General features: G+C 47.7%; 1 protein-coding gene across 7 annotated transcripts; it reads left to right on the top strand.

The window, feature by feature from the left end:
- The first annotated feature begins 28,321 nt into the window (after positions 1 to 28,321).
- On the top strand, positions 28,322 to 180,251 carry PAX7 (paired box 7). 7 transcript variants are annotated; one of them, XR_010594220.1, is made up of 11 exons: positions 28,322 to 28,949; positions 31,047 to 31,282; positions 32,224 to 32,350; positions 33,757 to 33,891; positions 96,148 to 96,347; positions 115,893 to 116,058; positions 118,096 to 118,295; positions 169,373 to 169,619; positions 172,136 to 172,332; positions 175,045 to 175,694; positions 179,453 to 180,251. XR_010594220.1 is itself a non-coding variant. In XM_065574952.1 (10 exons), exons 1-9 carry the CDS (start codon positions 28,865 to 28,867, stop codon positions 172,288 to 172,290), a joined length of 1,554 nt encoding a protein of 517 aa, XP_065431024.1. In that variant the 5' UTR covers positions 28,588 to 28,864; the 3' UTR covers positions 172,291 to 172,332; positions 175,045 to 175,167. The 7 variants fall into 7 exon arrangements, 4 of the variants coding, with proteins under 4 accessions (XP_065431024.1, XP_065431021.1, XP_065431020.1 ...); XM_065574952.1 differs by lacking the exon at positions 179,453 to 180,251 and having other exon boundaries at positions 28,588 to 28,949; positions 32,221 to 32,350; positions 175,045 to 175,167; XR_010594222.1 differs by lacking the exon at positions 172,136 to 172,332 and having other exon boundaries at positions 28,732 to 28,949.
- The last annotated feature ends 48,337 nt before the right edge of the window (positions 180,252 to 228,588 follow it).

Raw genomic sequence — 228,588 nt, 5'->3', positions numbered from 1 at the left:
CAGAGGGTTCTGTGGTACCTTCTGTTAGTCTTAAAGGTGCCACAGGACCCTCTGTTGCTTTTTAAGGCCAGGGTGATATTGACTAAAATGATAGCCAACTAATTGACTATACTTGCAGTTCAGTATTAAGAATATTCAAGAGATCAAATAACTAAGGTCAGCCAAATCTGTTGTCTAAAGACAAAGCGATACGGTACAAGAAAGAAAGAGTTAGTCCTTCCCAGGAAGTGAATGCTCACAGTATGTTTAGTTCACCTTACACAGAAGATGTGCGTCCCAAATGCCCCCTTAAACTAGCCATCACAGCATGGCGGTTTACAAGTTACACAACGCTCTTCAAGTCACTTAAAGTTGAAGTTTAACTAGCCAGCTTTTTCTTTGGTACCTTCCTGTGCCTTCCCCATCTTTTGTTTTGAATGATGGAAATTCCAGATGTTACGGGGCGTGAACATAGTCCCTAATACATAGCATCTTACATTCTTGCCTTGTACCTTTGTTTCATGACACTCATCCATCTAGCTTTTGACCGTTTCCGTATTTGCCTACGTCTAATGCTGAGCTATATTTCTCCCAGGGCATCGTGGGATATGTGTTGTAGCATAAGAGAGCAAGAATAAGTGTAGTACAATTTAGCACCATTAGCCAACACACACATGTATATGTTATACCAATACCATGTGCATAATACCTATTAGTGTGGTGGGGGTGGTATATATAACCTATATGCACTGATTAACAGTGACCATTGAACTAATATCAGAACTATGGCACCAGGCCTGCACGTATCAGTGCAGGTTAGCGAACACTTATACCTTTGTGTGGGCCCAGAAAAGCCAAAGGGAGAACTCCATGTGGGTTTAGGAGGTCATGTGGGACCCTGTCACAGGGAGACAGGCCCTTTAAGAACATAAGAACGGCCATACTGGGCCAGACCAAGGTCCATCAAGCCCAGTATCCTGTCCTCTGACAGTGGCCAATGGCAGGTGCCCCAAAGGGAATGAACAGACAGGTTATCATCGAGTGATACATGCCCTGTCACCCAATGCCAGCTTCTGGCAAACAGAGGCTAGGGACACCATCCCTGCCCATCCTGGCTAATAGCCATTGATGGACCTATCTTCCATGAAGCTATCTAGCTCCCTTTTGAACCCCATTATAGTATTGGCCTTCACAACACCCTCTGGCAAGGAGTTCCAGAAGTTGACAGTGCATTGCATGAAAAAATACTTTCTTGTGTTTGTTTTAAACCTGCTGCCTATTAATTTCATTTGGTGGCCCCTTGTTCTTGTATTATGAGAAGGAGTAAATAACACTTCCTTATTTACTTTCTCTATACCACTCATGATTTTATAGACCTCTATCATATCCCCCCCTTTAGTCGTCTCTTTTCCAAGCTGAAAAGTCCCAGTCTTATTAATCTCTCCTCATATGGAAGCCGTTCTATACCCCAATCATTTTTGTTGCCCTTTTCTGAACCTTTTCCAAGTCCAGCCCCACCTGTGACACAGTGAGTTCACCTCCGCGGGTGGGGAAAATGAAGCAGGTCAAGAGGATCGTGTGACCCAATCAGGCCTCTGGGGTAGATAAGGGAAAGGCCTGGAATGAGGGAGTGAGCTGGCCTAGAGGAGCTGAGAGCAGGAAGGCCCCTGCAGGAGACAGCCCAGCGGAGAAGGGACTGAGATGGTGCAATCTGGTTTCCAAGGTTGTGGAGGAAGGCTGGAAGACTTCTCCCAACGTTGTAATGAAGGTTTAGGCTTGAGTTTTCTTTCCTGAAGGACTTTGTTGCTAACCCTGGGTGGAACTGGTGGAGGGCAATTCAGAGGCACCAGGAAGAAGCATCACCCCATATGAGCCTTGGAAGTTGGCTATGTAAACCCTTAGCCGAGAGGGAAGGATTTGGGCCTGGAAGGGCCCTGGAAACTGTGCAAAGACCCAATGAATTATTCCACAGACAGGGAATCTTGGACTATGGAAAGTTACTGAGAGACCCAGGAGGGAACAGAGGGTGGGGTACCTGCATGGCCACCCCTTGCCACATTAGGGTGCTCTAGAGGCCCCTAATGATCACGGTCCTCTAGATCCTCTAGATCAGGGTCTACACGCTTCCTTCCATTTTGACCAAGCTGCAAGTACTGAGAAGTTCCAGGAAATCGCTTTTGAGCAAAGTTTGAAAAGGAAGGTCACAGAGTCTGGTGGTGGGGTTGAAAGGGGGGGAAGGGTCACCAAATTTTAGGTTGATCCAGGCCCTCTGAGACACTAGTCCACTCCCGTCTATCTCAGCGATTCTCTGGACTGGATTCTCTGGTCTGCTATGCTCACTTTGCGTCCCGTAAATAGCTTTAACGAGGCCTTAAAGTGTCTGGCAGAGAATTTCCCCTGAGCAGAACTCTGCCAGCAGAAAGCTGGTGGCAACAGGTCTGTTGCCTCTGAGTAAGGAGAGAGGGGGGATGCCAGAGTCATCCTGGGGGTCTGGCATGGGCTGGGGGATGCCTCACTTGCCACTGGCATAAGTTAAAGCAGCTGCTACACATCTTTAATATATGCTAAGGCTGAGCGGCTGAGGAGCTAACAGCCACAGCGGGCTCCCTGCTGCCCCTTCTCCAGTAGGTCTGAGTGGGGCCCATATCAAGAACTCTATCTCTAAAATAAGGGTAATACCTACCTCCCAAGCAGCTTGGATGAGATTTAAACAGTCCGTTGGCCAAGTCCTCTGCTGGTATAAATCCATTTAGCTTCAGTGGAGCAATGCCTGATCCTCAATACCAGCTGAGGATCAGGCCCAGTGTCTTTAAGGCCCTTCAAGAGGCATTTTTTATTTGAGCTTGTCAATATGTTTTGGTCACAAACAAGCTACTGGAGCCATAGCTACTTCCAAGTCCCCTTGCTATAGTTCCTTGCAGTGTGCTCTGCCAGCATGTCCACTCTGTAAAGCACCTGATGAGGTCTTTCCCAGTTAACAAGTACGTCTTGCAGATTCCTTATCCCTTTTCGGCAGCCCGGGTGGTGTTCCACACCAGGCCAGCTGACCTACAGCTTCCAACGTAGGTGGTCTCTTTCTGTCTCCATTGGATTCTCCCGCCCACCGAACCCAAATTCTGGAGCTTGTGAAGCGTGCCGGTCACCCGCGCGTAGGGAGGAAGAGTCATGCAAACTCTGAGCTCTGTGGAAACACATGACAGACAGGCCTGAACTTTAGTTCCAGCAGCTGGGCTGGAGTCTTTATTCCACAAGAATCGAATGCAGCCTGGCACCACCTCCTAAGCCACAGGTGCTTAGGAGGGATATGTTTTTAAAGCTGTTTAGAGAGAGCCCCTTTCTCTTCCTTTCCTGGGGGTATTCACAGTTTGAAAATCATTATCAACAGGGGTAAAAAAATTCCTCCTTTCCTTCTCTAAAATTAACATGAGTTTCTCTAAACGCTCATTGTACTGTTTCAATTTTTCACACCCCCTAGAGTCTAACCATGACAAGGGGAGACACAGCAGTGGTTATGACCCAACTTTCTGGCTAATTAAGAGTCTTGTCAAAGAGAAGTCTCGCTCCTCACTGAGCCCAGGGCAGGAAATGAGTGACTTCCCATGACACGTGAGCCAAGCGTGAGGTTCATCTGTTTCCTTCAGAACTCGCTGTGCAATCAGCGCCTGATTTACAAGAGAACCCGGGGGAAAGCATGACTGCCCTGGATTTAGAGTCCAGCTCAGCAAAGTAGTTAAGCACATGACAACAATGGGCCTTAAGTACGTGCTTTGATGAATCGGGGACTTAGAAGAGAAACGGTCCTGAGCCAAAACCCCAGATCAACCACCCTTGAACATCAAGGAGTTCCCAGGACACAGCCATATTCCAGTCGGGATTTTGCAGCTTGTGACTGTCTTACAATAAAGGCCATTCCCCCACCGCTATCTCCCCTTCTGCTGCTCCCTGAAAAGAGAAAGCAGTTTGACAGTAACGTCCATGGGGTTGATTGTGCTGGGCTGACTCCACTGAAATCAATGGAGTTACCTCTGGAAATCAAACCAATAGGAGATCAGTCAGGCCCCTCGTTATTATATTACTTTTAGCATTTGTCCTACCATAGCATCCAAAGGCCCCAGTCAGGGTCAGGGTCCCACTGTGGTAAAAGTGCTATACAAACAGATAATAAGAATCAGAGGGTGAGAGGGTACTTATGTGACTTAAGAACCTAAATGAGGGTCTACATGGGAACACTCAGGAAAGTTAATCTGCATTAACTTTCAAAGTGGATCAGTTAAGAGGTAAATTACAGTTTAACAAATCCACTTTCAATTCACACACAGATTAACTTTCCTGAATGTTCCTGTGTAGACAAGCATAAAGACATAAGAACGGCTGTACTGGGTCAGACCAAAGGTCCATCTAGCCCAGTATTCTGTCTACCAACAGTGGCCAATGCCAGGTGCCCCAGAGGGAGTGAACCTAACAGGTAATGATCAAGTGATCTCTTTCCTGCCATCCATCTCCACCCTCTGACAAACAGAGGCTAGGGACACCATTCCTTACCCATCCTGGCTAATAGCCATTAATGGACTTAACCTCCATGAATTTATCCAGTTCTCTTTAAAACACTGTTATAGTCCTAACCTTCACAACCTCCTCAGGCAAGGAGTTCCATGAGTTGACTGTGCGCTGTATGAAGAAGAACTTCCTTTTATTTGTTTTAAACCTGCTGCCCATTAATTTCATTTGGTGGCCCCTAGTTCTTGTATTATGGGAACAAGCCCTGGCTCCCAATGAAAGTCAAGAGGACTCAGGCTCCTAAGTCACTTAGGCACTTCTGAAAATTGACCCAGTCGCTCCCATGAAAAGCTACAACATAAAGTCCAGATCCAACACTCTGAAGAGAAGACTGAGAGGGGACATGATAGCAGTTTTCAGGTATCTAAAAGGGTGTCATAAGGAGGAGGGAGAAAACTTGTTCACCTTAGCCTCTAAGGATAGAACCAGAAGCAATGGGTTTAAACTGCAGCAAGGGAGGTCTAGGTTGGACATTAGGAAAAAGTTCCTAACTGTCAGGGTGGTTAAACACTGGAATAAATTGCCTAGGGAGGTTGTGGAATCTCCATCTCTGGAGATATTTAAGAGTAGGTTAGATAAATGTCTATCAGGGATGGTCTAGACAGTATTTGGTCCTGCCATGCGGGCAGGGGACTGGACTCGATGACCTCTCGAGGTCCCTTCCAGTCCTAGAATCTATGAATCTATGAAATCTGAAGTAAACGCTGAACGATTTCCAGGGGCAAAACTAAACCCAGACTCTAGTCCGTAGTGTTATCTGATGGAAGTGACAATTCAGCCTGACAGACCCCAGTGGCAACCAAGCCTAGACAACATCCGCTCTGCCAAGGAGTGTGAAATCTGGATCAGAGCTGGGAGGAACAACTGCAGTTGGTCTGGGATGGAGGTATCTAGCACAGAGATGGCACAAGCCAAGCAACAAGTAACAGTTTAAAATATTTCTAGTCCCTGTTTCACCTCTTCTATTGCAGTGGGTCTCAGATTGTGTTCTTTAGAACAGCAAAATGAATTACCTTGATGGCCAAGCAGCTGGAACTAGGATCTGCCAAGAAGATATTTCTCTCTCTCTTTGCACTGATCTGCACACAAAGTTGTATTGATCTGAGGCCTGGTCTACATGGGGCCACTCAGGAAAGTTAAGGCAAAATCAACTCAGGAGGGTTTATTTGCAGGTATAGTAACACCACCTCCCCAAATGACACCAGATATGCTGCCAGAAGCACTCTTCTATTGGCACAGCGGTGCCTACACTGGAGGTTTTGCTGGCGTAACTATCGGCTAGGAGGTGTGGGTTTTAGTTGAGTCGCCTCAACTTTCCTGAGTGTCCCCATGTAGCCATGCCCTGTAGCCACGCCCTAAAAACGGTGTGATGTTAAACCGATGCAACTTCTGAGCGTTCATCAGCCCTTTCAAAGCGGTCCCCAGAGCGATACTAGCTAGTCCTTTCTCTGAAGAACATTTGCTAAGCTTGGCCTTTAGGTGGCAGCAACCTTCTGCTGTTGCAACACGACCGGTTTGATTTCAGAGAACAGACAGCTGTGCAACTAAGTTTTGTGCAGATAAAGAGAAGGGACGGGTCAACATTTCTGGGAGAGCCAGGGAAGAGCCTAGCCTCTCTGAAATGAAGGTTTCCCTACCACCACCACTCTGGCCTCCACAACTTTAAAACATCCGAAGAAGTGAGGTTTTTACTCACAAAAGCTTATGCCCAAATAAATCTGTTAGTCTTTAAGGTGCCACCAGACTCCTTGTTGTAACTTTAAAACAGTGGGCCTGGGGAACACGACTGCAGGTTGTAAATAACCCATGCATTGTTCTGCAACAGGGTAGAGGTGGAGGTGAAGGCTCAGAGGATAGCAGGAGGTTCTGAGTGGATGATGACTGCATTGAACATGTCTCTAATGCTGCACTGGGGAAGGCAGGACAGCTTTGGATAAGAAAATAAGATCTGCAGATCAGCGTCTTGTCGTCAGCTGCCAGCAGAGCGGGAGGAAGGGAGATCATTTTCCTGGCATCCAGAATACAGTGATTCCTTTAGGCCTCAGTTCAGCGGCCCATTCTTATTTAGCAAAGCACTTAAGCACATGCTTAACTTTAAGCATGTGCTTAAGTTCCATGGTCTTCTCGTATGTGTTTAAGCATATGCGTAAACTAGAGCTTATTAGAAAACTTTAATCAAAGCAGTTTTCCTTTGGAAAATGCTGTCTTGTCAAAATCAGTCCTTTTATTTATTTATTTATTTATTTATTTGCAAAAAAAATAAGTATCAATTTTAACAATGTAATTTTGAAGAATAAAATGTTTTCAAAATGTCCTGTGTTGACATTTTCAGAATGAAAAGTTTTGATTGTTTTGGTTTTGAAATGCCTTTATTTTATATTTTAAAATGAAAATGGGTCAAAGTTGAAATAATGTTTTGATAGACCAGAAATAAAAAAAAATTCATGAATAATTTCAGCATTTTGGCTTTTTGTCCCAACTCAGAACATTTTTTTTATAAGTCAATCTTTTGCAGGACAGAATCAGTTTTCTGACCAGCTTATCTTTAATGCCTACTTAAGAACCTTGCTGAATAGGGATGAACTTAAGCACATTTTGAAATGCTTTGCTGATCTGGGACCATAGACATATTTAATTGAAGATTCATTTCTTCAACAAGGTGATCAGAAGCCACCTGACGGTCTTCAAGCAGCCAGAGATTTCAGCGAGATTTCTGTAGGCAGGACGGTCAAACGCTGGCCCTCAGGGAGGGGCAGAATAAATGAATTTTATTTTACACTATCCTCCCACTAAAAAATGTATCTCTGTGAAGAAGAAACATTTTCCTTCTTGATAAAAGTTTTATTATTTGTGGAGAGTTACTTTATAACAGCACATGCAAATGTCACTTATTGAATGATGAACATAAGCATCAATGCATTGTGAAAATAATAATACATTGATGTAACAAAGCAATTTGGATAAAAGAATCAATGAGACAAACTCATGTGAGCAAATGTAAACTAAATCTTCTCAAAGCCTACTAATAATAGTATTGGATCAGGGTCCCATAGTGTTGGGAGCTGTAGAAACACCGATACCCTGATCCTCCAATAATTGACATACATGCTTAACTTTACTTCCATTGGAACTGCTTGCTATGCAGAAAGTCGAAAATACGTGTAAGTCTTTGTAGAATAGGGGACTTAATAAGAGACAGTCCCTGTCCCAAAGAAGTTATAATTTGCAATTGTTGTGTTATATAGTCTTGTGTCTTAATTCCTGCTGTTTATCTTTGCTCTTTCCTGGACATCCTTGATTGTGCTGAACAAGCCTTGATCATCCATGTCAACACCTGCCAGTTATTAGTATTTTCAGAACATCTGGGGTGCCCTTTGTTCTTGGACCTGTGGATTATTTGGAGGTTGGGACACTGCTCACAATGCAAAACTGCATCATCATCATCTCAGCCCGAGAGATGACTCCTAACATTGCTCATGGCTCAATAATTTCAAAGCCTTGTACAGACTCTTAAACTGACATGAGAAGTGAGTGCTGTTATCCTCATTTTACAGATAATTCACCTACGGTCACAGAGAGTCAGGAGTAGAGCTGAATCTCCTAGAGTTTCAAAACTAATCTTCCTTTATAGGGGTAGGGACTTGGCAGGTGGGATCCAGGAGGGGTGCTAGCAGAGCTGGGCAAATTTCATTGTCTGAAACTTTTTTTGGCAAAAAATACAGATTTGGCAATATTGAAACTTTGCCTGAATTCGAGTTACTTTCACCACATTGTTTTGGACCAAAATAAGCCTTAAAAAAATCGAGGTTTTGTTTTGACCTTTTAAAAAGTAAATGTTTTGATCGTTTTCATCAAAACTACTTTATGTTTTCAAATTTTCCTTTTGGTTTTATTTTTTAAAAATGTCAAAAATGTGGAACACGTGTAATTGAAACGTTTGCTTTTGGGTTGAACAAAGCAATTTGCCTGACCCGAAACAAATGTATGTTTTGTTTCACTGAAAAACTGAGGAAATGTTGGGCTTTTTGGATCAACCCCCAACTTTTTTTTTTTCTTTCAATTTTGCTTTCAAAACCAGTTGGCTGCACCATTCTAGAAGCAAGTGGGGACAGGAGAGGTTGTTGCAAGGAAGAATATCTCTAGCTCATGGAGAGCTATCCCCTACATGCTGCTTTTCTGGGTCCCTCTTGCAACATTAAGGCCCTGATTTACCAAAGCACTTAAGTATATGCTTAAACTTAAGCACCATTGGCTTCAAGGGGACTGAAGCACATACTTAAAGTTAAGCAAATGCTTAAGTGGTTTGCTGAATCGGGGACCAACTTCGATGCACTCAAAGAACCATAACCTGTGGAGGTTCAAGTACAGCAAACTACGGTTCTTCCCTGGCACTGCCCCTCACCCCTGGCTCCACCCTTCAAGTTTGAATTGAGGGGGTTCAGCAGGGTCAGGCGGGAGCAGGGAACACTCCTGCCTCCCCTTTCACAGACACCTCAGCAAGAATCCACAGTTTCTGGCTCTTTGCACCTGTGGACCAGCGTAGGGATCTCACTGCCGGCTACAATACTGTATTTGTTTCACAACTGAGACTTTTAAACGTCAAGGAGACATGAAACTTGGAAAGGAAATCACCTAATAAAGACCTCTGAGCTTAATCATTCCACTCCTGTCCGAAATGTACCGTAACTTACGACCACGTGTAAATTCTGGGCCCAATCCTCTGCTCGTGTAAATCACTGTAACTCCATTGAAGTCAATGGGCCAGGTCCCCAGCTGGTGCAAATCAATGTAACTCCATTAAAATCAATGGAACAGAAGCCTCGTTCTTGTAAATCAGCGCTACCCCAATTTAAACCAGCAGATGACCCAGCCCGTATCCTTTAAACACTTCCACTCATTCTTATAGTTGCCCTTATATTTTTTAATGTATTTAATTATTATTTTTTTGCCCTCCACTCAGTGGATTTGTTACGAAATGGTAGCTGTTTACCTAGTTTAGCGGACTTTTATTAATCATGTTGTGGAAAACATGTAACATTGCAGAGTTCCTCTTTTATTATTTATAGAACTCAATCATTTTGATTTTAAAATAACCCAAACCAACAAACGATGCTATTCAAAATATGGGATTATTGATTATCACCGTAGTTGGCAGATCATCTCATGAATGGCTTGTGCCTAAGAATATTCCAAAAATAAGAATTCCCCTTAAAATTAAAATACTTTAAAAATATTTCTAGCTTTTTTTAGTGGCTGGTTTTTACCTCCTGTCCCCATCCCACAATATTTTGCTATTTAGGGCAGCATCCTTAGTCAAAACGGGCGCTAAAACACACAGTGGTACATACAACCACTAATCAAGGCCCGTGGCGGGGCAACGACTCACCCATGGGGCGGCTCCTACTGGCCATCTCAGGAATTAGCTCTTTCCACCCCAGAGCGCCCTCTACAGGCCGGTGGCTTGCCTGCCGCTGGCCCATGTGTCCCTTCTAGACCCCGGTGCCCCTCTATGTCAGTGTTCTGCCCCCTATCAGTAACCCACAAGCTGGGTTTCCCCTCCCAGGGGAACCCCCAACCCTCTAAACCCACCTTGCCTCAGTGGCTACTGCCAGTCATCATCTAGCCCCCACTCCCTGAGGCAGATGGCAGTCTGTAACCCACTCATCATCGGCAAGGGGGTTAGGACCTGCTGCCTTTGCCTATCTCTGGGCTGCCCCCCTGCAGCCCCAGTACCCTTTTGTAGGCCTTTAACTAGGCCTGCAGCCTGGGGTTTTGCTAGGCTGGATCTCCCCAGCACTGCTCTATCCTAGGTACCCTTCTCAGCTCCCAGACAGCCAGGTCCTTCTCTCTCAGAAAGCTAGAGAGAGAGTGTCTTTCAGTCTCTGGCCCTCAGCCCTCTTATAGGGCCAGCCGTGGCCTGATTGGGGCATGGCCCCACCTGTGGCTGCTTTCCCCCAATCAACCTAGCTTTCCCCCCACCCCAGCCCTCTCCCAGGGCTGTTTTAAGCCCTTCAGGGCATGAGCGGGGTGACCACCCCGCTACAGGGCCCTAATTTGTTTGAAGAGGGGGGACATGGTTCATGTCTTCAGCTGGTGTCCGTCAGCTTCTGGACTTCAGTGCAGCTTCGGCTGATCGACACCAGCTGAAGGTGTGGCCCAATACATATAAAGAAGCGAAGGTCCACAAAGTATTTCAATAGAATTATGTTGGGGAGAGATTTGCTGTCTTCACTGAGCCTGGTCAATCACTGCACACACAACACACTTTGTCAGACACACTGCACAGCATCTCTCCCTTTCTGCGTTCTGCCAGGGGTCAAGCCGAAACATCCTTCCGTCTCTACTGGGAGTTCCATGCGTGTAGGCTGCGATTCGTGAAAAGCGTTTAAACACATGCTTAAAGGGAAGCCGGTGCTTAAGTCCCATTGATGCTTTAATCGTTCTTGGCTGAACGGAGATGGCTGTAAATGTTTTGCTGAATCAGCGCCTATAGAACCCAGGGAAGTTTTTACAAAAGTTGGGTGGGGGGGCGTTGCCTGGTCCAACTCCAGTTTGGGTGATTAGACTGCAGGGGCGCTGGAACTATGTTTATAATGGGGGGGCTGAGAGCAATTGAACCAAACTGTAAACCCTGGATATAATGGAAACCCCTTCAAACCAGAGGGTGCTGCCGCACCCTTAGTTCTAGCACCTATGTTAGACTGTGCCCCCTGGACCCACACACAGAGAGGACATATAAGAACATAAGAATGGCCCTCCTGGGTCAGACCAAAGGTCCATCTAGCCCAATATCCTGTCTTCCGACAGTGGCCAGTGGGAATGAACAGAAGAGGGAATCATCAAGTGATCCATCCCCTGTTGTTCATTCCCAGCTTCTGGCAAACAGAGGCTAGGGACACCATCCCTGCCCATCCTGGCTAATAGCCACTGATGGACCTATCCTCCATGAACTTATCTAGTTCTTTTTTGAACCCTGTTATGGTCTTGGCCTTCACAACATCCTCTGGCAAGGAGTTCCACAGGCTGACTGTGCATCGTGTGAAGAAATACTTCCTTTTATTTGCTTTAAACCTGCTGCTTATTAATTTCATTTGGTGACCCCTAGTTCTTGTGTTATGAGAAGTAGTAAACAACACATCCTTATCTACTTTCTCTACACCAGTCATGATTTTATAGACCTCAATCATATCTCCCCTTAGCCGTCTTTTTTCCAAGCTGAAAAGTCCCAGTCTTATTAATCTCTCCTCATACGGAAGCCATTCCATACCCCTAATCATTTTTGTTGCCCTTTTCTGAACCTTTTCCAATTCCAATATATCTTTTTTGAGATGGGGCAACCACATCTGCACACAGTATTCAAGATGTAGGCATACCAGGGATTTATTTAGACGCAACATGATATTTTCTGTCCTATTATCTATCCCTTTCTTAATTATTCCCAGCATTCTGTTCGCCTTTTTGACTGTTGCTGCACATTGAGTGGATGTTTTCAGAGAACTATCCACAATGATTCCAAGATCTCTTTCTTGAGTGATAACAGCTAATTTAGACCCCATCGTTTTATATGTATAGTTGGGATTATGCTTTCCAATGTGCATTACTTTGCATTTATCAACATTAAATTTTATCTGCCATTTTGTTGCCCAGTCACGCAGTTTTGAGAGATCCTTTTGTAACTCTTCGCAGTCTGCCTGAGTCTTAACTATCTTTAGTAATTTTGTATCATCTGCAAATTTTGCCACCTCATCGTTTACCCCTTTTTCCAGACCATTTATGAATATGTTGAATAGGACTGGTCCCAGAACAGACCCCTGGGGGACACCACTATTTACCTCTCTCCATTCTGAAAACTGACCATTTATACCTACCCTTTGTTTCCTATCTTTTAACCAGTTACCAGTCCACGAGAGCACCTTCCCTCCTATCCCATGGCAGCTTACTTTGCTTAAGAGCCTTTGGTGAGGGACCTTGTCAAAGGCTTTCTGAAAATCTAAGTACACTATAACCACTGGATCTCCCTTGTCCACATGCTTGTTGACCCTCTCAAAGAATTCTAGTAGATTGGTGAGGCATGATTTCCTTTACTAAAACCATGTTGACTCTTCCTCAACAAATTATGTTCATCTATGTGTCTGACAATATTGTTCTTTATTATAGTTTCAACCAGTTTGCCCGGTACTGAAGTCAGGCTTACTGGCCTGTAATTGCTGGGATCACCTTTGGAGCCCTTTTTAAAAATTGGTGTCACATTAGCTATCCTCCAATCATCTGGTACAGAAGCTGATTTAAATGATAGGTTACAGACGACAGTTAGTAGTTCTGCAATTTCACCTATGAGTTCCTTCAGAACTCTTGGGTAAATAACATCTGGTCCTGGTGACTTATTGCTGTTTAATTCATCAATTTGTTCCAAAACCTCTCTAATGATACCTCAATCTGGGACAGTTCCTCAGATTTGTCACCTAAAAAGAATGGCTGAGGTTTGGGAATCTCCCTCAGATCCTCAGCCGTGAAGACCGATGCAAAGAATTCATTTAGTTTCTCTGCAATGGCCTTATCGTCCTTGAGTGTTCCTTTAGCACCTCGATTGTCCAATGGCCTCACTGGTTGTTTAGCAGGCTTCCTGCTTCTGATGTACTTTAAAAAAAAAATTGCTATTACTTTTTGAGTCTTTGGCTAACGGTTCCTCAAATTCTTTTTTGCCCTCCTAATTGTATTTTTACACTTCATTTGCCAGCGTTTATGCTCCTTTCTATTTTCCTCACTAGGATTTAACTTCCACTTTTTAAAGGATGCCTTTTTGCCTTCTTCTACTTTGTTGTTTAGCCACGGAGGGAAGTTCAGCTGCCTCTGAGAGCACCATTCCCCACCACTCCTACCCAAGGTCTAAATCCTCACTCACTTGAGGATTATTCATCTGACCGCAGGATCAAGGCCAAGGCCCCGGCTCCTGCAGGTTTCATTCACACAGGGGTCTGCTTGCATGAATTAGCTTTCAGGGGTGGGGCCCCAGTGCTGTGGGACAGTCAGGAGCAAGGACAGATCCTATACGCTGAGGAGCACCTCATGCAAAGTGCTGCATGCTTCCAGCGTTCATTGGAGTTGACACAAGGAAGCACTCAGCAACCAAGAGGGGCTGTGTCACTATCCAATATGATTATTGTATGGCTCTCCATTTCCTTGTATCTTCCATTCCCTTCTTTAATTAAAGATATGCTGCCAAGCCCTGATGCAGCAAAGCATGTGCTTAACTTGGAAGTCCTATTAAGCCCGTGTTTAAGTGCTTTGCTGACTTGGGGGCCTTAACTGACTTCCTATGAACAAAGCCGGGGGCAGCTGGAATGGGAGCGAGCTAACGGTTTGAATTTGATTCCGTATGGCAACCGCTCGGTCAGTACTATTCGTTCACCACCTCTGAGGATTTCCACCCTTTAGAAGTTAATTCCTTGGTAACTTTTAGAGCAATTTTCAGTTCCCATTATGCCCGCTGCGCTCTGTGATAAGTATGTGGCTCATCGACTATCTAGTGAGCTCCAGCCTGGGAGATAGTTCTACCTTTCCCTTGAATAGCGGAGGTGATGTTAGGGAAGTGGCTCTATGGATTACGATAAGGGACTGGGTCACTTTATATGCGGAGCATAGTTGCTAACTTGTCTTTCCGTACTGGGGGTTGTGAGGGCTAATTTCCATGCAGCTCTCTATCTCCTATCAATACCAAACATTCAAATACAGCCTGAATGTTAAAAGCAAAAGACCCTTCCTTTATAGATACGGCATCATATAAAAGAAACGTAACCATGGGCTTTAGAAATAATGTAAGTTGCTGTTTCGAAATCTAATCAGTGAACCATGAAAATATTTTTTAAATGAAGGAGGAAAAAAATCGTGACTTGTTTCTTTTTAATTGTTGGGGGGAGGGAGGGTAAGACCTTCCAAAGGTAGATAGGTATTTTTTCCCTGAGACTATAAATGACCTTGTGAATGTTAAAAAACTGATTTAAAAAACGTGGACCAAACCCTGATCTCAGTCACAATGGCATAAATCCAGCCAGAATAATTCCATTAAAGTCTATGGGAGTTACTTTGGATTTTTGCCAGTACAACGAAGATCAGAATCAGGTTCTGTGTTCGTAACAGATGGGGCTCAGTCCTGTGAAGCACCACACGCCGTCAACTCTCATTAAAGCCCGAATCTAGCAATCTGCAGGGTTAATGCTTCATAGATACAATTGTATACGGGCCCGATCCTGCTCCCAGTGAAGTCGATGGCAAAACTCTCATGGACTTCCAGGGGACCGGAAGCAGGCCCTCAATTTTCATATCCAGTGGTTTGATTGTAAAATTCAGTTCTCCAAATGAAAACAAATAATTCACTTTCAATGATGTGTTTGCATCCATTTATTGCCCGCTACACCAGATATTAAACAAACAATTGATTTATGGAGAAAAAAATAACGAAGTGGAGAGGAATAACCTAACCATTACTTTTCTAATGAAAATTCAGGAAATGAAAATTGGCTCTTGAAAAATACCCTTCTGCATTGTTTTCTGGGTTTGTCAGCAGATATTTATTCAACTTTATGGTGCATTAGTAACTAGATTATCTTCCATCTCAGAGCCCTGAACTGGTCTCAAGTAGGAGAATTTCTTTGTTCAGAAGTCAGCACCAAATTAAAGAGAGCTCGCAGAGAACAGTCACTGCAAAAATACATACCTAAGAGCTCCTCCGACTCCAACTTGTTTGCTTGCTTCCTCTGGTATATTGACTGCAAAAGTTTCTTGGGCTGCAGTTTTTGATACAGAGTTTTGTTATATCAGAGCCTGATCTGGAGTCCATTAAAGTCAGTGGAGTTTGTGCTTAATTTCCCTTTTCTCGATATTTCTCTCACTTACACCACTTAAATGGAGTTACTCCTGACTTACCCCAGCACAACTATGATCAGCATAGGTCACACTGCGCTGGTCTGCACATGGATTTCTCGCACCAGTGTAAACTAATTGGATTTAGTTATACCAGCGCAAACCCCTACCATAAACTCACTCAAATTGGTTCAAATCATGCTTTAACGTAATAGTTTAGCGAATTAACTAAACCAGAATCAGCGTGGTTTAAACCAGTTTGAGTGGGCCTACATTAGGGGCTCTGCACAGGTGTGTGACTTTTTTAAAGCAGTCCATTACACGGGTGCAAATTTTCCAGTAGAGAAAGGAGCCTTAAGGGACAGATTCACATTTGGTGGAAATTGTCATAGCTCTAGGGCATTTTACGCCAGCTAAGAATCTACCCCTCTGTCTCTGATATAAAACCGATTCTGCCCCCCTTACTCACACTGAGTAGTACTTTACTAAACCAGTAGCTCCATTGAAATCAATGAGACTGCTGTCAAAGCAAAGCCCCCGTCGAACAAACAAATCTATGTGGCGGGAGCCTTGCGTTCTCTGGGGTTCTACCCCAGCCAAGGAGGATGCCTGCGTGGGTTAATTTGCAGGATTTGGGCCCTATTCATTCAAATAAGGAGGATAGAATTGGGCCCTTCAGAACCAAAAAAAACCCCAAAACAACTGTCTTGCTTCCCAAATGCCAGATAAGGACGATAGCTCAGTTTGTGCCTGTTCCAAACCAGTGAAGTAAGTAGAAAGACTCCCATTGATTTCAGTGGGCTTTGCTCCGGATTATGGTTCAGATGTTGATGTAACAGGGTCCTTATCAGATCTGGGGGGGGGGGGGAGGAATCTGATTTTAATTGTAATGCCTATTTAATTATTCTTATGTGAAGCCAAGAAAAAATGATAGTTGCAGGAGATTAAAGAGCTATAAGGCTGAGCCACATGTACATTTCCTTCGATGTTTCTGAGGACGTCTCTCTGTCTGACAAAAATGTCATGAATTTTGAAAAGTGAGAGTGTTCCTCTTTACATGATTTGTCTTATTGTGAACTGGTGCCATAATTATTATGACACGATAAATAAAATGGTTTAAATAATATTTTAAAAGAAGAGGGGGGGAAACCAACTGCATCTCCAATACACAAGCCAAATCCCGAGCACACCTAGCTCTTATCAGTAGATCTCAAAGTGCTTTACAAAGGAAAGAAATGTCACAACGTCTGTTTTACAGATGGAGAAACTGAGGCACAGATAAGCAATGTACCAAAGGTCCCTCTCAAGCCCAGTAGCAGAGCTGGAAATAGAATCCAGGTTTGTGAGCTCCTCGTTCAGGGTCTTACCCATGGACCCACACTGCCCCACTATTATACCTATTATACCCAGAGGCCCCCATGGGGATTGGCCCCATTGCACGGGGCACTCTACAGACATAGGAAAAGACCATCCCTTTTAAAGCTGGCAGTCTGAAGATGTAAATCAGGAATAACTCCACTGATGCTAAGGGTATTGTGCCCATGTGAAACCAGCGTTTGAGGAGAATTAGCCTTGATGGTGTGAGGATGGGGTAAAACTCATCCCAGAAACAGCTGAACGAAGCAGGCCTGTAACCCTGATATGCAAAATATTTTGCCAGCCCAACTACTAAAGGCTAGAAAAAAGCATTCAGGTTTTTTTTTTTTACTGCAATGCTTAAAAGACACGAAGAGCTGTTTGTATGGAGTGGTATTGCTTGACTGCAGGGGGGCAGGGGAGCAGGTGGACTCTTCTTTAGTTTACTAGCTAATAAAATGTTTTTCTTTCCTATTGTGGCATCCTCCGCCCACCTTCTGACCTTTTACATTTGGTGTAATTAGAAGCTACCTGGTGTGAATGCAAAGCGGGGAACTGAAGTTTTCTCCGTGGGGCTTCAACCTCCTTCCCACTTACTGCCTCCCTTCCAGCTCTGGAAGTTCTTGAAATTCAGACTTGCTTTCGAAAAGGGATTCTTAGCTTCTCGCAAATTACAGCCTGGAAAGGACCGAATTACAGCTCTCGAGGATTAAAACAGGCCCTGCCAGGATTAGGTGACATGCCAGGGGGGAGACAACACGGACAAAGAAACAAACGCCACATTAGCATGAGCACAGACCCTGCCGAGAGGAGACAGCCACGCTTCAAGGTGCTGACGTTTTAAAAGAGAGCATTTTGTACAGGTTTTACAGGTTTGGGAGAGGACCAGGGTAAATAAACTATAAAACTATTCATTACCAATGTATTGGGGGGGGCCGTTGTCCAAAGCACTAGCCAAATTGTGTGTTTGGTCCAGCTTCACGAAGCATGAGGTAATTTTACACACAAACCATATTTACCATAGAGGCCCCAACTGAGAGCAGGGACCCGTCAGGCAGTGTGGGCTCATGGTTAGAGCACTAGTTGGGGACTCAGGTCTGGGTTTTATTTCCAGCTCCACCATTGGCCTGCTGGGTGACCTTGGTCAAGTCACTTCACTTCTCTGTGCCTCAGTTGCCCCATCTGTAAAATGGGGGTACTGATCCTGGCCTCCTTTGTAACGCACGTTGAGAGTTACTGATGAAAAGGGCTATATAAGGGCTAGGTGGTGGAATTATTCTTGTGCCAGGTGCTGTACAAATGCCCAGGATGGGAAATAGTGCCTGCCCCAAAGAGCTAAATAAATAAGACTGACAACCATAGTATTGCCCCCATTTTAATGAGAGGTGACACAGAAATAAAGTGACTCACTAAAAGCCCCCCACTGACTCTGGGGGGGGGGGCTGAGAATTGAGACCATTTCACCTGAGTTCCAGGCCACAAGACCTTAACCACAAGACCAGCCTTCTGCTGCTGCTGATTCACCATTCAGTGCTGTAGCACAGTGCCATTCAAATAGCAGTTATTATGGCAATTCTTACGAAATATTGGGCCTGATTCTTCTCTTCACATTTACACTGGACTAATGCTACTGGTCCATGGATTCAGATGGGTGTGAAAGTGGCTAAGTGAGATGAGCCACCCCAATTCATCTTTACACTCATGCTAGTGCTTGCACCAACACTATTCCAGAGCTACCCTAACATGTTCCCCTGATAAGTTTCAGTGAGAGCTGAGAGACCCCCTCAGACCAGTTACAGATACCAGAAACCATTTGCTTCCACCTCATTTTGAATCACATGGCCCCATTCCTTTCCCTCATTCCTATCATTGCCTGCCTACCCACAATCCCCGCCCTCCCCAGTAGTGGCCAAAGAAGCCAGCCAGCTGACTCTGAAGATATCAGAGGATAAAGGAGGATAGAGTTAAGGTTAGTGGGGCAGAGTTAAGGTTAATGTGGGAAACTCTGAACTCAACTTCTCTGAGTTTAATGTTGTTTTTTAAACTATCACCTTTGAATGCTTCTTGGTTTTTAAAGGGAAATTAATTCTCAACCTTCATTTTGTTTTAACAAAGTTTGGGGAGGAGGGCTGGGAAGATATGCAAAGAAATCTTTGGAGACATTAGCTGTCCTCAGCCTTCTGAGGATAAAGCAAGAAGAGAAACATACCCAGAGTTTATCTTTGGTATTTCAGACACTGATTCAGAAAAGATGAGCTAGGGTTTGCTAAAATAATGGATGGTGCATGGGATAAGTTGCAGCCGACTTCACTAGATGCCCTACCCATAGCAAAATTGGGGCCTGATTCTGAGGGCTGCTGTGTGCTTTCCATTGCCATTGGGCCAAATCCTGCATTCCTTACTCCATTTTTAATTAGTGCTTGTTCACCACTGCTGTCAAGGTAAGTTTGCCTAAGTAAGGCTTAAGAGAAATGACAGTAGATTCCATTAGAATCTTTCACCCATCTCTGTTAGTTTCTGATGCTCACTGCAGATTCCTACCTGGATTCCATTGGTTTCTCCTGCAAGGCCAGTAGCTCCGGGACCCAGAAGACCAATGGGTCTGTTGTTCCATTCCTAACTCTAGTTGTCATTTGGAACCAAAAGGAATAGCCTGAAAAACTTCAACTGGACTTTTCACTAGGGCTGAATTCTGCTTTCACTCATATTATAGTGTAAATCTCGAGTAAATCCACTACCCTCACTGGAGTTACTCTGGATTAACACCAGTGTAGCTGGGATCACAGCCTGGCTCTGCATAAGGACCTCAGGGCTGGGTTCATTGAAGTCAATGGCAGCTGAGGATGGTCAGTAATTCCTGGGCAATCGTCAGGGAAGGAGGATAGATCTTCTTGTGTGGGAGGATCCTGGGATCTCTTCTCCCAGGCAGTTTTCTTGAAATCACCTTCTATTTGATGCATTTAAAGACAAAAGACCTGATTCCACACTGTATAACACCAGCTCCATTGACTGCCCTGGAGTTACACTTGCATGAAAGTGGTGGAACAGAGTGGAGAACCCAGCCCACACTTCTGCTCAGCAGATACATCTTTATGGCCAGGGATAAAAGTTGTTTCTTCCTCTTCACGCTCCACTCTGATAAATAATCAGAACGGCTCTGTTCCATGGGGGGAAGTGGCTTTGATTTTGTTTTGTGCCTAAGTTTGATGACACTTTTTTTTTCTTCACCTGTCAACCTCCCAAATAAGTAACCTAGATTCTGGTTTTATCCCAGTGGTTTTCAAGTGTCTCTCCCTGGTCCAAATTAAATTGATTGATTGGAGATGAAGAAAAGAATTGAGGGCAACGTACTTGGATATAATGGGCCAACTCCCCAGCTGGCATAAATCAGCGTAGCTCCGTTGAAGTCAACAGAGCTATGCTATTTAAACCAGCCGAAGATCTGGCCCAGGGCCGTCCTAATGGGGACCAAATTGTAAAGTGCTGCAAATAACCATTGAGTAATGAATCATTGGAACAATTTACCAAGGGTGCGGTGGACTCTCCATCACTGACCATTTGTAAATCACGATTGGATGTTTCTTCTAAAAGATCTGTCCTAAGAATTATTTGGGGGGGCAGGTCTCTTGCTTGTATTTCAGAGGAGGTCAGACTCCATGATCACAATGGTCCTTTCTGGCCTTGGAATCCATGAATCTATGAAACCACAAAGATCTTTTTTAATAGCTCCATTCCCCATTCAGGGGATTTGTAAAGTGGGGGTGCTCAGATCTAGGAAACCAAACTGTAAACATGTATATGATGGAAACCACTTCAAGTTCCAAGTAACACCTATGGCCCCATTTCTAAAAGGAGAGGGAGAGAAAACCCACCATGAATAAGGATGAGAAGGTTTCTGATTCTGAGCCTTTTCAAGACACAAGTGAGCTGGGAACTATGAGAGAGAGAGAGCAGGGGTTGGGGGAACCTTTGCAAATGCACTTTTTTTGATCTATCTTAACAACCACGATAGAGAATTAAATGGAATTCATTTCAGTGATGAAGGAATTAATGGCACTCGGGAGAATCAGGTTCAGGTAGAAGACTTGAATCCAAAGAAGGGAATAAAGCCTTGAAATTCAAATGGAAAAAAAATTTATTCTGTAAGCATAAAGGGAACGTATTTTACACCTGTAAGACTAACTGTGTGACTAGAACCAAGTGATCCCTCTGGGAAGCGGGAATTGTGCTGTTAATTCACCTAAACAAATGTGAAGCTGGGCTCCAATTCCATCCACTTCAATGAAGACCAGGCTCTTCTTTCGGACTGTTCCCATAACCTTTCCGCAGCCACATTCCCCCAGGAGTTTTCACCCTCCTTCTCATTGGCGCCAGCGTCTTCCTGGTAGCATTAGACCACAGTAGAATATAACTGGGCTCTGCACTTACTCCAGCCACTTTTCAGCTGAGGATCTCAAAGCGCTTTCCAAAAGGTGGTAGATATCCAGGTGCCCCACTTCACAAGTGGCTTGCCCAGGAGAAGTGGTTTAGCTTCCCCTGCTGCATAGCCCATTTGCAAGGGTGGAACCAGGCCCTGCTTGAAACTGGAGGAAGCCGGGCCAGGGGGCAAATCACAGCCTTCCTTGGCAGAAGCGTGGGGACTTGCCCCATTGCTGGTCACAAATTGCTAATCCAGAGGATAGGCCAGACCAAATGGAGTGGCGGGATCAGGGGTAGACCTGGCCCCTAGAAAGTGCTTAGTGATGTTGAGTGCCCAAGTGGAGACAGCTAGATGTTTCGAGGGCAGGTGCTCGGCACTTTTTAAAATTCAGACTCCTTTCAGCTCACTCAAGCTGTGTGCCCCCAAAACGGAGGCGCCCACTAGTCGCTGTTGAAAACCTTGGTCCCCTGCTCTCACTACTAGACACACTGCCTCAACTCGTAGGCAGCTGGAATCCATCCATGTCCCTCACATCCCCCCACAACACATGCAACCCGCAACAACCCCCAGTAAGGAGCACAAAGGATCATACAATCCCCACACACCCCTTTCTGCATCAGCGCAGGAGTGTCCCACTTTAGCCCTGCAAGGTCGCTGCTGAACAGGAGAGATGCAATAAGAACATAAGAATGGCCCTACTGTGTCAAACCAAGGGGCCATCTAGCCTAGTGTCCTGTCTTCCCACAGTGGCCAAGGCCTGGTGCCCCAGAAGGAATGAACAGAACAGGGAATCATCAAGTGATCCATCCACTGTCGCTCATTCCCAGCTTCTCTCAATCAGCTTCTTTTTTATTACACCTCTACCCCGATATAACGTGACCGGATATAACACGAATTCGGATATAACGCCGTAAAGCAGCGCTCCGAGGGGGCGGGGCTGCGCACTCCGGCGGATCAAAGCAAGTTCAATATAACGCGGTTTCACCTATAACGCGGTAAGATTTTTTGGCTCCCGAGGACAGCGTTCTATCGGGGTAGCGGTGTATTACTATTTACCCTTTTACCATATACTGTGAATAAACCCAACACACAGTGGGAGGAAGGTATCCCCAGCCCCACTCCTGCCTTAATGCCATCTGAACTCGGCTGTTTGCGCCTGGTAGCAAGAGTAGAGGGAAAGCATGTTGTAGGCAGAGAAAACCCAATTAGGATGTTGCACCCTGACAACAAGTAGAACTGAGCCTTTTAGCAAGGAGTGTTTAATCTTCTTTAGAAAAACTAAGCAGGGACTACCAATGGGATAGAAGTTAGTGTGGGACTGTTGAATCTCTCTAAAGCCACTTATAGGTTCAAAGCCTGAACAAGGCCAGGGCCCGCCTTATTATTTTGATTTGTTTAATGAAAATACTTTGCTCATTCCATCGATGTTATGCTTTGATAAGGTAATTGTTCAAGGGCGCAGCTTACATCCTATTAATACCGCACTCTGGGCAAATTAAACCTGGCCCAATGGAAAGGCAGCTTCCAGGAGCCCTGTGGAATCCAGCCCAGAGTGTGTGACACTTCGCCTTTTGTTCGGGGTCCTGTCAGGGAGCGGAGCTTGACGGGGTTTGATTCGGGGGTTTGTGTCTTGCTGTCCCTTGAGAAAGTCCCTGGGAAAATAAATGAATTCCCATTACACACAAATTAACAGCCTTCCTTGTGAGTCTGCAAGGACTGCATCACACACACACACACACACACAGAGTGTGGAGACATGCAAGAAATTGCAAACCGTTTTTTGCTTGTTTGTTTTTTAAAAATACAATCTTGGAGGTCAAACTATTTCTCACTTCCACCTTAGAGCCTAAAAAAAGTCTGAGGTCTGATTGCATGGGACTTTTTTTTTTTTAAGCAATTAAGTTAAGAGCATCTCTCTCGCAAATAAACAGAGCCTTGTTTTCCCAAGAAAGAGGGAGAAAAAAGGACAGAGGAAGCAGGAACACAAACCGAGAATTAAAGACCAGCACTGCTCTCTCCATACCAACTAGAGGGGTCGCATCGTGCTCCAGTTGGAGCCAGGGAGTTCAGGGGCAGCAGATTTTAAATGTTCAGAACCTGTTTTTTGCTTGTTTGTTTGTTTTCCCACTTCTCAGTCCATCCACCTACATAAAAAGCACATGCTAAACTAAAGGTAATTCATCTGAACATAGAACTGCTTGAAGGAAGATCTTTCTGGCCAGAAAGCAGGGATATATATGTAGATACTATGGTGATAAAGTGTGTTATAACTTAAGACCCAATATAGACTAGACTAGAGCTAGACACACACACACACACACACACTCACTAAGGTAATTTACCCTCACACCGGGCTTGCTTTAAAGCCCATCATAACCACTGGCACATTTCAATACGCTTTGGATCGAGCCCTTAGTTTCCGCAAGAAAATATTCGTGTCAATTTCGTTTCCGTTTTTACACAAACAGTAAATCGGGTCTTTGTCATTTGTCGTGTTTTGTGCCCTTGCGATTTTTTTTTTTTTTTTTTTTTTTTTTTTTTGGTATTTATTTATTTGTTTTACTTTTCCCTGGAAACCAGCTCTTTAAAGACAGGTCGCTTTTCAGCCCTGAACTACGCTTTTAAAGAACAAACGACTTGTCCTGCCTCTTGTCTTGATGCTCGCTGCAAACATTCAGTCTCTCTTCTTCCCAGTGGGAAAACATTTTCAGAACGAGCGTGGTACTTTTTTTTTTAATGATTTTTTGCAATGGTCGTTTTCAAACAACGAAATTTCCAAAGCCCTTCCGAAATATTGTGGGTTGTTTTTTTTACATCCCCAGTTTTCAAGGCGTATTGGTCGCCTTTGCAAGGGCGATTCACTGAATAATCGCTTTAAAATAATGCTCATTACACCGAAATTTCAAGTGGAAAACATGAATAATCTTCGTGTACATTTCAGGAGCGGGGAGTAATTTGTCCTTAAATAATTCCTCTCCGGGCCTTTTTATTATTATTATTCCATTTTAACCAAATAACGATCAAATTCTCCAGCTTTTAATATTTTCAAAAGCGCCTATTAAAAAGCACGTCTGATTTGAATGATCTTTTGAAGAGACGCTCTCTCCTTTCGAGCCTCTCTTGGAGCAGTGTCAAAATAGACGTTCAAATGCATGATCCTACTAAATAAAGAATAAGGCATTTTTTTAAAGCCATCATTAATAGCCTGTCTCTAAAAGGCACACTGACTAAGCCGGCGAGTGAGGTGGGCAGCTTTGCTTTTGGCAGCTTGTGCATTGCCTAAGTGATTTTCCTGGGCAAGCTTAACCTATATGCCTTCCTCAAGTCGAGAATTTAATAAACAGAGCTTGACAGGACGCAGCGCCGTGTTTGCCAGCCCCTCCGCAATTTACATACGCCCCCCCCCCCTCCGTTGAGTGGCTCTAAGTTCCACCAGAAGCAAAAGGAAGATGAGCTGGAGGGAGTGGGGGGGGGGGGAAGAAGGTGGAGATGAAAAAAAAATAACACCCCTATTCCCTTATCCTTATGAGTTGTCCTTCAGTGCTGATTTACAAGCCATCTCTCCAAAGGGAGCCGTGATATACAGCATTTATCAACCAGAAACATACCTTAGGAAACCATGGAGATACGCAGAGAAGTGAGGAGTCCCTTTCAAAGACGCGAGGAATTCTGTCTTGTTGCTTTAAGCAGTTACTCGGGTCCTTTTCTTGATTGATGCTTGTTTTAATCTATTGCTTAGCGCTCCCAGGAGAGAAAAGAAGGGGGATCTCCTTTGTGCACATGGGTAATGAAGCAAGGCATTGGGGGAAGGGGGGGAAAAGGGTCCCCCCCCCTTTCTTAGCTCTCCGCTTGGGCGCTCAGGTAACAGGCCCCCCCTCCCCCGCGCAGCCCCCAGATCTGCATGTGAAATTGCCATTTCACCCCTGCACACTCCTTAATTGTTGGAAAAATTATTTGTGAAATTGCTTTCCACCAGGAGAGCGGTGCACGCTTATTACACACACACACACACACACACACACACACACACACACACACACACACACACACCACCTTGCATTTCCAAGGCATGGAATTCCCATGATGCTGACAAACTGCTTCCCCCGATATAAACCTATCCCCCCCCCCAAAACACACACACACACACGATTTAAAAAAATTAAGGCTGCTAAAAATGTCAGCACAAAAGAAGGCAGGTGCCCCCTTTGCCTCGTTGGTTCCATGATAAATGCCCAGTTGACCCTGGACTCCTGCTCTGGGGTTATTGCTTTGGGTTCGATGCAATCGTTGGAGCTGAAAGTTGGAAATCAAGCGTCCAACGCCAACAATCTGGCCCTGAGAGGTCGGGACGGGGCGGCTGGTCCTTCAGCCTGCTTGGCCATAATGCCTTCATCAAGCGAGATTACGCATTGTCTGTGGGGATGATTATTCCAAAAAATACATTGGGCAAAAGGATGAGGGGATAAAGGAAGGGGGGGAGAATCTGAAGTTTCTAGTGTCAAATCTTTTTCAATTCTCCCTGCTCCTTTGGGCAGGGTAAGAAAAACAAACCCTACGTTTGATCTGGGATTTTTATCCGAGAGAGGCAGGACGCTTTTCAAATAATCGTAGGACTATAGATACAGTCTCTCTAAGGAGGTGTTCTAAGCAAGAGGTTTAGTGGAGACAAGGTTTTCCCCATTTTCTTAATCAGCTGGGGCGTTACAAAATCAGGGCCGCGCAATTTTCAACTTTTTGTTTTCACACCAAGCGCAGCCCAGTTGATATGAAAATAATGAATTGGAATGCAGCTAATACGGGTCTTAAAGTCCGTTCAAACTGTTCCGTTTTATCCCCTTCCTCCCTCCCCCATCGCTCTCCAGTATGTTTCTCCTAAAAGTTTAGGCGCTGACACGAGTAGGGGGAAAGAAGGGATGAGAGAGAAAATATTTGAAGCGATTCGACTCTGTGGAAAGAAATTGACATGATCAATTTTGTTTCTCTCCCTTCTGAAAAAGAATGGGCTGGCACAAAAACATTGCCAATCAAATAACCCCCTCCCCCCTCAGCATTTAGTTCAAGGTCTTTACTGTATCTGGGAGCTGATCATCTTTGGAAACACCCCCCCCCCAAAAAAAAAAAAAGCTGCAATGTTTCGACTCAACGCTGCTTTTCACGGGAGGGATTGTCTTGTGTGCCTTGCAAAGTGTCTGAGATCTATCAGGCCGGGGGTGGGAGATGTGTGAATGATAGAAAAATTGAAGCAGAAGTGGTGGTGGAGGGGTCGCTTTTAATTGTTGGATTGCAGCGTTAGACTGTCAACCTCAAACGCCTCAGGCATGGAGAACTTTTCTAGTGGGAGGCCGGACGAATAGTTGGAGGGGACTTTTCATTAGGCGGGGGCAGACGCTGGTGCGCCCTTGCCTTATTGGGAGAGAGATTGGGATCCATCATGTATCTGGCCGCATATTAATTATTATTGGAAAAGACAAAACAGGAGGGGAAAGTGATCAGAAACCTGTATTTGCTTGGGAATTTGTCTCTCTGGCTGGTTTTCCAACGGGGATGTTCTTTTTCGTTGGGGAGGGGGGTCCTATTTAAGGGGAGAGGGTTTGGGAGACCTGATTTTGGTTGCAACCAATTTTTTTTAAGAAAGAAACGCTGCAAGTGTAGTTTTTTTTTTTTTAAAGTTTTCCGTGATTTCCAGGAAAAGTCCTTTTACAGATGCAAACAAAAGACTCCGCAAAGCCCTGGCGTCATTCCCTGCTGAGAAGGAGTTTTGTTCCCTTCAAGTCCCAAAGCAGCCACCTTCAAGGGAAACATTTGCTATTTGTTCAAACTGTCCCGGGTCAGCGGGACAATCCCCCGTGGGGAAGCCCAGGCTCCACCTCACGCTAGCGGATAGCACCTGGGGGGGAGGGCCCGCAAGCAGCTCGGTGGCAAACGCCCCCGGCGCTCAGCAGCGCCTTCGAAAGCAGGGCCCGATCCTGCCAAATGTTTTCCCTGGAGGCATCTCTCCCCTGGCAGGAGTTTTGTTTGCCCAGGGGCGGGAAGAAGAAAGGGCCGAGGGGAAAAGGACCCCGGAGTCAGGTTGTTTCGAACCTGCCTTTCCTCGGTTAAAACACGAATGATGAGCCAGCCACACCGGGCAACCCAAGAAAGTGCCAAGCGAAGGTGCGTGGGGCTGGGTTCATAGACCACGGCGTGATCTTTGCCCGGATCCTTAGGAGAGGTTTTTACACAACTTCCCTTGGCCTCCTCCCACTCCACCTGGCTACTGACTTTGCTCTTCCCCGGATTTGACTCCTGGGTTACCCCTCCCCGACACCAAAATACCCCCAGATCGGTGTGGAGGGTCTCCTAAAACAAGAGAGAAACGTGTCCCCACGTCTGGAGAGGAGCAGTCGGGACTTCCTACTGGCCAGGCGCTTGGGGGGGGGGGGATAAAACAGGAGAAAGCCCCCATACAAACGTGAATAGGGTTTAAATGGCAGCGAAGGAAACTCGTAAAGAGGCAGGGAAAGGGGGTTGTAGCGTTTGGCTGTGAAGGCGTCAAGGGCTGGTTTATATCCACACATACAAAGCGGTTGCGTTCGGGTCTTTATGGCCATTTATTCCCACCAGGCACATTCGCACTGGACTCATCTCTCTGCTCCCCGCCTTTGGGGGAGGTTAATTTTCAACCTGCTTCGGGGAGAAGTTTGGTCGGCTGATTCAAACAAGTGACACAGAGGGAGAGATCCCCTAAAGCGGGCCAGCGGGAGAGGCGCGGGCGCGCTGGAGGCTGGGGAGAAGGGTTTCTTGGGTTATGGGTTTATTGGGTCCTTAGTCATGGCAAAACCTCCCCTGATGGATTGAGAAAGGGGGCAGGCCGGGGGCTCTGGGCTGCCCTTCGGGGGGATAACGCTGGCGCGTAAAGATTCCTTCAGCTGAAGCCCCGTGCGCTGGGGAGGGAAGTTGTCTACCCCCCGGAGATACTTTCCCAAAGTTTTCTCCCCCCCCCCCCGCCTTCCCTGCAAACGAGGCCAAGCCTAGGACTGAACTCCCAACCCCAACCCCTATATATGCCTGTGCGTTTGGAAGCTGCTTTCTGCTATTGGTCCCTCCGCCCCACAGCAGTGCCCCTTCCCCTGTTGGTGAATAAAAGAAAGACGCTGGAACCTATCACAGCTCACTTGGGGCTCTCGCTCTTCCTACCCAATGCGCCAAAGTTAGGCGCTTTAACTTCCAAACCTTCCAGCTGACATAACCCCCCCCCTCCCCATCACCCTCCTCTCCTGAAGACAACCATCCCCTAAGCGATCACCAACTGCCACACACACACACACACAAAACAACAACAACACAATAAAACAGAAGGGGGGGAATCAGTCCCCCAGAAGCCCAGCCCAGCACTAAGACCACTTGGGATGTGGCCGCTTCTCCCTCTAGTCGGTGTGTTACATTCCTGAAGAGCGTAATCTCAGTCCAGCTGAACCACGTCGCTGGGACTTTAAGAAGAATTTCTGGGGGGGTGATTTCCCCCCCCCCCAACTTTCTCTGTCGGAGCAAAAGACTTCCCCGTTGTTTGTGAAGGAGAGTCCTGCGCCTTCCCGGAGGGAGAAGACCGAGCCGGCTGCGGCAGCTCGCGGGACTTCGCTTCGCTCAGCCCAGAAAAGGGGGTGGCCTGGCTTTGATTTGTTTGAAACCCAACCGCCCCAGACTGACTCCGGAATGGCAACTTTACCAGGGACAGTTCCCAGAATGATGCGCCCCGCGCCGGGACAGAACTACCCCCGCACCGGCTTTCCTTTGGAAGGTAGGTTTTTATGGGTATTTTAAATGACTCGTTTCTAAAGAGCCGACCGCTGTGTGGGGACAGTTGCCTCCCAGACAGGGCCATAATGCAGCATTAGCGTCCAGGGGGAGGGAAACATGCAGCGGACGGTGTGATCCCCCCTAATTACCCTGTAACTTTCAACCCTCATTGAGTTGGGGGGCAGATCTCCTCATTTGATTTTCTGAGGCAGCCGGTAGTGATTCTTTGCCCGCTAATTGACTTTAGCTAGCGTGGGGTGGTTTCCCCCCCCCCCCCACCCATGCCGGGTTGGTCTCTCCAAATCTCACACCCTTTAGACGGACACTCTTCCGAGCTTCTCCCCAAACTTTGTGTTTCGTTCCCGACCTGGGTCGCTTCAAACTTCCGAAGCGGCTTTCCAAGAACCGGAGACCGGAGCCAGCCTGGGCTCCAGGGAGGGGAGGTCACTGCTCAGGGTTGAAAGGGGCCCATTTGCAACTGCCGCCCAATGTTTGGGGGCTTTTTAGCTCCCGAGAGGCCCCTGAAGCTGTCAGACGAGGTGTCATTCCCCCCACCTCGCAGCGTTGCTGCATTCAATTCTCGCTGTATCTGCCTTTGCACTGTGTGTGTGTCTGCACATTACTTTTAATACTAGTATGCTTTCTCACCCGCCTGCTGGTGTTTAGCAGAGGCAAATTCAGAGTGGGACCCCTCTCCCCGCATTTATTAAACCAGAGACGCTCAGGCAAGCCGTGATCAAGTGGCCAAACTCAAAGCGATGGAAACCCACGCAGGCTGCAAAACACACAAGCTAGGGGGATTTGCTCAAGTGCTTTTCTGTAGCAAATGAAGTAAAACAGACGGCCAGGGAAAGGATCAAAGGATTACAACAATATTTGCACAACATGCCTGGGAATAATGAAAAGAGAGAGCGGCCGGTGATTTCAGTACCTCTTGAATGTAAAATTGGCCACTCGAGTGTTCTCTGTCGCTAATGATATAGCCAGCGAGTGCCGGCCGAGTGACTTTGAATTAGTGGTGCATGCTTCTTATTAAATCGGGAGGCGATTTCTCTTTCTTTGCAAAGAGAAACTCGGCCCTATTACCCCCTCCCCACCATCACCTCTTCGCAAATTATGCAGCTGAGTTCTTCGGTGTTTTCGAGATTGTATTAATCTGCAAGATATACATTGCCAGATATTAAACAAATGGGGAGGGGAGTATCAGACCGGGATTAGAAAGCCTGCCGCCCCCATGGCCCTGAAAGAAAATGCGGCCGACTTTGTCTTAGGATCTTGTACTCCTGTTCTTCTTAGGATCTTGTGAGGGATGCGGGCTCCCTGCAAGGTATTCCCGGTTAAAACGGGGCCACCGCAAAGAACCAGCATTGTGCTGGCACCGTTCGCTGTTAAAATATGAAGACGGTTCCCATCGCATTGCTTCCTAGAAATTAACAAAAAGATCCTCCTCCTTCTCCCCCAGATAGACATAAAGCAAAGAAAGAAGCAGGGGTTTTTAGGAGGTCATTTTAGCAGTGTGTGTGTGGGGGGGGGGGGGGGGTTTAATGCGCTTTTCTGTGGTATGGATCAGGCACTAAAAAAGCGCAAGGGAACTTTGGATTAAAACCGGTTTAAACACCGTTCTATGGCCAAGCTAGGTTCGCCGGTTTGCAGTAGCATTTAAAATATGGGGACCAACAGCCATATCACGGTGATAACACATTGGTCGTTTTGGGGAGGAGAAGGGTGATCTTTACGGATCGATAGAAAAACGTGCACTTATTTTCTTCAGAAGACACCGAGCTCGATAGGCGAATATTGCATTCGCTGTCGATTCTATGGCTATATAGAGGAAAATACAAAGAGATACAGGTGGCAGATGGACATATAGGGATGCAGATGAAAATACAGACACAGATCTATAGAGACAGAGAGAGAGGGAAAGGTTTAGAGAAAGGGATCGAGAGAGATCTGCAGCCATCCAAAGAAGCCCAAGCGATATAGAGACAAATAGAAGCACGTGTAGCTAGAAGGGAGAGGTGGGGTGGGGGTACATAGGCACAGAGATGGTCTAGCTGTCAGTGTGCCCCTGACCCAACTTTTCTCCTCTGATTTCTAGTGTCGACTCCTCTGGGCCAGGGCCGAGTGAACCAGCTCGGGGGGGTGTTCATTAATGGGCGACCTTTGCCAAACCATATCCGCCACAAGATAGTGGAGATGGCCCACCACGGCATCCGCCCCTGCGTGATCTCCCGGCAGCTGCGAGTCTCTCATGGCTGCGTCTCCAAAATCCTTTGCCGGTATCAGGAGACCGGCTCCATCCGCCCCGGAGCCATCGGAGGGAGCAAACCCAGGGTGAGTGCAAAGCCAAGCAAAGGCAGCCCCGGCCAGGGCAGCTCTGACCCTGCTGCTGTTGAAGCCAATGGGAAAATACCCCCCCCTCCATCCTCCTCCCATTGGCTTCAACGGCAGCAGGATCCGGCCCTGTTCAGCGCTCCCCTGATGGAGCCCAATTCCCCCAAGCAGCATCGCTTAGGAGCAGCCTTCTCGGATGGGCCCATCGGTATCAACACATGGCTGCGTTCGCCACGCAATTCCCACCAACTCCCATTTCCAATGCACTGAACGCACCCACTCTCCCATCGGTGCCTGGGCCCCCAAGCTGAACCCAAGAAGCCAAGAGGCGCCCTCACCCCCTGTTAAAATGCATTGTTTGGATGAAATGTATCTGCAGGGGCGAGGGGTGGGAGATGAGGAGAGAAGCGGTGCGGGGTGGAAGGCAATGAATACATTAGAATGATTGTCCACATGCAACAAGTGGGGCACACTCCAGCATTTGCTTCGGTTCCCGGTGCCTCCCGGGGGGAGCCGGTTTGCATTTCAGGGATGCTTTACATGGGTCAATCGGGGTGTGGTGTGGATGTGAGTCTAGATCTCCCCTAAATATCTCCCCGGCCCCCCTCCGGATACTCGATTTCATACACACACCATGAATCGACCCTTGTCAATTTCAAGCGAAGAGCTTGTGACAAAAGAATCTTTGGCATCAAGTTGTTTCTTGGGGGGGGGGGTGTATAGGCAGATTTAACCACCCCCCTTTATTTGGAATGAAATATCTTCCTTGTTAGACCAGAATAGTGACCTCGATGGGAAATCTGAGTCTAGGAAAGTGTATGGTTCTTTTTTAAATTAAAAGTGATTTTCCCCTCTCTCCCACCCCCCCTCTCCGTTCTCTGCACGTACGCACCCCCTCTTCCCCCACCCCCACCACTGATCTCCATTGATCCCAAAAGCAGGTTGCCACTCCCGACGTGGAAAAGAAAATCGAGGAATACAAGAGAGAGAATCCGGGGATGTTTAGCTGGGAAATCCGAGATAGACTCCTGAAAGATGGGCACTGTGACAGGAGCACTGTTCCCTCAGGTGAGAAGGCAGCTTGGCAAGAAATACACACACACACAGAAAAAAAAACATCCCGATAGAAATAGATCTAGGGACATGATTATCTGCAGCCACCACAAACTGACACCCAGCCTGTATCCAAAGGCTACACAACATCCTCTCAGGCGCTGCGGCCAAAAAAAAGAAGTGATGTGTAAAAAAAAACAACCGAAAGGTTCCCTAGAAAGGAACCTAGAAAGCAGGAAAGTGCACATTTAAATTCTCTCCGCAAACAAACAAATCATGGACCAAGGCAAACATCAAACCCGTGGTTGAAAGGAGACCAAGTTTAGGACACTGTTGAGACTTTGCCTGTTCCGTCCCACAGCAAAAGAGCCCCACAGAGTCTAAAAGGGACAGAGACAGGGAGCACCCACCAGCATCCTGGGGTTTCTCTCAATCGCCCCTGGGTGGGTTTCTGAGTTGCTCGGGGGAAGAACGATTTTCTCCCCTCGATGATGTCCAGAGCTGATGTGGGAGGAATTCAGTTTAAAATAAATTAGCAGAGGCTTGGGGCACCAAGGGCTCTCCCCTCTCCCCAGGACAAACCCCCTCCCGACGCCCAAACTTCCCTCCGGGGAAGTAGCTCAAAAGCACGAGTTTCAAGGAAACCAGCAGTGGGCCCGATTCTGAACCCCCGCTACCTACACCCCCATCAATCTCCCCTTGACTTCAGGGAGGGAAATCAAAGGGGAAGGGGATGCCGTGTATGTAATTGTGTTCTCCAGAGTGGGAGCGTGGGTGGGGTAAGTGGGTATTTCCGTGTGGGTACCTCTGTATGTGGGTGTCTGCGATTTGCACGTGTGTGTGATAAGTGTGCATTTGTGTCTGTGTGATGGGAGAGAGGTAAATGCATATGGGTGTGTGCTACATGCCTATTAGCGTGTGTGTAATTGCCTGCATGCGTGTGATTGCACATCGGAGAGTGCTAAGTGTGCATTCGTGTTAACGCGGGTGTCGGTGTCGAAGCTTGTGACTTGAGGTGTGCACGTCTGTGACCGGTGTTTGTGCAAGGAGAGTGCATGAAACGCGTGGGAATTTGTGTGTGTCGGTGTCCGTTCCTGAGTGGGTGTGCAGATTATGTTAGTGTGTAAATGGGTGACTGGATTTTTATGCTAGTGTCAATTTCGAAGTCTCTGTGTGTGTGTGTGTTTTTTTTCTGGGGATATTTATGTGTTTGCAAGTGTATGGCTCTGTGTGCATCGAAGTGTGTGTGTGCGTGTCTGTGTGTGTGTGTGTGTAGTTTGTGTTCCTGGCATGTGTTTGCCGACTCGCTGCATTCTCTTGCTTTTCTTCTTGCTCCACTTTGGAAGCGTTGGCGGGTTGTGTCGCTTCGCCCTCTTTTCCAAACCAGCTTATATTTGCGCTTTTGTCTTTGACTGTCCGAGGTTTAGTGAGTTCGATTAGCCGGGTGCTACGAATCAAGTTCGGGAAGAAAGAGGAAGAGGAGGAGTGTGACAAGAAGGAGGAAGACGGGGAGAAAAAGGCGAAGCACAGCATAGACGGCATTTTGGGCGACAAAGGTAACTCGACGGGCAGCCAGACCTGAGCTCCCCCGCCTGCATTCAGCGTCACTTGCTTAATATTGGCACTCTGTTGCCTGCTGGGTTTGCCCTGGGCCCGATCTTGCTGGCACTGGAGTTCGGGGCAAAATTCGGTGAAGCAGGCCGGCCCCTGCATCAGCAAATGTCTGCAAACTTTGCCCTTCTCCACCTCTGTCTAGTGATTAAGCGGTTCAGAAATCGACACTCATGTCAAAAGTTAATGGCTATATTAACCAGTGCTTTAGAGGCGCGTTGGGGCAAGGGATACCCCGTTCTTCCCCCACACCCTTTTTTTTTACTCCCATCACCCCAGTGTTTAAAAGAAACAGGACACAAGCTGTGCCCAGGGCCCTTTCTAAAAAGTCGAAGAGGAAAGCAGAGAAAGGCCTTAATGAAATTGTACATAGATGGGTGCTTGCAATGGGGCGCGCGTGGGGTATTAATGGGGTACCTGTATCCCATTCTGCCCTCTCCCCGAGCCATCTGAGATGCCAGAAAAGAGATGTTGGGATTTTCCTTGCAGTCACTGTGGATCAATTATTTATAGAGAAGGGAGGGAGGGGCTGGGGGGGGGGAATCAGAGATTCCTAAATGAATTTGTTAAACAGATTTTTCTCCTGCTATCTAAGTGGTCCCCTGAAACTCTGGCTGACAGTTGAACGATTTGGGCAATCAATATCAATTAGAGAGACTGGGATATGTTCTGCTTTGGGGCACCAGCAAAAGCACCGTTGCTAACCAGAGAGAGACCAATGTGGGGTAACGGTGCTCAGATGAGCAGTAATAAGAAATCTTCCCTTTTAAAAAAAATCTGCTGTGATTGAGGAAAGACTTTTTAGCCCATTTGGTGTGCGGGATGGGAAAAGGGTTTGAAATGTTTGTTGAAATCTCCCGTCTACAATCGCCTCTCGCGGGTTTGGGTAAGAAGACCACGGGAGCAAACTGGAAACTTTTATAAACACCGGTTCTTGTGCCCAGGGAAATGGTAGGGGGGAAGGAAGATAAGTTTGCAGAATCAAAATGTTTGCAGCTAAACCGTTTCTAGATTTTGATTCCAAACGGTTCTGGGACCCCCCAAAAAAAGTCAATGCAAATGCATGAAACAAGCATGAATAAGGCTATCAAATAAACAGCATGAACTGGATGTTGGGTAAATAAAAAGTCTGAGAGAGGAATGTCGTTTTATGCATTTCAATCTGTGTTTCTTTCCCACTTACAATGATCTTGATGGAAGGACGCGGGTCCTTTTTCACTGAAGAGAAAAGGAAAAGATCCGGTTTGGGATTTTCCGATCGGGATAGTTTCGGCTTCTAAATCATAACTAGACCCTATCTCACTGGGGTGGGGGCGAGAACCCCGTGTATTTATTTGAAGGGGAAGCCGTTCTTTTCTCGAGCTAGGGATCTCACCAGCTTTCTCAGAGGAAAGGTGACCATTTAGGAAAACCTTCGAAAGGATTTCGATCATTTTCTATGAAATTGGTAGAAAGCTGAAAACTGGCAACTTCTGAAGCGTTCTGGTTTTGGTTGGTCTTTTTTTAATCCGTTGGTTTGGTTTCTGGTTTGGTTTGAAGAGATTGCGGTTTCTTCGGACGATTTGCAGTAATATTAGTGACAGAATTTAGGGTCAGAGGGGGGAAAATAGCTATTTTCTGTCACAGAAGCCTCCAAAAATTGTGTGCGGGAAGAGATCACTCCTGCAATCTTTTTCACCAGCTGTAACATTTCCCCGAGCGGAGACAATGCGGGTGACTTGGAATATCGAAATCCAGCGATTTTGTTTTGAAAGGGGGAGGGTAAAATTGGGAAGAAAAAGCTTCCAAGGGTCATGATCAAACATTACTCCAAGTTTGAAATAAAGGTGCACAAAAGGGGGTGCTTTAAGGATCCGATCCTCTCCCCCACCCCCCAACCTTGAAGATGAATTTCACTTACAAAGACCTTCAAGTCTATTGACGCTTTATAAGCAAAAGATTCCTGGCCACAAAAGCAAACAGTTTTTTTTTTTTTAAATCTAGGCTGCCTTAAAAAAATGGAGTAAAGGGTGAGGGGGGGGGGGAGAGCGTTGTCCATTCTCATTCAAAATTCTGCAAGGAGGAGAAAAAGTTTGGACAAAGGGCCAAGGAGGGGAAGAAAAGGAGATAAATTATTCAAAACTCCCTGCTGTTAGATAGTTTTGTAATATTATAGGACCGTCTGTTGGAAAAAGGCGAGCCGTTGGACGCTGCAAAATGTTTCGTGTGATTTGGAAGGCACCAATGCTCATTTGCAAATCAGTCCTATTGTGTCTCCGATTTTATTCCCCCCCCTTACGATATTTTTTAACGATTTTAGTTTGAGCTTATTTGCTTGAAAAAAATAAATACATGCGCCCGTGAGAAAGCTGCAAACATATTTTCCCCTAAAAAAGAACAGGGGTACTTTTTGCGGATACAGACTAACACGGCTGCTACTGAAACCTATCATATTATCCCCTTCCCCCCCAAAAAAAATAAGAATAAAGGGCAAACATAGCTGTCAACTTCTTTCCCCGGTTACTAAGACGTAAATTAATTTCAATAAGCAAATAAATATACATTTTTCCCAGGATCAAAGAAAACTGCTCCCCGCTTTATTTATGGGGGGAAACCCCAGTCCATTTTCAAGCAAGGGCGAATTTGGGAACAGCTCGGGATTTTAAATGACAACACCCCCCCCCCCAACAAAGTTTCCAGACAGTTTGTTCCACCGCTAGCTACTCAGAATATCGAAATAGAGCCCCCGCCATTTGTAGGAGGCCTCTGCGTGCGCCTTTTGGAACCCCGGTTTGTTTTCGGCAGCTGATCGGATGCATTTAACCTGCTCTCCCCAGTCTTTAGAGCGACGGGAGGCGAGGGTTTTTGGGGTTTTTTTTTTAAACAGATGCAAAATCTCACCGCAATCTAGACGTCTTTTGTTGAAGTACGAAGAAGTTTTCAATGGCCCCAATTAAAGTAACTAATAGCGCACTTCAGAGAGAGAGAGAGGGAGAGACTTCCAGTCTGTCTCAATTTTAATAATCTTTAGAGATCTCACCTCGACATAACCAAAATTGTAACTTTTTTTTTTTAACGACTGACAACCTCTTGGCACTTGGTAGTTTCCAAGCACAGCCACAAAAGGCTCTGGTCTTTATTAAAAAAAAATGCGGGGGGGAGGAGGAGGAACAAGAAGAGATAGGGGAGGGGGGGCAGAGAACTTTGTTTTGGGGCTTTTTCCTCGTGACAAATGCCTTTGCTCTATTGGGGACGCTCCTCGCAGGGAGCCGGAGGAAGACAGCCCTAAATGCTCTCCCTTTTTCAGTGTTAAAGAAAGATTCCACCCTGCGCCTGTTTCTTTCTATCATCTGCTTGGCATTTAATAATGTTAAGACTTATTAGAGCTGGTAATGAAAACTGTGGCCGCTGAATAGGGAGCTGTGTTGGAGAGGGGTGTAATAGCTCCCAGGCATGCTAAGAAATGTATTTATCCGCAATCAGTGCTCACTCTCTGAGTTCCAAGCACAAACGCTAAGTTGAAGGGTTTTAAGGCAGATTAAATTGAGCCTTTATTTCTCTGCACTTTCATCTTTAAACGGCTCACTCCAGCTAGCCCTGGGCGTATATTCATGAGGCTTCACTACTACTTCTTCTTCTTTTTAGCCTTGTTAAAACCGAATTGTTGTTATTTGTTGTTATTGATTGTTGTTATTGGGGTGCATTAGGGAGTGTCACGTGGTCCTGCAAATTCTCGCCCTGCAGAACGTGGGTGATGCGGATGGTGCGGGCTGTGGCGAGGATGCGGGTGGACAGCTTAGGGCGCGGGGAAGATGCCCCGTGTTTAATGAAGAAGGGCGGGGAGGGGGCAAGGCCTCATGCAAACGACCAAATGGTATTAATTGCAACCAGGCGCGGGCATCGGATTGCTCTGCAATCAATGGAAATAGGAGTGAAGGGGGTAGGGGCTGGCTCGCTGGAGGAATGGATGCGTTTATTGTATGGGGAGATGATCTGGGTGCAGCATTTAGATAGAAAAGGCATATAAAGAACGGACCAGGTGAAGATCAATTCTTCCCCATACTATAATCTCGTCAGTTTCACACGCGCGCGCTTTATCTGCATCGTCTGCAAGGGCAAAATGCACGTGTGATCAATTTTTCAAACCCTCAGCAATATATTTCTATACATATATATTAATCATATAGAGGTGTGTGTATAAAACGAGGCTGCTGTACTGAGGGAAGGAGACCTGTGTGAAAGATTGAATTATATAATTAAGCAGGCATAAGAAATTGACCAGGTTACAGTCAGAGGAGTGTAGGGGAAGATGATTTCTCTGTGCGTGTGTGTTCACACACAGCGAGAGATCCCGGGTGTTTGCCTGTTTCCCCATCCTGTAACCTGGTCGATTTCTTCCCAGTGTCTGTGTGTGGCACAGGGTTTCACAAATGGATCAATACCAACATTTTGCTATGGCAAAAGATCCCGACACAACTATCTGGGTTCCCGTCTCAGTATTGCTTCGGTGAGGGGGGTGGGGGAATGATGGGGGAGGAAGGGTGGTGAAAAGAAGAATGGCAGAAAACGGGAAGGAACCATGTACAGGTGTGAACGGGAGCAAGGGACGGGGGGGGGGTGGAGAAAAGGTGTGGATATTTAGACACTTCCAGCTCAAGGTGGTAACAATTTAATTTGGCGGCAGCAATTGCTGCTAATGTGGTTTTCGGAGGCTTGCGACACTGAAGGAAGCTGTTTTGATTGTGTGTACAAGGACCTGCCAAATTTAATTAGGCTCCGGGGGAGTGAATGAATGAGGAGAAAGAGGGGACTCCTTCCCCCTCGCCCCCACCCTCTTTCTCGGCCACATTTTTTTGCTGGCACACCTGGAAAGCGGGATTGTTTCCCCGGGTCGGAGTTGGGGAGGGGAGGGTCTCAGGCGGTTTATCAGCCAGCAATCTGCATTGATTTAAAACCAACAAGCGCCTTCTCTGTAAATGTGTGTTTAGAAGGGAAAGGGAACAGACACTTCATCAAATCAAGGGATTACCTAAGGTTGGCAATCTAATCAAACAGAGACCAGGCGGGATTTGTGAGTATTCGCAGTGAGATCAGCTCTAATAATGGGGGGCAGGAGAGAGATAGGATGGTGTCAGGCAATTCATTGGCTTTAGGCTCAGTTATTCTGTGCATATTTCAGGAGGAGAGAGAGAGAGGGGAAAAAAAACCCAGGGAGCGAAGGGGGGGGGAACTATGTGTGAGCACACACAGAGCTTACATGTCACAAAAAAAGCTGAGACAAATGAGGTACAACAATAAACACAGATAACAATTACAAAGGCAAACAGTGGCTTTTGGGAACACGTCGCTGCAGAACCTGGTCTACATAAACAAAGTAGGCAAATGTTTGCAAGATAAACTCCTTCCTAAATCGAGTGTGACGGGAAGGAGAGAAGAGAGGCGGCGAGATAAGGTTGGAGGGGGAATACACGAGTATAATCTAATACAAGACACTTTTAAAAAACAAACTTAAGACAAGGATGCCGGAGAGGGAAGGGGGGGAGCTCGCTTCTACAGCAGGAAGAGGAATAATATAAGGAAAATGTTTATAATCCAGCATTTTGGGGGAGAGGGGGAAGCGTGGATTTAATTATAGATCAGGAAAAATATGAAGCAGGTAGTTATGATCCATGATTTGAGGTGGGGATGGGGTTAGGTTCAATGATAAACCAGGGAAAGGAAAGACAATAGAAGGAATCGGTATTTATAACCCACGGATTTTTGTTTGTATGGGTGGGTGGATACATTCAATTATAGGGCAGGAAGAAAGGAAGGCCGATACGTCTGACCTAGAACTGTGTGTGTGCATTGTTAGCAAGCCCCTGGACCCAAAATACGTTTCCAGAAAGAGTTGAGGGCTGTGACGGGGTTTATTAGAGAGCTATAGAGGGATCTATCTAAACGAGAATGGTAAATAAGAGAGTGGAGATGTCTGCAGTGTGGTTAAAGGAATTTAGATATTTACCAGTTTGAAATAAGCCTGGGTATAAAAAAAAAAAGAGAGAGGGAGAGAGACATTGAAAAGATGAGACGGGAGAATACTTCAAACGAATTCATCATCTGGAGTGATGCAGGGGAGATTTAGAGACAGTATTGGGAAGTTATTTAGATATTAATAACATATTTTCCTGAGGCGTCAGGAGTGCCTCCATACGCACTTTTTTCCTCGCAGCTATTTGGCTGGGTGAAATATGGGAGACCCAAATGTTGGGAAGAGATAACACAATCAGCCTAGCCCTGGTCCTGTGACTGCATCATAGCATTAAACCCGGATTAACCTCCCCTTTCCCCTCACCCCCCCCCCCCCCAGCTTTCCAAATTTTTCAGTGGAATTTACATGGCAGGATTTTAAAGCACATATAACGCTACCCTTAAAGCTATACGGTACTTACTTGAGCACTAGGGTAAGGGGGGGTGCTGAAAATTACCTTTGTTCCACATGAAATAAGCAAATAAGGGACCCTCTTGAGACCTGAACTTTTGAGATATTATAGACGGGCTATTCTCCCTTGCTTAAAAAAAAAAGAAAGAAAGAAAAAGAAATTTCAATCAGTCGCTACATATGCCCCCAATGGGTTTTGCTTTGTCATTTTAATCTGAACTGCGCTATGATCTAGGCTCTGGATTGGATTTGGCGGGGGTGGGGTCAGGGCTATCAATGCTTCCTAATATTGTGTGATATTGACTAGGAGTGATATTGACTAGGAGACTTTAATCTTCATTCTAGCTGCCCTCCCCACTCTGGGAGGGAGGGGCGACCATTACAAAGAAGAGAGAGATTGTAACCCTGAATCCCAACCAAAACTGACGTTCCAGGCCTTTCCCTGAAAGTTCAACTGCAAGGCTTGGGGGCATCAGGGAAGAGATCTTCAAGTCTGGGTGTCCTAGGTGCTTGGGATTTTCTGGGCGCGTTTGATAAAATATCCCACCTGGCCAGAGGAAACTAACTAGCAAAGAGTGGGGGGAGGACAGGTGTCTTAGCTAAACTCCCCGGGGCTGATCAGCACAGGGGGGGGGGAGATCCAGTATGTCACGCAGTGGGCTGCAGAAGCAGCGAGGTTTTGTCTTTATTTTTATTACGAATCATAATTGTCACCGTTTGGTGACTGCAAACAATCAACCTGCCTGCCTCGCCTCCCGCTTGTCTTTCGAGTTCGCTGGTTGCAAAGGATGTTTCGATGAATCTGCCTTTGGAGGGGTCACTTTTATGCTGCACTTTCTATGATCCCCCCCCCCCCCAAAAAATCAGGTGCCGGCTAATGACAGTTTATAAAGACATTTGTCTTCCTGAGTGGTGGAGGTGCGAGCATAGGGTGAGGGGAGGGGACCTAGAAGGAAACCCATTGAAGAAGGGATATGAAGGTGCAATTATTATTTTGTGAAGAGCTGGGAAAGACCCTCTGCATCTGAGAAGACCCGAGTTGTGGGGGGAGGAGGCAGTTGCAACTCGTTGGGGAGAGTGTGAAAGAAAAAGTAGGTGAGGAAAAGGAGAAGCAGTTTGAGGAAATTGAGAAGCTTATAGTCTTTGATCCGTGGCTGCTTTTCCTTATCAGAAACATTTGTGGTGACACCGGTACAAAGAAAGTTCATCATATTACAGACTGCCAGGCCTGCTTGCAGGAATCGCTGTCTATTAATTAGCAGGCGATCTGTCTTGTGGGACATACCAGATCTGAGGCTACATATTACTTGCTTGGATGGCTCTGGGTCCTGTGATGAATTGTTGAAAATGGCCATTTCGGTTTCTAGTCTCTGCAGGGTTGGTCAAAGAAGCCAGAGGAGCTTGTGGTTGGTTTGTTTGTTTGTTCTTTTTTGGGAGGGAGGGGGAGATGAGAAGGGAAGCATCTTTTGCTCACTCATTATCTGTGTGTAATTACAATTCTTGGCTTCTGGGACATTTTTTCGTGCTTAAAAAGAGAAAGTGCTTTTTCAAAAAAATAAATACATTCTCCCAATCTATCAAGTCTCTCCTATTACTAGTTGTTGTTTTTTCTTCCCTGGGAGATGGGACAAGAGACCCATTTTAAATAGAGTTCCCCGCTTTTCTTAACCCAGAAATCACAGAAAACTCACTTTTTGGTGGCAGTATCTCCGCGCTCCTCCTTCACCTACACCTGCTGCGGTGATGGTAACTTGCTTTTTACATCAAGCTAAACTACCTTTTTTTTTTAAAGAAAGGGGGTTACTTAAAAGCCAATCTCCCATGAACAAGTCATCTCCCCAGTTCAGATTAAGTTCCCAACTGTTCCAATTCGAAGCCCAATCTTACCCAGGCCTTTGAATCATGCACACTTGGAGTTGCCTTATCAACCACCCCGTGCATAGACGCTGCCAGGAAAATGGAAATGGGAGCCCCCAATAAGCCAGCGAGGTGCTGGGGCGGTTGTGGGAGCCACGCATAGGAAGGGAAGAGCAAACTGCCTTTATACACAGACTCCTCTTTAAACCCGCTGTCCCTCTGCCCCTAGGCTCTCTGAACGCGAGAGGAAGCGCTTCTCGATTTTCACTCACTTCTGTGTTTTGTTGCTGTTTCTAAAATTGGAAGGAAGCACTTTGCCTGACCCTGGAGTATAATAATTGAGGGCATAGCAAGGGTCCTTTCGCGGTTTAGGTACAGAAGCTGCGGGAGGAGGACACTTTAGGAGTCTTTTAGCCTTCACTGGCTTCTTTGTCTAAAGACCCTAAAGATCGCAGATCAAAGTGACCTGGTCGCTTCTTTAAAAAGACAGAGATGGGGGAGGGGAGGAGAAAACTAGTTATGAAACTCCTCGGTGTTTGGAATTGGTTCTTCTGATGATTTCCCCCTAGGGGCTGGACTACTTTGGAGTCGTGGGTGCTGGGGATTTCTGAAACCATAAAGCAGAAAAGGCTGGTTTTATTTCTTTCCAGCATCAGTGAGGGAGGTTCTCTTCCGCAGATCATCACATTTGGAGTGGTGGTGGGTTTCTAACAGATTTGATTCCTCCTCCCTCTCCCCAGCTCCCCTTTTCTAATTGTCATCATGACTAAGTGGTGGAAATGGGAAATGAGGTCCAATGTTTAATCATGCTAATAAATTCCGCTCCCAGACTTCTTCCTAAATTGTGTGTTGCCAGAACGCCTTTTAATCAGGCGTTTGTTTCAATCCCCTGGTACCTTCCCCTGAAAATGCTCCACTCAAAAACTTTAGGGTTTTTTATGATGATTTTACTTTGCTATTCTCCAGTGAACAGCTGGTAAAAGAACTAGAGGGAAAAACCTCCCCCCTGACCTATTGCAATTTACATTTTAGTCCAAATCTGGAGTGGGCGAAAAAAAGTCAGAAGATGATTGCAATAATTTTGTTGGCTTCTATTATGGAGACGAATTGATTTGCATACATATTGGGAATTAAAGGAGGAAAAGAAAAGTTGATTCAACAAGATTATTTAGACTGTTTTTCAGCAACTTTCTAGCAAGTGTGTGTGTGTGTGGGGGGGGGATGTTGGGGGATTTTACACTTTCCTAAAATAGATCAAGAAAGGAAGCTACTAACGTTGATTTTGAAATGTCGATTTTTTTGGTAAATGTAATTTTATTTTAAGCAAACTTTTTGAAAGAAAATCCCCCACTTGTTTTCAGGGAATAAAGAGGAATCCACGTAGCCAAACTCTCAGTGAGTCACTTTTCATGACAGATCAACAAAATTGTGGAGAGCAGGAATTATTTTTATTGACCCAGGTCTTTTTAAAAGCGTGTGAAATATACAAAGGGCGGTTCGATTTCAAAAGATACTCCTGTTTAAACCCCAAGCAATTCTTTCCAACCCATTTGATTGTCAGGAAAGAGCAACATGGACATGGGAGGAATTTAGGGGTGGAAAGAATACCACACGACCTTTCGAGATTGTAAATCATCGAGCCCGGCAGTAGATTCTCCAATGGGTCAGGATTAGACACAATAGTAGAGAGTCGAAGCTGCCAATTAATAGACGTTTGGTGGCTAAAAATAGATGGAGTGAAATGTTGGGAGTTTCGGATTCACTATTTCTGTGCAGAAACTTAAACGCTTTCAAATCCACGCCCCAGCCCGAGACGTGATTATTGTTTGATGCTAAAAAGCAGCCAATTTCGCTATTTGGGGTTCTGCGGGGGTTGGGAGTTGGGGGTGTGTGTGTGAATATTTGGTTTGTACTTTGTTGCTTTTTCCTGGAGTTTCCCCCTTAATCTCATTCCAACCACAAACCCTCTCGTTTGCGTTCTGCTGAATATCGCAGCGGGTAAGCAGCCATTTATTTCCCTCAAACTCCAACAAAGAGAGCAGAAAACTTTTTTAAAAAAATTTCTCTTTATATCTTCTCTTTATTGGAAAGAGGGAAAAAATGATCAGTCACTGCCTCGGAGAAATGGGTGAGAATGTCCAGGATTAAAACGCATCTGAAGAACCAATTAGCCCGAAACTGATGCATTCAAGTGATGTTTTGGGGGGAAACATATATTGTTAGAATCTCCTTTCTACTGAAGGGAAAGCGCTTACAGATGAATCGTAGGTAGATAAACAATCTTCCCCATCCAGGCTTGGCTACAGAACGTCACCGACTCTGTGTCAAGGAAAAGTTTTCACGATCAGGATCAATTGTAAAGAAGAAAATTGCTTCATTGAAGAACACCGATCTGAGTCCAGTTTCCCGGGTAGAGAGAAATCCCCCAGTCAAAACAGATCGACAGACTAATACTTCAGCAGGGCAAATATTTAAAATGTATTTTTTTTAAGGAGGGGTTCCCATTGCCAGGGAAGGAAGGAAAGGGTAAATATCCTTGCTGCTTTAAAAAAAAAACAAACCCCCAAACACCCTTTGGTGGCATGGCCGCATGTCTTTTTCGTGCTGCTGTGTGACTTCATGACTTGTTTTCCTTAGTTTTTAAAACTTTATACAAGGCTGAATTTGATCTTTTAAAAAAAAATCTATTCCCCTCTCCTTCTATTATGGTATTTTTTCTCACTCTCTTTTCTCCCCTTAACCTCCTTTTTTTTTGGTCCTCCTTTCATTTGAAGCGAGCCTTTACAGCTTGCTACACTTTCTGAGTGCATCAATGGCCACTTTAGAAATACAAACAACTTTAAAGATAAAGTAACCAAACCAGAATGGGACTTTCAATGGGGGAATAGTTGTTGTCCTTTACCATGGAGTGTGCAGCCGTCTCTGCCTAATCCCGCTTTCATTTTCACCGACAAATGCCAAGAATCTATATCTGTCTCCCCACCCCTCGGGAGCCTGATTACACAACAAAAGGGCACCATTATCCTCCGAAGAAAACAGGGAGGGGACAAGGGGGCTCTGGGCTCTGAGGATGAGGGCATCTTCAAACTATTGACTTAGTGGATGAAGTCAAGAGCAAACACGCTGAGATCTAAAGGGGGAGGGAAGCGGTTTGAAGCGGGGGGCGACAACCTAGTGCAGAAGCCAAGGGAAGTAGCAGAATGTGCTTGAAACCGATATGGGGGTAAATGGAGAGGTGGAAAGCAAACATAAATTTATGCCCACATTTTCTTTTCCCTCCAGCCTATCCTGGAAAGCCCTGCTCTCGTTTGCTTAGAAAATTGGCTTGTGGCATCTCCCCCTCTCCGTTTTTGGTTCAGAATCCAACTGCTCTCGATTGGGGTTAGTCTGTTTCAAAGGGATCCGCAGCCCTATCGCAAATAGAATTGCGACCCCCCAGTCTGGCTCACCCGTTTCATGAAACCGACAAGGGAGTAACGGGGAGGAGGAAGGACCAGACCTAGTCGCGCTCAGCTCTGAAGAAATATGAGTGTCGGCTGAGGCTCCTGCCAGAAGATCCTCTTTTGGCCGAACTGTTCAAAAGTGGGTGTCTCATTGGACATCCCACACCAGGTGGGCTGCAGGGGTGGAAAAGCATAGATTTCCCATGCCCCGTCAGCACAGACAGAGAGAAGGAAGGGCTGGTTCTGACTTCAGTTACACCAGAGTAAATCAAGAGGCACTCCGCTGGAGTGAATCTGAATTTACCCCTGTTTTGATGAGGTTAGGGTGTAGGTTGGGTGTCTTAGTTGGATGAAAGTTGCCAGGAATCTCTTTTACCTTTTGCTCCGGGGTTGGAAACAAGGGACAGTTAGAAATATGCGATGAACTAACCCTACCCTATCCCAGAATCCTAGAATCTCAGGGTTGGAAGGGACCTCAAGAGGTCATCTAGTCCAACCCCGTGCTCAAAGCAGGACCAATCCCCAACTAAAAATCAACTAATGCCCGTACAGGTCCAGTAGCAAGAAGTGGAAAAGGGCTCTGTCTCTATGCCATTTCTTTTTACCTTGCTGTGTTTTGCAGGAGTGCCTAATTAGTTGCTACTGTGTAGGGATTTGCAGTATGAGCTCATGGGGTTTCTAGCCCAGCCCATACGGGACAAAAGTTATTTCAACCATATCTGTAATGTATCTGGGTCACCTAGGGAAAAATCTGCTGGGTAGGGCTAGTCCAAAGCAGCCACGAAGGAGCCCCACTGCCCCTAATTACTCTTTAATCAACCCAACACAGTGGTCCCTTTAAGACCTCCCTTTGGCACAAGGACCTCAATTAAAGCATCTGCACTCTGACAGATGCTTGTGTGTGAAGGAATTGTTGCAGTTTATTCTTTCACAGCAAGCTTCCCTTCTGCTGTCATGAGAGGCGTTTCAAACCGGGGAGAGACACCTCAAAATAACGCGGGGGAGGTGCTGTAAAACGACAGCAACGTGGACCTGGAAAGAGGGGTCCCCCGGTCACCCTCCCCTCACCCTGTTGTGTCTAGTGGTCCCAGCTGGGGTATACTATAAAAGACCTGCATAGGCTAGGGATTACCTCTCTAGACCCAGAAACCAAGGGTGGGGGTAAGGAGGCGATGGTGGGCACCTTCAATCTAATCTGGATTTCAGGGTATTTTTTCCTGTTTAATTTCTTTGGGGGCGGATGGGTTCCAACCATCCAAAGAGGGAGGGGGTTGAAGTCTTTTAGACGCTCTGGGATGCCTCTCTCTGGGCATTTGTAGAACATCCATCACCCCGGTCTTTAGGCGTCTCTTTCAAGTTCCATGTATCAGGTTCAAGTTTGGCCAAAGGCGTTTCATATTTTTTCCTGTCTGCAAGCACAGAGCCCTCACCATCCTTAGAATAAGGATTTCCTATCCCTCATCTACAGAAATTGACTCGGCACCTGTTATGTTCTTAGTTAACCTGGGGCGGGAACCAAGTCTCACTGATGTGCAGCGCCTAGCACATCTGCATGCTTTCAGGCTACAAATAACACGGGAAAGGGGCCCCAGGGGCCAATCCGGGATTGACCGGCCTACTGACTAGACTAGAGGATGTAACCAGACTTTCTCCATCTTCAACTTCTTTCCACCGCAGCCTTTGAAAGCGGCCTAGAAACTATTCTGGGTCTGGAATGCCAAGGGCCAGCGCAACCCTGCGCGTGGGGAAAGTAGCAGTTGCGCATGCAAGAAAGTAACGTTGTGAATCCATATAGGAAAATATATTTCCCTGAACCCTGGCGGGGAATCGCCCAGCCATTCGGTTTCATTTTGATCCGGGCGGCTAGCAAGGATCCCAGAGAAGCAAACGGCTATTTTTAACCACCGGTTTAAAGCTTAATTAAAAGCCCCTAACCCGATTGTTTTGAAAATTGATTTAGAAGCATTGCCCCGGGGCAGAGCCACTATCCTCGCCAAGCTGCGGTCCCAGAGCTCGCATCGGTGTCTGAATTGTTAACCCCGAAGGAGGCTGGGGGTGTGGGGATGGCGCACGGTCTATATATAGCTGGGCTTTTTGTCACCCCCTGCAAATAAAGGTGCCTTTGTTAGCACTGACGACTGACTTGGTTGCGTGGACCTCGGCTGGTTTCCTGAAGTTCTGAGGCTTAATTGAATTAAGTGACTCTCTCTGGGGCTGGGAGCTGCTCCACTTTGCCCTTTACTCCCGGGACTGATCTGGGGCCAAGTTACACGCAGCCAATGGGGCGTCTCCCGCCCCATCCCCCCCAAATAAGGCGCCTGGTCCTGCAAAAAGGTCGCCGCACTCATGAGTCCGCGCCCAGACTTCGCCTCCCGTTTGGGTTTTGGAAGGGGAGCGGCTCAAACGCTGGAAGGAGGCGGATGTTGGGCTTTGATCCGTACTTAGTGGGGCGCGCAGCCCCCCGCAACTTCCCTTCCAGCTCCTCGCCACCTGGACACAGCGAAGGTGACCTGAGCCGCCGCTGCGTTAATTATCTTCAATTGCTTCCTTCGGAGACCTTGGCAGAGGAGGGAGGGGGAGCGGCCCTACCTGCTCAGATTGGGTGGAATGAAAATGTGTTGGGAGGGAAGTGCAGGGGAAGCAGCATTTCGGAGCCATAATTAGATGTAAACAAGAATAGAGACAGGGCCCTGTGTCAGACAACTTGATTGTTGAGGGATTAACACCTAAGTAAACCAATAAAGGCCCCGCTTTGCTGGTAACAAGGCTGCAGGCCAGATCGAATTTTTAAAGGAAAATCCAGGCCCAATGGGGCTGTGTCTCCCCCCCCCCCCTTCGGAGCTAGGGCCGCGCATTGATAAAGCCCAGAGACGTTAGCTACTGTTTAGGTCATTGTTCGCAAACAGATCCAGGCAAGATTTTCAAAAGTGACTCATGATTTTGGGGAGTCCAATGGAGGACACTTTTTTAAAAATCCTTGAAAAGTGCACTGCGCCCCCTAAAAGGAGGTCCCCTGAAGACAGTGGTTCTGAACCCAGGGTACCCAGACGTCTTCCAAGGGGGGTACCTCAACTCAGGTAGAGATTTGCCTAGTTTTACAACAGGCTACAGTGCAAACCTCAAATTTCATACTGACAATGGCTTGTTTCTACTGCTCGAGATGCTACATGTACATTGAAATGCAAGTACAATGTTATTCCGACTGATTTTAGAAGGATACAGTCCAACTGAGAAAGTCAGCTATTTTTTGTCATTGTGTGGCTGGACACTTTTGTGTTTTGATGTCTGATTTTGTCAGCAAGTAGTTTTTGAAGTGAGGTGAAACTTGGGGGGTACACAAGACACATCAGACTCCTGAAAGGGGTACAGTAGCCGGGAAGCGGGGGAGGGATAGCTCAGTGGTTTGAGCATCGGCCTGCTAAACCCACGGTTGTGAGTTCAATCCTTGAGGGGGCCACTTAGGGAATCTGGGGCAAAAATCAGTACTTGGTCTTGCTAGTGAAGGCAGGGGGCTGGACTTGATGACCTTTCAAGGTCCCTTCCAGTTCTAGGAGATGGGAAAGGTTGACAGCCACTGCTTTAAGACACCTAAGATCACTAGTTGCTTTTGATCATACTCGAAGGGTGTGTGGCTCTGTGTATACACACCCACACCCTTCAAGAAAACCATTAACTGATAAATCAATTCTTCCCTGATTTGAAACAAACAAACAACCTTGGTATGACTGAATGGTGTGACTTTGTGTGCACACCCACGCGTGTGTATGTGGAGGTGCAAATCCGTGTGTATTTATGCGGCTGTTTCAATATATTTGTTTTAAACAGGGAACGCTGCGTTTTTCAATCTCATTGATTCCTTGAATCGCTTTCACCTTTCCAGAAAGTCCCGTAAAAAAAAAAAAAAACCCAACCCCGTCCAAACTCAAGTTTCCATCCGTTGGCCTCTCTCTCTCTCTCTCTCTCTCTCTCTCCAGGTTTCTTTTCAACTTTGTTTTGGTTTGACTATTAAAATCGGCTTTAATTCCAGTTTGCACACAGCTCGCATTCTCTTCCACCCCCAGCCCCCCGCCCCCAGTCTGGCCAGTAGGTCGGGGGAGTTTAACCTTTTTAAAATCAGGTCTGCCCTTAAGTGCTGTGGGTACCTGTGAGTCTAATTTCCCTGGCTTTCTGCCTGCCAGGACTTCGGACTGAGAGGTACCTGAACGGCTCAGAATCAAACTGCGTTTAATAAGTTGGTTTTGTTTGGTTCCCCCCTATCCTCGGCTCCCAGTGGGTTCTTTACTCCGCGGGGAGGGCTAATATTAGAGCACTGGGGGGGGGGGTGCGTATTTCTTCCTCCCTGATTGCAAATCACCGAAAGATTAGCACCAGCAGCTGTTTGGAATTGGAACAATAGCGAGAGCTAGGAAGTGGAGAAATTGAAAAAGGAGACCCCTCTTTCTAATCAGCCCGGCTCAAAGTTCACGAAGTCAGACTGCATGACTTAACATGACCTTCAGCCTCGGCTTCAGAGGGCTGTTTACTTATGGGGGGGGGGGAAGGAAGAAAAAAGAAAAACGCCAGGGCACTGAATGAAATTCCCAACAGACCTGCACACGTATTCCGTGACTCGCTGCACCTCGGGGGACATTGGCCCCCAAACTCCCGGGCCCGGGGAGCAGTTTGCTAACCAGCGAGCAAAGGACGAATCGTTGCTAGTGTTAGGAATGGGGAGGAGGAGGATCGCAGGCAGCGGACCCACATCAAACCCGGCTGGGAGTGGGGGACAACAGGGGAGATCTGGCAATCTGCTTCCCTCCCTCGCCCCGACATTTGCCACTTTACAACAGCCCCCGCCCCTGTTCCTACATGCAAACGTTATACCGCCCCAATCCCCTCCCCATTAGCCGCGCGCTCCAGAGGAGAAGAGATTTTCTTTGCAGCAGGGGCCCGATCCCGGGGAGTTTTTGACACCGGCGCTGGGGCAGGTGGGCGCCCGCTGCTCTCCCGACTAGCAGCAGCGCCAGTGGGGCCTGAGGCGGCGGCGGCGGCTCCTCCTTGCAAGTCAGCGGCCAAACTCCAACCGGGAGCCGGGTCGGGCCCTGCCATTCACTCGGCCTTCCAGGATCGGGCCCTGCAGAGAACTGGGGCTCTGCTCCGGCCGCGGAGAGGAGGAGGGGGAGGTACTTGTCTTTCCTTCCCCCCCCCCTTTCAAAGCACTCGGGGGCCAGTCTGAAGCAGGAACCTTCCCTTGCCCACCAACAATCCCTTCTGACCTCCAAACCCCACACGCCAGCCCCACAGCTCGGGTCCAGCACTTACCACTGATAACCATGTCCCCCCCCCCTCCTCCCCCATGGGGCAATCAATATACACACTAGCGCCCGCCGGACTGTTGTGATTGTTTATGAATCGCTGTTTGCCACCCGGTGCTGCGGTTTGCACCCCAGGTTTGTTCTCCCGGGCAGGGATCAGGTCTGGAAGGCGGGGTGTGTATGGGGGGGGGGGGTCCTTCCAGGCCAGCCCAAACGCGGCCTTGCCTCGCCCAAGTGAACAGTCAGGCAAACCTGGGCTGATCAAACGCTCGATGAAGTGTGAGGGCCGCGGAGCTGTCAGTCAGGGCTGGGATGGGATCCCCTAATGGATTTGACTCGGAAATCTCGACTTGACCAGTTTTTTCCTCTTTAAAACAAACTCATTAAACTTGTCAACACTCATTAGGGCTTTAAACCCCTGAACTGGGGCCACTGGGGAGTGCCTCTGGAAACTGAGCTCGGGAGGGGCTAGAGAAGCAGCCCAGAGTAGCGCGGGTTTCTGCTCTTTTCAGCAGGGGGGAATATTTAGCTGCTTGGTTAAAGTGAGTGATTTGGGGGGGACACACGGTTTGGGAGCGTGCAGAGTTTGGGGTTTGCCCAGTGCCAGAAAACCAGCTCCGATTGCAAGAGATGCAATGAAACGACTCGCCTGGGTCCGCGGCGCTTCGAGTCTGATCTTTAATTGTGTCTCGTTGCGTTGATGTGTCTCGCGTCTGGCGAGCTCCAGGCTGGACAGAGATACAAGGCTAATCAAAGGGGAGAGTCGTATTTGTGTGTCTGAGTAAGGGGGGGAAAAACCCGAGCGAAAGGGAGCTGAGGAAATGCATTTCGTGTGGCGATATTGCTAGACATTTGTGTGTGTGTGTGTGTGTGTTGTTGCAATCGCTTGAAGAAAGGGGGGGACGGGGGCAGACAACCCTAAATCCTCCGCCAATGAGCCTGGCCTCAGAAATTCTTTCCCAATCCCACTACCTAAAATATTTTAAGAGCTTTAAAATTAGTTTGCTGGATAAAAACGACCTTGGAGAGAGACTCAATAAATGTTGACTCCCCCCCCCCCTCCCCTCCCCCAGTGTCTCTCTGAATGGGAGTTTTGTTTTGGGTTGATTTGGTGGGTTTTTTTAAAAAAAATAAGGGGTTTCTGATGCTTTTCAAGTCTTGGTTCCCTTCTTAGAAACCCCCCCTCCCATCCACCCACCCTTTAAAAAAACAACCCGAGCCCTTCTGTTATCCCCCCTCTCTGAGAATGAGACCAGCAGCTATTCAAGCGTATTGATGAACTCCCCAAAAAAGTTTATTAAGAGAAGCGAAAACAAAAGGACTAAAGGCTGCAGGCAAGTGGACAGCCAGTTTATAAACTAGGCTCCCATTGTCCCTTTAAGGCAGATGCATGAATACTTCTCAATGGGGTCCTTTGGAGTGACAAGATCAAGCCAGACAACAGCATGTTAAAAGGAAAGAGTGCTGTTTCTCTTTTTCCAACCCAAAGAGCTGTTCCCCCGACTTCTCCTGCATTAATGTACATCTGCAGGGGGAGGAATAAATCGCTCCTTGGGATTGTGTGTGTCCCCACCCCCCACTCGACCAATGCTTCTTTGCGCCATATGCTGCAGCTCAGAGCCCCAGACCTCTATCTAGTCAGGAGGCTCAGGCCAGCACAAACTTGGGGGTTTGTTAAAATCACCACTTTAGAACACGCTCCTTTCAAGGAGTCCCTCGTGGCCACTTAAGTTTCTGCCGAGAAATGTAACGAGTGGGCTGTGAGGAATTGTTTGCATTTTCTTTGGCGAGATGTTGGCAGTTAGAGGTCCAGCGAGGGGGCAGGACAATGGGCGAGCAGATGACTCTAAAAAGACGGTGGTTTTTGTCCATCCTCTTCCCCTGCTGGGCAAGATTCTGTCCATTGGCTATTTGGGGGAAAGGAGGAGGGGAACTGGGGTGGGGAGTTTTAATGGATCCCCATCAGAGAAGGATGTGAGATGAAATAAACAAAAGGGAAAGAGGCAAAAAGATTAGATCAGAATCAGGAGGATGAGTAGAGGGGCTTTAAACCAGGGAGCTAGGCCATAAGCCGTACTCATAAGCGGGATCCGAGGACATTTTTCTGCCTCCCGCCTTATTGTAACTGTTCAGTAACAACAATATGCTCCATCCAGAATGAAGCAAGATAGGGATAGAGGATGAGATCCTGACCCCAGGGAAGTCAATGCCATGGTGTCTTATTGGGGCTAGGATTTTACCCAGGATCTACTCTTTCTGCCTTCACAGGTTGTCATTAACGTCACCGGTTATTCCTGATTTACACCGAGAACAGGGCTCAGAGTAGCCAGAATGAACTGGCAAGCTCAGAGGAGGGGAGGAACAGGTTTTTAATAAAATATTCCTATTAGTGTTGTCACTGCTTGCACAGGTCATAACTTGGTTTCTTCTTTTTAAATCAGCTTGACCTGTGTGTTTGTGTTTTTGCCTTTTTCCCCACAACCACCCCGCTTCTCCCTCCACCACAGACACACTCGCCCCTCTCCCCTGCTGGTCTCGCTAAGGTTAATTTTTAAAAGTGCGTGCAGGGGGTCTCGCGTGTTAATTTGTATTTACATTTTATGGCGTTTCAGTGTCTATGATCCTGGGGTATCTCAGTTCCTATGAGAAAGCAGATCTCGTATTATCTGAGGCCCAGAGCCTCAAAGGTATTTAAAACAATGGAAGTTAGGCGCTTAGATACCTTTTGAAGATCTGGGCCTTAACTCCCAATAACTTCTTGAAACATAACAAATAGCCCATGAAAAATTTCAAGAGAGAGACAGATATTTCAGTTCTCCAGAATGCCACCATATTTGGCTTGATCTAGATTCCTAGCCTGAATGCACAGCCCTGGTTATTTTTACGTTCTTCCAAGTTTTCTTTGTCAGTTTGAGGTATCTCATTCTCTTGCTCTTCTCCCTCCAAACCCCAAATTGCAGATGTGGATGGTAGGCTAGATTTTGCTCTCAGTCCCACCAGTGTGCATCTGGAGTCACTCCCCCAATTTGCAATGATGTGACTGAGAGGAGAGTCTGGTTCAGTGGGTGCATCTCAGCCGGTAGCTGCCTGAGTGGGAGAGCAGGTTTCAGAGTGATAATTCACATGATGGATGGCTACAGTTACACTGTGGTGATTGCTAGGCCATATGCCTGTTTACACAATCCTAACGAGAGACAGCTCTGAGTGCCAGGTTGGAAGGTCAACCGCTGATAATAATAAAGAAAAAAAAATTCACACATCCCCCTTCTCCTACCAATGGAACAGTTGCTATTTCATGACTGACTAAAGTCAAACTTCCCTCAAGGGGGTTCTGTGACTTATGACCCTAGTAACCTGTACTTAAAACTTTCAAAAGGGACAAGTACCCCTAGAGAGATGACCTGAGCAGAGACTAAATCACAAGGGCAAATCAAGGCTATAAAAAAGCAGTGATGGGGAAGAAAAGAACTCCCGAGTGAAAAACCAGAAGAGTTTCCCAGTTACAGAAGATGCCAGCTCAAATTAACTAAGCCAGTGGTATCCGGAACAGCTCATATGCCCCCAATGACTATCAGAATAGGACCCATAACTTCTTTATATCTTCTCAGTTCATGTTTTATATAGACATGGAACCCGCTTATAAGGTAGAATGAAGATCCTGAATTAGTTCATCTCAAGATTGGGGCCTGATCCTGGAAAGTGCTGAGTGCCTTCCTCTCCTAGTGAAGTTAACACAGAGCTGAGATTGCTCAGTGCCTCACTTCCAGCACCGTGCAGGATCAGACCTCTGTTTTATGTGGTTTCCTTTCTACAAGCTGTATTCCCAAATGCTTTACAGAGGGAATAGTGGAGGAGTTTAACATTACCCATAAGTAGAGGGACTTGTTCCTAGAACCTCCTGTGAATGGTGCTATCTAAAGAGGGCGAGAAGAGAAATGTATAAGGTATATAGACAAAGGAGAAAAGAAATGCTTCCAGCTGAGGTTTGAAATGCACCCGGGAAGCCCAATTTGCAATTGCGGTGATAGTAAATCTCTGCTTAGAGTGAAGTTCTTTGGGAGTTGAGGGAGATAAATTCTGGATAGCTTTGTGGTCTGATCTCCCCCCCACTCCCCAAAAAGAAGAAGCGCGGAGCACCTCTAGCTCCCATTGGTTTCACTGGGATTTGTGGATGCTCAGCAGGTCTGAAGCCAAGCTACCAGTGGCAGCAGTACTTCGTAGCTCAAATATTTGCACCCTAAAGCCATCTTTGAGTTTGCAACAGGTTAAACACACGCAGGTGCACACCCTATCAACGAGAATCTTCCGTTGCTTCAAATTAGCTCAGCGGCTTCCAAACCAAACCTACGCACGTGCCCAGTCCTGATTGCCCGAAGTCAGTAGGAATGGCTTGTGTGAGCAAGGCAAGCAGGTTTTTGATCCAGGCTAGTAGATATTATGGCCCTGATTCTGCAAACACATACATGTGTGGTTAACTTTACATAGGTGAACACAATGACTTGACTCTAACTGCTAACGTGCACAGAGTTGAGCATTGTGCATAAGTATTTGCAGGATCGGCGTCTCAGGTTCTCCTTTGGAGATTTGCAAATATCTTGGCATTTGACTGTAGGTTTTTCATGGGGCTTGCTTGCCTCAAGGAGTCATTTCTAGGGCCAAAATAAGATAAGGAACTAAAAGTGCCATGAGACGAACCAATCTTGCAACATTTCAGTCCCTGAAGTCACTTCCCCGAGGCATTACAAAACAAAATCTGAAAAATATAAACCGAAATACTCAAGTTCCCTTATTCACATGTGAGTAACCGATAACCAGGCCAATCTACAGAATCCCAAACTTCCTATTTAACTACTCACAGGATTATCACTTGTTGACAGCTTGACACCAGCAGGTGTTTCTAGCTCTTTATGATCACTGGTTTTTTTTATACAGCGCTATTGGCAGGCGAATAGAAAGCTGGATCCTTGCCTTGAGAAGGTATCAAATTAAATTAGACCTGACTCAGTGAAGGATGATAATACTCAAAATATAGGAGGGAGAATAGGTTCAAATCCATGAAGATCCTGCAATCTGCATGCTCCAAATCCCGTACTGTGGAACTTGTTGGTTCCTCTTTGGATTTAAAACAAATAGACAAAACCACATTAAAATGTGGGAATAGGACCCAGAATGAGGGATGGATAAGAACAAGGGTCTCATTCTGGCTTACAGATGGCAGTGATAAATATAGTTTATTATTGTGTTATGGTAGGGCCTATCACTTCCAACCAAGATGGGAACCCTGTTGTGCTAGGCACTGCACATATACACAGTAAGAGACAATCCCCAACCCAAAGAGCTTACACGCTAAATAGACAAGACAACCAAAGGATGGGAGGGGAAACTGAGGCACAGAGTGGCGAGGTGACTTGTTAGAGGTCACACAGCAGGCCAGTAGCAAAGCTGCAGCAGGAATAGATCCCACATTTCCTGAGTCACCAGACAGGCTCTTTGCACTAGATCGCACTACCTCTTACTTATTCTCTCGTTTTTTTTGGCTTCAAACCCTGCAGTCTTTACTCGGGCAAAACCCCCAGTGATGTCAATGGAACTATTGTCCAAGGAAGGACTGAATAAGGACCTCAGGATATGGACTTTGTTTTGCATTAGAGCTAAAAGAAATAGAACTGTTGATAGCAGGACATCACGCCGATTTTAGGCCCAATCCTGCAAATGCCTGTATTAATGGTAACTTTATCACACAAGCCGTTCCATCCCTTTCTCTGGAACGTCTCCTCATGGGGGAAAACTGCCCACAAACCATGTTTTCAGGATCGGGACCTCAGGTTACCACCACATGTTCCCTTGTTGCAACCGAGCGTGGTATTAACCCAGCTCTGCAAAGAGACTCCTCAGCAGGTTTCGGGATTTCACTTAGTTCAGCGGACGGTCCATATTTTGAAAATGAAATAGCCGCCTCCTATTTATCCGAGCTTTAAAATCCGAGCCATGTGGGATGTGACTGGCTGTTGCTCAGGCGACGGGGGTATTGGCTTGATGTCTAATGCAAAGGGGGAGCCCCCGGTAGCTGTTTGGGGGCAGCTCGACCTGCTGCAAAGCTGCATAAATTGGGCTGGCTTTTTGTTTTTTTCCTCTCCCCCCTGGAATGTTTTAAATGATTCTGGATTTTAATGCAGGGCCTGGAGCTCATTCCACTGTATTCATGGCATCAAACAAGAGGCTGCTGCCCCCAGCTGGGTTCCTCGAACTTAGAAGCAAAGCTCAACTCAATATTACCTCAATTAATTAACTAAAGAGACAAAGGCTTTTGAGGTTTCACCTCTGTTTCCAGGGAGGGGGTCCTGTGGCAGAGATCTGCCATAAACTCATTCAGAACTCCAGCAAAGAACCATAAGGGGAAGAGTTAAATGACACTATTTACTTGTTTACCAAGACAATTTATGTCTTATTTGCCACTCCCCCTTCTGCTGCATTAAAATCTCTGTTGGGGGTGATGTGTGGGGGAGGGAAGGGAGTATTATTCTCATTAACTGAAATCAGTGCATATGCCCGTCTTTAAAAAATACCACTTCAGAGCTTTTGGTATCTTAATTTTTTTTTAAGTTTAATTTGCACAAACTTTTTGAAGCTTTCCAGGTTCAATATAACAAATCTGAGCTTTGATGCTTTAAAAGTGCCGTAAAGAGCTACAGGCAACATCACAGTCAAACACTGAACTGTTTCAAGGCTCCCGTCAGCACTTGTGTCTGTTCCGAATGTTGTTCTGTTCTTTGCGAGCAAGTCGTGAATAAAAGGTTCACTGACTTCTTCCACGGTGGGGCCACATTTTGTCGCAGAGTGAAACCCACTTAAAAGGGCACTAAGAAACATGACCGGCTAGGTAACATGACCCGCTTATATGGCCCTTGTCACTGTAGCTATGGCAATCTATGTTGATTTACATCATTGGAGGAGCTGGGCCATGATCTAGAGAGATAAAAAGGGAATCTCAGATCATCAGCTCCAGATCCCTTGGTATCCACTCTCCCTAAAGGCTTTGTCTAGCCTATTTTTGAATACCTCTAGGACTGGCACTTTGATGATTGGGGGAATTATTCGACTGGCTGCATAACGTCACTGTTGAATATTGTTCATTCTGATACCTAGAATGTGTAGTGACACCAGCAAGGGATTCTGCAATTGCAGGGAAAGTGGACTATATCTCAAGAGATCCCTCATGTGGATCAGAGAGAAGAATTTAGCCATTTTTAACCCCTTTACAACCGTTGGCCCCATTTTTGTACCCTCCAAACTCAGTTTTGGGCATGCAAATATGATGAGTATACGTCTGAGTTGCAGGGCAGGGTGGGCATAGGAAAATGTTGTCATTTATAACTGTGTCTCCCTAATTTGTAGCGTGCAACTTCAGAGTCTTAGGTGGAGGCCTCCCTGAAAATTTGGTCCTTAACGTCTCATGTCCCAAACCTGCAATTAATTATGCATATGCTTAACTTTTTGCATGCGAGCAGTCCCACCGGGCATGGTATACACAGCAGCTCTACTAAAGCAGGTGTGTCTGCCAGAATCTCCCGGAACGAAGTTGACATAGTGAGGATTCGTTCGGCTATTGGGGTGATATTTCCTAGGTTTTATGGCTGCACTTTTGTGGCCCTTGTCGAGGAGGCTCTTTATATAGTCCAAGGCTTAAGGGCCAGATCATTAGCTGATGTAAATTGGCAGAGTTTCATGGAGTCAGGGCAGCCATGTTAATTTACACCAGCTGTGGATTCTGCCCGTTAAATCTTAACATTAGTATCAGAAAGCAAGTGAGGGTTTTTTTTGCACTAGTTCCGTTAGCCTGCGCTCATACTACCTTAAGCTATGATCCCATCTGCTTTCTAAAGGCAGATGGTTTAGTGGAATGGGAACTGGAGTGGGAATATGGAGAGATGGAGATTTAATCCTGGCTCTGCTAGGTGACCATAGGCAAGTTGCTTTACCTCTGTCTTGTCTAGTTAGTAAGCTCTATGGATCAGGGACGGTCTCTTACGATGTATCTGTTCAGTGCCTCGCACAATGGGGCCCCAATCTTGGTTGGGGTCTCTATTATACAAAGAATAAATACTAAGAATAAAACAGCTCAGTGCTGGTCTTGATCAGCTTGTGGATGGAGGATCTCCAAGGAACATGTAGGTCCTACTAGAGGTGGTGCTGGTGATTCAACTGTTGGCATTCTTCCCTCTGAATCAGCACTGGACTAACATGCCACCAGCGTCCTAGCAGGTCTTTGCTGGAGTTGCTGTATTTTGAACAAGGCACAAAACAGACATCCTGACAGCTCATGGACATCCCATGGTTTTATTTGGAAGAGTCGGGGGGTTGCAATTAGATCCTTTTTGCTTCACTTCCTCCTGAGGAGCACTGTTCGCGGTTGCACGGCAGTTGCATTTCACTCCAGAGGTGGTCGCCTTTCAGTCACGGGTGTAGCAATGTCTCTGGATAATTTGTATATCCATTAACTTTGTAAAGCGCTTTGGCAAGAAGGCTACAAGTATTAATTATAGGGTGAGGCCCTACCTGCACCGTGGTTAAGGTTAAACATTATTATTGCAAGTGTTGTACTTCTAAATAATAAGGATAAATCATTATATAGTGGGTAAACTCTGACTGGTAGTGACTCCTGTGAGGCCTTGTTGGCTTTGTAGAATTCCTTCTAGCTACTCAGGTATTCTTGGAACCCAAGTGTGTGCTCTTTGCCATGGACTTTAAGGGTTGGACAGGATTGTCTACTTTAGATGTGTTGGGACAAAAAATGACGTAGCAAGAACTGGCGCCCTTTTGTCTTCTTTCCAGGGACCCTGGCCCAGATCCTCAAATATATTTAGGTACCTAACTCCCATTGATTTCTTTGAGGATCTGGGCCCTTAAGCCTTGCTTAGAGCGGCGAGACTTTACAATATCCATGCCATGACTTTCCATTCAAAAAAATGATGACAGAACAAATTATTCTTGGTTTCCAATAGCGAACTTGGCTTTTCTAGGACAGAATAACCACACGGGTCAGTTCCCCAGCTGGCAAAAACCAGCCTGGCTCCATGGAAGTCAATGGAGCTACACTGCCTTATGCTTGCTAAGTGTCTGGCCCCATGTGTTTAGTGCTCCTGGAAACAGCAGGGAGGATTACTGCAACCATTCCTGTCCCGTCTCTTTGAGGGCCTATATTCCACTCTGGGGAGGGATGGTTTGCTCAGCCCTGAGTCTCTCACAATACCGAGACTTCTAAATTATAATTACTTAAACTTATGGATATGGGGAAAAGATTGATGCCCTAGGGGCTTAGCTGAGACTGACCAACTCATTGCATGTGAGACACCAGTTTGGACTCACGCCAGGAACCCGGGGGGAAAGGCAGAACATTTTTAAAAGGAGGGCATAAAGGATTATTGGATAAGCCACCTGGCTCCTTTTTTCCATCAGGCACTACTTAAGACGATGTACCTTTAAGTGAGGCGGAGGAGGGGGGTGGACTGGAAATGCTTCAGAAATGTAAATGCCATCCATTTGTTTATAATTTTATACCCCAACACGTAACCTGAACCTGATGGAGTCAATAAAGGATCAAACCTCCGCATGTTTCCTACCTCAAATATACTGGAGCAAATCCAGAGCTCACAGAGGCAAATGATTCCAAAAAGCTGAAAGGGAAAGAAGAAGCCTGACTCTGTGTGTGTGCGTGTGTGTGTGTGTGCGCGTGTGTGGTTTGTTCCCCTCAAAGTTTTGAACGAATGCCCTTACTTGTTCTCCAACATTCAATGGGCAACTGATGCCTTTTCAGGAGCCCAGCCAGCTAGTCATGAAGTGAGCCCCACAATTTACAAATAATTACATTTGTGCAGGGGGGCGTTTGAAGAACAGAAACGAATTCTAAAGGGATGAAATTTCTCAAGCCCGACAAATAAAGTTTCCCGCAGCTTTTTTTTTTTTTTTTAAGGAGAGTAATTTTCTGTTACACGAAACATAAGTAAAAACCTCAAAACAGACTTAGTTATTATTACGCAGGCATGGGTGGCAAAGAAACGGTGAATATGAATTGGCCTTGATCGTTCTTGTACAGTGAACTTTTATGCTGGTGAAATCCACGCTCTGAGAATGAAACTGAGCTCCAAAATTCAGATTTGGACTTTGAACATCACAGATTTGAGGGGGGTACAGCTCCGTGGTCTTTGATTTGGCTCATGATAAAGACACGGATGGTTCAGGAAATTTAGATCCCCGGTCCAGAGTTCTATCCCACCCTGCCCAACGTTCGGAAGGATTCGTTCATATCCATCCTTAGGCCATGGTGAAGTAGATAGGAAGGGGCCGGTTGTTTAAAAGCATTGTAGTTGTGCTTTGTGTTTTGGAGCAAACTTGTCTGGAATCGGGGGGCGGGGGGAATGTCGTCATGGTGAGAGGATGTCTCCGTATTTATTAGTGCTGTGACTGCTTACTTTTGAGACCGCACACAAGGGGGAATGATAGGGGAGCTAGCGAGACAAAAGTATAGGTGTATAATAGCTACAGAGAAATGACGTGCATCTATACCATCAGCACACAAATGATACGCTTACCTATAATCAGTTAAAGGAGTGGAATGAAAGAGCTGGGTATAGGAAATCATAGGAAGGATGCACCTCTTCTCCCTGCAGTGGGTTGCTAGCCTGCCACTTTTTACACAGGCTCGAGCCCAAGAGAGCACCGGGGGGCACCAGGGAAATCCTTGGGTCAAATCCTCCACTAAGCTGCCTGCATTCTCCACCATTAATGTTACCTGAAATTGTAATTTTTTTCTCCTGCTGATAATAGCTCACCTAATAGCTCACCTTAATTAATTACTCTCCTTACAGCTGGTATGGCAACACCCATTTTTTCATGTTCTCTGTGTATATATACCTCCCTCCTGTATTTTCCACTGCATGCGTCCTATAAAGTGGGTTTTAGCCCACAAAAGCTTATGCTCCAATATGTCTGTTAGTCTATAAGGTGCCACAGGACTCCTTGTCGCTTTTTACAGATCCAGACTAACACGGCTACCCCTCTGATACTTATCCAGTCAGTTACCGCAGCGATACAAGTGCTACTAAATCCAAATGGCCAGGTTTGCCAATGCCTGTGTGCAGTGCAGAGCTGCAGAGAAGTGGGGCCATGAGAAACTGAATCCAAATCTTTTGACACAAAGCGAATGGGCTTGGACGAGTGTCTGGTTGGAGGGATTTCTGTTCTAGAAAGGTGTGTGCATATATTGGACCGGATCCTCAGCCGGTGTAAATCAGAGTAGCTCTGTGGAGCTCCGTGGAAATATGCTGATTTAACTCAGTTGATAAGCTGGCCTTTCTCTGATCCTTGGTGCTAACTATAAGGGCCAAATTCTGCTCCCAGTTACTCAGCTGGCAAGAGCTCCATTGACTTAGGACCAAGTAGATGACAGCAGTTTTTGGCTATAAATCTATCAAAATGGTTGTGTGGAGGGGAGCCACCTTCTGCCCTGCCAATCCCTTTTCAAGTGTCCCCGTGTGTATTCAGTCCTCCTTGCTGGTTGCACTCCTTTATCTAGCTCTTTGCTTCACTCACAAACTGCAGTAGCTGCACCAGCCCAGCTCCGAGCACCAAAAAGGAAGGCAAAGTCATAGGGTACGTCTACACTACCCGCCGGATCGGCGGGTAGCGATCGATCTATCGGGGATCGATGTATCGCGTCTCGTCTAGACCCGATACATCGATTCCCGAACGCGCTCCCCGTCGACTCCGGAACTCCACCAGGGCGAGAGGCGGAAGCGGGGTCAACGGGGGAGCGGCGGCCATCGATCCCACGCTGCGAGGACGCGAAGTAAGTCAATCTAAGTCGATCTAAGATACGTCGACTTCAGCTACGCTATTCTCGTAGCTGAAGTTGTGTATCTTAGATCGATCCCCCCCGTCCCCGGTGTAGACCAGGCCATAGTGGTGACACAGTAGCTGTGAATGAGCCAGATTCCCAGAGGGTTATACGCTGTCGTCACTATCCTGTGGCTCTTGAAGGAAGCAGTGCCCTGAGTGTTCTCTCATACTAAACGCAGCTGACCAGAATGCACATTGGAAAAAATAACCCAACTATACATACAATATGATGGGGGCTAATTTAGCTACAAGTAATCAGGAAAGAGATCTTGGAGTCATCATGGATAGTTCTCTGAAGACGTCCATGCAGTGTGCAGCGGCGTTCAAAAAAGCAAACAGGATGTTAGGAATCATTAAAAAGGGGATAGAGAATAAGACGGAGAATATCTTATTGCCCTTATATAAATCCATGGTACGCCCACATCTTGAATACTGTGTACAGATGTGGTCTCATCTCAAAAAAGATATACTGGCACTAGAAAAGGTTCAGAGAAGGGCAACTAAAATGATTAGGGGTTTGGAACGGGGCCCATATGAGGAGAGATTAAAGAGGCTAGGACTTTTGAGCTTGGAAAAGAGGAGACTAAGGGGGGATATGATAGAGATCTATAAAATCATGAGTGGTGTGGAGAAAGTGAATAAGGAAAAGTTATTTACTAGTTCCCATAATATAAGAACTAGGGGCCACCAAATGAAATTAATGGACAGCAGGTTTAAAACAAATAAAAGGAAGTTCTTCTTCGCACAGCACACAGTCAACCTGTGGAACTCCTTGCCTGAGGAGGTTGTGAAGGCTAGGAATATAACAGGGTTTAAAAGAGAACTGGATAAATTCATGGAGGTTAAGTCCATTAATGGATATTAGCCAGGATGGGTAAGGAATGGTGTCTCTAGCCTCTGTTTGTCAGAGGGTGGAGATGGATGGCAGGAGAGATCTCACTTGATCATTACCTGTTATAATCACTCCCTCTGGGGCACCTGGCATTGGCCACTGTCGGTAGATAGGATACTGGGCTGGATGGACCTTTGGTCTGACCCAGTATGGCCATTCTTATGTTCTTATGATCTTTAATCTGGGCCTGGGTTAGGTCAGATACGCTAAAGTTCTCCGGGTGGAAGAAACACACACATTATCCTCTTCACAATCCGCTTTACCCAGTATTCAGGACAAAGTTAGCCAAGCAGAGGGATCTATTCTCCATGTGCTTGGATAGCGTTAGTTCATTTTTTATCCTGGATTCCTTGCTTGGAGCTAGTTGTTGGCTTAGAGATCCCAATATACCCTTTTTGGGGAGTTAGCTCCCCCTTCCCCAGAGTGGTCCATGACCCCCATGTAACGTGCTTTCAAAACAGGCTCTCTACTTCTTCTTCTTCTTTTTTTTTTTGGCTAACTTTGTCACTGCACCAGCACGCCTCAGAGTGTCAGCTTGACATAATATGTAACAGTAATTAAGAAATAAGCCTCTTGCCCGGTTTCACAGTAATCATTTAGCTAAGTAACTACCATGGTCCAGTGCCTCAAAAATCACCATTAGCCCACGCCACTTATGGCCATAAAATTTCTTGTTTTCTGCTTTTCATCGGCCTCACCCTGGAATCTTCGTTTTGCTTTATTTATACATTTGCACTCAAACAATGGCAATAAACCCATTCCCAGAGTGTTGCAAATCAGAAATTTGTCCACATTTTTTCCACCACCTTCCTGGGTGAAGCTGCCTTTTTGCTTGGGAACGGTGGTGGCTGGAGCCAGCAGGGAGAGGGGGCAGGGTGTCGCATGTAGATTGATCGGTGCTGTTGGAAGTTGTGGGGATGGGGCAGAGAGGGGGAGCTGGCGGAATCTGGCATGAAAAGGCAGTTTGTGGCGACAGGAGTTTCTTTTGAAAGATGTGATTGAATCAGACCTGAGGGGGGAAGAAAAGGCTGCTGCCTGTGTTGTGTTTTATCTGCGTTTTTCTCCTCCCACCGCCAAGAGAGAAGTTGGATGTTGGGTTGTTTTGATTTGCCTTTTTTTTTTTTTTTTTAATGTTTAAACTTGAAGAAAATCTACGAGCAAAATCCTGACGTCTTCATTCAGTGCTTACAAGCCCTTGGGCCAGATCTTCAGCTGGCATAAGCCAGCAGAGCACTGCCAGTTTCAACGGAGCTCTGTTGATTTACACCAGCTCTTTGATGGCCACTTCGCCTTGGTAAAGGATGAGTAAGGAGCTGTCCAACAATTAACTCCATGGGTTCGATCCTGATGCACTTACACAGAGGAGTCCTCTGATGTCAGTGGAATGACGTGTGGGGCAAAGTACTCACTATAAATAATCTAGCTAAGGTCCTGATGTGGTCTCCATTACTGTAGTACCTGAGTGCCTCCCGTTCTTGAATGTACGTATCATCACAACACCCCCATGAGGCAGGGCAAGGCTATTCTCATTGTACAAATGAGGAACTGAGGCACAGAGAGGCCAAGTGACTTTACAGGGAGATGCTGGTGGAGCAGGGAACGGAACCTTCTTCTTCCAAAGCCCAGACTAGAGTCCTAATCACTGGACCGTCCTTCCTCTCTGAGTAGTCTGGTGTAGTCCCGAGTGAAAAGCCTTTTGTAGGGCCAAATCCCGAGGTCCTTACTCAGATCTTGCTGAGTTTTTACTCAGGCAAACTCCCATTGGAGACTATGGAGTCACTGCAGATTTACACGGCAGTGAGGTCAGAATAGCTTTCAGCAAATGCCTTGGCCTTCGGTACATTAGGCTTCAACGTGAGTTTTGTCAGAATCAGGAGAACTCAGGCGGACAGAGCAAGGACTTCAGGGTTTGGCGCTTCATGGACTAGAAAGGCCCAAATGGCTTCAGTGCTCCAGCTCTGGGGCATTTTAAGACTGGACAAAGTGCTAGGACATATACTGGGCTATCCTTTTCTATGCAGAACTTCCCTCTGAGGGGAACCCTCTTGCACTGACTGAGATATGGATGAGATGCCCGACCAGGTCTTTACTGTTCCCCTGATTGCTTCTCCCTCCCCAGCCTTCAGTCTATCCAAAACCTTGCTGTGGAAATGATCTTCCTCTCCCATCACCGCCTTCCTCCGATCCCTTCACTGCATTCCCTTGCCTCTTGCAGCATCAGATTCCAGCTCCCCGTCTTCCCCTACAAGGCCCCAACTCCACATTCCCTCTGCCCATCCCTCTTACTCCCTGCACTGCACCCAATATTCTTTCCCTACTGTTTTTCATCTCTTCTCCTGCCCTTCATGCTGTCTCATACATTTGGAGCAGTCTCTCTGACCTCCCCAGCAAATGTCATCACTCTTACTTGACATTCCTCCTTTAAATGGCTTTCTTCCAGGAGCCCTTCCTGCCTTGTTCTGCACTCCAGCATCCTCTCCACTCCCTTCTTTCCTTCAGTGGTTGTCACCTATTTTATCTGTAGTTTGCTTTGTGTGTCATAGGACCCAATCCTGCAAACACATATACAAAACACTTGGCAGGATTGGGTCCTTAGACTCTTGGCTGAGCAACTCAGGGAACGTGTCTTAGTCTACGGGCCGAATTCTGATCTCAGGAATGACCAAGAGTAAATCCCGAGTAACTGCACAGACTGTAATGGAGGAGAAGTGAGATCCAAATTTGGCTTTGTGTGTGTGTAAATTCATGGTGCTGTCTCAAGCCTCCATCTTGCAAGCTGATCCTTGTGGCTGGAGTCCCACTGAAGCCAATGGGATTCTGCGTACAGGCAGGGTTCCATCCCCTTGGATCAGATTGCAGGATCGGGGCCTCAATAATAACTAATTCTATCACAATATTGTCTATGAATCCATTGTCAGGCGCCATTCTGGTTGCACTGAAACTCTGTTACGCGGGCAGTTGTTTTGTAAAATAACAACTTTGCTAGAGTTAGGCTTTGTGCGTGTCATATATAGTATATTTATCTGATTTTCCTAAGGCAAAACAAAAATAATTTCTTTCATATTCAGACTCAAAAAGTCCTTGGATTTCAACATAGTCAGGTGGATGGATGGATAGATAGAAATAGCTGGATATGATCTCTAAGAAGGCCACTCTGCCAGGGAAACCTTTGCAGCAGTGAAAGTGAAACACGCAATTGGTAAGCAATTTGGGGGAGGAAATCTGACTTCAGTGGCCTCAGGATTTCGACCCATACATTTGTACTGCACCTAGCACTGTGCAACCTTATCCTGCTCAGGCTCCCTACGTGATTTACTAAGTACTCCTTCCTCCCCAATCTGAAACAGGATAAAGTTATTATTTTTTTAATTATTTTCAAATGAAAACTTTGTTAAACGATAGTCGCTCCTGGGAGACAAAGTATTAGCCCCATTCTCCACACCAGGAAAGTTACTTACCAAGTTCATATTAGCAGTCAGTAGAAAGCATCAGGAATGGAACCCAGGAGTCCTGGCTCCTAAGTCACTTGCTTTAACCGCTAGACTGTCTCTCCCACATCACCTGTGTTGACTGGAGCACAAACTTTTCTCTTAACTTTGCATCTGAGCTGTTTGGGTCTGTCTGTCTTTCTGTTGTCCCTGTATTTCTGCCTGCTCCATGCTGTGGCCCAGTTTCAAGGGGCACTCGTTGATTATGTTTCATTAGTCATACTAGGTTCTGCTTCAGGACAAGACCAAACACCAATTCTCTGGTCCTGCTTCCCTGAAGTTGCCCGGAGATTTGCCGTTGGTTTCAACGGAAGCAGCATGAGGCCCAAAGGTAGAAACGATTAGTCATGCACAGGGGCTGCGGGGGTTAGAACCTTCCCGCTCTAGGCCAGGGACAAAGCTCAGGGCACCCGCTCTGTTGCTCCTACTGCCCACAGCTGGAGGCCCAGCAACCCCCCCTTTCCATGGCCCCCTGGAACAAACAACTGCAATGCAATCTCCATAGAATTTTGGGCCGTGGTGTCCCACCAAAAGGGGGCAGTAGTGAGTACAAACGCACACCCATCCACTTGGCAGGACAATATTGTGTACGTACATGGAATAAATACAGGCTGTCCGAGCAGATTCCTAGGTCAATAAGGACAATATCAGGGATCCTCCAGGCAAATGCAAGTGTAGCCTTCTCATTCCACCATTGTCCCCCTCCCCCTATATTAAAACGGTACCACAGGGTCCTGTAACAATGGTTGTTACCGCCGCATTTTCATGTTACTACAGTATTCTCACACACACACACACACACACACCCCTCTTCCAAGAAAAACAAACCCCACGCAAGCCAGCTCCTGCTCCTGTCCGAATGTTTGGCAGGTGTACAACAAACTTACACGCGTCTGATTAGCAGCAGATCCATAGAGAGGGCGGGGCTGAGCGGGGGAGAGTGACTCCAAAAAATATAATAGAAACGGCCCAGCTGAGTTGCTGTTGGGTTCGTTTCAAAGGAAACTCTCCACTGGGCCTTGTCTGTTGTCGAGCTCCATCACTTTGTTACCTAGGCTTCCTGCAGCCCCCAGGCGGAGGAGGGAGGGGGAGAGACAGGGAGCCGTGGGAGGCAGTTTTCCCCAGGCATACGGTCCACACACATAAGTACATTTATACGTCAGCGGGTGTCAATCAGCGTCGCTCCATTGACTCACATTTGCACATGCTAATGTGCACATTTGCACATGCTAGGGATCTGGCCCATCGACTTCAAGGGAGCGATGCTGATTTACCCCAGATGAGGATGTGGCCCATTGACCGATGGAGCAATGGCTGTTTGCACCAGCTGAGGATCTGGCCCTGATTGCCTTTCTTCATCCTTCCCTCGTTTTTACCTTGAGATTCAAGTCTGGCCATGCAAGCACGGCACTTGCCTTCAGTTGGCCTGATCCCCTCTCCTCCATCCACTGGCAGATCTGCTGGTGAAAGAACAACCTCACCTTCCCTTGCCCATCATCCATCCACTGAACGATCCACCCATCAGTGAATCCCGGGCATCTCATTTCTCCACTGGGGTCTTCTCACTTCCCCGGATTTACAGACCACCTGGGCACATGGCCTCAGACTGAGGCTTTTTAACTTTCCCAGCTTCCCGGTGTTCAGTCCTACCTTTGCTTTCATTAACTCTCAAGAGATGCCCTGGCACGCCCAGCCCACAAGCCGCTGTAGTGCAGAGCCAGTTATCTCCATGCCATGGCAGGATTCGCAGGAACCAAAGGGGGTGGTGTATATGCCACTTCACCTGGCACTCGGAGGGGCTAAAGAGCTCAAACAGCAAGAAAAAATACCCCATTCAGAAACCAGTGCGACTTTAGAACAAGCCTTTTCTTCGATTGCCCCTTTCCTGTGTCCCTCCTTCCACTTCCCTTCCTATCTTCTCCCTCATGAACCACCAGAGCATCAGCATCGCTTGATGTCTCACCTCCCTCATGGCACAATCACATGCCTGTCAGAAAGGGGTCTGTCTGGGACAGGATCCCAAGATGTGTCACCAGCTCAAACAGAAACTCAGACTCCATTTCAGTCTTTTAAGCAGTCTCTCATGGTTTCAGATGGAGGTTGAGTGGCTCCAGAGATCATCCATGCCAACATAAGTGCAAGGATGATTGCATGGAAGAGACAAGATTATCCTTTACTAATTATGATGCCAGCATATAAACTGTGATCCTTACTTTGCCTTGCACAAACCATGCTTATCCTGGCACTTTTGCTAGTGTGGACAGCAAATCAGTATGGACAACAGATACATCTGTTGCTCTGTTCCAAAACCAGTTGGCCAACTGGAACCATAGGGACTAGATGAAAATGTTCAACTAGAATATCCACTCACATGCACCAAGTTGGGACCGTTTGCACCCTCGGGAAAGTGCTTGGAATGGAAGGCCAATTTTAAATTAAAAGAATGTCCTAGACTACTTTAGCAGGAGGACAGGTCACCGGTATACTTAGGCTAACATCTCAGCATAGACAGCCAGCCAGAGGTAGGTAGAAGTGATGGCCTTTCTTCTGCCATTGGTCCACTCTTCCACTTTCTTCTGAAGCATCTAGTCCTGGTGTCTGCCTGAGAAAGGATACTGCACCAGATGGACCATTGAACTGACCCGATATGGCCATTTCTATTTGAACACATCCAATCTGGCACTCAGGCTTGGTGGTTTGCCTGTCACTAAACAGGGATCATCTACCAGCCCCTGGAAAGAACTTGTCCAGAAAGAAAGGCACACTCTGTTCATGGCTTATTTCCAAGAACACAGAAATCTTTGGGGAACTTTTATGCCCAGATCCCCAGAGAATGGGGTGTGTATGTATCTGAAATCTGTGAACTTGTATTTCTCTTTTCTAATCTCCTTAGCTCTGATACTCTAACACTTTATACCGGTGCCAGGAGGTACAAGGAAGCAAGTCTGTCACCTGAGACAGAGTTGTACGCATTAGCTTTCTGTAAGAGTAATGCTAACGTTCTCAGTCCTCCAGCCAGCAGAGGGAGACACTGTGCAGCTGTGTGAAACAGTCACATTCAAAAATCCTTGAAATCTGAGGTGTTTTGAATGTGCTGAGATTTTGAAAAAGAAAAGGCCAGATTTAACCAAAATCCAGTGACATTTTATAGCTCTTTGCTTGCAAATAGGATTGCATTTGGACTAATAAGAAAAAGAGAGTTTTCAATCCCAATATCACTTTTTCTGAGCTTAAACATTCTTAGTTTTTGAAATTTTCCCAGAGGAAAATTAATGTTTGCCCCGAAAACTCCACCCATGTTAAGTTTCTGGAAGCAAAGGCTGATTTTTGTGAAAGAAATCTTGACATTTTCCAGGCATGAAATCAACCAAAATAACATTGTGAACATTTTTTGCGGGGGCGGGGGGGATCACACTTTCACACAGTCCTAAGTGCCTGTAACTGATAAACATTAAAGCAGGTCTGATTTCCTCCGGTAAAGAGCAGAGAGCGGTACAGCTCAGACATTGCTAGCTAGGATCTGCTCTGGGCAGTGGTTATGAACTCATTAAGTTAAACTATGGGTGACAGTCGTTGGCTCGGCTCTCGAAAGGCGCTCTGTGTGGGTGTAGGGCTCTGACTGCACGCTGCTGGCAGAATCAGGAGACTGTAGGCGGCTGGGGGCAGGGTCTACGTCGTCTTATGTGTTTCCACAGCATTTAGCACAGGGGTGGCCAACCTGAGCCTGAGAAGGTGCCAGAATTTATCAATGTACATTGCCAAAGAGCCACAATAATACGTCAGCAGCCCCCCAATACCCCCCCTCCACACACACACACACACGCCTCCCGTCCACCGGCAGCCCCGCCAATCAGCGTCTTCCCCTCCCTCCTCGCACCTCCTGATCAGCTGTTTCGTGGTGTGCAGGAGGCTCGGAGGGGGGGAGGGAGAGGAGCGAGGGCACAGCAGGCTCAGGGGAGGGGGCAGGATCTGCAGGGTAGAGCCAGGGGTTGAGCAGTGAGCTCCCCCTTTCCCCCCCCCCCCCCCGGCACATTGGAACGTTGGTGCCTGTAGCTCCAGCCCCGGAGTCGGTGCCTAGACAAGGAGCCGAATATTAACTTCTGAAGAGCCGCATGTGGCTTCGGAGCCCCAGGTTGGCCACCCCTGATCTAGCACCACAGAGCTCCCTAGGATTGACTGCAATGTAAATGTTTAATAATAATAGTTGATAGGGGTTGGTTTACATAGGCACAAATAGGAGGGAGTCCCCTTACTCCAGCTGACTTCCCATGGGAGTTGGGTGCCTTTGGAAATCACCCCTATGAATATCAGTGTCCTTTGTAGATCACAGAGGGAGACAGTGCAGTGGGCTGTGTCTTTAAAGGCATGTCTACACTGCATCGTAAACCTGGGTCTGTGGGGCCTGGGCTTGTGGACATGGTGTTTCCAAGCCTGGGTTTCAGCGTCCACACTGCATTGTAAGGCTGGGTTCACAGCTGGTGAACTGAGGTCTCACAGCCGTGCTAACACGTCCATGCTGCACCGCGCAGCCCTTCTGACGTGGGTCTGTGTATTGAGCTGCGTCCGCACTGAAAAATGACAGGGTTTGGATCTGAGTCACAGCGGGACTTGGGGTCTGACACCGCCTAACCCCCCCCCCACACACACAGCAGGGTCCTAGACCCAGGTTCTGAGTGCTTGCTGACCCAAGTCAGGCTGATTTGAGTGTGGATGGGAGAGGGACTAGGATGCAAACCTGAATCAGAACCTGGGCTTAATGGGCAGTGTAGACATATCTACAGCGACCCAATGGTGGCATCCACCAGGAAGTGCGGGGTTTGTTGGAACCCCATGGGTTGTGCCTCTGGGTCAGCTGTCCCCATGGGGACAATACAGACAGACGAAATATGGATGAAAAGGGAGTGGAAAATTCCGGTGGAGCAAGAGCCAGAAGCATTGCACTGAAGAACATATCCATGACAATGAGCTGACAAGTCTCCCCCCGGTTCCCACTGTGTTACTAAAGCCAGTTGGAAATATCTGGTGCTGGGCTCCCTGGCAAGGTTCTAAACGAGTAGAAGAACACCATTCTGAGCAGTGTCCATGGGACCCCAAGCAGCCCTGCCATCCCCAGAACAGGGTCCACTCACACTGTCGCCAGTCGCATCCCGATGACTGAATATCTCCACGGGGTTTCTCTCTGAATCAACTGCACTCCTAGGGTTAAAATTAAACCCAGAGGGTGTGGTCCAACCCTTTCACTCGTGATTGGCTAAAGCTCTCCGTCTAAGTTTGCTGCCCCCACTTCAAATGATTTCACTGGGAGGTTCATTTATTTAGATGCCTGGAGAAGGCCGTTTGTCGTTTAAATTAAGACACTGAAAAATGCTGCTGATATAAGGTGCTTTCTTCTACGTCGCAGTGGGTGAAAATTAGTGACTGGTGGTGAGCATCCAAAAATTCAGAGGTTTGGTCCAGGTAAAGATCCAAACATACTTACATTTTTGATCATCCCTCAGACCAAACCGATGACGAGGTTCAAACTTTGTTAGATGAAATTCTGATGCTTCGTCTGGTGTTGGGGAGGGTGGTGTGCCTTGCTGACAGCTCTGGGGCTATCTTGCGAACGTATGCAGCCCTTCGTCTTGTGCACCGTGGGTTTTCGAAGCCTGGAGGGGAAATATTGCAATAAAAGTGGCAGATTTTTAAGAGTGAGGGTAATTCACCATTGGAACAACTTACGTATGGGTGTGGTTGCTTCCTTGCCATTTGAAGTGTTGAAATCAAGATTGGATGCCTTTCTATAAGGCATGTGCTAGCTCAACCAGAACTTGGGCTTGATTCAGGAAATCCTGGGTAAGGTTCTCTGGGTCATGCATGAGGTCAGACTAGATCATTATAATGGTCCTTTCTGGCCGTAACCTCTATGAAGAGAGGTCCATGGGTCAGACGCTGGCTTGGCTTGGGAGTCAGAAGACCCAAGATCTGTTCCCAGTTCTGCCACGGATCTGCTGCATGACCTTTGGCAATTTACCTCACCTCTCTGTTTCCTGTCCTACTCTTTGCCCCCCTTGTCTGTTTAGATAGCATACAATACCTACCGCAACAGTTGTGGACTTTAGGGACTACTAGAATATAGATAAGAATAAATGTATAAATGTTGAAACACAGAGATTCAGGAAGATGAAGACGACCAGAGTTAAACCAACATAATAGAAACTCCAGGAAAGGTTTAAGTTCCGTTAAAGTAAGTTCTTAATTTATCCAAACCTGCTGTCCCCATCTCAAGAGAAAATATCCAGAATCTCATCAGGGAGTAGCTGAAATTATCTACGAACTGGAAAGAGGTGAACATCTAAAGGTTCCTGAAACAACCAAAGATTTAGATGCTTCTTTGACTGTCTTTGATCTGCAAAATTTGGTTAGAAATAGAGATGAGTGAAGGGACTTAGGTTTCTCATTGCTTGGGTTGGTTTGGATGCAAGTACCATTTCACCTGCGCCATCAAAGGTCACGGGTGATTACGGTCTGGGCTTATCACTAGCTGGAAACCTATGGAGCACAAAGGTTTTCTCGTGGAATTTTGTGCACTTGCTGTCTCTGTTCAGGCTGGAAAGAGAACTGGCGTGAGAACTGCCTTTCTCATGCTGTTTCTGGTCCCAATAGGATCTTAAAGGAAGTTTGGTTTGGGTTTGTGGCTGAGGCTTGTAATGAGGGGAGATTTCTTCTTCTTTTATCCACTCATCCCTATTCTTCATCTGTTTGCTTGTCTAACTGGAGGTGCCTGTCTGTCTATCCCTGCATCTAACCCACTAGGTGTACCTAGGCACCCATCAACATACTCTCCTGATTGTGAGGAATTACCTTGTGTCATAGAGAAGAGCACCAATGTTAGCTATGGTGTCATGAGCCACAGAGAACAATAAGCAGCACACCGGACCAAAAACACAAATACTCTCATTCCAGGTGCATAAGTAGCTGTGGAAGGGATGATCAATAGTGAAGGAATCAGTGCTTGATGCTACAGATCTTGCTAACCACCACCTAGGGTCTCACCTCCCTTTTCTAAGGAAGCTAATTCAGAAGCGAGCACAAACCAGTCTCCAACCAGTGTTTCAGGCCAGGGCAAAGGACCAGTTGTTCAGGTGGATGATGTCCCTCTGTCCATAGAAAAGGGTCAGCATGTAGACATCACCTTGCTTGTTGGCGTCCCGCACTGGCTCCCCCATTAAACAGAGTCCAGCTTGAGGTCCCCCATGGAATCGGCTCTGGCTCCCCAATTGCCCCACTCCTCATACCATGATCCCTTGTGGCAGCTGTGTGCCCCTGGAGGCACGACAGAAATGACACCTGCTGAAACTCTCCTTTTTCAACTGCATTTTGCTTTTGAACTCAGAGCTGGGAGCAATTGTGAGGACACGTAACCCAATTCACCAAGACTAAAGGGAGCGTTCATGCCACTTCCCGTAGCCACTGAGTTCAGCCCAGCGCCACACCCTGCAGTTCCATTAGGCTGCCTCAGGGCGGTTCACTGAGCCTATACGTTTTTCCCAGAGGGCCCCATCTTGCATTCCAGGAACTAAGCTTTCAGTTCAAGGCAAAAATTCTTATGGGCACAAAGATAAACCTTCCAAAGATGAGCTGAGCGAAAACTGATGTAGTAAGGTCTGCTGGAGTCTGCAGACAGCCTGACACAAAGGTTCTGCCAACTGTGACTTGCCCCTCGTCATCTCAATTGGGTGTGTTAACTCTGGAACCTAATGACGTGATTTAACATGTCAGAAATGTAAACTATTTCTCTGTTGATCCAAACGTCTATGAAAGAAGAGAGGTGATCATTTTACAAAGGTCTGCACAGTCTTCTGGGAGTGACATTTTGTTTAGACACCATGAGGGCCGAGTCATCTCTCTGCCTCAGTTCCTCATCAGCAAAATACAGATCATAGCTCTTCCTTTCTCCTACCACCCTTTACCTGTCTTGTCTATTTACACTGAAAGCTCTTTGAGGCAGGGATTGTCTCTTATTATGCGGGTGTACAGTGCCTAGCACAATGAAGTCTCTAGGCACTCCCATCAAATAAATAATTTAGGGGAGAGATGGCCCTTCTACTCCTTGTGGGGAGAAAGCTTCAGGGCTCCCTCCCCTGGCCAGACCACGCAGTACTGTCATGCCACTGCAGCCTTCATGTACCTTCCTTGGACTAATCCGATTCTGGCTGCCATGTCTTGTCCAGTCTGGCGACTCCTTTGCGCCTGTTGTCTTGGGGGCCCTATGGCGGAGGATAAAAGCAAACACTCATTGACCCATTTAGCTGGGCAGCAGGAAATGTATTTTTGGGTCGTCTTGCCCCCCAAAGCTCTGCTAAGCACCCCCTTGATCTTCGTCCTCCTCTCTTCTCCCTCCTCTCCCTCCCCCCCGTCCCGCTCCACCCCAAGCTTCTTTCCAGGCCGCTCAGGGTTTTAATATTCAGGCCGTACCTTCCACATGAGCTGCGCTGAAGAGTTGACATGCCGGAGTTTATTGATATCACATTGGGCTGCACAGGGCTGTCAACAGCACATTCAGGCTCTAACGGCCCCCTAAGGTGCCGGCTCTGGCAGCTCTAAAGGAATCTGCACAAAAACGCCTTTTCGTTTTGTCCAAGGTGAGACAATGCGATCGGGGCTCTGCACCAGATGACAGGGCTGAGAAAGGGCCCAGCAACGCAGGGATATCTTGCTTTCTTTTCGCTCCTTCATTCAATCCTTCTTTCTGTCACTTTCATTCTCTCCTCCTGGGATTTTTCTTTCTCCTCTTTCTTCTCCCAGCTCGGCTGAGAGGAGAGCGGCAGAGACAGGCCGAGCGGTTCAATTGCAGGCGAATGTCACAGTCCGGCTTCTCAAGGCGTTTTTAATGGCAGTGGAGGTGCCGTTGGCCAACGTGATGAGGGATTCCTGAGGGCACCCTCTGCCTGGTGTCTGGCTAGTGGCCCCTTTTTTCTCCCAGAGTTCTCTACGCTCACGTCACTGTTGCTTTTTCCAAAGGACTAAAATTAACGTAAAGCATGGGGGGAGGATAGATACAGAGGGGGGAGAGGCAGAAAGAGGAGGGGGCAAACCATAGCGCAGAGAGAGTGAGGGAGAGAGAAAGGGAGGAGACAGAAAAGGAGAGGAAGAGAAAGAGAAAGTGGAGGGAGCAGAGAGAGAAAAGACGCAGAGAAAGAGGGATAGATACAGATGGACAAAGAAGATGGAAGGTAGAGAAAGCAAAACAGACAGAAGTAAGTGTGTCCTCCTTGGTCGCATCAACCTGTGCTGCGTTACTTTGCTGTCCAGCGGCTGGGGACACAGAAAGGACAAACGAGCTGAACCATAGAAAATCCCCACGCTCCACTCTGCTCACCCCGCCTGGCTTCAGACAGGCAGCCTGACGCCCAGATAAATGAACCAAGGCCTGCAGGCAGCAGGAGGAACCCGTTTTTCACATGTGGTTAATTGGTCTCCAGCATCTTGTTTTTGCTGGCTGGTTCTTCAGGAGTGGAAAAGGTTGATGAGGTTTAAATTAATGCATCTTTGGTGCAAGAGATTTATACTGAAAGGTCTGATCTATCCATCCAGGGAGGCCCAGGGCTGGAATAGCAGGGTGCTGAAGGACAGGAGTGAGGGGCATTGGCAGAGGTGTAGAGAGGGCTCAGGACTGACCCAGAAGGGGCTCATTGCAGGTCAGGATGGAGGTGTGATGACAGAGCTGTGTGAGGAGCCCAGGATGGGAAGAGGGCAGCTGCAGTCAGGAGAGAGGTGCATTGGGAGAGCTTTTGGAAAGCCCAAGACTGGAATAGCAGGGGATGCTGTAAGTCAAGTGTGAGGTAACTCAACAGAACTATATGGGGCTCAGGACTGGAAGAGCGAGAGTGAGGCGCATTGGACGATCTGTTGGCATGAGTCGTGTGGCATAGCAGGGGTCTAGGCAGTTTGGGATGGGGCCATCGGCAGATCTGGGGAGGGAGTGTTTCAAGACTGGAATAGCAAAGGTGCTGCAAGTAGGACTAAGGTGCATTGTCAGGTTAGGGTGAGGGGTGAGGGGCTGGAGCAGAGCTGAGGTGCCTTGGCAAGGCTTCATGAGCTGGGGATGGGAATGAATGGGACTCTCCAATGAAGGGGCCTTGCCAGCACCTGGCTGGGATGATTAGGAAGGAGTGGGAAGCGGGGTGGATTTTCCTGTGGGACGGGACATGGGGACTCATCCATGTGGGACGGGACATGGGGACTCATCACAACTGAGGCAAAACAAGCCCCCTCTGATGTTATCTTAGACTGCGTGAATGGTGAGGAGGGTCGGCGATGGCGCTTTGCACTTAAATCGCCCCTTTCCTCTGCATCGTTATCGTTATTATTTATGTAGCCCTGCGAAGTCGGAATGTGTGTTACGCACACGCTCCCCATCCCCAAGGCGAGAGGCAGCGTGGTCTAAAGGGCAGGTCCTGGACTGAGGGTTAGGAGGTGTGAGGTCTATTCCCTGCTGTGTGCCTTTGGGCAAGTCACTTCGCCTAGTGGGGCCCCTTCTGTCTGCCTGTCTTGGCTCTTTGGGACAGGGGCTGCGTATGTAGCACTGCCCTGCACAATGGAGGTCCCGATCTTGGTTGAGGCTTCCAGATGCCTGCAGTTTAAATATATCCCCAAGTGCTTTTGCAAACATGGTTCAGTAAAGCACCTGAACTGCCCCCGTGAGGCCGGGTGGGGCATGTTATTACCCCTCTTTTATACACGGGGAGACTGAGGCCCAGAGAGGTAATTGTAGGCCAACCTTTTCAAACCGGGGTGCCTGCAGTGAGGCCCCCAAATAGGAGCAACCTGCTTTTCAAAGGCACTGAGTGACTGCGGCGCGTGGTTTGTGGGCAATCCCGCTTCTGAAAACCAGGTCACTCATATTCAGGTGTCTAACTCTAAGCACCTAAGTTGGAAAAGCACAGCCAAAGTGACTTGTTTGAGGTCACACTGTGGGCCAGTGGCAGGAACCGGGAAGAGAATCTTGAGAAGCAGGAGGGGTCTCTGGAGATTATCTCACGGTACGTTTCCTCCTGTGTTGGCGGTAGGGAACTTCTAGTGCGGCAAAGATTTCCCCGGTTCCTTGAAAATCCAGAGCTGCTTTTTCAAGTAGGCCTCTAGAAATGCCCTTGCCCAATTTTGTGTGTGCAAAACCTCCAGGTTTTTGCAACACAAACATGTATGTATTTGCATGTTCAGATGAACATGTGTGCGTGCCGGGCCGACAGCAACACACGAATGAGGGATTTTTGCATGCGTGAGCTTTGCCGCTGTGTTTTGAGGCCAGCCTGATGTCTTGCGTCTACTACATTTTAGCTTTCCAAGGCTAAGCCCACAGCTTTTCTGTATTCGGCAAAGCGCAGTGGGTAAATTGATGGCACAGGATAAATATTTTTGAATAGCGATGGTGATATTGCATCGCTGTTAGAGAAAAATCTAAGCCACATAATTCAGATCTATCTTTCTAACGCACCAACGGTCAGGGGAAAGCGGGGATAAAAGAGTGTCACAATACAGCATTGTGTGGTTACAATGCAACATCACATTGGGATGGCATGATTTTCTCCTATAGGCTAAATAGTTTGCACCTTGCTTGAGCCCTCAGACCTTCTGCCTTCTCCCCTCTGTTCGGCAGGTGTGTGTCTTGCTGTGGAGTAGTATTCAATGGAAGCAACTGGCCCTGTTTTTAGGTCATCTACCAGAGACTGCACTGTGTGTGCTGAGTCAGTCAGGGCAGCAACTGCTCCACTGGGGGAAAACCGTCTTGTACCTTTTGGTTTTCTGCCACTGGTGGATTTAACCTGGATTGCTGGTACTACAGGGACTTGGGCTCTGAGACCATGGACTGCTGAGCTCTGCAGGTGGAGGCAGGAGCAGTCTTCTGCTATCTGCTTCGCTGCCTAGTACGGGCCCAATCCATTGAGAGTCTTCCCATTGATTTCAGTGTGGCTGTATTTAGCCCTGAGCGGTGCCTTCTATCCGAGATCAGGCACAGGGAACCTAATGCCAATCAGCTATCTCAGCACAAAGGCCCCTGCCTGGGAGTGGTGCCCTATACGGAACAATAATGGGCCCACCTGTAGAAATGAAGGATAAAGGTACAAGGGGGTTGTAAGGAACAATTCTCTGCTCAGTGATAATTGCACCTCTCTAAGGGCTGGGGGAGGGAGAGATACCGCCATGAGCCCATCGTAAGGGGCACTGCTCCAGGCACAAGCCAGGGCTTGAATTGTGACTCAGAGTCCCAGTTCGGTCCCTGCTCCCTCTTGCTCCAGGGGAAGAAAGCTGAACCATCCCGCTACCCGTTTACTTCTCCCACTGCATCAGCTCACCTGTGCTGGCAGGTGCTTTGGGGGAGTGGCACTAAGGCTCCGCCCACTCCCCCTCCCTGCCTGCCTGTGTGGAAAGGAAAGTAGTGGCCCCACCTCTATGCACAGACTGGTGATGCAGATTGCCCACGCAGGGAGTTAAGAGGGAGTATTGGCACCTAAAACATCTCACAATGAACCCTAATACAGTAATTGCTCTTGAATGACCATGAGCTGTAAAGGTGTTGGAGAATTATTTCATCTTTCCTTAATGATGAAATCCTCCGAAAACCCTAAAAGAAAATCACCCAACTCTTTCCAGCACCCAAATCATGAGCAAACCCGATCTGCCCTGATCCCCGATGGAGGCAGCAGCTCGGGAGCTGGAAGGAACAGAAAAGATCCCGCTCGAGGACCCCGTCCTCGGAGCAGAGCTGTCGGCAGCCGTTCTGACAGGTGTATATGTGCTAGCCAATCCCTTGCCCGCCACATGCTGTAGTATATCCATAGGGCCAACCTGGTCCCTTGTGTAACTCCAACATCTTCAGCGGGACGGCGCTAGAGGTGCATTTGTTACGTCATCGTCTGGCAACAGCGCTACTGGGATTAACCACATTGTACAGCGCCTAGCACACTGTTAGACTCAGGCCACTGGGCCACAATGTGGAGTCTGATGTGGATACTTGGCACGGTACTGTCTTAGGAATGGGGACATAGGGCTGCAGGAGAATCACTCCCGGTGTAGAGGAATCCCCTTGTGATGTAGGCCCAGAGCCTCAAAAATATTTAGGCTCGTGGAATTGAGGAGTCTAAATATTCCTGTGAGAATCTGGCTCATAGCGATTCCTATGCCACCCACCCCTGCTGGTGGCGGAAGGGGTGTGAACAGAGCACAGAAGGTGTAGAGAGAGCAAATTGCACATGGCTGAGGTGTCCCTACACCCACCTCCAATCTCCAGTTGACATTTCAGCCCCTTGAAGCCATGGCCTAACTTAGAGCACCCTTCAGGTTGCTCTAACTTATGCAGGGGACTGGGCCCAGACCAGAGCAGGCTCAGAATGAAGGATGAGCTTCTGAGATCAGTTGAACAAGGTTACTGCCTAGCTTGTGAGCTCCTGTGGTTGTGCTGCCAACAGAGCACTGCGCACACTGGCGATTGGCATCTGCACACACAGATCACCATCAAACCAAAACACAAATAAACTACCTGCAATACATTACCCTTCCAGCCATCACCCGCTGCAACCACATCTCTCCCTGACCCCAGTAAGGTTGGAATGTCCCACTGGTCCTGAGGACCATGCGTTCTGCCTCCCTGCTCAAATGGCTTTTCCTGAGTCCGGCCACGTCTTCAAAACCAAAGTCCAGGTCGTTGCAATGCCCTCCCCTCTGTGTCCTACCGAGATTCCCCTTCCCATGTTGTCAGAGGGCTAAGCACGCTGGTCCTCTGTGCCCAGTTCTCTTTTGCCACCCTTTTGGGATAGCATCAGAGGACCAGAGCCTCAGCTGGTGTAATTTGGCACAGCTCCATTGATTGCAATGGAGCTGCCCTGATTTACGCCAGCTGAGGATCTGGCCCAGAGGCTTGTCCTATGTGTATGAAAAATGATTAAAGGGAATTAACGAGGTGGAGCAGGCCAAGGATGAGAGCATGAGAGGAACCCCCCCAGGTTAAATAATTAGCCCCCTGCCACTCTCTGGCCTCCATCCTCCTCCTGCAAACTACCTTTGCTGCCCAATTTTGGGAGCCCAGTTGAAGCGAAATGCTGCAGCAGGAGAGGCAGCAAGTGGAGGAGCAGGCAAGTCCCCACGGTCCCTCTCACGCAGCCCTCAGCTGGTTCCTGTGCCTGTCACGAGCACGCAGCTATGAATATTGAAGCGAAAAGGGCCTTTTATGGACTTCACAGATGTGCTGAGGAGTCGGGAAGGGCCCCTTTACCTCGGGGTGCTTTAAAAGGCCAAACAAAAGCCAGAAGAAAGGGGGGGGGCGGGAGGAGGGGAGAGAGGCGAGAACTAGAAAAAAGTTGAAAGAAAAGAAAAGAGACTGGAGTTGATGGATATTCCATCTGTTTATGCTCAGGCTAGTGCAGGGAATTGACAAAGGCTGTCGGAGGCATCGTCTCCCTCTCTCTCGCTTCGCCCCCCTCCCCCACCATCTCTCCCCAAATGTTTTGGATGCTCTGGTTTTGTTCACTGCTCACACGTAACAGAATCTGTTTTCATGACCGGGGGTCTTTCCGTGGGGCACGGCAGCGGGCAGCTGCCCTGCCAAGCACAGATTTCCAGTGGGACTCAATAGGGGTCCTGATGGCTTTTATTTCCTTCACGTTCAGAGAAGTAGGTGGATCCAGGACTAGATCCCCATGGACATGCCATGAGCTACACCAATTTATGTCAGCGCAGGAGGGGTTTTGGTCTGTGCACGGCATTGTCCAGGTGAAGTGTTAATCAGCGCCCTTCTGCATTGCCTGGCATCCCTGAGCCCCTTCTCGGAGTAGCAAACATTTAACTGGTAAAGATCTCTGAATGAATCACTGTCAGTTCTGAAACATATCAATGTGCAAGTGGTTTAGAGATCTAGCCCAAACATAGCTCATGTAATGGGCTTTATGTGCATCTCCAAGACAATTGAACCAGGCTAGATGGATGGATAGATAGAGAAGACTGTCTGGTGATAGACAGATAGAGAGATATGGATGGGCAGGACTCCAAAGTAAAGTCCTTGACCAAGTCTTCACTCAACTCCAGTAATAGCAGCAGTGAAAACGCTTTGTGAGGGTGGATCTCCCTAGTTCTATCAAAACGAACATCTCTACAAGCTGGAGTATTGGGTAGTGCTGTTGATGGTCAGGCTTCCTGCTTTCCGTTCCAAAATGCATGCACTGGTCTGTTGCTCCACAGTTCATGAGTCCCATTGTGCAAGACAGTGTGGGACGCCCTGTGACGGGTTGGATCACAGAAACCCCCTTGGGAGCTGCCACCAGATGTGCAAAGACTACCCCTGCTTCTGTTTTCCCTGCCAGCTCAGGACTCCAGCACCCTGTCTTGCTGAGCCAGACACTCCTGTTTGGCTCCACACACAGACCCAGGGTCTGAATCACTTGTCCCAAAGCTGCAAGTTTACCTGAAAACAGCTCGCAGTAGTGCGCTTGTCTTTAGCACTCAGATGCCCAACTCCCAATGGGGTCTAAACCCAAATAAATCCGTTTTGCCCTGCATAAAGTTTATGCAGGGCAAACTCATAAATTGTTCGCCCTCTATAACACTGCTAGAGAGATATGCACAGTTGTTTGCTCCCCCAGGTATTAATACATACTCTGAGTAAATTACTAAATAGAAAGTGATTTTATTAAATACAGACAGTAGGATTTAAGTGGTTCAAAGTAGTAACAGACAGGACAAAGTAAGTCACCAAGCAAAATAAAATAAAATGCGCAGATCTATGCCTAATCAAACTGAATACAGATAATTTCCTCACCAGTTCCAGAGTGCTCCCTTTTACAGGCTAAGCTCCTTTTAGCCTGGGTCCAGCAATCACTCACACCCCCTGTGGTTACTGTCCTTTGTTTCAGTCTCCTTCAAGTATCCTGGGGGGGGTGGAGAGGCTCCTTCTTTAGCCAGCTGAAGACAAAATGGAGGGGTCTCCCACAGGTTTAAGTAGACTCTCCCTTGTGGGTGGAGACCTCCCTCCTCTGCAAAGCCCAGCTCCAAGATGGAGTTTTGGAGTCACCTGGGCAAGTCACATGCCCCTGCATGACTCAGTCTTTGCATTGTCCACATGGCATCTTGCATGTCTCCAGGAAGACTTCTCATGTGGATTGGAGCATTCCAAGATGCATTGTTCCCTAAGTGTCTCCTGATCAGGTACTTAACCTGGCAAATTCCTTCCTAAAGAAGCTGACCAAATGCCTCACAAAGCTTACTTAGAAATCAGGCAGGCATACAGCCCATATTCTTAAGCTCGAGTAGAAAATGATATATACGTACAAATAGGATGAATAGATATAGTAGATCACAACCCTTACGGAGATATGTTACATGGCACAGGCAGCACAAAACATATTCCAGTTATGTCATACATACATTTATAAGCACCCCCTCCCCATAAAGCCTTATGGGGTACACTGTCACACGCCCGAACGCATTGCGGGTGCTGTGAACCAATGTGTATCTGCAACTTCAGCCGCTCGCTTCCACTTGGAATGGAAGGCGTGGAATCCAGCACGCATCACCCCCTGTGCACCTCTTCCCCTGGCGGACCCGTGGGCTGGAGAGAGGCTCCCATTGTCTTTTGGGTCTCAGCATAAAGGAGACGATTACCTTAAAACACAGAGGTGCAGCGGCTTTGAGCTGCTGTTTAGTTTAGGCTGAAAATGTGACCGAAACTGTGCTGCTTGTATCGATCTTAGGTGCTTATATGACCCCCCTGTGCCATACAATCTTTTTAATATATTTATCATCACTCCTTAGAGGTCTGGATTAACTGGGGCACAGAGTGACTAAGTGACTTGCCCAAGGTCCCACAGATGTCTGTGGCAGATCAGGGAATAGAGCTGCCATCTCCTAAGTCCCAAGCTACTGCCTTAGCCACGGTGCCCTCCTTCCTCTTGTTCAGCAACAGTTGTGTGAACATTTCATGCCAAAGCACCTGATGAAATACACCCCAGTTTGACTTTGTTATGAGCCCACAACATAAGAACACAAAAGCAGCCATATTGGGTCAGACCAAAGGTCCATCTGTCTTCCAACAGTGGCCAAGGCCAGGTGCCCCAGAGGGAATGAACAGAACAGGGAATCATCAAGTGATCCATCCCCCTGTCACCCAATCCCAGCTTCTGTTTGCAAAGTGGGGCCTGAGTTCTGGTGGAACTGGGGCGGTTTTGCCATGTTTTTAACCAGAACCAGGCACAGCGTGGTGGTCCGGTCCAAGTCTCACTTTGAATCTTCAGATTTAGCATTTCAATTTTAAACTGCAGTGTGAATCCAGGGAATCCGAAATTGGAAAAGAAACTCATCACTTGCTGCAGACCAAAATCTCTGAGTGTGGCACGGCTCTAGCTGCATTTAGGTTTGCTGCCTGATCGAACCTGCTGACCCAAACATTAAGAAGGGAGCTCGGAATGACATTTGATTTTCCATTTGCTTCTTTTTCAGGCTATTTAATCTCCAGCTTTCTCTTCTCACTAGCTTCTCCCCTCTCACGCACCCCAATACAATCTTGCACCTTCAGAGAAGGCAAGGGAAATGCCTCCCCGTTCCCACCCCCGTCCTTCTGGAGCATCGGTCTCATTGTTAGTTGTAAAGTCCAGAATGGACATTACCTCGATCTGTGCTTTGGTTACAGCTGACCAGTTCAGTGCCTGAATAAAAAAACAAAACCCTCATCTCCTAAGGCCCCATACTAATGCTGTGCTGAACACTGCGGTCCCCAGCTGAGCTGTAAATGACTTTTTCATTTTCCTAGCCCGGCTACCCAGTCTGTTTGGTATTCAAGGGCACCCCACCATCACTCGGCTTGGACCGAATTACTTGATTAAAACGCATATCAACTATTATGTGATTCAGTTTTCTGCTATCGCTTCACACCACAGCCCCTAAACTATGTTAAACTGTAATATAGCTGAGGAGGGGCGGGGGGGGGGGGGAACTGGGAGACAGAGGAGTTTACAGGTTGGGGAGAATGAAGAATCCAAGCTATATTGTGTGCGCCGGTTATTGTTTCTTCGTGGATGGGGCCGGGGCGGGGGGGAATGCATCTGGAGTTGGAATATCTCTCTGGCTCTCTTTTGAACACACCTGCAGCTAAATAGGTTGGGAGGGGAGAGTGAGGAAGGGTTATTCTGCAGAAATCTTATTTAGTTAAAATCCCACCCTCACATTTAGGGCTTAACACTTCATTGGTCTCAAAGAAGAGAGACTGGGGGGGGGGGAAGAGATTTTTATTTTCACATTTAAAAAAAAATCTCATGGAAATATAATTCTTTTGTGCCTGCAATCCCGCCGCCTCTCTCTTCAACTCACTTTTTAGATGGTCTTGTTTGCATTTTGATGGATTTTGTTTGCTTTCTGCCTGTTCCTACTCCAGAGAGAGGCAGATTCTCTATTCCCAGGGCTGCCCAGCTCTTGCTCAGAGAGAACCATCAATTGTGGTCAGAAAATGGGTACTCTCTGCAAATTAAAAACATACATCTTGCTGTGCCTTATTGATCCTCCCGAATTGCTCCCATCGCCAGTTGAGGGCAGTTGGGGAATCAAAATGGGGATTTTATGACCCCACCCCAGCACGGCTGTCCCCTCTTGGCACTTGGCATCCAAGCTGTGTTTTTTCTGCTTCCTCCTCCAACCCTATCAATATTGATTCTGCATTCTAGCCAGCAACTCTGCCACTGATGCGGCAGGCAGAACAGAAACGCTCTTGCTCTCCTGTGGCAGTATTGGCTGTAGCATGAAAACTTGTCTGGGTCAGTAAACTAAGTAGATACGGGCTGCACCATGGGCCGTTCTTATCGCGGACAGACTCATTTTCCCGCATAAAAATAACTAGCCTGCCTGGCAGACAAAGCCAGTCTTTTGATATCAATGCAAATCAGTGTGTGAAATCTCTGTGCTGCTGCTCGTTAGGGTTTTATTCTGCCACCCATTCCATAGTATCGGAGTGCCATCAACAGTCTGTTTCCAGAGGTAGGGGGAGGAGAAAGCACAATGGTACCAGAGCCAAAGATCCAGGCTGTAGTCCATTAGAGCCTTGAAAAGCCAATTCAGAAGGGCTCAAAAGGAGAGGAGGAATATGGCCTCCATATATGTATATGGGACTGGTCCTGCTTTGAGCAGGGGGTTGGACTAGATGACCTCCTGAAGTCCCTTCCAACCTAGATATTCTATGATTCTATGATATGGGGCATCTTCCTAGTGCCGAGCCGGGTTGTGATGCCCTTGCTCACACTGAATAGGACCTAACCCCATGTGTAGCCCCCTTGATTTCAGCAGGGCTACTCATGGTGTAAGGTGCCGCTTAGCATGAGGAAGGGGTTCACAGCCTGGCCCTGTGCATGTGTCATGGGGTCCTGATCAGAACTTATACCCAGCCCAATGCTCCAGTGGTGGCAAAGATTTCCATCCAGTGAGTTCTTCCCTGGAGTACCTCTTGGCTGCATTGTGACAACGTGACACCACATTACCAGCTATTGATGTGAGAAAACCATCCCCTCACAGCAGGGGCTGCTCCCCGTGTCACCAACCAGACACAGAGAGGCCACAGAATAATGCTCTTTAATTGCCCCATGAGCATGAGGGTGGGAAGAGCCCACGGCCCAAACTCATAAGGTTCAGAGCAGAATTTCGGGATGGGTGGCAGAGTTCCATGCGCACCGTGCCCAGGAACGGATCCATGCAGCCTCCTGAGGGGCCTTGTGGGTCAGAGGGTTTGGACGGCCAAAGTCTTCAAAGTGGGTTAACGTCACCCCCTGTTGTGCTGTTGATTCAAGGCTTCCTGATGCCTTAACCAGCTTCCCAGTGAGTAGGCACCACAGCCTCTTTGGTGCAGTCTTCTTGGGATGTCCCAACTGCCCCCGTGACTTCGGAGTGATTTGGGATGCAGCCCCTTTGATGCCGTGACTTACCGTGTGCTGACAGCGCCCTGACGGGCTCCGGCAGGTTCCCAGCGACTCACAAAACCGTTCCCTTCTGTCTTCCTCTCAGTCACTTTTTAGGACGGGGCAGGTGGGAGCGAGAGAGAGAGGAAATGGAGTTAAAGGAGAGAGGGTGACAGAGAGAGATGAGAAATATTGAAGGAGAAAACACGTAGCCCCCTTTTTACCTCCCCTCCCCTCCCCCCCCGCCCAAATCTGATCTCCTCCATAATGAATGCGTCTTCATGTCCAATCCTGTCTGCGAATCCTTCCAGAAAGCACCGAGGTGCTTCAAGATGAGGCAGCGGGCCCTTGTAGAGCATCGAGGGCTGTCTGAGCCTGGAGGGGCTCGCCGTGGCCGATTCCACCTAATCCTGTTGATTAATTTAACTCCAAGGCTAAGAGGCTCCCAGAAGTAATGGAGGGAAAGGGAGGGGGAAAGGGCTGGGGAGAAAGAGAAGTATGCCCCTTAATTATTGAGGGTTTTTCTTCTTCCTCCCCCACCCCCACATCCCCATTCCACTCCCACCCCTTTCAAACTCCTGCAAACTCCCTCTGCTCAGCTCCTCCTAATTACACGCCCCACCTCAGCTGGCGTTGTTACCCAGGAATGCGCGTTTGCGGGCCATAATTTACACATTTTCTCATGCTAGACTGGATTGTAAAACCAGCCCCCCCTCCCCTCCAGCTCTCTCCTGTCTCCCAGACCCCCTCCCTGCCGCACCAACACACCTGCGTCTGTTGCTTTGACCACGTACCCTTCATCCGGGAGGCGCCATCTTGTTTCAGCCCTCGCGTCCTCAGTTCAAACCTGGGGCTTGAGGTGGATCATGCAAATCTCCAGTTAGCCTCTCCTCACTTTCTTTTCTCCATCCTCTTGGGGGCGGGAGGATGTGATGGTGTGGGGCTGTTCCTGGGATTTTGTTCATGGTGAAAGTTGATGCTACAGCGAAGGGCTGGACCGTGAGCCCAGATCTGAATGCCCCCAGTTTTGGCTCTAGTTCAAGTGTTGCAGCTTGGGCTCATCTCTGCTCGCCGCTAGGCAAGGGTTTCCTGAGCAGATTCCGCACTTCCGCAAATCGGCAGCGCTCCATTGATTTCACGGGAATCCGACCCATTGACATCAGGGGAGCGACACTGATTGACGCCAGCTGAGGGTCCAGCCCATTACTATCTTTATCAATTATTTTGCATTACAGTCACGCCCACCAGCTGCAATTGAGAGCGGAGCCCCTTTGTGCTAGGCGCTGTACACAAATATAGACCCAGCCAGACCTTACCCCAAAGGGCCAAGAATCTAAATAATGGGGGAAACTTAAGAAGTGTTGCCAATTTTCAAGTTGGCAAACTTTCTCCTGTGCTGTAAACCCACATTTGTTGCTTGTTTCCAAAGGTCAGTCAATTAAAGAAAAGAAAAATGTTTTTCTAGCTACAGGGCAGCTGTGCTGTGTGGGGGAGATAGAATCGCCCCTCAGAATCTAGACTGGAACCAGTGTGTGTCCTGTATCTAGAATATACTATAGAGGGACTGCTCTTTCATCTCCCCTCTCTGTGCCACTTTTCCCATGGCTTTTTCTCCCTTCTTCTCTTCTTCTTCTTTCCTTTTCACAGGCAATCCCCAGACATCCTCGAGGGGTTGAAAGCGAGCGAGCTAACCTTTCCCTGTCCCTCATTACAAGGGGTGATGGGTGACCCATGCAAAAGGTGCTGCCTGGTTTTTCCACTACCTTGCGTTTAGGGTGGTCAATTACACTTGTGCAGAGGGGGCATAAAATGCTCCCCAGTCGCAATTATTGTCACTGTTATTTGCATTGCAAAGCCCTAGCGCCATTGCGCTCGGCGCTGTACAAACATATAACAAAGAGATGACCCCACCCCAAAAAGTTTACAGTCAAAGTGGGATTTGCCACCCTCGCACACCAATGGTGACATTATACACCCACTTCACACACCTTTCCTCAGGTGCACGTGACAACACACGGTGTAAGGGGGGAAGAATCAGGCTCATAGACTTTATATTTCAGAGGCTTTGTCGACATGCAAAAGTTGTACCCCTTTAACTAAACTGGTAGTGTTAAAGCAATATAAGACCCTAGTGTGGATGCAATTAGACCTGTCTAACCATGCTTATACCCTAGGGTTTATTCCTATAAGGGAAGGGGGTAAATTAGACCAGTTTAAGACATCTTTATCACAATGTAACTGTATCTGCACTAGGAATTGTACTAGTATAAATATTATGGTTAAAAAAACCCACAGCTGTAATTGACACAGTAATAGCGTTGCAAAATCTGGGGCCCTAATCAAACGATGTTTCTCAAAACTATCCAGTATCTCGGGTTCCACATCCTTGGAGGTTTTTAAGAACAGGTTGGACAAACCCCTGTCAGGGAAGGTCCAGGTATACTTGGGTCCTGCACCAGCCCAGGGAGATGGCGTAGATGACCTCTGGAGGTCTCTTCTAGTCCTACATTTCTGTGATAATCAGGCTGGGTATTTTGCACGGTTTCTTTTTCCAGCCAGGATCGAAATACCTCCAGAACAGCCTGTCTCGCACAATTTTGCTGCTTCTGCTGCCTATCCTGGCTGGAGCCCGGTTGTTCAGAGGCAACCAGAGAAGAACAATAATAAACAAGGGAGGCGGGGAAGGCATCCAAACATTTTCAAACTGGGGAAAAGAGTTGGTTCAAGTTTTGGACGAAGGCTCCTGGTGGTTCGGGGGAAGGCCATTATTTTTGTGTTATACGCAGGGGGTGGTTATTCCCAGGAGCGCCACGGGCGGCGGAAGGTCCCGCCCTGAAATGCCGCCCCCCACAGAGGCGGCGGAAGGTCCCGTCGCCGAAATACCGCCGCGGTCGCCGCCCCCCAAATTGGGTTGCGCCGGCCCTGGTTATTCCTGCGGTTTTCTTAACCTTTTTGTTCGTGAACTTTGCTGAGAATAATAGCAGTGAGTCTCCCGCATAGGAGCCCTCTGACTAGGAAAAGACCTGTTAGAGCATTGAGTCCATCTTTATGTAGTTACGGGAGACCATCCCCTTGATAATAGAGGATGCATTGGCTAATCAGCTGATACTACACTCAATCTTAGCCAGAAGGCTGCCCGCATTATTTAATAAATCTATGCCTGACAGTGGCAGCTGCATCCTGCTAAGACCAGCTGGTTCCAGACGTGCCCTGGGATTTGTCTTGCTCCCTGGCCTGTTCCGTATGGTCTTGTGGTTAAAGCACAGGACTTGGCATCAGGAGTTTTGAGTTGTATTCCCAGCTCTGCTGCGTGACCACAGGCAAGTCCCTTCCACTCTCCATGCCCCGTTTGTCGTCGAAAGCTTTCTGGAAATGATCAGACAGGGAGCGTTCGGGAAGGCCAGTGTATCACTGCCGTCACTTTATAACGATGGCTTTGGCGCTCTCCCATCTGGCACTGCAGCCAGGTAGATGGCCAGCAAGTCCCAAGGGACAGTGTGAGGCTGATGAGTTGGGTGTCATGACAACTGGCTATTCCCTGCCAGGCTCCTTGTGAGGGATTTTTCACCTGCCAATTTGCGGATGTTTAAAGACGTTTGGCTCCTTCCCATTACAGACCACCATGGAAAATATGCACAAGAGGCTAGGTGGGGAGGCAAACCGGGGCAGGGAATGAAGCTTATCTGAGTTTTGGGAGGCTCTCTCGTTCTACTTCCCCTACTCCTACACCAGTGGGGTTGCAGCAGGGCTGGATGAATTAATGGCAGGTATTCTGGCAGTAACACCAGATAGCCAGAAAAGTTGGATTCATTGTCCATAGATAGTGTAGCACTAACCCCAGGTATATAAAACACCTGGATGTTGGATGTTTTGTTCATAGATAGTCGAGCACAACCACCAGGTAACCAGGTGAGCCAGCTCCGTTGTCTATAGATATTCTAGCACCACTCCCAAGAAGACAGATGAACTGGAGGAGAATATTATTATTTATTATTAACGTCACATTTATATTGTGATACGTCCAGATCGGGGGGTTCGCTGCACTAGGCACTGTACAATAATATAGTAAATTACAGTCCTTGGGCCGAAGCACTTAGAGTCTGAAAGACAAGAAGTAACATGTGGATGAGACAAACACGGGGGTCAAGTTTAAGAGGTGGGGGAGACAGGGTAACAGAAATAATGGGATATGTGCAATTCTTAAGGTCAGGATCAGTGATCACAGTAATCCCAAAGCCGATAGGGACTCTGGAAGTCCTCTCAGGTGGTTAGGTTGCCTGCATGTTTTCTTCTGGCCAACAAGTCCATCCCACCCCTACAACACTGTAAATCTGAAACTCCGTGTAATTACTGCACAATGAAAAGAGCAGCACGGAGCTGTTCCTTATGCAACAGCCTGAGGATGGCTGCTATGTGTGTGTGTATTTGTCTATATTGAAATAATGTTCAATCTGATTAATTTGCCTTCACAACTGTCTGTGGTGTATTGAGGACTCTGTTGTATTGCAAGCTATCACTTTAAGAGCGGGGTGGGGGGGAGCTTTCTCGTCCTGCTTGCAGGCTCCTAGGAAAGTATGTGAGCAGAGTAAGTCTGGAAGGAGCCAGTTTAAAGCAAAGTGGGGTGAATTGTGCCTTGCTGCCTTGGTGAGCAGCCTGCTTTCTCTCTCTCTGTTTTGGGTTACTGTGCATTGTTCTGGAATCTAGGAACAAAAATAGTGTTCTTCTACAGCCTTCCAGCAAGAGTGTTTTATATTTTTTATCTAACTTCTCTGTTTATATGCTGCGGACAAAACACTCTCAAGTGTCCTCTCATTACCAGGGACAGCCTTCATTTTAGACCCAAACTTACCTCCGTCCTAACTTTTATTATTGCAAATTATTTCCATCAAGAATGCCAACTAATGAAACTGACAGTTGCTTGTGAAATATACAATTACATGTATGCTAATGAACCTAATAATATGTTAATTGGATTCCAGATGTGCTTGTGCACAGCCTGGTTCTCCAGAGTCCAGATGTGTCCGGAATTGTCCGGGGCCCAGATGTGTATGTTGCACCATTTAAGAATCTAGAGATTTTCCTGAAAATGCAAGAACCAATGAAGCTGATCATGTACCAGATTTGTGCTACAGTCAGGATTCTAAAGGCCTCCTCCAAATATTGGCCCGATGCTGGTCTCACTGAGGTCAACAGCAGAACTGTTATTGATTTCATTGGAACCATGATTTGGCCCACTGGGAATAACAGATGTGAGATATCGAAAATATGAGGACACTATATATTGTATTGCAGAAAGGGATCTGTGGATCACAATCTAAATATGAGTCAACAGTGTAACACTGTTGCAAGAAAAGCAAACATCATTTTGGGATGTATAAGCAGGAGTGTTGCAATCAAAACATGAGAAGTAATTCTTCCGCTCTACTCCACGCTGATACTGCCTCAACTGGAGTATTGTGTCCTGTTCTGGGTGCCACATTTCAGGAAAGAGGTGGACAACTTGGAGAAAGTCAAGGAGAGCAACAAAAATGATTAACGGTCTAGAAAACATGACCTATGAGGAAAGATTGAAAAAATTGGGTTTGTTTAGTTTGGAGAAGAGAAGACTGAGAGAGGACATGATAACCGTTTTCAAGCACATAAAAGGTTGTTACAAAGAGGAGGGAGTAAAATTGTTCTCCTTAACCTCTGAGGATAGGACAAGAAGCAATGGGCTTAAATTGCAGCAAGGGCAGTTTAGGTTGGACATTAGGAAAAGCTTCCTAGCTGTCAGGGTGGTTAAGCACTGGAATAAATTGCCTAGGGAGGTGGTGGAATCTCCATCATTGGGGATTTTTAAGAGCAGGTTGGACAAACACCTAGATAATACTTAGTCCTGCCTCGGTGGAGGGGACTGGACTAGATGACCTCTCGAGGTCCCTTCCAGTCCTACGATGCTGATTCTATTGGTATCCCACAGGTGGAAATAGAGGTTGGGTTACAATCACCTGGCGCAGTGATTCCCACAGCTCTGAGAACATGCGGTCACTAATTGTACTTAAATGCATATTGGTTAACTACAGGGGACCTGATTCTGATCTCCCTTACACCAGTATAACTACCCTGACAGATAGGAAGCCATGTAGCTCATGCGGCTACAGCAGAACCCAAGGTTAACTCAAACGGAGGTGGCCCATCACGCCTGCATCTAACAGCTCAATTCAGACACGGTGCATCCTCCTCACATAGACCCAAGAAATGAAAGCATCCTGCCCTGCAGCACGCTGGATCCAATGGCATGTTTGACCTGCTCGTTATAAATAATTGGCCCCCATTGGGACATTTGCCTCATGCGCCACAGGCCGTCCGCATTGTTCAGCAGCTGTTGAGAACGCCACAGCTGGGATTCCCAGTCCTGGAAGGGAAAAAAGGAGGTTTTGGTGGAAAGTTCCGATCATCACATAAAAGCACAGTGCAGAGAAGGGGACAGATTCAGCCCTGGGGCAGCTCCATTGACTTTATATGGATTATTCCAAGGATGGATTTGGCCCTGCATATGTAACTCATGCATTTAATCATAGCTGATACAGGTTTGGCCTAATAGGAGCAGATTGGGACTGTGAACCATGCACTGAAATAGATTATGGTCCTGATTCTGCTCTCAGCTACGTCCGTGTAAATCGGGAGTAACACCATTGAAGTCAGTGGAGTTATTCTGGTGTAAGGGAGATCAGAATCAGGTCCCCTGTAGTTAACCAATGTGCATTTAAGTACAATCTATTGTATTAATGAGAGACAGAGAAAGAGAAAGAGACAGAGAGCAGATTTCGCTGAGGAGACTTCAGGCTTTATACATCATGTTCTCCAGTCTGCCTCCATACTGACCAAGGGCATATATCCCACGAGAATTGACGTTGTCTCTCACTTTCCCACACAGCGACACAGGGTACCGGCCTAGATTAAGCATTCTGTGCATCGGTATCTGCACCGCAGGTGGCACTTAACCTGTGGCAGGGTCGCACAGCATCTGTTGAGACAACAGTTTTGCAATGTGAGTGGCCTCGAGGGAGCACTAAAGCGTGATACAGTCTAGCACCTTTCTCCCACCCCCTCCCAGTAAGGTTCACTGGGCCACGTTTTTACACTGGTGTAACTCTGTGGACATCAGTTGAGGATTTGCACTTGTGTACATGAGACCAGAATCAGGCCCACTAGCTCTGGGGCAAACTCTTTTAGGCCAGGTATGATCTATTTGGTTTTGTTGTTTAATGGTACGTTCCATACACAGCAAAGACTTGATACTGGCAGCAGGTCCAGGTTAATACAACTCAAACAAATGCTGAAGCATTTCTTTCTTTCTTTCTTTCTTTCTTTCTTTCTTTCTTTCTTTCTTTCTTTCTTTCTTTCTTTTACCCTCCCTCCTAGATAAAAGACTGTAGCAGGTGGGGTATCAGAGCTAACCATGAAGACAGAGTAGTTAGAGTGAGAGCCAGGACTGTAGCCAAAACATGTGCAAACAACAGAAACTTGTTTGCTTTCCCCCTCCAAGAGCCGAGGACCTTTTCTGTGAGTTGTGACTCCCTTTAACCTTGTACGATGCTGACAGGAGATGCAGTTACTGACTTAACAGGAGACCTTTCCCTGTGAGCTGTTTTGAAACTAGTGGGAGTTCTTTAAACTCCTAGCGTCTCCCTTAAGATGCTCTTAGCCCGTTAAAAATGCTATTTATGAATCCGTCATCATTCGCTCAAAGTGGGGCCCAGGGGTGCCCTATAGACTGAAGTCAGGGGGTCAAATGCTATTTTTGAGGATGGGTGTTGGGAAAGTTTCGCTGTCTCGCTTGGAACAGGTGGAGCCTGGGCAGTCGTGAAATCTTCCTGTGCACTGTGCCCAGAAAAGGGGCATCATGCCAACCAGACGGGACCACCTCTAGGGTTGACGGAGGAATTCACTCAGCTCATGGTCTTTCTGCAGAGATGGCCAACAATGAGCATTGGCTGTGGTGGGTTTTGGGGGAAATGGAGGCTTGTTCACAAAGAACTAAACCGAGGCCCCTAAACTCGTGTCACAAAGGGGCATCAAACAGCCACCAGCTGACTCAGGCTAAGGGGCCGTTTAACTACAATGTAGACTGTTTGGATTCAGGCTGCAACCTGAGCTCTGGGACCCTCCACCTTGCAGGGTCTAGAGCCCAAACTATTGGTGTTAGGTCCTCTGTCCTCCACTTAAAGCCCCTACCCAGCTCAGGGCGTCTATAAAGGATGTACTTTCTCTCAGCCACTGAGGAGCGGTGCTGTTTCCATCAGCATCAAGCCAGCAGCCCTGTGTCCTCTGGGCAGGCCAGAAGTAGAAACTCTTTTCATGCCCCATGAGAGTTTTTGAGGGTTCACATGTGTTTCCATGTCCCAAATCAGGACAAAGGGTTCACAATGTTCACAAACTGATCATCCAAAAACTATAATACTCATCAAACTGGGTCGATTGACATGTTTGGATCATTTGTAGGTGTTTCCTTTCAATTCTGACCGTTTTGATTTTGAACCTTTTTATAAAAAATAGAAATGAACGTTTCAAAATGAAAAATAGTTCCCAACTGGAAAACGAAACGTTTTGTTTCAAAAATATAAAACGGGACATTTCTATTTGGAAACTTTTCTTTTTTTCCAAACAATTTTCGAATCAGGAGATTCATCAAAATCGATCCTTTCCCACAAACCATTTCAGGTTTGACAAATCAGCATTTTTCTGACAAAAATGTTTTGTCAGAACGTCCCCGACCAGCTCTACCCAGAAGTAGAAGTTGGCTTGGTGGACACCATCACTGTAGAATTGCTCTAATTCTGGTTGTGGGGGTGGCTGGGAGGTGTTAGTAGGCTATTAACTACAGGAGGTCAGACTAGATGATCTGCTGGTCTATTCAGGCCTTAAACTCTATGACTGTATTGGATTCTCTCCTTCCCTGTAGCTGTTTAATTCTTGCTTCTGCACCTGCTTCCCCTTTGGCTTTTCTGCCATTTAAGCCTCAATCCTTCTTCTCTTTCCTCGCCAGGTAACAGGCTGGATGAAGGCTCAGATGTTGAGTCTGAACCGGACCTACCCTTGAAACGCAAGCAGCGCCGTAGCCGGACCACCTTCACGGCCGAGCAGCTGGAGGAGCTGGAGAAGGCCTTTGAGAGAACCCACTACCCAGATATCTACACACGAGAGGAGCTAGCCCAGAGGACCAAACTCACAGAGGCCCGAGTACAGGTAAGGACGAGAGTCAGGACATGTCTGAGTCCCCTGATAACACAGCAGCCAGGGGACTCTCTAGGTCCATTGACCTAGGAGAAGGAGGGGCTGAGAGTTGGAGGATGACACGGCGGATGTACCACTTCTGTAGGGTCAGGTGACCTGGGCCTGAGATGCATAGTTTGGATCCAGATCCAAAGTTTCCCCATAACCCAAGGCTGTTCCCATCTGGGATTTTGGTTTGGCCCATTACAGCTGCAAAATTTCAATCCAGATTGGGATCACGATCCAAACCTTCCCAAAGCTGACGGGGCGTTCAGTTCTGTGTTTAGTGCCTGGAATGGGGAAGGGGCTGTTTACCATTTACCTCAGAGTGGCTGGGGCTGTTTCTACCGTTTCCCATACCCCGGCCTCCCCTCTCCCCGTCCAAGGGTTTGGATCATATTTTGCAAAGGTTGCAAATTCTGCGTGTGAATCTTTTTTTTCTTTTTGCAAATCTCCTGAGCGTTTGCGGGGGGGGGAGGGGGGTGGAGGGGAGAGGAGGAGGAAGGGAGAAAGCTATGACATCGACACAATTAATAGCCCTTGTGGGAACTCCACACACAGACCCTTGTGTCTTCCAGATAAAGGCTGGGTCAGCAGTGTGTGCAAACATGCAGAGGGATAAGGAGTGTGAACAGATCGGTGGGTATAATAGAGCCCCCCGGGGAAAGGGAAGGGGGGGGCTGAGGATTGTGCTGGGTTAAAGAAGTGAAATGGAGACACCAACAGCCAGTGTGGGCAGCGCTATTAGATTTCAGCCTCAGCATCGGGGGCTCTGTGTGTCGAGCCCGGAGTGGAATTGCAGCCGCAGGAGGGAGGGAAAGAGCAACCCTGTCTCGTGACAGGGAAATCGTTCTTCAGTTAAATGACCTTTTGGAAGCAAAACAGGCATTTTTCTGTCTGAGATTCCCCTCAGAATAAAAACAGACCTGTGTTCATCCCTCCGAGGCCAGCCCCGCCATACGGCTGCATCCTCCCAAAACCGGGCCTCACACCTCTCGGACATCCACCCGGTTCATGGTCTTGCCCCGGCCATCAAAAGAGACGGAGAGCCGCAATACTACAGCTCACAGCGTTTCCTGTGTGTCTTTTTGCCTCCCGCTGGCTTTTCCTGCCCGACGCATGTTCTCTGAAAGCTGCCACGGCTCAGGCTCAGACTCACAGCACGTGGGTGTGGCAAAGGCTCAACGACTGCAGCGTGTCTCCTTGGACCACCCAGCATCTCTCTGTGCCTCAGTTTCTCCATCTGTATAGTAGAGAGGATGATATTGGCCTCCTTTGTAAAACGCTTTGAGATCTACTGATGAAAAGCTCTATCTAAGAGCGAGGAATGGTTATTATTTTCCTGGGGAGGGAAGATCTGACCCATCGTCCCTTGAGATACAAAAGATGCCCTGTGTCAGAGTAAATCCTTCTCCCCATGAATATAGGCTGTATTGCCCCAGAAGAGGAGATGTAGTTAGACCGATAGCAGCCTGGGGCACATGACCTATGAGGAGAGGCTGAGGGAACTGGGGTTGTTTAGTCTGCAGACGAGAAGAGTGAGGGAGGATTTGATAGCAGCCTTCAACTACCTGAAGGGGGGTTCCAAAGAGGATGGAGCTCGGCTGTTCTCAGTGGTGGCAGATGACAGAACAAGGAGCAATGGTCTCAAGTTGCACTGAAGGAGGTCAAGGTTTGATATTAGGAAAAACTATTTCACTAGGAGGGTGGTGAAGCCCTGGAATGGGTTCCCTAGGGAGGTGGTGGAATCTCCATCCTTAGAGGTTTTTAAGGCCTGGCTTGACAAAGCCCTGGCTGGGATGATTTAGTTGGGGTTGGTCCTGCTTTGAGCAGGGGTGGGACGAAATGACCTCCTGAGGTCTCTTCCAACCCTGATCTTCTGTGATTCTCTGATACTAGACTTGACTTTAGCCAAAGGGTCTTCCTGAGATTTTAGCAACAATAATGCGATTTGTGCAGGATGAGCCCAGCCCACCTCCCACTGAAACCCAAGGAAAACCCCCATTGCCTGCAGCGAGCATTGGAACAGGCCCTGTGCTGTTCCAAGAGTTTATCCTTCTCTCTGCATTACACTGGGTTGCTCATCCTCTCGGTTTACAGCACATCGGTGGTGAAAGCCAGTCTACGGTAACTGGTCTAGAGCAGAAACGCAGCAGCTGCGTCACTGAAATGTTGCTTTATTTCCTTCTGGGCAACGCCAGTAAAATCACCCTGCTGGGATCCCAGTTTGTGCGAGGTCTGAGTGCTCTTCTCGAGGACAGGAAGCACAGGGCTTCCTGTCCTCAAGTCTCATGATAGCCGCTAGCCAGCAAGAAGACATCTTCACTAAACAGGAGCAGAGAAGGGGTCATCTTTGCACCATGAGACCTTCTGATCTCTTGAAAATTCTCCTACCTGCTCCTGAAGCAAGCCCTGCTCCACCCACCCTGGATGGCAGGGGCTTGTGCTGGAGACAAAATACCAAGGGGGGTTGCATGCTCCTGTCCTGATTTACTTTGGCTGACGCAGACATGGAAAGACCCTAGTAGAGAAACAAGGAGAAGTAAGAAGGTGCCGGTTGGCCAAACCCACCCAGAGAATGGTGCTCGGAGGGCAAAGACCCCTACGCACATTTTGACGGTGAAAAATATATCTATGTTCAGTGTATTGTGGTGCCAGTCGCGGGAGCCGAGGGAAAGCCCGAGGAGTGCCAGAGAGTCAGATTCCTCCCCACAGCCCCTGCCAAGTCTTCTAATCCAGGCACCCACGCAGCTGGAAGAGCTGCACTGTGAACCCGTGGCAGGTTCCTTCCTTCCGAGGAGCTCCGACCTCAGAGCGACAAGGGGGTGGAGGAAAGCAAAGCCAACCAAATAAATAAAGAACCCCCTTCCCTCGGCTCAAGCTGTGATCTCCGAATCCCGCTCCTGGCTCCCAGGCAGCTTGTGGGGAAAGCTCCTGCCAGAGTTCTAGTAACAGCTGTTCTCCGAGGCACATTCCTGATGGCTTTTTCATTCCGACATCCTGGCAGGCTCGGCTTCTTCCCACCGCTTTTAAGCCTGCCGCCCCTTGTAAAATTTTCTGGATATCAGAGCGGATCTTTCACTGGCTCTCAGGAGCCACAAACATCAGTCAATCAAGTTCTTGTGGAAAACACACACACAACAGGAAGAGTCCTGCAGCCCTTTCCCCCTCTCTTCGCAGATTCTGCGGCCAGAACGGATGTTTATTAGCACTAGTTATAGTAATATTACAGTAATGGCTAGAGACGCCAGCCAAGATCGGGACCTCATTGTGCTAGATGTTGCACACACACACACACACTCTCTCTCTCTCTCCGATAAAGGGTGGGAGGAAAAACAGAGGTACAGGGAAATGAAGTGCCCCAGGTCACACAGCTGACCCAAGATCTCCTGAGCCCCATCTAGTGCCTTATCCATTGGGTCCCACTGCCTCCCAGAGCAGCTAGTCTGACTTCCTGCATGAGAGAGGCTGTGGAATGAACCCTGCCCTGTCCCATTTCGTGTCTGCGGTCCCTGAGCCCTTACCCACACACTCCCCTCCACCTGAGAAGCCCCTAGATCTGTTAAACTCACTGGCAAGGCTTTGGAACTTGGCCGGTCGTGCAGCTGTCCAGCTAAGTGGAAGTTTGACACGTTGACAGCTAATAAAAATTTGCAAGCTGAAGAACAAGGGGAGGGGGAGGCAGGACCAGTTGTGGGCTCCTATTTCTCATCTGCTAAGAAAATCATGGACGAATGAGTGATATTTTCAATAGGGCCATAGCAACCTCTGCGCAGTCAAGGTGCATGGGTCCAGAATGCAGGCACTGACAGTGTCCAAGATACATGTCATTTAGAGGCGTGTTAAGTCAATGGACAGGCTGCCACTGACTTCAGTGGGCCTTGCATCAGATTCTTAGGGCCTGAACCTATTGCCTGTGAAAGCAACAGCAAAATCCCCATTGACTTGAATGGGAACAAGACAATGCCCGTGTGTTCTACTCCAATTGTACACTTGGGCGGTTCCTTTTTCCGGGTCACTCTCGCCTCCTTTACCCCCACTGCCACCCCAACCAACCGAACCACTGGGAGTCAAGTGGGACCACGCCTGCCAAGTGTTTGCATTTAGTCCCCAATCCAGTCAAGCTCCCCGTACCAACGTGTCAGGTGAGGTCACTGCAGTGCTGGTTGCAGGGTATGTCATTCCCCGTTCCAGGAGACATAGCTCTGATCCCGCCTCGTGCACGACCAACAGAGTGTAGCTGCGACGGTGGGAGGGGCTAGCCACCCTGAGTACGTACCCGTCTGAGATGCCAAGCCCGTGCTCAGCACAGCTAACCCTCCTGCTGCTCATGCTCTATTTGTAGCACGCTAGCCCAATCAGAGTTAGTATCTATGGCCTGGTCTACACTGGGCGGGGGACTGATCTAAGATACGCAACTTCAGCTACGAGAATAGCGTAGCTGAAGTTGATGTATCTTAGATCGACTTAGAATCACTTACTTTGCGTCCTCGCGGCGCGGGATCGACGGCCGCCGCTCCCCCGTCGACTTTGCTTCCACCTCTTGCCGAACTGGAGTTCAGCAGTCGACGGGAGAGCGATCGGAGATCGATTTATCACGTCTACACTACACACGATAAATCGATCCCCGATAGATCAATCGCTACCCGCCAATCCGGTGGGGAGTGTAGACGTACCCCTTGAGATGGAAATACGCCATCAGCTTGAAGTGTAGACATACCCTTAGCCTCATGGCGTAGAGGCCGGGCTGGGGCTTCTGCACTGCTGATCCCAATGGTAGCAGGAAGGCCTGAGCTGACGCTGGATTAGAGCCAGGGAGGTCTTGGTTTTATAAAACCTAGATTAATGATGGTGAACTCTTTGCTTTGTTATGTTGCCTTGTTTTCAGTAGGCTTCCTGGGCCCAAGGTTAAACTCAATATCTAGTTCTATGGGCGCAGTTAATTACAGGCGTCTAACTTCCTGGTTAGTAACCACCATCAGGTGGCCAGGCTTCCAGGGCCAGATCCTTAGCTGGTGTAAATCAACAGAGTAAATAGGTTCCTCATTCTGCCTCCACGTCTCACTCCCACTGCCCAGGAAAACAAGAGGGGCTTTGGATTGTGCCCTGAAAATCGGCAAAATCAAGCTGCCGAGTGGGGGCGGGGGATTGCAAATCAAGATTCAAGGGCCTCCTCACAGAAGTCCTGTGCCCAATCTCTCATTTAGGTCAGATACCACTACTGATCTCAACTATAGACATGTACCATAGCGGAAGGGGAGATCTCTCAGGTAGGCAAGTCCCAGGTCACACGAGACTCACTTGCAAGCTGCTGAATGTCTCCTCCTGTACTAAGCTTATATAGTATCTTTCCTTTCCAAGTGCTTCAGGAAGATGGATAAGCATTAGGAGCTCAATAGCACAGATGAAGAGACTAAGCCCTGGAGAGGAGACGTGACTGGAGCTGGGTGGGAAATGCTTTTCCCATCCTGTAAAATTGTTTGAGATTTTGAATTTTTTTTCTCACCCCAAATCAGGACAAAATGTCGACAACTCAGAAATTTTCATGAGCCAAAAAATCTGAAAAAAATAAAAATAAAAATTGGAGCAGGTGGATTGAAACGTTGCATTTTGATCATTTCAAAATGATTCCTTTCAATTTCGCCCTTTTTAATTCATTTTATTGACCTCAATTGAACTTACATTTCAAAATGAAAACTTCCCCACCAGCTCTTGAAGTGACTTGCCCCAGGTGACACAGCAAGCGAATGGCAGAGCCCAGAAGTCTTGTTTCTCAGTCCTGTCCCCAGTCTCCTGGGTCATGGTTCCTCCCTGATCTAATGCTGTCTGCTGATCTATCTAGCAGTATTTCTAAAGAGCCCATCACTGTGGTATCTAAGTGCTGCTCTGGGTTTCTTAGTTGACCAACTGGAGGAAAAGACAAAGAAAAAAAGCTTAAATTCACCAGAAAGCACCAAAATCCCCCCGGCAAGTGGGTTATCAGTGAGCACCGGCCTCTCAGCTGATTTGGAGCTTTGAGCAATGAAAACATTTTCAAAAGTGGGCAGTGCTACACAGGGGCCAGCGCAAACAACTGGGCTCCATTTCTCCTGCCATTAAAATGAGTCCATGAATGAAGTTCTGCATAATTCACTAATGCGGGAACGCAGGGCAAGAGACTCAGGTAGTTCAAATTGGAATAGTCCATTGATTGAAATGGCGTTCATTGACTTCAGCGGAGCTATACCAATTTCCAGCAGCCGAGGGTCTGGCCCATAGAATCCAGTCCCCTTCCTGTTCCAGACTTCTAGTCTGGAGTCCAGTTCCCAGCTGGTAAAACAGGATCCCAGCAGCCTGCAATGTGTCAAGGCACTGGGATGCTCAGTGCTCTACCAGTCAGAAATCTCTGTGGTCAGTGGATTGTATGTCTCTATGTGGCAGTCTGGTTGTTGGTCCCAGGATATTAGAGAGACAAGGTGGGTGAGGTCATATCTTTTATTGGACCAACTTCTGTTGGTGAGAGAGATCAGCTTTCGAGCTTACGCAGAGCTCTTCAGGTCTGGGAAACACACTCACAGGGCCGCCCAGAGGGGGGGGGGGCAAGTGGGGGAATTTGCCCGCAGGGGCCCCCACGAGAGTTTTTCGGGGCCCCTGGAGCAGGGTCCTTCACTCGCCCCGAGGGCCCCGGAAAACTCTCGTGGGGCCCGGGCCCCTGGAGCTTCTTCCACTCCAGGTCTTCAGCGGCAATTCGGTGGCGGGGGGTCCTTCCACTCCGGGACCCGCCGCCAAAGTGCCCTGAAGACCCGCGGCGGGGGGTCCTCCCGTCCCGGGACCCAGCGTCAAAGAGCCGGGTCTTTGGCGGCAATTCAGTGGCGGGGGCCCCCTGCCGTCGAAGACCCCAGGCCCCCTGAATCCTCTGGGCGGCCCTGCACACTCAGAGTGTCACAGCTAAATACAAGATGGAGTTAGTTTCCCAGACCCGAGGAAGAGCTCTGTGTAAGTTCAAAAGCTCATCTCACCAACAGAAGTTGGTCCAATAAAAGATATGACCACACCCACTCGTCTTGCCGAGTCTGTTAGGAGTCATTATGAGGACCTTCTGCGCTTGGAGGCGTCGTACGGAGATGGTCAATGTCTTCCCCAGAGCTGAGCGTTAATCTGAGACATGTGAGGTTGCGTGAGTCTAATTCAGAGTGCCTGACTAGTTGATTCCAAAGCTCGTTGAGACTTTTCCAAACGGGCTCTGTTAATGCAATCCCTTCGTTCTCAAAGGTCAGTGGAGAATGTTTTCTTTCTTCCACGGGGTTTGACTCGTTTGCATTTCTTGCACGGGGGGGGCCGCTATGAGGTTATGACACAACAGCTGCCCCGTGTCTTTGGCAGCAGCCAGGAGAGACTGTGCACAGGAACTGTGTGAGAGGCTATGCTTAGGATCAGGGACTCTTCCTGGCAGAGGCCAGGTTGGCGTGTTCATTCTCTGTGGCACGCGGCCAGCTAAATGGCTCTCACACACACGGGAGGGGGCACCCACATGGAGCAGCCCCTGGCTCTCTAGCAGCCATGTCAGTGGCATTTCCTGTATGTGCCCATGCACTGCGAGAGGCTGACAATGAAATAAATGCGCAGGCCTGCCAGTCGACATTCAGCTCCCGGGAAAAGGTCGTGGGGGGTGGGGGGTGGGGTAGGCTAGAACACTCGCCCAGCCAAGTTGAGAGGAGCATTCCACTCTGCAAAGCCAGTAAGGACTGTTCTGAATTACTCATTCTCCACCTCCCCAGACTGAGTTAAAAATAGAAATGGAGATGGATCCAATAAAAGGAAAGCCCCCAACTCCCTTGCCCCAAGCCACACTCTCCAAATAAGCCCCACGTCTGCCCATTAGCCACTAGGCTGTATCTCAAATCTTCTGCTCTCCAGGGTCACTCAAACCACGGTGGCAGTTCTTCTCCACCTGGAGTTGGCAAAGTTGAAGATCATCTATAAGAACTGCAAGGATGTCCCTCATCTCCCAGCTGTGCATGTATCCGTGGATGCGCTTAGAATTGCATGCGTGCTTTCTGACTAATACGTAATTACATATACATAATATGTAATACAGACATATATGTAATACAGTAACTGGCGCAGCCCCAAATGGAAACAGAAAGGTGCCAGTTAAGGGACTGAGGCCAAGGGGGGGCTATTTTACTGGATAGAGTCTCTCCTATGTCATTAAGTGTATTGAACATTACAAAAAACATAGCAGGCCCAGTAAAAAGAGCCTCCCAGGGGTGTTGCCCCAGCTGGGCTGGGGCCCCTCGCCATGCCCAGTTTCCAGCATGGCGTTGGCCTAGAACAGGCCACCGCCTCTTACTCCTGGTAGTCGCCCCGCCCTTGTGGGCTGGTTGACTTTGCTTCTGGGTGGGGGAAAAGCAAAAGTCCAGCTCTACACAAACCAAGCCCCTCCTGAGGTCAGTAACAAGGCAAAAAAAGTCCAAGGCGTCACCTAACTTCAGAGGGCAGCTTTGTTGGAGTCCTTATGGCTGGGTAGCCGAGTCAGCCCCTCCCTAGCGGGGTTACCCCTGTGGTTTGCAGGACTCCTCGCAGAGCTGGGTGGTTTCTGGTGCAGGAGCTACTCTAGTCACTCCTTTCATAGGGCTTCCCCTCGTGTAATGCAGCTTCCTCCTGCATGATTGACAGGGCCAGCGTGGAGGAGCTACGTTAGCACATGATGCCTCCAAGCCCCTTCCCTGTCGGTGCAGGATTTAAACACCCTATCACGTCCCCTTCCCCTCAGAAACAACCCCGCGGCGTCGTGTCCTTGTCAGTTGCAGCGTTCACGCTCCGAGGAAAGAAATCAGCATTTGCATGGGCCTTGCCAGCTCTGTGGGGCACCTGGAATCTGTACGGTTGTGGGGCTAGGTTCCGACGCGGGATCCTCGCGTTCGTGTCTTTCATCGTGGGCAGCCACTGGAGAGGCGCGTGGTCTGTAATCTGTGAAAAGGCGTGAAAAGTAATAGCATGAGGCGTCCCTGGCCCACTGGACAGCCAAGGCTTCCTTTTCGATGACTGAGTATGCCTCTCCAGACCTGGAGAGTACTGCCGCAAGACCTCCATCCAGCTTTATAGAAACCAAGCCCCTCCTGGGGTCCATAACAAGGGAGGGGGAAGTCAGAGGCATCTTCTTACTTCAGGGATGCCTAGATGGCAGCTTTGTTGGAGTCCTTATGGCTGGGTAGCCGAGTCAGCCTCTCCCTAGCGGGGTTACCCTGGGGTTTGCAGGACTCCTCGCAGAGCTGGGTGGTTTCTGGGGTGAGGGCTCATCCTACTGGTCCAGGAGCTAGTCACTCCCTTTGTAGTGCCTCCCCCTTGTGTATTGCAGCTTTCTCCTTTAAAAACCCTCTTCCCTCCCATGCATGACTGGCAGCGCTGGAGGGGCGGGGCTACTTCCGCACATGGAGTCTCCCCAGCCCCTTCCGGTCAGTGAAGACTTTATACACTCCGTCACAGGCCCAATCCTACAGTCCTAGTCCAGGCAAAACCCCTACTGAAGTCAGTGGGAGCCAGGACTGAATAAGAACTTCAGGACTGGACCTATAATTAGGCAAGATCAACTGGTTTTGCTTTCCTAGTGCAAGGGATCCATATGAAATGAACACGGGAGGTAATTTACAGCAGCAAACGGTGATCCATTTCACACGGGTTTAGTACTGAGCGTACGCTTGCAGTGTAGATACGGAGGAACCAGTTCAGATGGAATAAGCGCTGGAACACGGTTTTACTTGCTTTACTTTAACTATCAGACCAAAAAGGTGCAGATAAGCTACACCCTTCTCTAAACTGAACCTTTAGTTCCACCTCAGCCACCATCCCAGGTGCCATCTAAAGCAGATAAGTGTGCCACTTATCCATTGCTTAGAGCCAGTGAAATTCACGACACTCAATCTGTTCTCCTGGCGATTACCCCAATTAAGCAGGTCTGCTATTTATTAGGGCACCAATTTAGTCGATTTCATTGGGGTTAACAATGGAAAATGTTTCTTAGACTCAAGCCTGGTGTTTGCCAAGATATTTTAATCTTTTATCTATTTCCCTCAGCATTGAAGCTATTTTTGTAGCCGATGCATAGCTTTTTCTGTTGCAAAGAAAATCTCCACAATATAAATCAATGTGCTGCTGTTCTGTTGTTAAAGCCTATCGCCAGCCAGACAATAGCAGTGGGAAATCTACTTCCCAACACCTTATTCACCTCAGTGAGGTGTGTGCATCAAAGCCTGTTTTGGAAGGCTTAAATGCAACTGTAACACTGTTAAGATTGGGCCATCTAAGAAGCAGGTATTCAAGCGGAGATCAGGCACTTTAAAAAAAAAAAAACCCACACTGCTATGCAAGTGCTTTATGCCATCAGTGAATTTATTCTAGTGTCTTTCAGCTTCCCCGTTTATCCCCAGGACATATAGTTTGTAGGGGAGATAAATAGATAACTGGAAATGGTGATTTTATTCTTCATTTTAGTTACTTAACAGCATTTCTTTTGACGACTGAAATGATCATTGAGAAATTCTGTATATACACTGCAGAGCTGGAAGATGCTGAAAAAACAATGTTCGCAAACGTTCATTCCTATTACAAACAGCGGTTCGGTCCAGTCATAATTTAGTCCTTTTTATTTGCTAGATGCAAATATTAGTAACATCCTTAATAAGATGAGTAGAAAGGATGCACCAGTCTGCAGTGCTCTAGACTGGGACTCCAGAGCCAAGGGTTCGATTCCTGATTCAAACAGAAGATCTCTTGTCTGATGTTGGGCAAGTTACTTAATTTATCCCGTGCCTCAGTTTCCCATCTGTTAAAATGGAAATAATAGTTTTCTGCCACACAGGAATGTTGATGATAAAATTCCTAAGTGATTGTGAGATGCTCAGATACTATGGTGAGTAGGACCATATAAGCAGAATCGTTGGTTGCATAAGTGCTTGAGGACTGGGTTACTTGTGTTAACACTAAAAGAACAGGAGTACTTGTGGCACCTTAGAGACTAACAAATTTATTAGAGCATAAACTTTCGTGGACTACAGCCCACTTCTTCATATGCATATGCATCCAAAGAAGTGGGCTGTAGTCCACGAAAGCTTATGCTCTAATAAATTTGTTAGTCTCTAAGATGCCACAAGTACTCTTGTTCTTTTTGCGGATACAGACTAACACGGCTGCTACTCTGAAACTTGTGTTAACACTTGTACTTATATGTGAATGACTGTATTCGTGAATGGACAATAGTATTTGTTATTTGTCACTCATTCTCTGCTATTCATTATTCCCTATCCTCTTGTTTAAAAACAATTTCAGGCATCCAATCAAGGATCAGAAACAATGTCATGAGACTTAGATGACCAGTCACACATCTTGAATAACTAATGGTAAATAGCGAATAACTGAACTAAACAGTTGGCAAACAGGCCATAGTATTCAGTCCAACCCATTCAGTAGATACTTACAAATAACTAATACATTCACGGGTACTAGGACTTTCAAAGAGAAAAATCGGCTACCTTAATTGGATAATTTTGTTTGTAAAGAATAGTTCGATCAGCTCTAATAATATTATTTAATATTTATATTGTGGTAGCACCCAGAAGTGGTAGGGCCCTATTGTGCAAGGTGCTGTACAGACATCGGGTCTGTCTACACAACCAAAGCTGTGCACAGGCTGGCCTACCTGAGCTAACGTGAATCCAGCTAGTGCAGGTAACAACAGCAGTGACCATACGCTTCAGGGTAGGCTAGTGAGACAAGTATTTACCCAGGGTCCAGGGCAAGCTTGGACTGTGCTGAGTTCACTGGTATTGTTACCCCGCTAGCTGGATTCAAGCTAGCTCGCATAGCATAGCCCGTGCACAGCTTTTGCTCTGTAGCAATACCTGTACAGGTAGATACAATGCCTTGCTTAAAATGTACATGCTTAAGATCTAGACATATTTATAAGCCGCTTTCTAAATCTGTAGAGAGTTGTCAAAATCAAATAACCGTTGACGATAATTTGAGCGGTGCATGTACCTCTCTGTTGTCTTTCCTGCGTTTCCCATCTTCTGACAGAGGAAGCATATGGGTAGCTCTGTTTAGCTGTTTTAGGTAGTTATATGACCCCAGCACTGTTATCTGTGCATCTCACTAGCTTTACTGTATGTATGCCCACAAGATGAATCTGGAGATGCCAGGACAATCCTGGAAGGTTGGCATCCCTAGTTATGCCGGCAAGTCACCATGTTGACTTCAGTAGACTCTGTGTGATTGGCCGTATGTGACTAAATCGGTCTTTTCCATCCCTGATTTCTGCAGCTCTCTGAACATGTGGAAGCAAACGCATGTTGTGCCTTTTCCCTGCTGTTTTAGGTTGAGGGCAAGACTTGATTGTTCCATCCCTGTTTTCATTTACCAGCTCGTTCGTCCCATCCATCTTCCTCCAACATCGAGTCCTCATTAGGCTGAGAAGGAACACAGCGGCCTTTCTTTCCCACGAGAGGCTCTTCCTGACCTCCCTTCCTTCTCCTTGTCTGACAAATTGTGGGAGCTGACCCAGATCTCGATGTCTGCTGGGATAATTCAGTCCAGCCTCCCCTGGCAGGCAGCTGTCTCGGCCGTGTGGCCGTACTGGGTGCACAAACAAGTGGCTAGTACATCGAGTGGAAGTATTGGCAGGATGGGGTGCGCGGGTTCACTTTAAATAAGAACCAGCTCTAACCTTTGTCCCAAGTTCAAACCAAATCTGTCTGAGCTGCTGAGACAGAAGGTGGGTGGTTTTGTGGGTAAGGCGTCGGCCTGGTATGCAGGAAATCTGGATTCAATTCCTGGTTCTGCGACATCCTCCCTGAATGACTTGGGGAGGCTTCTTAGATGCTCTGCACCTCATTGCCCCATCTGTAACATGGGGAGGAGAAGGAGAATGCTTTGTTTCTCCTGCGCTTTGTTTAATTAGAACAAAAGATGCCGAGGCCAGGGACTGTCTCTGACTATGTGTATGTACGTCGCCCAGTATAACAGCAACTGCAGCCTCTAGACACTCGAATCATAGAATATCAGGATTGGAAGGGACCTTAGGAGGTCATCTAGTCCAACCCACTGCTCAAAGCAGGACCAATCCCCAAATGGCCCCCTCAAGGATTGAGCTCATAACCCTGGGTTTAGCAGGCCAATGTGCAAACCACTGAGCTATCCCTCCCCACTAGGGGAATGCTAATAATAAGTTCAGATAACTTTTTTCTATGTCATGAGCAAGCTTGGGTTCCTACATGACCATGGTGTTGGTTATCACAGTGGGGGAAGTTCACCCATATGCAGAAGGTCTATGTGAGGCTTATGCACCACTTACGCCCATAGGTGGTGGACTTTGGTGTATAGGCTTCTTGGTGCACAGGCCTTGTTCATGGGCTTTCTGCCCGGGGGCGAGTTGCCCCCACTGTGACTGGCTGGGCGTTCCGGGGTGGAATGCCATGCCAGCTGCTCCTTTGCAAGCACATACCCCATGGTGTGATTTACGTAGCATCGCTGGGAGGCTGTCTCCTTTGTTCTTCCCGACAGGCTGTGAAGATCACTGCAGTGAGGGCAAATGGGAAAGAGAGAGTGAGACTAGAAACGGGAAGTGGATTTTGCTTTGTGTTCGCTCGCCCAAAAAGCGACTGTGTAAAAATGGCACCTCCCTATTCCCCATAGCTGTTCCCTGCATATCGGCAAGTCACACTACCTACCTTTACTGAAACGAGCCTGTTTTCCTTACCGGTGATCCCCGAAGAGTCAGTGCAGCTATGGGAGAGCAAGCCAGGTTCTAATCTGCACCAGGCACATTCAGTGAAATTGCCCAACTAAATTCCAGCTGTGGAATCTATATTATCGTTAGAGATACCAGATGAAGAAACAAGTCGGGTTGATTCTCAGATCCCTTGTGGTGCCTGTAATGCAGACAGTTAGAAGAATCTCCCCGCCGCCTTCCAATACTGTCAGTTTGAGCTGCTGTATTTGCAATCACTTTTCTGACTATAAATCCAAGAGAGGCAATGTGGGATAATACAAGAGGTTACGTCCCTATTAGCATCATGTGTCAAATGAAGAGCCACTGCACCCTGTTCAGGCTCTGCCCAAAATTAAATACATTTTTGGAATAAGAAACGTCATACGGCGATATTGGAACAGTAATCGTCTCTTTCACTTCTGTATATTGCACTGATGACACTGTGCTCGGATAAAGACCCCAAATGTCTTTATCAGATGCAAAATGCTGCCTGCAATGAACTAAATTTTGCTCCCATGTCCTATGCATCTTCAGTGAATTTACAGGGGGTCCTCCTGCAGTGAATGGACATAGAACCCGAGGTACCTTTTACCTCTTTATAAAAGAGGCAGACTACAGACATGCATGTCCATCTGCCTCCAGGTACCTTGTGCAGCCTCTTTTCCAAGTGCCAGACAGCTTGTCCTAAAGGAAGATTCTAACTATGTAGTTCTGCCCCAGCCCATCCCAATGGCCTATGGATGGGAACAATACTGCAGCAAGCAGACCCCCAGTTTCAAGGTTGCTTCCTCTTCCTCCTCTTCCCCTCCATCCCCCATGGTCTGGTTTTAGCAGCCATGGCCTTCACCCTGGGCTTAACATGCTGGTAACAGGATCTTCAGGCAGGAGAATCTTTAGTGGCTGATAAAACCTTAACTGTTGTGAAGCGAAAGCAGGTTCCCTTTGAAGTGAGCCTCGCATTGCAGTTAGATGCTCTAGCTTGTGTATTTTAACTACCAATAAAATGATTTTTAAGCATAAAGCCTTGAGCCACCTTTAATGGGGGGGGGGGAGGAAAGAATTGCTAACGTCATTAGCTGGAATGTATCTTCTTCTTCTTTTTTTCTCGGTGGGTTATAAATAAGGGGCAGAATCAACCTGTTTCAGCCATGAAATGTCCTTTCCTCTGCAAAGGGAGATAAATCCTATAAATTCCTTTGTGGATGGTTTCAGCGGTTTTGTCTGCTGGTTTTGTTTTAAAGGCTCTAATATCATCCACTAGCCAGCCTCAGCTCGGAATCACTAGCGGGCAGTTATGAAGCTCCTTGGGCGCGCCTGGGTTTTCTCGTTATAATCACTATTTATTATTTGGTTTACAACAGGGCCTAGAGACCCCAGCTACTGGGATCTCATTGTGCGAGGTGCTGCACATGCACACAGTAAGAGACAGCCCCTGCGCCAAAGAGCTTACAGGCTAAAGAAACAAAACAAAGGGCAGAGGACAGGAAGTCGTATTGCCCTCATTTAAAGACTTCCACAGATTGCAGGTCAGATGCTAAGTGACTTCCCCCAGGTCACACAGGGAGCCAAGGAGGGAACTGATCTCTTGAATGCTCATCTAGTACCTTAACTACAAGACTATCCTTCCTCTCCAAGGACATGCACTTGTTAGTTGGAAACCTGGAACACATCTACACAATGCAGCCGGCAGGAAGACAGGAGTAACCACAAAAAAATAACCGTTGGCCATTCTGATCATGGCATGGCACTGCGAATGGAGTGGCGGGTCTCCGTATCACGAAGAAGCCACCGTCTGTTTCAACTAGGGTGACCAGACAACAAGTGTGAAAAATCGGGATGGGGTGGGGGGGTAATAGGAGCCTGTATAAGAAAAACAACAAAAAATCGGGACTGTCCCTATAAAATTGGGACATCTGGTCACCCTAGTTCCAACACAAACAGAAACAAAACTCTGGGCTCAAGAGGGTGTTGCAAGACAACACTGAGGAGCAGATGGGTGTGGGATGGACTGGAGGAAGAAAAGGCTTTTAGGGATCTTCAGGAGAAAAGGGAGGGTCTTTGGAGATTGGAGATCCTTCCATGGGTGGGTGGGTGGGATGAATGAAATGTGCAAAAATGAGAGCGGGGAAAGAGCAGTAAAGGCTGCAGGATGCTATGAGAGTAGAAACATAAGTAGATGAGCACTTAGATAGGGCCGGATCCTGCTAGCATTGAAGCCAGTGGTCACATTTCCAATGATAGTACAGTATTAGGCCTTTGGAGCCGCGAACGGTTGAGTGGGGGACCTTGAATGGGATTCCCAGGCCCTCACAATATTTGCGCAGTCGTAAGCTCGCTCTGGTTCACTCGCTGACGCTGCTGCAGCGAGGAGCCTTGTGTTTCGATTTTGAACTTGTATGTGTGTGCGCGCACGCGTGTGTGTGTGAGAGTGAAGACAATACCCGTACGTGAGGTAACATAATATAATGCAAATCTCTCCAAAATTGCATTTTGATCATACGTTAGCCAATCCAACAGACAAAATCACCCGAGGGGGAACAGGAGTCATTGTGGGTAGGTTGCTTGCCCATCCCACTCCATGTGTTTCTTCTAAAATTCCTAATCCACAGTGGATTTGCCGGCATCTGGCTCTCAGTTATAAAAGGGAACTTTCCCACCCTATCCAACTTCAGAAAAGTGTCAGAATTCAATGAAGTGGCTTTTACTCCCTTGGAGTGCAAGCTCTCTTTCTCTTCTGACTCAGAGATCTTGACTGATGGATTATATTTTTTACCAAGACAATTTCTCTCCTGTGTTGTCTTCATCTCTTCGCCATCTCCAGCTCTGGGTTTGAATGGAAGCTCTTCAAGCCAGGGACCTTGTCTTTTTCTTTGTCTGCCCCCTGCCACTGCATACCCATTGATCAGAATGTTCTGAATTTTCTTGGGTCATTGTCAACTGTTGCAGTGGGAGCAGGTGATGTCATAAGCGGAGGAAAGATACCCTGTTAGCATGAATGAAGAGGAATTGTGTGTATGTGGAGTGGAGTGTTTGGAGTACAAATGAGGGAAAGGACAGGACCATTTACTTTGTATGACCAATGAAAAACAAAACATTAAATTATTAGTATTATTTATTATTTGTGTTACCTTAGCATGAAAGAGCCCTAGTCATGGGCCAGGACCCCACCGTGCTAGGTGCTGTACAAACACAGGGGAAAAAAGACAGTCCCTGCCCCAAAGAGTTTACAAAGTGTTATGAATCTTGATGCAAATTCATCCTCTTGACCCTCCACTCTGTCCCTGATTTAGCTGGTAATGCTTGAGGATGGGTGCCAAAAACTGTACATGGGGAATCTGAGTAGGGTGGGTTATAGTAATTAAAGCAAGGAATTGGAAGTCAGGATTCCTAGGTTCTGTGTTCAGCTCAATCACTGATTTACTGTGTGGCGCTGGATAAATCATCTAAGCGCTCCGTGCCTCAGTTTACCTATGGATATAATAACAATATCGTAGTGGAGTTGTGAGTAATGCAGAAATTTGCCCATGAATTAAACACAGAGTGCACAATTGACTGTTGGACTCATTGCCACAAGATATCACTCAGGCCAAGAGCTTAGCAGGATTCAGAAAAGAATTAGACATTTGTATGAATAAAAAGAATAACCTGATTTAGAACAGCAAATATTGCAAAACCCAAGATCTTTAGAAGAGCTATAAAACCTCAAGCTCCAGGGCATAAGTCAACCTCTAAATATAGGAGGAACTTTGCACTGGGGGAAGACTATCCCATAACTACAATTGCAAGGCTCCTTCCTCTGAAGCCAATGCTGGCCACTGTTGGAAACAGCATACTACACTAGATGGATCCGAAATACGGCGGCATTTTGGCGGTAGCACTTCTTGACATTACCGCTTCTCGGTGGCATTTCGGCAGCTGCTTGTCCGGCGGCCAGTAGGCGGGCGCACATGGATGCCCCGGCGGGCGCCATAGCACCCGTGGGCACCGCGTTGGGGACCCCTGATCTAGACTGACCTTTGGCATAACATAGGCCAGAGAATCTCCACAGGGATTCCTGCAACAAACCCATATCCTTCCTCTTGCAGCCTGCAACTCTCCCCTGCCGTTTGGCCTGGTCCCAACATATGTGCATCCATACATTTGCCTACACTGAACCTCGCTTGTTGCCGTAATCTCCCCAAGTCATTGTACCCCAGCGTACCACCCAGTCACTAGCAGAACGCATACACAATGCATGAAACAGCACGAGCATAAAGAAAACCTGTTCCCCACCTCCACACACACACCCCTGGGGAATTTAACGTACCCAATGTGACACAAAGTCGCCCATAAGGGACCGTACTCATTAGGGGCTTGATCCAAAGTGTGTGGAACGACCCCTGTTGATTTCAAAGGGCTTCGACTCAGTGAAAGGAGAATTAGGTCCAGAATCTTCACTACATGCACAAAAGAGAGGTTTGCTTTGGTTCAGAGGGCGCTCTTGGGAACTACACCCCCCACCCTTGTCACCCCAGCTCCTAATCTGTCACTGAGCAGCCTGAAATCCTGATGGAAGACTTCCCCCCCCCCCAACCCCGAATGCTTTTCACTCTTGATTTTTGCTCCATTTTTTCTTGTCCCTGTGAAATTTAATCATGTTTTCTAGCCCTTTAGGCCTCACAGAGTCCAGCAGCTGCATTCTCATCTGGCTTGAAAGCTTACCCGCATACTTCTCAACCCCAAACAGGGATCGGTCCTCAGAGCCTTGCTGATGAAACACAATAAACCAGACCCTAGAAAGGGCTCGTGCAGCCCTTCACGCTATCCAGGAGGGAGATGGCTTGTGATAAAACACATCAGGGCAGACGCATGCATTTAGAAAAGCTCTCTTGAGTCTCCTAGGTAAAACAGGGCAAAGTACGCCCAGCTTTGCACATGCATAAATACTGGGCTTATTTTAATGCACAGTAATTTAGATGGACTGCAGCACCTATTGCAGGGAGGCTACATGCTGGGCCCTGGACAGTGCTGATTTGTTGCAGTGCAGAGAAGCTAGGAGAACTCTGTATTCCTCCTGGTCTGGTTGTGTCTTTTTAGCTTGTCGGACATAGGAGCTGTGCTGCTCATCTATCTATTTATCCTCTCTACCAGTGCAGCCATTACGGTAACCTAATCCAACAGCCGGATTCACATAGTTGCCAGATAATGAGGCAGATTGACCAGATGACAGCAGTACCTCTACTTCCTAGGGGCCCTCTTGGAACGCACCGGCTTAGTAATTATTCTTTTTCTCACGCTGATACTTATATGGCTCCCACTACCAGAGGGTCTGAGCACAAACCAGTGTTTAAGGTACTTACTCTCTCTGCACCGTTCTGACACAGGGCACTGGTATTATCCCCATTTTAGAGATGGGGAACTGAGGTACAGGGTCACACAGGAAGCTTGTGACTCAGGTCACCCCAGTTCCAGGCTAGCACATTAACCACCGAACCATTCTCCCTCTCTCTCGCTCACCCTTCCTCTCTCGCACTATGATTCCTCTGGTGCCATGATCGCTATTGATCAGGAAATGCATCTAGGGTGACCAGATGTCCCGATTGTATAGGGACAGTCCTGATATTTGGGGATTTTTTTATATATGGGCTCCTATTACCCCCCACCCCCCATCCTGATTTTTCACATTTGCTATCTGGTCACCCTAAATGCATCAGAGATCACGGTGAAACAGGACAGTCTCTGCAATGGATGGAACTCGGTGCGATTCACCCTCTCTTTCCTGTCCTCCATCGTAGGTGTGGTTCAGTAACCGAAGAGCCAGGTGGCGCAAGCAAGCAGGAGCCAATCAGCTGGCAGCTTTTAATCACCTGTTGCCAGGGGGCTTTCCGCCAACTGGAATGCCGACTCTACCGCCCTACCAGCTGCCAGATTCCACCTACCCCACCACCACTATTTCCCAAGGTGAGCACCAACTACCAGAGTGCAGTGGTTGGTTATTTCTGGGACTGTTCTCATCTGTTATGCCACTCCGCCAGCCAGACCGCCCTTCCATTCTGGATTCCCATCACTACCTTCCTTTGAAGCAGCTGCTCTATGCAGGTTGGCCTTGACTGGGAGGCCAACGTTTGATTCAGGCTGATGGAGGCCCAATAGGTTCCATTCTTGATACTAAGCACAGCTGGTCTGCTTAAGGTCCATTGGTCCCTATTCCTGCATCAAGGTCTCCCATGACTATGGCTGCTCCACTTACCATGTCACTGAGAGTGGAGACTAATGAATCCAAAGTGAATTCTATGTGGGACCGGTGACATGCCTTAGCTGAGTGAAACTCTGGCCTCCCAGCCAAGGGCAAATCAACATGTGCAGCTGCTTTGACCGTGAAACCGGGCAGGTGGGAGAAATGTGCCACATTTCCTCTGTATTTTTCCCCTTTTTAAAAAAAAGCTTCAAACTACCGTCTAAATTTGAAAAGTCGGGCCCAGCTCTGTCGAGTTCTGCAGCAGCAGCCACGGAAGGTCACACAAGAATAGTATCGGAGCCCAATTAACAGAGCAACCAAAGCGTTTTGCACTGTAGTGAGTTGGACACCAGCAACCACACACACAAGGCTTTAGGCACTGGGCAGCGGCAGGTAACCTCCAACACTGGAGTCCCTTGCACCGGGGGGGGGGGCAAGTGGGGCAATTTGCCCCAGGCCCCCATGAGAGTTTTTCGGGGTCCCTGGAGCGGGGTCCTTCACTCGCTCCGGGGGCCCCGGAAAACTCTTGCGGGGCCCAGGCCCCCGGAGCTTCTTCCGCTCCGGCTTTTCGGCAGCAGTTCAGTGGCGGGGGGTCCTTCCGCCCTGGGACCCACCGCCAAAGTGCCCTGAAGACCTGCGGCGGGGGGTCCTTCCGCTCCGGGACCCACCGCTGAACTGCCCTGAAGACCCGCAGCGGGGGGTCCTTCCGCCCCGGGACCCGCCACCAAACTGCCCTGAAGACCCGTGGCGGGGGGTCCTTCCGCCCTGGGACCTGCCACCGAAGTGCCGGGTCTTCGGCAGCAATTCGGCGGCGGGGGCCCCCTGCCACCCAAGACCCCAGGCCCCCTGAATCCTCTGGGCGGCCCTGGGCTGGGGGGATGCTGAGGTTTTATTCAAAGGCCATCCAAGTCAGTGGTAAGTCCCCTGTTGACTCTGATGGGCTTTGGATTGGGTCCTTACAAAGGATCTTACAACCTTAGGGACCTCAGACCAACATCTCTTCCTGCCCCGTGTTCCCTGCATATTTCTTTATAGACGGAACTGTCCGTAACATCCCTTTCTCCCTCATCTGCTCCTCCCCAGCAAACTGTGGGGAGCAAGGTGTCGTTGGAGAAGGAAGATTTAGAAATATTGGGGGAAATTTGGGGAAACGCTACTAGAGCTTTTTCAGGCGACTCGATCTCCAGACCTAGGGGAATAGAGAACGCCGAATGGAAAAAATCTGTAACCCTCTGGTCTAGACCTACCTGCAAAAGGGAGGCTGGTATTGTAAAAAAGAGAGAGGTCCTGAGATCAGGAGCAAGGGGACCTCGTGGAGAACAGAGCTCAGTTCCTGCTCTCCATAACTGCAGGGAGTGAGTGTTTGCTGGCTGCATCTCAGACTCCCACATAATATTCCAAGGAGGTCAGAAAACTGCCGCACAATTTTTCCATTTGTGCTCACATGAGACCCAGGCCCAGGATGGCCAGGTTGGCTGCAGGTCAGAACTGAGGTGCATTGGCAGAGCTGGTGAGGGAATGCCGGGTGCTGGCCAGGGTCAGTTCCTTATTGTTTGGAGAACATTACGTTCAATCACAATTTTGGGAAAAATAAAGAACAGAGGGAACTATATGGAAATCCCGCTCTGGTCTGTGCCAACTCCCTCCTCTCCCTGCTGTTATCCTCAGCAGCCCTTGGGCTCTTCCCCACTGCTTGATGATGCAGGCGTGGCCCCAGGTCATGTCTCATGAATGTTTCCCTATGAATGATTTCTTCACAGATGGGAGCAGCACCGTGCACAGACCCCAGCCCCTGCCACCATCCACCATGCACCAGGGAGGGCTGGCAGCCGCTGCCGCCGCTGATACCAGTTCTGCCTACGGGGCCCGACACAGCTTCTCCAGCTACTCGGACAGTTTCATGAACCCTGCAGCTCCTGCCAATCACATGAACCCTGTCAGCAACGGCCTCTCTCCACAGGTACACAATGCTCTTCCATTCTTCTTCTCCAAGCCAGGAGCCTTTGGTGAGCCCAGACCCTACGGGAGAGGGCAGGCTCTATGCGATCGCTGTCCAACACTGTTACTGAATGAGTTGTTGTTGCATGCTCTCAGGGAGCCCAGATCTGTCTGTCTGTCTGTCCATCCATCCATCCATCCTGAGTTTATTGCCACAGCATCTGAGCATCTGCAACCTGTAACAAAGCTTAGATCCTGTGTTTGAGATGTCACACTCTGCTCCCAAGTATCTAGAGACTCGCTTGAGTCATCAAGTTGAGGGTTGGCTGGAACAGGGTTAGGGGGGTTATTCCAGCCCATTACAGAGGTGGGCCGGGCTTTGAAGTTCCCATGCCCACCAGGGTCTGAACTTCCTCAAAGGTCAGGGATGTCTGGGCCTGGGATTTTGGTTCCCAGTCTCTACCAGGAACTAATTGTGATGTAATCGATTTTCTTTATGACCCCATCATACATAAGAAGAGCTACATGAACTGTGAGAGAGAAAACACATATTCCCCATATATTTGTTCAAATAACAATAGAGCACATCTGTATTAAACTTACCAGGCCAAACTCATACCTGGTGCAACACCACTGATCTCCAACTCCCTTCCTTGAGCTCCGTATAGAATGTGGGACTCCTGACAACCATCCCCTGCCCCAACCACTAGACTAACCTGCCACTAGACTAAGTACTGGGGGCTCAAATATTCACAGGGCTAGATCCACAGTTGGTGAGCGCCATTGAAGTCAATGGAGTTATAAGGATTTCGACAAGCTGAGAATTTGGCCCACCCGTCTCTTACACTAGCTCATCTGGAATATTAACGCTAATTTTCTGTCAATCCAACATACCCTCAGCCTTGTCAGACAGAGCATTTAATTCTCTTAGAATCATAGACTATCAGGGTTGGAAGGGACCTCAGGAGGTATCTAGTCCAACCCCCTGCTCAAAGCAGGACCGATCCCCAACTAAATCATCCCAGCCAGAGCTTTGTCAAGCCTGACCTTAAAAACCTCTAAGGAAGGAGATTCCACCACCTTCCTAGGTAACGCATTCCAGCGCTTCACCACCCTCCTAGTGAAAAAGTTTTTCCTAATATCCAACCTAAACCTCCCCCACTGAAACTTGAGACCATTGCTCCTTGTTCTGTCATCTGCTACCACTGAGAACAGTCTAGATCCATCCTCTTTGGAACCCCCCTTCAGGTAGTTGAAGGCTGCTATCAAATCCCCCCTCATTCTTTTCTTCTGCAGACTAAACAATCCCAGTTCCCTCAGCCTCTCCTCATAGTCATGTGTTCCAATTCTCTTCTTCTCTGACATGTCATACTTTGGCTGCCATATGCATGTTTACTTTTAGCGGTAGTAAGACACCTATCATATGTTAATGGGTGACAATAATGACTTGTACTCACATAGCTTCTATTATCCTGAAGGATACCAAAGTGCGTTGCATTCTTGCTCTTTCCTATCACTGAAATACAACTATCTGGGAGGTGATATATGGCTGTTATTTAAGGACTTGTCTACACGGTGGAGTAAGGTGCACTACAGGATTTAGATTTCTAAAGTGCACTAATGTATTGCGCATTAACTGGTCCATGTGGACCCTGCTGGTGTGCACGGAAAGCTTGTTAGTGTGCTTTAACATAGTACCGGGTCACACAGTAAAAGCGTGCTCAGCAGCACTGTTTAAGACAGGAAGTGCAGGATCATTTATTTAACTGCAACTACAGGGAGATTTTCAGCAGGTGTTTGAAATGAAAAGGTTGGAACTGTTTAGTTTAGAGAGGAGGCAAATAAGAAGGTAGAATAGAGGTATATAAAACAGTTACTTGTCTAGAGAAAGCAAATATAATACAAGAATGTGTGGATAGTCAATGAAACAATACAACACATTCAAAACTCATACAAGGACAAACTTTTAACACAATGCATAATTAATAGGGCTGGTTGGAAAAACTTTCACTGAACCCTTTCCCATTGGATAATGCAATTCTGTCAAAATCGTGTTGATTTTGCTGAAATTTTATTTAGGAGGAAAACAGCAACAACAACAAAGTTCCTACAGTGCTAAAATGTCCCAGTTCATAGATTCCTAGATTCCAAAATCAGAAGAGACCAATGTGATTATCTCGTCTGACCTCCTATATTACACAGATCAGAGAACTCCCCCGAAACAATTCCTGTTTCAACATTTGTGGAACTAAATGTGTAGAATTTTTTTGTTTTGAATGTTTTGATATTTTGTTTTGAAATGATCTTTCCTTTCAATTGTTTTGTATTATATTATATTATATATTGTAATATATTTTTAAAAAGTCAACATCTAAATGAAATATTACAATTGATCCAAAACAATATTTTTTTCTGAATTTTCCAGCATGGAGAATTTTGAAATGTTTGGGTTTGAGTCTGATTCCGAACAAAGCCACATTTTGAAATGTCAAGATTCTTCAGGAAATGAAATTTCTGTTCTCCACCCATCTCCAATAATTAGCCTGTGGAACCCATTGCCACAAGAGATCATTGATCTCCTTGGAGATGTGACAACTTACAAAAGCTGTCCCAGAGTATGGACTGCTCAAGAGATGCACTAACAGAAAAAGGAGTCTGGGTAGGGACCCCTTTATGACTCTGCATATAGAGAATAGGTGATGGTATGATGTATCTAAATATATTTGCCTGATTTGGGAATAACTACATTACTCGGAAATGAAGAAGCCTCACGTGTGAGCTGCCCAGGTCATCTCAAATGCATTCCAATACAACATTTACACTACACCACGGTATATCTTGATTCTCCCCCATTTGTTATTGGAAAACTTCTTTTAGAAATGCTTTTTAAAGGATTGCTGGTATTAATAATACTTAGCTTTTCTACAGCACTTTTCATGCATAGATCTCAGAGCACCATACAAAGGAGGTCAGTATTATTGTCACCTTTTTATATATGGGGAAACTGAGGCACAGAGCAGGGGCATGACTTGACCAAAGTCAACCAGCAGGCTAGTGGTAGAGCCAGGAACAGAACCCAGGTCTCCTGAGTTTCTGTATGGTGCTCAGCCCCTTGTCTCCCTGTCATTCTTCATAGCTTTCTGCCTCTAAGCTATGCTGTACAGACCTGACAGAGTAGAAAAGGTATAACTGCTATATTTTAGAATCCTTTAAAAATTAGAGTGGGTCCAAAAATGTGTGTGTGGGGCGGGGGGGGGGATCATGGAACATGTCAAACATTTCAAAGTGATTTTCATTGCACAGGTTTCAAAAAGGAATGATTTTTCATTGATTTGAACTTTTTTTGCAAAGATTTGTCGTGAATATTTTTGGTTTAGAAAGTTGTCTCTTCCTCCTCTTTCCCCTCCTCCCCCCCATTTTTTCTTTCCCCCCACCCCTTTTGCTGCCCTTGTTTTCCATTTTTCATTTTGCCACTGAAAAGGGTCATACGGAGTTTGGATTATGGGCATGTAAATTGCAACATGCATGCGTAGGTGCTGGAAGTAGGGGTACTGCTGGACCCCCTGGCTTGAAGTAGTTTCCATTATGGGCAGGCTTTACAGTTTGGTTCAATGGCTCTCACCCCACCCCACCCCGTACAAATTGTTCCAGTTCCCCTGCATGCACTAGCATTCTGCGCTGTAACTGTCCTATGTAGGCCCTGCAGGTGCAAACTATAAGGTACCTAGCTTGCACTAATGCAGTCCTTCCAAATGGCATAAAACTCCCATTTCTAGGTGGTTATAACTCTCGTGGTGGTACAGCACAATGGGTGCTGCTGTGTGGCGTAGAAGGTCATGGGGTCCTGTTCCAGTGGTATGTGTACGCTGTCAAAATGATAAGTTATGTAAGGTTAAACCTTCCGCTGGGGCAGGGCTGAATATTACCTCTGGTGTGATTTTGTGGGGGAAATAAGGAAACATTTCTCTGGCAGTTGGAATTTTTTAAAAACATCAGCTGAGTAAAGCTGGACACAGGTTGGAGATGCGAGTATATATTCTGGGATTAATGGGCAGAGCACAGGTTAGATGATCCCAGGCACAAGTTTATCACGTGCTTTTGTAATTTATTACATGGGCATACACGGGGACAATATCCATGTGATAAATTGCACAAGCGTGTGGTAAATATGTCTGTTGTGCAATGCTCGTGCAATTTATCCCAGGCCTGTGACTGCATCATCTGCTTGCTGGTCCATCTCCCTGGGATATACCAACTGATTGAATAGGTTCATTCAACCCTACCCGAGAAATGGTTCTTTCTGTGCTTACCCCAACTCCAAATTACCCTGCCCTCGGGCCTTGGAGGTGAGTCCTGGGCCAATAAAAGCCTTTCAATACTTAAAAATGTAGAGTCGAAGATCTTGCAGCTTTGAAGAAATAAGAGCTTTATGCTGTTGAGAAGGGGAGATTCCAAGCACTCACTTCTAACCCTAGAAAGGCCCAAGGTATCTGCATATAAATACATGCAGATTTTTGTGTCTAAAAAACTTGTCTTGGGTTATTTTCTGGGTGTTTTACATGCGTTAGTTTTACCCTCTCTCTGCCCTTCTGAGCCCTGCACAGTTGGACTTGTGGCAACCAAGACCCCGGGTCTTACAGGCAGAAGGATACAAGAAAGAGTCCCAGTAACGGGAATGCCTTTTCCCTAACATATTTGGCACATGCAGAATACATGATGGGGTGGGGTAGGGTAAAGGTTTTATTGGTACTCATCTGGGGATGACCTACCTAACTCACTTGTGAGTAATGCGACCATCCACAGCCCTACAGATAAACCTTTTATGCTGATCTATCTATCTATCTATCTATCTATCTCCATACACCCCCTCTATCTATCTATCTATCTATCTATCTATCTATCTATCTATCTATCCCCATACACCCCCTCTATCTATCTATCTCTTTATCTATTCCCATACACCCCCCTCTATCTATCTATTCCCATACACCCCCTCTATCTCTCTCTCTCTCTATCTATCTATCTATCTATCTATCTATCTATCTATCTATCTATCTATCTATCTATTCCCATACACCCCCTCTATCTCTCTATCTCTTTATCTATCTATCTATTCCCATACACCCCCTCTATCTATCTATCTATCTATCCCCATACACCCCCTCTATCTATCTATCTACCTATCTTTCTATCTATCTATCTATTCCCATACACCCCCTCTATCTCTCTATCTCTTTATCTATCTATCTATTCCCATACACCCCCTCTATCTATCTATCTATCTATCTATCTATCTATCTATCCCCATACACTCCCTCTATCTATCTATCTCTCTATCTATCTATTCATTGTGGCATCTGGCCGCTGTCGGTAGGAGTAAATATCCAAATGAAAGGGGTTTTAGGAGACTGAAAAAAGTTAGAAACTCAAGCTACGGCGGGTGACTTGTATGAGCTGCAAACAGACAGTTCTCTGGTTTCATCCCTCAATAGCAGCAGGGGGGAGCTTTCTTTGCAGTTGAGACAAGGAGAAACCGATGGGGGTGGGGGAGACTGGACCCTGAGTTACAGCCAGAGCCCTCTGCATTTGCTGCCACAGGGAACGCTATCCGATTACCCCTGGATTGGGTATCGCAGCCAGAATCCACCAGACGGGGTTGGTGCTGGTAACTGAAATTCTATAGGCCGGGCACGGTTTTTCCATTTTCACGAGAGAGAAGGGGGATTACATTTGGCCTCTGCAGGCTTGACACACACCCCCCACGCCCCCGACAGAGGGAGCAGAAGCTGCTGAAAGTTTTGCCTAGAGCCTGTGGAAAATGGCAGCCCTTTGTGTTTGTTTTTTCTATACCTGGTGCGTGTCCGTGCTAATGATAGCGCTGACCTGTGATGTGCTGTATAATCAGCCTCCAAGCAGCACTGCCAAAGCACCTCCATACTCAGTCACAGCGTCCCCTGTTAGTCTGATCCTCCTCCGCCCCACCCGGGGCTCTGCAGTCCTGGCCTGCCACACACTGTGCTAGTCCAGCTCTGGCCCTAGGTCACTACACAGCCCCCAGTCTTGTCCTGCAGCTTTCCCTGTATTCCAGTCCTGGGACCTCCAGAGGGCGACTGCTCCGCTGTTGCACCTCACTCTTGACCCACGGCAACCCTTCATGTTCTGGGTCAAGGTCCTCATCAAAACACCTTTGTCTTGACCTGCAGCACCCTCTGCTATTTCTGTCCTGAGCTTTTCCTGGGCAGACACCAAATCTATAGGGGAGCCCTTTTCTCCTCCCACCACTAGACAGAGGCTGGATTAAGACCCCCGAAAAAAACTCATTTTACATATGACAATCCACATAAGAGAACTAATCACAATGAGATGAAGGATAGTCCGACGTCAGTAAACCACTACATAACTCAACCCAGCTCCCATTTCGTAGCCCATCCCGATCCTTAATGATAGAGCTTATGGTAACTTGAGAACTCATCTGTGATGGTTTTATGCTGGGGCGGCCTTGATAAGAGAGAGGCAGCTAACGACCATGCTCCATGCTCCGAAGGCTGCCTGTTTAACAAACCTAACATCATAGGCCAGCCAGCTGCGACCAGATGAGTCATCATGCATCTGTCAGACTGGATTTAGTGGCTACAACACTAGTTAGGAGAAACTCACAGCAGACCCAGAACGTGGATCTTCAAGGGCTATGTACCCATCAGTTTCTAAAGGTTGCATCTCTAACCGCAAAAAGAAGAACAGGAGTACTTGTGGCACCTTAGAGACTAACAAATTTATTAGAGCATAAGCTTTCGTGGACTACAGCCCACTTCTTCGGATGCATATAGAATGGAACATATATTGAGGAGATATATATACACACATACAGAGAGCATAAACAGGTGGGAGTTGTCTTACCAACTCTGAGAGGCCAATTAATTAAGAGAAAAAAAACTTTTGAAGTGATAATCAAGAAGAAGTGGGCTGTAGTCCACGAAAGCTTATGCTCTAATAAATTTGTTAGTCTCTAAGGTGCCACAAGTACTCCTGTTCTTCTTTTTGCGGATACAGACTAACACGGCTGCTACTCTGAAACCCATCTCTAACCGCAGAAGTCAGAGAGTCTGTCGGGCTGAACTGGTGACATCCTTCCACCAGGCAGATTTTGAGCTGAGCTCAGCAAGGCAGAGAAGAGGAAGAGAGACAAACCCAGAAAGAGATTAAAAAATAAGATCAAGTGACATGTTAATGCTCTAAAAGAAATGGGCTGCAGCCCCCAGCAGCTGGAGCTGTGATCTCACCAGTCCTTGAAGCCTCAGAACTAGGGGAGGTTGAAAAATGGTGGGTGGGAATTTCATTAATAAATTTCCAAACATTCCAAATCATTTTTGTTCCACCGATTCCAGAAAGGAACAAAACTGTGTTGGCTTGAAATTTCCCACAATTTTAATATGAAAAATGATCATTTTTGAAATTTTTCCTTCTTTCTTTTCCCCCCTTTTTTCTTCTCCCCCTCCCCTTTCCGCTTTTCCTTTTTGCCACTGAAAAAGTGGGAGAAAGAAGGAGGAAAAGGGAAAACAATAAACCAAAATAAACAACAAAACCAAACCAGACTCAAACCATAAATAAGGCGACATTTTTTCGCTTTCTGATTTCATCCGAAAAGGAACATTTTTGAAAAAAAAAGTATTTTGAAAAAAAGTCATTTTTCAATGAAATCAAAATTCATTCCAAAAATGTCAATAATCTACAATAATAACCAAACTAAGCACCTTGACCTTCCTCATGCATCACACCACAGCTATGTCAAGCTTCACACTGACAGCAAGGATAGAACTCAGATCCTTCTGCTCAGAAACCCAGACCCCTGCCACTTGAGAATCTCCATTTGTGGTCATCAATACAGGGCCTATGACACACAGCACCGCGTCTATCCATTAAGGAGAAGCAGTGCACAAATACACTAGCTAGTTTATTATAATTGGGGCCTGATCAGTGCTTGGTTGACAGACTCCTAGAGAAGTGCATGGCACTGCAGGAACTGGTGTAGGGGACTAAGTAAGTTGCTGTCTTCCCACTGAGCGACGGAGCACAGTGTTGCTGTCTTCTTGACAAGACATAAAACTGAGTATCCACCACTCATGACCATGGAAGAGTCCCATGGTGCTTTCCATGAGAGTAAAAAGCTCTGGCCGTGTTGCTTGCTGGCTGAATTTTAACTTGAGTAATCACATTCTGTCTGCTTAAATGCCCAGGTAGTTTTAATTAGATGTTGTTCTTCACTTCCTGGCTGGGTGTCTCTGATACCCTATCATGGCTGGGCTTCCACCCCAGATGTAGGTACCATTCAGTGATGGGTGAAGACATCCCTGTGTAGCACGTTGGGATCTTTTGGGATGGAAACAGCTATTAAAATATAAGGGATTCTGGATTTATTGCAAACGTTTCTGATCACTGTATATCTCTTCGCTATGTCTGCAATGAATGGACAACAAGAATGCTCATCGAGATGGCTTGCTAGCTAACAGGGTGTCGTGTCTGTAAGGACAGTGGGGCATTTGCCCTTCCCATCCATCTGTCTTTGATACAATGCAACTAGTTCTAGATGGTTTAGGTAGAAAATGATCTGTCATTATATTGGTCTATATAAAGGGGCCAGGCTGGGGAAACGGGAGATGACCAGCATAGCTTGGTGACTGTCTTAGCCAACATCTCTCGGTTATCTAGGGAATAAGGCTATATGACATATTTTACATTCAGCTACATTGACATGTTTAGTTGTTTCACAGAATCAGCAGAAATATGAAAATACCAAAATGTTTGTACTGTTTCACCTGCAGAACCCTTCTCCTCTAAGTTTCCTTTACAAGGCAATTGATGTATCTAGCTCTTTGTACTGGTGCTCACCACTGTAGTATCAAAGCTGTGCGCTACTTTAGATTGACTGCCTTTGAGACTTTGGCTGGAAACTCACATTTCCCTGCTATGGAGGGAGGGATAGCTCAGTGGTTTCAGCATTGGCCTGCTAAACCCAGGGTTGTGAGCTCAATTCTTGAGGAGGTCATTTAGGGATCTGGGGCAAAAATCTCTCTGGGGATTGGTCCTACTTTGAGCAGGGGGTTGGACTAGATGACCTCCTGAGGTCCCTTCCAACCCTGATATTCTGTTTCTTTCTGAGCCCTCTAAAGTGTTCTGCAGGCCCACAAAGTCAACCTGAGAAATCAAGACAATATCAGGATTAGTAGGAAGCTCAGACACCCTCTCCTTGTGTTTGTTGCTTTTGTTTTCTCGGGGCTATGGGTGGCTTTCACTTCACATGTCACATTCATCCCTAGTGCGACTCCACCACTGAGTGGTCATGTGGCTAAGCCATGAGACTGAATGTTGCGGGACTTGGGTTCCACCATGTCTGGCTTTGCCACCACTTCTTGGGAAAGTGACATCACCGCTCCGTGCCTCGGTTTCCCCATTAGTAAAATGAGGATAACACCACCGAGCAACCTTTGACGGTGTTTAATATCTCTGACGTGCTTTGCGATCTGTGCGTGGATGTGCAGTGTTGCCTTAATGGTGTTTCCGGAGAGAGGTTTGAGGCCTGGATCTGAAAGTTGGCATTTGTCAGTGATTTTGATGCTCATGCACCTTTACCTTTCTGAGGGGTGAGCGGCAGAGCCTTGAGGGCCGGCTCGCCCTCATGAATGGGCTGCTTCTGCTCCTTATTTCTCTCCCAAGTGTCTGGCTTTCCAGGCTCTGTTTGAGTGGATGGGCCTGGGCGGTGCCTCAAGGTGACCTTTGCTGATCACACTGGGCCATGTGGCTAATTCAGCCCGGCCATTTGTATCTCCTTCACATTGTGTTCCTGTCTGTAAAGCTGTGTGAGGCTTCTCTCATGACAGCCCACAAACTAAAAGCTACACGGGAAGCTACGTAGCAAGGGCTGTGAGGGAACCGGCTTGACAAAGCCCTGGCTGGGATGATTTAGTTGGGAATTGGTCCTGCTTTGAGCAGGGGGTTGGACTAGATACCTCCTGAGGTCCCTTCCAACCCTGAGATTGTATGATTCTATGAACCTCAGCAAGGCTGCCAACTTTCCGGGGGCATCCTTTCCTTTCCTAGCAGCACAGGATTCTGACTGGGGAGCCGCACAATGAGTTGAGGCCATGGTGCTGTCCTCATCTCCAAACCCACATCCCTCCTGGTCCCTGCCTGAATCTGTCCACCTATGCGACGTGTCATATCATTATCTAATGCAGGGGTGGGCAAACTGTGGCCCCAGGGGGCCGCATCTCTCTTCCCAGATGTTTTAATCTGGTTCTTGAGCTCCCGCCAGGGAGCAGGGTCTGGGGCTTGCCCTACCCTGCGCGGCTCCCGGAAGCAGCAGCATGTCCCCGCTCCGGCTCCTATGCATAGGGGCAGCCAGGGGGCTCCGCACGCTGCCCCCACCCCAAGTGCCGCCCCTGCAGCCCCCATTGGCCGCTCAGGCACTGTGCAGAGCCACCTGGCTGCGCCTCTGTGTAGGAGCCGGAGGGGGGACATGCCACTGCTTCTGGGAGCTGCTTGAAGTAAGCGTTGCCCGGAGCCTGCACCTTTGACCCCCTCCTGCACCCCAACCTCCTGCCCCAGCCCTGATCCTCCTCCCACCCTCTGAACCCCTCGGTCCTAGCCTGGAGCATCCTCCTGCACCCCCAACCCCTCATCACCAGTCCCACCCCAGAGCCTGTACCCCCAGCCAGAGCCCGCACCCCACACCCTAGCCCCCAATTTTGTGAGCATTCATGGCCGCCATACAATTTCCATACCCAAAAAGTTTGCCCACTCCTGACCTAGTGCTTCTGTCCTCCTGACCCATCCCCCTACGGGTTGCCTGCTTTGCCCCCTACCTGCGGCCACCTCCCGCTGTAGGCTGCCTCCATTTTTTGACCATTTCTCACCCCCACCCTCCCAAATGCACTGTCGTTTTAAAGAAATAGAACAATGGGTGGGGCTGGAGAGACATCCTCAAGCCCCGCTCCACCGCCCGCTTCCTTGCACTGTCTGTAAAGGATGGAGTCAGCATTCTGTCCTGGAAGCGAGAAGAGGAGCAGAAGCTGGAAAGGAAGGACATTCTCTGCCATTTTCAGAGAGGCTCCTGGTTTGCTAAGAGGAACCATCTCCTGCAGTCCCTCCAGCCAGCACAAGGAGTGAGTGGGTGGAGAGGGAAGGGGGCAGTAGACAGATGACTGAGATCCTCCATCCTAAAGATTAACCCAGCTCTGACCACTTGCCCTCCATCATCTTTGAAGTCTGGACACCAGTTTTGCAGCATGATCTCTGTCTACGCTTCAGCTTCTCCCATCTAGGGCCCAATCCTGCTCCCGCAGCAATCCGCCATACAGTTTCTGTTGATCGCAGTAGTTCAGAACCTCGCTCAGTCATGGACCGGAGGCTGTAACCGTGCTGATGCTGGTGGAAGGATGGGTTTAGCCATCTAAGTCCTTTTCGGGAAGCCTGGCAATTGGGAGGGACATGGCGCCGGGTGGTGAGAGGGGTTAGTGCACAGCGCCTGGCTCCAGAGAGACAGCGCTCGCTCATTCAGTGACACGAAACCTCTCCGTCTGGTTCCTTTTCTTTCTTTTTTTTTTTTGTCGGAGACACTGCGCCTATAATAAGCATTTAAAATGAGTCTTGCTGGGCCGGGGGAGGGATGGGGGGAGGGGGCAAGATTTGGAGGGGGGGTTAAATAGCAAAGAATTAGAAAAAAAAATCTGATGCAAATCACTAGTAGAGAGAAAATTATGTGCAATTACCCAAGCGCTACTGGGCAGCCTGGCCCACCCCAACCAACAAGATCCCATTAACAAGCAGAAAATAAGATTGAAATGGTGCGTAAAAGAGCTGAAAAATGAATTTGAATGCTGCATTTGTCCACAATTACCCCCTCGTTCACACATATTTTATTGCCATTTTTTTATTATTCTTAATCTTTCCATCCCTCAAAGCAGATTGGGAACATCCTGGCATTACAGTTGCTGAGGGAGGACGCATTAAGGATTTCCCGTTTCCCTGAAAGGAGACCCTTCTCTCGCTCGAATTTTAAAGGGTTGGTTTTGGAAGGATAAGGATTCATTTCTCCGGCTTATCTTAGTGTAGAAACATGTTCTTTTAATAGTCTTTAACTCTGACGCTCTTCGGTGCCATCCCACACTGGCTTTTTATTTTTTTTTCCTTTCCCGCTTTTCTCCTGGTTTCCTCTCCGTCCCTTTTCTGTCTTTCCTTTCACTTTTGCTTTCTTTTAACCCTCTTTCCCATTCTTCCCTCCCCCCCCATTTTCTCCTCTCTCCCTTTCCCCCATTCTGGCCTCCTTCCATTCCGTTTTTTTTCTCTCCCCTTCCCATTCTGTCTGTCCATTTACCTTTCTCCTCTCTCCTTTTCTCTCCTCTTCCCACACGCATCCACCTCTCCTCCCTTCCCTCCCTCCTGTCCATTATCCGCCTTTGAATTCACTCTGCAGCCCTCCTACCCTGCTGTTATGTCCGGTATTTATCTCCTGTGTCTCTGGGGGAACATTATTCTCCTGGACTTAGCTGAGGACTCTCTGATGCACAGGCCATCACACACCTGGCCCCAGTCACCAGACCCCTTGGAAAGCTGCTACTGCTCCTATGTTTTTTTGATTTGGGAGGTTGGGCTGCTTTTTTCCCGGAGACAAGAGCATACGCAAGTCCCATCAAGACACTGAATTTTGTGGAGTGTGTGCATGTGATCAAATCACTGTCTTTTAGGAAAGTGGGGGGAAATTGAAACTCACTTTTTCCCCCTCGGAGAGGCTGGCTTTACTGATCCCTTTGGCGTTCTCTATTGCTCAGTATCAAATATAACTCTGTCTCTGTAAACTTTCAACCTACGTGGCCCTGCAAAGCTTTTCCCCTTCACCCCCTCTGCTAAAGTTTTTACCAAACAAAGCCATCTGCTCTTGTCAATTAGACGCCTCAGCTACAGGCTACGAGGAAAAGGGAGAACAGAGTATTTTTCTCATGTGAAAATAGACACGTATTTATTTGACTGCTTTCTAATTACTTTGTTTATAGGGGCGAAAGGAGTGGGGGGGATTCAGATGTGGGGGGTCCGAGACACCGTTGCAGCCCTTACATGTTTCCTTTCAATGTTTCCCATATGGTCAAACCATAACAATTTCCCATAGGCCCATTCAGTGTTATTGCCTCACTATATATTACCTAGGTGACCCATACAAATGCTGGCCCCGATTCTGGAAAAGCTTCCACACAAAAGTGAGTAAAAGCATCTGCGGAGTCTGGCCCTGCGTCTCATATCACACCCAAGAATTATTAGGTGTGAAACTACAGCCAAGATGTTAAAACCAGCCTAAAGGATTTCGGTGCCCACTTCTCATTGAAATGGAGTGCCCAAATCCCCTAGGCAGCGTTGATCATCTCACCCTAAAATATTACTTTAAATACATTCAGAATAGTGTGACTTACATTCTAGGCATTATATAGATCTATCCTATATATGTACATACATATATATGTCCTGATCCTCCTTTATGTTACACCGGCAGAGTAAAGATGCATTCGTGCCTTCTGTAAATGAGAAGCAGGTATACACACCCCGCGTGTGCCCGTAGAGTGAGAGAGAGAGTTTTGAAGGAATATTAAGACATACAAGCATGATGAACACTGAACTGTTTCCAAGAAAATAGGGCCTGATCCCAAGCCATTGAATGCAATGGGAGCTTTGCCATTGACTTCGGTCGATACAGGATCAGCCCCATAATTCCCATGTTAAACTAAGTAACAAGAAAAAGGGGGAAAGAGGAGAAGAGAAAGAGAGAGGAAGTAAAGGAACGGGAAAGGGAAGAGCAATGAAAGGGGACAGAAGGGATGAAGGGGAGAAGAGAAAAAGGTCCCACGTACAGTCCTCATATGACCTATGATTACTCCCAGTTATATATACAGTAGTTCCCGTAGATCATTTTAATCAGATTTCTCTAGGAATCCTGAACCTGTTTCTTAATATCCAAAGGTCTGACTCACGCAGAGCTATGAATTGCCCAATACATTTAAACAATACTTCCTCTGCCTCGTATTGTAGCAGATCTTGGGTTTATGATGTGAAGCCAGGCCAAGGTAGCGCTGATCACATCTACCACAAGGAGTCTGGTGGCACCTTAAAGACTAACAGATTTATTTGGGCATAAGCTTTCATGGGTAAAAACCTCACTTCTTCAGATGCATAGAGTGAAAGTTCCATCTGTACAGCTAGAATTGCATTTATATGGTCGGTAGTAGCTGAATCTAAGCACGAGCTGTGTTTTTTTCCCCTGTAGGTTGGCTTGTTCGAAGTCTGTCTCCTCTGGGTTATAGAGAGAGAGGGCGGGTTTTATTGGACCAACTTCTGTTGGTGAGAGAGACAAGCTTTCGAGCTTACGCAGAGCTCTTCGCCAGGTCCTCTGGGTTTTGTCTCTTCTCTGCACGGGGGTGGTTAAGAGTGATTGAGCCCCTGACTTGGCTGGTAGACATGGACGTGGAGAATTCAAATGCCGGATTTGCCCTTCTTTATGATTATTAAGGGAACTTGAGACAAGGCAGGCAGGGCAGATAGAGGGAGAGAAAATGAGAGATTAGCAATTAATACAGACTCCAGACGGGTGACAGGCATTGCCAAGCGACCTTTGGAATTCAGAGGCGAGCGTTTTACCGCAGGGCTTCAATAACCCAGGGAGTTGGGAGCTGGTGCTGAGCTGTGAAAGGAATCAGAAAGGCCACAGTGTGGAGGAAGGTTGTCCAGGAAGGAGGACTCCTAGATGGAGACCCTTAAACAGAAAGAATGCAAGAAGATAAATAATTTGACTATAAAGGCTGTAGTGCGTGTGTGAGTTCATGTATGTGTGTGTGCATTCCTGGGTGCACGCATGTGTATCCGAGCGTGCATGGAGGGGAGGGGCCACATGCGCATGTACATGCGTGTTCCAGTTTCAATAGTCCTTGAAAAAAAAGAGAGGATCATGCTGGCAGCTTGCTTCCAGTGGATTCGGTTTTAAGCCCAGCTCTGCTCCTTATCTTTGCATGAGCAGGGCCTGATGCACAGGGGTTACACACAGAGGGGTCTGCACGGCGCATTCATTTCCTTGGGTGCTGCAGATACACAGCACCCCTTCGGATCAGGCCCTAAATGCTACGGTGCAGCTTTCTTGCGTTGGCCAGGGACCAGGCACAGAGCCAGCCCAGACTGTACATTGCAACTGTTAGTGAGTCAGGAGTTTTCCCTCCCACCTCGTAAAGCGTCAGCTTTGCCCCTTTACCGTCCCCGTGCAGGCGATAAGCCGCGCTGTGCAATGAGTTCGGAGCCTCGCTTTCCCCAGAGCCGAGGCCCAGCATTGGCGGAGTTAATACAGGTGCTTGGTGGTAATGGAAGGGGATCGGAAGAAGCACTTTCCTTTGCCGCAGCGCCAGCCCTCCCCACTGCATCAGCCAGAACCTTGCAACTGCCCATCATAGGGAAGCATGTTTGTCATTGACGTGAGTCCCAACTTCACCTCCCTCCCAGGCCATGCCAGCCTGCTGCTGGGTACTCCTGAGAAGGACCAGCCTCAGGGATGCAAGGCCTTTGACCAGAGGTTGCAAACAGCTTACAAGAAAGCTTCCCCCCACCCACGCTCCTGCCATTGCATTCAAGCTTCCTCCCCATTTACTTGTTGAGCGCCTCCTCCTGCAACAATGGTTTAGCGCAGTGTTTCTCAAACTGGGGTCGCCACTTGTGTAGGGAAAGCCCCTGGCGGGCCAGGCCAGTTTGTTTACCTGCCCTATCCGCAGGTCCGGCCGATCATGGCTCCCACTGGCCGCGGTTCGCCGCTGCAGGCCAATGGGGGCTTCTGGAAGCGGCGACCAGTAAGTCCCTCGGCCCGCGCCGCTTCCAGCAGCTCCCATTGGCCTGGAGCAGCGAACCGCAGCCAGTGGGAGCCATGATTGGCCGGACCTGCAGACGGGGCAGGTAAACAAACTGGCCCGGCCCACCAGGGACTTTCCCTACACAAGTGGCGACCCCAGTTTGAGAAACACTGGTTTAGCAAGTCGCACAGGTAGGGTGAGTGGGTGGGTGTGCTATGGGGCGGGGAGGTTGCATGGGACATCAGCCTTTGGAGTGTTGCAGAGGGGCATGAGGGTTGCCTTCATCCCCTGGGGGGTATAAAAGGGCAGGGTTGCGTGAGCCGTTGGAGCGTTATGGGAGGGGCTGTGGGTGAGCGATTTAGAGGGAGGCTGTGTCGCGTTGTGCCCTCCCCTCTGTAACACACACAAGACAGGAGCTATGCAAGGTAGCGCTGCACTGCTCAGCCCTTGCCCACTATGGGGCCAGTTTGGCCAGCCTTTCTGGCCCCATATTGCATAGCTGGGGGGTGGGCTGTGCAGGACCTCGCCACCTTGCGTAGACATTGGCACAGAGATGGCCCTAAGGGAAGCAGCGTGCATGCAACTGGGCCTCCTCCTGAAAGATGCTTTCTGCCCCCCATCAGACAGGCATGCAAGAGATCAATTTACAGCAGGGGCTGAAGATCCGAAATTCTAGCAGGGCTTGGGGTGGGCAACTAGTAAGGTGATCAAAGGTGTGGATGGTCTTAGCTCCCGTGATAAGCTGGAGCCAGTCCTTAAGCCTATTCAGTTGGGAGATGAGGGGGATCTTATTGCAGGGAATAAGCACCTGAAAGGAGATCAGAAGCCACACAGCAAAGGGGTGGTGGAGGAAGGATCTAATCTTGCTCAGAGCAAGAGGAAAATCCACAGGATACTCCTGGGAATTTGCAAGGAAATACACAAGGTTTACGCAAGGGGGTTGTTGCTGGCAGGGAACGGCCATCACCAGAGTTTGCCCCGGAGCGACCGAGCCAGTGAACAGCTTGGCGCCCAAAGAGACTAGATGTTTTGCGGTAAAGACGCTGGTCCCCATTCGGCCCTGGGAGGCACTCCCCCTCTGAGCCATAGTGGCAGCGGTTGAGGACGGCTGGCTCTCCTTCCTCGCACGCCCGGAGTAGGGCTCACCTGGTGGGATGATGGAAGGGGTCTCTCCATTTCAATGGCAAGGGGTGGGCCTGGGCAGAGCTGTGTTCGTGACCCTCCTCCCTGCTTCCCCTGCGTCTGGTGTTTCTAGGACCCCCCCTGGGATAACGCCCGGGGAGCACTGTGAAAGCTGGTGCAATGCAGCAATGGAAGCAAAGCACAGAATGGTTCAGGTCTTGTCTGGTCGAGTCTCACCTCCAGATTCCCAAGCGAGGCTCAGGAAAATGCCTTTCTTGCTATCACTATTATTATGTATTCTTTGTGTTACCGTAGCGCCCAGGCACGGACCAGGGCCCCATTGTGCTAGGTGCTGCACACACACAGCAAAAGGATGCTCTTTATGGACCATACACCCCCATCCAGGCAGGGTTCCAGCCCCTTGGTGCAGCTCAGAGCAGGGAAAAGGGCATGAGGGGAGAAAACCCAACCCCATATCTCCCACGGTCAGTCCTCCTCAAGCAGCAGGTGTCTGCCCGAGAGCGGACAGCTCCTCCTCCACGCTGGCTGGAAATCCACCCCCACAAAGGTGCCAGGCTCTCTGTTTGCCCACTCTGCCAACTGCCCGGCTTGATGCAGTTCTCTTAAAACAGCCCCTACCGCCTCTTTAACCCTCCAGTGGCTTTACATAGAGCGACCTGGAGAAACCCCTCAGAGGTGCCCCAGCCACCAGGGAGGCCGTGTAGGGGAGAGGGAGAGAGTGGGGCCAGGTGCCCAGCGGATCCGATGTGGCACTGAGAAAACCCCACACCGCTCTTCTTCTCTTCTTCCTCTCTTCTGCCCCTTCTCTCTCCCTCTCCCTTCTCTCTTTCCTCCCTCTCCTCTCCTTCCATTTGATGTCGAGGAGAGCTGTCTGCCACTCCAGCGTCTGTACCGAGAAGGGATGAGAAGTTTCAGTGAGCGCTCGGCGCCTCTCCTTTGATCCATGTCCTGAGGCCTGCTTGACAGCAAAAAAAGCATGGAGACAAAACGACTCAGTCAAAGTGATTCCTGACAACTGTCTCCCTGAGATAAGGAAGCTCTCTGTGTCTTGTGGGTTTTTTTTTTTTAATACCTCCTCTCCGTTTCCATAAGAAGCAGTCACTTTAAACCAGAAGAGCCAGGCAGCAGCCAAGCTGCAGAGAGAACAGCGATACAGAGAGAGCCTGGCTGGGGTTTATCGTGTTTCCCGTCTTCCCCTCTTTCCACCCCCCCCCCCCGTCCCCATTTTCTTCCCCTCCTTTCTAATACGCTGCGATGGATGCTGTTGGTTACCCCGGCGCTGAGTTTAATTACGTGCTGCAGAGAAAGCCCAGCGAATTTGCAGGTGGCAATAACATCAGTGGGTTATTCTGTTCTATCCTAACCACAGGGAAATGCCTGCATTCAAAGGGTAGGAGGGGGAAAACCTTTACATTCTCTGACAATAACCAATCCTTTCAGGGATCGGCAGCAGGCCGGCTCATTATTAGCAGGGCATTATGGCCTGCCAGGCGCTAAGTGGCCCTGAAAGCTGTTCCCCCGCTGGTGAGGAGTCCCGGGTTTGTACGCACAGTTGACGCTTCTTACTCAGGAAGCCTTTTTTTCTCCCCTTGCCCCTCCGGGCTGCTCAGTGGAATGAGTTTGGCAGGGCTCAGCTCGGTGCATCGCCGACGCTAATCTGCATTTTGAGGGAACGCCGCCATCTTTTACACGTGGTGGAGGAAGCAGGAAGGCGCCGGGGGATGGGATTGGATCAGATTCAGGCCACAAGCAAGCGCCAATGCAAAGGCCGGGCCTGGCCCTGCGAAGCACCAGGCGGACAAAGCTAGGGTTGCCAACCCTCCAGGATTGTCCTGGCATCTCCAGGCATTAAAGCTTAGTCTTTAATGAAAGATTAAGTCACGTGATGAAACCTCCAGGAATGCGTCCAACCAAAATGGGCAACCCTGACCAAAGGTGCTCGGTTCCTCTCAGGACCAGGACCACAGATGGGAGCAGATCTGATCTCCCTGTCAGTCAAGACAATCCCTCAACTCGGAGCAATGGGATTTAGGAGAGGGGACAGCCCATGTGTGGTGAAACTTAGCTGGACCTTCGCAATGGGACGTGGCCAGGCAGTGCTGATTTGGGCAGATGAAAGAGGATAAATTTACTGTGGCTACAAAGCGGCAAGAGGAAAATAGGGGGTGGAGGGAGAAGAGGCAAGCCCTTGTTTAGTTGGCAAGGGCAGATCACGCTGCCCCATCCCCAAGTTTAAACACACCGCAAAGGAGTTGGATCTGCACTAGCCAGGCAGTAAACCCCATGAGACAAGGAGGAGATCTCACAGCCCATGGGCCTGGAGAGGTCATGCTCCTTTGAGCATCATCATCCCACCCCTGGTCTAGACAGTATTTGGTCCTGCCATGAGGGCAGGGGACTGGACTCGATGACCTCTTGAGGTCCCTTCCAGTCCTAGAGTCTATGAATCTATGAATCCATGGCCATGGGAAGATAGCCCAGGCAGCTGGGGATTGTGGTCTTCTGGTTCGCTGCTGCAGGTGAAAGGGGACAGCGGGCACTGGAAATCGGAGCTCATTGTGGGGCAGTGTGGAGCCTCTGGAAAGAGTTTCTCCTTCTTTTCTCTGCTTGAAATAATGAGGCTATTGTTGTGCCGGCTGCTCCAAAGTCAAATGCCATTAATATGCGGGAATAGTAGGGATGGCTGGGAGAGAAAGGGAAGCGAGGGGGGACAAGAGGAGGCACAGAGGGAGCGCGAAAGAAAGAGAGAACAAGATTCCCTTCCCCCCTCCCCAGAACCGCACTGCACTTCGCTGATAAACAGTAAATATCGGGGAACGGGATTTCCACATTATCTGAGCGCGGCAGAAAATCAAAATTTCAGTCTAAATCCGAGGAGATGAGGCTCTAAGCTCCTCCAGCTGATACAGACGCCGAGCCCGGCTAGAGAGGCTCAGGAGGCGCCAAATAACATTTTTCATTCAAAAAAAAAAAAGAGGAAAGAATGAGAAAAAAGAAAGGAAAAATATTTCTTTGGCTAAATTGCAGGAAGGGGGAAGAAGAAGTGAGAGCGGAGAGGGGTCAACCAGCAATACCTGAGTTTACGAACTCTTTCTGATGGGAAATTGTTAGCTTGTGTGTTGGGGGGACAAGAAGGGGCTCATATTTGAAGCAGCCCAGCCAATGAACTTTCCAATATGCTACCACGGATCAGCAGAGTGTTGCTTGGGGATCGACCTGGAGGACACTCACAGCTGCTTGAGGATGATGGCAAACCTTTAATTAGTGATTAAAGTGTTCAGCTGAGCACAAATCCAGGCTCGAATTAGGAGCCACATGGGGTCTCCCTGACCCCAAAAGCCAATGACGGATTCTGCGGCTCAGTCGGGAGCGCAGTTCCATTGGATATAATGAATCTCTCGGCATTGCGTGCCGATAATAGCGCCGTCACGCCGCTGCTTGTGCCGAGGAGGATTAGACGGCGTCTTTGACTGGGTAACTTCACACCCCGATCGAAACGGGTGCCTTTGCTAGGGGAAGTGGCTGGGATCTGTTCTAGGTGGGCACAAAAATCCACTCCTCAGTTTACCTGTAACTGCCGTAGGCAAAAAGTGGGAACTAATGAAATCTAGCTAGCCAGCACATGGCGTCTGTAACACTCTCACAAGTAGAGGAGATTACCATGAATACAACAATGGGTAACTGTGGTCAAGCACACAGGGTCAGGAGCCAGGACGCCTAGGTGATTATGGCCAAAAAACCCCAAAATGCTGCAAATAATCGTGTTTTTTAAGGAATTTGCTCCATCCCAGTTCATGTTTCTTTTGTAGCCACTTTCCGCGAGCATTTCCTAAGTCCGATTTCTAGGCACAGAGGGACACAGGCAACCATTGACTGTCAATGGCATTTAGACTACTAGGTGCCTAAATCCTAAATTTGAAAATTAGATTTAGGCTCCTAAATCAGGTAGGCATTGCAACGCTGAGCGCAGCAACACCTAAATCCTTTTAAAAATCTGGGCCTAGATGCTTTTGAAAATCCCACTAACTTTTAAATATGTTTAAAAATCTAGCCTGTTTCAAAAATGACGTAAGCACTTTAGAAGCCTAAGTCTCGTTGGAAGTCAGTGGAATTTAGGCTCCTAAACACGTCAGACTCTTCTGTAGATGGGACCCAGGCTCCTAAGTAATTTAGGTGCTTGATGCCCTCAACTTCCTTCCAAGTCAGAGTGAACCTCAAAAAATGGAGCGATTCATTTTGGATGAGTACCCAGGAGTTCAGATGCTTATTTGAAACACTTGCTTTAGCTCTTGGATTAGCAAAACTGGGCTGGACAGCTCAGCTTCTATTATGGGATGTTGTCATATCTGGTGGGACCCAGAAGCAACGTAATAATGGGAACATATATTCATCCAGCCTCCAAAAAAGATTCAGTCCAGGTTCATAGCAAAGGCTGTTCCCATGGACAAAGCACTGGGCCCTGCAGGGCCAGATCCTCAGCTTGTGTCAATCGGCATGGCTCCATTGACATTCATGGAGCTACACCCATTTACACCAGCTCAGGATCTGGGCCTGGGAGCGAGAAGATCTGGAATCTGGTCTCTGTGGTCTTCAGCACGTCACTGAGCCCACTCCAACTCCCAGCGATGTCTATGGGAGACTTGGCTGCTAAGCATCTCTGGAAATCAGGTCAATGGTGTAGGTACCTAAATATATCTCTCAGTGCCTAATCTGAGGAGCCCAGGTTTGAAGATGGGCAAAGAGTCTAAATGATTCAGGAGCTTACGCCCAGTTGGAAGTCAATGGGATTTAGGCTCCTAAATCACCAGGCACGTCTGAAATTTTTGCTTGATGAACTTAATCTCTGCGTGCCTCAGATTTCCTGTGGGCGATAACAGCAAGCGCTTATCTCACTGGGGCGGGAGGTTTGCAAAGCTTGCTTCCTCCGTTTGCAAGGCGGCCAGGGCTATGATGATGGGTGCCCAAGAAATGCCTAGAGGCAAGTAATCAACAATACTTAATGAGTCAGAATCGGGTCACTTGATTTTCCCCACTCAGTTTTACAGCACATGCCAAGCTGAACCACTACCTCCTTGAGTCACTTAAGGGTACACTGTCCTCCAGCCCAGGTGCAGGAAGAGGAATTACCCCGCCTTTGGGGGACTCGTGCCCCTATAGGCTGTGCTGCTGGCTGGATCTTGTTCTATGACTTTGACACCTTTACGTCACCGGGAATGTTGGGGAAGTGGGGAAGTGCTGGGGCCTCCTGATTTGTTTGTCCTTCCCAACCTCAAAGAATCCCAAGCTGGAAAACCTGAAGATCCTGGGTATTCTGACATTCTAGAACCCAGGGTGCCTGGCGTCGAGATCGGCACCACAGCGTGGCTATGCCAGTTTACACCAGATGAGAACAGATCCCGTACTTTTTAAAGGGCCAACACGCCACATCTAGTCTTAGCATTTAGAGCTGAGAATGCCTCCGGCTCCTCTAGCCACCTCTCCATGATTCGGCCTGGCTGGCTGGAAGGGTTAACATTAGCTTGCCAGTTGCCATTTGAACCTCAGTCGCTGCAGAGTTTTGGCCTAAGCGACATAGGAGAACTAGAGAAAATCAACGGGACCCTAAATCACATGGGTGCTTTTGAAAATCTCACCTTGGTTACCTCAACATCGGTCTTCAGCTCCATCTTTCTTTTTCCTTGTTGGCCGACCAAATATCTGCTGTGGTTTTTCCCAACATCTCTATGTCATTAGGTCAACTGCCAGACTATGTTCTCCCAGCCCTCTCTGAGGACTGCCCCTGTGCCCCCCACCCAGCCCCTGGCCTCTTTCCCCCCACCCTGCTGCTTAGAAAGTGGTTTCAGTCCCCCTCCCTGCTGTTTTCTTGCTTTCCCTTCTTGCTGTATTTCATCCGGGGTCTCAGAACCACAACCACAGTGAGATGGCTTCTCAAACAGCTCGAGAGCTGCAGGCTTGTCTGGGGGGGTGAAAGGTCACCCACTAGCAAGTGTTTCCGTTTAGTTCCAGATTCCAGCCTGACAGGTGTGTGCCTCTTGATTAATTCCCAGCTCCCCTAAATGTTCCCATCGTCATGTGCTCCTGCCTTGCCCTCGCCACGGCAAAGAAAGAAAGCAAAGACGTGATATTTGAATGCACTGGGCTTTATCCAGCCAGCTTCCTGGAATGGCACCTACTTAATGCATTGGACTAATGGCATCATTTCAGATTCTCCCCTACAGAGCTCCTTCCATTCAGGCTACATTTAAATAAAGAGATGGTCCAAACTGGGATTTTAAACCCCCGAAGGTCATCCCTGTGACGACTTCTCCACTCTGAGCCATCTGCCTCTCCCACCAGTCCCCATCTGTGATGACAAAGGAGAGGGCTTCCACAGCGATATCTTGTTAGCCATCAATGGTGCCCAGACACTGGAGTGGCTTTATCGAGTCTCCCCATCCACTGGCTGTGCAAGCATCCCGTTGAGGCTTAAACCAAGATACTTATCATCCGTGGGCAGCAGTTTTATCAAGACAGGATCCTGTCCACTTGGGCTGGTAGGAGCTTGTGCTGAGCTATTCTGAGATGGGACTCTGCAGGGGCTTGTAAGCTCCTTAAGGCAGGGACCGTGTCTTCTCCTATGTGTGCATGGCCCTCTGGGCACCCTGTTGGCACTCAATAAAGAATCATTGTAAATCACCATCACTTCGCAATAATGGGACACATACAGGGATTCAAAAAGGTTGTGAGGAATTCAGTGATCTTTAAGGCAGGATAGTACTTTGATGGTGAGTCCTTTCTTCTGGCCTCCGGTCCTTGAGTTTGAAGAGCGATTGTCTTGGTTGCCAGTTAACGATGGGCAAAAACCAGCCCGGAAAGAGTATCAGTCCTCGTGCGGTGTCTCTCGTGATCAAGAAGAGACTGGACTGCAAGGTAACAAATATGATGGGGATTCTTTATTGAGGCTGCAGGATACAGACAGACTCCTTGGTGTTCTCTGGCTCCCAGCCTGACCCAACCTGTGATGCTAACTCTGCAAATAAACCAGAACCACAACTCTGAACACTCTAGATTCAAAAAAGAACTGGATAAGTTAATGGAGGATAGGTCCATCAAAGGGCTATTAACCAAGATGGCCAGGGAGACTACCCCATGCTCAGGACAGCCCTAAACCTCTGACTACCAGAAGCTGGGAGTGGAAGACGGGGGGGTATCACTCCATAATCACCCTGTTCTGTACACAACCCTGAAGCTCTGGCATGGACCACTGTCAAAGACAGGATACTGGGCTAGATGGCCCATTGGTCTGAGCCCCTGGACGCTCTTATGTTCTTAACACTCCCAACATTTGGGGATGTCCAGATCTGGATCTGGACTCCATGGTAGCTTGGGCCCATCTCTAAGGAGTTTTCCCTCTATGGGTTTCTAGCTGGGACCAGAAATGCTGGAAATCTCATGAAAAAGTCTTTTCTCAGAGGACTTCCAGCCAAGCTGTAGAGACTCACAAGGTTTGCAGAGCTAGATAAGCAACAGAGAGCATCCCACACCAATTTATCCGCTAGAAAGAAGCAAGATCCCTTTTGGGGTTTAAGTAGTTGGGCTCAAGATGAGTTAAAGACGAAATATGGTTTAGTGGTTGTAGTATAGAACTGAGAGCCATGAGAGCTGTCTCCTCTGCCACCGACTTGACTGCATGACCTTGTGCAAGTCACTAAAAAAAAAACCTCAGTGCCTCGGTTTCCCCATCTGTAAAATGGGGATAATAGTACTGAGTCATCTCACAAGAGCATTGCAAGGCTGAAATCATGACTGTTTATATAACATTCTGAGCTCCTCAGTTGAAAGGTAATAGACAAGGACATGTCCTGACCCCTGCATGTTTCATGACCTCACCCAGCAATCCTGAGCGCCTAAGGAAGCACCCGATGCACTCAGTTCTTTCTGGTTTGTGCAAGTTCATTTTAAAAAAAAAAAAACTTATTAAAATCTTGCCCCGGTTGCATTCCTTGCTTATTCAAATGCTGTCAGTTTCACTGTGAATCCGATATTATCTCCCATCATCTTCCAGCTTCAGCGTTTGGGTTATACGGAGAGAGAGAAAAAAAAAACTGCAAGCCAAATAAAAAGCTGCTATCTGACAGAATCTCTCCTGGGGATCTCAGTTATATAAAAAAAAAATAGGAATAATTTTTCTCTGAGCTGGTGTTTGTTAAATGTGCAGGAGCCATCGGCAAATTTTTGCTAATTTTGTGCATGCTTTTATCATACTGGTGATTCACTGGCAGCTTTATCCTCCGATAAGTGGATTAGTTGTTGAGCTAAACAAAAAGGTGTTTGACAACCAGGAAGCTCTAAAGAACATATTTGTTTTCCAAATAATGGAGCTGTGTTTGCTGCTCAGTGCGGTGTGGGATGATGTTGTGAATTTCATTAGCCAAAAGGAAAGGCCTCTCAGCTTTTTCCCTTGCATAAGGCAGTAGTTCGATAGGAACCTCTCCTGTCTGCGGCAGAGGTTTGGGGTTTTTAAGTCCCCCTGCTGTGGCTCTGGTCGGGCTCTAGATCTGGTTTAGCCCAGAGGCGAAGGTGATTAGGAAGTGGCTAATCAGCTGTGTCTGTGTCAGGCACTGGCCTAGCAGGTGAGATCATGCCTTCTTCGGGTGGCTCAGCCCAGCAAGGATAAGCTCTTCACTCAGCACCTACTGGACTGACTCATGGACCAGGGTGCTAGCGAGACTGAGAGGTGAGGTATCTCTGCATGTGGAGCCATGCTTTGCTGCATGGATCATTTCCTGGCTTTGAAGGAGGTGATACAGTTCAGAAAGATCCTCTTAATTTAAATAGAGGATCTAAATTCTAAATCGCTGCTTGTGGCAGCCCTCTCCTTGTTCAGGCTAGTAATATCAGTGGCAGGCCTGATTGCCGGTTGTGCCCAGCCACGCGCAATTTCTATTCACCCAGCAAGGCCAATTCAAATGCAAGCAAGTATTATGGCCAAGTCTGTTTATTATAGGGGGGAGGGATAGCTCAGTGGTTTGAGCATTGGCCTGCTAAACCCAGGGTTGTGAGTTCCATCCCTTAAGGGGGCCACTTGCAGATCTGGGGCAAAATCAGTACTTGGTCCTGCTAATGAAGGCAGGGGGCTGGACTTGATGACCTTCCAGTTCTAGGAGATAGGATGTCTATATTTATTTATTTCTGCATGGCAAGTTACATGCAGCCCTTGGGCTCCTGGAGAGCTGGCAGGTGAGCCCTGTAGCATTACCCTATTTGGCTCCGCTGACCAAGGGGGTATGTTGATGAACTGGCCAAGTGGGAGTAGGCTGAGGCTAAAATGTAGCACTCATTTCTGTCTAAGGCACTTATATGGCCCCATTACTGTGCTATCCGAGCCCCTCACAATCCTTAATGTATTTCTCCTCACCCTGGTGAAGAACAACAGTGCAGATATCTGTGTTTTACCAAAGAGAAACACAGAGAGACTTGCCTAATCTAGGAAGTCTTGAACTCAGGGATTTGAACCCAGGTTTTCTGTGGCCTAGGCTAATGCTCTAATCACAAGACCATATTACCTCTCTGGATCAGGAACCCTAACGTGATCTCTGGCAGTTCACATGGGAAACTCAGTGACTCGACGATGATGCCTTTATTGGAGCTGGCGGGATGGGGGCTTCCTGGGCATGGAGACCTTTGTATCTTTCTGCAACGACCCCTCTGCCTCTAGAACGCAGCACTGATGGGACACACGGAGGGCAGTCAGGTCCAGCCATCTGCAGTCGAAATGACGGGTTTCACGATGAAGGTGGTTGGGCATACAGTGGAAAAATGAAAGGATCACACCCACCGCTTCCACTTGCCAAAAGGCGGAGGTGAAATTCCTCCCACGGACAAGCTGAAATCTCCTTGTTCAGCCTGGTGGAGAGCACTCACTGCTGTAGCTTTGGAATTCCCGTGTCTGGGAGGGAAGGATGCTGTTTGTCCCATGCCCTGCGGAGGCTGCAGGGCTGAGGGGTGCCATGGTAACTGGCTTGAAAAGAGAAGGGGTTCCCCCAAACCCACAGAGCTGGGGGAAGAAGGGGTGCTGAAAGATTCCAGTCGTCTCGCCAATGGTGAGGCTGCTGGAATGATGTACATTTCCCCCTCTCGCGGGCATCTCTGCCTCCCAACGTGGCATTGGAATGAGTGGCGCTGGTGGAGGGAATAGCGCAGAGCCGCAGAGATGCATTTTGCATGTATGTGTATAGTCCTAAATTCAGTCTGATTCCGAGAAACAATGGGCAATGTGGTTTCTCGGGCAAGGTGGATGCTACGAGAATAACGGAAGCCAGGGAAAAAACCCTTCCTTGTTGGCTCAAACTCCGTACCCAAACAGTCCCTTGTTGAACCAGGCATCTGCTCTCCCTTGATGCCAGCTCACAAACAGACACTTTCCTAGACCCTTTTAAAAGATGGACCGCTTCAGTAGTAGGAAAGATATAATCTCAATGCTTGGAGAAGATACCTCCCGTCTCTGCCCAGCAATGGGAAGAGAGCAGGAGCATCTTTAGAATTTGCAGAGGGCCATAATGCTGAATAGGAGATCCAGGCAGTGAGTTAACTACCCTTCGGGTCCATTTGCAGGCGGGCCCTCCGGGGAGCCGCCAGGCCTCCTTCCCTTCACTTGCATTGAAGGAAGGGGTGGCTGGACGTGGGACACTGGACAGAGAGGGCCAGGGTTCTGAGGTGGCACTGAGCATTCAGGTGCTTAACTGGCTGGTCCTGGCTGATCGTCATCTGCAGGGTCAGGAAGGAATTTCCCCCAAGTCAGATTGGCAGTGACCTTGGGGTGTTTTTGCCTTCCTCTGCAGCGGGTGGGTGCGGGTCACTTGCCGGGATAGCGGGGGCCTCGGGCACTGGTGCATCTCAGTCTCTCCTATTCTCTGGTCTCATTTCAGTTGTTGGGTTTAGTGTATGGGTGCCGGGAGGGGTTGGTGGCCTGTGATATACAGGAGGCCAGACCTGACAATCTGCTGGTCCCTTCTGGCCTTGGACTCTATGACGCTGTGACACTGAAAACAACACCGTAACACACACACACACACAACCCCGTGACCAACAGGCCTCTCTAGCCTGGCAAAGGACAGCGTAAAGATGGGGTACATTCAGTGCAGGAGAGAAAGAGTCAGCAAAGAGAATTCTTCAGATGAAGGCGATTGTGCCCTCAGCTCCAGCCTGGATGAGCTTGCGGGAGGGAAGAAGGAGGGGGGGGAAATAAGCAGCCGAAGAGCGAAAGGTCCCCAGCTGGCTGTTAGCGGCATCTGCACTCGGAGTGCAGACTCCAGCTGAGAGCTATTTCACTATTTATTTACATGTAATTATTGCTATGAGGTGCAGATATTAACACTGTCAAGAGCAATTTGCCCTGACATTTTTCACTTGCTCTGTTCCCTGACGTTTTCAGAGTTGTTGGTTTCTCTCTCTCCCCCCACCCCCGTCCCTTTTTTTTTTTTCCCCTCGCTGCAGCAGCCGCTAACACGGTGCTTCGGCTTTGGCAGTGCGCAAGCCGGCCTTTCTAATCCAGCGCCCTTCGCAACTCATTAAACTTTGGAATTAAATTTTGTCCAGGAGAGGCACGGGGGTGGGGGAGTTCCCCCCCCTTCTCGCGTGCTCTTGCACCCCGCCACCCGTCCACAGCAGTTCAAGCATTTCCACTCTAAACAAACCAAATTTACCGGTGGCCGCGTTTTCAATTGGAATGCAATCTCAGGCATTAACCTTTGCTTTTGACGCTGCATTTAAAACACAGAGAAAGGTGCCCAACCGTTTATTAGGTAGCGATTTAAAGTGCGGGCGAAGAGGGGTAGGAAAGACACAGAAAGCGATTGCAGTTGGAGAACGAATATTTTCACCAGGCCCCATGGCAGCATGGAAATAAGAAAACCCTTGGATGTGTGGGTTATAACCTGTAGCTATCTTACACCTCCTTAGGCCCTATTTCCTTCCCCTCCTCCCTGCCCAAGCCATCTGATTTCAATAACTTGCAACCAGTGGCACTTTAAATTGAGACTCCCAACCCACACTCAAACTCTGATTTAATGAGACAGTTATTGTATATCATCTAATAACTATCAATTGTGCACTAAAATTTACTCACTTAGCCGTGATGTGACAGATACAGGCTTCTTAATCCTCAGCCAATGTGGTGCTTGTCATCAACTGCTATTTATTTTATATACAGAAAGCCACATCCCTCCCTGGCATGACCCACTAGCTCCTTGTGATGGTTTGTAAGCTGGATGGAAAGGAAGCATTTTATGCGTATCCCAGCGTTGAAGCATCGGTGTTGGAAGAGATCTGCTTCATACTTATTTAGTCTACGTCCGAAGCATTTGATTGGTGTCTATTATATAGCTTTATAATTGGGCCCAAATTCTGGGCGCAACCATTTTTGACCTCAGGCCTGATTTTCAGCGGCTGGGAGCACCCGCAGCTCCCCGTGTCTCAGGGCTGGGAATCTACACATGGAGCCTCTCCAAATCAGAGGCCACTTTTGAAAATTTGTGCCCATCTTAACTCTTGGCCTTGAGGGTTTCTCCTGCCTTACCGGCTGACCCGCACTGAACTCGGCGGTGCTCAAGGAAGGCAGGATCAGGCCCTGAGTGTAGCATCCATTTGATAACCGGTTTCCGACTGCTTTGCCCTTGCAGAGGGGTGGACATAGGAACCTGATGGGGTTTTCTTGGTTCTGTTTCCTCTGGGTTTGAGCTCTGAGGATAGGGGAGGAGGGTTTTCACTGGAACAGGCAAATCCCCCAAATCTCAGGGATGCATGACAGGCCAAGGCGATCCCTCCCAGAGTGTCAAACATCGGGGGTAGCCGTGTTAGTCTGTATCTACAAAAACAACAAGGAGTCTGGTGGCACCTTAAAGACTAACAGATTTATTTGGGCATAAACTTTCGTGAGTAAAAACCTCACTTCTTCGGATGCATGGAAATTCCAGATATACATTTCCAACTGATTCTTACTTAGGGTGACCAGATGTCCCGATTTTATAGGGACAGTCCCAATATTTGGGGCTTTGTTTTATATAGGCGCCTATTCCCCCCCCCCCCCCCCCCCCGCGTCCCGATTTTTCACACTTGCTGTCTGGTCACCCTATTCTTACTTGGCCATTCAGTTTGGGAACAGTAACGGGCTATAAGCCTGCTGGTTCCTGCGCTGCTGGTCCCCCTGCAGACACCGAGAGAGAGCAGTGCAAAGCTTCTAATGGTGCCCCCTTCTCTCCTGGGTTCTCTTGGAGATGTGCTGCCTGGGCCTTCCTTTGATGGAAGAAGGGAGATCAGTGAAGGGCTCTGTCAATATTAACATAGGTAGGGACCCCTCTGGGTTTGATAAAGGGGTGATGCATCGAAAGTACTCGCCCCCTAGGCTCACCCCTCTGCACATGCAGATCTAAACTTTTTCAATGGATAATGGGGTTTTCAATGAAATGCAATTTTTCACTGAAATTGTCTGCTTTCGGTGGAACATTTTGACTTTCTTGTTCAAAAACTGAAATTTTTTGCAGTGAAAAATTCCATTTTCTACCCCTGCTCTATTAATAAACATTGAGCAGATGTTTTAGCTCAGTAGGTTGTTTATAACCAGGACTGATTAACCGTATAGCACCTTCTGCTGATGAGCTTCGATAGTAAACTCTTTTTGTTCTGGGTTTCAAAAAGGTAACTCTTTTCCATTACAAATTTTGAAAAAAAGTTTCATTTCATTTCAAGTTTTTCAGGACTTACCCAATTTTTTTATTGCGTGAAACAATTTTTTTTCATTTTGTTTCAAACCAAAAGTTTTTGTTTCATTTCAAATTGAAAATTTAATTTTCTTTCAGCATCTGGAAACCAAAAATGTTTCCCTTTTTGATTTTTGATTTTCATTTTTTTTCTACCGTTCTCTCCTCTTTTCCCTTTTCTAGAAAACCCTACCAATTAATTGGACCATCATTTCGTTTTGTTTCATTAAAAAAGATGGAACCTTTCAAAGGAAGTTAAAATATATCACAAAAAATCATTTATTTTCAAGTCCTGTTTTCATCTAGAAGAAAACGTTGACCATCTCTGTTTGTAACATCTATTCCTCACATATTAACCTCTTATACACCACTTATAAATGGAGCCTTAATATAAACCTGGACCTTAGTAACATGTGAGTTTTCACAGATTGCATGTCTAAGTATGATAAGAGGAAGGGAATGGGAGCAAGAAACTTGGACATGTCTATTCCTGGCTTCTTCTTCTTCATGCCCATCCACGTTCTGTTCTTCAGTTTGTCCATCTATCTATCAAATGGAGTTAATAAAACTGTCTTAGCCTTTATAAAGAACTCTTAGCTCTTTGGATGAGAGTTCTATATAAGAGTAGATTTTTTATTATTGTTGTTGTTATTATTATTATTATATTATATGGCAGCAGTGTTGTGAGGCTCACCTCATTACTCTTTTAATGCTCATTAAATGTGAATGGCAGGATGATCCGGTGGTTAGAGCACTAACCTAGGATTTGGGCTCAAATCCTTGCTGCTCCACCACAAATTTCGTTACTTAGCTTCTCTGTGCCTCTTCTGTAAAATGGGCCTGTTAGTCCTTCCCTACTTCCCAGGGTGCCATGAGGATAAATTTAAATTTCATTAACGTTTGTGACATGCTCAGATCCCATAGGGATGGGGGCCGCCAAAAAAAGCGTTGCAGAATTGTAACCTGTTCTTGTTGTAATGCCGGCTCAGCTGTGAGATGTGGGTTGAGCGTTCTGGGTGGGTTAGGCGATCAGTCCCCTAAATGCTGCAGCGCCCCGTGGATTGGTGAGAGTAAAACTCTTTTGTGGCAGTAAAGCGATATCAGAGACTAGCCCTCAGTGAGGAAAACAGCCCGCCGTTTACAGCCGGAAGAGTTCATCTTTAGCTCAAGTGGGGGGGGGCAGTTGTATTTGGTGCTGCAGCTCTGAGTTCTGTCCAGGCTGAGAGCAGTGGTGTCTGTGGGTATGGGCTGCAGTTGGTTATACACAGGGCCGGCTCCAGGCACCAGCTTGGCAAGCAGGTGCTTGGGGCGGCTGCTCAGGAGAGGGGCGGCACGTCCAGCTATTCGGCAGCAATTCGGCAGATGGTTCCTCACTCCCCCTGGGAGCGAAGGACCTTCCGCCGAATTGTCCCCGCAGATCGCGATCGCGGCTTTTTTTTTTTTTTGGCTGCTTGGGGTGGCCAAAACCCTGGAGCCGGCCCTGGTTCCACAAGGGCATTTCTTGGACTGGAAGAAAGTGAGTGGGGTTTTCAGCGTCTATGGGATTCTGATCCCATTGAATTCCCATGGGACTTACTCATCTGACTCCTGAAGAGTCTTTTGAAAATCTCTGCCATAATTCGGAAAGATTTCAAGCACCCAAACCAGTTGGTTTGAATGTGTCAGATTAGAAGAGGCTTTCGTCATCATATAATGGCAGAGTGAGGGTGAATATGGTTGGCTGAAGGCTTTATGACTAGTGTCCAGAACACGTTCTAGAAGCTCAGAAACCAGTATGCAAATAAAATGAATTCCAAGGGTCTTTTTAAAAAACAATCTCATGATTTTTAACAACAATCTCATGATTTTGGGAGGGGGGGAGCTGACATGATTGTAGAATACTTGGGGTTGGCAATACAATGTGTTTCAAAGGTGAGTAAGAGGACCCTGATGAGCCTCCCTACAAGAGTCTTGAAGAATATTTGAGAATGACACATACCAGGACTTGTGCACTGGGGGCTGCTCAGAAATCGGGGTGACCCGTAAGCTAGTGCGGACAGCTGTCGTCGTGATTTCCCCTCGGATTCCGTAGCACGTGGCCAGTGCCTCTCCCCATTGGTGTGTCCTCAGCCACTTTCTTCCCCACTATCAAGTCCCCCTCCGTGGGCTCCAGAGCAGGGTGGGGTGGTCGGTAGAGGCCACACATCCCGGGGTAGCCTCCCTGGGCAGACCCAGAGGGTGCAGTCTGGCCCTGAGTCAGATGTCAGAATGTGGCTCACCGTCCACTGGCCATGAACTACAACACAACATGTATCCATTCACCAAACTCCACCTCGTGAGGCCCAGCACCAGCAGTAACGGTGAGGGGGACCAGGGATCAGGTGGGCGAGAGAGGGAAGCAGAAAGAGAACGAGTGACCAGCATCGATGTTGTCAATGTTGCTGGGATTTAACGTATTGTGAGATATGGCAGCTTGTTTGCACGGGTGTTAATCAGCCTTTCCTGTCCCCTCCTTGTCACTGCCCAGTCCCTGCCACAGCCAATCTGTGTCCTAATCTCCATCAATTAATGAGGAACACTCTCTCCCCTCTCCCCCGCCAACACATGCACCCACCCCGAAGCATAGGAGGCCCCAAGAAGAAACAACCGCCCCCCTTACTTTCCACTAACTCAGCGCGGCCAATTAGGCATCTGACACCCGCACTGGCTGACAAATTGTTTCTGTCATCTGCTTTCTGTCTTTCATTAAACGGGAGGCGGAGGGGGGGAATCGGAAGGGAGGGGGGGATTGGAAGATGTGATCTCCCATGCTTAGCGAGGCCAGATACATTAATTACAAAACGGCCATTTGCGGCATGAAAATGCATTAATTAAATTTATGCAATCATTATCTTTAAATAGTCTTATCTTTCAAATAATCAGCCCTTCCTGAGTCGTCCCTCTCCTCCGCTAAGTCGCTGCTAATCCCCTTTCCTCCGTTTATCTCTGGATCAGCAGAAGCTTGTGTGCTTTCAAACTTCTGCACACGCGAGGAGCCTTAAACTTTGCCGGAGTAACGCAGGGCGTGACAGATCACTTTGCAGTACAGTTAGGATGGAAGGGAGCGGGCCTGAGCTTACGCAGGGACATGGTGGATTCGCCGTCACTTGAGGTCTTTACATCAAGATGTCTTTGTACAAGACATGCTGTAGCTCTGGCAGAAGTTGATGCTGAGTTTATTGCATGAGGGTCCTGGGCTTGTGCCATCCAGGTAATTCCCCCTCCCATAACGGGATAGCTATCACGGTATGAGCACCTTTCTACAGGTCTATCTGCAGCTACCCTAGGGGCCTTGTACTGTTTAACTTCAGCACTCTCCTTAGTTGGGCTGCGGTATCGGTTGGAACTTCTACATGCTGCAGTAATAGCAGTAGTAACAAAAAAGGACTCACAGAAATGACTAGAAATGGTAATGAAAATGGGGTTTTTCGTTTGCTTGGCTTTGGTTTGATTTGAACAATTCCTTGCATTGTTTACAACCCAACCGTTTTAGGCTGTGCCTTCATGAACAAAAACGCCCCTCTGGGAGTCCTGGTATCAACAAGACTTCAGGGGTTTTCCGTGTTTTCAAACTAGGGTTCCCACCAGCACTATTACTGATTTAATGGTAGCACCAATGAGGATGTTTTTGCAACATTCTCCAAGCTAGACTAGATTTAAGTGCATGAAGATGAAACTACCTAGGTAATTAAACTGATGAGGTGATATTCATTGTCAAAATGGAGTGAAACACGTAAAAGAAAGCAAACAACCGAAAAGGCAAATAACAAATTAAATTCTTCACATTATTCCATTTTTAACAATCTGAGATGTTAGTAAGAGAGGGAGGGAATTTAAAAAATATATACGGTGCTTCACTAATTTGAAATTCTCTCAAAGGTACACTTTATAATCCACACGCAAAAATCGATGGTCTCTGTCTATCCCTCTGCAAAGATTTAATAACAGCCCCAGTTGTGAGATCTCGTATTTCTGTGATCTCAAGATTTAAAATAATGCAGTGTACTCTGGAAAACTCTCAGTATTATTGTTTAAAATACTAATATACTATGGAATATCATCAGAAATAACACAAATGAGAAAAGTACCCTGTGATGTCTTACCCTGGCTTTTTTAATTGTGCTTGTTCTTTTACTTGCTAATTCACAAAATTCGGAGGCTATTGCAAGTTAGTGAGGTTTTACTGTGTGTGGATTATATTCTCTGCTGGTGTCACCTGGCTCAGCCCCATTGAAGCACGTTTACACCAACAGAGAATCTGGCACCGATGGTGACCTTTTCATAGTATAGAACCAAATCCCCAATTCAGCCAAACATTTCAGCACATGCTTACGTCCATCCCTCTCCTGCAAAAAAGCATTTAAGTACGTGTGTAAGCCCATTGACGTCAGTTAAGCACGTGCCTAAAAGTTAAGCACGTGCTTAGTGCTTTCCTGAAGAGGGATGAACTGCTGAACGGGTCTGAAGTTTTATAACCAAAGATGTACGTAAAGACTCCAGGATTTTTTCCGTTGACGGTATTGTTATTCTATGGTGATATTTTTAGCACTAATTAGGGAAATATGACTAATTCAGATAAAAAGCCAAATGAGCTGCTGCTTCTCCTAAAACATGGACTGAACTGGGTTTGAATTTCAGTTTGTAAAACTTTGCTCAACTTTTATTTTTTTTCTGATTTATTTCTTCCCCTTTTCATTTTGTGCTTCCTTCTCCCAGCAGGGAGTGAAAATGCCAAAATATCAAGGGAAGGGGCTTCCTGTGGTATTCTCACCTCCATCTGAGGCAAGAAGAGCTAGTAATCTTATTTAAAAAAAAAAAAAAAGACTGTTCTCATGAGATTTCCAGCCCAACTACACTCAAGAGGTTTGGATGGTTCAGAGAAACAGTGGATGCTGAAGCCCTGAAACCTTTTTGAGTTTTTGGACTTTGTAGGGTTGTCTGGGAGTCTATGGGAATTTTAGTATATTGTAGTCATTCATTCCTATCTGCAATAGAAATCTTAGAGACAGGCCAGTGCAGTGGTGTTTTGATCCAGATCTGTATTAGGTTTAGTCTGTGATTTGGAATTTAAGATCCAGTCAGATATAGAGTTTGGGTCAGGATTCCAGTGTGTCCAAATCTTGCCAGATTTCTGATATCTTGAAGAGTGGAAATCAGGTGTTCTCACTAGATTTCTGCCATCTTGGGCTGAAATCCCACGAGGTTTTAGTTGTATCAGAACTGTAACTGGAAAACAATTCTTCCCCCATTTCCAGCCTAGAACCAAAAACGTAAGGGTGGACTGAAAATCCAAAGCTGAATCCAAACCCTCCTAATATTTAAAGCATCATTAGATCTTAAGCTCTTCAGATCTGAGACTGTCTGTATTTTTTGCCTTGTACAATGCTGAGCGCAATAGATAATGAATAAATGCACAGACGCTCAATTTCAAGGTTCTTTTCTCCGGCCCATTCTAGTAACTATACACCCAGCCAGAGAGAAGGGAAAAAACTCCACTTTCTAACTGGAACTGGATGGGGAGAGGGACTATGAGATTAAAAAAAAACCCTAGACATACAAGACTAAAATCTCAGTTAAGATCAACAGAGGGTCCTGTGGCACCTTTGAGACTAACAGAAGTACTGGGAGCATAAGCTTTCGTGGGTAAGAACCTCACTTCTTCAGATGCAAGTTAAGATCAGTTAAGATCATCACTCTCGCATTTACCTACAGTGGTATCCTTATCCCAGTGAAACTCTAGGGTCAGATCCGGAGCTGGTGCAAAGCAACATAGCCCCATTGTCTTGAATATTCTGAGAACATTTGAGCTCTGAGTGTGTTTTTTAATTTAGAGGTGGACAGGGAGCTCACCAGAGTGCCTTTGAACATCTCTCCCTGAAATCTTTGTTTCGGCCTCACGCAGCAGAAAGGCCCATCGAAACCAATTGTGGGGCTGCGAAAAGCCACTTCCACTGAATTCATGGCTTGTCCTGCAGGAGTGGAGGGAAGACACTTGACTATAAAAGTTGCTCCAACTTTGTTAGGGTGAATGAGCTGAAAAGGAGCCGGCCTACCTTTCAAACGCAAAAAGCCCCGAGAAAGCTGGGAAGCAAGAGAGCAAATGAACAGTAGGAGATGCTGCTAATTTTCCCTTTCTTTCGTTCTTTTGCCAGCCCGAGTTATTAAATGTTTGGTTTGAGTCTAGCTAGCATTGCAGTGGCTGAATTGATCAGGGTTATTTCATCTCCCCATGACCTCTCCGTATTTACGATGGGGACCCTGAAGGCATTGGCTTGACTTAACTAGTGTATCTTACAGTGCAGTTAAGCCGGGCCTTAACTGATTACAGCCCTTGATTGATCAGAGGGGGGAGAGAGGCGTTCTAGAGCAGATACGCAGGGCTATCAGTGCACCAGGCAGCTTTGCCTCAGGCTAGGATATGCCACTCGGGGGACTCTTTGTAGTGCAGCTTCCTTTCACATTTATAGATGCTTCCCTCCACACTCCTAAAAAAAGAGAGAGAGAAGCAGAGAGGGGAGGTGTGGGGAGGGCTCAAAGGATCTCAGGAAATCTTGTTTGGAAGCAGTAAGTCAGCACCCACACTCTATTACCAGTGTCCGCGGGGGGTTGTGATAGTGAGTGAGCACATATCAGTTTCGCTGAGGATTGGGGAAAAAAAAATAGGGAGAGAGAGGAAAAAATGGCAAGGAAGGGAGAAGAGAGGAGACACCTCTGTGAATGTGGGTTTGGTTTTGTTAATCTCTGGTATGGAGCTGGTGATAGGAGAGAGTTCTCAGGGGTTGAATGACAGAAGAAGTTTATGAAACAGGTTTAATTTGCTGGGACTTAGCTATTCTGTTTGAGCTCCACGTCCAGCCATTATTCGCATCAGGCCGATGCACCGCAACAGATTTAGCGGGCATCCTTTTCTGTTTCTTGGTATTGTAAATCTCTTGCCAACCCCTTTCTTTCCAGCCCTTCTCCCGCCAACATTTCAGAGCTTAGCCCAGGATGGACAAACAGGTGCAGAAAATAAGAACAGGGTGATCCCCAAATCTTTGCACAGCTCTAAAGCCAAACCCAAACTAAACCCTTTTGAAGATTCTGAAATGTTTGGGGATTCTTGCTTTTCCTCGTTGTTCCTCTCTGCTTTTGCATCCCAAGTGCCCTTGTGAGTGCTGAAATGCCATGAGCAAGACTGTTCTCCAGACAGCTGTCTCCCAGTCAGAACCTGGAAATAATTAAATTCATAATTAATCATTTTGTGGATAAAGTGCCTAACCTGTTTGCCTAACTCAGGGGATCTCAGACTTTTTCATAGTTGCACCACATCTTAACAAAGAGATTGTCCCATGGACAACTCCCCTCACACTCCACCCATGTGGTATTTTACATGGACATTGTTTTGGGGGGAAAATAACATCAGGGGAGTGTTTAATGTCTGTTTAGCTTCTTTTAATGCAATCTAGCAGCTGGAAAGGAGGAGGAGGAGCCAGCCCCATGTGACCAGCCAGCTCTCTGGCAAGCCACAGTTTGAGAACCACTCACCTTACTTATTTGTTATTCCTCTGTTTAAAATGTTTTAGCCATCCAATCAAGGAGCACAAAAAGTACCATGTGACTTAGGTAACCAACCACACAACACAAATAACCAAAAGTCAAAAAGAATACTTCACGAACAACTCATACGCTGAAAAAGCTATTCAGTGACCCCTTACAGACAGGGAATGTGTGTGAAGGAAATCAGGAGTAGTTCATGAGCAATTCACGAACCAAAAGGGGAAATAAATTCATAACAGATACCAGGCCAGATCTGCAGCTGGTGTAACTCAATGTAGCTCCACTGAAGTTGATGGGGCAGATCCTCAGTTGGTATAAACTAGCATCTCTCCAGGATCTGTCCCGTTATTTGGTGATGAATAGCTTAACAAGATCTATGCTCGGAGCTTCAGATGAACAGAGCCCTGAAAATTTGCAGATATCCACTTTATATCCGCGGACTATGTTTGCGGATCACAGAGCAGATGTGGATACAGGGCTCTACAAATAGAGGGGGAAATTCTGCTACTATTCCGCAGGGGAAATTCCATCCCAACCCTAAATTTATCAGTCTGTTCAGATCTATGCGTGTGATCAAGAACCTCTGCTATCTATCAGTGAATCCCAATTTTTATCCTGAGATACAACTGATTCTCCTCTCACTTACACAAGTGTAAATGTAACTCTGCCTCAGTCAATGGGATTGATGTAAAACCAGCGTGAGAGGAGAATCAGGCCCATTATCTTTGTTCTGTATTCTGAGAATGCTTCCTGGGCAGGGGTGTACACACATTAATTGACCCTTTGGTGTGGGGAACCATTTGTATGCATTTAACTAATCTTGGGGCAAGATTTTCAGAAGTGACTAGTGATTGTGGGTGGCTTAACCTGAAACACCTTAAAGAAAGGAGTTTTGATTTTCAGAAGGACGGTGATTTCAGGTATCTCAAGTTGGGTGCCAAAATCTCTAGTCACTTTTGAATCTCTTGTCCTGGGTTTCTTCCGTCTCCAGGGGCAGTGTGTCCATGTCTGAATAGTTACCATAAATCCATATGCACATAACTGGGATCCCCCTTTACCTTAGGCAAACTGCTCTAACATTGTGTGGCTCTTTGTTGTTGAGTTTGCTACTACTTCTGATACAATGGATTTGGTCCTTTTGCTCAAGGGATAGAGACTCATGCTTCTAGATCCAGAGGTTTTGGGTTCAAGCCCCACATGTAACAATGCCCCGGGAAATTACTCTTAAGCTGCAAGAGAAGATTCCCCATAGCCCTTCTTACTTTCTTAGGGACTTGCTCTGAAAGGAGATCCCCATTCTCTTAACCAAACTGCCCAGGCTCGAATAATTCATCTTATCATCATAGCTAAGACCCACCTTTGAATAGTTTAGCAACTTTTCTCTGGACTGTCTCCATAATTGGTACATCTCTGCAGAAGCGGGGTGCCCAAACCAAGAGGCAGTTCTCCAGGTGGAACCACATGATAGCCTTGAACAATCAGTTAATAACTTCCCATTGCCTTGTTTCAAATAGTCCTGTGGTGCTGCCTAGAACCTTCTTGGCTTTCTTTGCTGCAAGTGATCATTATATTCTCAACTTCACATCATTCCCAATGGGAATCCATAAGTCCCTTCCATTGTCAGTGCATGCCAATTCTTCATCCATCAGTGAATAGGTCATCTTAGGATTTTTAGATCCAAAAATATAACTACTCATGTCCATTTCATCAACTGTTCCCTAACCCACTCCCCTTATGTATTTAAATAACCCTGAAGATGTTTTCAGTCACTGACGGTGTTAATGGTATTTCTGATTTTATTGCTAGCTGGCAAATTACATCACATGCACACCACATGCACAGGTCCACAGTAAGCCACTTACGAGAACATTGAAAAGGGAGAGAGCAGAGTCTAGTATCATAGCACTGAAGCGGGAGTCGGGAATCTTGTGTTCTGTCCCTGGCTCTGTCCGTGACTCACCGCATGACCATGATGCACGTTTTTGCATCAGAAGGATACTTACCCTTCTGTGTAAAGCACTTTGAAGTCTGCAAATAGAAAACACTAGAAAAGCAAAGGTTTGTTATCTGAAGGTAACTGAGATCCCCTCTAGAGACATCACTGCAATCCAGTGCCGTTTGCAATAACCAGCTTTGGCTCCTGTCCATTTAATAGATATTTATCCAATCTAGATACCTGAGTTTCAGAAACATGTTGCAAAAAGAACAGGAGTCCTTGTGGCACCTTAGAGACTAACAAATGTATTTGAGCATAAGCTTTCGTGGGCTACAGCCTACTTCATCGGATGCATGGAGTGGAAAATACAGTAGGAAGATATATATATACACAGAGAACATGAAACAATGGGTGTTACCATACACACTATAAGGAGAGTGATCAGTTAAGGTGAGCTATTATCAGCAGGAGAGAAAAAGAACTGTTTGTAGTGGTAATGAAAATGGCCCATTTCCAGCAATTGACAAGGGGATATGAGGAACTGGGGGGGGTGGGATAAGCATGGGGAAATAGTTTGACTATTGTTGACTAGTATAAGAATCAAACATTGGTGCAGTGTTTCATCCAAAGTTATAATAAACTCTGGATAGATCATATTTTAACCATTCCCTTATCAGGTGCCTTACCTTCCTCTTGTTGATCAAGAATTATCCAATTTTTGTAAGACTACATTGGTTCCCATTCTCTTCAGCCCTAAACACCAGGCTCTAATGCTCAGATCCCATGCTGACGGTTGCATGATAAATATCTAGCTAGATAGCGCCCATTCCACCAAGCTATCTTTTATACCATAATAGATTCCAGGGGTGAAATCTCACCCCACTGAAGTCAGAGCTGAAACTTTCATTGACTTCATTGGGGCCAGGATTTCACCCCAGTCATTTAAAATCTCATTTAAAAGCTTGATTGCATTTTATATAACATAAATCTCCAGAAATAAAACACATTCTTCTAAGATAATGTATTTGGACCCATTCTGGTTCCCACTGATTCCACTGGGCAATGGACTGACTCTATTTGCGGAAGTTAGACTAAATGGCCTATGATCACTTTGATCAGATCTTTCTCAAGTTGTGGCGAATATGAGCCCTTATCCAGTTCTCTGCTACCATGCCCGACTGCAAGGATATATTTAATTTGTACACCTGATGGGTGATGGGTTACCATACTCTTCACAGAGTTCCTTCAGTATGTCGGGATACAACTCATCTGGGCCTGGGGATTTTTAGAAGTTCAAAATTGAGTGCTTGGTTTTGTAAGTAAAGTGTTAATGATTACAATAGAATCATTGTATTTCTCTACCCATGGGCACATTTGGTTATAGTCAACTTCCTCTAATGTGAAGACCTTTGGGTCTCAATTTTATTTATTTATTTATTTATAACTTTATTTATCTCCTCCCAAGTCTTTCATCAGTCCTACAGTAACCTTTCCCTTCTGCTACTGTTTAATGTAGGTTTAAAATAATCTGTTCTACCTGTAAGAATGGCCATACCGGGTCAGACCAATGTTCCATCTAGCCCAGTATTCTGGCTTCCAAAAGCGGCCAATGCCAGATGCTTCAGAAGGAATGAGCCGAACAGGGCAATCATTGGGTGATTTTTTGAACCCCGTTATACTTTTGGCCCTATGACACTAAGATATTAGAAAGGTATTGATATGAAGAAGGATTAGAGCTTACTTAGTAGGTGAGAGGAGTGAGATGAGGTGAGAGAGTCTCAAAGTAGAAATGGGAAATATTAAGTTAGGTACAAATAAACCATCTCTGAAATGACTTGGACAGTAGAGAATGAATTTCTAAATGGAGGAACTGAGTGACCTCTACTGATGGTGAGGATCAGCTCCTCGTATTGGGATTCAGAACAGAGGAGGAACCTGCTCCATGCAGGTAGTGGGACTGGAGGAACTTGACATGTTTCCCAGAACTCATGTAGGGCTCTGTCAACCTTTTCCTCTTCCAACAACTTTTGCAAATGCTGAGATAAGTGAAACTAAAGGAAAGAGGTTTACAGGTGTCACCACAGAAGTCAAAGTTGGATTTTTCCCTACAGGGAATCTTCTAGTGTTTTGTCCAACCTAGTTTTAAATGTTCCAGGTGATAGGGTTTCCCGTCTTTCCCAAGTGATGGACTTTCCGCTTCATGCTTTAGTCGATGATTCCACTGCCCAATAAATACATCTCCCTGGCAGGATGTTCTTCCTAAAGTTTCCTTTTGTGAATGTCTTCCCATTACTCCAAGCTACACTCTCTCATACAACCCTGTGTAAGATTTCTGCTTCGTTGGAGTTTGCACTCCAAATATTTGTAGATTGTTATGTCCTTCCTTTATTCACAATTTAGCCAAGCTATGCATATTGAGGCCAACATTTTCTAAAGTAGCCATGGATTTTGGATGCCTTAAGATGTCTGAAGATGGACACCCAACAACTGAGGCACTCAGAATCACTTGAGAAACTATTAGCCTTAAGCTCTGTTCTCCTTCCCTCAAGAACCAATCCTTCCAGCCTCCTGATCATTTTTTGCTGCTCTTCTCTGAACTCCTTACAATTTGTTCATATCTTTCTGGTCATCAGGTGTCCAGAGGTAAATGTAACATCATCGTCCTGCTACATGACGTGATGCCTCTATAAATGCACTTAAAATTATAACAACCTTCCCTGCTCCCTCCCCCTGGGTATCAAAAAATGACCACGTCTAGGCCTACAACCAATAAGGATTCATTTAATCAGCTCTTTAAGGAATGATCATATGGTGCAGTTGTCTGCCATTGGTTATTCAAACCTGGTACCACTGGTATCTTTTCTCTCTAGTCCTGGTATCTGGCTCATCTAGTCTTGGTGTCACACCAGTTTAGCCTTTACATTACATCCGTCTAGCAATCTGCTTATCAGAAACCTGACCCTTAGATAAACATGAAGTAAGTCAGCTGAGAAAGTACAAGATTCATGGATGGAGTATGATCAGCCACCTTGTGACTAATGAGGAGACATCCTTCTCCCTGGTAGCTATCTCTCCCTGCAGTGAGTACTCTCCTACTTACATACTGACCTGCTGCTGTTTGGTGTCACCATCTGAATGTGCACAAGTTGTTTCCAGATGTCTCTCTGCCTGGGAGAGGCATTGTAGCAGCAGTGAGTTGGCAATCCAAGCCCTCAATTGTTTTTCTGCCCCCTGAGTGCCACATTCTGGTGTTTGTTCTTCTGGAAGTAATGCTACAAACCATGGCACCGTGCTTCAGGGAGAGCAGGGGCCTCAAAGCTGCCCATTGGAGTCCCACCTTTGTGATAACAACAACAGTAACATGCACTGATACCGCAAATTTCATCCCTGGATCTATTATTATCCTCCCTTGTAAAAGGCAAAGAGAAGTTAGATGACTTGCCCAAGCATCATAGTGAACCAATGAGAGAGTTGGGAATAGAAGCTGAGTCTCCTGGCTTCCAAGCCTGTGTTTTAACCAGTAGCTCACACTACCGCTCCCACATAGCTTAGGTAAGGTCAGACAGTGAGTCAGTGGCAGACCTGGAAACAGAATCCAGAACTGCTGGCACACAGCCACCTGTTTTGACCCTCCTTGCACACCATGGATATAATTTTCACAATGGTGAGATTTTTGAAGGGGGATGGATAATTTTCTGACCATCATTACAGTTTGTAGCTATGCAACGTACGACTGTGATGGGGCGATCAAACCTCATGCTTCAGGGTATAAGCTGATTATCTTCTGGGGTCAGAAAGGAATTGATGTTAGCCCCTTTCTCCCCTACTGGTCAGGTGCATTATGGGAGGAATTTCTTGCCTTGTTCTGCAATATCAAAAGTGGGCGGTCCCGCTGTCTGGAGCGGCTCACACTGTGAGTGCCTACTTCAGAGCAGACTGTCCAAAAACAGGGCAGACACCCCAAACTGGTGGTATGTTCTATAATTAGCCAGATACAAATGTGAACTCCTGGATCACTATACCGGTCTTATAATGGAGTCACAGACAGTCCCCTTCGATTCTCCAGCCTATCTTGCTACCCAGACAAACTGGACTTTGTGATAAAAGGTCACTCCATCCAAAAATCACACCACATCAGGTTACTCCCAGGCCCAAGAGACCAGTCATTTCCCCCAGATCAATTGGTACTTCAGATCTTACACCAAAGACAACACTAGCAGCCAATTCTAGAGTAAACTAACTAAAGGTTTATTAGCTAAGAAAAGGAAATGAGAGTTATTGAGAGGTTAAAGCAGGTAAAATAAATGCACAGGTGAGTCTCAGTTTGAAACTCCAAATGGTGGCAGTGATGTTATAAACTGCCAGTCTTCCAAAAGTCTTTTCAGGGTACCCAGATTGTCTCTGGGGATCTCCACCTTGCATCTGGTACACTTCCCTGTAAGAGTCCAAACAGTCCAGAGAGGAAGGATCTTTCCTTGAATCCATACATCTAGCGTCTTCTCACAGAAAACAAGCTGACAGGGTCACTACCCACGTGGACTTTTCCTTTGATGACATAGCGTGAGGAATGCATTTTGCTTCTTTGACCTCCAATCATCCCCCACAGTGACCACTCGCTTTGAAATGAGCTCTTTTCTGTTAGGGTTCTTCATTTGCATTCGACAAGGCTTCTTTCTCCTTTGATGGGTTATTTTGTCTCTACTACATAATAACAGGATACAGATACGTGAAAACAATGCAAGTAACATCCCATTATTTTTCCTGAAGTTTAAACACCAAATACACTCTGATACATTTAACAATCGCTTTGATCTAGACTAATTCACAAGTGAATTGGCCTGGGGCTTTGGCATTAGCTGGCACCTGGTCTGCCAGTGTCACATTGGCCATTGCCAGAGACAAAGTGCAGAACTAGATGGAGTGATTGCCTGTAGGATATCTGCAGTCCCTTTCATGGCTGCTTTCCCCAGACCCTGTGTAATGACACTAGCCAGCACAAGCTGTTAGTCAGGACGAGAACTAGAGAGAACCACAGAGTCTGTCTGTGTCCAGCAGCCTCAATGAGGAGTCCCCTTCATAGTCATTGCGGCCAGTCTCCTCTCCAGCGCGAGGGATAGTGGATTCTGATCCTGTGTGTTTTCATGTTTGTGGAGGTGCGCCCCAATGTACTGCCTCCCAAAGGAAAGGTCAGTCATCGTGCAACTGACAGATTTCCACATTGTCCTTCTCTGACCCATTTTCTAGCTCCTTAGAAGCTCGGGCGGGTATTTTGTGGGTTGAGTTGCCAGAAAGGCACTTTTGTGTTGGGAAGGAAGCAGACGGGGATTTGACTCAAGGTTCCCAGGGTGGGAGCACCCTAAGCTTGTACTCCCTTTCCACACCGAGTAAGGCGGGGAAGGACTGGCCCTGCCAGCCTGGCCCTTCCCCATCCTGGCAATGAGCCGCTGGAACGAGGGGGAGAATATCAATGAAAACAAGACCAGGCCAAAAGCAGCGACTCCAGCCTCGGGGTGCTGCAGGGGTCTCTAGAGTTAACTTGAGGGAGGGGATATTTGGGGGTTGTCTTTCTTCAAATTTCTACAGAGCATGAAACTTACATAATAGTCTCTCCCCACCCTGCCCCCGCTCCCTTTGGTATATAAAAAAATATCGCCCCATCACTTCGCTGCCTCTCAAACGCCTCCCCCACGACACACAACACCCCCCCACACACACCTACCCGCACAACCTCCAAACCTCCAAATCTGGAGCCCCGATTGCAGAGATTGAGGCTCCTAATTGCACATCACTTTCCAAAGCCGCATTCGTTTATCATAAAGGGTGCACATTTCCCCTGCTACAGTTTCCACGGCCAGAGGCCCTGAGGGCCAGCTCAGAAATGGAGGGAATTAATTACATTTTTTAAACTCCCCTTCTTTTAAAGTACAGGAGAGAGTGATGAAACGTCCCGGGGGGGAACTGGGGGACTGTAGAGACGATGGGGGGGTAGTGGCAGGAAAGGAGGGGCCTATTATTTCATCCAGGAGGCTCTATTTTACCTTATCCTCAGTGCGACCCCCCCCCCCAACACACTGAGATCCTCCTTTCCCCCATGACAAGCGGGCTCCTAAAAGGGTGGAAATGAGGCCAAAGGCTCATAGCACCATGGCTGTTATTGACTTACCCTTAAGTGCAAGCTCACGCCAAGCCTGTGACTGATTTGGGGCAGCAGAAAAGGAAAAGGAGATGGGGGGGGGGCGGAATTGACAAGAGGGAGGGAAAGGCAACGCTGTCCATTGCCATGATTGACAGGTAACAGATTTCCCTCCAGATAAAACCTTACAGATGTGGAGTGGGTATTGATTTTTAGTTAGTGATGGTAATGCACCAAGAAGTAATAAATTATAGGAAAGCAAGGTCAAGAAAGGAAAGGTAAAAGGACTTTGCATTCTTAAGAAGGGGATTACTCCATCTGCCCTCAACTTCCCCAAGTTCAAAAGGTGGCTGGAAAATGAGTTGCACCAGTCGGCGTGAAATGCCAGATAGTACTAGCCTGCCTCCAAGCTGGAGACCTCTTCTTCACCCCCTCTTGTGGAGGGTGGTCAACACTCGGTGGCTGATGTCAGCGGGGGTGTAAGAATCCAGGGTCCACCTCTTGTTATTTCTGTTACAATAGCATCTAGAGATGAGATACGGATCCCCAATGTACTACACATAGGACGAGACAATCCCTGCCCCAACAAGCTCACAGGCTAAATAGACAAGACAGACCAAAAAAGCATTTCGCAGAGCTTCAGAACGATGCCGCTGTCTCCTCTGGGTGCTGATATGTTGGGACCCTCTTGGCTTCTAATATAATAACAGTAATTGCACTTCTGTACCCCAGCATCGTATGTCCTAGGATCTCAGAGCTCTTTACAGGCATGTCTGAATTCAGGATCTCGACACCCTTGTGAGATAGCATCAATCCCATTTTGCAATGGGGAAACTTTAGAGAGGTGAAGTGGCTTTCCCAAGGCGTCACAGAGAGCCAGGAGCAGAGCTGGGAACAGAGAACAGGAGTCCTGGCTTCAGCTGCATGAAACTCGGCAGTTGTTTGGTGCAGGCTTTTCTTAGGGTGACCAGACAGCAAGTGTGAAAAATCGGGACGGGGCTGGGGAGGTAATAGGAGCCTATATCAGAAAAAGCCCCAAATATCGGGACCGTCCCTCTAAAATCGGGACATCTGGTCACCCTCCCTTTTCTCCAGTTTCAACTCTCACAGGTTGGGATACTGTGGGCCTGAGTCTCACATACACTAAGACCACTTCACCTCACTCCATCTCGTCACAGGGCCCGACAGTGAGTGTAGACGTAACTGGCATCCACGCTGAGGCCCTTTTATGCTGCCAGAGAGCAGGTGAGGCTCCACCCGAGCTTCACCGTATGGTTTTGAAAGCTCCTCGAATCCCTCAAACTCAAAGTGAAAGAGAACCGCTCAGTTCCACCTGGTTTCTACAGGCAACATCTCTGAATGTATCCTATGACCAAATCTTCACCCGTACAGCACTGCAAGGCCTGGACAGCTCACTAAGGAGTGCAGGAGGAGAGAGGAGGTGATATCTTAGCCTTCAGTCACTGAGCTATTGCTTTCCAAAAATAATGAACCACAGCCATTTGTGCACCCGATCCTAGCCATGAATTGAATTTAATATCTCAGTCTGGCCCCACGTATGCCTGGGACAGGTGCCCTAGATGTATGTATAATAATAAATAGCTAAGCCACTTGCCTCATTGCTGATCAGTTCCTTCTGAGCCAATTCACCTAGTCATGAAGCTCCTGCCGTACCATATGAAATCAGGTTACACTAGACCAGGGGTGTCAAACGGCCAGCCTGCCAGCCTGATCCAGCCCGCCTGATGTATTTAGATGACTTGCATGTCCTATTCAGCAGAATCTCAGCGTCTGTTTAACGGGAAAAAGCCGGTTTCTGACCCTCGTGATGGTGAAGAACACTTCCAAATATGAACTGAAGGAAAACCAGTGCAGTGTCGCCTTCCTGAGTCTTCAGAGAGCCTGAAACAATGGCTCAGAGAGGTGTAAAATCCCCAGTCCCCTGTAAATCTCATTAGACCGTCAGACTCAAACGATCACACTTGAACGTCAAAATGAACTATTGCAGAACTGATCATTTCAGCAGAGGGAATGTGGAAGGGGGTAGGAGGTTGGAAACAGGTGTTGCTGTAAGGAACATAGAGGGAAGAGCAGAGGAGAGACACAAAGACAAGGAAGAAGGGGAGAAAGGCGGGTGGGGAAAGAAGCGAAGGGAAGGGCAGAAATAGTAGTGGCCCAAAGGGAGACTTATTTTTCTACCGAGGGATCCAATAGTAACTAAAAGTTTAGTTAGCATTTAAAGGCCGGATGCTACCATTGATCCCATTGGGCATCTGGGCCAGGACTTAAAGTGGAATTTGGCCCTTTCCACCACAGGAGTTTGACACCACTGCATTAGTCCATCCTGTCATCTGAAATCAGCTGAGCTCCCTGAGACTGTTAGAGTTTCGGGGGAAGTTATCCACCTTGGGGCAAAGATGATAGAAACCCCTGGGATCCCAGGGCGAAGAGCCCCCTTTTCTGTATTGTACCTGGACTCAAAGGCTGCAGTATGCGTCTGGAGCCAGAGGGATGGCCTAAGAATATAGGACTTGCAATTCTGGGTTAGGCCAGTGATCTGTCTAGTCCAGCAACCAGTCCCCAGTATCAGCTGGTTCTGAGAAAGGTGCAAGAAACCCTGCAGTAGCAGTTATGGGCTAACCTGCTCCCAGAGAAACTTCCCTGCTAATCCCCAATAGCTACAGGCTGGCATAAGCCATGGTGCAGGAGGGTTTACATCCCTTTCCAAAAATGTTGTGGGAAAAGACGCTGACGTCCTCGATGATACATATGTGGACAGCTCCGTATAGTATGTACAGGGCTTTAGTAGGGATAGCACGTGCTGCTGGCTTTGTGATGCCCTGCCTCACACAGCCTGGGGCTGAAATAATGTGTGAGGAAGAGGAGGAACTCTGAACTCCCAGCCGAGTAGACCCCAGGGATGGGGGTTATACTGATTTCCCAGCTGATAAGCTGACACCCTCTCCAATCCCCCATCACCGCCTTCTCCACAGGGGTCCAGCCATTGCTGATCTGTGAATCCAACGCGCAGACAAATCCCTGAGAAGGGACTCAGCCTGCTTGAGTCGGGAGGTGACACTCCGTCCAGGGAAAAGGTCTTTGCTGGACTCCTGAGTCCTTCCAGGGGAGGGGGGGAAAGCAAATGTCAATCCGCCCCCCATCACTCAGGATAAGCTCCTGCCTTAGCGAGGGAGGGGAGGGGAGGAGGGCAATGGGGTTGAGTAGAGAGGGAAATAGCTGTTCTATGGAATCCCCCCTTGTGTCATTCCCTCTGCACAATAGCTCCCCAGGCCACCGGCAGGGGATAAAGGGCTTGTTCTGCCTCTCGCTGGGCTGCAAATATTTTCAATTTGCCACTTTAATTGATGTCAATAAGGTTATGCTAAATGTGGAGATTTTCAACATTTCTGCTTTCGAGCTCCACGCTGGCTCCCGAGGTGACCGCTGCCCGCCCCCCCGGGCGAGCTGCCAGCACAAACGCCGCAAGCCTGCACGTACCCGGGGACAGGGGACGAGATCAGCCCAGATGCGTCAAAGACACCTCTCCTCCCCTCAGCTCCTGGTCCTCAGCTCCCGGCCTGCAAACACTTACACACTTGACAACCATGAGGAACCTCACTGATTTCAATAGGACTGCATGTGGTAGTAAAGTTTAAATTTAAATTAATGGAGATATCCTATCTCCTAGAACTGGAAGGGACCTTGAAAGGTCATTGAGTCCAGCCCCCTGCCTTCACTAGCAGGACCAAGTACTGATTTTGCCCCAGATCCCTAAGTGGCCTCCTCAAGGATTGAACTCACAACCCTGGGTTTAGCAGTCCAATGCTCAAACCACTGAGCTATCCCTCCCCCCAAAAAGTCTGATGCTCTACCGACTGAGCTATCCGGGCTCCCAAGTTAAGCAGGTGCACAAGGGTTTGTAGGATCAGGGCCCCGGTTCCCAAACTGACTCGCTCCATCCTGGTCCCGTTTGCCTTACAAACACCTCTCCTCTAACAGGCATTTTCTCTGCAAAATGAACCAACGGTGGTTACAGTCTCAAAGGGCTTGTCTATACTTACCGCGCTGGTTCGGCGGCAGGCAATCGAACTTCTGGGTTCGATTTATCGCGTCTTGTCTGGACGCGATAAATCGAACTCAGAAGTGCTCCCCGTCGACTCCGGTAATCCTGCTTGCCGCGAGGAGTACGCGGAGTCAACGGGGGAGCCTGCCTGCCGGGTGTGGACCGCGGTAAGTTCGAACTAAGGTACGTCGACTTCAGCTACGTTATTCACGTAGCTGAAGTTGCGTACCTTACTTCGATTTGGGGGTTTAGTGTAGACCAAGCCAAAGTGGGAAGATAGTTTAGGTGATGCCTTAATTTTACAGCCAAGGGTAATATTGAGATGGGCTGAGCTACCACCAGCAATTTAACCCCCTTTTCTTTACCTGTGCTTTTGGAGAAGGGGTGGGCTTCAAAACCTGCTCTTCCAGGTTGGATCCAAAACCGGGAGCTTACTATTCAGATCTGGTTCAGATGGGAGCCCAAGATGGCAGAAATCTCATGATCTTTATTCTATCTTTATTTGACTTTATCCTCCAGGGTTTTCAAGCTGGCACCGTTCGGCAAACGTAAACTGACTTAAAAGCCACCATAGATATTGGCTGTCACAGGACCACTTGGAGGCAGATCTAAGCATGCTCTCTTCGTGTGCCCATCAACAATGCTTTCCCCCTTTGCTTCCCCAGGTGATGAGCATCCTAAGCAACCCGAGCGGCGTTCCGCCACAGCCCCAGGCTGATTTCTCCATCTCTCCCCTCCACGGTGGTTTGGACACCACCAACTCCATCTCCGCCAGCTGCAGCCAGCGGAGCGACTCCATCAAGTCTGTTGACAGCCTCCCCACCTCGCAGTCCTACTGCCCTCCCACCTACAGCACCACCGGTTATAGCGTGGACCCCGTGGCCAGCTACCAGTATGGACAGTATGGACAAAGTGAGTATCGATCCCACCAGAGAGTCGGCTGGACTTAAGCAGAGTTAGGTGCGGGGCAGGGTTGGGGTAGAGGAACCAGCAGTCAGATGGGGTGTTGGCTCTGCGCTCAGGAATGGATTCCCACGGATGTCTGTACCAAGAATCATTCTTTAGGGACTAACCAAACAGACACCGTCCCGCTCTCTCCGTGCTCTGTACAGGGTCCCCCACTCACTTGCCATCTATTGGAAAAGTCTGAATGAAAGATATTAAATAGAAATATCTATATTGTAAGAGAAGGAGGGGTACCTCCGGGATCCCTCTGCTTCCCCATCTCCTACTCCTGCACCCTCAAAGGCCCTACATCATGGTGACCCTGCTTCTGTCCAAGGAGAGTTAGACATGGCTAACATGACATCCCTAGCCAAGGGACCAAGCTCAGCTGCACAGACATTAGCCCACCAACCCAACCTGTCAATAAAAATATAGGGTGGATATCAACACAACTTGAATCAATCATTAGAAAAACGCATTTGATGCACACCACGGATCCTCAGCTGCCAAAACCTTCCCAGTCAAACAATTCACAGTCCCCTTCACTCAGTTCTGACCCAGCTACCAACACCCCCAGCATCTCTTTAAACTACCAAGGGTTTCGTCAGATAGATGTTTAAGGTGACAAACCCACTCAGCTTTGGGGCTTCCTCAACCGGAAGAGACTCATGCCAAACACACGGAGGTGGGATACGTGGCCACTTTGCTACTACACATGCAGCCCGATTGGGAACAGAATCCAAGCAGCAAAGAAACAAAAATGAGAGAGAGAGAGTTTCTCGAGCCTTATCATTATGAATTAGACACCCCGTCAGCAGGTACAGGTTGTGCAGGTAGGTTCTGGAATTTCGGGTGCTTTGAATGCAACCACCCCCCTTCCAAATTTGCATAGGAATTATTGTTGCTATGGCCTCAATTTGACCTCAAGGACGGGGATGGGTGGTTGGATGAATGGAGGTAACACGCCTTTCCCGACATTCAGAAATTGCTGACTGTGGAAATGTTACTACCATACTACCTGTCCCCAAATTCTCCTGAAACGTCCCTTCTGGGAGTCTCCTTCCAGAAATATTGACTCAGGATAGCATGGGAAATCGCCACCCAGTGGCCGATACAGAGGTCTTTTGAAATCGGTGCTGACGGGGAAATTGCCAGGCATGGGTGTGTTTCATAGGCGACATCATATCCAGGAATCCCAGCCCTGGTGGAATTGAAGTGGTCATTCCAAGCCTGGTGCCAGTTCCAAACCTTAATTCCTGCCTCCAGCCCACCATTTTCCTTGTGACCAAGGCAGGCCTGGCCCATCAAATCTCACTTATTGCCTCAGTCAAGAAAAATGCTGAAAGGGTGTGTGTGTGTGTGTGTGTGTGTGTGCGCGTGCGCGTGAGGGGCAAAGGGTTTTGTCTGGGAATCTGTGACTTCTGCTACTACCGCTGGGCAACACGGGGGATTGCTTAGTTTGGCAAAACCTTGGTTTGGGTCTAGGAAACTTAGAGATAGGCCAGAGTCAGAATCCAGGGTGCGAACACACTCAAACTGTTGTGAAATGTAGATCTGGACCCGAACCCAGCTGTGACTTATTTGAGCCCCCAACATTTGAGGGCTGGGGGAATGGCTCATCTCGGCAACAAAACCTGTGTAAGGCATTCTGAGCATCCTAGCTGGCCTCTGAGGCGAGGCTGGGGTCAAGGCTCTGCCGCTTGAGCCAAGACTCACTGAAATCAAGTGGAATCTTTCCGTGGGCTACGGATCAGGCCCAAAAAGACAGCGGTTGGGAGGGTCGGTTTCACCTCTAGAATGGCTGGGTCACGAAAACACTAGAGACCCTGGCAGAGGGCTCACCTGCGGGTGTTAAACTAATAAGTGTGTGTTGTGCGAGAGTGACCCACAATGGGTTAAAGGTGCATCCTCTTCCTCCTTAGCTCTCCAGCTTGCCCATGGCTTGTCCTCGGTGACCTTTCCTTCCATTCGGCCGTGGCTTTTTATTCCCCTCTCCGTCACAGCCCTTTAATGTCTTTAACTTCTATGGCTAAATGAGAACCGGCTGTGGTGGCAGACAGGATCAATAGCAGCTTCCCCCTCGCCCCTCCTCTTTTTGTTTTTAGGGAGCTTGATCTGCGACCCCTTGACCTTCCCCTCACTTCTGGATGCAAGGCTGGACACACGTGCTATTGATAAAAATCTTAAACAAATTCCAATACCATGTATTTCCAATAAAGATCCCCTCGGGCAGGACGTTAGTCACACCCCATGTGTGTAAAAAAAAAAGGGGGGCGGGATAAAATTTTAAAATTTAAAGAAGGAGTTGAGAAAAGACAAGAGAAAGATCAAAAAGGAGAAGAGAAGAGAAAGAAACGCTTGTCTTGTTTTGCTGCAGGAATTCTTATTTGGGGCTCTCTGAAACCATCCGCTCAAATCCCTTGATATTCTTTTATTTGTCTCCCCTTTTTTGTTTCTGTCTCGTGTCTCCCTCTTTTCTGCAGAGTGTTTAGACTTTCATCCCATTTCAAAGTCTGGTTTTGAGCTTACGGTTCAATCCGCCGGGCTCGGTTTGCAGTGGGAACGTGTTCCGGTTTATTTCAATCAGAACCCGGGCTCCCAAACGTTCTGTGCCCAGCAGCAAATCTCGTACGATTGACAGAGTTAGACCAGATGTGCCGCGCTCCCCAGAGACATTCAGGTAGCCAGCCACAAAGGGTCCCTTCCTGTTGCCGAGGTGAAGGTAGGGTGAGACGCTTTTAACACACACACACACATGCACACACACACACACAACCTCCACCACTTCTTCCCATTGCTGGGAACTGGATTCACTCCCAGTCACATGAGCCAGTGAAGCCCAAGTGTTCCCCGCGTAATACTCCTGCCTTTCAATGGGGTGCTGGATGGCAACTGTGCCCACAAACCAACGTTATGTGTGTTAAGATGAGATGCATTTGAAGCTTCAATTTCCCTATCTATACATGATGCCCTGTGCAGGGCCTGCTCAGAAGCCCATTGACTTCAATAGGGTTTGGATCAGGTCCATAGAGAACACGATCTATCTGTCTATCTAAGAGATGCTGAGCACATGCGATTCCTGGTACAGTCAATGAGAACTGTGGGTATTCAGCACCGGCATACACACACCCTCCCACTCGTACACACACCTGTGCATTTCTTTTTGTTTTGATTTCCACTCTGTCTTAAACCAACTCTGATTTCTGGCAGGGAATGACCCACTTTGTGTGAACCCTTCCCAGAGGTGTAGAAAGGGATTGATGGGTGGCTTTTATTGGTTGGTTAGTTGGTTGGGTTGGTTGGTTTTTAATAATAATACCACCACATTTCTAACACCAAGTGATGACCAAAACAGGAAGAGCAACTCCTGACCAACCTTCAGAACGTACTAATTTCCCAGGAGAATTAATATTCCCAGCTCACCCTGCTTTTCCTCCCTCCGCAAGTACGTGTCAGAGCCCATGCCTTGCACAAATGTCAGCGTGGGGGGGGGAATATACATAAGGATGGATGCACAAAACCAGCACACACACACACACACACACACACACACACACACACACACACACACACAGAGCATTCTTAATTGTATGGGCAATATGGCCATGTGTCAGGAATGAATGTGGTCTACTAGCCTACCTCACATATACACACCCACCTAACACACATGCACCGCAGCACAAATGTACAGGGCTAAGCCTTTGGACCAAGCAAACTAGGAACATGGGAATCTCATTCTTCCGGGATCTTCCATGCACCCCGATCCATCCCCCATTTCCCAGTCTTGTGGTCCCATCAGGCTCCCGTGCTGGTAGGCCACCTCAGGGACTGAACTCACGCTGCCCTTCACACCTCAATGTAACTTTATCCTGTGCCCGAGTCCATTTGCCGCTCACGTGTCCCAAGCCGTGAACACTCATACACAGAGGCAACGCACAGCATGTTCTGTCCCAGCCGGTGTGGAGCAGGGGTGCCAGATTAATGTGGTCCTTACCGTTCCCAGAGGCCGGAGCTATGCTAATGATGCCGGTGATGGAACGCAGAAGCGTGAAAGGAATTCTAATAGATATGACAAGTCTAATAAGAATTTGTGTCTGGAAGGGACCCCCTTTGGGGCAGGCATCTGACAAGATGTTGATGGCTGAAATTTGTTTACTCATTGGCACCGATGGTACATCTCCTGCCAGCTCCTTATTAATCTAATTTGAGACATTATAGCGAGTGAGAGGGAGAGACTTTGACTGAAGCTCTGCTAATGAGCGGTGTCACCATCCTGCCCTGTCCCTCTTCCCCTTCAGTCCATGGGGCGGTTTGTTGAGCTGGAACTTGGTCACAACTTGGGATATGGAGAGTCCCCGGATTACCTCGGGAGTTGCCAGTGTGTCTTCCATGATGATGATCAACAGAGGCTTCTCCCAGAAGGGGAGGAAGGAGGCGAGGAGTGAAACTATCATCATACAGTGTCTGGGTCAGATTCTAATCTCACTCACACTGGGCTAGCCCCATTGAAACCAGTGAAATAATTTACACCAGCGTAACTCAGATCAGTGGTGGGCTCTGTGGCTGTGAGGGAACACAGGGAGTTGAGCAGGGAGATCTCTGCGCTCACCCAGCGCTCCTACCAGCTGTCGTTCTCTTCAGCCTTCATCCTTAGGCAGCTACCCAGGACATTCCATTGTCTATGGGAGATGGGGAATTCTTGTGTTTTTCCAGACATTTTCACTAGGTTTGGGGAAGACGAGTGAATCTATAGCCACGTGTGCAAAGTTCTGTGAATGCAACAGCTGCATTTTGCTCCAGCAGGGCTTTCTCTTCTGTCAGGCTGCTCTAGCAGGTCCTGGGCCTATCCGTCTGTGACTCCCCTCCCATGGTGGGGGCCTGTGTGTCTGCAACTCTCTCTGCGACAGGGCCTGTCTATCAGTGACTCCTCCCCACAGCAGGGGCCACCTGTCTGCAACTCCCTCAGTGGCCGGGTCCGTCTGTGACTAACCTAGTGGGGCCTGTCTCTCTCCCCCAACCACCACAGAGGACCCCTTTGTGTCTGTGACGCCGCCTTCTCCACAGCGGGGCGTGCATGTCTCCATCTCCCTCTGTGGTGATGCCCATGTGTCTGTGACTCCCCCCTGTGGCAGGGCCTGTCTGTGACTGCTCCCCGTGGTGAAGCACGTGTGTCTACAACACTTCCTGCACCAAGGCTCATGGGTCTGTGGCTCCCCGCTATGGCCGGGCTCATGTGTCTGCAACTCCCCCCATGGCTGGGCCTGTCTGTCGGCGATTCCCCTTGTGGCAGGGCTTGTGTATTATCCTCTTTTAAATGGACGTAAAATGCCTCATGCCCCCCAAAGCCCAATCCTCATGCTGTGTTTTTTTTTCCCTTCCTTTTCCCCCCCAGCTGCTGTCGATTATTTGGCCAAGAACGTGAGCCTGTCTACACAGCGCAGGATGAAGCTGGGAGAACATTCAGCTGTCCTGGGCCTCCTACCGGTAGAGACAGGCCAGGCTTACTGAAGAACCCATCTGTGCCAACAACCCACTCCAGCAACCTGGTACCACCACAGAAAACACCACCAGCAGCCTTCCAGGGTTCCACCTCTGCCCGGACCCCGCTCCTTTCCAAATCCCCACCACCCTGCACCAACTCAAGCTGTGAAGGAGATGGGAAAGAGGGCGGGAGGGCTCTCCATGTATCCAGTTCCTTACCGAGCACTCTTCTAAGACGCCAACCCAGCCTCTTCAACCGTGACTCCTTCTACGGCCAGAGACAATGGGTTGGATACATTTATTGACCCTAATGTTCATGCCCTCCCTCCAGCCCACCTGGTCAGCTTGGCATACTGCCCACACTTACTGACTTTCCATTGATCTCGGTAGTTGGCACAGTCAACGCTGAATTTCTTTTTCCATTGTAAAATATATTTTTTTATTTCCCCCTCTTTTTTATTGTAGTAACTTGGTGGATGTTGTATAGAAGGAGTAACCAAGCTGATCACTAAGGGTGATGCCCTTCGGGACCAAAAGAACCTTTGGACCAAATATAAGAAGGTGTTTAAAAAACAAATGAAAGTTACAGCAAACCTGTCCACCTCCCACGCTGCTGATAGGATCCCATAGCAAGGAAAAAGCAGGCAGGGATGTTGCTCAGCAAAGGTGGGATTCGATGGATGCTATAAATGCTCCAACCTGGGACCTTTGGAAAGGGTAAATGTAAATTGCTGAGCGGGGTTAGGAGAAGTTGGGGGCAGGTATGAGCAACACTCAGTTTTCCTCTTAGGGACCAACTAGATCCCGACAGGATGGTGTGGGGCTGACTGAAAACCACTTGCATCCCATAGCAGCAGGAGAGTCAGTAAGAAATGTTGGCGCATGTGCGTGTGGAGGGCTGGCATGGACAGTGTTTAGGCCAGGTGGCGTCTGATTGATTGGGCAGAGTGAGAACTGAACAATGACCTTCCTTCGCTCAGCGAGTTTGATCCTGGCAGTGAGGGAGAGTGGCTGTGTATGTCGGCAAGGGAGGCACGCTGCCCAACGGAGCCTAGCTGGAGACACTTCAGCTTTCAGAACTGGGTCCTTCTGCTGCTAGAACATGACTGAAATGAAATGAGACTTGTTCTGAAGGCGCCTGTCAGGGAAGTCTCCCATCAAGTGAAGGGCTGAGTGACGAGTTAGTCGCTGGGATGGAGGAGGTGCATTAGCTAAGGCACAGTGCCACACAAAACTGGAGTGTGCGTCATGCACTGGGGAGACAGAGGGCTGTGGGAATGGTCTGACCACGACAGTCTGTCTCCAACTGGCCAGAGAGAGATGGAGGCATAAACCCACATAATGCACCTATTTGTGCTGTGCTGTACGGCAGAGGAAAGACTCTTGTGCCCTTATGCACATAACTCTTTATTTCGCAACCTACCAGGATAAGTACTTGTCTCTTACCTTAAGTAACTCGTCCTTTTCGCCATCATCTGGTCCTTTTCTGGACAGGTTGATCTCTTGGTCCCTTCTCTTCATATTTCTGTGTTCTTTATTTTGGAGCTACATTCTCTCTAGGCCCCAGACTTTTTTTTTGGGGGGGGTTCAGATTTGCCTCCCTCTTTTCTGTAGCATACAGCACTCTTTCCTCCGTACCAACCCATGATCCTCCTCAGCTCAATGTTCAGATAAACCCCGCTGGGAATAACAAGTTATATCTGAGTCATGAACCACATGGGGCTCATACCGTTTATTTATATGGTGTGGTAACAATCTTCACTCATCCCGATAAAAGGCTATAGCAGGTCCCTAAACATTTAGACATTCTTCCCCCTTTGACTGCATTTAAATGGCTCACCTCCGAGAACACACTTACTGTTTACTCATCACCCTGAAGAGGCTGGGGAAAGCTGCCATTGAAACAACCCATCCTGCTCCATTCCTTTAAATGATCTTGTGCCAGCCAGTGACTCATTTGTAAGGTCCAACGTTCCATGGATTGGCAGCAGATGCTGCATGCCGGGTCGGTCAGACACAACTTTCTGGTGTCAATATTGGACGTCCCTTCAGTGGAGTTGAGAGATGTGGGGGGACCTAGTTTCTGCCTCCCAGTGACAGATGATTAAAGGGCGGGTGAGGGGGCGGATTTCTTCCCTGTATCCTTCAGCTTCTTCTTTTTTGCATGTCCCTCAAACCATCAGTCCTTGTCTTTACACCTGAAGCAACATCTTCTGGGCAGTTTCAGGCTTTCTGGTGCCTTGCTCTTGGCTGCATTTTATTGTTAACCACAAAGTTGCCAACTCCCGTGGACACGGCATCCCACCTGGGCAAATTGCCAGGTCTTAGTCAAAGCAGATTTTTGCTTCATGTGTTGCTCTGTATTTCATCAGACACCATCCATGGCTTTCATCCAGCCCACTGCTTCACTGGGCTTTGTTGTTCCGAACTCCTGAAAGCATTTTAACACACAAGGTTCATCTCTCTTATTTATACACACACACTGCTGTTCAGTAGCTGGGATGCTGACAATTGTACACATAGAATCCTCTGCAATGATTTGTACAGAGAATCCAAATCCCTCCTTTGCTTGTCCAACTCTGCAACAAATAAAAGTGTGATTCCAGCACCTCCCCTCGACTCCGGGAGAATTTCCCGGGATCACAGAACTTCCTAGTTCTTGCATTTCACAATGCCATTTCCAAGACTAAATACTGCATATAAAGCAGGAGTTGATGAAGACAAGAATACTGGTTTCTTAGAGGTTACTGGCGAACTGCGATATGATAGACAAGAGGTGTTGCCCAAAGCTAGTGTGATAGAAAAGGAAAATGAGACTTATGTGCTTTTGGTTTGGATCTGAAATGAGGAAGAGCAACTTTTGAATCCCACTTCTGGCTTGACTGTCCCTCCCAGTAACTATAATAACATTAAAAAGAAGAACAGGAGTACTTGTGGCACCTTAGAGACTAACAAATTTATTAGAGCATAAGCTTTCGTGGACGAAGCTTATGCTCTAATAAATTTGTTAGTCTCTAAGGTGCCACAAGTACTCCTGTTCTTCTTTTTGCGGATACAGACTAACACGGCTGCTACTCTGAAACCTATAATAACATTATTACCCCAACCACATCTAAACTGGAGAATCAAAGGAACATCTGGAAACTCAAAGCAGAGGCTAGGGTGTTTCCGTGAGATAGCCCATGGGGTCCGTGACTGAAACATCCATTTTAACCTGCTCCAGTACCTCATGGTTACCTGTGGTTTTTTAACAGACACCAGTAAGTACTGCTGCAGCCATAGAACATGTGCATTTGGGGATGATTTTACTGTGTGCCACGAACTGCGTTAGTCAGCAAAAAATATTGACGGCTGAGTGACCATAAGCACCCAAGAAGGGCTGTCACGCCCTAGAAATCTACAGCCTGACATGTCTTGGTGCTGTTAGGAAATGTAATGTACAGAGGGAAAATGTTAGCCCCCCGCATTAACTGAGCATTGTTATCACTGACAGCCAATTAAAAAGCTCTAGTAATATGCCAAGTCCTAAAAGCCATTTTATACTTCAACTAATTAAAGCCATTTTTGACTAAACTGATTTCTCGTCACCTGCTATATGGTACAACCAGCAGGAAAGACCCACCTTGTAACAAGAAACGGTTGGCCACTGATCCCACCCACAAAAAGGTGCGCTTCCTCTTTTCCCCACCTTGTTTTCTTGTATACTTGTGTGTGCATATACACAAAAGCAACAGACACACAACAGCTCCCAGTCTGTAAGGTGGCCCTCAACAGCATACAGCAGGTTCTAGTAGTGGGTATGTTGTTAACAGACAACTTCAGTTAAGCTAAGAGCCAGAGTGCAGGAGCCTAAGATAAAGAGTCTTAAAAAGCGGGAGCGTTATAGAAATCCGTTTACCAATTACCTTCACCAGAAAGTCCACGAACATCCTGGCTGCTGTTGTAAATAGAGTTCTTAGAGGAATATGAAAAACGCCCCATGCGAATAGCTATTCTCTGACCCTCTCCCTGAGGTCGCACTTATGTACATTAGTTGGATATTTGGTCATGTGCTGTATGTTTATAGAAAGTTGAGTTTTTTTATATACTAAAAACACAGTGAGTGCTGTGCTAGTTTAAAAAAAAACGGGGCAAACCGTAGAAATTTGCATATCGTGTGTTTTCAAAATACATTCCAGAATCTTTGGGGTGGGATGGGTTTGTTTTTGTGGGTGGGGGGGGTGTGTTTTTTTGTGTTTTAATTTTTTAAGGTACATTAATGTATGAAAGTCAAAAGATTTTGTTTTGTTTTGTTTTGTTTTATGGATTGCCAACCTCAGTTCTGCTGAAAAAAAGACAAACTTGGGGGATGAGGTGGGGAAGCAAAATGGAGGGAGCGATGCGCTAAAGGCGAAGCGCTAGGAAGGGTGGAACCGCGGCTCTTGGCAACGGGCAAGCATCGGACTCACAGGAGACTGGAGAACGCCTGGCCAGAGTCACTTGAAGTGAAATGAACTGGCCATGAGCAGACATTCCAACCATGGGGATGCAGGGACACCTGGGAACCCAAACAAATCCCGCGCTTAATAAAAACAAACCAACTGAAGGACACATTCAATGGACGTTCTCCCAGGATGATTTTTTTCCAGGCCTGTGAACACGATCCTTGTGGGAGAAGAAGTAACGGATTTGCTTTATCTCCCCACCCACCGGCACCATTCCGAGACCATGCTGGTCACTATCTCACCATGTTCTGCTGCTCAGCAGATTAGCCCCTGTTGTTCAGAGACTTTGTGTATTTAATGCTTTTAACCCATCACCCCTAACACCTCCATATACCCATCTGGGGAATATCTACATAGCACTATAGAACATTCCTTATTCCTAGTAACTGCGGATATGTTGCTTCTGTGTTTGACTCATAGCCATTTTGCTCCATGTGTATGCGTGTGTGTGTGTGTGCGTGCGTGGGTGTGCGTGCGTGTGTGTATATATATAATCGCACCATAATTTATTCAGCTATATGGAGTAGTAGAATAGAAAGAGAAACTGGTATTTGCTTTAACTACCTGCTGCCTGTAGGTGTCTCTCTGTAACTCAGGCATAACTGTTATACATTAAAAAAAAAAAGAATTAAAAGTGTCTTTGGAGAAATTATTTAATTCACTTCGGAATGTGTCACATACAATAAAATGGGAGCTGCATGACAAAGATCTTGGAGTTTTATGGGTACTTGGTATAATAATAGGGTCATTTGAAAGTGAGGGGCCAATCAGGCCCTAAATGCCTAATTTAATCAAATTAACACACATTAAGACATGCAAAGAAATGTATTTTCACAAAGTGGTTGTTTTCATAGGACTGACAACACACTGATTTAACCTCTCCTCAGCAGCAATGGGTTCATTAACCCATACACTTCTCAGAGCCAGCGGGGGATCAGATACCATGGTGGTGGGCACAACGTAAGACTCTAAATAGTTAACTAGAGTCCAAAAAATTGCATTCAAAGGTTTTGTTGTTGTTCTTTTTTAGATTTTTGGTTTTTGTTTCGTTTTGCTTTTTAATGGAAAATGGCTTTTTGTTGAATCGGAAATTTTCAACAAAAATTGTTTTTTATTGAAAATTATACGTTTTTTGCTGGCAACCACAATTTTTATTTTCAAGGCTGTTGGCTTGTTTGTGTATTTGTTTGTTTGTTATTCAACAAAAAAATTCTTTAAAATTCCACAAAAAATTCTATCAACAATTTTCATTAGCATCGAAATTTTCAAAAGGGGAAAAAATAATATTTTCCAACCAGGTCTAGACAGAACCAATGCTTTTTGTGCAAAAACAAATGTGTTTTGGCTTGGCAAGGCGATATGTGAGTTGAATATGTCGTTGAACAAAAGCCACCATTTTAATTTCAGTGCCTTTCAAGAAACTGGAGTTTGCCAAATGGAAAAGTACAAAATCAATGGGAGGAAAAGTATTTTCAAGTTTCTAATAGGGAATCACAAATGATGGAATAAGTGGCTCGTGGGATTAGCAATTGGGAATGGAGCATTTCACCTCTAAATCAAATACAGAAGATAGAGGTCAAAAGTCATTATCATCTGATGACTCTTGCACTATGTCTGTGAAATGAGATTGTTTTAGTCCAGTTTCTACTGGCCAACGTCACAAAAACTACTACAACAATTGGCATCTTTGTCAGTTGTCTCTCAGCAGAGGGAACAATTTGTGAATGGGTGCAAAGGGTGAACTAACTTCCCATTTTGGACAACTGTCCTGTCACAGAGTGACTGGCCCCTTTAAGAGGGAACGAGTTCAGTTCACCTATGACTCATTAGCTGCCTCCCAATAGGAGGGCACCTGGCCATTTTAAAGAGCCAGGGAGCAGTACGGGGAGAAGAAGAAGAAAGGGATAGCAGGAAGTGGCAGCAGGGTCTCCGTAGACAGTTGCATGAATACTGTGAGAGCAGTAGTTGGAAGCCACTTGGGGGAGAAGAGCTGGTGCAGACAAGATGTCACAGAATTGGCCAAAACTGAGGAACCTGCCAGGAAGAAGGCTCATGCAGGGTAGGGGAAGAACCAGTTCAGCCAGGGACAGGCCAAACCCAAGAGGGTGACCCTGGAGGCACTCAGCAGGGGTAGATCTTGCAGGCAGAGAAGCCTGGGAAGCATTCACAGGAGCCCTGAGATAAGGGTTGTGGCTCTTCAGGAGTGTGGAAGCCCTGGAATAGGGGTGGGGCTGAATTGTGGTGAGGTGGGGGGTGAACTGGTGGAGGGTGAGGACAGAACTGATGGGGGCTGGGGTCAGGGGGGCCATTTAGCGAGGGCAGGGGGGGCATCTGTGCATAGGCGGAGATGGGGAGGGTATGAGGGCATTGCCCCCCCAAACTGAATACGTCACAGAGGCGACACATGTGAGGGGCATATTTCTGCCTTCCCATTGGCTCTGCTGCCTCCCCGTGCCCCCCCGAGGGGGCTCAGGCCAGCCACATCCCTTATGAGGGCTCGGACGAATGTTCGCGGGGGTGGGGGGGTGAGCGGTGACACCAGATGCTCTGTGTATCCAGGTCAGTTTCCACACCTGGGCTGGGTAAAGGCCACCACACCCTCCAGGCTCAGGTATGTAGTCCTTGGTGCCCGGGAACCACTGGCTGCTGGTGCCCACGGTGTCTGCGTAGGACGGCATGTCCTGGCGTGGTGTGGCCTGGCCCGGCGCGCACATGGCCACAAGGAGCAGAGCTGCCCCCATTGTGCCAGCTAGGGAGAGAGCACGGCCAGGTCCCGGGACCTTTAGCAGCACCCCGTTCGATACAGCCTCTGCCTGCACCCTGAGCTACCCCCCTCTCTCCACACTGCCTCTAGCTACCCTCTCCCTGCACCCTGAGCTACCCCCCTGCCCACACACAGCCCCTAACTACCCCCTCTCTGCACCCTGAGCTACCCCCCTGCCCACACACAGCCCCTAACTACCCCCTCCCTGCACCCTGAGTTACCCCCTCTCTCCACACTGCCTCTAGCTACCCTCTCCCTGCACCCTGAGCTACCCCCCTGCCCGCACACAGCCCCTAACTACCCTGTCCCTGCACCCTGAGCTACCCCCCTCCACACTGCCTCTAGCTACCTTCTCCCTGCTCCCTGAGCTACCCCCCTATCTCCACACAGCCCCTAACTACCCCCTCCCTGCACCCTGAGTTACCCCCTCTCTCCACACTGCCTCTAGCTACCCTCTCCCTGCACCCTGAGCTACCCCCCTGCCCACACACAGCCCCTAACTACCCCCTCCCTGCACCCTGAGTTACCCCCTCTCTCCACACTGCCTCTAGCTACCCTCTCCCTGCACCCTGAGCTACCCCCCTGCCCGCACACAGCCCCTAACTACCCCGTCCCTGCACCCTGAGCTACTCCCCTCCACACTGCCTCTAGCTACCTTCTCCCTGCTCCCTGAGCTACCCCCCTATCTCCACACAGCCCCTAACTACCGCCTCCCTGCACCCTGAGTTACCCCCTCTCTCCACACTGCCTCTAGCTACCTTCTCCCTGCTCCCTGAACTACCCCCCTGCCCACACACAGCCCCTAACTACCCCCTCCCTGCACCCTGAGCTACCCCCCTGCCCGCACACAGCCTCTAACTATCCCCTCCCTGCACCCTGAGCTACCCCCCTGCCCGCACACAGCCTCTAACTATCCCCTCCCTGCACCCTGAGCTACCCCCCTCCACACTGCCTCTAGCTACCTTCTCCCTGCTCCCTGAGCTACCCCCCTCTCCACACAGCCCCTAACTACCGCCTCCCTGCTCCCTGAGTTACCCCCCTCTCTGCACACACTCCCTATGGACAGTGAATGGCCAGGGTGGTAAACAGCTAAAACTGAGATGATAAGAGGGTGGGTTCATTTGGAGACAATATGATGGTGTGCCTCAAAATAATAAAGTGTGCCGCGGCAGAGACAAGGTTGGGAACCACTGAACTAGAGTAGAAATCCTGCCCTTTGCTATGACTGAGGACGGCGGAGAGGAAGAGCAGGCAAGCCCACAGCCAGAGATGAAAGGTCAGATTCTCCTGCCCTTTTTCTATTGGCAAGGGAGTTGGCAGTAAATCAGAACCCCGGTGATTGTCCAGAATGGCTACAATATGCCCAGGCACGCTGGTGATGAGCCCCCTGTAACATGTTGTTGTTGTCCGTCTTCACTGTGGGCTTGCCTGGTCAGGACTGTGCCCCTCTGCCCAGGGAGGAGCAATGTTCTCTGCAGAGGGGCGTCACTTGAACAGGAGAGCAGCTTTCTTCGGTATTTCTCTTGGCATCCAACGTCCAGCACCTGTCTGACATTCTGATCTGGACTTGGTCAAGTGGCTCCGCCTCCCATTCTAATACTTTTCCTACCTATCTAAGTGCATAGGGGGAGATTTTCAACGGTACAAATGAGGAAAGTCAATTGGGTCCATCATTTCCTGTTGTGCCTTTGAAAATCTTCCCCTTTAGGCTGCATTCGTAACATGGTTGGGGCGAGCTCAGCAGAAGTCCCTAAGTTTTGTCATTCTTCGGCAGACGTTGCAGGAGAGGTTTCACCCTCAAAGCCTCCAGCCCACTAGGATAAAGCAGATGATGGGAAGGCACAGAGCATTGGGGTCAGACTGCACCAAAACCTCCCGAGCCGAGGGGCCGAATCAAGAGGACTTTGAGCTGTTTCGAAACAATGCCACGCCCCTGTTCTGCGCAGCGCTCTTTTTTCACTAACAGCTTGATCAGGTGCCTTGCAATGGCAGGCAGTTTTGAAAAGGCTCTAATGTGTTGCAGCTATGCCATCTTGTATTCCCGTTAGCGCCAATGAGCTAGGCAGGACAGGACTGAGACGGTGCTTGGATGAGAGGCCTCCAAGAGAAACCTAGGCACTGCAGTAAATAGTGTTGGTCTAATAGGGGGCACTCTTCCCTCTAAATCAATGGCCTACCATAATGTTAGGGGCATTGTGCTATCTACCAGACCTGTTGGTTTTGTGATAGGATGTAGGATTGAGGTTCTGACAGCTGCGGCTATCAATGATCCCCCAGAAGTTTAGGTACGAGCGGGAATTACCCCTGGCCTCCTTGTCAAGTTCCACGGTAAATTACATCCTGCTTCTGCAGATCTGACATGATTCGTCTTCTCTTCCTGCCCTGATGTGTCCCACGATGCTGCTGTGTGCTGTGTAACAGCTGTTGTGTTTCACCCCAGAGATGGCTGCACTTCAGTGGGGACTGAAGGGATCGCTTGCTGAGGTTACATTCGGAAAGCTCTTTGAATGGAAGGCTCCATATAAACAAGAGATGATGATGATTATTACACAGTAACAGTGGAACCGGAGAAAATGACCTCCAATTGCATGCCCTTTTATAATACGAAGGCTTTGCCCTGTGCTGCTGTGGAAAGGTGAAGTCCTGGTGCCTCCTCACGGTACCTTGCGGCCACGTCTTGGCTCTGACAACGATCATGCTTAGATGTGTGTTGCCTCGGGCCCTGCAATTGCTAGTGTTTCAACACTGCCCCCCACTGTCCCAAGCAGTCTTCTTCCTTTCGCCTAATGATTCCAACCGTTATCGAAGCGGAACAGGATATTTGCCAGACCTTGCAAGATTCGATCCATTACCCTCTGAAAGACATCAAGGGCACAAGCTAATCCATGAGGGAGCTGTTCTTACTGACAGAGCTCCTTAGGCCAGTATCAATGGTCAATTATGGCTCTGAGCGGTCATTGGCTATAATCTGTTGATAAGCCGGTGCTAACTCAAATTTGAGTCAGTTTGACACCAGCTGCCAACTTTTGCAAATATGCTGCACCTGCAGTGTAGGAACTGCCATGTCCAGGGTCGCTTTATAGTCACAACCTCACCTCGTTACCATTAGATTAGCACACCCCCACATCCGAATACACGGGGAGCAGCCCATATATTCCACTGGGGTATCGGTCCAAGCAACTTTTCTTTCTTTGTCTGCTTCCCCGCCACCCTGGGTTATAAAATAGTCGGCGGTTGCTCTCCACCGCACCCATCTGCTGAGGGTGTGTCTACACTGCAAGAGAAGGTGTGACTGTAGCATATGGAAGCCTACCTGTGGTAGCTTTATTCCATCTAGCATGAGTACCAGCAGGAGCAGAGCTGTGGCGACACAGGCTAGCAATCAAAGTTTCGGTCCACTGGGGCACCTGTGTATGTACTTGGGTGGCTGGCCCCTGCTGAAGCCTGCGTGGCCACATCTATATCACTATTGTTACCTGGGCTAGCCAGATTTAAGCCAGGCCAGATACGCCTACCCAGGGTACTACCCACCTTCCCTTGCACCTTGAGAGTTGTGCTGGTTACATTAGGGGGACTGGATTTCTTAAATGGAAGACAGGGTAGTGGAAGAAAGACATTCCTCCTCTGAAGACAATAGTTACTTCCAGGAGTCCATGACATGCGGGAGGTGGCTCTCAAACAGAAAATGGATTAGGGCAGTGGTTCGCAACCAGGGGTACGTGTAACCCTGGGGGTACACACAGGTCTTCCAGGGGGTACAACAACTCATCTAGATATGTGCCTAGTTTTAAAACAGACTACATAAAAAGCACCAGCAAAGTCAGTACAAACTAAAATTTCATACAATGACTTGTTTATTCGGTTCTAGATACTATACGCTGAAAAGTAAACACACTATTTATATTCCAGTTTATTTATTTTATAATTATATGGTGAAAATGAGACAGTAAGCCGTTTGTCAGTAGTAGTGTGCTGTGACACTTCTGTATGTTTATAAGCAAGTAGTTTTAAGTGAGGTGTAACTTGGGGGATACGCAAGACAGATTAGACTCCTGAAAGGGGTGCAGTCGTCTGGAAAGGTTGAGAGCCACTGGATTAGGGTAACCTCCCTTCTTTGCGGATGCCACTCCGTCATCTCAGCCAGGCAAGGCTTATCCTGAGGGGCTCATAAAACCTGTGAAAGGGGGGATCTTTTGCTCTTGGAATGGACCAGATTGCCTCAAATGGCAGGTGTTTTCCTAAAAAATTGTTCCTGGTGGAGGCCACTGGGGCTCAACTCCCACCCCTTCCAAGGTCTTCAATCGGCTCCATTTCTAACAAACAAGCTAACCACTGTGTTATCCTCCCATTGTGCTCCACTTTTCACTCACCTCCTGTAGTTCAGTCACCTGTTGCTCAGACATCTCAGGTTGGTAGGGTTCCCAGGCATCTGGTTTTCAACCAGAATGCCCAGTTTAAAAGGGACCCAGGCAGCTCCGATCAGCATCGCTGATGGGGCCGCTAAAAGTCCGGTCGGCAGTGGAGCGGGGCTAAGGCAGGCTCCTTGCCTCCCTTGGCTCCGTGCAGCTCCCAGAAACATCCAGCATGTCCCTGCAGCACCTAGGTGCAGGTGCGATCAGGGAAGCTCTGTGCACTGCCCCTGCCCCGAGCGCCGGCTCCATGGCTCCCATTGGCTGGGAACCGTGGCCAATGGGAGCTGCAGGGGCAGTGCCTGCAGGCACAGGCAGTGCACAGAGCTGCCTGGCCGTGCCTCTGCCTAGGGGCTGGACATGCCGGCCGCTTCCAGGTGCCACACAAAGCCAGGGCAGGCAGGGAGCCTGTCTTAGCCCTGCTGCACTGCCGACCAGGAGCAGCCTTAGGTAAGCGCCGCCCGGCCGGAGCCCGCACCTCAACCCCCTGCCCCAGCCCTGAGCCCCCTCCCAGAGCCCACACCCCAAACCTCTTCCCACACCTCAACCCCCTGCCCCAGCCCTGAGCCCCCTCCCGGAGCCCACACACTGCACTCTTCCCATACCTCAACGCCCTACCCCAGCCCTGAGCCCCCTCCTGCACCCAAACTCCCTCCCAGAGTCCGCACCCCCTACCACACCCCAACTCCCTGTCCCAGCCCTGAGCCCCCTCCTGCACCCCAAACCCCTCCTTCCCGGCCCCACCCCAGAGCCCACACCCCCAGCCAGAGTCCACATCCTCTCCCATTCCCCAACCCCCTGCCACAGCCCTGAGCCCGCTCCTGCACTCCAAACCCTTTGGCCCCAGCCCAGAGCCCCCTTCTGCACCCCAAACCCCTTATCCCTGGCCCCACCCAGAGCCCACGCCCCCATCCAGAGCCCGCACCTCCTCCCACATGCCAGCCCCTTGCTCCAGCCCTGAGCCCCCTCCTGCACCCTGAACCCCTCATTTCTGGCCCTACCCTGGAACCTGCACCCCCAGCCGGAACCCTCACCCCCAACCTCCAGCCCAGAGAAAGTGAGTGATGGTGGGGGAGAGTGACCGACGGAGGGAGGGGGGATGGAATGAGTTGGGGCAGGGCCTTAGATAAGGGGTGGGGCAGGGACAGTGTTCGGTTTTGTGCGATTAGAAAGTTGGCAACCCTACAGACTGGGTGGTTCGTCAGGCTCTCACATTCACTAGGGCCCAGATCCTCAGAGGTATTTAGGTGCCTCGCTCCCATGGAAATCAAGTGGGATTAGGCGCTGAAATAGCTTTGAGGCGCTGGGCCTAGGCCAGAGTCTCGTTTACTACCAGACTAGGTAAAGTGGCCTGAGAGTAAAGGGGTCCATGTATGGGGTATATAAACCCCACATTGGGAAGGGGTGGAGGGAACCAGATTGGGTGGTTCCTAGAAACGAAGGACTGCAGGACAATAGAGAGAGAACTGAGGGGAAAGCTGCAGGAGGGAGGTTCCCTCTGAGGGGAGAGGGCAGCAAGGGTGAAAGAGCCTCCTGTGGCAGGTCTGGAAGAAGTCCAACCCCCGGCCAGATGGCCAGGGTGGAGATTGGCAAAGGATCTAGTCTGCGGGAAGGACATGCTGGGTATCTGGGGAGATAGCCCTGAGAGGCAGGGTCCTTGTAAGGGAACAGGGGAGCGCTCAGCGCTGAGCCCAGGCGGGACAGAAGAATTTGTGGGTCTTTTGTTTATTTTGGACTTTGGGGTATTCTGGAAAGGCGCAAAACTATAGCGTGACCTGGCTGGAAAGCCACGTCACCACACAGCGCCCGAGTCCCAGGGAGGAAGGGGGTGGCAATGCTGGGTCTTGCCATGAGGAGGCGCTCCAGAATGATGGGTCTGTCACAGTCCAACATGGCCAAAACAGAACTCACTGGGACTGATGCCCGGTTACCCTAACGCCTCTGTAGAGCTCTAAAGCAGAGTCCAGGTGCGTTAGTATAAAGAAGAATCAGGCTCAGCGTCTTTCCTCCCAAGCCTTCTCACCCTGCCATAGCTGACAACAGCACCAGCCTCCGGCATAACCTCTGCATCACCTTTACCTCCTCCCACATGCAGACGGAGGCAGCTCCAGTCACCTTGCCCTCCACGTTCCTAACATCCCTCTTTCTGTCCCAACAGCCAAACTGCTTGGCCAGGCCCTAATCCATCTCCTGGCCTGGCTACTGCAATCTCCTTTCTTCCTGCCCCATTATATTTCAACTGAACTTCTCATGGAACACGCTATTATGCAATGTGAGTAAGGGTAGCAGAATATAACCCCAAATAAGCAGAAATTTAGCACATATGCACACATCTATGCTGGAAAATGCTGGGGGAGGGAAGGACATGGCAGCTTAATTAGTTATTTTCTCTCGAGTTCGTCAAAAAAAAAAGTAATTGTTTCTCTGCAGGAAATGTAGGGGAAATATTTTTTCCAAATTTCCCATGGAAATGTTTTGGTATTCTGACAAAAAAACTGAAACAAAAAAAAATTGAAATGTTTTCAGGCATTCTTGCTTTGTGGTGCTTGGGTCCTTCCCTCTGTCCTCCACACTGTAAGGGGGAGAGGAGGAAGGGGACACAGAGGAAAACACCCCAAAACTGAAAACCAAAAAGTATTTTGCTTTTTGAACATTTGAAATAAAAGAACATCTTTCAACTGAAACAAAACTAAAAGAACAGTTTCTATTTTGTTTCATTTTTAAAAAAATAAACATTTAAAAAGAAAGGAAATATACCCCTGAAAATGTTTACTTCCTTCAAAAAGCCATTTTTAATCAAAACAAAACATTTCAGCAAAATGTTTTGACGCACTTTATTTTTCTCCTTTCATAGCGAATCACTTAGCAAACATTGGCCTTGTTAGCACTGACCCCCCATTCAGTAAGGCAACTCCCATCTTTTCATGTGCTGTGTATTTATACGTCCCTACTGTATTCTCCACTCCATGCATCTGATGAAGTGGGCTGTAGCCCACGAAAGCTTACGCCCAAATAAATTTGTTAGTCTCTAAGGGGCCACAAGGACTCCTCGTTGTTTTAGGGTGACCAGATGTCCCGATTTTATAGGAACAGTCCCGATATTTGGGGTTTTTTCCTATATAGGCTCCTATTACCCCCCACCCCCATCCCGATTTTTCACACTTGCTGTCTGGTCACCCTACGTTGTTTTTGCAGATACAGACTAACACATCTACCCCTCTGAAATTTAGCAAACATTAATTTTCAGAACATCCCTGCAAAGTAAGGTTTTTAAGGCCATTTTACAAATGGGCAAATGGTGGTTAAGGCCCAGATCCTTAAGGGTAGGTTCTTAACTGCCTACCTTCCATTAAAATGTGTAGGAATTAGGCTCCTAAATACCTTTTGAAAATCTGTGACTTACAGACAGACACACATACTTAAGTGTCAGAGCCCAGCAGTATACCTCTCAATGGACCAAAGCCCAAATGTGGGATGTTATGTGTGACTGGCCCAAAATAAGGGATACAACGGTTATTCGTGCAGGGAACCCAAAATTCTTTAAATTACTGTTTCTCAAAATTCTTTAAATTACTGTTTCTATCACTTGAATTCCATGATTCTTTATTTCTGATGGTATATACTTTTGAAAAACAAAGTTCAGAGGATAAGAAATGTACGGGAACGTATTTGACTTTGAGATGAAGCCCCAACGGGATACATTTGAAAGGTATGCTGTGACTCCATCATTATACATTTTTGACAACATTGCACCAAGATTTTTGGAAGTGACTAGTTGTGGTGATTTGGGGAGTCGGTCTTGTACAATTTATGAATTCTGTGTGAGATTCCCAACACTCTCTATGTACCTTTACCAGGTGGCAAACTCCATTTTGAATGTGGAAACTACTTGCCTTCTCTCTGTGCTTTTGCCTCCATGTTGGACTGAAGTTCCAAAGGAGGTGACAAAGGACTAGCAAAAGGGGGTAGTTTATTTAAGGGCTGGACCGTTGATATTTACTCACCCTTGATGATAGACTGGCTTCCAAGTAGGAGAAGTGGTTTGTCAGGGGAGTGGTAGCCTCTCAATGAAGTCACCTGGTAGGGCTTTGTGGTCACCTGTTAGCGCTGATCAGGGAGTCACCTGACACAGAAGATAGGAAGGTTAGAAAGGGCAGATGCTGCTCTACTTCCATTCACTCCCTGGCCATTTTTCACCAGCTTAAGATGAGGGCAGCTGCTGCCGGAGCCAAATGAGGCAGGGTGACCCTGCCTACCTGAACACAAAAGGCCTGCCAAGGAAAGGGTGAGTTAGAGTGAGGAGAAATATATGTAGGGTTTATTATTCTTGCATGGAGCTGTGTATTTCTCATTGTGATTAAGTAGAGAGCAAGAGCTGTGGAGAGCTCTGTGCAAAGTGTTTGTGTGTGTTGTGTTACATCTACCTCCTGAGAAAGCTAAACTGTAACTCAGAAGGGTGAGCCTTTGGTGGGATTCTTGGAGAGGGTGTTTTTAAGTGAGAGGAGGAGGCGGTACTGGGGCTTCTGGGATCAGCATCTGGGATGTGTTGCAACTCTCAGGAGGGAATATTAGATAGAGGGTCTGCACTTCAACAGTGTGCCTAGGAACGTGAAGACTGGGACAGTTCAGGGACTCTATTTTGACTCCGGAGGCTTAAAACCCCTTCAGATCCAGAGGCTGGGGTTCCCCCACAGCAATCTGGTGGGGTGCCAGCAGGGGGAACCCGACCAGATCTGTGATACTAGTGCTTTTGATTTTTGGGGTGCCCAGTTTGAGACCTCCAGAAAGGCCCTGACTTTTCCGGAAGTGCTGTGCACCCACCCTCTGATCATCGGGCCCTGAGCGTTCGGAATCACTAGCCACTTTTGAAAATTTAAGCCGTAGCCTCTTCCTCACAGCACAGCCGAGTTCAAGTCCCTCATGGAACGAGCTTAGATGGCTTGTTTCGAGCGGACACAGTGTCACAAGGTAGCAAACTTTGGCTGGGCTAGCAGGGGGTGTTGCAGATCAGGATTTAGATGTGATGACAAAGCTATGGGAGAACTTGCTCAAGTCCTGTGTGCATGAAACCTGGTTCCAGTCACTTCCATCACTTCACTTTCAAAAGCAATGCACGTCGCTCCATAATTTTCTCTTAAAGATTGGATTTGGTTTGTATGTTTAGCTGTGTGTGTTTTATCTATATATTATCTGCCGAGCCTCCCCGATGAACTTGGAAGTTGCCATATGTTGCCACATAGGGCATGAAAATACAACTCCTAACACACAAAAATCCAAGTATGTCTGGAGTGAATCTTAATGTATCCTGTAGCATTGACTATATGAACTACGCTGCTAGCCAGACTGGCACACCCCCACCCAATAATTTAACTCTCAGGGTACATTCACTTGCCTCAGATGTCTGTCACACCTCATGACCTGTGTTTAGTCCTATTGTCACTGATCTGAGTAGCTATCATGCAGTTACTGTGCGGTCAAATTTAGCTTGGAAGCCTTCATCATTACATTTCATGATCAATTTCTTTTCTGAATAGGTACAGAAAAGTTTATTACAATAGACTGTGGACCTGCATAAAATAAGGGCATTCTGAGCAGGGAGAAGTACATGAAAAGAGAATTAAATGACTTTAAAAGGATTTTCATGTGGGTCTCATTTTCTGACATTTAATGTAATTAATATTCTGTACTTTATGGACCAGATTCTTGGCTGGCATAAATCAGCTTAGCTCCAAAGCAGTTAATTTGCTGGGTTGATATTACACCAGCTGAGAATCTTATCCTGCATATCTATAACACATAACATCCTTAATCCAACTCCCAACTAGTGGGGGTTAAGAAGGAAGCCTCCTCAAGGCAGGTTATCCCATAGCTGTTGATGCAGGATTTCTTGCAACTTCTCCTGATGCAGCTGGGTGCTGGTCACCATCAGAGATTGGATACCTGGGTCTGATCCAATGTGGCGATTCCTATGTTCCTTTCTGAGGAATTCAAAGCCGTATGGAAACTTTAATCCCGACCACACCCCAGTGATGGAGGTATTCCGCTCCGTTTTACTGAACTCACACACAGGGAGGGTGAATTGTCCAAGATCACAATGGTGGATCAGGGAACAGGACCCTGTTAGCAAGGCCACATTATATAGCCATCTGGTTAATCACATGAGAATCTGATTTGGTTTCCAGACATGGTCTCTCACCTTCCGGGCTAGGGTGGGGTTAAGAACTGTCTGTGGAAGCGTACAGCCTTTTGGAGAGGTGGGATTTCAGGGACCCTGTGGCCAGGTGAGGTATGAGAGGGAGGAGACCCATGAAAGGTCAATGTGATTGAGGAAGAGGAGGAGAAAGAGGTGGACAATTTTCTATGAAAAATTGACTGGTCCTCTACCGAGAATAAGTATGATGTAGATATCCTATTTGACTTCCCTTCTAAACAGTCAGGGTATTGGGCACTACAGAGTGTCTAGATCTTGGAGTACAATATAAGGAGTTAGGAGACCTGGTTTTCATCGCTTTGCCCAACTCCCTGTGGGACCTTGGATAAAACACGTAACTTCTCAGGCTCAGTTTCCTTCTCGTTAAAATGGGGATGATAATTAATACTGACCTCAGAGTGGGGACTGTGACACCCGAATAAATAACGTCTGTGCGTGTGTTTTGAAATCACGGGAAAGAAGGTGCAAATTGGGATGGATGAGTGGCCCCACACCTGTCTAGAGCCCACACAAGCCACTGCAGCCAACGGAGGGAGAACTGGGGGGGAGGGAATCCTCCTGGCTTACCGAGGGAAAATTCCCCCAGAGCAGACACTACACAGCATGGCCAGAGTGACCTCGCACAAGCCCCACCTCCCTCAGAATCCTCAGCACAGGGGAAATGCTGGGGGGCAGCCATGTGGGGGGCAGAAGGAGAGTCCCTGCAGAGTTACAATGGGGATCACGGGTGGTTCTAATATGCACTGCTAGCTGCCCACAGGCATCCCAGGCAGGACTGTCATAATTTAGAGCAGCCACTGGGGTCCCCTAAAATTGCCTTGGGGGCCACACTAGTCCCCAGCTGGCCCAGACTCACCAGGGTACAAAATTGGCCAAAAGCCACCACGTCCCCCTCCCCCTTGCGCTGAGACTGTGTGCGCTCTATTTCCAAGAGCCACTCCACAGAATCTTGACCATTAACTCAATGCAGGATCGGGGCCTTCCTCATCTGTGGAAAGAGAGCTGCTTTTTTTTTCTCTTGCCTCTTGTTCCCACCCAACGCAACCTCAAAATGGTTCACTTAAAAAAAGCAGGAACAGGGAAGGCTTTCTACGTATCTCCCATAGGCGGCGAGTTATATGGGCCCGTGGGGCCCGTGCTCCATCTATATTTAGGAACGTGGGCCTGGCTCCACCAATGTTTGGGCTTCCCACGCTTTGGGGGGCCCCGCACTTCAGGGGAACACGGGTCCAAGGCGGACTGGGGGGTTAGCGGGGGGCCTGGCGCCAGCAGCAGCAAGTGACCTGGCCCCAGCCCGCCCCACTCCACTCCTGGCGTCGCTCGGGGGAGGGGGTGGAAGCTGAAAAGAGGCAGGGCGGGGCTTGGAGGAAGGGCTGGAATGGGGGCGGGGAGGGGGCGTAGCAGGGGTGGGCTGGGGCCAGGTTGCTCACTGCTGCTGGCGCCAGGCCCTCCGCTAACCTCCCAGGCTGCCCTGACCCCACGTCCCCCTGAAGTTGAGGGCCCCCCAAAGCGCGAGACCTGGGGCAGTTGCACCGGTCCGTCATATGGACAGGACGGCTCTGGTTGGGCCCATTCAGAGCACCACCAAAAATTATACAAACGTGGCACCCATGGTATCCCCAACCCACTTCTGATTGTCTTTCATGTACATCCAGGCTAATTATTATTAATAGCAGATATGGGTTTATTTCAACAAAAAACAAAATAAGGGGCCGAAGGAGGGGGAGGAAGAGAAGGGAGGGAAAAAGGAAAAAAAAAAAGAAGAAACCCACAAGAAACTGTTCACATTTCCCGAGACGTCGACCAAGCTTTTATGAATATAACTGGATTTGTAACAAGCATTGCAGTTGCATATAAGGCATTCAGACATGGAGACAATTTTACTAGATAATAGACTATCACGCAGGATACAATTTAAATTAAAAAATGCAATTTTCACCTTGAAATGAACAAATGATTACAATTTCTATACAAATTAAGGCATTCAGGCTCTCTTTCAGTAGTGGCATCAGTCCATGAAATATGACATAATTACCATGAAATACATTTTCAAATATTTTGATTTTTGTCCGCCGCTTTTAAAAAACATAGCCCCGGCTTCTGTGTGTGTATGTGTGTGTGAGCGCTGCTTGCATTATCCCACCTTCTGGGGGAAAACACATTAAACAGAAAAGAAAAACTACCCAAAGATTAAGCTTCCCCCCCTCCTTCTCGTTCTCCCTCCCCTCGAGTTGCGAGATAAAATTGAAAAAAAGAAATATTACAGAAAGAAAGAAAGAGAACGCAAGCGAAAGGCTCTAAAGCCTCCAGATTTATCTAAATTACTACGCTTATCTGCAAAAATCACATCTGCTGGTTATCTACTAACTTTGCAGATTCCCCCCTCCCCTTTCCTCCCTTAAAATGATTTTTTTTTATTCCCCTCTTTTATTTTTTAATTATTTTTCCATTATGTCCTCTTTTTGCGGCTGGAGATACAAGGCGATCAGAGAAATTATGAGACAGGCTCACACATGAGAAAAAAGAAGAAAAATGAAACTTTGCAGAAGTAGGTGGAGGAGTGGGGAGAGGAAAGTAGGGGGACGGGGGGAAGGGATGTAAAAGAAGCACTTGCTGTCTCCCTGCAGTGTGAAAGTGACACGTTTGGTGATCCCAAGAGAGGAGCAGCACCGGGGCTTGCAGCCAGCTGATCTGCTCCCTGGCCTGTCTGCCTTCTGCCTAAGCCTGGCCTATGTATTCTGAGCGCTCTGGGTACGTCTTCACTACCCGCCATATCGGCGGGTAGCAATCGATTTATCCGGGATCGATATAGCGCGTCTCGTTAAGACGCGATATATCGATCCCCGAACACGCTCACCATCGACTCTGGAACTCCACCGGAGCGAGCGGCGGTAGCGCAGTCGACGGGGGAGCCACGGCCGTCGATCCCGCGCCGTGTGGACCCCAGGTAATTCGATCCAAGATACTTCGACTTCAGCTACGCTATTCGCGTAGCTGAAGTTGCGTATCTTGGATCGATCCCCCCCCCGCACCCCTCCAGTGTAGACCAGCCCTCAGCTATGGATAATGCTCTCTCTTGGAGGTAACGTTGTTTAATGGTTAGACAAGGGTCTGGAATCCTGGGCTTCCCAGCACTGCCAGATTATAAATTAGGCAAGTTACTTCAGCTCAAATTTTCAACTTGGATGTCTAAAGTTAGCCCCCTGAATCTGTATTTAGACATCAAAGTGGTTCAGCAGTCCCAAAAACCCAGAGCTCCCAGCAATCTCCTCGTCTAGTCTGAAAACTATGTCCAGTAGGTGCCCATGGATTTAGGTGCCTAACTTTAGAAGCACAAGCTTGAAAATATTGTTCGGAATTTCTTTATGAGCTCAGTCCTGCACGGCACCGAGCAGCTTGGCCCCGATCCAGCAATGTACTTAAACTTATGCTTACATTTAAGCACACGTGTAAACCCAGGGGTTTCAGTGCTTTGCTAGATCGGGGTTAGAGTACTCAGCAGAATCAAGTCTTATCTCTGCTCCTCAGTTAGTCCTTTTCATAGATGGCTTGTAACCATCCTTCATCCATATCACAGGTGTTTGGCCGAGGTCTAATTGTTGCCTGTGAAGTATCTGGAGATTTTACAGTAAATAGGTCATTTTAGTTTCAAAGTGAAAATCACACTGCAAAACTCACCCTTACCTCCAACTTTCCAGTGCTGTTATTGAATAATAATTATAATCTCTCATAGGTATGTTCGCAATATGTTATACACCAAAATACCAAATTGGCAGGTCAGAGTTAAGGTTATGCACTGCACTGTGATTTTTTGGTGGTTTGGTGTGTGCACTGAAGTTGACAGTATTGTTGAATTGAAACGGAGTGTGTTGGCGAAGGTACTAGTGTGCTGAAATGGTGGTTTCATGGGGTGGTGGAATAATGCCGTTCTTAGCACTGCAGTATCCCGAGCGGCTTTGATTCTTTTGAAGTGAATTGTGGGAGAACTTGTCTGTCCTTCTGGGCACACAAAGGTGAATTGTGGGAAGGCGTTGGAGGACTATCTGCTCTCAGTTTAGCCTGCATCCTCACTGCAAAGTGGGCAGGTTACAGACCTGAGTGTAAACAGTATTTGGGCTTTAGCCTATAGCCCAGGAGGGGTCAGCAAGCCTGGGTGTAAAGTAACACTTATCTTGGGTGAGAGGCGTGTGTGTGTGTGAACAGGCATTAACTCGTCAAGGAAAACGAGTTGTACTAGAGAGTGAGCTGGGATCCAAGGGTCTCAGAGGGGGCTTAAAGACACCTGTTCACATACACACACTCCTAGGTCCCGTCTTTACTACAGAGTTAACCATTTCTCTTACTCAGGTGTTGCCCCAGCCCCCTCCCATCCCCACATAAAACCATCTCACCGAGTCTGATGGTGCTTAATACCCAGGCTAGTTGGCCAGTCTTAGGATATAGGCTAGCACCTGAGTACTGCTGATAATCAACCCACTTTGCAGTGAGGCTGCAGGCTAAATCACTTGAGTGCTGATAGTCCTCCAATACCACACAGTTCCCCCCGTGTGCCTAGAAGAACAGACAAGTTCTCCCCCAATTCACTGGGGAGAGCAGCTCGACTTTCTGCAGAGCTAAGAACCATGGGATGTGCCCCCAGTCATAGAATCACAGAATCATAGAAGATTAGGGTTGGAAGAGACCTCAGGAGGTCATCTAGTCCAACCCCAGTCAAAGCAGGTCCAACCCCAACTAAATCATCCCAGCCAGGGCTTTGTCAAGCTGGGCCTTAAAAACCTCTAAGGATGGAGATTCCAACACCTCCCTAGGGAACCCATTCCAGTGCTTCACCACCCTCCTAGTGAAATAGTGTTTCCTAATATCCAACCTAGACCTCCCCCACTGCAACTTGAGACCATTACTCCTTGTTCTGTCATCTGCCACCACTGAGAACAGCCGAGCTCCATCCTCTTTGGAACCCCCCTTCAGGTAGTTGAAAGCAGCTATCAAATCCCCCCTCACTCTTCTCTTCTGTAGACTAAATAACCCCTGTTCCCTCAGCCTCTCCTCGTAAGTCATGTGCCCCAACCCCCTAATCATTTTTGTTGCCCTCCGCTGGACTCTCTCCAATTTGTCCACATCCTTTCTGTAGTGGGGGGCCCAAAACTGGACGCAATACTCCAGGTGTGGCCTCACCAGTGCAGCACCAGTCAGGACACAGTAACTTGGGCAGGGCTTTGCAGTGTAGCTGTTCTCACCTGGGCAGGACTAACCTGTGCACTCAGACCCAAGGGCCAATCACCCAAATTAACTCTGCATGAATACCCCCCGAGCTGTGCTGAGCTCAGTTATAGCCCCACTCAAGATCCTCCCTGTCAGTCCTGTCTCTATCCTTGTTGTGACTCAGTGATCGTTATTTTTGTTGGCATATGTTTGTTGTCTTGTTGAGTCCTCCAAATCAACGCATGCGTTTTAAAATCTCTATATAGTGGTATCCAGGGTATCCCACTTTTCCATCCCACTGCTTCCACCAGAGTAGCATCAGGGTCATCCAAAGGAAAGAGCACATTGTCAACCCCCTCCCTCCCCCCCCACAAACTTTAATGCAGGCAAAGCCCTCGTACAGCAGCTCCTGCCTCTCCTAGAGCTGGGGACCAGCACCTCCACCCCACAAAAGAACTTCGCTTCAATTCCTCTCAAAACACATCACCCGCCACGTTAGCCAGCGGGCGAGGGAAAGCCTATTTGAATGTTTCATAGTTGAGAAGAGAAATCTGGTCGAGCTCAGTGTACGTTTTCAAGGGGTTTTTCCCAAAGCAGGTGAGGCAGAAGCGTTGGGTGGTTCGGTTTTTTGTTTTGTTTTTTCTAAGAAAGTCCCAAGTCTGGGACATCCATTCAGTGTCATTCAGTGTGGGGGAAGGTGGACTAAAGAGCTTCTGTGCTCAATTTAGAGCCCGATTCCCGTCAGTAAAGTACTTGCACCAAAATTCTGCAAGTGGGCACCAGACCCTCTTCATTTAGACCCTCCCCACCCCAATTCATGCTAGCGCTGCTAACTGTGGGTACATCGAACCTCATATCAACTTCTTCCTTGGAGTGGAAGAGTTCCAAAGAAGGAAGGGGGCTGGGATATCAAACAGATTGGGCCATAAAGGGGGTTAAAATGGCCCCACAACAGTCACATTCAAGGCTATGAAATCAAGCTAGAATTCCGTGGGGCAGACCCTGCTATGTGTAAGATCCAGAACCAGGCAATCAATAGGAAAGGAGCACTGCCCCACCTGCCTGCAGAGGCCCATAGTTAGGGCCCTACCAAATTCACAGTCATGAAAAACGCATCACGGACCGTGAAATCTGGTCTTTTGTGGGCTTTTTACCCTATCCTATACCGATTTCACGGGGGAGACCAACGTTTCTCAAATCGGGGGTCCTGACCCAAAAGGGAGTTGCAGAGGGATCGCAAGGTTATTTTAGGGGGGTTGTGGTATTGCCACCTTTACTTCTGCGCTGCCTTCAGAGCTGGGAGGCTGGAGAGCGGTGGCTGTTGGCCGGGCACCCAGCTCCGAAGGCAGTGCCCCGCCAGCAGCCGTGCAGAAGTAAGGGTGGCAATACCATACCATGCCACTCTTACTTCTGCGCTGCTGCCTTCAGAGCTGGGCGGTCAGAGAGCGGCAGCTGCTGACTGACGGCCCAGCTCTGCAGGCAGCAGTGGAGAAATAAGGGTGGCAATACCGTACCATGCCATCCTTCCTTCTGCGCTGCTGCTGGCGGCGGTACTGCCTTCAGAACTGGGATCCCGGCCAACAGCCACCGCTCTCCAGCTGCCCAGCTCCAGCAGCGGCACAGAAGTAAGGGTAGCAGTACCGCAACCGCCCCGACACACACACACAATAACCTTGCCACCGCCCCACAACTCCTTTTTGGGTCAGGACCCCTACAATTACAACACCGTGACATTTCAGATTTAAATAGCAGAAATCGTGAAATTCATTATTTTAAAAATCCTATGACCGTGACATTGACCAGAATGGACCGTGAATTTGGTAGGGCCCTACCCATAGTTTGCTACCCCAGCAGGCAGCACCTGTGAGAGGCAGACAGCATCCCTTCCTGCTGCTCAAGACACTGCACAAAGGAAGCCCATATAGGGTCTCACAAACAGTCTAAAACCAGCATAGGGCCCCATAGCAGAGAAACACACATTTTAGTAATTTACTAGAAAATGCATTCAAAGTATCTTGCCAGAATTGGAAATACATTTTAAATGTCAAATTTGGGACTACTTGATTTTGGCCAGCTGGAATGGACCTGCTTCGCAAAGCGGGGAGCATTCTAACCAGCGTGGCTTCCTGGGTTCATTCCCTGCTCACTCCGGTTACCCCCACCCGGAGTATATGGATCATCTCAAAACTAGTCTCAGGCTGTGCTGATGCTAAGAGGGTATGGCATGCAAATTTAGCACCCTCCATCCTGGCTGACACCAGGTCTGCCCCTAGCTTCATTTACACCTTGCCGACAGTGAATGCTTCTTACAGGTTACACCCGGTTGCGGTCTAGCAGGGCGCTGTATTTCAATCAGAGTTCAGATGCTGGGAACTAACTCTGGCCCCGGGAGTCCCATGAACGTGCAAAGAGGTGAGCTAGACCCTAGGGTTGCCAATTTTGGTTGGACGTATTCCTGGAGGTTTCATCATCACATGACATGATCTTTCATTCTTGGACACTCTAGGATAATCCTGGAGGGTTGGCAACCCTCGCTAGACCATATCTTGGATGTGACAGGCTGAGATTTAAGGTGTGCCCAAGGGCATAAGGGCAAAGAACAAGTTAGGATGGAGCAACATGAGTCCCTAGCAATTGGGTGGGGGGCTTGTCAGCTATTAAACTGAATCATGGTGTGGGTCTATCCTAGCAGCTCTCACAAGCTAAGCAGGGCTAGGCTGGATCATTTGGGGGAATGGGAGACCTCCAAGTATAACTGTGGTGCTGAAGGAAGAAATGATGGTGATTCAACACAGCAGGAGGACTGGCTTCTGAGTCAGGGTGGAAACAATGCCCTTCTGTGCTGCTAAGAGGCACTGCGTTTCAGATGAATCATAGACCTGGAAAGCACCTCGAGAGGTCATCTACTCCAGTCTTCTGCACTCATGGCAGGACTAAGTATTATCTAGACCATCCCTGACAGATGTTTGTCCAACCTGCTCTTAAAAATCCCCAATGGAGATTCCACCACCTCCCTAGGCAATTTACTCCAGTGCTTCACCACCCTGACAGTTAGGAAGTTTTTCCTAATGTCCAACCTAAACCTCCCTTGCTGCAATTTAAGCCCATTGCTTCTTGTCCTATCCTCAGAGATTAAGAAGAACAATTTTTCTCCTTCCTCCTTGTAACAGCCTTTTACATACTTGAAAACTATTATCATGTCCCCTCTCAGTCTTCTCTTCTCCAGTCTAAACGAACCCAATTTTTTCAATCTTCTCTCCTAGGTCATTTTTTCTAGACCTTTAATCATTTTTGTTGCTCTTCTCAGGACTTTCTCCAATTTTGTCCACATCTTTCCTGAAATGTGGTGCCCAGAACTGGACACAATACTCCAGTTGAGGCCTAATCACTGCGGAGTAGAGCGGAATAATTAATTCTTGTGTCTTGCTTAAAATACTCCTGCTACTACATCCCAGAATGATGTTTGCTTTTTTTGCAACAGCGTTACACTGTTGACTCATATGAGTAAAACTGAGGCTCTGACCAATGGTCGTTCAAGATTTAATGGCAGTTTCTGTTGGATGCAGTAGTATTATTCACTTCCTCTTCTAACCTATTGAGTGCGGGACGAGGGGGGTATGTGAGGGTGTTCTTATTCCACTCCAAAGGTGGCTTCATTTCAGCAATAGATTAAGCATTCCCTATGTCTTTTACCTATCTGAATAGGGTTATGTGAAGCTCAGTTAGTTAAACTTCATAAAGTGCTTTGCGATTCTTAGAGAAAATCTTCCGTAGAGGAGCACAACATGATCACTCTGTGTGTTGGGGAGTAATATGCGTTTCTTGGTGGAGAATTGTCAATTTTGACTTGTCTGCCAGACAGTTACTAGAGCAAAGAATACTAGAAGGGGTCAAAGGTGATGGTGGTTGTTTTTTTTCCTCCCTGCAAAACATTTTTCATTTTCCTCAAACGTTTTCTTTGACATTTTTCAGGTGTTTGTCAAAAAACCCAAAGCCAAAATATTTAGGTTTAATACTGCACATGTTTGCTTTTCAACAGATGAAAATGTAAAACCAAAAAAAGGGTTTTGGTTTTTTTTGATGAAACCCCCCAAAATGTGGATAAAAATCGATATTTTTTTTTCAAAAAAATCATTTTATTAAGAAATCATAGGAAAAAGAAGTTTCTAAAACACAAATGTGACCAGCCTTCAAGGATGTGAATGTCTGCAGGGCTCATAGGAGTGCAGTCAGTTATGGTACCACCAATTGCGCTGGAGGTAGCGTTTGGATCAAGTCTTCCGGCGGGGGCAAAGGTTTGAGCAGATTTTCTGCTGCTTTAGACTGTTTCCTCTCTTGCTGGGGTATGAGTTCAAGCGGAGGTCACAACTGAAGTAAATTTGTGTGGCTTCAGCTCCATTTCTCCTCCTGCCCCCTCGCCCCCTCATACCAGACAGAACTGAATTGCATTGGGAATCTCCAATTTATCCAGACTTGGGTCTGGGGCTCATTTCATCCCTCAGAATTAGCATATCAGGAGCTAGTATACTTCAGCTGCACCTGACTTCATCAGCCCCTTCCACTGTCACCTGGAATCCCTGATGCCAAAACATGAAGGGGCAGGCTTTTGAGCTCAGTTAAAGTGCACAGGTGTAACTCAGGAGTAATTCAACTGATTCCAATGGAGACCCCATGGATTGATACAGGCCTAACAGATGACAATCTGACCCAAATGGTAACATTCAACCTTCAGTTATTCGTGTGCAATCCCATTGCCTGCAGTGGGGTTGCGTGGGTGTAAATAAGGGAAGACTTGTAAAAACTCACAACTTTATCCAGTTTGAGAATCTCCATTTGGATACCGCAGGGGTGCAGTTTATATCTTAGCCGTATCTATTCCTGCTCTCCTAGTACTTAGTACGGTGGACAGTTCCGATCCAAATTCTGCTTCACCCGCTACTGCTGATCCGTTTCTGTGACTGTAACTGATTAACATCAGCCGGGAATAAATGGGGGAAGTTGAGCAAAACTATTTCATGCAAAAGGTAATAAACATATGGCATAAGTTACCAGAGAAGGCAATTGAAGCAAAGAGCCTAAATGAGTTCAAGAGACATGATTTTTCTCTTAAAGAAGGAGAGGATTGAAGGAGTCTAGAGGAAAAAACTAAAAAGCAGGAAGGTGGGGATTAAGATCAGCTATTCGGGGCTAGCTGAACTCTTCCTGTTCTTATCAGAGAGTGGAATTATGAAATTAGTTATAGGAAAATCTCCAGCAGAAACCTGCTTAGCACACAAAGCAAAGAGTTCCTCACGATGGCTCTATTCCCTGAATGAGCAAGTATTCCTGTAAGAGAGTTCAACCCTTTTATGGAATGTGGGTTGGCTTAGTGCTCACATTTGTTCCTTTATCAGCTTTGCACCGTCCTGCATTTTACGTGCCTTATGCACTGGAAGTTTCTTCTTTTAACTAAAGCGGCAAACGAACGGGTCACCGAAGTGTTGCGTTCTTGGCGAATCAAAAGCTACAAATCTCCTGAGCCTGTAATAAGAAGCATAAGAATAGTTTATATATGTATTTTCACTTGCCTTTCAACCTAAAGCATGCCAAAATACTTTGCTAACTACATACAGAAAGAAATGCAACCACTGCTGGGGAGGCTGGTGCCAGCCAGCTGCCACATTTTACATCTATGGGAATTCTGTGACGGTAGCAATGCGCCAAACTCCCGTTTCTTGGTCTGAAGGGGGAGGAGTCTCATGTCAGCCTTCCTGAAAATTGCAGGACCATCCCAATGTTTGAGTATCTGGCCTGCATAGCAAGTTCTGCTTGCACAGACAGCTGCACCTAACCCACAAAGTTGGGATACAGATTTTTGAAAACAGCCCTAAAAGTTCAGTGTACTTGGCTCTGAGAGTCTGGTTCTGGCTCATCTCTCCTTTTCACAAGATAAAGATAAAACTCTGCTGGAAAGTTTATGCCTGTCACAAATACTGTGGAAGGGCCAGATCCTGGGAATACTCACCCTTCACACGACGGTCCCTGTTCAGCACGGCTCAGGATTTACAGGAAAGCTGATTTTAAAAAATGTCAGCGTAACAGTTTTCCATTGGAAAATGCAGTTTCCTCAAAACCGCAATATTTTGCGGGAACATGTCCGTTTCAACAAAATTTTCATTGGAAAAATGTCTAAACAAATTGTTTTATCTTTGCTTCATTTTGCTATGGTAAAAGTTAAGTTTGAACTTTATCATTTCAATTCCAACTGTTATATTAAAATATTATATTATATTACATAGAATCATAGAATCATAGAATATCAGAGTTGGAAGGGACCTCAAGAGGTCATCTAGTCCAACCCCCTGCTCAAAGCAGGACCAATTCCCAGCTAAATCATCCCAGCCAGGGCTTTGTCAAGCCGGGCCTTAAAAACCTCCAAGGAAGGAGACTCCACCACCTCCCTAGGTAACGCATTCCAGTGTTTCACCACCCTCCTAGTGAAATAGTTTTTCCTAATATCCAACCTGGACCTCCCCCACTGCAACTTGAGACCATTGCTCCTTGTTCTGTCGTCTGCCACCACTGAGAACAGCCGAGCTCCATCCTCTTTGGAACCCCCCTTCAGGTAGTTGAAGGCTGCTATCAAATCCCCCCTCATTCTTCTTCTGGAGACTAAACAATCCCAGTTCCCTCAGCCTCTCCTCATAAGTCATGTGCTCCAGACCCCTAATCATTTTTGTTGCCCTCCGCTGGACTCTTTCCAATTTTTCCACATCCTTCTTGTAGTGTGGGGCCCAAAACTGGACACAGTATTCCAGATGAGGCCTCGCCAATGTCGAATAAAGGGGAACGATCACGTTCCTCGATCTGCTGGCAATGCCCCTACTTATACAGCCCAAAATGCTGTTAGCCTTCTTGGCAACAAGAGCACACTGTTGACGCATATCCAGCTTCTCGTCCACTGTGACCCCTAGGTCCTTTTCTGCAGAACTGCTACCTAGCCATTCGGTCCCTAGTCTGTAGCAGTGCATGGGATTCTTCCGTCCTAAGTGCAGGACTCTGCACTTGTCCTTGTTGAACCTCATCAGGTTTTTTTCGGCCCAATCTTCTAATTTGTCTAGGTCCCTCTGTATCCGATCCCTACCCTCTAGTGTATCTACCACGCCTCCTAGTTTAGTGTCATCTGCAAACTTGCTGAGAGTGCAGTCCACACCATCCTCCAGATCATTAATAAAGATATTAACATTATATTATAGATGTTAAATATGATCTATTATAACATTTCAAATTTGTGAGAGCAAAACATTTGGATGGTTCTGAATATACATTTTTCAGAATGTCTATTCCACAAGAAATTTCAAAATTTGGCCTTGTTCCGATTCAGAAGGAACATTTTGAAATGGGATTTCCCAGTGAACAGGGAAATTCCGGTTTCTGACCAGCTCTAATTTACTGTCTGAAGTATCCATTTTGCTGCCATCTACCACAGCCATGTGCACTGGGCACCTCCTTGCATCCAGTGCTATCCCATGTAGCATGATTTGTCACAGTAATTTCACATGCAATTACTGGGACAGCACAAGGACAAGAATGGAAAACGGGCAACCAAGTTGAGAACAGTCTACGGATTATAGGGTGGTCTCCAGTACAGTGTGATCCTTGTAACATTTATTGGATGGATGGAGGCAAGGAAGTTGCTGCAACATTGGGGAAAAAATGGTTGTCCCTCAATATATGATTTACAATAAAGGAAAATGGACCAAACTGCATCTGTAATTTTGATGTCCACCATGGTTGCAGCAGCAGCTAATGTGGCTTTTGTAGTGGGAGCTACACAGATGGAAGAGGAGAATAGAGAGGCCTTCCCTTCTCAGGAACTGTCAGTCTGGTACCTAAATTTCACTAGCACAAAATTCACATGATGCCTTTTTTCTTTTTAAAGAAATGGACAGGGAGAATTAAATGTCCCCCCTCCCCAAACTCACACACACAAGAATGACAGCTCTGGAATTGTCATCCAATTGTTTGCGCAAGTGTTTGGAGAGTTTTAAATGCTGCGGTTCCCCAGGAATACATAGGAGGAGGCTTATAGAGAGCACAGGGACCAGTAATCCTAGTACTGTGGAAATGGGACCAGAACAGCAGGTTTGGGGATAGCACTCTAAAGAGACATCAGAAGCACCCAAAATAGTGCACCGCAACCCTTACACTTCAGAACTATAAAGTGTCCCAGATTGGCTTAGCAGGGGAGGAAATAGGGCTGCGGTTCCCAAACCATTTTAAAGCTTAAACAACGGTTCTTTCTTATAAGTGTCCTGGCCCTGCTCCTGTTTAATTCAACAGCAAACTTCCCCCTTGGCTCTGAGAGTAGAATTCAGCCTTTTGCGGGAGGTCCAAAGTCGTTATAAGGGACACTGGGTTGGGAGTCTGAGGAAAAGAGACAGGCATATGAGAACTTCTTAGAACTTCCGAGCCTTCTCAGGTCATTTCTTCTTTACTCTAGCTGCAGAAGATAAGGGACTCGGCAGATTAAAGGATTTATCCCACCACCACTCCCAGTTGAAACAGGGCTGAGCTTGGTCAGTTCTTGGATAGGAATCCTCTACAGATGCCCAGGTGCTACTGCAAAGGGTAGTGATCATTCAGGAGGTGATGCTCTTTCCTCTCAATGTACCAAATCTATGTCTTTTGGGGGCCCTACGTGCTGTCTTCCAGATGCGATGACAACCCAAAATCCTAAGCACTTGGGCTCACTAAAACTCCCGTGGCACTTTTTCTTAAGAGATTGTTAGCTCCAATGTCCACTTATTTAGGTGCCTAAATGGGAACCGTTTTGTAAATCTGCCCTTGATTGTAGGTGCTGAGGACTTCTGAAAATCTGGGCCTAACTAACCCTGCCATACATTCCCCAGTTTGGCTGTGGGATTCCTCTTACCTGCACATCCTGCACTGTTGAATATTGTTGCTCTTCATTCGACCTCTGAAGCGGCTGTATTACTGTGGAGGCTGAGGAGTAGGGTGACCAGACAGCAAGTGTGAAAAATCAGGACAGGGGGTGGGAGGTAATAGGAGCCTATATAAGAAAAAGACCCAAAAATCGGGACTGTCCCTACAAAATCAGGACATCTGGTCACCCTACTGAGGAGTTTTTGAAGCTCTCTGGGATCCCCCAGGGTGAAAGGTTGCTTTATACATCTAAGATAGTATTATTGTTTTATAGCCCATTGATTGGTTGACTTTTACCAGGGTCCACATAATATAGTTCTCAAAGTCGCTGCACATTATTTCTAACGGCGGCGTCATGACCCATTTCTGAAGTTAGGTCTTCCCTTTGCTAGTCCGAGAGGGGATGCCCTTAGCTTTTTATGTCAGAGCCATGGACCAAATCCTAGTTGGTATAAATCAGTGTAGCTCCAACCGAAGCCAATGGAACCACTCCAATGTACACCAGGTGAGGATCTGGCCTGTATGTCTGGCTTGGGGAAGGACACAAAATGTGTTCTTTCAACATTCCTTTAAAATGGGCTCTAGTGACCTCTTCCATCTGGAATTTAAATGATTAATTCCCTCTTTTGGTTTTCATAGATTGATGGATTTTTAAGGTCAAAAGAACCCACTAAGATCATCTAGTTTGACCTCTTGCTTTCCAGAGGCCATAGAAGATCACCCAGTAATTCCTGTATCAAGCTGTGATGGTTTGTCCACCCCATGCAAGCCCTGAGAGAGTTAATGTGTGCTAGAAGGAGGCAGGTAACCTGATATGCTGCACCTGCAGGGCAACTCGGGATTGATAAGGCCTAATGGCCGAGGAAGCCAAGCTGGAGAAGAATATAAAGCCAGGAAGTGAGAACAGGAGGAGGCTGCAGGGAAGGGGCCTGCATTCACTCTCTCCAGGGGAAGAGAGTTGATCAGGGACAAGGAGGAAGTCCAGGGGGAGTGTAAGCCCTGGAATCCTGTCCTGGTCTAGGAAGTCCATCAAGAGTCCGAGATGGGTGAAGTAGCCATGGGAAGCAGAGGAAGGTCCAGTAGTAAACCTGGAGATAAAGGGTAGAGCTGGAAGGAGCCCAGGGAAACAGCAACTGAGACTGATCAGAGTGGATTGCTAGCTATTGGGAGCCTGGGCTAGAACATGGTGGGCCTGGGTTCCCCTACCAAGCGGCACAGGATCTAAAAATGGAATGGAGATGTCGTCCAGACAGCTTGTCCGGTGGGGCTTTGATACCCCAGAAGTGGAGGACCATATAGTGACCTGGCCAGAGGGCGGAGTCACAAAGAGGGATCACCCCCGAGTCTCGGGGAGAGAGGCGGAGCCACACGATGAGCAACCAGACAAGGTGAGAGCTAATTCCCAGACCTAGCCACAAGGGGGCTCACTTGCAGCGAGTGGAACCCCTTCACACAAGCCCATAACTTCCGTTGGAGCTGTCGTATGCCTACACTGTTAGGGGTTCCGGAAGGGACTATTATAACCCTCTAGTCTGACCTCCACCTTGACTCAGCCAGAGAATTTAACCCCGTGATTCTTGCATCCAGACCAACAGTTGGTGGTCGAACCAAAGTGTATTCCATTCCTCGGAGTTAAAACGCACAATGTCCCATCTCTAGTTTGAGCCCTCATAATAAAAGAGTGTAGCAAAGTAAAGGCCGAACTCAAAGCAAACCGAGTGTCTGAGTCTACTTAGCTCTACTTAGGTTTCAAAAGCCACACGGCCCCTTTAAAGCTGGCCCCAGCTGGGGTTGCTACAGTATTAGAGAAGACACAAAATTAAGTTACGTGAGGCTCCTGCAGCTGAACCAGATGCGACTGAAACCAGCCTCTTTATGTATTCATGAGCTGTGTGGAAAAGAAATAAAAGGATTCATTACCACGCAAACTGTTACTAATGACATGTACCTGGCGCCGAGCACCTCTGGAAATCTAATGCGACACACTAGAAGAGAAAATGTATTCGCTTATTCAGAGGCCAGAGCTGAATGGAAAATTTCCCCTCCCTGGCCCTTCTTCATTCTGCATTCACTAAAAGCAACATTTACAATTCTTCTGCCATTATGTCCTACCAGGGCCTCTGCGCTTTCTGTCATGACCTTGATATTAGCTGAAAATTGGAAATTCACTGGCATAGCAGAGGTGGGGAGGGGTGCGAACCTACTTGCGTTGCCTCCTGGTTAGCCGTGCACTGGAGGAAGAAAGGAAGAGAAAAAGAAGGAAAGAAAACTCTTACTTTTTCTAATGCAGCAGCAGCAGAAGGGTTCGAAGAGGTCTGCAACTTGAAACTAACCGGGCAGTTCTAACGGCAGGGGTCGGAATCCATTGGTGACTAAGCAAAATTCTTCTGCCATTCGAGGCGACACCATCCGGATGCCAGAAGAATGTTGGTAGCCACATTTCCATCAGTGCCAGCTGGTGGGAAAGTAGGGGGGAGCCATCACCTGGCCAATCCAGTTCTGCAAGAGACCTGCTCCGGAGCCTTTGGCAAGGTGGAGTTCTTGTTTTTAATCCCCTCATGAGAAGGTTCCAGTCAGGAATCTGGGCTCATCAAACATAGGCTGCCTCTGAAAAAATGGGACACAAAAAAATATGCGGTTAGTTTTAGCGCTGGAGAAAGGGTAAAGCGCAGATAACGTCATGGTAAGTGTCCCTCACATGGCAGTGCCCTGCCAATGCGCCTCCCACAGAGAGTCACGTTTAGTGTGAGGCGATAAAGCCGTTTCCATGTCCTTGGTCTCTGGACTGAGATAACGGGGCCAGATCTGGTGGTGTGGTGTGGACACCGTTCCTCCAAGAAGTGAACTGACAACCAGCATCTTATTTCACGCAGGCAGCCATCCAATTGTAATGATGGGGTGGCCTAGAGCCCCCAAACTCTATGTTCCTTCCTCTGAGTCTTCCAGTCCAATCTAATATCTACACTGGGAAGTGGACAAGCTATGGGGAGGAGGTGATGATGGAATTATGACTTGCTACCACAAGGAGACCCAAGTGTCCAGTGCAGAGGGTCAGGAGCAGTGGAGACTTCTGTTGCCCAGATCAGTGATGTGCTGCTTGGTCTCCAGACAGAGGACCATCCGAAGCTGACTATAGTTTGAAGGGGAGAATAAGAAGCATGGGTGGGAGGGAAGAGAAAACTCCAGGCCAGGTCATCAACTGGTATAATTCAGGATAGTTCTATTGATACTGGAGTGATGCTGATCTACACCAGCTAAAGATCTGACCCTCCATTCTCAACTGGTTCACATTTTAATAAAGATGGCATGTGGTTTTCCAGCTACTCTGATATGTGGTGGGGTTCTGACTGATGGATGGGGGGTATGTGGGCTTCAGGGAAGCCAGAGACGTTAAAGGAGATGATGTTATCCTGGATGAAAGGTTTTGGTATCTGTGCACACAGCAAAGATCAGGTCTGGGAGATGTTGTGGCAGAAGTGGTAGGATTTGGACATGACCTTGGATGTGAGGTACAAAGGGGATGGAGGAGCTGAAGATGATTCCTGGGTTATGGGCCTGAGTGATCGAGAAGATGGGGGGAGAGTTGGAGACAGAGAAAGGGGAAATGGACAGGGCTTGGCAGTGGAACTGATCCAAAAATTTTCATAAACTTGTTTTGTAGAGAAAAATGACTTTCTGATCAAAATGAGTTTTTTGACCATTTTTAGTTGACATTTTCTAATTTTCCATGGGGTGGGAGGAAAAACAAAAAAAATACCAAAAAAGTCTGGTTTTCATTGTTTAAAAACAAAAGAACACCTACATACCTTTTGGTTAAATTTTTCATTTTCTGGATCAGTGTTTGTTTGTTTAGACCACTACTTTACTGAACCCAGATATTTTTTTTTAAATGGGAACAAAATATTGGGTTTTGGTTTCAATTTTTCATTGGGGGGGGGGGGAATTACATTTTTTTCAGAGGAAAGTTTAAAAAAAACCAGAACCATGAAAAAATAATTAGCATTTTCAAGTGTTCCACATGGGAGAGATGAAGAGGAGCTCAATTTTGACTGGGTTAAGTGTAAACTGATAGCAAACCATCTCAGAATACCAGGTCAGAGAGACCGACTAAGAGATGGGATTGGATCAAGGGCGATAGGAAGTTAATGCTGTTGAAAACAGGGAGTGATGTTTACATCAGAGTTGTGTGCTTGCCAGAGCTCTATTTCTGATGCCATGGTCTTAGAGTAAGCTGGTGCAACTCCAGTTAAGCCAATGGAAATGTAAACGGGAACATCAGGGCAGAATTTGGTCCTGGTTGATGGATGGACTGTATGGTGTTCTGATTGACATGGCACCAGAAATGGATTATTCCTTTTACATAGTGATCAGCAGAGGGAATTTCCATTGTTCACTGAAGCAACGTTGGGAGTCGTCTTGGGGGCACATAACACTTGTATGCAGAACTGTAGGCAGCCGGTTTCTATTGGGCTTTCTGCTAAGTGTTGTCTATTGGGCCTGATTCTGATCTCCCGAAAACTGGTGTAAATCAGGAGTTAATGGAATGACACTGGGGAGAGCGGACTCCAGCCCTGTTGCTGTTATCTGACCTTAGATGTGCCCTTCTGCAGTAAGAAGGGATTGAATTATTTAACAGTGGTTTCATTGGTGAGCTGAAAGCGTCCAGTCTTTTTTAATGCTGTGGGAAACCTTTTCTACTGACATTTTTATAGCTAGTTTAAAGCTGCCGGAGGCATTCATGTATAATTTAGCATGTGGCTTAGTCCTGTGTCTGTAACGTCACATGTGAATTTGTGGTGGTTATTCAGGGGAGGGTTCTGAAAGGTTATGTTTTATATTTCATCCCTCTATTTGCCTCTGTCCCTTCTCCTCCCCATTCCTGTGTGTTTCTCTCCCTCTCTCTCTGTTCCGCCTTCTCTCCCTTCCTGCCGCTAACTTCCTCCCTTTCTCTAGCCAACCCCCGTCACTTGTCAACTTGCTTCTTATCCACTTCATTAGCCCTGTTCCTAGTTGTTTGTCGAGGGGTGTTTGTATTAGTTGGAGAGCTTTCTAATTTAATCAAGGTTAGAGACACAATTCCAGTGCTTGTTTGCCCAGCACGCTGGCCCCGCTCTCTGATTAATTCACAGGCCGTCAGATGCACTGTTCTGCTTTGTTTGTCATCTTCCCCCATCACATCCTAGTCCATATTCTCCACACCAGGTGCACCGAGCTTTGAAAGCGCCCAGATAAACAGCCCTATCCGAGTCACGATGTGAGGACAGCAACGCCCCGTTCTTGCGAATAGAGCAGATCTAAGGCCTGATTCTTAGCTTGCTTACACTAGTGCAAATCAGGAGTGACTTCACTGGGGAGCTACCCTAGGGTGAAATTAGTGCGAGTGGAGAATCAGGCTCCTAAACTGCCCCAACAAGGAACAGAGATCCCTAAAGTTTCAGAGTTTCGTGGGAGATAGCCACACAGAACATAAGAACATGATCCCACTGGCATTAATGGTGGTCATGTGCCTAACTGCCATACAATTTGGGCAACACACGTGGAAATGGGTCATGGCTGTGGGCTTGGAGTCCAGAGAAATGCTAGACCAGATGCCCATTTCAGGTTCGTTGCAGGGCAACGAGTGGTTATGCCTCTCCAGGGGGGAGGGATAGCTCAGTGGTTTGAGCATTGAACCGTTACAGTGGTTATGCCTCTCCAGGGGGGAGGGATAGCTCAGTGGTTTGAGCATTGGCCTGCTAAACCCAGGGTTATGAGCTCAATCCATGAGGGGGCCCTTAGGCATCTGGGGCAAAAATCTGTCAAGGACTGTACTTGGTCCTGCTGTGAAGGCAGGGGACTAGACTCAACACAACCACAAATCACAGTCTGTGTATCCACACCTGCTGGACTACCTAACCTGTTTTGCGCATCCTTGGAAAGATTGCACAGAAGATATGCACACACAGCAGCACCCACAGAACAGGTGGCAATGTCCCACTGCCCATAGAACTGAGAGGAGGGATAATCAGCCAGATTGACTATACTGGGACAAGTATCGGGGGTAGCCATGTTAGTCTGTATCCACAAAAACAACAAGGAATCTGGTGGCACCTTAAAGACTAACAGATTTATTAGGGCATAAGCTTTCGTGGGTAAAAACCCACTTCTTCAGATGCATCTTTTGTGGGTAAAAACCCCACTTCTTCAGATGCATCTTTCGTGCATAAAAAACATGTGAAGAAGTGGGTTTTTTACCCAAGAAAGCTTATGCCCTAATAAATCTGTTAGTCTTTAAGGAGCCGCTGGACTCCTTGTTGTTTATACTGGGACAGTGAAGGGGGGTGGATCCCATCTACACAGCAAAATAACAATGTTCCTGATTACCAGAAGACAGCCCTGTGCTAGGCTGTGGTGACATGTGACTGGCTGCCATGGTTACTAACCTAGTATTAATCTTTTTGCATGTGGACATAAAGATGATCACCGCCGACCATGTCATAAGTGCATAAGAACAGCCACATTGAGTCGGATCAATGGTCCATCTAGCCCAGTATCTTGTCTTCTGACAGTGACCAATGCCGGACAGCTCAGTGGGAATAAACAGAACAAAGCCATTATCTAGTGATCCATCCAGTGTTATCCAGTCCCAGAGTCTGGCAGTCATAGGTTTAGAGACACCCAGAGCGACCCCTGACCCTCTTGGCTAATAGCCACAGATGGACCTATCCTCCATGAACGAATCTAGTTCTTTTTTAACCCAGTTATACTTTTGGCCTTTACAACATCCCCTAGCAATGAGTTCCACAAGTTGACTGTGTGTTTGTTTTGAACCTGCTGCCAAGTAATTTCATTGGGTGACCCCTCGTTCTTGTGTTATGTGAAGGAGTAAATAACACTTCCATATTCACTCTCTCCACACCAGTCATGATTTTATAGACCTCTAGCATATCCCCCCTTAGTCATCTCTTTTCTAAGATGAACAGTCCTCACACTTTTTAATCTCTCCTCATACAAAAGCTGTTCCACACTCCTAATCATTTTTGTTGTCCTTCTCTGTACCTTTTCTAATTCTAATATCTCTTTTTTTGAGATGGGGCGACCAGAACTGCACATGGTATTCAAGGTGTGGGTGTATCATGGATTTATATAGCAGCATTATAGTCTTTTCTGTCTTATCCTAGCCCTTTCCTAATGGTTTCCTAATATTCTGTTAACTTTTACGACTCCACTGCAAATTGAGCAGATGTTTTCAGAGAACTATCCATGATTACTCCAAGATCTCTCTCTTGAGTGGTAACAGTGTCATGAAAGTTGATCATGATTTTCAAAAGTGACTAGGGATCTGGGGTGCCCTCCTTACTTAGCACCCACTTTCTGAATATAACCCTCCTTTAAGGCATCTCAAGCTGTGTATCCAAAAATGTTAGGCCCCCAGAATCATTAGTTACGTTTGAAAATCTTGGCCAAAGTGTAGGCGAGACCTAAATCTGCAGTGCAAGATGGGCCCTTTGTGGTTTGGTCTGTTCTTCATACCACTGTGAGCAACCTCACAGCAGTCTGCCTTCCCCTGGCACCCCCAGACCACAAGACTTGCCTCATCCTCTTTGCCCATCCCAGGGAAATGGAATACTTTTCTCAGAAGTTATGGTCATGTTCAGTAGCACATGAGAAACATCCGTGCTGTAGGTTATCAACTGCTGGTGCTCTAGTGTAAATTCAATTAGCCGGCATGTGTGAAGAGAAACGTAAACCTTCTCCAAAACACCTCTCCGGAGCAGAGATCAGGCCCTTGGCCTTCACAGCTTCCCCCGCTACATTTTTCACACCTCCTTAACAGGAGGGCCGGTGGAGAAGGGTGGGGGGCTGGGGAAATGAATTGGGCCGGTTGGATTTTGAACCCGTCAAAAGTGCAAGGTGTAGGACACCCCATGGCAGCTTTCTCAAGTGATCAAGTTACATCCCTGCAAACCCCCCTACCCCTCCAGCAAAAAAAAAAAAAAATCCAGGGCCAGAAAGACAGTGGGAGCGAGGCAGAGAGCTGGCGAGAGAGAGCCACCGCTCTGATCCCTGTAGCATTTCACAGCTGTTAGAAGCTGCCTCCTCCTATTGCGGTGATTAGGCCTGAATTAACGAAGGGCCTTTCAGCCATCAGCCTTCATTACTGCTGTCAGGTTTCAAGATGGCTCCAGGCCCTGATGCCTTATAGAGGGTCAGGGACTGGGCTGGGTCCAAGGAGCTACGGTCTTGTCTCTCTCTTGCCTGGGCCCGCGGATTTTCTTTTCTTCTTTTCCAGCCTTTGTTTCTTCGTTACCATTTCCTTTAAGACAAGATTCTGCTCTTTAAGGGGGCCCAAAGCCCAGTCCCAAGCCCTCGTGCTATTTGGGGGGAAGGGTTGAAATTCATGCACCCATCTGGCCTTCTCTTTATAATGAGCCAAACTGACCCCTGGAGCTGGGAGGGAGGAGTTCAGAACGGAACTGAATCTGACCGAGTTGCTTGAGCCCATATCTGCCATGCCCCTGAGCTTGCCAGAGGAGGCCAGATGCCAGAGGGACACCCACCTGTTGCAGGGAATTTGTTTGCAGGGCCACAACCCGCCCTACCGCGATGTGGCGTTACCGTTGCCCTGATACTGCGTGATGGCTCGGAGCTGGGCTGCCATGATGCATAGATCCATCCAGCCCAGAACCACGCTCGTCTACCCAGTTTCCCCTTTCTGAAAGAAATCTCTCTTGAGCTCTACCGGGGACCCAGTTTCCTTCTGCCTCCCTGGGAACAGGACTGTTTTCTCCAGTGTCACAAAGTAGGTGGGAGTTCCCCTCTGCCTCCTTGCGAAAGGCGTGTCTCTTTGTAGCCCCACACAGGGTCAGGGACACATACCAAAGTTCAGCAAGGCCAAGCATCTATATCCATCCTCCCATGTCTCCCCCCTGCCCTGAGGGAGAATTAATTTGCAAAGGTTGTTTCCCAGATATGGGCTCAGCTCTCCTGGAGACCTCTTTCTCCGTTCATTCAGCTCAGGTCTGATTTTCTCCCTTTCATTTCCACGCCCCCCCTCCCCGGCAACTGAGAGAGCCCCTTGAGATCACAATTGAAATATATAGATAGTCTCCATCAGCTCACCTCCCCTCCTCCCTCCCGCCTTTCCTGAGATGTCTTCTTGGCAAACATCTGGCTGGGGCAAGGAGTGGAATGGAAGGAAATGTTACAGTAAATCCCCCTGGTGTCTCAGTGCCAGGACTTGCTTGAGCTCTGCCAGCTGGGGTCATCGGAGAGAGTCCAGGAGTTTGGATTCTTCTCAACGGCCAGATGTGCCTTTCCCATGCAACGGAGCTTAGAGCCAAGTGATGTGCCAAGGACATGGGGGAGACTTCCTCTTACCAAACAGTGAGGGGGAGGTCAGCAGGGAGGAATGCCAACCTCACAAAAGCTGTACCACCTCCACCCTTCCGCAGTGCCCTGGCAGTTCTGCTAAAGATAATGCTGGAAGATATTCAGAGGGAGATTAAAGAGAGAGAAGGTTCCAGAGTAATGGAAAACAGCAGGAATTGGGGAGTGGGATAGGGGTCAGATACAACAGATCCCGCCAACTAACTCTTGTCCAGCTGAAATTCTCATATATGTTTCATGCTTGTTGGACCTTGGCATTCTGTCTGCTGCTGGCCACTGCTTGGTGAGGTTCTTGGGAGTCTTGTACCCTAGAAATAATGGCCCACACTAAGTAAAAATCCTTGTTCGGCCATATCAACCATGGAAAGGTAAATGCCTACGCAGGGCTCTTGTATGTTTTGGAGATGCAACCGTCCTCGGTGTAACAGAAAGGAAATCAGCCTTCATTTACCGAGAGCTGTACAAAATGTGGAACCACATGAAACTTACCCAATTTCTCTGCAGAGGGGAAAAATCGGACCGGGTTCACTGAAAAGTTCATGAACGATTGGTGCAAAACCGGGCCCAACTTCAAGTGAATTTGGGCCGACGGCTGGTTTCTCAGTGACAGCAGAGGTGGGCTCAGGCAGTGGTGCGCATGTGCTAAGTAAGTATTGAATCTTGAGGTTTGGATTCACTGGCTCCAAAAACTTCCAAGCTCTTCCTGCAAAGTTTTGATCCCAAATGTTGGAAACCCCAACAGAGTCGTTGTTCTTGCCAGATTGCTGTCCTACTGAGCCATGCTCTTGTGATATTGGCTAGTGTCCTGCTGTTTCATTTGCATTTGAACCAGAATCAGAAATCAAGGCCCTTCTGGTTTTAGATCAGCTCTGGCATTAAAACCATAGAGGTAGGTTAGGGTCCAAGGACACACATCTGAGCTATCTTATTACCCCTGAAATTTGAAAGTCTGGTTTGGCCAATCTCTAATCTAAATCATACAAGGCCCATGACTTCGATGCAAATCACAGATGTGCCTTCAAAGCATCTACCGCTGTCCATTGCTGGAGACAGGCTACTGGCTAGCTGGACCATGTCGGTTCCAATATGAAATCAAACTCCTTGTGGCTAAAACAGTCATGTTTCTCAGCTGGAAGAAGAGAAAGAGAGAGAGAGACCAGGAGGAAGAGGGATATTTTTGGACAGACCAAGGATAACAGGAAAAGATGGGTTTCTATACAGGCAGATCTCAGTCTGTAAGATGCCCGTCACCATTACAAACAGTAGTTTCTGGATCCAGCTGAAATATGGTTTGGTTGTGCAAAGCATTCGACCTGTTGCATCCTTAGCCTTTTACAGAGTTGTACTGTTCAGGACCATGGCTAAAGTATAGTTCAGTCCCAACAACCCTGCAAGAGATCATCATAACTGGTTTGAGGGACTATCCTGCTATAAATCAATTTCCCCCACTCTGGTAGGAATTTCAGTGAAGACAGAACCTCAAGGGTAGCAGCCTACAGTTGGAAACGGACCTGTTCAGAATGGTTTGGCTAATCTTTGGCTGCTTGGGAAACATGGAAATGAGGGAACTACTTGTACTCTGGGAAACTGTTTTGCAGGAAAACTGAAAAACATTTGTGAAAAATCATGAATCTGCAGTACAAATCAAGGCAAACCATTACCTTGGTAGGGTGCTCGCTTAATGTTTGGGCTTAATTCATGTACAAACTGCTTCACCTAGCTACTGTCTCTGTCTGCCTAGACCCCCATCTTCTTCCCCTTTCTTTATGGCAAAGGGGTTCCCAAAACTTTCTTCTGTCCTGACACAAAAGACAATGCAATGTCACTTCACTGCATGGAGAAAGTCCAGAGAGCAACAAAAATTATTAAAGGGCTAGAAAATATGATCTATGAGGAAAAATTGAAAAAACTGTGTTTGTTTAGTCTGGAGAAGAGAAGACTGAAGGGGGACATGATAACAGTCTTTAAGTACATAAAGGGATGTTATAAAGAGGGGGGAGATACATTGTTCTCCTTAACCACTGAGGATAGGACAAGAAGCAATGGGCTTAAATTGCAGCAAGGGAGGTTTAGGTTAGACATTAGGAAAAACTTCCTAACTGTAAGGATAGTTAAGCATTGGAATAAATTACCTAGGGAGGTTGTGGACTCTCTGTCTAACCTGTTCTTAAAAACCTCCAAGGACGAACACCTGAGATGGTCTAGATAATTCTTAGTCCTGCCTCACTGAAGGGGACTGGACTAGATGACCTACGGAGGTCCCTTCCAGCCCTACATTTCTATGATTCTGTTGTAGCATAAGGTCACGGTATAGAAACATTTGAGAACCGCTGATGTAGATCTTTATTCTATGCTCCTCTCCTTGACATCTGAGTGCCTGCTCAAATGAGCCCAACATGTTGTCATCCACGTCTCGCCCTCCACCTGTGCTCACAGTCCTGGCGGGTTAATCAAGGAGCAATAGAACAGTACTGACATCTGGGTTCTCTTCCTAGCTCTACCTCAAGGCCTGAATCGCCAATGCCCTGCACCTCATGCCAGCATTTACACTAGTATAAAGTAGGTGTTAAAATTCTGCTAGGAGGATCCGGTAGCATTTTGCACTGGTGTAAATAACCACACACGGTGCAGGGCAATGGAGAATGAGACCCAGTGCTTTCTAAACAGCATCAGCATTCTCTTCTAACACAGTGTGGGGATGGCAACGCTCCAGATGAAGCTGGTGACAGCTGCTTCGAAGGGCTTTACAGTGCATATAGGCTCCCAAAGGTTTGCTCATGCAAGGGTTTGCTCATTCAGAAATACCTATCATGTGAGTGCGACCAGATGTTCCTCATGAAACCACAAAACTCAGTTTCAAACTATGTCTGCCCATCCGGAGGCAGCAAAACATTGTGATCTGAGTTGAGAAATCGGTCACTGGCCACAAAAATTCAGGTGGGGCGATTCTCACATTCAGCCCGCTCCGGAAGAGCCAAAGTTTCACATGGTTTTCAGGAGGTTCTGCTGCAAAAGTTTTGTGCTCGGCCTGTGCTCGCAGTCCATGGCCGTTTAATCAAGAGCAATGAAGCAGGACAAATCAAACACCTGGAGAAGACTGTTGAGGGACATCACTGGGTGTTTTTTCGCTATTTCTGTCAAATCAGATGGTCTAATGACTACAGCAGAGGACTGGAGTCAGGACATCTGAGTTCTCTTCCTAGCTCTCCTACTGATGCATGGTGACCTCTCAGTGTCTCAGTTTCCTCATCAGTAAAGTAGGGATAATAATATTTCCTATCATTTGGAGGAGGGCTAGGAAGGATGGTCCAGTGGTTAGTGCACTAACCTAGCACTTAGGGGACTTTGCTTCAGGTCTGCCATAGACTTCCTATGTGACCTTGGGCAAGCCACTTAGCCTCTCCGGGCCTCAGTTCCCCATCTGTACAATGGGTATCATAGCCCAGCCCTACTTTACAGGAGTGTTGAGGATAAACACTTTAAAGACTGTGAATGTTCAGTTACTACAGGGCTGGGGCCATGTAGATATAGGCCTAAAATAGATAGATAGGCTTGATTCATTAAACTTTGTGAAGAACTTGAAGAGTCTTAGATCTGGGGATTGCCAACTGAAAGGGGGTCACAAACAGGTGTCAGGGGGTTGTGGCCACCCTGCCTTTCCTACATTGCTAAAGAAAAGGGTGTCCTAGAACAGGCTAGGTTGAGAATAACTGTCTTAGATGAAGGGGATGGGCTTAATATTTACTAATGACACCCTGTGTCTCCCTCACACACACTTTGGCCAGAACGTGCCACCCTCAGTACCTGACTCCTCGTTGAAACCGATGGGGATCCTTGCAGAATAAGGCATGGGTAAGAGCGATGCCGTCTGGCCCCCCGTGAGTAAATCAGGGTGCTTCATTTTTAAAAGTGAGGGAGAGAAGCAAGATGAGAGTTGGGTGAGAAAAGGGAGGGGAAAATGAAGGGCAGAGACAAGGGGGGAGAAGTGTTTGGGGAGGGGGGTAGAGGGAAGGAGCCAGCCACTCAGGTTTCAAGGGTCTCAGGGAAAAGTTGAGTCCTGAAGTATTTTCCCAGGCTGTGAGAAGGCATTGCAGCTGGCTCCCATCCTAGGCCGGGAAAGGAGAGAAAGTCTGAAGTGCTGCCAAAGTCTTAGTGTTTGTAATGAAAACGAGAGGTTGAGAGGTTAGGGAAGGATTCTCCCTGGCTTGACTAGAAAGATGAGACTTTCTCCATGTGCAGCTGCTCACCACATTGCCAACCCTGGGGCGGGCGGGGGGTGCGGGGGGGGAATCAGAGCCTTCACAAGTTATCGGCTGCAGTTAAAAGGAGTTGACGAACAGGGGGAGGCTGAGTGACTGCAAGGCCCATAAACGCAGGTGTTACCAAGGAATTATCGCCATCCCTGGAGCACGGAGGGTAGTAAATCAGTGCTGCTAAGGTGCAAAGGACATTCTAGGCTGGCGGGAGATTTCTGGTTAAAAACCAGGCTTCGAGTCCTGTGTGGCCCGCTGCAGCATAGAGGTCAAGTCTTCAGCTGACGCAAAAGATGTCCATGGGCCAGATCCTCAGCTGGCGTCAATCATCACAGTGCCATCGACTTCAGTGGAAATTTGCTAATTGGCAGCAGCTGAGAATCTGGCCCCAAATCCTCCCAACATGCCTGGGAGCTCCGTCTGTGCCTATCCAGTGGGAGACAGCCACAGAACTGACTCCTTTTCCTCACTCTGGGGTAAACTGGGAGTCACTTCCCTGAAGGTACAGGGGTAAGAGAGGAGAGTGAAACCCTGAGTTTCCTACTCTAACCACTAATGAGGGTCCCTAACGCCCTTAGCAAATCCATTTCCTGGAGGCTGTACTCCAAATCCATTCTTGGTAAGTCCACCACGGCAGATCAGAGACACCCAGAGTTCATATAAGTCGCACTGTATTGAGGTACCCCAGGAATAACGCCATTGAAGTTATGCTTGTTTAAGACCAGTGTAAATGCCCCAAGGTCACCCAGCAGGTCAGTGGCAGGTCCCGGAATAGAACCCAGGTCCCAGGGGCAGCTCCAGGCACCAGCGCAGCAAGCGCATGCCTGGGGCGGCAAGCCGCAAGGGGCGGCCTGTCGGTTGCTGTGAGGGCGGCTGTCAGGCTGCCTTCGGCGGCATGCCTGTGGGAGGTCCGCCAGTCCCGCGGCTTCGGCAGTAATTCGGCAGCGGGGACGTCGATGGCGCAGCACTGGCGGACCTCCTGCAAGCATGCCGCTGAATCCGCGTGGCCAGCAGACCGCCCACAGGCATGCCGCCGAAAGCCGCCTGACTGCCATGCTTGGGGTGGCAAAAACCAGACAGCCACCCCTGCCAGGTCCCCAGACTGCCAGTCTAGTACCCTGTTTGCTAGAGAATGCTTTTCACCTGGCACATTCTGCTGAATTTTGCCCTCTGGGATTGCATGCTTGGCAGGCCTTAAGGTACGATAAGCTGTAACCTTGCAATCCCTGAACCTTCAAACAAAATGCTAAAGCCAATGGAAATAAGGCCTGATTTAATCAGCAGGTTCCTATTTTTGATAGCATGGAAACCACTTCAGCTCATCTCCTTGGTGTGCATTCAATTTATTCCTTCAATAGACTTATTCATTTATAATCCACCATTTGCCAGCCGGGTCTCATTGTGACTACAGAAGTCGTATGGATTGATATATACAGATTGTCTACAGAAGCACTTGTGCTCTGCCGGCGGGTCTGTGAAGTTGGAAGCAGGAAGCGGAGTGCCTTCAGCTCCTTGAGATGTGTGGAGAGAATTATGCAGCACACCTGGGCACCCCACGGCCCCAGGATTCTGCTTTGTAAGGAATTAAATAATTCTGTCAATGAATGACTGGTTACTCCTCATCGCAGGCTGGTAACGATTGCTTTACCCCATTTCGCAGGTGCAGAAACTGCGACCCGGGGAGGGCCATGTTCTTTGCTCATTTATGCTGGTGTAAATGCAGTGTAACTATGGACTCTAAGAGAGTGGCTCTGGATTTACACCAGTGTAAATGAGAACACAATCTGACCTCAGGATCCTGAACTCCTGACCCTCTGCCTAAGCCACTCTCTCATGCTGTAATAACTCCAGGAGCTGCAGGCAACAGACAACTACACACAGCTGGAACCCTGGGCATAGAACTCTGGTCTTCCAGCCCCACCAAACTGGCCCTAACCACTTGAGCTAAAAAAAACTCCTCCACAGGTAGTGGAATCAGCAAGTCCTTAACCCTTCCTGGGCCACCGGAGAATAACCTCACACGTGCCTATGCAGAGCCGGTACATTATACGGCAGCAATACGAAAGAGACTCCACTGTTAAAGGGAACGGGGGGGATACAATTTGCTGCAGTAGATTAGCACACACACCCCCATGATCACACAGGGATGGAACTGTGCCCCATCAGTCTCTCCAGGGGGCTTTGTGCCACCCCGTACGATGGGCTCGATCCTTGTGGCACCGTCTAGCCCTCCATTGATTGCGCCACAGACGGATGTTTTAGCTGATGAGGCAAGACAAATTCCAGACTGCTCGGGTATGTTTGACACTTCCCAGGCTTAGAATCCTGAGTGATGAGCCAGGTGGCTCCTGACTCAAGGATGCACTAGCTCTCCCTCTGGCCACAGGTTGATGCTAGTTCTGGGTTCAGCCTGAGCACAACACGGAGAGTTAAATTAACGAGGGGTTTCTCAGCCCAGTTGTTTGGTAGCTCAGCTGAAGGACATCCCTGAAGATAAGGGGCAGATGCCAGGCCTGATGTTCAGCCGGTAGAGACTTGGAAAGCCGGCCAGCTGCTAGAAATGAATCATGAGGAGGTGGGTGAAAGCAGCATAGTTACTTACTGTTGACTCCCAGCTGTGATCCCCGGGGAGGAGCAGAAATCCCCTGTTTGTGCAATGTGCCCACAACATACCCGCCGCTTTTAGTCACACTCTGACCATAGGCTCAGCTGGGAAATGTAAAGGGGGGAAGGAAGGGAGGTGGGTGGCAAAAGGAGGGAGAGAAAGAGAGGGGTGGATTGGACAAGAAAAGAATGGGGGTGAGGCTGGAGAAAGAAAAGGAAATGGAGGGGAGACGCGGGACGGGTGAAAAGAAAGAAGGTGTCTTGGATAAGGGGAGTGGCAGGTCTTAAAGAGAGAGGGGATTACCAAGCCTATTCTGTAGCCGCTGAGAGCAGGGCCCCAATGTGCCCAGTGCTGTCAAGACACAGCAAGAGACGGTCCCTGCTCTGAAGCGCCTACAGCCTAAGTAGACAACACCGACAAAGGGCAGGAGGAAGGATATTCTTCGCGGGTGTGTAATGTGTCTGAGCTACAGCCGCGGTGAGGTCCTTGCACCGTTCCTCACAGGTGTGCGGGTGAACATCTGTGCTTCCTCACTATTGCACTGGAAGTTGCAGGTGCCCAGCTGCTCCTCAGGACTTAGGCCCATTCACTCTGGTGGTTGATTCTGCTTTGCCCTACGGCCCCTGGGAGCACCAGGGCTTGTGAGACCAGCTGATCCAGCTGCTGGGGAATTGCCCCAATCTAGGAGGAGTCCATGTGTGGAACAGAGGTAGCATAATGGCCCTGCACACACATACCCTCCAATACATGGGATGTGTAGGTGGTGGTCTGGCTGAATGGGAGCATGGATGGAGGCTCCTCAGATTGGACTGATGCTCTTAAAGATGTCAAGGGGAACCAAGGAATCTCTTAAGAAGCCAGGAATTAGAGCAGCAGGGCTTATGTTGAGTCCTGGCTTGGGTTCAGGGACTACACCACTAATCTCATTCCTGGAATTCAGAGCCTGGGATACCTGATGCACGCCAAGGCTAACGCTGTACAAAGGCTTTTGATAGAAATGCACTGGGTTACTTTTTATTTTCAATTATTTCATAAATACTGAAGTCCATGTTGAAGGTTCTTACTCTCCCTGGGTAACCCCTTACTCTTGGAGTAATTCCATTGTTTTCTATGTGGCACTACAGTCCTCCAACCTACAGCTTCCTAGATGTATCCCCTTGTCTACCTTTACTTCAGTAGGCCCTTCTCTTGGGTGATCCCATAGACAGATTCTGGCTCCAATGAGCGCTTTAAATTTATAAAGGCTAGTGCCCAGTACCTCGGCTCCAAATAGAATTTATCCCGGCAATGAAAGAGTCAGTGATAGCCACTAGTATCTTTCTCTAAAGGCTGCATAACCCCCCTGATTGTATTACTAGAGCACCCAGTGTCTGCCTACACAGTTTCTTGGTGTATCTATCACCAAAAACCTGCCCTCAGGGTGCCCCCTTGTTGATCATCCCAGCCAAAAGACCGAGCACTGAAGGACCTCGAAGGGCCAGGCAGAGATACATTGGTGGAAGAATGCATGGGAAACGTGTGCTGATCCCTTGTATGCCCATGAAGGGCTTCCCTTTCCAGGGCTGCTACTGGAGCATCTGCCAGGACCACAAAACTTAAAATAAAAAAGAACAAACAAATTCCATCCACATCCAACACCTTGGAAAAGTCTCCCCTTGTTGGGACTCCACATCCTCTGGACCCCTTCCCACCCTGGAGTGCATTGCCCTGCGTGAACGGTGGTCTCTCAATACCACTTACAGCTGTATCAAGCCTCAGAAAATGGATTTCCCAGCAGCAATCCATCAGCCTGGCACAGCTGGCTGTAAAAGTGTCACCGGGGCCTCCTGAGTGTCCTTCGTCTCAAAGAGGCGCCCTCCTTCCCCCTGCCGTGAAGATTCTCTCCCTTTGGAGAGCACCGCTTTGTTCCTGGACAACTGTAACCAGAGACCCCAGAACAATTTCCAGAGCAGGCCATCTCGCAGTGGGGTGAGCGATCTCTCTATATGGGAAAGGCTGGACTGTACATGCTTATAATAATAATAATAATTAATGGAGATATCCCATCTCCTAGAACTGGAAGGGTCCTTGAAAGGTCATTGAGTCCAGCCCCCTGCCTTTGACTAGCAGGACCAAGTACTGATTTTGCCCCAGATCCCCAAGTGACCCCCTCAAGGATTGAACTCACAATCCTGGATTTAGCAGGCCAATGCTCAAACCACTGAGCTATCCCTCCCCCCCCTTCTTGGGGAGAAGGAAAACAATTGGATCAAAATATGAGGATAAACTTTCTGAAGCCGGAGCTGGGTCAAGTGGCCAGAGCCGTTAAAGGCTTTCTGTGAAAGAATCTGAATAATGATCGATTCTGAACCTCGACTATAATTCTATCCCTTGACTTAAGCAAAGCTTTCGATACGGTCTCCCACAGTATGCTTGCCAGCAAGTTAAAGAAGTATGGATTGGATGACTGGACTATAAGGTGGATAGAAAGCTGGATAGATCATAAGAACATAAGATCATTGGGCTCTCAATGGCTCCATGTCTAGTTGGCAGCTGGTATCTAGCGGAGTGCCCCAGAGGTCAGTCCTGGGGCCGGTTTTGTTCAATATCTTTATTAATGATCTGGATGATGGGATGGATTGCACCCTCAGCAAGTTCATGGATGACACTAAACTGGGGGGAGAGGTAGATACACTGGAGGGTATAGAGTGATCTAGACAAATTGGAGGATTGGGCCAAAAGAAATCTGATGAGGTTCAACAAGGACAAGTGCAGAGTCCTGCACGTAGGACAGAGGAATCCCATGCACTGCTACAGGCTGGGAATCGACTGGCTAAGCGGCAGTTCTGCAGAAAAGAACCTGGGGAGTAAAGTGGACAAGAAGCTGGATACGAGTCAACAGTGTGTCCTTGTTGCCAAGAAGGCTGACGGCATATTGGGCTGCATTAGTGGGAGTATTGCCAGCAGATCGAGGGAAGTGATTATTTCCCTCTATTGGGCACTGGTGAGGCCACATCTGGAGTATTGCGTCCAGTTTTGGGCCCCTACTATGGAAAAGGATGTGGACACATTGGAGAAAGTCCAGCGGAGGGCAACGGAAATGATTAGGGGGCTGGAGCACATGACTTATGAGGAGAGGCTGAGGGAACTGGGGTTATTTAGTCTACAGAAGAGAAGAGTGAGGGGGGATTTGATAGCAGCCTTCAACTACCTGAAGGGGGGTTCCAGAGAGGATGGAGCTCGGCTGTTCTCAGTGGTGGCAGATGACAGAACAAGGAGTAATGGTCTCAAGTTGCAGTGGGAGAGGTCTAGGTTGGATATTAGGAAAAACTATTTCACTAGGAGGGTTGCGAAGCACTGGAATGGGTCCTGTAAAGGACGAAGCAAAGCACTCAGGAGGAAGCCAATGAGTGAAGTCTCTACAAGGAATGCTCGGAGCTAGCATGGAATACTCTGGGTATAGTTCAGGTGGGCCCACTGGATGGGTGTGGCTATACCCCAAGCCACATCTTCCCAGCACATCCTATTCCTCTGTCTCACCACAGATGTCCTGCCTCTGAAAAAGCTGAGGTTGGGACAGGGCAGGGATGGTGTAAAGAAAATGGCTGAAGCTACTAAAGAATCTTAGCTGGAAGGGACCGTCACAAAGGGTTAAGGGAGTGTCCACGTTTTGCCGTTCTCTGCCAAGCCGGCAGAACCTGGGGCTGCCGCAGGGCTTGGGTTTCACAAGCAACTCTGGCTATAAAATATGATCGTGTCTCATGCGCTGATTGATGGTCCCAAAGTAAACATCAGGCAGATAGACCCAGAAAGATCAGATTCTTAAGGGCTCAGACGGCTGACATCCTATCCCCCCTTGAAGCCCAGTGGCAACCCGGGATCTGTCGCCGTTGCACCACTAACGAATCAGCAGTGGAGGGAGGTCAAGAGAGGAGGGGAAAACCCCCTCCGCAATAGGATCATCTCTTTGGTGGAAATCATGCCAGTGCATCCAAACCGTTCACTTGCTCTGTCTGGCCTTGGAGGTTGGCACTAGAAGCAATGCGAAGGCACATGGAGTCCAACTGTGGAGAGCAACCCAGAGAGTCAGAAAGCGTATGGTTTGGATGCCTATGGTACGGGCATGTGTGGACCTGAGCTCTCATTACCAGAGAGGAGAAACCTCTGTGTTAAGGGGCTAGCCAGGGAATGCCATATGAATAGGTCTAACCCTAACCCCACCCCCACCCTGCTTCCAATCATTTCAACCATATCACCTGCCTCCCAAGGAGCTGACCCGTCAATACGACAGGCGTTTATTTTACCAAGCAGAGCAACAAGCTCCGCTTTTCGTTTTCCCCGTCGTTCAACTGGATGTAGCGTTGCAAACCACCACCAATGCAGAATGTGTTGGCATTCCAGCCCGGATTTAAAGCGGTACCACCACTCTTCAGAAATGCCCATGTGTATGACTAGCACCAACAGGAACTCCAGCTTCTTTCTTAAAACAGAAGTACTGTCCCTTTAGCCCCCGGTGCATTGTACTTCCTTGGCTGCCTCAGTAAAGGGAGGGTCAGGGAAACAATGCTATCTATGGTGGGAAGAAATGCCCTTTCCAGGTGACTGGACAAAGCAGGGGTGTCATTAACCTTCCCAGTGAGTTACATGCCACTTGAGCTCCAGTGGATGTTTCTGTGGTGTTCCCAATTCTCCATCACTGGGGGGTTTAAAATCAAGAATGGAGCTTTTAGAAAAAGATCTGTTGTAGGAATTCTTTTGAGGCAGTTCTATGGCCTGTGTTATACAGAAAGTGATCAAGTGAGAAATTGGAGGGTCCAGAGAAGAGCAACAAGAATGATTAAAGGTCTTGAGAACATGACCTATGAAGGAAGGCTGAAAGAATTGGGTTTGTTTAGTTTGGAAAAGAGAAGACTGAGAGGGGACATGATAGTTTTCAGGTATCTAAAAGGGTGTCATAAGGAGGAGGGAGAAAACTTGTTCACCTTAGCCTCTAAGGATAGAACAAGAAGCAATGGGTTTAAACTGCAGCAAGGGAGATTTAGGTTGGACATTAGGAAAAAGTTCCTAACTGTCAGGGTGGTTAAACACTGGAATAAATTGCCTAGGGAGGTTGTGGAATCTCCATCTCTGGAGATATTTAAGAGTAGGTTAGATAAATGTCTATCAGGGATGGTCTAGACAGTATTTGGTCCAGCCATGAGGGCAGGAGACTGGACTCAATGACCTCTCGAGGTCCCTTCCAGTCCTAGAATCT

Source organism: Chrysemys picta, chromosome 21, assembly GCF_011386835.1.
Source record: "Chrysemys picta bellii isolate R12L10 chromosome 21, ASM1138683v2, whole genome shotgun sequence".
Taxonomy (NCBI): domain Eukaryota; kingdom Metazoa; phylum Chordata; order Testudines; family Emydidae; genus Chrysemys; species Chrysemys picta.
The sequence above is the reverse complement of the archived record's forward strand: the minus strand, read 5'-3'. Positions and strand labels throughout refer to the sequence as shown.

Coding starts and splice junctions, on each gene's coding strand:
- PAX7 (XM_065574952.1), top strand. CDS start 28,865: ATGGCAACTTTACCAGGGACAGTTCCCAGAATGATGCGCCCCGCGCCG. Junction 31,283..32,220: donor TCGGAGGGAGCAAACCCAGG/GTGAGTGCAAAG, acceptor TGATCCCAAAAG/CAGGTTGCCACTCCCGACGT. Junction 96,348..115,892: donor TCACAGAGGCCCGAGTACAG/GTAAGGACGAGA, acceptor CCTCCATCGTAG/GTGTGGTTCAGTAACCGAAG.